This window comes from Microcaecilia unicolor, chromosome 7, assembly GCF_901765095.1.
Source record: "Microcaecilia unicolor chromosome 7, aMicUni1.1, whole genome shotgun sequence".
In the NCBI taxonomy this organism is placed as follows: domain Eukaryota; kingdom Metazoa; phylum Chordata; class Amphibia; order Gymnophiona; family Siphonopidae; genus Microcaecilia; species Microcaecilia unicolor.
In genome coordinates, this window is record NC_044037.1 from 298,026,229 (window position 1) to 298,297,983 (window position 271,755).

Sequence of the window (271,755 nt, forward strand, 5' to 3'; positions counted from 1 at the left end):
CACTATTAAGTTCAACGATTAACTGGATTTCTTGAAAGGTTTATATTAACTTTGGATGCGTGACTAGGTTCACAAACATACACTTATTTGTTCAAGATCAGAATTCTTCATATACAGCCACAAAACAACTTTTTAGGTGGAAGGTGTTCACAATGAGCGCCTTTTATTATCAACCAGACAGAGATAAGAGTTTTCAGTTTTGGCACAGTATAAGTCATCACAAGAACAAAATATAAGAAAACCAATGGCCTGCATTAGGGGCTTATAGCCCATTTAGTTACGTTTAAATAAAAGAGATCTGCATGAGACAACATAATTTTTGTTATTTTGACTTATAAAACCACTTGCTCCTGAAACATGCTCAAAACAGAATAATCCATTTGTGTATTTAAAAGGTAAACTTCTACAAAACAGATGAAGATGTGTTTCCATGTGCCCCAATGAAAGGAGAGTTTCATTCTATTTTCATTTAATGTTAATATATTCCATCATCTTTATAACACCAGGCTTTCCAAGGCAGATTACAACAACAGTTAAGATGAACCCAAAACAAGCAAAGCAAACAAACCTACCAGCTGCTGTATCCATGTTGTCGTTCTTTAATGTTGGTGTAGCATTTGTATTTGATCTCACTTAGGGGTATGTTTACTAAGGTGCATTAGCATTTTTAACACGCCTTTAAAGTTAAGGCGCGTTAAACACTAACACACCTATATATTTCTCTGGGCGTGTTAGCTTTTAATGTATGTAAACCATTAACGTGCATTAAAACCACTAATGCGCCTATAGCGCATCTTAGTAAACATAGGCGTTATATTTTTAAACATGCCGTCTTGTGCAGCATATGGATGTACACAGAGGAAGTATCGGTTTCATCGATTAGAGTAGTAATTAGTTCTAAATTGTAATCATTGTGTCATTTGGAGGAGCTGGTTAAAGGGACTCCCTGTATTCATGCAGAGAGATGTTTTCACCTAGTAAAGGGTCACCAAAACAGACATGTTATGAGAATCAGGTGCTCAACAATCAGAGTTATTATATAGTCCACACACATAAATGAAATTTCAATAATTGTAAACTGTAAGCCACTTTGAACTGAAACTTGCTTTTGGATAATAGTGGGATACAGGAATTAATAAAATAAATACATAAATAAATAAATAAATTACATACATACATAAAGTACAAATAACAAACATAAAGTACAAAGGTTTTTTTTTTTTAACATTAATAGGTTGAAACCTGGGAGCATTTAATGTCTTTTTTTTTCCTGTGCATACATCAAAAGAAAAAGGTGGTATGTGGGAACTTGCTTCTTTTGTTTTGTGGAATGCAGTGGTATATTATAAAAACACACTTGCTTTTTTTATTACTACTATTGCAAAGACAGATATTGAATAATGAGGGAAGAGCTTCCTTCATGCAGAAATTCTGTCCAGAGTCAGTCTAAATGTGCCAACATTGTTCAGTTCTGTTGTATGTATTTATTTCTTCTTCAAATCTATGTGGTTATAAAAGGCACTTTTTTTTTATATTTGCCGCCTGGCTGTGTGTTTGTATATAGAAGAGTGTGATTTTATTATGAAGGCAAACAAAACACCATTAAAATATAGTAGCCAGTAGCACACTATTACATAGTACCATAGTACGTGACGGCAGAAAAAGACCTGTATGGTCCATCCAGTCTGCCCAACAAGATAAACTCATATGTGCTACTTTATATTTATACCTGACCTTGATTTGTATCTGCCATTTTCAGGGTACAGACCATAGAAGTCTGCCCAGCACTAGCCCCACCTCCCAACCACTAACCCCGCTTCCTAACCACCGGTGCTGCCAATCAATCTCTGCTAAGCTTCTGAGGATCCATTTCTTCTGAACAGGATTCCTGTATGTTTATCCTACACTTTTTTTGAATTCCGTTACTGATTTCATCTCCACTACCTCCCTCGGGGGAGGGCATTGCAAGTATCCACTAGTCTCTCTGTGAAAAAATACTTGCTGACATTTTTCTTGAGTCTGCCCCCCTTTAACCTCATTTCATGTCCTCTAGTTCTACCGCCTTCCCCTCTCCAGAAAAGTTTCGTTTGCGGATTACCTTTCAAATATTGGAATGTCTGTATCATATCACCCCTGTTTCTCCTTTCCTCCAGGGTATACATGTTCAGGTCAGCAAGTCTCTCTTCATACGTCTTGTAACGCAAATCCCATACCATTTTTGTAGCTTTTCTTTGTACCGCTTCAATTCTTTTTACATCCTTAGCAAGATATGGCCTCCAAAACTGAACACAATACTCCACGTGGGGCCTCACCAACTACTTGTACAGGGGCATCAACACCTCCTTTCTTCTACTGGTCACACCTCTCTCTATACAGCCTAGCAACCTTCTGGCTATGGCCACCGCCTTGTCACACTGTTTCATCGCCTTCAGATCCTTAGATACTATCACCCCAAGATCCCTCTCCCTGCCTGTACATATCAGATTCTCACCGCCTAACACATACGTCTCCCGTGGATTTCTACTTCCTAGGTAGCATTTCTTCGCATTGAATTTTAATTGCCAAACATTAGACCATTCTTCTAGCTTCTGCAGATCCTTTTTTATGTTTTACACTCCCTCCCGGATGTCCACTCTGTTACAAATCTTGGTATCATCCACAAAAAGCCAAACTTTACCTTCTAACCCTTCGGCAATGTCACTCATAAATATATTGAACAGAATCAGCCCCAGCACCGATCCCTGAGGCACTCCACTACTCACCATTCCCTCATCTGAGTGAATTCTATTAACCACCACCCTCTGGCGTCTGTCCGTCAATCAGTTCCTAATCCAGTTCACCATGTCGAGTCCTATCTTCAGCCTGTCCAGTTTATTCAAGAGCCTCCTGTGGGGAACCGTGTCGAAAGCTTTGCTGAAGTCTACGTAGATTACATCTATAGCACGTCCTTGATTCAATTCTCTGGTCACCCAGTCAAAGAATTCAATGAGATTCGTTTGGCACAATTTACCTTTGGTAAAACCATGTTGTCTCGGATCTTGCAACTTATTGGCTTCCATGAAATTCACTATCCTTTCCTTCAACTTCGCTTCCATTACTTTTCCAATAACCGAAGTGAGGCTTACCAGCCTGTAGTTTCCAGCTTCTTCCCTATCACCACTTTTGTGAAGAGGGACCACATCCGCTCTTCTCCAATCCCATGGAACCTCTCCCGTCTCCAAGGATTTAATAAACAAATTTTTAAGAGGACCCGCCAGAACCTCTCTGAGCTCCCTCAATATCCTGGGGTGGATCCCATCCGGTCCCATGGCTTTGTCCACCTTTAGATTTTCAAGTTTTCATATACACTCTCTTCTATGAACGGTGCTATATCCACTCCATTCTTAAATGTACTTTTGCCAGTCAATCGTGGTCCTTCTCCAGGATTTTCTTCAGTGAAAACTTAACAAAAGTATTCATTTAGCAAATTTGCTTTTTCTTCATCATTGTCCACATAGCGGTTCACAGCATCTTTCAGTCTCACAATTCCATTTTTGTCTTCCTCCTTTCACTAATATACCTGAAAATATTTTTGTCGCCCTCCTTACATTTCTAGCCATTTGTTCTTCCGCTTGCGTTTTTGCCAGACATATCTATCTCTCTCTTGCATTCTTTCAGTTTAATCTGGTATTCCTCTCCGTGTTCCTCTTCTTGAGTTTTTCTGTATTTCATGAACGCCAAATCTTTAGCCTTTATTTTCTTAGCCACTTGCTTGGAGAACCATATCAGTTTCCTTTTTCTCTTGTTTTTATTTACTCTCCTTAAATAAAGGTTTGTGGCCATATTTATAACTTCTTTCAGCCTGGACCACTGTCCTTCCACTTCTTGTATGTCCTCCCAGCCTATCAGCAACTTCCTCAGGTATTCCTCATTTTACTAAAGTCAGCATGCTTGAAATCTACGACTTTGAGTTTTGAATGGCTGCCCTCCACTTCAGCTGTTATATCAAACCAAACTGTTTGATGGTCACTGCTGCCCAGGTGGGCACCCACTTGGACATTTGACACACCATGTGTGAGCACCAGATCCAGCGTCGCTCCCTCCCTCATGGGTTCCGTCACCATTTGAGCAGAGCACTTTGAAAAGCATCCACGATCTCTCTACTTCTTTCCGATTCCGCAGATGGAACTTTCCAATCTGCATCTGGCAGATTTAAATCACCCAGCAACAGCACCTCTCTTTTCTTTCCCAACTTTTCGATATTTGTAATCAGATCTTTATCTAGTTCCTCCGATTGTGTCAGAGGTCTAGATAACACCCATGTGGACAGAGAAATTAGATGCCAATTTCATACAAAGTTCAGAGTCAGTCTGAATGTGCCAACATTGTCCAGTTCAGCACACTATTAAACGCCAAGTCCATACAAAGTTAATTATGTTCAGTGGAAAAGAAATCTGTTGGCTGCCTGTTATGTGAATATTCCATCACTGTTTCATTATTGCTTCCAAGTATTACATATTATGGGCATTTGCTTTAAACTTTGATTGTTTTAATTAATTTATCTAGACCTTACATGCACATGATATTGCTTGTTAAACCCAAAGGTGAAACCTAAGAGTGGTTAAACAATGAAACATATAAACGGCAAGTGACCGACTCACCTGCAAATGCGCAGTAGAGTCGGAACGCTGAGAGTGTAGAAGTCCAAGCCCCGCCTCCACCAGCAGTACAGCCCAATAGGGAGGAGGGCTTGGACATGGGCGTGGAAATCGGAGGAGGAGGGAGCAGGGAGGGAAGGAGGGGGCGGAACTAAAGGAAACAGACACTGGGGGGAGGGCAGGGGAGAGAGCAGGGTTGGTCTGGGGGGGGGGGGGAGGCCATAGGAAAATAAAAAACTAGCCCGTTGTTACAAGCTTAACGGCTAGTTTAGAATAAACTGTGTTGTACTGTAGAAGTTGTTGTATACTTTTGCAATGTATGTATGGATGATTGTCCTGGTGTATGCATGTGATAATGTTTGAATAATTGTGTATCATTAAAGGACAGACGTTTATGTTTCAAAGTTTTTATTGATGATTCCACAGATTAACACAATCATTTGATTAAGTACATAACAGTTTTAACTTTGTCAGTCATATGTCCACTAATCCGCGGTCGTTATCATCAAGTTTTATTGTTACAATTTCTTTCCCAATTCCCCCCTTCCCCCCTTAGTACTGTCTTTAACATATTCCTTGTACCAAAATAGAACAATAAACAACAATGAACATTACACACTAATGGGAGATCCAAGATGGCGATCGGGTAGGACGCATGGATGGAACGCTCTCCTCTTAAACTAATTAAATTACTTATTATCCGCTGAAATGCCTAAGAGAAAAGGTAAACCAAAGGGACTTCCCCTCCTAAGGCAACAACCTGTCTCTGCTGGTCAATCGTCCATCGTAGCGTATATGGTTTCTACACCGACGGGCGAATCCTTAGCCGCGACCGGGAAGAGTCCTGGCTTGGAGGGCGAGACTTCGCTTAGCCCATTAGGCCCAACTACCCCCCCCACCGCCACAACCCGACGGCGTCGGAGTTCCGAGTGCGGAAAGCGATAACTCGAAGGGGCGGCAGACCCCGTCGAGGGAAGTGGCGTCAGCTGCTATCGAAGAGGTGGGGGAAAGATCACCAAACATGGCGGGAGGAGAAACATCGATCGAGGGGAGCCAGAATGCTGACTCTGGTGAGGAAACTTTATTGCAAGCCATGAAAATACAACCTTTGGTGAAACCCCAAGAGGTAACTCTGGAATCTATATGGTCAGCGCTTGAGGCAATGCATAAGGTCTGTACTGTGTTTATTACTGCCTCTTTAAATTCTACAACGCAAGTAAAAGAAATAAAAGATAAACTTGAAAAAATTTCCTCTAAGCACGTAATTTTTGAAGCAGATTTGGCTAACATAAAAGAACAACAATCACAGATAATAGGAGATCGAATGTTGTATAACAGGAAAATTGAAAATTTGGAGAACTCAGTGAGGAATTTAAACATTCGTTTGTTAAATTTTCCTCAGACTAATTATATGTCTGCTAGAGAAATGTTTAATAAATTCCTGAAAGACATATTTAAATACTCAGAACAATCCCTGCCTCCATTACAAAAAATATATTACCTAGAAGTTAAAAAGAAATTGTTGACTTCTTCACAAGCAATATTGGATCAACGGGAGATTTCTTCTGAGGTATTGGATTTGTCAGGCTTCTTAGAGCAAACTACAGAAGAAATTAAAACACGAGCAACTGTAATTGCTACATTTGTATTTTTGCAAGATAAAGAAGCGATGCTCCGTTTATACTTCAAAAAAATTAAACCTGAATTTCTGGGAAGCAAAGTACTGATTTTTCCTGATATTTCCCGCTGGACACAAAATAGAAGGAAGAAATTTTTGGAAATGAGACAAAGAACTTTGTTGATTAGTGCTTCTTTTCAGTTGAGATTTCCCTGTAAATGTTTGGTTACTTTTAAAGAAAATAGATATATATTCTATGAGCCAGAACAGTTGGGTGCCTTTTTGGATATGCAAGATAGCAAGTAGACTGACCGATAGAATTAGTTGGACTATAAGATATAAAGAAAACCACCTACTCATTATTTCCTTGTTATAATTTTGTTGTTAAAAATTCAGCTTCCAGTATTGAAACCTTGGATCTTCCATTTTTGTGGACTATAACCCAATATTTTATTTTCTTTTTGTTTGTATAAGTATATTTTCCTTTGTGTTTTGACACATAGTAGCTAAGTGTAAATATTGGTATATCTATCAAAGATTTATGTCTTTGTAATTATGAAAAATCAATAAAGAAATTAAACATACACACTATCTGCACTTTCCAAGAATAATATCTTGTATTTGTATCGTGGTAAACCCCTTTAAAGGACAGACTTTTAAATGCCCAGCTGGGTATATATGGTACAGACACATCCATCGACTTGCTCCCATGATGTTACTGAATTCTATTATTCTGTCTCACTGTATACCTTACACTCCAATTCGCACGCTTCACTCCTTTCCTCAAAATCAGCTGGTTATACTGTCTCTTTGGCAGATTGTATTTCATTGTGTGCATGCAACAATCTTCAGTGTTGTAGGCCCAATGCTCTGGAATACCCTTCCTGCTTCGTTACAGTTAGAACCTTCACGTTCTAATTTTAAGGCCCGTCTTAAAACATATCTGTTTTATGATGCTTTAAATTTATCACAATCTCAAGCCTGATTTGCCATAATTTTGAGGCACTGCTATTACAGAGCCAGGTTGGGATCTATGTGACCCGGCACGTTACCATTTTTATTTTCTTCTTTGGAATTGTTAACTTTTTTTCAGACTTTTCTGGTAGTGTTTAGATGTTTTGATGTACGCTGTTTAGAAGGTCTTTCCTTCAGGCGGGGTATTAAATGAAAATAAACTTGGAACACTGGAGCTAAAATTATTTTTGGACAAAAGAGCTCAGATCATGGTGCACCCAATGTGATAAAACTTCACTGGTTGCTCATTAAGGGCCACATTATTTTTGTTATTTTCATGTTGGGTTTATAAGATGTTTATAGGCACATGCTCAGAATATCTATTTTATTTGTTTTCCTTCTCATTGTCCCCTTCTTCACGAGCCAGAGACTCTTGTCTTATTTGTTTTAAATTTTTTGTTAGAGTTAAATACAAAAAAAAATTGAATGAATTTCATTTCCTTATTGTCATGAAATGCCTAGCCACCTGCCTGGGGTTACCTTGTGGCCACTTAGAGGCAAAGATGCCAGATGGGCGGTTTTCCCGCCCAATTGGGTGGCTTTCCATGACCCACTGTGGGAAACTTTTGCCTGCTGCAGGTCGCGGTTTTTTGGGCAGCTTTCTTTTCCGTTGGGCGGGGTTTTTTTCCTCGCTGGCTGCGGTTTTTCACCCCATGGGGGGCGTGGTTAATGACATCGGGGGCGGAGCTGGTGATGTCAGAGGTGGAGCTGTTGATGTCGGGAGTGGAGCTGTTGACGTCGGGGGCAGAGCTGGTGACATCGGGGGCGGAGCTGTGAACATCAGGGTGGAGCTGATGATGGCGGGGGCGGGGTTGGTGATGGCGGGGGCAGGGTGTGCGGTTTTTGGGCAGGTTTAGAGGCTGGTTTGGGTCGGAAAAATTATTTAAATCTGGCAACCCTGCTTAGAGGGTGTATCCCCAGCACAGCTCAGATCTGCCTGCACTTGCTGCTTGTGATCTACACTAGCACTCTCCTCCCACCGACTGGGTCACAACCGCCTCTTGGCGAGTCTCCCGCTCTCCAATTAGCCCAGTAATTTCTAGGTTACTGGAACCACACTCCCAGTGGTCCTACAGTTCCCAGAAAGCACTCACAGATCCAACACACAAACCACCAGGATTCTTTATCAGTCGAGACAGAGAGGCAATAAACTAAATAATGTTTATTGTCATGCAAATAGCAAACAATAACAGGTACCTGAAATATGGATCAATTATAACACTAAATAGACATTTGTATACTGTCTAAACAGTACCTGGGGATATCAGGACATATATCTTTTCGCAGAGCTTAGCAAAGCTCTCTCTTCTACCGGGCTAAGACTGAATCAACACCCAGCAACTGCTGCTGGGTAATTTCAAACTCCAGGTCAATTAGAGCCTAGAACAGTCCGGTTACATTACTATACAGGCACTTCCTATTATCTGTGTGCTAACTAAAAGGAAGCGAAGTCAATCCTCTGTAACAGCTTTAAGCATAAATATACACCATCTGCTGGCCAAACAAGAGAAATACTCTTCAGAATCAATTTAGGCAGGAAAATTTATCCAATACAATTTACAGGCTTAAAACACACTGGGGCCCTTTTACTAAGCAGTGTGTCTACGTGCGCCCAATGCACGCCAAAATGGAGTTACCACCTGACTACAGCATAGCTTTTGCGGTAATTTCATTTTTGGTGTGTGTCCGATACGCGCAGCCAAAAAATAATTGTTATTTTCGGACGTGCGTAGGTCATTACCGCCAGGTTACCACGTGAGACTTGGTAGATCAATGGCTGGCGGTAATGTCACAGACCCAAAATGGATATGCGGCAATTTTGATTTTGCCGCATGTCCATTTTTGGCAAACATAAAAGGCCTTTTTTACAGGCACGCTGAAAAATGGATCGGTGCGCGCCCAAAACCCGTGCCTACACTACCGCAAGCCATTTTTCAGCACACCTTAGTAAAAGGACCCCCACTGTTTCTTCACACTTATCAAGCAGTCTCATCTTGGTGTTGTCTGCCTGCTAAACAGAATGATTTCTCCTTACGTACTATTTTGTAAACAATTTGTTTAAAAAATTGTCTTGATTAGGTTTGTATCGCATGTAGAATTTTCTTGAATTTGATGTTATCTGCTTTCAACCTGTATGTGAGTTAGCAGACTATAAGCATCATTAACATCAAGTTTCATTGAAAATTTTCTATCTCACCCAACAGAACTATCTGGGCGGCATACAATCTAAAAAAAGAAAGAGTGGGAAACGACTAACAAACATAAACCATACAAAAGGATTAAGGTGGAACTACAATGCAATAATAGTAAAGTAGATTGTTTATTCTTTCAGGAAGCACTAGGCTCGGTGACACTCATGTGGTAATACTTTAAAAACAAGTAGGAGGAGATATTTTTTTCATGTAGCCAATAGTTAAGCTTTAGAAGTCATTACGCGCTACCACTTGATTTCTCATGCTGGAATTGAACTTTCTATAGTTGATTATTTAACTTACTAGTAAAAATAGGCCCGTTTCTGACACAAATGAAACGGGCGCTAGCAAGGTTTTCCTCGGAGTGTGTATGTGAGAGTGACTGTGAGAGAGAGATAGTGAATGTGCGAGTGTGTGTGTGTGTGACAGAGAGAGAGTGAGTCTGGGTGCGAGTGTCTGTGAGAGAGAGAGTGTGTGTGTGAGAATGAGAGTGTGTGCAAGTGCATATGTGAGACACAGTGAGTGTGAGAGAGAGAGTGTCTGTTTCACACAGATACAGTGTGTGTGAGAGAGAGAGAGTGTGTGTGAGTCAGACTCTCTGTGAGACCAAGTGTATGAGACCAAGAGAGTGTGTGAGTGACTGTGTGACACATAGAGAGTGAATGTGATACAGTGTGAGACTCTGAGGCATATTTTCAAAGCACTTTGGGAGGCTAAGTTCCATAGGTTTCTATGGAACTTTGGGAGGCTAAGTGCTTTGAAAATGAGCTTGATAGTGTGAGAGACAGTGTGTGAGAGTGAGAGAGAGAAAGAAAGACACTGAGTGTGTGAGAGATAGAGTGTGTGTGTATGACAGATACCTCCCCCCCCTCTCTGGTGTCCGGCCCTCCCTCCCTCTCTCTCTCCCTCCCTCTCTCTCTGGTGTCAGGCCCCCCCTCTCTCCCTCTCTCTCTGGTGTCAGGCCCTCCCTCCCTCTCTCTCTCCCTCCCTCTCTGGTGTCAGGCCCCCCCTCCCTCCCTCTCTCTCTCTCTCTCTGGTGCCGTGGAAAGCGAGTTGTGAGGGTGTGAACTTGCGGAGCTACTGTTAGAAATATGCAATCTGTCCCTAAAATCGAGTGTAATACCGGAAGACTGGAGGGTAGCCAATGTTACTCCGATTTTTAAGAAAGGTTCCAGAGGAGATCCGGGAAATTATAGACCGGTGAGTCTGACGTCGGTGCCGGGCAAGATGGTGGAGGCTATTATTAAGAATAAAATTGCAGAGCATATACAAAAACATGGACTGATGAGACAAAGTCAGCACGGATTTAGTGAAGGGAAGTCTTGCCTCACCAATCTAATGCATTTTTTTTGAGGGGGTAAGCAAACATGTGGACAATGGGGAGCCGGTTGATATTGTATATCTGGATTTTCAGAAGGCGTTTGACAAAGTGCCGCACGAAAGACTCCTGAAGAAATTGCAGAGTCATGGAATCGGAGGTAGGGTATTATTATGGATTAAGAACTGGTTGAAAGATAGGAAGCAGAGAGTAGGATTGCGTGGCCAGTATTCTCAGTGGAGGAGGGTAGTTAGTGGGGTCCCGCAGGGGTCTGTGCTGGGTCCGTTGCTTTTTAATGTATTTATAAATGACCTAGAGATGGGAATAACTAGTGAGGTAATTAAATTCGCCGATGACACAAAATTATTCAGGGTCGTCAAGTCGCAGGAGGAATGTGAACGATTACAGGAGGACCTTGCGAGACTGGGAGAATGGGCGTGCAAGTGGCAGATGAAGTTCAATGTTGACAAGTGCAAAGTGATGCATGTGGGTAAGAGGAACCCGAATTATAGCTACGTCTTGCAAGGTTCCGCGTTAGGAGTTACGGATCAAGAAAGGGATCTGGGTGTCGTCGTCGATGATACGCTGAAACCTTCTGCTCAGTGTGCTGCTGCGGCTAGGAAAGCGAATAGAATGTTGGGTGTTATTAAGAAGGGTATGGAGTCCAGGTGTGCGGATGTTATAATGCCGTTGTATCGCTCCATGGTGCGACCGCACCTGGAGTATTGTGTTCAGTACTGGTCTCCGTATCTCAAAAAAGATATAGTAGAATTGGAAAAGGTACAGCGAAGGGCGACGAAAATGATAGTGGGGATGGGACGACTTTCCTATGAAGAGAGGCTGAGAAGGCTAGGGCTTTTCAGCTTGGAGAAGAGACGGCTGAGGGGAGATATGATAGAAGTGTATAAAATAATGAGTGGAATGGATCGGGTGGATGTGAAGCGACTGTTCACGCTATCCAAAAATACTAGGACTAGAGGGCATGAGTTGAAGCTACAGTGTGGTAAATTTAAAACGAATCGGAGAAAATTTTTCTTCACCCAACGTGTAATTAGACTCTGGAATTCATTGCCGGAGAACGTGGTACGGGCGGTTAGCTTGACGGAGTTTAAAAAGGGGTTAGATAGATTCCTAAAGGACAAGTCCATAGACCGCTATTAAATGGACTGGAAAAATTCCTCATTTTTAGGTATAACTTGTCTGGAATGTTTTTACGTTTGGGGAGCGTGCCAGGTGCCCTTGACCTGGATTGGCCACTGTCGGTGACAGGATGCTGGGCTAGATGGACCTTTGGTCTTTCCCAGTATGGCACTACTTATGTACTTATGTACTTATGTACTTATGTGTGCTTGGCTCCGCGCACATGCGTTGTTGTGGTGTCTCGCGTGGCAAGAGAATGAGCGCTGGACCTGTGGAGAGTGGCGCTGGCAGCAGGAAGAGTCTGCCTCAGTGTCACGTCGATCAGCTGATCAGCGCCGTGGAGAACTAGTTGCAGGTGGGCAGCGAAAAAGGAGACCCCACGGAAAGGCAGCTGAGCGTTACTGTGCAGAACACTGAGCTCTGGCTGTGCTTCAAGGAATTGACCAATCCTATTTAATAGAATACACCTCCAACATTCTGAAGCCGAGAAACCTCGTGTGGTTGGTCACTTCTGCTTGTGACGAACCCGGAAGTACAGATGGATACAGAGAGCTCGGATGCTTCAGGCTTCACTTTCTCGGCTTCAGAATGTTGGAGGTGCTTTTTATTATATAGGATGTTACTTATTACTCAGGAACTTCAATGCAATACCACTTTGTATTCTACTTTACCATTTATGCGCCTTAATGCATTACCACTTGTAATTCTCTATCTGGAAATGGCGATCGCCATTACGGCATAATGTAAGCCACATTGAGCCTGCAAATTGGTGGGAAAATGTGGGATACAAATGCAACGAATAAATAAATAAATTACCAGAGGATTGGTAACAGCGATGAGCATATCTGGTTTTAAAAATGGTTTGGACAAGTTTCTAGAGGAAAAGTCCATAGTCCGCTATTGAGATAGAAATGGGGGAAGCCACTATTGTCCCCGGGGCTTGGTAGCATGGAATCTTGCTATTATTTTGGATTCTGCCGGGGATTGGCTACTGCTGGGAAGCAGGATACTGGACTAGATGGACCATTGGTCTGCCCCAGTATGGTTATTCTTATGTTCTTAAGGAATGGGGGCAGGGAGGCCGAATTGTAGAAAGAGGGAAGATGAGGAGGGTCTGAGGTGAAAGAACCAGGAAGGAAGGTTGGAAACCTGGAGTGGGAAGAATGGGGATATTTGGGGCTGAGGTTAGAAACAAAAAAAGGGGAAACTGAGTCGGGTAGGGTGAATGTTAGAAAGAGGAAATGGGAACAGGAAAAGGTGATTGTGAGAATGAGGGAGATGGGGCACCTGTGTTGGGCGAAAAGTAAAAAAGGAGCAGATGGGATCAGAGGAAGGATGAGAGCATAGGATGGCGGGGTCCTGAAAAGGTTGCTCCTCTACGTCACCTCTCAGGGCTACTGTGTGACTAGTGAAGCCCCCCATCCCCCCCAGACTAGGAGCTGGAGCCAGTACCCCTCCTCCCGGCTGGACTGCGGCTTGTGGGCGGGGCCGGGCGTGAATGAGGTCACGAGCTGGGCGGGGCTGGGTGGCCGAGCTCCGGGGAGTCTCCTTTGTACTGGCAGCGGTGCAGGGATCGTCGTGGGTCTGACTGTGGCCAGCCGAGGGGATTCCCCTCCCTCCCGGCAGCCGGGATAGCGCAGGTGAGGCGGAGGTTGCAGCTCTTCATCCAGAATGGGCAGCTTGGGGGCTTTTCAGGCGCGACTGCATGTTTTTAGGCTAAGCTCACCTCTTTAAGCTGTGCATGCCTAGGACTGAGAGAAGGATTTGCAGACCGATGACTTGCTACGTTTGGTAGGGGAGGATGATGGAGAGAAAACCAGCGCGGAGACTGCGGAATGCAGCTGCCTAAATCCAGCTCTCGCTTTTTGCACCTAATCCGTTTCAGCCGGCCAGGGGTGAGATCCCCTCCCCCCCCCCCCTACCTAATCTTATTCCGAGATGTCTTCTTGTGTAAGATGAATGGTGCCCGATCCCCTCCTAGCAGCTGGCAGTAATAGACTGGTTGTGGCTTTTCTCTCCCCCCCTCCCTCTTTGGCGCTCATCATTTCCTGGTAAAATGCTGCATTCCCAATTTCCTGCGACTGACACAAATAAATCCGAGGCTATCTAAACGTTCTTTGATAGCCGTGCAAAGCCTGTGCTTGTTTGTGATTGAGATCGAGGGATTCGTGCTGTGCGTGTATATTGAAATATTACATTAATTGATTGATATGTTCTTTGCGCTCTGACATTTCCAGCCCATGAATAAATTATAGGCATTCCCAGTCTCCTGTTACGGTACTAATTGGCTTAGCTGTGACTGAGGATCTAATTTATTTTAGCTCTGACGTGAACAGCCTTTTTATTTCAGAAAAAGAAGACGGCCCCTCCAGTTGGTTGTGGATATTTTGTTGTTAAATTTGTAGGGGGCTTTATTTCAATCAAAATAAAAAAAAAGTCGAATAATGCAGATAGTGCAAATGCAATCAATATATTGTCTGGCAGTATTTATTAAAAATGCATTTAGTAAACAAGTGCAATGCTTGGAATATCCATAAAGTATATTAGTTTGTAGGGCTGAGAAATGCAAAGCTCTCTTCATGACAGATGTGTTTCTTGAGTATACACAGCTGACTATGGCTTTGTCTTTTTTTTTTTTTCTCTCTTCTGCTTGTGAATTCGGCACTTTGATCAATACATTGTTTCCTGCATGCAGCTGAAGGCTTTGTTCTTGATCTGTGAACTGGCGCTTGTGTGGTTTAGCAGGCCCTATTTTAATGTTTTACCTTCAATAAAATATAATTTTACAGGCAGAATCTGATGCCTTGCTGCAGTGGGGCTAGAACAGTGGAAACTTTAATGCAATTTAAAGCTAAATCTTGTTATACCTGCACTGCCTCATTAAGGGCTCCTTCCAGTAAGCTGCGGCAAAAAAATGGACTTAGCGCATCCTTCCATGGGGTTTCCCCATGTGCTAAGGCCATTTTTACTGCAACCCTAAAGGGACTGCAAAATTTTTTTTTTGTATTAATATTGCCATTAGCACCTGGGTATTTGGAGAATAAAACTGGTGCAGAGAGGCACAGACAAATCAAATTCTGATATACATATAAAGTATTACATACCATGTAAAATTAGTTTATCTTGTTGGGCAGACTGGATGGACCGTACAGGTCATTTATCTGCCGTCATTTACTATGTTACTATGTTGTTATGTAAAATTACCACGTAAGCACTTACTGCCACCCATTTTGTAAGTGGTAAGGGGCTCACACAGTAACCCTGCACTAACCAGTTAGCATGTAATAATGTACCTGCATTAACTGCACCGCCTTGGGTGAATCTCTTCATAAGGGCAGTTAATAAATTCTAATCAATCAATAGCTAGCTAGCTGTTCTGTGCAGGAACACCCACTCAGAAAAAAATAAAAAATCCTTTTTTAGTGTGTGGTTAGTATATGCAGGTTTGGCAGGGTCCACAGGACACCTGAGCACATTCTGCAGCATGCCATTTTAAGCTGCATTACGTGCGCACTAGCGCTAAATGCAGCTTAGTAAATGGCCCCATAGATAGCATTGGTGTGGCTCTAGGGTTGTTAGTTTAAGATTCATATTTTATCAACCTTGACAGTGCATAAGTATTGCCATACTGGGAAAGACCAAAGGTCCATCAAGCCCAGCATCCTGTTTCCAACAGTGGCCAATCCAGGTCACAAATACCCGGCAAGATCCCAAAAATGTACAAAACATTTTATACTGCTTATCCCAGAAATAGTGGATTTTCCCCAAGTCCATTTAATAAAGGTCTACGGACTTTTACTTTAGGAAGCCGTCCAAACCTTTTTTTTTTTAAATTCTGCTAAGCTAACCGCCTTTACCACATTCTCTGGCAATGAATTCCAGAGTTTAATTACACGTTGAGTGAAGAAATATTTTCTCAGATTCCTTTTAAATTTACTACATTGTAGCTTCATCGCATGCCCCCTAGTCCTAGTATTTTTGGAAAGTGTGAACAGGCAGTAGTCGGGTCCACAGTTACCTCTTAGGAGGAGCCATAGCTGCCCTGGAATCAGATTTCCAGCAGCTGAATATCTGTTATGGGTAGTTTGGGATCCTGGATGTGATATGTGTCCCCAGAATAGTCATTTTGGGTCCCATGGGTTTTCTGTTATAGATCCCCAGGATCTGTGCTACAGCTCTGAATCCCAGATCAGGTGTCTAGATTGCTTAAGGATCCAGTTTTCATGCACATCTGTAGAAAGTCTATTATATGCTGTCACTATTGTTTCTGTACTGGCTAACGGAGGGGAACCTCAGAAACCAGCAGCAGCTCTGAGGACAGTGGAATGAAGATCAGACAGCTGTTAAAAGTACCTCAAGAAGCTCAGCTTCTGCAGAATACTGCAGCTAGGATGATTTTCAGGTTAAGTAGATCCCATAGGATTACTCCTTTATTAATTCAACTTCATTTGTTACCTGTTGGGGGAGGTCTTCTATTGCTGAGGGGAGGGGGCAGCAGGGGGATTGGATTTAAGGGGGGAGGTAGGAGACCTGATATCCTTTTATGTGGCAGGGGATAGGCAGAACAGACTTAATTGTAGATGGTCTCTAGCTGTGGATTGGGGAGGGGCCAAGCATTTTATTTGTTTTTTCCTCCTCCTCCCCCCCCAGCTGCTGCCACTGTCATATCATACCTTTGCTGGTGGGGATGCTCAAGCACTACCAGCTGAACAAATTCCATCGCTGGAGCCCCCACCTGTGATGCCCGAGGAGCTAGGAAGCTGGCGGGTGCTCTAGTATCTGATGCCAACACATCGACAATGCTCAAACTTTCAGTTTCCAGACAGTTGAAAACGCTGGGTCTGATATTTAGCCAGCATCAAGCAGAGTTTTGTTGATCGCCGCTGGCACTGATTTTCTGGAGCTGGCTAATGCATAGCCGGTTAAGTGCAATATTTTAAATGCTTACCATCACCAACTAAATCAGTATTGGTATTGGATATTCAATGTCAGGCTGTCTCTGGGCACTGGCATTGAATATTCGGCTCTCACTGAATCCCAGACTCACAGCTGATATTCATCCAAGACCTGTGTAAGGAGATATGATACTGAGTAGTTTTGACAAGTAAATATGATTGGGGCATTTCTGGATATATGTATAGAGTTCATGTTGTTGTTCATTGTTGTATGACGTGTTGAAGAGGTGGGTCTTCAGTAGACTTCGGAAGTTAACTTGTTCATAGGTCGTTTTTAGGTTTCGCAGCAATGCATTCCAGAATTGTGTGCTCGGGTAGGAAATCTCTCCTGCAAGTCCCTTCTTCTTCCACCCTCTTTGACCTTTTACTATCTCTACACATACCACTGAGGGATTCTGATTATGCACATGGCTTACACCGACGGTCGGCAGTGGGTTGAGATCCTTGGGAACCAGGTTCAATTCCCTGTGCAGCTCCGTGTGACCTTGGGCAAGTCACTTAACCCTCCATTTCCCCAGATAAAATAGATTGGCCTCTCAGGGTATGAGGGTTTCTCAAGAGTGCTGCTCACACCCAACCCTGGACAGAGTGATTCTGCAACAACTGATTTCCCTTTGGTTGGTTCTGATTTGATTACTGTTCCTTTTTGTCCCCGTAGGCTAAGAATAGAATGCTGCATTAGATCTCATGGCTAACCAGAAACAGCAGCAGATCCCTGTGAACCAGGGCTTGTCAGCAGCACACACAGAGCACAATAGCTGAGACCTCGGACCTGTGGAGTGAAACTCGTCAGACCGATATGGCGATGGAGGAATCAGCACAGAATGAAATCAAGAGCGCCCCACAGAGCCCCTTCCAAGGCTCTGGGCGCAAAGCTACACCAGCTACTGCAACAGTGTCTTTCGAAGGCGAAGCCACGGTAGAGAGGAGAAAGAGAAAAAAGAAGGAGCCCCGGCCAGAGTCCATCATAGTCTACCGGACTGAGAGTGACAAATTAGAGGAGGAACAAACAGAGCAGGAAGGAGGCGAAAGAAGCATGGAGGAGGGTTCAAAATTCTTGGGCAATGAAGGAGCAGAAGGTAGGTGTCTGTGTTGAAGAGTGAGCCAAAAGAAATATGTTGTGTACAGCAGAAAGTGTAGGCATAGAAATAAAGGTGAGAACCCCCCCCCCCCCCCAAGTTAAAGTGATACCCTTTTTTGGATTAACTTAATACCTTTGTGATGAACTTTTCAAGCTCCACTTTCTTTATCAGGATGTTGCTGTCTGAATGTACAAGCTGTTTAATTTACATCTCTATAACCTGCATTTATATGTATATGAAAAAAGAAACTGGTATTAGGTTTGTGCAATTGAAAGATAGCTTTTATGTTGAGGTGGCCAAGAAGACTAGCACAGAAACAACGCTGCTTTCTCCAGGTTTAAAGAATAACTTCTGATATCGCTCACACTTACTACTACTACTACTACTAGATTGTAAGCTCTTTGAGCAGGGACTGTCTTTCTTCTATGTTTGTGCAGCGCTGCGTATGCCTTGTAGCGCTATAGAAATGCTAAATAGTAGTAGTAGTAGTATTAAACATTTCTATAGCGCTATTAGACTTACGCAGCGCTGTACAAATTAACATGAAAAGACAGTCCCTGCTCAACAGAGCTTACAATCTAAATTGGACAGACGAACAGACAGCTAGGGGTGGGGAAATTGCAGTGGTAGGGGTGATAAGTGAGGGTGTTGAGTAAGAGAGTCATGGTTAGGAGTCGAAAGCAGTAGCAAAGAGGTGGGCTTTAAGCCTAGACTTGAAGACAGCCAGAGACTGAGCCTGACGTACTTCACACTTCAGTCCAGTAGAGGGTTTTCTGCTCTACTGCAGACCGAGTTTTGAGCCTTGGTGCTAAAGTAACCCCCCTCTGTTCTCAGCCCCAGTGTGAAAACTTTGGGAGGGTGCTGAAGCATTGCCTTTTGTGATAGACTGACCCCCTAGTAGAGTGGTCACGTGCCGCCATTTTGGAAGATGACGGCACTGGAGGCAGGAGCAACTAGGCATTACTGCTACCTTCCAATGTTTAGAGGTGGAGAGTCAGGGGTCCAGAGGAGGGTTCACTTGGCCCACCAGGGAATATTTTTGGGTTGGGGTCTGGGAGGTGGGAGTTGGAATGGGGGGTAGGTGGGATTAGGGTGTCTGGCAGGCTTGGGATTTTTTTTTTCCTTTTAATGTCTCCCTTCCAGTAAGTGTGTGAGTCAGTTCCTAGTCATGAACTGACAGGAAGGGAGAAATTTTACTTTTGATGCAGCAAATGACTGCATATTAACACATCGGTGTGTGCATTTCCCCCCCCCCCCCCCCCCGACAGCTCACACTTTGTACCATAGAGAGAGTCTACATGTTTTTAATTTATTTAATTAGAAGCGCAAGATTTGTTGAGTGTGTGTACTGGAACGCTGAAGGTTAAGTAAGCGTTCTAACACATCTTACTGCATCAAGGCCTGAGATGCTTATCTGTTATATATCATTAAGCACAAGTAGGGTGCATCGGTACAATCCAAGAGATCGTGCACTGACTGATGCCAGAATGAAAGTTAAAGATGTCAGGACTGGAAATGTCCTACCAGTGGAGGTGTGGGAGGTCAGCATTTTTAAACAGATCTGGGCTTGCTGCTTGGGATGCATGTGAAGGGCAGAGGTTGGTAAAGGAGTGAGAGGTCTGTAATCCTTTATTAGCTACTGCAGAATAGAGAGGGAGGAGAGTTGGCATTGGGATACATTAGGGAAGAATCTCAGCTGGCAGGGATGTATGTTATGGTTTGCAAGTTTCAGATCAGAAAATTTGTGTGTGTAAAGAACATGCAGGAGTTGACTTTACTCTCAATAAGTTCTCTGAATTAGTGCATGCAAATTGAATTTTAAATTCACAGGCATTTGTATCCCAATCCAAAAACATGCCTGAAAATTGGCCAAAATATCTGAAAAGTGATCTGAAAATAACCAATTTCTTTTTCCTATGCACATTCCTACCTGCTGGGAAGAGTGGATGGGCCAGTGATGTGGTATTTGTTGCCATTTTCCACTATGTCACTCTGCATCGGGCAGTGGTCATGCAAAAATATAAATTATTTTACAAAAAATAAAGGGAAGTATGCATGAAACCCTGTTTTACATACAACACTGAGATGGGAACTCAAACATCCAAGTGTGCATGTGCTCATTTCCCTCAGCCTTCTACAAAAGGTTTTGCCAAATATAGAAGTTTTTGTAAAATGTTAATCCTGGGGGAATTCTGTGCACAGCGTTTTAAAATGCTGTGTACTGTATTGGATACAAGACCACTGTCTCTGAGTAGTAATTACATTTAAACTCAGACTGAAAAGTTCTTACTGAAAAATGCAAACTTTTAAAGCTTTTGGTGCACATTTACCACGGAAGTACAGTCATGGAGCACCATAGCTAAAACTTCTGGCTCTTAGTGGTTTTTATTTCAGCAGTTCATTGTGTCCAAAGGGAGCTCTGAGCTTCAGATGGTGCCAAGTTCTTCATGGTTGTTGGCCAAGTACGTCCAGCATTTGAGAAAAATTGGTGCTACCTGCAAGTCCTCTTGGGTTTTGCAGATTGCTAAATGAAAATACAGGAAATCCAGCTTATCTTCCCTCATCCCCCCCCCCCCTCCCATGCACTGATGCTTATCTCCTCTAGCGTACCAAAGGCGGTCCGCCCCGGATGCTGGCAGCAAGGGGGTGCACTGAGCAGTTGTGCGGCTGTTGGCTCTATCAGTCCCTGTTCTCTCCGACATCAACTTCCTGTTCCAGGGCAGGGGACCGGCAGAGCCAACAGCCTCGTAGCTGCTCAGCAGACCCCTTTGCTTAGAGGAGGGAGGTGCTTCGCTCCAGGTGGCATCCAAGGTAGGTATGCCACTGCTTACCTCTCCCAGTTCTTTATCCTACGTGACATGTCCCCTTACCTAATTTCTCCTTCCATACATGTCACTTTATCCTGTGCTGTCACTTACTACTCCTTCATATACATACACATCCCCTATTTCCTTGTCTCCCCTTCCACACATGTCCCTTTAATCTCTGTTGTTCCCAGCACCCCTCCCTGAACATACATCCCCCTAACCCCTTCTCCTCCATTTCATCTATCCTTCCACACATGGCTGTTATCCACTGACTCATTCTACTGATCATCCATGTGAACCACTATAGTACTAAGGTTCTTCTCTTTTGAGGCCTAGCTGTCAGGATAATCAAAATAATCAAGTTAACCTGGTTCTTAAATTAAATATATCTCGCATATTGATTGGCAGACTTCCTGAGTCCCTTTGGAACTGAGAACCAGAATCTTGCAATTGGGAAGCAAAACCAGTGATGGGCAGACTTCCATGGTCTGTGCCCTGATCGTGACTGAATAGATATGGATGGGCTGGAGTGTAAATTGTAATGGGCTTCAACGTTAACTTTAGAACTTTAAGTACAAGAACAGTGCTGGGCAGACTTCTAGTCTGTGCCCTGAAAATGGAAAAGACAAATAAAACTCAGGTATATAGATAAAGTATCGTATACCATGTATAATGAGTTTTATCTTGTTGAGCAGACTGGATGGACCATACAGGTCTTTCTCTGCCATCATTTACTACATTACTATGAGGCATATTTTCAAAGCACTTAGCCTTCCAAAGTTCCATAGGTTTCTATGGAACTTTGGAAGGCTAAGTGCTTTGAAAATATGCCTCTTTGTATCAGTTAGAGAGGCCCTACCAAACTAGTTATTAGCCAGCAATAACCTGTCATCAGTTTTTGCCTAAACTAGTTAACAGTGATTTAGCAATCAAAGAACATGAAATTCCAACCAATCAATATATGGAAAATCTACAAACTGCCAAAACTCAAAAGGGAGACTCGTAGGAGAACAATTTTGAGTAATCTATATAGTTATAAAGTATGCACAGTACAGACATTGCATGCCCTCTGTAGCTAATTTTCAAAGAAAAGCTACTTGGTACATTTTTATTTTGAAAATTAGTTTGCTAAAAGTGATAGCATCCTTTGTTCCTGCCGTTTGTGTGGAGTGGGAGTGGAGGAGTATCCTAGGTAGTTAGAGCACCGGTCTTGACATCTAGAGGTGGCTGGTTCAGATCCCGCTGCTGCTTTTTGTGATCTTGGGCACGTCATTTAACCCTCCATTGCCTCAGGTACAAAATTAGATTGAGCCCTCCAGGGATAGAGAATTACCCAGTGTACCTGAATATAACTCACCTTGAGCTACTACTGAAAAAAAGGTGTGTGCAAAAATGCTCCCAGGCTCCCTGCATAGGATCCAAGAGTCAGACAGTCTCAATGCATGGTGAGACGATGGTGCAAGGATGAGGGATTTAGATTTGTTAGGAACTGGACAACATTCTGGGGAAGAGGGAGCCTGTTCCGAAAGGATGGACTCCACCTTAACCAGGATAGAACCGGGCTCCTTTGAAAAAAGGAGATAGAGCAGCTTTTAAACTAAAATGGGGGGGGGGGGGGGGGGAAGCCAACAGTCACCCAGGAGCACAGGGTTCGATGTGGAGTATCCTTAAGGATACTATTGAAACAGGACATTTAGGGAATCCCAATAAAGAGGTTTCAATAATGGTGAAAGAAAGCCAGGATTTTCAGAAAGTTTTGACAAAGTTCCTCATGAGATACTCCTGAGAAAATTAGAGAGTCATGGGATAGGAGACAAAGTCCTTCTGTGGATTAGGAATTGGCTATTGTACAGAAACCAGAGGGTAGGGTTAAATGACCATTTTCTCAAAAGAGGAGGGTGAAAAGAGGAGTACTGCAGGGATCTGTACTGGGACCGGTACTATTTAACTTATTTATAAATGATCTGGAAAACGGGATAAGTGAAGTGATTAAATTTGCAGATGACAGAAAACTATTCAAAGTTGTCAAAACATATGCGGATTGTGGAAAATTGCAGAAAGACCCTAGGAAACTGGAAGACTGGGCATCCAAATGGCAGATGAAATTTAATGTGGACAAATGCAAAGTGATGCACATTAGGAATAATCTAGATCATAGTTACCTGATGCTAAGGTCCACCTTAGGAGTCAGTACTCAAGAAAAAGATCTAGGTGCCATTGTGGACAATATGCTGAAATCTTCTGCCTAGTATGTGGTTGAAGGATAGGAAACAGAGAGTGGGGTTAAATGGGAGTATTCACAATGGAGAAGGGTAGTTAGTGGGGTTCCTCAGGGGTCTGTGCTAGGACCGCTGCTTTTTAATATATTTATAAATGATTTAGAGATGGGAGTACTAGCGAGGTAATTAATTTGCTGATGACACAAGTATTCAAAGTCGTTAACTCGCGACATGATTGTGAAAAATTACAAGAGGACCTTACGAGACTGGGAGACTGGGCGGCTAAATGGCAGATGACGTTTAATGTGAGCAAGTGCAAGGTGATGCATGTGGGAAAAAGAATCCGAATTATAGCTACATCATGCAAGGTTCCACGTTAGGAGTTACGGACCAAGAAAGGGATCTGGGTGTCGTCGTCGATAACACACTGAACCTTCTGCTCAGTGTGCTGCTGCGGCTAGGAAAGCGAATAGAATGTTGGGTATTATTAGGAAAGGTATGGAAAACAGGTGTGAGGATGTTATAATGCCGTTGTAATCGCTCCATGGTGCGACCGCACCTTGAGTATTGTGTTCAATTCTGGTCGCCGCATCTCAAGAAAGATATAGTACAATTGGAAAAGGTGCAGCGAAGGGCGACTAAAATGATAGCGGGGATGGGACGACTTCCCTATGAAGAAAGACTAGGGCTATTCAGCTTGGAGAAGAGACGGCTGAGGGGAGACATGATAGAGGTATATAAAATAATGAGTGGAGTGGAACAGGTGGATGTGAAGCGTCTGTTCACGCTTTCCAAAAATACTAGGACTAGGGGGCATGCGATTAAACTACAGTGTAGTAAATTTAGAACAAATCGGAGAAAATGTTTCTTCACCCAACGTGTAAATTAAACTCTGGAATTCATTGCCGGAAAATGTGATGAAGGCGGTTAGCTTAGCAGAGTTTAAAAAGGGGTTGGACAGTTTCCTAAAGGACAAGTCCATAAACCGCTACTAAACGGACTTGGAAAAATCCAAAATCCCAAGAATAACATGTATAGAATGTTTGTACGTTTGGGAAGCTTGCCAGGTGCCCTTGGCCTGGATTTGTCTGCTGTCGTGGACAAGATGCTGGGCTCGATGGACCCTTGGTCTTTTCCCAGTATGGCATTACTTATGTACTTATAAACTTATGTCTATAAAATCCTGAGTGGTGTAGAACGGGCAGAAGTGAATCGATTTTTCACTCTTTCAAAAAGTACAAAGACCAGGGTACATGGAAATACTTTTAAAACAAATAGGAGGAAATATTTTTTTTTCATTCAAAGAATAGTTAAGCTCTGGAACTCGCTGCCAGAGGATGTAGTAACAGTGGTTGGCATATCTGGATTTAAAAAAGGTTTGGACAAGATCCTGAAGGAAAAGTCCATAGTCTGTTATTGAGACAGACATGGGGAAAGCCACTGCTTGCCTCAGGATTGGTAACATGGAATGCTGCTACTACCGTAATTGGGTTTCTGCCAGGTACTTGTGACCTGGATTGGCCACTGCTGGAAGCAGGATACTGGGCTAGATGGACCACTGGTGTGACCCAGTATGGCTATTCTTGTGTTTTACACCCCCATGAAGGCCCTGGCTAAGTGTATGAAATATAGAAACTCACCCTTATTTCAGCCAGGCAGAAGAATGCATTTTTAAAGCCCATTTACCCTGGTTACAACTCTATTTACTCTGGTGAATGGCTTTGAAAGTTTTACTCGAAATAAGCAAAATAACCTTACACAGAAGTATCATAATTCTGGTATACTTAGGAGTCTTAAGTACAGACAAGTTTCAAATGTATCATTGCAAATACAGTATAATTAGACTCAGATTTTCTTTTTGAAAATTTGCAGTGAAAAATAACTAGTCACAGGTTGGAGGAGTTGCATGGTTACACACAAGGGTAAATGATAGGGCTGTAGGGCAAGCATTACAGATGGGTATATTAGGCTTTATGTTTTTTTTTTAATCACGTTCTGCTTCTATTTTGTTTTTTTGTTCATTGGATTTAGAATGGGGTTTTATGGTTTGTATTTGTGTACATTTTTGTAAACTGCTCTGTTTTGTATTAAAAGGGCAGTAAATTAAATTTGATAGACATGCATAAACCTCATAAAATATATTTATAAATATGTTATAAATTGCAAAATCCTACCGTACTTCCTATTTTAAAAATTTCCCAGTATGGTTCACTTTTCATCACACATCTGCTAGGAGGAAGGGTGTGTGTCACATGCCTCTCTTGTTAATCAATAGCGCCTTTGTCTTTAAATATTTTCAGAGTAAAGAGCCTATCAGTCACCAGTGATCTGTGTCTTCCATCTGTGACAGCGTATCATTATGTTGAGACTGGTACACATGCATTTTCTATTGCTGGGAATAAACTCCCAAGAAATGTTAAGACTTACCCCTCTGTTTACTAAGCTGCGCTTAATGTCGACACAGCCCATTCATTTTGAAAAGGTTGTGTCGGCATTGCCATGTGGTTTCGTAAATGGGGGGGGGGGGGTTGTGTAAACATTCAACAACTTAAAAGGTATTTAAAAGCACACTTTTGTGAAGGCTTTTCTGGAAAGATTAAATTTATTGATTGGACCCAAATATGAAAACTCAGATGATGATTGATACGTTTTTTTTTCTTTGAAATTATGTATGTTTTATTGTAACCCACTTTTGTTAAAGAGGGATATAAATGCAGAAAAAAATGTAGAAAAAGTTATTTAAGACACTGTGAGCTGATGGCACATGAACACTAGTTAGACAAGACCATAGTCGTTAAGCAAAGTGACTTCACAGTAATGAGACTTCTTCTGAATCTGCAGGTGGATGGAACATACCATTGGATGGCCGCTATGTAACCTTAACTGGGACCATCACGAGGGGGAAGAAGAAAGGTCAGATGGTTGACATTCACGTAACATTAACCGAGAAGGAACTGCAAGAACTCACGAAATCCAAAGACTCCTGTAAAAGCGAATTGGCTGGGGGAAAAAAGACTTGTGAGGTTGGCTTGGAGAAGGGTCCCCATGTCTTGCTGTGGAGCCTTTTTTGTATCCCTGTTGTTTTTGTACTGTCCTTCATAATGTCATTTTACTATGGAACCATTACTTGGTATAATATCTTCCTGGTTTACAACGAAGAGAGGACTTTCTGGCACAAGATCATTGTGTGCCCCTTTCTGATCATTTTCTACCCAGTTATCATCATGGCGTTGTCGCTGTCCCTAGGTCTGTACACTGCGGTTACCCAGATCTCCTGGTCCTTCATGGAGTGGTGGCCAACTGTGAGGGATATGGAGAAGGGCTTCTGTGGCTGGCTGTGTAGCAAGCTGGGCTTGGAAGACTGTTCCCCGTATAGCATTGTTGAGCTCCTGGATTCGGACAATGTCTCTGGCAGTCTCTCCGGAAAAGGTTCTGCCCAGGGGGTGGAGACATCTGCTGTCTGATTCTTCAGCTCAGCTGCTAATTTTTCCACCCAGATATATCACTAGGACCACAACACAATCGCCTTTTTCAAATGTGGATTTACAAATATAGCCAGAAGCCTCAGTCTACAGACAAATCTTCCACTGCTCATATAGAAATTCCTACATGTAGCTTGTATAAGCATTTGGTATGCATACTCCTTTTATGGAATTTCTATATGAGTCATGGAGGGAGAGGAAGGCCAATGTGATCTTTTTAAAAATGTAATTGCATTTTTTAAATAACATGAGATGCTGCTGATCTCTTACAATGTTGGGTGTTAAGAAAATTGCATCTTGATGCTGTGTTGTGGCAGGTGAAACAGAGAGACTTTTGCACAGGGGACAAAGCTGCCCTATTAAAATATGAGTGTATGCGTGCATACCAAACAAGGAGAGTTTCTGCAGGCTAGGATTGATTGTCTTGTTATAAAGAAGGAATGCAGCTTGCTAAAGAGAGGGAGGTAAGACTTAAAGCAGGTTTGAGGGTGAAAATGTTTCAGTGTAAAGCAATTGCTGATGGTCATTCCTATATATCATCTTCTACATTCACCCTCTTCTCGCGCCCACTCAATCCTGTCTAATGCTGTTGCATACACTCTTTGCCTCCTATCAGGGCTCCAATTTTTGGACCTTGCTAAAACTTCCAAATATGAAAAGATGGAATGTAGTTGCTTTATAAAAATTGTACCTTAATTTTCTTAGCTAGTGTTGTTACGGTGACTTTGAAAAGCATTGGATTGCTTCCAAACTTAGTTGGTGGAAATGTATTTGACAGGTAAACATTTAAACTTAACTGAAGTGCTGCTTGCAAATTCATCCTTGAAAGGCCTGAGTGGGAAGCCAATGGCCTAAAACCATTCCAACTGCTTGAGCAGAACTGGAGGTGAACCTGAATTTAGAGAGCTTTGTAGTAACTACGGTAAGATCCATTAGGGCAATCAAAACTTCATTTTTTTTAGATTGTGAGTGAAATAAAAGTGCAATTGTTAGCAAGGTGTTCTCAAAACATTGTTCAGCTTTGCTTTTTATGTTTCAACATTTTTATTGATGAATTGATACATCATACACAACCATTGCATTAAATATACAACACAACATGTTGCCAGCCTCACGTTTCCAGCAAAGGATAATATTTTTGAAACAGTACTTTCACCAACATTACCCCCCCCCCCCCCCCCCCCCCGTCAGCTTTGCTTTTTAATGGGGAGTTAAAGGCATTGTTACCTCTGCCTAACCCCAGCAAAGTGTTTGCTTTCATATCGCATACATTTTATCAAACTGGAACCTCCCTCCTGCTCCTTTTGCTTTCCAGATCAATTGGATTCTGTCTCTGTTGGGCTATGATGCCATCAGCCTTCATTCATAGACGGGGCCGCCGAGACACACAGCCGGCCCCGGGGCAGGACTAGACTGCCGTGAGCGCCCGCCCCCACACCTTTCTGTCTCGGAGTTACTGCTGCTCTGCTCCCTCTCTCTGTCCTCGCCTGCTCCAGTGTGCCGGGACCTGGATGACTGCATTAACGCGATATTGCATTAATGCAATCATCTGGGTCCTGGCCTGAGCCTGCCCCCCCCCCCCACTCCTTGGTGGCCCTGTTCATAGACTGTAGAGAGTTTCTCCCATTTATTTTCCTTTCCTGTCCAAGTCTAGCACAACCATTGAGGCTCCCTCTGGAACCGAGTATCTCTCTAATTCTATAAACGTGCATGCACAATTTTACTCTTAGCACACAAAGGTGCACACACACAAGTTATAGAATAGTGTCAGTTGCACTTGTAACTTTATATTAGCTGCTAATTGGCATTAGCTCAGTGCCTGTAATTGGTGTCTAACTGGCACTAATTAGCAGTTATGTATGTAATTGCTCTGAGGGGATGCTGCCAATTGTGCACATGAAATCAGTTATGTGCAACTGCAAAGGGGGTGTGGATGTGGGAGGGGCATGGGCGGGTCACGGGCATGCCTATCATTTATGCTGGTTATGGAATACTAGCAGTTAGGTGCAAGCATTTACACGGGCCTTTCGGCTAAAGTTAGGTGCACAACTGTGGATTTGCGCTAGTATTATATAACGGCTGTCACCATAGTAGAACTTGTACTTGGGGGGGAGAGAAATTCTATAAATGGTGCTCAAAAATGCTGGAAAAGATCGGCGCTAAAGGACGCACATCCTTTATAGAATAGCACTTAGTGCTAATTCTCTGGGTGCTAGACTTACGCCTGCTGGAACCTAGTGTAAATCCTGGCGCCCAAGTTGGGTGTGCTAACTCCTTATTTTATAGCACTGCATGCAACTTTTTGGAATGCTCGTGTGATCCACCCATGCCCCTCCTGTGCCACACCCCCTTTTGGGTTGCACGCTGTGGGATTTAGGCATCCTGCGTTGCAGAATAGCATGCAACCAAATGTGTGTGCAGATCTTAATCAGTGCAATGTAGCACCAAGAATTAGTTTTTGGCATCCAAATATTGATAATAACAGCTCGTTACCCCAATTAAGTTGCATGCTCATCTTGGGACCATGCACCTATAAAGAACTACCCCCTCCATGTGTGTTCTCCAAAACGGACCACTAGGTTTCATCATTGTGCAGTGTTTGAGACCCCTATCTGCCCTCTCCCCCTCACTACTGTTACACAGCAACATCACCATTCCCCGCTGACCTGAGGATCTGAAGCTAAGGCTTCAGAATTCATCCCCAATCTCATATTGCTGCTGTGCTTTCAGGCCAGCAGATGTGTCTGTTACCATGAATACCTCCTACTGTCAACTGTGCCACACTTTAGACTGTTGGTACCAGAGCCCAAAGTAGCATTTATAGCTACTACTATTGGTAGTCATATTGTACAACACTCAGATGATCCTATGTTCATAACTGATGCTCTCTAGTAAGGTAATAATGTCAGATGCCCGACTCTTCACATCTCCTAAACTCAGAAACCGTTTCCATCAGTGCTCCAGGAGAAATCAGGTCAACCAGATGGAAAAGAGTATGGTGGTTGTGTTACTCACCTCAGCACTTCCTTGTGGCGCCTCACAGCTCTCTCTTTTTTTTCAGGCCATTGAACTGGCCCAGATCTATTCCTGTCTGTCTTCTCTGCAAAGACCATGTTCATTGTCAAGGAAACTGCACTCAGAAATGAGCTATTGTACTGAGTAGGCAAGTTTTGCGGCTTGCTGATTGAAAGCCGGCTGCTGCATTTGTAGCCAGGTGGACACCATATAGATATGGACTTGTAGCACAATTTTCCACTAAAATTGCACAGATAAGGGTGACAAAGAACGTTATCCTGAAGGATGTAAGGAAATGCATTTGGCATGTGTGTTTGCTTTTGTATGGCAGTAATAAATAACATATAGAGTGCTACCTTGTGTTGGATGACCTCTGTTTTTTGTTTTTTTTTTGCTTATGTCGTCTTGGGTTCTTTTCTTCGGTATTTGCCAGAGGAACGCTACATTGGAACAGCTCCATAAAGTAGGCCATGGAGAGAGGTACCAAACTGCCTCTGGGTGTGATGGGAAGATGCCTAAACAGCGGTCTGCTTTCCTATAGAAATCCTCTGTGCTACTGTACACTTCCCTTGTAAAGTCTTGACTGGTGGGCCAAGAGTTTATCATCTGTTGAAAACTTTTATTAGGGTTAGAAAACATTTATTGATATGAAGGTATTGAAAATCCAAATCAAATACACTGAGTTACAACAGATCCAGTAACAGGGTAATTTAATTATAAGAAAACACACACATATAAATAGTACACGGATACTTTTCACTGTGTTTTTTTTCAAAAGTGTGGACCAGGGAAGTGAAACTTTTTTTTTCTTTGTATTGAGGGGCCCAAGCTCCACCCCAACTCCAGCATTTCCCCTTACCTACCATCCCATAACCCCTATGGGGTGGGGGAAGGGAGAGAAGAAAAATTATGGAGTGAGGTGGCACCTATGGCTCCCCCTGTTCTGGTGCATACGGGGTGGATAGTTTTATATTTTGAACTTCCCTAGAGAATTTATGCACAAAGCCTCCCAGGGGCGTAGCCAGAATTCCATTTTTGGAGGTTCCCAAAGGCGGACTGAGGGGGCCTGGTATTCTTTCCTAATTGTCACTGCCACCACAATAAAATATTACCTTTGCTGGCGGGGATGCCAAGCCCCACCAGCCAAAGACGTCTCTTGCACGAGTCCTGTCTGTACTGAACGAGCAGCACTTAATTCAGCAGGCGTGCTTCGGCTGCTAATGCCAGCTCTCCTGCGCATGCTCAGTTCAGTCTGCATCCCCACCAGCCCTGAAAGCAGAGGGAGCCCAAGCCGAAGGTGAGGGGGCCTATGCCCTTGAGGCCTGCCTGTGGCTACGCTACTGCTCTGTACAGGGGAAACTTTACATGCATCTCAGATAACTCACTTTATAAATGCCTATTTCTGTGCTTTTATAATTGTTCTCTTAAGGCTATAGTGCATCACCCATCACACTCAGCCAGCAACATTGGGTGGACTGGGTCTGCCAGAGGAAGCTAGCACTGGGGGATGTGAGCACTTATTTATTTATATTGTGACTACAGTGTGGAAGTGCAACGGGATGAAGTTCAAATCTTTAGCAGGGTCAATAAATTGCAAAGAGGTATTTTTCATTAAAATCAATTTAAAGACAAGAACTAAATGACTACTACTACTATTTAGCATTTCTATAGCGCTACAAAGCGTACGCAGCAAGGAATTATGAGAAGAGGCTCCTTTAAGGGAGGATAGCAGATGCCTGCAACAGTTTACCGACAACAAGCGCAAAAACCAGGACACAATGCCACCGAATCAATACTGGTGTCCTGGTTTTTGCGCTTGTTATTGGATGTTACCAGAAACAACAATATTGTTTATTCGTTTTCCCTTGGTGCAACAGTTTACCAGCAGAAGTAAAAGTAAGGAAACCATGAGTGATTTTAAGGACACCTAGGTGTGACATCATCTGCCTAGTGACACCCAACTGATTGTCAGGATTCTGGGCTGTAATTGAGATTTTTCTGCCCTATCTTGAGGCAAAGTGCATTTGTAACACATGACCACTCTGCTGCTACAGTTTATTCTGGGAAAGGCATTCTCATGCTAGAAAAGCATCTGGCATTTCATTTGGTTTATTTGTGATTCTAACCCCTAACTCGCTAATAGGTGTGTTGTTACCTTGTCTTGTACTTCTGTCGCTTACACTGTTGCTACTTGGCTCTTCTTGGTTGTTCTTGACTGGGAGTCAAAGGTTTGTTATAAAGAAAATTGGATGCATCGTCAAGTGATTAACTCCCCCCCCCCCCCAAAAAAAAAAAGCCCAGCATACAGATTTGATTAGAGGGCAAGATTTCCGTTCCTTTAAAACCAAAACATGTTGTAAAGGACAACTGTATCTTTCAATCTGTGTTTTTTTTTTCCCAGCTGCCGTCCATCAGGACTTTGTCTCCCCAGAGGAATCTCATGCCACCAGTGTCAGGCCCCAGCTACAAATCTCTTGCCACTGCAAGGTCCTGGCTGTGACTCTTGCTAATGCTGCCCCTGGCCCTGTTATTGCTGTATAAGCATTCAGATAGGATCATCAAACAAGAAATTTTCAGCGCTGAGGCATAGTCTCTGGTACTCTTGGGTCTTCTGAGAGCAGAGTTCGCCACCATGGAATCATGAGGTAGTTGGGCCTTCACCATTACTGGTTCTCCATGGACTCTGTGCTGGGACTCAGTTTTTTGGGGGGACCACTGGATTAGATAGAGGGAACGACCAGTTTCGCATAAGAACTTCCCTGAATGTGTTATGCAAGGGGGCCGTTGCAACCTCTGTGGGCGGAGAAGGATAGTCCAAGACCTCAAGCATTTCGGCCCTGGGCTCATCCACAACCTCCATAGGGAAGGGAATATCCTTAGACATTTCCTAAACAAAGAAGGAAAAAGACTCTCAGGGGGAGACATCCTTCTTTCGATAGGCAGAGTAGGATCAGAGGGAACCCCATAGGACTCTTCTTCAGAAAAGTATCTGGGATCTTCCTCTTCCACGAGCACTGATCAGCGGACAAAAGCTCTCTAAGAGCAGCCTGAACCCGAGCCTGTCTTGACGTCGAGGAACGACGGCCTCGAGGGGGATGTCGAGAAGTCGACTCCTGCCTGGACTGCGGCGAAGCTTCCTCCACTGATGTTGAGGGAGAATTGACCCGGGTGGCGGCCGAAGCCGATGCCGCAAGCAGCTCCGAGGACGGGACCTCACCACAGATGAAGGCCCAGATGCCGCTTCCATAGTTGATGCAGAAGGCGCAAGCACCCCTTGCACCGAAGCAGACTGGCGCAGCAATCCCTCCAGAAGCTGTGGAAGGGCCCTGTTGTGCTCGTCAAGAGCCTCCATCGGAAAAGGCTGCGGGGCCGGTGCAAGAGCCGGTGGCAGAATCTGAGGGGGCTCGAGAGCCGGTACCAAGCTGCCAGAAGACCGACGCATAGGCACCTCCTGTATAGAGGGTGAGCAGTCCTCTCGGCGCCGACACTTCTCGGGTGCCGAATCCCTCAGTACCGTGCATGGAAGGAGAATGACAGTGCTTCTTAGCCTTCACTCGACGCCCGTCATCGAGACTCCTCGGTACCGAAGAGGATGTGGAATCCTCACGCCTCCTCGGGCCGGGTCCAACGAAGGTCCTGGGGGGCCTGCATAGCAGTAGGCCTCGAGACAGGTGGAGACCCACTCGATGCCTCGCTGCTCCCAGCGCGATGTGGTCATTTGGCAGCCATTATCTGCGCTATCGAAGTTGATGCTTCCCTTGACGTCAACGCCACCGACCTCGGTACCGATGTTGATGCTGATGTCGAAGAACTGGACCGATCAGCAAAATGTCTTTCACATTGAGCCTACCGAGACACTTGGGTCCGCTTTTTCATTAAAGAGCACAGCTTACAAGCAGCTGGCAAATGTTCGGGCCCAAGGCACTGGAGACACCACGCGTGGGGGTCGGTACCTGAGATGGTCCGGTTGCAGCGACTGGGATTGAAGCTTGAAGCAGCTGGGATTCCTCGATGACATGGATGGAAAAATGGCGGCTCTGAAATTAAAGGACTCGATCGTGCCAATTAAAAAGGCACAAAAAAGGAAAAGAAAACCCGGCCAAGCAGCCTAAAAGGCGGCCGCGATGAAAAAAAAGAAGGAAACTTAAAGAAGTGAAGAAAAACTAATAAAATAAGGGAAAAACGCTAAACTAAGTCTCCTGAGCCGAAATTGAGCACAGTCGGAAAAAACGTGCCACTCAAGACACGGATCAAAAGAAACTGAGAGGGCACGCTCGCACCGGGGAGCGGGAAGCCATTCGCGCATGCGCGGTTCGCTCTGCCCACGCGCTGGTGCGTTCTAGAAGTTTTTGTTTTTCTTATGGATTTGCCGGTCTCCTGGGCCGTCGCGGACGACGACCCAATCGTGAGAACAAGCAGCCTGCTTGTCCTCGGAGAACCCTCCATTGCCCCAGGTATAAATAAGTACCTGTATATACTATATAAACTGCTTTGAATGTAGTTGCCACAGAAAGGCAGTATATCAAGTCCCATTTTCCTGCCCTCCCTCTAGGATACATGCTGGCTACGAAAGAGAACAGAGTTCTATAAACTGCATATTAAGCTGAGAAGTGCTAATGTGTATGTAGGGAGAGGTTTGAAATGGGCAGAGATGCTAAGTCTCACTCATTAGGAGTGTGTCACATTCATTTGAAAGCATTTGCACTCTCACACTCATTGAGCCCTATTTTTCATTCATGAGAGATTGTGTACCAATGCACTGATCTTGATCACTGCTTTTATGAGAGACAAGCCTTAGAGAAGTAAACCAAGTGGTCCAACCAGTAGGAAGAAATCTGAGCACACTTTATGCCTATTATTTCTCCTTACCCTGTGCCTTTTCCTTTTACTGCAAGTATATGTGCTCTGAATCCAATGTACATACTTTCAGCTACTGAGCAGAAGACAAATTTCTGCTTGGTTCACCCTTTGCATCTCTGGATGGGGGAGGCGGGAAGGATCAGGAATGCGTCTTCGAAACTGGGATGAATCATGCTAAGCTGAAAAACTGGGCCAAAGCATTTGTAAGGAAAACTGGCATAAAGATTTTTTTTTCAGTTCAAGTATTTTATTAAGGTATAACAAATATAACAATATACAAATAGAACATTATAAATAGGAAAGCAACTAGTATCAAATACAGCAAATTCAGGGAGATGCATAATTGTGTATCAGAGAGGAAAGAGATGCACCCATGTGGCATAAAGATTTATGTGCAAGGAGGCATGAAGTACTCCAGGCTAAGGCACAAAATGACCCTTTCACTGCATAAATGAATAGAAACACTGTCCAGTAATTTGTACCACACTCACAGTGGTTGGAAATAATCCAGAAGAATTTGGCTGCAAAGGAGTCTCATCTATATTTGCTGTTGAATTTTATTGCGGTATTTTCCAATTTCTCTTCCATCTTTCTTAAAACAGGACAGATGCACTGACTGCTATTAAGCTGTGGTTCCTAAACTGTGGATCAGGACCCCAAATGGGGTCACATCAGTAGGTGAGATTGAAACAGGTGGGAAATCAGGAGACGAAAGGCAAATTTTGGTTCCAAACAAGGCAACTTTATTGCTAGCAAGTGAACAGCACCGAGTAGCCTCGGGACACTGTGTGTCATAAATCATCTGACGCTTACATTTATACTTCCCTACTGGGCCTGCGCATTTGGCCCCTTACACGTCATACCTGTCATGCGCAGTAAACATTTGTAGTTCTTACAGTACAAAATTGTAGTCCCAGTACGTACACACGTCATAACACTGAAATGATACTGGCAAGAAAAACGAAACTTAGCAGCTTATTCTGTACACACACAATGCTCCTTTCTAGCACAGGAGATAAGGTGCGGCTCAGGAATGCAGGGGGGTGTTAGCACCCTCCAAGGTCGCCTACTCAGATGGCGTTGCTACGTGCAAGCTGGTCTTGTATAGGCCTTGCAAACTACTGTTACAAGCTATATGTCTAATAGCCCCTGCATTCTGTCTGTACGTTAGTAAACAGCAAACTTCTTGTGTTAGTAAACAGTAAAACTGGATAAGGCACAAATGTCCAGTGCAGTAATAAGGTGAGGCCAAATAGCCAAAGGCAGAGGTAGAGTGCATAAGTAAAAGTCCATCAGTAGGCACAAAACATGAGGTTGTCCTGTTGCTCAGTAGTATTCAGGTAGTACCGGCGTTCCACTCCTTCATTCCCCCCTTTTGATACTTGAACATCCATTCTGGTGGAGAGTATCACCTCCATGACCCCTGAAAAGGAAAGAAAGGACAAGGATAGTTAGCGAGGGAGGCAACAAGCGAGCCCTAAGCCCTTGCGCAGCCGTTGGTTGCTTCGCCGGGGTTGAGACGGAGGGCCCCTAGTGGAATCCCCCCCCCTTTGTAGCCGGTCTTTTGCTGGCACAAGGGTGATGGCCCATTGAGTGACTCAGGGGGTTCAAAGTGCACATCAGCCACAAGGTGCTTCATCGTCAGCTTCATCAGACTGGGGAATGGGGGAGTACATCTGGAGAGCCATAAGTTGGGCAGCAGCACGGCGGTCAGCGATGCTTTCCATGGTGGAGCGGAGACACCTGAAAACTAAGGGGAGAGACAAAGGTATTAATAAGCAGGACAGCAAAAACAGGCCACCCATGACGAGGAGGCCCTGCAGGCTCCCGGAAGTTGGGAGCCAGCTGGTGAGGGAGGAAGTCCAATCCCACGCACTGTTCCAGGTCTGGACGGGGACGTGGGCCAGTTTGACCATCCGGTCAGTTATTTCCCTGATGACATGGCTCTGGTCATCAATCTGTAAGCAGCAATTACTGAGGTTAAACTTGCCACACACCCCGCCCTCCTGGGCTAAGAGGTAGTCAAGAGCCAAGCGATTTTGGTAGACGGCGGTAATGAGCTTAGTGTTCTGTCGGGCTAGGATATTGAGGGCCAGGGCCGAATCGTTAGTAAGGATTTCGAGTACGGCCTGTAGGCGAATAATGCGATTCAGCATATAGATAGGGGTACGGTACCCGTATGTACCATCTTCAGCCCACGTGGCCGGTCCATAGTAATGAATGATGCGTTCAGGCGGCCACTCGTTGTCTTTCCAGTCTCCAATTTGGACCTTGGGCTTGACGGGTGGGAAAGACCGTTTGAGTCTGGCCGGGTTATCAGGCCCCTTTTCCACGTATAGGGGAATACCCAGGGTTTCGCCGACTTGTATGGGCAGAAGGAAAAAACTAGGCCGGACCGTGCCCAAGAGACAGGTACCGTACCAGCGGGCCGGGAGCTGTTCGTAGGCCCTGCGGCCGCAGATATAGTAGTAGCCCGCCGGGGCTACCCACTTGAGGGAGGCATTACCTCCGTATGTCCATGTCGTGTTCAAGGTGGGTTCTGTCCAGATAGGTTCCGGGGCGGGCAGGTCGTCCGTTTGCCACCAGGTCGTCCGGCTGCCATTATACTGAAGAACCCCCGTACACGCAGAGTCTCCCACTGGCACAGAGTAACGCTTCGATGGCGCTCGACTAGCGCAGAGGGTACCTATGATATTTGTTCTCAGGGCCCATTCGTACGGCTTCGGCCGTTGGGGAAAGGTAATGTTAGTGGTGTTGAGTGCATCCCATGTGTGTTGTCGGATCTCTCTCGCTTCCCAGGGCCATTGTTCACCCATGTCGGTGCCTCCACAGACGAAACAGTTGGCAATTCCGAGGGAGAGGGCGATGTTTTCAGCCAAATTGAGGAACATATTTCGGGCTTCTGGGGAAATGGGGAATTTAGTCTCGGTCTGCTCAGCACGAGCAATTTCATCAAATACGTCTTGGTAGCCGACAACAGTAGTCTGGTAGTGCGTAGGAGGCTTCGTTTCGAGAGTCTGATATATGGTAATATATGTCAACGGATCCATTCCTCCGCCGTCAATGCCGAGGCCCCACGTTCCTCTCCAGGGCAGGTCGTGTCCTCGGATGGGCCAGTCTAGGGACACATAGTTACCAGAACCTCGACGAAATTCGCCCAGGCCGGCGCACCCGGCATATCCTCCTCCCGTATAAGCACATACTCAGTCCCAGCCCGAGGCTCGAGTGTCGCCGGCGCATGGGAGCCACACCCACGGGGAGCAGCATCTCATGTCTGGACTGAAGGGGCAGACATACTTGTGGTCCTTAACGTACGCCTCTCGCCAACTCTGGCTACCACACTTGCGAGACCAAGGGTGCTTGTCCATGGCGGCACAGACGTCGAAGGTGAGGGTTGCTACAGTTTGGATGCCACCGACAAGGATACGAGTGGAATTAATGTAATACAGAATGCCATCTCCCTCGACTCCCGGGAGTCCGGCCACATACGCAGGGAGTCCTACGCTGAGGGTGACATTGTAGTATCTTGGTTTGGTAGGGCTGTGGCAGATAGTGAGATTTCCTTGGAGGCATCTGTGGAACTGTTGGAGGCCATTCGGAGTGATGAGGGCACAAGTCGGGAGAAGCTGGCAATCGCCTTCCGGGGGCTGCGTCTGGTGAATGAGGGTAGTGACTAGGTGATATCCTCCCTCTATACGGTGGCGCACGAGGCGCAAACATTCAGTGCAATTCAGGCTCAGGGTGGCAGGATAGCTCGGAACTGCACACAGGAGAAGGAAGATGATCAGCATTATATATGTGGTGGGAGGTATCCGAGCTTTTGCAGCAAGAAGATAATGAGGCCCACGATAAAGGCTGCGATAAACAGAGAGCCAAAGACGCAGTGGGTCCAGAAGCTGGATTCCTGTTGTTGGACAGGCATGAATCTGATGATGGTTCACGTATTTCTTAGAGTCAGCCGTAATGGGGCGTCAGGATGTAGGTGCGCACGCCAACGCTTCAGGGTGCTGCTAGTAGGAGCAGCAGGTTTCAGTCGGGTCCAATGTATCCACACTGGGCTTCCTGCAATTTTAACAGCGGTTGAGGTCGTTAGGAGAACAAGGGAGGGCCCCTTCCATTTGGGCTTTAGACAGTCAGATTCATCCCACTCTTTTACCCATACCTCGTCTCCCACCCTGAACCTGTGCGTTGGATTGGTGAGGACCAAGGGAGCTACTCTTTCAGTGTACTGCTGGATGTCTTGCACTACCTGGTGTAAGGCTCTCATCTGTTTCACTAAGGAACTCTCACCCTGTATCTGCAAGGAGTCGGGAAAGGAGGGTAGTGGTGGTGGCCTCGCATACATCATCTCGTAGGGAGTAAGGCCGGTAGCCTTGGGGTACACCTAAGATGCAGCAAGGCCAGTGGAAGCAGGTCGGGCCATTTGGCTTTTGCTTCTTGGCATAGCTTGGCTAACTGGTTCTTCAGGGATCGGTTAGCCCTCTCCACTACTCCACTGCTTTGGGGTCTCCAGGCACAATGCAACTTCCAATCGAGGCCCAGTCTGGTACTGAGCTGTTGTGTTACTTCGCTAGCGAAGGCGGGACCGTTGTCAGAGTTTATTTGCTTGGGGAGGCCGTATCTGGGTAGGATTTGATGAAGCAGTAGGGAGGTAACTTCTTTAGCCATTTCCGTTCTAGTGGGCTGGGCTTCAATCCATCCGGTATAGGTACACACGGCGACGAGGATAGCTTTGTAGCCGCGCGCCGGGGGCATGTGTGTGAAGTCAATCTGGCACACGTGGAAAGGGCTGGTGCCTCGGAGAACATGTCCTGGCATAGGGCCGGGCCCCGTTCGAGGGTTGTTCCGGGCACAAGTCGCGCATCGGCTGGAAGCGTTTTTGGTCCACAGGGATAGTTTGTTGATGTAGTAGGTCTTCTCAAGTAAGCGCCCCAGGGCGTCCCTTCCCAAGTGGGTGCGGTCGTGAGCCTCCTTGGCCACCGTCCAGGCCAAGGCTTCGGGTATCCATATGCGCCCATCCTGTAGTATCCACCAGCCATTGCGTGACTGTAGACCCTCCTGTTGGGCCCATTCCGTTTCTTGGGGGGTGTAAATAGGGGTCTCCGTAGGGAGCTGGACGACGAGTACGGGGTCAGAAGGGTGAGAGGAGTAGGGGAGCTGACTTGCCCTTTTTGCAGCGTCGTCTGCCCGCTGATTTCCCCGGGCGATAGGGTCCGTTCTTCCAGTGTGGGCCCTGCAGTGCATCACAGCCACCTTCTTCGGCTTCCATACCGACTCGAGTAATTGGCAGATCTCAGCGGCATTTGCAAGTCCTTTCCCTTCAGCTGTCAGATATCCCCTCTCCTTGTACAAGGCTCCGTGCACCTGGAGGGTGAGGAAAGCGTATTTGGAGTCGGTGTAAATGTTGACAACTTTTCCTTCAGCCCACAGGAGGGCTCTGGTGAGGGCGATCAGCTCCGCCTTCTGGGCTGATGTTCCGGGTGTCAGAGCCATAGCCTCGATCACATGGTCCTCATACACCACCGCATAGCCAGCTCTTCGAATTCTCTCTACCACCTGGCTGCTTCCATCGGTAAAAAGGGTGATGCCCCCTTGCCAGGGTTGATCCTTCAGGTCAGGTCTGCTCGAGTGCACAGTGGCCATTACCTCTTCACAGTCGTGGAGTGGTGGTTCAGGGGCCGGAAGGAGGGTGGCAGGATTGAGGTTGGTCGTGTCCAGGATTCGCACCTCCGGATTTTCGCACAGGAGGGCTTGGTATTTGACCAATCGGGAGTTGGTCATCCATCTGGGTCCGTGGCTCTCGAGTAGGCCGCGGATGGTGTGGGGTGTGGTCACAAAAAGTGTTTGGCCGAACGTGAGTTTATTGGCCTCGTGTATCAGGAGACAAGCAGCCGCAATGCTTCGTAGGCAGCCCGGCCATCCTCGTGCCACGTTGTCCATGCTCTTGGAGAGGTATGCTACAGGGCGTTGCCAGGTACCGACCAGTTGGGTAAGGACTCCAAGTGCCAATCCCTTCTTTTCGTCGATGAACAAGTAGAACGGCTTAGTCACATCTGGCAGTCCGAGCGCTGGTGGGGCCACAAGGGCCTCCTTGAGGTCCTGAAGGGCTTTCAGTTCGTGTTTCTCCCACTGGAGATTTTGGCCCTCGAGTTCAGGTCCTTTCAGTTTGGCGTACAAACTGTGGGTCAGGATGGCAAAATTGATAATCCAAATGCGGCAATATCCAGCGGCTCCGAGGAGTGCCCGTAGTTCCTTCTTATTTGCAGGAGTGGGTTGGTTGCGGATGGCTTGGGTTCGGGGGATACCGAGCCTTCGGGTTCCTTCTCGGAGGCGAAACCCCAGATACTCGACTTCGATCTCGCATATCTGTGCCTTCTTGCGACTGGCCCGGTACCCCTGGGCTTCCAGGGTCTTCAAGAGGTAAAGGGTAGCTTCTGCACAGTCCGTGTACGTTTCACGGGCCACCAACAGGTCATCCACGTATTGGACAACCGGCCCATACTCGTCCTGATACGTCCTCAAGTCCTGGGCGAGTTGGTCGCCGAAGAGGGTAGGCGAGTTCTTGAACCCCTGAGGAAGACGGGTCCATGTATATTGCTGCTTGGTTCCCGTCTGCAAGTCTTCCCACGTGAAGGCAAACAATTTCTGGCTGTCGGCGGCGAGGGGGATGGAGAAGAAGGCGTCCTTCAAATCAATGACACTGTACCACTTGGTCTGAGATGGCACTTGGGCTAGGATGGAGTATGGGTTTGGTACGAGGGCAACTATGTCGGCTACCTGGTTGTTGACTTTCCTCAGGTCCTGGACGGGTCTGTACTCGGATGTTCCTGGCTTCTTAACGGGCAACAATGGGGTGTTCCATGCGGATCTGATTGGTTTAAGGACTCCCTGTTGGAGGAGTTTCTGTAGATGTGTGTGCATACTATGCCGGGCTGCATAGGGGATGTGGTATTGTCCTTGGTTGACAACTTGAGCATTTGGTTTGAGCTCAATCCAGATGGGGATAGCGTTAACGGCCAGTCCGCCGGGGTTCAATTCCGCCCATACATCAGGCACTTCATCCATTATGGCCCGCCTCTGCTGGGCGAAAGGGGTGTTCTGGTCGTAACGGCAGTCGCCGGGTCCCACAGTTGGGGGAACATGTAGTCTCCATTCTTCTCTTACTGGACAGATAAGTGTTACTGGCCGATCTTCAAAGCGAGCTTCCACTTCACCCGTAGTCTTGAACTTCAAGGTGGCCTGGAGCTTACAGAGTAGGTCTCGACCAATCAAGGGGACCGGGCATCCAGGGATGTGTATGAACTGATGGGACACCATCGTCCCTCCGATCTGGACTTGGCGCTCTTTGAGGAGGGGGGCCGCAAGGGATTTCCCGGAGGCTCCCACAATTGGTATAGTTTCTTTCGTGGCTGGGGCTATGGCAGTGGTGATAACAGATCGCTGGGCCCCTGTGTCTAGTAAGGCCTTCATAGATTCTGTCCCCACCCGAATTTCCACCAGAGGGTCAGTGGGGACTCTGCCCTCCCGGTTTCCTCATGCTGTGCCGTCTCGGGTAGCGTCCACAGCCATCTGCCATTCCTTCCGGTCATCCCGTCCTCTCTCTCTTCGGCCCCTCCCACGGCCTCGCCTAGGGGCCCCCGTACGGTCGCCGGTCTCCTCCTCTCTCTGCCGGTCCCATGATTCCTCTTCTCTCGGGTTGTCCCGTATCTCCTCTGGACAATCAGCCCACCAGTGTCCTTCTTGTCGGCAATTTGCACACTGGTTACGCCCTATGGGGGACCGCGTTCCTCTTGTTCTCCTGCCCCTCCCCTTTGGTCTAGACCTCATTCGTTCTTCCAGCACCGTAGCCAACACATCTGCCTTCTCCCGCATCCGTCTGGTCGATTCCTTCCGGGCCTCCACCTTTTCCTCCTGGTCGCGATATCCGAACACGCGATCAGCTATAGCTTTCAGTTGGCTGAGGCTCATCCCTTCGAACCCCTCTGTTCTCTGTAGCTTTCTTCGTATATCCGGTGCCGACTGGCTAACAAAACTCATAACCACGGTTGGGAGGTTCTTAGGGTCCTCGGGATTTATCGGGCTGTGCCTCCTAAATGCTTCCATAAGTCGTTCAAGGAAGTCCCCTGGACTCTCGTCCTTTTGTTGGACCACACTGTGGATTTTTCCCATGTTGGTAACCTTCTGCTTCCCCTTCTTTAAGGCGGCCAGGTACGCCTGCTGGTATCGGCGGATAAAGGTTTGGCCTTCGGCGGTTCGGTAATCCCACGTGGGGGCAGCGATGGGCGCCTCCGTTTCTAGTAGGTTCTGTAAATTGGCATGGGCCGGATTCGCATCCCGGATGGCTTGCTCCATATTTTGTTGTAAAAGGCGGCGTTCTTCAGAGGTCAGGATGTGGGCGCTCAACTGCCTAAGGTCGGCCCAAGTTGGATTGTAGCTGTATATAATGCCTTCCACCAGCTCTATCAGCTGCTCGGGTTTCTGGTCGTAGGACGGCCCATGGAATTTCCAGTTATACAAATCGGCACTTGAGAAGGGAACGTGGCTATAGACTGTTGATTCGATGGGCTGGCCCCCCCCTTCTGCCGGGTTAGGGGTATAGGTGGTGGACTGTCGGACTGGGAATAAGTGAGAGGTTCCCCCTTTTCGGCTGGACGGAAGGGCCTGTTGCGGACTCGATTGGGGGAACCGAGTAATATTCTTCACAACCCGTTTACTCTTCCGTGTGGTTGCGAGGCCAGGTGACTCAGGTGAGGCTGGGCGGGACGTCTCCCCGGCATCCGACTCTGACCCGGAAGTCCCGGCGTCAGCGGGGCCTTCTGCTAGGCCCGTAAGGTCAGGGTACATAGGAGCATAGGGCGGCGGCGCAATGTCGTCTTCGTATGCTTCCGCCGTAGCAAGTATCGGGGCTTTTGGAGGCTTCTTCTCGGCCGAACCCTGAACTTTCCCTGCGGTTTTCTTTGGGGGTTTTTTCCTAGAAAGTGTGTTGGTAGTACTGGGCGTAGTTCCTGCCTTAACTCTGGTAGCAGGGGGCGTGGCCTCAGTGGCTTCAGTGCTAGGGGCGGTAGGCCGTATGGGAGCGGTCCCTGCGGCCTTCGGGACGGCAGCGGTTGCCGAGCTTTGGAGAGCGAAGGCATGGGTCGGCAGGGTTCTAAGTTTGGTTTTCCGGCCTTTTCTCTGCTTTACCAACATAAGGGCGGCCTTTTCTACCTTCCGTTGGGCCCAAGCCGGCGGATCCCGGACTACATCCAACCACGCTTCTATGTATGGAATGTCCTCGGGGCAGCCTGGGTTTCCCTCAATTATAACAATATTCATGACCGCCGCCACTTTTTCATACTCGAATGACCCTTCCGGGGGCCATCCAGCAATTCCTAGCCCTGGCCACATAAATTGACATCTCTGTATCATCCCGGCCCTGCTACATTTATCTAGGTCGAACACTTCGCTAAAGTGTTCCGTCATTAAATCTAACGGTGAAGACCCACCCCCGCCCATCCTAACCTGAGTGCCAAAGGACAGGTGACGGACAAAGGGGGAAAGGGGAGGTGGAGGAGTAAGGGGTCTCGTTCCACCAGACACAGAAGGGTCAACACTCGGCCTGACCAGGACGCGGTCGCCCGGCCTGGAACTGCAAGCCCACTCACACACTTTCATACGCCACAAGAAACCCCCCCGTTCGTTCGCCGCTCGGTTTCGTCGCCGGAGCCTAGTGAGTTTCGGGACCTAGTCGGATACCAATAGTCCGTATTAGTCACTGGCTAAAAGAGGGTGATCACGCCTCTTCTTCGGTCCTTACTGGGCCGGTCACTACGTAGAGTATACTCGCCTGTCCGCCGGGGTCGCAGGCTGCGCCGTCGTACGCTTCTCTCTGAAATGGAAAAAGGTGCCTTGTCGGAACCACACAGCCCCCTCTACAGTCAGGCGGAGTGGATCGGCCCTCCTCCGGGAGATGGACGCTGAAATCAGCGGTGGCCACTCACCACCTTCTCAGGTGGGGGTCGATGACCCGATCCGACCGCAGTGGGGGAGGGGAAGAATATAATCCGATTCCCCTTTCTACTTCTGTCCCATCTGGGTCGCCAATGAAACAGGTGGGAAATCAGGAGACGAAAGGCAAATTTTGGTTCCAAACAAGGCAACTTTATTGCTAGCAAGTGAACAGCACCGAGTAGCCTCGGGACACTGTGTGTCATAAATCATCTGACGCTTACATTTATACTTCCCTACTGGGCCTGCGCATTTGGCCCCTTACACGTCATACCTGTCATGCGCAGTAAACATTTGTAGTTCTTACAGTACAAAATTGTAGTCCCAGTACGTACACACGTCATAACACTGAAATGATACTGGCAAGAAAAACGAAACTTAGCAGCTTATTCTGTACACACACAATGCTCCTTTCTAGCACAGGAGATAAGGTGCGGCTCAGGAATGCAGGGGGGTGTTAGCACCCTCCAAGGTCGCCTACTCAGATGGCGTTGCTACGTGCAAGCTGGTCTTGTATAGGCCTTGCAAACTACTGTTACAAGCTATATGTCTAATAGCCCCTGCATTCTGTCTGTACGTTAGTAAACAGCAAACTTCTTGTGTTAGTAAACAGTAAAACTGGATAAGGCACAAATGTCCAGTGCAGTAATAAGGTGAGGCCAAATAGCCAAAGGCAGAGGTAGAGTGCATAAGTAAAAGTCCATCAGTAGGCACAAAACATGAGGTTGTCCTGTTGCTCAGTAGTATTCAGGTAGTACCGGCGTTCCACTCCTTCAAGATCAGAAAAAGAGAACAGCTCCCCTTCCCTCTGGACCTCCACTATGGCCTATGCCTGGTAATGGCAGTCAGTATAGGTAGGGCATGATTAATCTTTGGGGAGGGGGGCGGGCCTAGGCAAATGAGTGCATTGGTCCCCTCACCACCCCCGTAATGTGTGAACAGTGGCATGTTATCCTCTGCATCTAATTATGTCACATTACTGTACCCTAATAAACACTCTACCTTCTTACGTCCCTCAGATCCCAGCAAGCACTCTCTCAGCCCTCTCAGATTCCAGCAAGCACTCTCTCTCTTGCTCCTTCTTTGATTAACATTATCAATAAAAGTTATATTCCGCCATATACATTTTGGTTCAATCCAGATCACATTAGCAAAGAAGCTGGGCATTTCCAGGAAGTACAAAAACATATCAATACTCTAAAATAAAAATACAGAATATACCAATAAATGTAACAACTTCGATAATCATTATTTTTTTTTAATCATTTTTGAGTTTTCAAGAAAATTTAAACCAATATAACATACAACAAAACCAAATGCATTACATATAGATAAATGTGACAAGTATAAATATAAAAATCTAATCTCTAGGAGATGCTGATGTTTTGATGTAATGATCAAAAGGAGCCCAATGCTTCTTAAAAGTAGGTAACTGATGAAATTTAAAAGCTGCAGATTCTTCATAGTTTCTAATAGTACAAAGATGACTCCACCATTCACAGAAGTTCAAATGCAAATTATTTTTCCAATGAAATACTATAAGATGCATGGCTAGAGCCATCATTGTATCAAAAAGATTTTGATATTGATCCTCAAGTGTAAGTTTAAGGGTTGAAGAACGAAGTATTATCACATCATATGTCAAACCAACAGGCGAGGAGAAAGAAATTATTGAACACTAGTAAAAAAGGCCCGTTTCCGAAACAAATGAAACGGGCGCTAGCATGTAGTTTTTTTTTTCTCCTGTAGTTTTTCCTTTGAAGAGAAAAGCACTGTATGAAACGGCGCTGTCTTTTCCCGGGGTGATTGAGGTCGGGGAATCCTTGAGGTAGGTTAGGGGTTGCCTTATGCCGGGGTGTTTTTTGTTGGTTGGCGGGAGAGCAGCACTGTCTGGGGCCGTCGGTTTTAACGGTATTTTTGGTCCTTGTGGCAAGCAGCGGCGTCTTGTTTTGGGTGGTGTGGTTTGCGGAAGGGAGAGTACGCCACTCTTTCGGTTTGTTATAGGGCAGCAGCGTAGGAACGATGCAGGAGCAATGCAGGACGAATGCGCAGCAGGAAGCAGCGCGGTGTGTGCATCCTCGAGGTGGATGATGGGTTTTTTGAGGCGGGGGATGGCTTTGCACGTCCTGGGTTGCTTGGTTCGTGAGAAGGTGAAGGTGGGGGAGGTGTTCCAGTTATGTGCACGTGCGTGATAATGTTTTTTTTTTCTTTGTTGCCTCCGGTTTTGTATATTGAAGGAATTAGCGGTTTTGTATATTCAAGCAGTTTGCCAGCCAGTCTGTACCGAATCCTAGGCTGGGGAGGAGTAGGGAAGTTTCCCTACTCCTCCCCCTGCCTGGGTCAGTCTGTGATGCAGGCTAGGTCGGGTTTAATTTTTGCAGGTGGTGGCGCACGTTGCAGATGGTGAGGGGCACGCTGTACTCCTGTTTCCCCGGGTCCAACAACAATAGTTGTGTACATACCCAGTGCTGGGATATTCTCTGTTTCCAGCGGCGTTCGTCTGCTCTCTGTGCTGCTCAGACAATGAGGCGTTCTACAGCTGAATGCTCCTCCCTTCTTCTGTTTTTTTCTTCTGATAGGTGAGTTCTATGTCGCATTCCGTTGCCTGGTAACAGTTCTGCTTTGTTAGTGGGCAAGTCCCTTCTGATAGGTCCGTGTTATGTCGGATGGCTTCACCACCATGAAACCATGAACCCTTTATCGTGTGCTGTGACTTCAGAATCTTTGTCCTCAGAATGTTCACGGTGCATTTTATTATATTAGATATTCTTTGATAATCATTATTGTCTAGAACAAAATAAACAGGTTATTTGCTTATGAAACCGACTGTAATTAGTTACAGAAAGAAACAAATCATGAACATATTTAACCACACGAGCTGCTTGAAATGAAAAAATAATTTCTAATAACCTTGTTCTTTTACAATTCTTTAGGAGTGGAAAAGTAAACAAAGCTGGTGATCTTGTAGCTCTAAATTTTTGTAAGAAAACTAAAAGGTCTAACAGATAGGGTGGAGCCAAACCATGCAGTATCTTAAAGATAAGGCAAAAATATTTAGACGCCTTAGCATGCACAGGGAACTAAATTAAGTTTTCTATAGAACACAGAAACACTATCGAATTTATTCAATGAATAAATCAGACCCAATGTTACATTTTGGATTGTATGCAACTTCTTCAACATTTCTTTAGGGGATCCCAAATAGATTAAATTACAGTAGTCTAATAAATTCAAGATCAAAGGAGAAGGATGAGAATAGTTAGAGCCCTTTGGATCTGGCCAAGAACAGGTCATTGGAGACTTTAGCACGTGCTGTTTCAGTTGAATGAAGAGGGTGAAAGCCAGATTGAAGTGGATCAAGAATAGCTTGAGATGAAATGAAGTCAAGACAATGGCGGTAAACAGCATGTTCAAGTATTTTGGATAGGAAAGGGAGGAGGAGTGATAGTTGGAAGGACAGGTAGGGTCCAATGAAGTTTTTTTGAGGAGTGGTGTGATTACAGCATGTTTGAAGGCATCTGGAAGTCACAGTGGAAAGTGAAAGACTGAAGATATGGCAGATAAAAGGGATGACAGTAGGAGAGATAGTGCTAAGTAGATGGGTGGGAATAGGATCAGAGGAATAGGTAGTTAGTTTCGAGGAGGAAAGAAAATGTGCAGTTTCCTCTTCAGTGATTTCAGAAAAGGAAGAAAGAGGCAGGGGTTGAATGAATGTAAGCCACACTGAGCCCGCAAATAGGTGGGAAAATGTGGGATACAAATGCAAATAAATGAATGGACTAAGGGAAGGAGAGGTATTTATTTATTTATTGCATTTGCATCCCACATTCCCCCACCTGTTTGCAGGCTCAATGTGGCTTACATAGATTTGATAACATTGTCATAACAGGATATCAGATACAATTAGTAGTGTGTAGCGCTTAGGAAGGGGTGAGGGAAGAGGGAAGAGAGTTGTTAGGGTAATTATAGGAGGTGTGCGCTCATAGTTCAGTGGACTTAGTGGGGTTATAAGTTCCCATTGTAGGCCTTGTTGAAGAGGAATGTTTTCAGAGATTTTCAAAAGATAGATGTTTCTTTGATTGCTTTTAGGTCTGTAGGTAATGCATTCCATATCTGCGTGCTCTTGTAAGAGAAGGTAGTGGCGTGCATCATCTTGTATTTAAGTCCTTTGCAGCTGGGGTAGTGCAGGTTGAGGAATTTACGGGATGATCTTGTGGCGTTTCTGGGAGGTAGGTCTACGAGGTTTAGCATGTAGATTGGGGTGTCTGCATGAATAATTTTGTGTACCATCGTGCAGATCTTGAACGCAATGCGTTCCTTCAGTGGAAGCCAGTGAAGTTTCTCTCTTAGTAGTTTTACGCTTTCATATTTGGCTTTTCCAAATATGAGTCTGGCGGCTGTATTCTGGGCAGTTTGAAGTTTTTTGATTGTCTGTTCTTTGCACCCGGCGTATAGTGCATTGCAGTAGTCCAGATGGCTTATTACCATTGACTGTACCAGGGTACGGAAGATGTATCTCGGGAAGAAAGGTTTTACTCTTTTAAGTTTCCACATGGTGTACAACATCTTTTTCGTCGTGTTTTTCACGTGGGTATCAAGAGTTAGGTTTCGGTCAATGGTGACTCCGAGAATTTTCAAGTTTTGTGAGACCGGAAGAGAACAGTATGGAGTGATTATGGCGTTGAAGTTTTTTGTGTTATGTTGTGAGGTGAGTACAAGACATTGTGTTTTGTGTTAAGTTTTAGTTGGAATGCATCTGCCCAGGTGTGCATTATTTGGAGGCTTTGGTTGATCTCGTTGGTGATTTCAATTAGATCTTGTTTGAATGGGATGTAGATTGTGATGTCATCTGCATAAATGTAGGGGTTGAGGTTTTGATTGGCTAGTAGTTTGTCTAGAGGTATCATCATTAGGTTAAACAATGTTGGTGAGAGAGGGGATCCCTGGGGGACACCGCATTTAGGTATCCATGGTGGTGATCTGACTTGGTTGAGAATTCAAGTTTAATCTTGTGAACCTTTTCATGAAAGTACTCAACCAGAGAGCCAGGTGCACTAAACCTAACGAGCCAGCAATGTGGTTTTCAAACTAGTTCTAGCCAGTTTAGCGAGCAAGTAGTAAAACGAGACATGCACAAAAGGGTTCTCTGAGTCATTTTCCTGTCACGGTAGCAGCTAAAGAAAACGGAATGCAAATGATCTAATAGCTATTATAATGAGCTAAATTAGTATTATAATTTGTATGCAAGGCGATGCACAGCAGTTTCCGACCCCTTGCACAAAAGCAGTTCCTACCTTAACCATGGAAATTTTAACGGGAGGTCTGGAGCTGTCGATTCTTCATTGCCGCAAGTAGGAGAAGGGGAGAAACAAAGCAGGGAAGATGGAGCACACACACACAAACACAAAAAGTACACTGGCTTACACGCAGCTTCTTTGCGTATATGAAAGCCGTGCCATGTTTCTCTTTCGAATGACATTTTACTGGCAAGAAAAAGAAATATTGCAGTGCAGAAATGTAATGGTGACTTACTAAAAATGCAAGGAAGACAAGGGTCTGTCAAACAGCATCTACTGTGAAACAGCATCCCCCATGCTAGAAGCACAACAGATTGGGGCTAAACCAATTGGACAGTATCAGCCTGGGATGTCCCGCCCACTCACTACTGGAGAGGGACACCAGGAAGTTCGGATCCAATCAGCTCACAACTCTAGAGTGATGTCATCAGGGAAGCTCTGCAGGGAGGAGGAGTTGGGACAGCAGCCAGCTAATGAGAATCCATCTTCAGGGAGATAGGGCATTCCAGGATGTCAGCCAGCTAATAGAAGGAAGCAGCAGGAACAGCAGGGGGTGGAACCAAGCCCTGATGCTGATTCCTCACAGAAAATGCCAGCCGAGAGCAGTAGAGAGCATATTCTACACTTTTCCCACTTTTTCCCAGCAGCGGAGAGGCAGGGAGCCCCAAATGCATTGGGCAAATACATTTCAACTAAAACTAAACAAAGAAAAAACACACTGAGGGGCATTTTCGAAAAGGGACACCCATCTCTGAGGACGTCCCCACGAAGGGACGGGGCATCCGGTATTATCGAAACAAGAAGGGCGTCCATCTTTCGTTTCAATAATACAGTCGAGACGACCAAATGCAAGCCCTTTGGTCGTGGGAGGAGCCAGCATTCGTAGTGCACTGGTCCCCCTCACATGCCAGGACACCAACTGGGCACCCTAGGGGGCACTGCAGTGGACTTCATAAATTGCTCCCAGCTGCATAGCTCCCTTACCTTTGGTGCTGAGCCCCCCAACCCCCCCCCCCCAAAAACCCACTCCCCACAACTATACACCACTACCATAACCCGAAGGGGAGGGGCACCTACATGTGGGTACGGTGGGTTTTGGAGGGCTCACATTTATCACCACAAGTGTAACAAGTAGGGGGAGATGGGCCTGGGTCTGCCTGCCTGAAGTGCACTGCACCCACTAAAACTGCTCAAGGGACCTGCACTCTGCTGTGATGGAGCTGGGTATGACATTTGAGGCTGGAAAAAAATGTTTTTTAATTTTTTTGGGGGTGGGAGAGGGTTGGTGACCACTGGGGGGAGTAAGGGGAGGTCATCTCCCATTCCCTCCGGTGGTCATCTGGTCAGTTCAGGTACCTTTTCGAGGCTTGGTCGTGAAAAAAATTGGACCAAGTAAAGTCGGCCAAATGCTCGTCAGGGACGCCCTTTTTTTCCATTATCGGCCGAGGACGCCCATCTCTTAACCATGCCCCCATCCCACCTTCGGTACACTGCCGATACGCCCCCGTGAACCTTGGTTGCCCCACGATGGAAAGCAGTCGAGAACGCCCAAAATCGGCTTTCCATTATGCTGATTTGGGCAACCCTGAGAGGATGCCCATCTCCCGATTTGTGTCGGAAGATGGGCGTCCTTCCAGGGCCGTGCCAACACGGTAAGCGGGGTAAGCGCCGCAGGGGGGCGCCTGCCTTCAAGGGCGCCGTCGAGTTGTATTAAAAAAAAACACCTTACCGCGTTGGCGAACTGGCGGGCGGGGTGCCAGTAGTAAAAGCATCAAGCAGGCACGCTCGTCTCAGTCCGCTTCCCTACCCTCTCAGCGTCCCGCCCGCCTGAAAGGAAATGACATCAGAGGAAGACGGGACGCAGAGAGGGCAGGGAAGCGGACGGAGACGAGCATGCTTATTTGCTGCTTTTACAACCCCCGCTCACTTGCCCACCCGCCGCTGGAGTGGAAGTGCTGGCTCGGAGAAGGCAAGGGAGAACTCAATAAAAACCTTACCGCGCGCCTTGGAGCCAGGCAGGTCCGGGGGGGGGGGGGGGGGGTAGTCTGCAGGGGGGCGCCAGAGACCCTAGGCACGGCCCTGCGTCCTTCTCTTTCGATTTTGCCGCTGATAGTATCAGAAATATAAGCATCTAACAGTACTGTAAACCAATCATAATAAAACTATGATAAATGTTAGCAGCGTACAAACACATCATAATAGGTGGCATAGAAAGCATATTCATATTACATGAATATGATATTCATGATGTCAGCACAATACAAATGAAATACCTTAATAGGCCAACATTAAAATGTTCAAATAATATAGATGTGATGTTAATGTTGTTCATGCAATACAATGAAACACCTTAACAGGCACAAATTACAGATATGATCAACACCTTGTTTGCACAGTACAAATGACACACCTGAATAGGCATACATTAGAACAATCAAATAATATAGATATGATGCTCATACTGTCAGTATGATATAATGAAACATCTTAATAGGCAGAAGTTTTGCTCTACTGTATAGAACGAGGGGATAATACAGTAGCCTGCAGGTTAAACTGTAAAACTAGTGATTAAACTATAAAATCCACCCTTTGGCAGTGACATTTAATTGTTTGATATAGTATCACACATGCAATGCCATTGTTAGGGCCCTGGGCAGAGAAATTAAGATACCTCCCCACCTCCTCCTCTGAACATCTGCATTACAGTGACTATTATCAGAGCACAAGAACAAGACAGCAAGCAGCCCACATCACGGGTGGCTCTGGGCACTTTGCCAGGCTCACTGTAGTGTAGCTATGCCCCTGTACACTTGGTTTAATTTTATTTATTATGCTTTCCAAACCACCACCACCACATAAAGGCGGTATGTCAAAAATTGAATAATTAATTCAAACTGCTCCATCCCCTCTCTCCTCCAAGTCAAAGACACACACACACAAGCTGGAAAGAATTCCATAAGCAATACGCCACATGATTTCGTTGCTTGATGTCTTTTTAAACAGTCTTTGTCACTGCCCAAATACTGAAAGCTGCTTACATTAAGAGCAAATTTACGCCACCTAAAAATAGATCAGCTCTTCTCTCTATTTTCTTCTTGATAGGGGTGGAAGGAGGAAAGAGGAAACTACACACCCCTCTCCTCCAAAGCTCAAGGTCCAATGCTGGTCAGGGCCAAGAGACATCACCTTCTTGATCCTACTCAAATGGAGGGAGTGATCCTATCTCCCCCTGTACTGTCACCCCATAGCAATCTCCTCATATCCTTCAATCTATTCTTCCTACACAGGCTTGCATGTCTACCATCTACTAGAGACAGAGAATACTGAAGAGCTGATGCTGCACAAAACCGTATCTAGGATGATGATAGCAAACCCATTGTTATGTCTCCATCTGCTGGCAGAAGGGCAAACATCATGTATCTGGATTAGAGATGGAGAGTTGCATGGGGACAGAAATTTCACCCATTCCTAATGGAATCTAACTCATGCCTACCCGTACGCATTTCATCCCCACCCACCTCCACAATTAATATCCTCTATCCCAGTGGTTTCCAACCTGGTCCTGGAAGCACCCCAACCAGTCAGGTTTTCAGGATACCCACAATGAATATTCATGAGGTAGATTTGCATGCAGTAGAGGAGTGAATGCAAATCTCTCTCATGAATATTCATTGTGGGTATCCTGAAAACCTGACTGACTGGGATGCTTCCAGGACCAGGTTTAGAAACCACTACTCTATCCCCACCTGTACCCGTTGACGCTATTATCTACTTGCTTGCAGCCTGCTGTTTCCTCCCAATCCTAACAGTCTCTCATGGTTTCTTGGACGGTATTCTCTATTCAACCAATGAGTGTTTCAAGCCTCATTCTGGCGCTCCAACTGCCTCTCCCCATACGCTCCAAGCCCTTATTCTGGTGCTCCAATCGCCTCTCTCAGTGCAGTCCAAGCTTCATTCTTTAGTCAACAGAGATTATGACAACACTCCCAGGGAAATCCTACTGCAACTTCTTCCATCACTGCGGCAATTCCATGGTAATGTTTTCCATCCCCACAGGAATCCCACTGCAATTTCTTCCATACCCATCGGAATCCCGCGGGTTCTGCGGGATTTCCAGTCGTGCGGTAATGCTGACACAGCCTATTCACTTTGAATGGGCTATACCGGCATTATCACACTGGGGGGGGGGGGGGGGGGGGGGGGTAAGTTTGTACCTAAGGAAATGTAGGGTTAAGTGACTTTCCCAAGATCACAAGGAGTTTAAAGCAGCCTCAAAAAGTCGGGCTTTTAATCTAGATTTCAATGCGGCCAGAGACAGAGTTTGACAAAGTCTATTCCAGGCATACGGTGCAGCAAGATAAACGAAACAGAGTCTGGAGTTGGCAGTGGAGGAGAAGGCTACAGATAAGAGAGATTTACTCCATGAACGGAGTTCCTGGGGAGGAGCGTAGGGAGAGATAAGAGTAGAAAGGTACTGAGGAGCTAAAGAGTGAATGCACTTTTAAGTCAGTAAGAGGAATTTGAACTGTATGCAGAAATGGATAGGGAGCCAATGAAGTGACTTGAGGGGAGGGCTAATATGCAGTGCCGTAGCGAGGGTGCCTGACACCCGGGGCGGGTTGCCGCTGCGCACCCCCCATGGGTGCAGGGCATGGCGCCCCCCCCTCCGGAGCGCCCCCCCCCCGAAACGCACCCTACCTTTCAGCGGAGGCCAGGCGGGAGGGCCGATCCGCCCCCAGTGCATGTCACTGGGAGCTGCGTCGGCTCTGCTGCTTCCCTGCTTTCTCTGCCCCGGAACAGGAAGTAACCTGTTCCAGGGCAGAAAGAGCAGGGAACCAGCGAGCTGACACCCCCCCCCAGCGCGTGCACCCGGGGCGGACCGCCCCACCTTCCTACGCCACTGCTAATATGAGAACAGCAACACTGGTGGCATATAAGTCATGCAGCACAATTTAGAACAGATTGAAGGAGAGAGAGATGGCTTAATGAGAGATTTGTGAGAACCAAGTTGCAGTTGTCTAGGTGTGAGGTGATAAGAGTATGGATTAGGGTTTTGATAGTGAGCTTAGAAAGGAAGGTATGAACTTTGGTGGCAGTTTTGGTTTTGGCTGATACTGAAAAAAAAAAAAGCAGTTTCTGTCGGCCTCTAATTTTCAGACATGGCTGTTGAAACATAAGAGTTGTATTAAGAGAAAAAATGTTAGATACACTACTTGTATACTGCCTTGAAATAAAACATGATTTTAAACACCTCTTGTTTTGTGTACTCTGTGTTGTTTTATTGTCATGGCAAAGGGTGGGGGGGGGGGGGGGGGGGGGGGAGGAAGGATATATAAAACATTAAAAAAAACCAGATACATTGACAGTTTAAATACAATGACACTGGGGCTCATTTTCAAAGCACTTAGATTTACAAAGTTCCATAGGTTAGTCCCGTTGTTGCCTTTAAGTCCCTTCACAAATTCTTCCTTTTATATTTTTTTCCATTTTTATTTCTATTATTAGTTTTAGTTTTCATCATTCTTCCCTTTAAATTTTGTGGAAATTTTCCCCATGTCAACAACTAAACCGGGGTTTAAGCTCTGTTCTACTTCTACAGGGGTATGGTAGCCGTGTTAGTCCACTTTGTAACATAGTAGATGACGGCAGAAAAAGACCTGCACGGTCCATCCAGTCTGCCCAAGAAGATAAATTCATATGTGCTACTTTTTTTATTTGTACTGTCCTCTTCAGGGCACAGACCGTATAAGTCTGCCCAGCCCTATCCCCGCCTCCCAACCACCAACCCCGCCTCCCACCACCAGCTCTGGCACAGACTGTATAAGTCTGCCCAGCACTATCCTCGCCTCCCAACTACCAGTCCCGCCTCCCACCACCAGCTCTGGCACAGACCGTATAAGTCTGCCCAGCACTATCCTCGCCTCCCAACCACCAGCCCCGTCTCCCAAACACCATCTCTGGCACAGACCATATAAGTCTGCCCCAGCACTATCCCCGCCCTCCCACCACCGGCTCTGGCACAGACCGTATAAGTCTGCCCACCACTATCCCTGCCTCCCAACCTCCAGTCCTGCCTCCCACCACTGGCTCTGGCACAGACCGTATAAGTCTGCCGAGCACTATCCCTGCCTCCCACCACCGACTCTGGCACAGACCGTATAAGTCTGCCCAGCACTAGTCCCGCCTCCCAACCACCAGCCCCGTCACAGACCATATAAGTCTGCCCAGCACTAGCCCCGCCTCCCAACCACCAGCTCTGCCACCCATTCTAGGCTAAGCTCCTGAGGATCCCTTCCTTCTGCACAGGATTCCTTTATGTTTATCCCATGCATGTTTGAATTCCGTTACCGTTTTCATCTCCACCACCTCCCGCGGGAGGGCATTTCAAGCATCCACCACCCTCTCCGTGAAAAAATACTGCCTGACATTCTTCTTGAGTCTGCCCCCCTTCAATCTCATTTCATGCCCTCTCGTTCTACCGCCTTCCCATCTCCGGAAAAGGTTCGTTTGCGGATTAATACCTTTCAGTTTTAAAGGTAATCAATAGAAATAAAAGAAAATAAGATGGTACCTTTTTTATTGGACATAACAATACATTTATTGATTAGCTTTTGAAGGTTGCCCTTCTTCGTCAGATAGGAAATAAGCAAATGTGGTAGATAACAGTATATATAAGTGAAACATCAAAGCATTTCAGTGACAGTCTAACAGGGTGGGGATAGATTGGAGATATACATGGGAATATCAAAGCATTTCAGTGATAGTCTAACAGGATGGGGGTGGATAGGTGAGAGGAGGGTGACAAACAGAGCAATACAACTTTATGGTATATAATGGGCTAGAAAACCCAGATCCTTGTTAAGTCCTGTCTGTTGGGTGTCATGCATATCTCCTATCCACCCCCTACCCTTTTAGACTGTAACTGAAATAGTTTGATGTTTCACTTATATATATAGTACACTCTCTAATTGTTAATACATTCACTTATGGGACCTCAAGAATTATAGCTCCGTATATCGTGACTGGGTCAGTGGCGTTCCTAGCCTGGATGGCACCCGGGGCGAATCGCTGATGCACCCCCCCCCCCGGGTGCACGCTGCTGGGGGGGGGGGGGGGGGGGGGGGGGTCGCGGCGCGCACCTGTCAGCTCCGAGTTTGCTAACTTCGCTCGTTCGCTGCAGCTCCCTCTGCCCCGGAACAGGAAGTAACCTGTCCCGGGGCAGAGGGAGCTCCAGCAAAGTTAGCGAACTCAGCTGACAGGCACGTGCCGCGACACCCCCCCAGCAGCGTGCACCCAGGGCGGACCGCCCCCCCCCCCCCTTGGTACGCCACTGCATGCATGTTGGACATTAACATCAACCCCTGGGTCCAGTCACTGGGTCCCACTAACTAGTTCTTATAAGCACACAATGCATTCATGAAATCCTTTTAATGTGCTTTCAGTGTTCTATGTCTTAGTGACCTCAGTTGTGCACATTGCCCACTAAAAGTGTTGTGGCAATGGATCATGCACACAGATCTTCACCGGTTCACTGTATTTACCGATTTTTTTTTATTATAACTCAATGTTAACTTTTTTATTATTAGATACTCATCTTATTTAGATGTATCGGACCCAGGGGTTGATGTTAATGTCCAACATGCATGTTTCGCCCTTCCCTATGTCTGTCTCAAGGACTGACCCCCCCCCCCCCCCTTTGCCGTCTTAGCGTCAGCTCTGCTTAAATGATTACAGGCAGTGATGCCAGGTGGGCAGTTTTACCGCCCAATTGGGCGGTTTTCTGCGACCCGCCGCGGGAAATTTTTGCCCGTGGCGGGTTGCGGTTTTTTGGGCTGCTTTTTGGTCTTTTGGGCTGTTTTTTGGGCGGTTTTTTCGGCCGCGGGGGGCGGGGTTAGTGACGTTTTGGGCGGGGGTCCATGACGGGGGAGGCGGGGTTGATGACGCGGGGGTGGGGGTGTCAGGGGCGGGGTTTGAGTTTGGGCGGGTTTTGGGCTGGATTTAGGCTGGTTTGGGTGGGAAAAAAATTTTCCACCTGGCAACCCTGATTACAGGGTTGTCATCAGTGTTGTCAGGTGGGCGGTTTTCCGCGACCCGCCGTGGGAAATTTTTGCCCGCTGCGGGTCGTGGTTTTTTGGGCTTTTTTTTCTTTTCCGTGGTTTTCAGGTGGTTTTTTCGGCCGCGGGGGGCGGGATTTGTGACGTTCTGGGCGGGGCCGATGACGGCAGGGGCGGGGGTGATGACGCGGGGGTGTCAGGGGCGGGGTTTGAGTTTGGGTGGGTTTTGGGCTGTTTTTAGGCTGCATTGGGTGGGAAAAAAATTTTCCACCTGGCAACCCTGGTTGTCATCTAGCACATTTGCTTATTTCCGATCTGAGGAAGAAGGGCAACCTTCGAAAGCTAATCAAGAAATGTATTAAGTTATGTCCAATAAAAAAGGTATCATCTTATTTTCTTTTCCATGTTTTATTTTGTTTGATTTCTATTGATTACTTCTACAGGGGAAATGCCTGTGACCGATTTACACGGATAGTGTCTGCGTTGACTTGGGGAGCAGCACCGTGTGGAAAAATGTCCCGAACGTAAGCAAATGTGGCCAAAAACTTTGGCGCTAAGACCTCTCAAATTGAAAGATTATTTACAGTCAGCTCCTCCATCAGAGCAACATTCCACATCTGGCTTATCCAAAAAGAAGCGCTCTGTTCGGCTTCTATCACCTTAAGACATCTACACAACGGAGGGGGGAGATTGGCAATGGCAGCGGCTGGGGGGAGGGGGATCGGCGGCGGGGGAGGGGGCTATAATGTGCCCCCTCACTCTGGCCATGGCCCCCCCTACCGCCGCAGTTCAGATACGCCCCTGGTTTAGACTACTGCAATCTGCTTCTTGCTGGCCTCCCACTTAGTCACCTCTCTCCTCTCCAGTCGGTTCAAAACTCTGCTGCCCGTCTCATCTTCCGCCAGGGTCGCTTTACTCATACTACCCCTCTCCTCAAGACCCTTCACTGGCTCCCTATCCGTTTTCGCATCCTGTTCAAACTTCTTCTACTAACCTATAAATGTACTCACTCTGCTGCTCCCCAGTATCTCTCCACACTCGTCCTTCCCTACACCCCTTCCCGTGCACTCCGCTCCATGGATAAATCCTTCTTATCTGTTCCCTTCTCCACTACTGCCAACTCCAGACTTCGCGCCTTCTGTCTCGCTGCACCCTACGCCTGGAATAAACTTCCTGAGCCCCTACGTCTTGCCCCATCCTTGGCCACCTTTAAATCTAGACTGAAAGCCCACCTCTTTAACATTGCTTTTGACTCGTAACCACTTGTAACCACTCGCCTCCACCTACCCTCCTCTCTTCCTTCCCATTCACATTAATTGATTTGATTTGCTTACTTTATTTATTTTTTGTCTATTAGATTGTAAGCTCTTTGAGCAGGGACTGTCTTTCTTCTATGTTTGTGCAGCGCTGCGTATGCCTTGTAGCGCTATAAAAATGCTAAATAGTAGTAGTAATCTACGTAACCTGTTACCTGCCTCGGCTCGAATCGATGCTTCTTTTGCTCCCCACCAGTCCCCTTCTTCCCGCTCTTTCTCTCTCTCCCAATCAGCGTTCAGATCAAAAAGCGTCACCACCCAAGGTCGCTTCATCCAAGGACGGTTGAACGTTGCCGCTTTCTTCAACCTGGTTGGATGAATCCAATCCCTTTGCCTGACGCACGCTGCACGCCCTCCACCATGGATGCGCGGCAGAGTGCGTCTGACGTCATCAGCAGCTGTCCTCCTGTCCTGTGTGGAGACTGTGCTTCCTTGCCGGGTCCGTCGCCGAAAAAGAGAAAGGCAGCAGCTGATTTATTGTCACGGGGTCGTTCTCGCGGTAATTATGGCGCGGGCAGCCAAGGTAGGTATGTTCTTCTGTGGAACCGTTTACTAGCTCAGTTCCACACACACAAAAAAAACAACCCTAACCCGGGTCGCAGCAGGGAAAATAAAACCCCGCAATGTATTTTCTCTCATACCGCGGTCAAAATCCCAGTCGAGCTGGCAGTGGGTAAATGGTCCTGAGTAGAGGGACTTGGGAGTTTCGGAATCTCGGGCTGTCACGTCACTCTGTCCAGAGCACGCGCTCCTTCTCTCTTGCCAATGATAAGGCTGCACTCCTGGAGTTTTATAGGATGCAATACAGCTTGAACTGTCAAACAAGTGTGGCCAAATCTCCTCCTATTTGCAGGCCATTAGCAATGCTTTCTGTTCTCTTCCCACTCTTAGAAACATGATGGCAGATAAGGGCCGTATAACCAGGGTTGCCAAATTAAAAAAAAAAATTCCCACACAAAACCATTAAAAACCCGCCCAAAAACCACACACACCCCACCCCCGCCGTCATCAACCCCGCCCCTTCCGTCATCACCCCACCCCCGCCATCATCAACCCCGCCCCTTCCGTCATCACCCCACCCCCCGCCGTCATCAACCCCGCCCCTTCCGTCATCACCCACCGTCATCAACCCCGCCCCTTCCGTCATCACCCCACCCCCGCCGTCATCAGCCCCACCCCTTCCATCATCACCCCGCCCAATCGTCAGCAAACCCCGCCCAAAACGTCAGCAAACCACGCCTCTGATGCCATTAGCCCCACCCCCGCTGGCCGAAAAACCGCCCCAAAACCCGCACAGAAAAAACAAAACGAGCCCAAAAAACCTCAACCCACCGCGGGCAAAAGTTTCCCGTGGGGGGTTGCGGGCGGGAAAACCGCCCATCTGGCAACCGTGCCAGGGTTGCCAAAAAAAAAAAAAAAAAAAAAAATTCCCCCCACAAAACCGTCAAAAACCCGCCCAAAAACCACACACACCCCACCCCCGCCGTCATCACCCCCGCCCCTTCCATCATCACCCCCGCCGTCAGCCCCACCCCTTCCGTCATAACCCCCGCCTCCACCGTCATCGCCCCGCCCAATACGTCAGCAAACCCTGCCCAAAACGTCACAAACCCCGCCTCTGATGCCATTAGCCCCACCCCCCCGCTGGCCGAAAAACCGCCCCAAAACCCGCACAGAAAAAACAAAACGAGCCCAAAAAACCTCAACCCACCGCGGGCAAAAGTTTCCCGTGGCGGGTTGCAGAAAACCGCCCATCTGGCAACCGTGCGTATAACCCATCATCATCAGTAACCACTAACTCCTCCTTTGCCTAAGAGATCCCACGTGTCTGTCCCACACCTTCTTAAACTTTGACATAGTCTTTGTCTCCATGACCTCCACTGGGAGGCCATGCCACACATCCACCACCCTCTCTGTGCAATAGTATTTTCGTACATTCCTCCTGTGCCCTCTCCCCTTCTCTCTCTCATCTCTTCCAGCTTATACATAGTAGCATAGTAAATGACGGCAGATAAAGACCTGAACGCTCCATGTTGAGGTTCATGAGCCTGTCCCTATAAGTTTTCTGATGGAGACCGCTGACCAGTTTGGCAGCCACCCTCTGGACTGACTCCATCCTGTTTATATGTTTTTGTAGGTGTGCAGTCTCCAGAATTGCACGGAGTATTCTAAATGACGCCTCACCAGAGTTTTGTACAAGGGCACTATCACCTCTGTTTTCTGCTGTCATCCGTCACAGACCCTTTAAGCTGTGCTTCTTCTAGCAGTGTACCTTGCAGGGCTGTACTCCGGTCTTGAACAGGCTTCCTCTTTCCTGGCCCCCTTGTCCACCTGAAGCTCTCACACCCTCTCCAGCTGCAACTTATAAGGGCAGCTTGTATTTAATTATTATTTATTAGGATTTTATTAACTGCCTTTATGAAGAGACTCACCCAAGGCAATGAACGGGTAGAACTTGATATAAACTTACATTTATTTCTTCACTTCAGGATCCCCCAATGCTCCGAGGGTCCTGGCAGGGGCAACCAAAGACCTCTTGTCCCTCGCCACAGTTCTTTTTATTAAACACAAACTCCATCCCTGCTGTCAAGCTGGGCAAACTTGTATGGTCTATGCCCTGATCGTGACTGAATTGATAGCGATGGGCTGGAGTGTAAATTTTAAGGGGCTTCAACATTAGCTTCAGAACTTAGTACAAGAATAGTGCTGTGCAGACTTCTACGGTCTGTGCCCTGAGAAAGGCAAGTACAAATCAAACTCGGGTATACATATAAAGTATCACACACCATGTAAAATGAGTTTATCTTGTTGGGCAGACTGGATGGACCGAACAGGTCTTTATCTGCCATCATTTACTATTTTTACTACCGGTATGTTATATGTTATTCCTGCTGTCATTCTCTACAGGAATACACTTTCTTTTTCTTTCTGCAACCTATTTCAATATCACTCTCCCTTGGGCTGGGCTTCCTTCCACCCAGGGACCTCTCACCCAGCCCTCTGGCAGGGACCTCCCTCCCCCCAGGGCCTTTGGAAAGGTCTATCACTCATAAACTTAGTAATACCCATCCCATAGGGTATTATACCTGTTAGCAGTTACCAGTAGCATTGGGGAAAAAATATTGGATAGGGGCATTTTCCAGCTTCTTTCCAGCCTGTTGGCCGCTCACAGCTCCCTTTTCTCTTCCCTTCAGGACTGAGTTTTTGCCTCTGCTCCTTATCTGCACCTTAAGTGCCTTCTTTTCCTATTGGTTTTAAATGGGCAACAGCACCCCCTGCTGCTGTAGTATTGAGCCTCAGCCTTTGAGGCGGCTGCTTTAAGTTTGCAGGCCTCAGTTTGCGGCTCCTATGTGGCCAGGGCGTGCCTGACTATGGTGCAGCGGGCTTTCCCCTCGGATCATTTCTTGAGGAATGATTGGCCAGCCCTGGAATCGGGCTTAGCCTATTTGGCAGACTTGCTGTATGATGTCTTGAGAGCCTCAGCTAAAGGCATGGCTCAGACTGTCTCTGCGCGGCGGTGGCTTTGGCTGAAACATTGGTCTGCTGACCACGCCTCAAAATCCCGCCTGGCTAGATTGCCTTTTAAAGGCAAGCTGCTCTTTGGGGTCGAGCTGGACAAAATCGTGACTGATCTCGGCACGTCTAAGGGCAAGAAGTTACCGGAGGTCAGGGCTCGGGCTAGTGCTCGTCCCGGTACCTCCAGAGGACGGTTTCAGGAAGCCCGTCGGTACCGCCCGGGCAGGTCGGGTGCTTCTGCCCCCTCTTCTTTTAAGAGGAATTTCTCCCCCAAGCAGCATTCCTTTCGCAGAGACCGCCGTCCCGGAGGTGCTCCCTCCGGTCCTCCCCCAGGGTCTCGTACCCAATGACGGGGTATTGGTCCACGCCCCAGTGCAGATTGGAGGACGGCTGTCCTCGTTTCTGGGCGAGTGGACCACAATAACTTCAGACGCTTGGGTGCTGGAAGTCATCAGAGACGGCTACAAGCTAGAGTTCTGCCGACCCTTAAGAGACGGGTTTGTACTCTCTCCCTGCAAGTCTCCGGTCAAAGCTGTGGCAGTGCAGCAGACTTTGGACAATCTGATCCGCCTGGGTGCGGTCGTTCCGGTGCCAGAAAGTCAGCTTGGCAAGGGGCGTTACTCCATTTACTTTGTGGTACCAAAGAAAGGAGGTTCTGTCCGGCCTATCCTCGACCTCAAAGGGGTCAATCGGGCCTTGAAAGTGCGGCACTTTCGCATGGAGACTCTCCGCTCTGTTATAGCGGCAGTGAAGGCAGGGGAGTACCTGGCATCCTTGGACATCAAGGAAGCGTACCTGCATATTCCCATCTGGCCTCCTCATCAACGCTTTCTGCGTTTTGCAGTCCTGGGCCGACACTTCCAGTTCAGAGCCCTCCCGTTCGGGTTGGCTACTGCTCCGCGGACCTTTTCCAAGGTAATGGTGGTCATAGCGGCCTTCCTGCGAAAGGAAGGAGTACAAGTCCATCCTTATCTGGACGACTGGTTGATCCGAGCCCCCTCTTATGCAGAGTGCGGCAAAGCTGTGGACCGGGTAGTTGCTCTTTTGAGCTCCCTGGGATGGATCATCAACTGGGAGAAGAGCCAGCTGCGCCCGACTCAGTCCCTGGAGTATCTGGGAGTTCGATTCGACACCCAAGTGGGCAGAGTGTTCCTGCCAGACAATCGGATTGTCAAGCTTCAGGCTCAGGTGGACCAGTTCCTAGTAGCCTCTCCTCTTCAGGCTTGGGACTATGTGCAGCTGTTGGGCTCTATGACGGCCACGATGGAAGTAGTGCCCTGGGCCAGGGCTCATATGAGACCACTACAACACTCTCTGCTGCAGCGCTGGACTCCGATGTCGGAGGATTATGCGGTGCGTCTTCCCTTGGATCCAGCAGTGCGCAAGGCGCTGAGCTGGTGGATGCAGACAGACAAGTTGTCTGCGGGAATGCCTCTGGTGTCCCCAGAGTGGATTGTCGTCACGACGGACGCCTCGTTATCGGGCTGGGGAGCCCACTGCTTGGGAAGGACAGCGCAGGGGCTCTGGTCTCCTGCAGAGGCAAAGTGGTCTATCAACCTCCTGGAACTCAGAGCCATTCGGTTGGCGCTTTTGGAGTTCATCCCGGTACTGGTGTTCAAGCCTGTACGGGTCCTGTCGGACAATGCCACGGCTGTGGCCTATGTCAACCGCCAGGGAGGTACCAAGAGCGCCCCTCTAGCCAAGGAAGCTATGAGTCTATGCCAGTGGGCGGAAGCGAACCTGGAACAGCTGTCAGCGGCCCACATTGCCGGAGTCATGAATGTCAAGGCGGACTTTCTCAGTCGCCATACCTTGGAGCCCGGAGAGTGGCAGCTATCTGCTCAGGCGTTCTTGGACATCACGAAGCGCTGGGGCCAGCCGAGCCTAGATCTGATGGCGTCATCGGCCAATTGCCAAGTGCCGCGCTTCTTCAGCAGAGGACGGGACCCTCGATCCCTGGGAGTAGATGCTCTTCTCCAACAATGGCCGACACAAGAGCTTCTCTATGTGTTCCCGCCCTGGCCCATGTTGGGCAGGGTACTAGACCGGGTGGCAAAGCATCCCGGCAGGATAATCCTGGTGGGTCCGGATTGGCCCAGGCGTCCCTGGTATGCGGACTTGATCAGGCTCTCAGTCGACGATCCTCTGCGGTTGCCAGTGGAGCAGGGCCTGTTACATCAGGGTCCCGTGGTGATGGAGGATCCCTCCCCCTTTGGTCTTACGGCCTGGCTATTGAGCGGCAGCGTCTGAGGAAGAAGGGCTTCTCAGACAAGGTCATCGCCACTATGCTGAGAGCGAGGAAACGCTCTACTTCTACTGCTTACCCCAGGGTTTGGCGTATCTTTGCAGCGTGGTGTGAAGCAGGCTCTCTTTCTCCTTTCACTGCTCCAATTTCTTCAGTGTTGACGTTCCTGCAAGAAGGTCTGGACAAAGGCCTGTCGCTCAGTTCCCTTAAGGTCCAGGTAGCGGCTCTGGCTTGCTTCAGGGGCCGCCTGAAGGGTGCTTCCCTGGCTTCGCAGCCAGATGTGGTGCGCTTTCTCAAAGGGGTTAATCACCTGCGCCCTCCTCTGCACTCAGTGGTGCCTGCGTGGAATCTCAACCTGGTGCTAAGAGCATTGCAGAAGCCGCCGTTTGAACCCTTGTCAAGGGCATCTCTGAAAGACCTGACGTTGAAAGCAGTCTTTTGGTGGCTATCACTTCAGCCAGAAGAGTTTCCGAGCTCCAGGCGCTCTCATGTCGAGAGCCTTTTCTACAGTTCACTGAGGCAGGAGTGACTATTCGCACAGTGCCTTCCTTCCTGCCCAAGATTGTTTCTCGCTTCCATGTGAATCAGCAGCTATGTCTCCCTTCCTTTCGTAGGGAGGACTACCCAGAGGAGTACTCTGCTCTTAAATATCTGGATGTGAGACGAGTCATCATCAGATACTTGGAAGTGACCAATGATTTCCGGAAATCGGATCATCTGTTTGTCCTGTTTGCAGGTCCTCGTAAGGGTCTGCAGGCTGCTAAGCCTACAGTGGCAAGATGGGTCAAGGAAGCCATTGCAGCGGCTTATGTGGCCGCAGGGAAGGTGCCGCCTATCCAGCTGAAGGCTCACTCCACGAGAGCTCAGGCGACCTCGATGGCAGAGGCCGGATCCGTCTCCTTGGAAGAGATATGCAAGGCGGCAACTTGGGCTTCGGCTCATACATTCTCCAAGCATTACCGTTTGACTGTGGCTGCACGGGCGGAGGCCCGGTTTGGAGCTTCAGTGTTGAGGTCAGGGATTTCTATGTCCCGCCCTGGGTGAGTACTGCTTCGGTACATCCCACCAGTCTATGGATTGATCAGCTTGATGATATGGAAGGTAAAATTATGTATAATCATACCTGATAATTTTCTTTCCATTAATCATAGCTGATCAATCCATAGCCCCTCCCAGATATCTGTACTGTTTTTATTCTGGTTGCATTTCAGGTTCAAGTTTAGTCTTCAGTTACTTCAGAAAGACTTCGTGTTCAAGTTTTTTCACTTGGATTCTTCAAGAGTTAAGACGAGTTTGTGTTACAGTGAGCTGCTGCATTCCTCTCCCCTCCGTTTTACGGGGCTGGATTGAGACTTAAAATTCTGCCGGCACTCCCTCCCGCTTCGTGCGGCTGTAGGGCAGCTTTGTACCCCTCCCGCTTCGGCGGTGTTAGGGTCAGTCAGCTCCTCCCGCGGTTGCGGTTGCAGGATAAGCCAGATCCCCCCGCATCGGCGGGTGTGGTGTCCCTCCCCCGCTCCGCGGGGATGAGCTGGACGGATTCCCCTCCCCCACTTGTGTGGGGATGAGCTGGGTTAATTCCCCTCCCCCGTTTCGGCGGTGGTGAGCTGGGCAGAGTGTCCCTTCGTGGGTGTAATTCTCTAAGTGCTGAGTCCTGCGGATGGAGCTTTGATATCGACATACTGAGGAGTTTCCGGCAGCACATGACCACATATAGGGAGGCAAAAGTTTGCTCTCTATCTCCACCTGCTGGTAGATGGACACAACCCATCAGTCTATGGATTGATCAGCTATGATTAATGGAAAGAAAATTATCAGGTATGATTATACATAATTTTACCTTATGCAGAAATTCACTCCAACTGAGTGTCTTTACTTGTCCAGGTCCTCGTCCATTTTGGGTGGCTCCCCCCCCCCCTCCCCGCCGCAATAATAAAAATGTCCTTTTTGGCCGTGCTTCACTCAGCTGAGAGACCTGGAAGTAAGGGAGGGACATCCACGTAAGTAGAGTTGTGGCCGAGTGGTTAGAGCACCGGTCTTGTAATCCAGAGGTGGCGGGTTCAAGTTCCACTAATAGTTTTGTTAAGAAAAAAAAGGATGAGTACTTGGATTTTTGTCCACTTTTTTAAGTTGTATGAAGTCTTTATTGAACATTTATCAATACAGCACTCCAGAACAAGTAAGTAATAGCATAACTGATCAGCTCCAGGTCTCTCTCAGCCAATCCCAGCACATTTAACTATTACCAGTATCAGCTAAACTCGCTGTGATTAGCTGAGAGAGACCTGGAGGTAGGGATGTCCAAAAAGTTTTAATTTGTGTCCTCTCACGTCCCGATCCTGGAGGCGCAATCTGAAAACTGCTTAAGTGTCGCTTGCCTTTGTGCCAGGCTGAAAGAAAATAAAAATCAGCTTTTCTGGGCTGGAAGGCTCCTCCGTATCGTCAGGTTAGTTTTTATTCTCTTGCCTCTGAACTGTACATTAGCTTGTAGCCTGTAAAAAGAACGTCTTTTTAGAGGGAGTTTTTTTTATTGTTAAGGACGTCCATAAAGGACATCCTTGGCATGCGCAGAGCAGCCAGCATAACGCTTGGCTGCTCTGCGCATGCTCCACCGGCCGATTGGCCGACTGTTTAACGATGGAATAGAGAATGCAAGTGAGATACAACGAGCAGCTCATTTGCATTCCCTTTCCTTGATGCATTCCCGTTCCTTACCGATTCGCTAAGGGAATCGGTAAGGGAAGGGCTCTAACGATTGATTAGTGCATCTAGCCATAGGTGGCTTTTTATAAAATTGCCCCTCTATGTGAGTTTCAACACTGCCTGGGGTATGTGCACAAACAAACTAGATGCACAGACACATATCCTCTAATTCTGTGTGTACATTTTCATGCTCAGCATGCATAATTGTGTACATAGTTAATAGAATAATGGCACTTTTGCATGTAAATTAATTGTTAAAGTAGGTGTAATTGGTACTGAGTAATTGAAGTTAATTGGCACTAATTTGCAGTTATGCAAGTAACTGAACTTAGGCACTATTCTGTAACATTAGCGTCAAAATTTCATAGTGCATAACTGTGAATGGGGGTGTAGATGTGGGTGGGGCAGGGGCATGCCAAGCATTTAAACGCTCAGGGGAGAATTATTTTCCAGTGCTGATTGTTGAGCACCATTGATAGATTGAGGCTAAATGTTTTTCTATAAAGGATACACCCCTTTCATAAAATAGCGTTTAGCACTGATTCTCACACTTAACTTTGGGTGCCAGACTTAGATCTGCTGAAACCTGGTGTAAATGCTGGCACTCAAGTTGGGTGCTGAGACCGATTATTCTATAATGCTGTGCACAACTTTTCAGAATGTCCATGACCTGCATATGCCCCTCCCATAGCCACGCCCCCTTTGAATTGCATGCTGTGGGATTTAGGCAACAAATAAAAAAGGTGGGAATATAAGCCTGGCTATCCAAAGAATGGAACCAAATAATGTTTAAAAAAACGAAGTTTAATAATTTCCAAGTAAATAATGATGTAACAATGCATAAAAAATGACTCGACACAACGTTGTGTTTCGGCCAAACAGGCCTACATCAGGAGTCTATAAACATAAACAAACAATAAACAAATTATGCAAAAAAATAATGCCAACACAGCCCATTGATTTTGAATGGGCTGTGTCAGCGCTGGAGCGTGGCTTAGTAAACAAGGAGGTTAATACTCTATAATAGCACTTACACGTAAAGTTGCTGTTTTAGAATTTGCTTTGAGCGCACACACTTTAGTTCCTACTTTTATACACAGGTGTTACTAGGGGTGGAGAATAGGCAAAGCAGGTGATGGTTGGCACCTAGGCATGTACTTTATAAATTTTGTACATATGAACATCTTCTTTCCAACCCATAGATGCACACACCTTACTTGGAGCAGGTGAGAATTTGTGCACCTACTTTTCCTGGGGTAAACACAGCGTATGCACCTGTATGCCTTGTTAGCCTAGGCCCCCTTTAGTAAATTACCTTCTTCTTGTGAAATTTTGAGCCCGCACTGATCCCATCTTCAGGTGTGATTGAATGTGGTTTATTGTTTTTAATATATCGCCCTTCCTGTCAACAGGACAGGGCGGTTTACATTTCAAAGTATATCAGGTAGTAGAAAAGAATGGTATTGATGGAAAAGTTCAGGGTCAAGAAGAGAAGTGTGAATATGAGGTGTCAAATGAATCAAAAACAATCCACAGCCAGAGAGGCTTGGTCCATGTAGAAGGGTTTTGTTGGCATTTAGACATGTGAAAAGCTGTCGTGCGTGTGTTAAGGGCAATTTTAGAAAAGCTGCTACCTATACATGTGTAAATGTCAGGCTCATTTCAAAGGGGCAAGTTCTGGACGTGGTTTGGACTTTAATTTTTCTTGTTGCCCAGCGACATGACATATTTAACCTGTGCCAAACCAACTGCCAATTGAACATGGGCTTTAAAGGTAGATTTAGGAGAAATTGTGCTTGTTTTTAAGGGGTTTAAGCCCACCTTAGAAAGTGAAAAAAATATATTGAGTTGACTTCCCTTGGTTGTGCAGTTTTGCCAAATTCACATACAGGTAGCAAAATCTACCATTTATGTGTACAAAGCCTTGAGTGGTGATGCTTGATTTTTTTTTTTAATTAAAATAGTTTTTTCTGCTGTATGTGCTGCCATAATACACATTGTTATTTCAACCTTTAACCTTTTTAGCAAAGACTTTGTGTCCAGCTATTCATTAAGGCAGTGATTCTCGGCCCAATCCTCAGGACGCACCCAGCCAGTCCGATTTTCTGGATACCCCCAGTGAATATGCATGAGAGAGATTTGCATACACTGCTTCTTGTGTGTAAATCTCAATCATATTAATTGGGGGTCTCTGGAAAACCAGGCTGGCTGGGTGTGTCTGAGAAGCTCTGTTGATTAATGCCTGCACTAAAGTATGGTAACCCTCACAAATATTAATGCAGGTTAATGTGAATATTATTTCTAACAGGGCTGATTTGCTGACCAGAGTATAATTTATCATTCTAGTGATTCGGCCTCTTGAGTGGATTAAAGATTGTGAAAGTAGCCCTTTATGTGTAGGTTCGGTTCAAACCACATTAGTGAGGGGAGATCAAGCTTTAAAAAAAAATGTTTTTGTTATGACTACTTCAGCCCCTAGGGGCCTGGTATGGAGGGGAAGGGGAGATGCTGGCTGGGGTGAAGGTTGATTGGTACAGAGGGGAAAGGGAATGCTGGATTATGGGGTATGTCCTTGAGCCACTCTGGGAGAGGGGATGTAGGGCCTTGAGCTGTTTTAGGGGTAGTGAGAGGGGGTGAGGTTAGAACCCTAAGCTGCCACGGGGAGGAAAGGTTAGGGCCTTGTGCTTTTGGGGGAGAGGGAAAGGTTAGTGCCTTGAGCTGCCACAGCACATGGCTCAAGTTTCGCCTGTGATATTAGATATTCCTGGGCTGGCCCTGCGTTTTTTACAAAAGATTGTGACCATACACACTTTGGGGCTCATTTTCAAAGCACTTAGCCTTACAAAGTTCCATAGATTACAATGTAACTTTGTAAGTCTAAGTGCTTTGAAAATACGCATCCACGTATTCCAAAATATGCTTTTAAAAAATCAGAAATTTAATACATTGAGACAAAAGTGAAAGGAAGCCTCGAGATATAGGGAAAGCATTAGAATCAGAGATCTAGTATATTGCTGTTTTGAACATGTTATATTGCATTTGTGTTAAAGGGATTTCACACAGCTGAATGTGACTGTTTTCCTCTTTAAGATCCCTTTAGGTGAATTGGAAGCAGTGAAAGGAGTCCTGTTGGAATGTCATGATGGTGTTCCTTATTGCCCTGTCTGGTTCTCTTCACAGAGTGCGGTGGTTCTGTGCATGGATGTTGGTTTTTCGATGAGCAATGTTGTTCCCGGAGAAGAGTCTCCGCTTGAGTTGGCCAAGAAGGTGATGACACTGTTTGTTCAGCGACAGGTAATCATGGATAGGATGATCAAGGTTAAGAAACACTACACTGAAATGAACCCTTTACCCCAAACGCTGCTGGAGTAATTCCCTGCACTGACTTCAGTTTACCAACTATAGGACCTTTTCAGGGATTGAGGTAACAGGATATTACACATTTGCAGATGATATGCCATTCCTTTAGAGGAACATTGGCTGCCTGTGGTTTTTAGAATTTTGTTCAAGATAACTTCCTTACCTCTTCAGGAAAACCTACTTTTATGTCCTGCTACATTATTCCCCTTGTTCCTGCAAGGGCTGTTGGATCAAATTTTGTAATGTCTTCTCTCTTCGGTCTTTTCACTTGAACGTTGTTGAAAATGTAGTTTTTGCAGTAACTGCCCCAATGCTTTGTAATGGTTTCCAACTCTGACTCCTACTGATATTAGGCTTTAAATTTTTGTTCTGCATCTAAAGTACTGGTAAATATAACTTTAGATCCAGGACCAAATATATATTTACTAGTACTTTAGGACCCCCCCTCCCAATAATTAAAGTATAAAATGATAAATCTACCATATATTGTAACATTGTTTTTATTTTGAAGCTGAAGTCATTTGGTACGTTTTTACTAATTCTTGACTCTACCCAAAATTGCTTCCAACTCCGACTCCATAACCCTGCTTATACCATTTGCTGGGCGTTGGGATCGTGTGGCTTAATGGTGTGACAGCACAGTACTATTGTAATGAAATGTTAAGGAAAAATATTATTAGTGTGCTAAAAACCTGCCCCCCTGTTTACTAAGCCGCTGTAGCGGCTGCCGGTGCACTAATGCCGACAGGGTCCGTTCACTTTGAACGGGTTGTTGCGGCAGTTGCCACGCAGCAGTCGCTAGTGCAGCTTAGTAAACATGGGATCTGGTTTTTATATTTTATGGCTTTGTGTTTTTTTTTTTTTTTGTATTTTTAGTTTGTGTTTTGCACTGTTTTTATGGTACTGTTGTAAACTGCTCAGGTATTGACAGCGATGGCTGGTATATCAAGTGTTTAAACTTTAATCTGCTGTCATTGAGCATATCCTTCCTTTCAGGAATCCTCATGGTTTAGTACACAGGCCTGATTTAACACGAGCTACACTCTTGGCACTAAATTTACTAAATTGCACTGATGCCGTTAACATGCATTATTAGTAAATAGATCCCATTAATAGGACTGGTAAATATTGTGTGTTAATGCACGTTGAAAAATATATCCCTTAGTAAATAGGCACCATTGAAAATAATGGGTCTTCATTATATCAGTGTGTGTTGATAAACGTTAACGCATGCTGGTAAGTCTAGCCCTAAGCTTTGTAACCGTGTTTTCTAGTGATTCAGGCATTACCTTTTAAGACAATGACTAGGATACAGCAACCATTTGTATTAGAGCAGGAATAACTTCACAGATTTGCTCATATCTGAAGTTAGCCAGTGCTTGTAATTGCATAACCCATTGGTTCCCAAACTGTACGCAGCAGCACTCTGGTGCACCGCAGAGAATAGGGGTACTGCGGAATATTTTCCCCATCTCCCTTCTGCTGCCACCCAAGCTGCTACTGCTGCTTCTCTAGATGAGCATCAGTAGTGGTAAAGCAAGCTGCAGCCAACGTGGGGCTGGACTCTTTTGCACATGGCTGATGATCCTGCCCCCTCGGACATCACTTCCTGTTCGAGGAACAGCTGGCAGCCATGTGAATGAAGAGTCCTGCCTTATGGTGGCTGTAGCTTGCTTTGGCACTGCTGCTGATCCTTGAGAGAAGCAGCAGGGATCAGTGTGTGTGTGTGGGGGAAGGGGGGGACAGAGAGGAGGCAGACGCTGGATTGGAGGGAGAAAGAGAGAGGGGCGCATAGGCTGGATGTAAGTGGGAGGGCAGAGGCTGGATGGAAGGGGGGAGAGAGAGAGGGAGGGCAGAGGCTGGATGGAAGGGGGAGAGAGGGAGGGTAGAGGCTGGATGGAAGGGGGGAGAGAGAGGGAGGGCAGAGGCTGGATGGAAGGGGGGGAGAGAGAGGGAGGGCAGAGGCTGGGTGGAAGGAGGGAGGGAGGGCAGAGGCTGGGTGGAAGGAGGGGGGGAGGGCAGAGGCTGGGTGGAAGGGGGGAGAGAGGGAGGGCAGAGGCTGGATGGAAAGTGGGGATATTGGGAGGGCAGAGGCTGGATGGAAAGTGGGGAGAGTGGGAGGGCAGAGGCTGGATGGAAAGTGGGGAGAGAGGGAGGGCAGAGGCTGGATGGAAGTGGGGGGAGAGAGGGAGGGCATGCTTGGGAATGCAGGTGTCTGACTGAAGCATGCCACCGATTTGCTTGCTGTGCATGCAGCATGGAGCTCGGGCTCGTTCACTGCACCTGTTTTACTGATAAGGCTTTGGCACTTTGTACACATAAAATTTTAATTAATTTGCTGCAGGTTCGAGGTTGTTATTGCAAATATTTAGGGGGCTCACTTTTTTTAAGACACTGTACTGCCTAAAATACAGGGACAGAAGTTAAAGGAAGAAATAATGCATGAGATAGAAAAGTGAACTTGAGCAAGTGCAAGAGATAGAATAGCATGGTACTTAAAAGTACTGCTGGCTCGCTGTAACTCTCAGTCTGTGTGCTGATGTTTGCATTTTCATCTGTGTTCTGTATAAAAGTTTGATGTTGAACTAAACAATTGAATTAAAGAGATTGTAAATTGTAAATGCTTATGTTTATATGGAACCTCTCTTTAAGAAAATCAATAAAAATCTGATTTAAAAAGCCGTGGCAACCAGTCCTGTAATATCTCTTATTGATTGGTCTTCCTTTGCAGTGTTTCAGGATATTAACTTACTTTATATCAGACAGCCTGAGAGTCAGCAATAGGGCTTGTAGTAAGGTGTGTGGGGGAGGGTGGGGGGGAAACAGCTATACGAGGCTTACTGTGAACAATCATGATTGAGTTCAGTGCTTTGTTGAATAATATTTGTTACAACACCAGGAGCAGAAAAATATTTTGAAATCTTGCTTAAAATCTAAAACATTTAGGGGTCCTTTTACTAAGCCTCGTAAGTGTCTAAACACGCCCAACTTGCGCCAAAATTGAGTTATTGCCCAACTCCCACGTGGCTCTTGTGGTAATTTCTTTTTTGGCGTGTGTCCGATATTATTTTCGGACACGTGTAATGGACGTGCGCCAAGTGGCATTTGATGCGCGTAGGTCATTACCGCCCGAATTGTTCACCGCTAGGCCAATGACTGGTGGTAAGGTCTAAGACCCAAAATGGACATGCAGCAATTTTGATTTTGCCTCGCGTCCATTTTCAGCAAAAAAAAAAAAAGGCCCTTTTTTACAGGCGTGCTGAATAATGGATTGACGTGTGCCTAAAACCTGCGCCTACACTACCGCAAGCCATTTTTCAGCGCGCCTTTGTAAAAGGACCCCTTAGGAGCCAAAGCTGATAGGTTGCTTTCTATTGTTGCCATTTGTTTTTTCTTTGCTGTTTTTTATTTATTTATTGGCTTGGCTTTCATCTTCTCCTCCTTTCCAGTTAATTTTCCTTCTTTCATAGCGGTTTATGATATTCAGTTTCTAACCAATCAATAGAAAAAAATAGAAGAAGAGAAAAAGAATTACAATCCATGATTTATAGAAAAGAAGAATAGAAAAAGTTGTTGTCATTCTGTGTCCTCGACTGGTTTTGATGGCTCTAGAAACCTGGGGAACTCCTTGCTCTTAGACTTCAGAACCCATGGTGTGTGTGTTTGAGGAAATAAACACACAACACAGGTTAGAGTTATAAATAAGCCAACTTTAGGAGAGACTTGCATGCAGTTTTAAAAATTAAGCAGCTTTCCCAGATAAGTTTCTAAATCCATCTTTTAGCTGAGCAGCTTTTATTAGCAAATTTCAGAATACAAATTCATTCTTTGGCATGGCAACATAATTGTCAAGCAACACACTTTTCCCTTTCTCTGGCCCTGTCTGTTCCATCATTAGGTACACCATGGTGCTCATTTTTAAAGCACTTAGACTTACAAAGAGAGGCAGAAATGGAGACAGAAAGAGGAAAGCTGGACACAGGTCACCAGATCCTGTAAAATCAACCCCCCAACTCTATCTTCTGTTGAACTGAATAATCCGTTTGCAGCCCTGGAGGCCAAAGAGCTGAAAACATTTTCAGAACAGGAGGAAACAAAGATCAAAAAATTCCAAAGCCGCTGGAGCAATGGCCACCAAGAAACAAAAGTTAGTAGTCTTTGGTAATTCTCTTCTGAGGGCTACTGAGGCTGTCATCTGCTGACCAGACATGATGTCCAGGGAGATGTGCTGTCTGCTGGTGCAAAGATTTGAGCTATGCGGAAAGACTGCCTAGACTCATCAAGACTATCCTATGCTTCTCATCCTTGTTGGCACAAATGATACAGCTAGGTATTCTACTGAACTACAGCCATGTGACTTTATGGCTCTGGGTCAGATGTTAAAGCATGTAGGTAGTCAGGCGGTGCTCTCATCGATACTTCCTATTGAAGGTAAAGACCGAATGAGGGAAGCTTGCATCTTGGAGCTAAATGTGTGGCTGGGTGGATGTTGCCAGTGTGAGCGCTTTGGTTTCTTAGACCATGGGATGATTTTTCAAGATCTACTAAGCATTGATGGTGTCCATCCTTCATGGAAGGGATGAAGCATCTTCAGTAACAGACTGGCTCAAATACTAAAGAAGACTTTAAACTAAATCTGCTGCGGACGGGTGACAAAATCCCCAAAGTTAATTAGTAACCCCTAGGGAAGTAAGACATCAAATACCATTAACATCTGGAAAGCCTTGTATACCAATGCCCTTAGTATGGGAAACAAATTTATAGATCTAGAGGGTGCAATGACAGAAGCCAACTTGGATTTAGTGGCGGTCACGGAGAACCATGACTGGGATATAGTTATACCTGGCTATAATCTATTAAGGAAGAATAGGGTAGGAAAAAAAGTGGAAGGTGTGGCATTATATGTAAGGAATAATATTAAAGCGATTGAACTGCAGGACATATGGGGTAGGGAAGAAGCACTGTGGGTCAAACTGGTAAGAGGGAAAGGAAAATGTATTTACATTGGTGTGATATACAGGTCACCTTCACAGTCAGAAGAAATGGACAAAGACTTTTCAAGACATCCACAAGATAGCTAGGAAAGGGGAGGTACTACTGATAGGTGATTTTAATATGCCGGATGTTGACTGGGGCGCCCCTGCTGTGGGGTCATCTAGAAGCAAAGGGATCTTGGATTGTCAACAGGAAGAATTTTTTTCAGCAGCGAGTAATGGAACTGACGAGGGATGGAGCTGTTCTAGACCTGGTGCTTACAAACAGGGAGAATGTTTCTGATGTTATGGTGGGAGATCATTTGGCATCTAGTGATCACAGAATGATGTGGTTCAATATTAAAACAAAGTGAAATGGGAAATGATATACCGCCTTTCTGTGTTTTTTCAACTACATTCAAAGCAGTTTACCTATCATATACAGGCACAAGTTTTGTACCTGGGGCAATGGAGGGTTAAGTGACTTGCTCAAGAGTCACAAGGAGCTGCAGTGGGAATCGAACCCACTTCCCCAGGATCAAAATCTACTTCACTAACCACTAGGCTGTTCTTCCGGAGGAGAAGGCTTACTCAAGATTGAAGGTCCTAGATTAAAAAAAAAAAACTAACTTTGCTGAGATGGGGGAATTTCTAGAGGGTGCAATGACAGAAGTTGAAGGAAGTAAAACAGTGGTGGGCAAAAATCTCTTTTGGGAAGTATGAATGCCCCCTCAAATCACAAGTCAGGAACCTTGGAATACAGTTAGATTCAACACTTACTCTAGTTCCCCAAATCCAAGCAACCTTCATGAGCTGCTTCTACTGTTTGCAACAACTATGCTGCTTCTCTCCTTACATCGAGAAGGAAAATCTTATCCCAGTTGTGCATGCCATGATAACATCAAGACTGGATTACTGTAATACACTCTACAATGGTCTGACTACAAAGGGCCTGCACCAGCTCCAATTGATTCAGAATGCAGCAGCAAGACTTGTAGAAGGTTGCAAGCAATGTGACCACATCACACCATTTTTGCAAAAACTTCATTGGCTACCAGTACAATACAGGGCTAAATTTGTAAACTCTGTCTGATCTTCAAGGCCCTTAAAGGAAATGATCTCGAGAACTTTGAAGAACAGGATGACCCTTTACACACCTCCAAGGACACTAAGGTCCTCCCAAGGGGTATCCCTAACCACACTCTCTCCAAAAGACATTACACGATCTGATACCTGCAAGTGAGCATTCTCTGGAGTAGCCCCTACACTCTCTGGAATGCACTTCCTGAAAGGCTCTGCTTAGCACAAGACTATCTGTACTTCAGGAAGCAGGTGAAAGCTTGGCTCGTCAACCAGGCCTTTAATGGAAGGAGTAACTAACTTCTTAGTCTCGCTGTCGCTACACACACACGCACGCACGCACATACTGCAGCAGGACATATTTATTCTCTCCTACCCTGTGAGATAACATTTAATCATCTCTCTGACCTCATGTGCAACTTTCTTTAAATTAGTCACTTTATTTTCTAACTCCTCATACTCTGTTACCTATCAGTATGTTCCATCTTTGCTTATACCATACACTGTCTATTAAAATATTGTATACTATGCCATACTTTTTATTATTATTTGAATAATTTTACTGCTATAATTGTCTATTGCTTATGTTTGATTTATTCTTACTGTACACCACCTTGAGTGTATTCTTTGAAAAAGGTGGTAAATAAATCCTAATAAATAAATAAACAGGGCACCTAGGTAGGAAGTCCAGGGAGGCATCTGATTTGGGGGCTGTTTGGAAACAGAGATTCTTTTTGCTTTACTTTATAAGTGCATAACCCCTGGAATAACTTGTTTAAAAGCTCTTTTCTGGGTAAACCCTGATAACGAGATTTATGAAATTATGTCCTCAAGGTCTGTGTACTAAAATAGTCCTTTGTAGCTGCTGTTTGTGCAGATGGCTGGTTTGAGCTAATTTAACATGTGTGCATTTGAAAATCAAAATTTATTTGGTCAATTTTCCTCCTCCAACCAATGTCCCACTGCATCCCCAGCATTGCCTTTCTTTAATTCAGCTAAATAGTGTGTGTGTTGTGGAAGTCTCCATGGACTTTTAGCTTTTGCCTAAATACTGACACACCCTGACCCGCCCATGCCCCTCCTATGTTAACGTCCCCTTTGCTGTATAGAACTTCGGCTCTATTTATTTAAAATATTTATAGACTGCTCTATCCAGAAGTACCCGGCGGTTCACAACAATCCATTCATAATAAATAAATAATTAAAACAAACCAGACAGACTATATCAATACATACTACAAACATATATTATATCCTCATACAATCAGAACTGATCAAAAAGTCTGTCAAACCTTAGGAGGGGAAAACAGAACTTTCTATTCCCCAAATGCCTATAAAAAAAAAAGGGTTTATAGAATGGCACAAGTGCAGTTAAACGCAGAACTGCAAACTGGTGCCAGTTAAAGCCAATTCATGACCACTTAAACATTTAAGTTAGGCGCTATTCTATAACTTGCATATGCAATTCTATGTGCTAGTCACAAAACTGTGTTTCCAAGTTTATAGAATTAGGGGGCAAATGTTTATGTACTTCTCTGTACGTCTCATTTTATCTTTATGATGGTCCTGGGACAGAATATTATCTACAGAATCTGAGCATTCACTGCTTTGAGAGTCTTCAGGCTTTCAGGCAGTATATAAGACATTATACGTGTAAATTACCTTGAATTTTTTTTTTTTTTTGTAAAAGCAGTATAAAACGCTATATTGTGTGAAGTACTTTGTGACCATTTGTGGCCTCTGTGTGTGTCTTCCCGTCACTGTAGCTGTGTGTTTGTATTCCCCTGCAGGTGTTTGCTGAGAGCAAGGATGAGATAGCGGTGGTTCTGTTTGGCACTGATGGTACGGACAATGCCCTGGGCAGTGGAAATCAGTATCAGAACATCACCGTGCACAGACACCTGATGATGCCGGACTTCGATCTTTTGGAAGACATTGAAACTGCGATCACGGCAGGTTCTCAGCAAGCTGACTGTATCCTTTCTGACTCTGGTTTACAAGTTGTCTAAGAGTTTATTGCGCTAGAAGCAAGAATTAATGTTACCGATGTGTTTTTTTATTTTTATCTAGCCTTCTCCAGTCCTTGTGCTTCAAGCTCATTTCAACTTACTTGACCCCCCCCCCCCCCCCCAATTTTCTATCATGTTGATGAAAATCAACAGGCATTCATTTCCAGAAGACGGGTAGCTTTTCATTTTTAATCTCTCTGATGTTTTGCCCTTGGCAGCAAAGATGTTCTGGAGTTAGGCCCTGGGCTGTGGTTCTTCTTTGAACCTGTCTGCATTGCCTGCATGGAGCAGCTCTCCTAGCTGGCCTTTAGGATGGGGCTAAGTCTGGGAATAGTCTACCGTACAGTAGTTTGGTTGAGCTGCAAAGGTTTTAGTAATTGGCTCCGGAGAGGTTCCTGGTCATGTAAATAGCTTGTCTGTGGCTAACTGTGAATATTCAGTGGTGTTGAGTATTCGCGGTTAGCGCCTTGTAGGTGTTCCAGGGGCAGAGTTGGCACTTAGGTTGTTAAGGTTGCCAAAAGTAGTAAAAACCACACTCGACCACATGAATTTCCGGAAAGCACTAAAAACAGAACTGTTCAGAAGGGCATACCCCACCGACCCAACATAAAAAACCTGGACATCTGCGACACAACTTAACCAAAGATCATAACGGACTTATCCTAACTCTTCCTTTCCCTCTCTAAGTTCTCCCCAATTGTCTTTATGTGAGTGAGTATCTCACTCTACCATAATATTCCCTTGGTATTGAATTGCAACTTGTATTTGTTCCTACCGAAATCGGTTAACGTTGATTACGTACCATGTAAGCCACATTGAGCCTGCAAAAAGGTGGGAAAATGTGGTATACAAATGCAACAAATAAATATAAATAAATACTCAGCCCTTAACTGCATAAGATAACTCTATAAATTGGACTGCATAAAAAGGAGTCCTCTCTAAAGTGGTTAAAGGATGAATATTGCGCTTAATCGCATAAGTTTTAGCGACCAGCCTACAAGTGGATATTCAGTGCCAGTGCCCAGATGTGGCCCGGCATTGTATATATGAGAATAAGCTGACAGCGAACATAAAAAAGCTGTCTTCCGCTTGCTGAATATCAGCGCCATTTCTTTCCAGTCTTACTGGTCTGAGTCTTGACTTTGAGATTGTTTGCAGTGTTCATTCAGGTAAATGGCTCCTTAAGTACACACTGTTTCAAGTTGGAGGGAACTCCAGAAGAATTCCTCTGTATTTGTATTTAACCTCTTTATTGAAATTTCCATCATCATAATACAAATACACTGAATTATTTTCCAATTGAGAGCATCAATTAATTATATACCCAAGAACCTTTTGACTTATTTAACTTACATTTTACAGAATCCCCAGAACCCTCTTCTCTCTCTCTCTCTCTCTTCCTCTGTCCTGTCCTGTCCTGTCCCACCCCACCCACCATCCAAATCCTCCCCCAGAAGGCCTCTATTTAATATTTATCTTTGGTTTTTCCATAATATGAGATCAGGATGTTCACTTTTAATCCACTGAATTTAAAGTGCATCTTTTTGCTATTGAGCAGGTTGTCTTTAACAGGATATGCTGATGTGAAATTTTCTCTCTTTGTGTGTGTGTTTGTGTGGAGGGGGTGGATCTGAAGATAGCCCCCCCCCCCACCTCGCTTCTTTGCACCTCCATTTCATCTGGAGCCAGTTCTAATATCTGTCACCATGAGCTTTCATTCTCAGTTGTCAATGAATTTGTCCCCATTTCACCTGTCTCAGTCTTGGTCTCCAGATGACCCAGGAAGCAGAAGGATGTTCACTGGGAACTGAACCAGGGTCCCTTTACATAGCAATGTACAGCCTGGTTCAGTCTTGAGCATTTTTTTTTCAGCTCTTGATCACAGGTTTATTTTGGAGTAAATAGCTTTATAAAAGCTTTATTACCTGAATTGGGCTTCTAGCACTGCTGAACTGTGTGAGTTTACTTGCTCATCTGGAGTCTGTTGTTCAAAAGAAGCCTGGTATCTTAAACGTAGGCTCCTAAGTTAGGGTCATGTTTACTAAAGAGCATTAAGTTGTTGCACTTAACATGGGTTTACACATAATTAATCTGTGTTAAGTGCATCACCTTTCCGGTAACTGTTAGAGTGGTGTCCAGCATTTCTTCTGCAGTTTCCACAAGGACGTGTTCCCTAACATGCCTGATATCAGGCTCTGTGAACACAAATACACCTAACACTAGGTATGGAGGTGGCATTGTGAAGCAGCTTTAATTGCACCTTTGCCAGTTAACAGACCACACCTAATCTTCATCCTCTGCCCAGTATCCTTTTTAGGTATTTTAATGTGTGTGAGCTGTTAGTGTACGCTACTACTAATCATTTCTATAGCACTACTAGACATACACAGCACTGTACACATTATATGCAAGTACTTTCTCTGTCCCTAGAGGGTTCACAATAAGTTTTTGTACCTCGGGCAATGGAGGGTTAAGTGACTTGCCCAAGGTCACCAGGACCTGCAGTTAAGCGCCTAAAAGGCTCATTTTCAAAACATATAGACTTACAAAGTTACATATGTTACTATGGAGCTTTGTAAGTCTATATGCTTTGAAAATGAGCACCTAAATTTCTTTTAAGGTTAGCCTCCTGTTTTTTAAGTTTCAACATGTTTGTTTTTTATTGCTCACTGTTTTAAACCCTTCTGTGCAGTTTTAGTGGTGTATGCATTTTAAAAAATATTATTTATTTAAAAATTTCTATTCTGCCTATAACTAAGTGGAGTACATAAAACATACATGATAAATACATCAGACAGCCAAAACTCTGTTCATATTTAGTCCAGTGCAAACTTGTCAACCCCCAAGCTTTAACAAACAGGTGTGTTTTCAAACCTTTTCCAAACTGGTCCATGCTCTGGCATAGCCTCAAATGTCCAGGCAGTCCATTCCATACCTGTGGTCCAGGAATCAAAAATGCTGCAACCCGTGTTACAGCATAATTCACAACATTAATTTTATCATTTACCACCAACTTAGAAGAATCAGAGCGTAAGGCCCTTGGTGGACAATACACGGAAGTCACCTGTTTAAAATATCATGGGATTAATGATGAATACAGCATGTGATGGATTAACCATGCAATCTTATATTGCACACGAGATGCAATCAGTAACCAATGCAAATATTTAAGCACTGGTGACACATGCTTAAACTGTGGGATTCCAGCCAGTAACCTAGCTGCTACATTCTGGATAGTTTGCAATGCTTGCATCTTTGACTTATTGATTTCCAGGTAAAGTGCATTGCAAAAAATCTATCTGAGAAAGCACCAGACCCTGGACCACTGACCTAAAATCACACCCAGATAACGTTGGTTTCAACCTTATCAATAAATGAAGTTGAAAAAATGAAGATTTCACAACATTCAAAATTTGATCCTGCATAGACAGCCTAGTACCTAAAATCACACCCAACACACGCATTTTATACCTCACAGGTAATTCAATCTCACTCACCTTCACAGTTTGACACTGAAACAAAGCCTCACAGCATATTACATGGTGAGAGATGCCGGCTGTCAGACATTGGGAAGTGAAGTGATTTGTTCCAGGTCAAGGCTGCATTGTGATTCCTAGTTCTGAGCTTTTGTCGCTGCCTCTAATATCTCCTGACACACTTCCATCGTGAAGGAAACAGATTAAAATGACAGCACAATCTCTGGTGAAGTCCTTAACTTCCTTAGTCCTGGACGCTCTTATAGTCTGCATGGATTTACTGCAGAAGGAGACCCTGTAAGTAATTTAGTGATTTCCATTTTCTTGGAGGTTGAAGGATAAGTTATGTTAGAATACTAAAAGCATTTCTTAGATTTTCACTGTATAAGTCTAGGTCGGGGTCATCAGCCTTTTGTGGATGAGAAGCAAAAAAGCAGTAACATCAGTGTGACAGCACAGTCTATTGGCTGTGAGGGGGGTGTCGTTTCCCTTGAAGTAATCCGGTTCCCCAGGGGTATGAGGAGGCATCTCTTACTGAGAAACGGCTAACCCTGTGGCAAAACCTTGACAGTTTGCTGGTACTCCATTCACCTTACCTTTACAGTCCTTGTGATCGTTTTCAAAATGTGTGAGACTCTGGCTGGGTGAATGCCATTGCTGGTGCCCTGCTAAACCATTACATTGATGAGAGCATTGGTCACAGCTGTGCTCTGAGAAGACAGGGGTAGACATAAGTCACACAGAGGCTCATCGCATGATACATAGTTCCAGTACATTTTTTTCTAGTGAAAAAGGTGCCGGTACTCAAATGCTGGGCCACCCTTCAGGGGTGAGGTGATCACTGAGGGACCCACCCCACAATAGCCAGGCCCCCTGCAACCAGTCACAGAATCTATGACAAGGCGGAATTGGTGTGTAGACCCTGAACTCTTTCATTAAAACTTGGGTTTCATTAAAACATGGGTCAATTTTAGCAGACAATGGAAAAGGTGCCGGTACTCCAGTACCCCCTCAAAAAAAGCCCTGCATAGTTCTGTCTGTCCCCTGCCTACCACACTGTTTTCTATTTTTATTCTGTTTATTGACTTCCCTGTTGGGTAATTTTGTCTTCATTATATTTTAAACTACTTTGATATCTGCAAGGAAAGACAATATAGCAAGTAAATAAAATTGAACTAAAACTTTCTGATTGTTCAGGGATTTTGTTCACATCTTGTCCTTGATTTGCAAGTCATATTGAATATTATATCCACATTCAGCCTGCATCCACTATTGCCTTCCTCAAGCATATTTAAAAGGAATACGCTTTTGTCTCCACTCTGTCCCTTCTGCTGCAGCCTACAGCTGGCAGAAAAGACACAAGACAATATGCTTTCAACTTTGTAATCACGTCCGCAGAAGGTTTGTGGTTCTCTGCAGATTGTCACAGACCCACGGGGCTCTTGTTCTGAACGCTTTCCAAGCTGTAAAATATATTTCCACATTTCCTACTATTCCAGGACATTTGGGAATACTCATGTCCATTAACCAGCAGGTGGAGATAGAAACCAGAACTGAGCTGCTCCGTATCTACCCAGTCAGCCAGCCCAGTTCTGCAGTATTTTCTACTTCCAGCAGGTAGGTAGATAGGCTATTTGGCCTCTGGATCTGGAATATGGGCTCCTGGTCCGGTTGGTAAGCTGGTCTCCACTAGAGCCCGTCCGGTTTCTGCAGATACAGATTCATATCTAATGGTGCCAGATCCCTGTCTCTGGTGCCCGTGAGGGATTTTCCCTTTCTGAGCCCTCTCTTCTTTCTCTCTGCCTCACAGCCTGTACAGCAGCTTAAAAAAAAAAAAAAAAAAAGCGAGAACACAAGGGGACATTGCGATGAAAGATCTGCAAGACATGAAGCTCGAACAGGCCTTGAAACAGAGGTTTGACATGGCGGCTCTGGGTCTCCAGGCTGGCGGTTTGCTCCTTCTTTGTGGCATGAGCCTGTTTACAGTGGCATCAGCAGGCCAGGGCGCTGGAAGGTGCCAGGGCTGTGCAGATGGAGGTGGGCCTGGAGTATTTGGTGGACACCATGTATGACATATTGCGGGCATTTGCCAAGGGCTTGTCATTGGTGGTCAGCACTGGGACAAGTTGGAGTTCTCCTGCCCGGTCGCACCTCTCTCTTTACAGTCCCCATGTTGGGGAAAGGCCAAGGCGGCACAGGTTTTAGATACAGTTGACTCTTTGTTGATGTTTCGGACCATCATGCCAGTGCTGCCAGTGGATCAAGGACTGGGGAGGTATTCCATCTACTTTGTGGTACCAAAGAAGGAGGATGTTCTAAGATCTGTGTTTGACCACAAAAGAATGAACTGCTGCCTCCACACCTACTTTTGCATGGAGACGCTTCGGTTGGTGATCGCAGTGGTGCAAGTGGGGGGAGTTCCTCACAGCACTCAACCTCAAGGAAGCATATCTGCATATTCCCATTTAACCTCCGCATCAGCAGTTCTTGCATTTTGCAGGCAGAGTATAATAATTCACCTTTTTCACTCCTGTCGCCCAAGGGAATAAAAAGATTTGGTTGGTGTGGAGCAAGATTGCACTAGAGGCAGACGTGTGCGTCTGAGCTTCTCGCCCTCTGAGACTGTCCTGCAGTTTGGGCACCTCTCCCTGTGTCTTATCATGGGGGAGAGAAAGGTGAAAGCTAGGAGAGTCCCCCCAAGGTGGAGGCCTTACTCAGAAGCAAGCCACCTTGGAGAGGTTTGGAGTTTGGCCACAGGAGGTCTTTGTGCATACCTTAATTGGGTCTTTTGAAACAGCTTCAGACCGCAGCATGGACGGAGCATCATTCAGCCCTCCCTAAAATACTGCACCTCCTAGACCCAGAAGTGTTTTGGCAGCTGCGGGAATGCTGGGGTTGGAGACGCTGAAAGGGCTGCCCAAACTTCTGGTGTTGAAGGGGGGGACCAGTTGCTGACTCTTCCCCAATGGTGTCATCTTCTGAGGCAAGGCAGAGTGGAATACAGCCCCTCTCTTCACTCAAGGAAACTCCCTTCTTGGGCCCTGGAGAATGGAAGAAACCTGTAATTGTGACACTGGAGTCTTTATGGGATGCCATTTCAGGTGTACAGACTTCTCTCCTTCAAGTCTCTGCTTCCTTCTGTAATGAGGTACAATTGAAAGAAAATTGCTTGGTCCGGTCTAAGGACTTTGGGCAACAAGCTACCAGAGTGAGGTGGTTAGGGATTGCTTTTGAACATCCCACATGTCCTGCAATAGTGGGAAGAAACGTAATGGAAGGAGCCCACTCGTGATTCTGTGAATAGAGCCAGAGAATTCTATTTCATCGCTGCTTTAGAATGTTCCTGTGTAAGGGGAGTGCAGAACCATGCCTGGGCTGGGCAATGTTTATTTGTGGTTTAAATTGTTTAAAGTTGTTGTATAGGTTCTGTGTCTTGGCTCCTACTGCTTGCTTATGTAAATACTGAAGAACTGGGCTGGCTGACTGGATATCTATGGAGCAACTCAGTTCTGGGTTTCTATCTTCGCCTGTTGGTTGATGGACATGACTTCCCACACGTCCTGGAATAGTGTGAAGAGCTAACGTAAAGAAAATTATCAGGTAAGACCTAATTTCTCTTGGTTAATAGCATAGGGTAGAATAAGACTTCGGAAAGCAGAACATCTTAAGATGGATCAAAGTTACTTCCCATACAATTACAGTAGAGAAAATACTTTCACTTGGTTCTGGGCTATTTTTGTGAAATACTGAGAACCCCAGAGAAGATGTTCTTTAGTCAAGGTCTGGCTGTACTTGGTTGTAATTGCTCATTGCTGGAGCCTCTTTTGCTTGGCTGCAGGGGGAAGAAGTTTGAAAGACTGCATATTGCAGTGTTCACAGACCTCAGCAGCCCCTTCAGCATGGACCAGCTGGACATTATCATAGCAAACCTGAAGAGAACTGGCATCTCTCTGCAATTCTTGTAAGTAGAGCTGGGCACCTGCTGCTGATCACTTCCACTCATCAGTCCACCAAGGTCAGAGCAAGGCAGGGTCTCAAAGAAAGTGGTACAAAATTTGTTTTAATTCATAGATGATGTTGGTACTGTATGGCCAGGGTTTGGAAAGGAATCAAAAAAATGAGCTAGAAGTATGAGTAGTAACATTGTGAATAATATTAGCCAGAGATCTGAAAGGAGTACTTTGAGCTTGTTAGCACAAGAAAACAGCTAGTCTGCAGTATGCTCTGGACGTGGCACTTGCTGACAGAGTACTGAACACCTTGAAAAGTGAGGAACTTTCTAAGGAAATTGGGTGAGGAGCTGCAGGGGAGTACTGTTTGGGTAAGGAGCTGCAGGTCTGCGGGGAGAGGGGCCACAGGGAGTTGGTGTACTGTTTGGGTAAGGAGCTGCAGGTCTGCGGGGAGACGGGCCACAGGGAGTTGGCGTACTGTTTGGGTAAGGAGCTGCAGGTCTGCGGGGAGACGGGCCACAGGGAGTTGGCGTACTGTTTGGGTAAGGAGCTGCAGGTCTGCGGGGAGAGGGGCCACAGGGAGTTGGAGTACTGTTTGGGTAAGGAGCTGCAGGTCTGCGGGGAGACTGGCCACAGGGAGTTGGCGTACTGTTTGGGTAAGGAGCTGCAGGTCTGCGGGGAGGGGCCACAGGGAGTTGGCGTACTGTTTGGGTAAGGAGCTGCAGGTCTGCGGGGAGACGGGCCACAGGGAGTTGGCGTACTGTTTGGGTAAGGAGCTGCAGGTCTGCGGGGAGAGGGGCCACAGGGAGTTGGAGTACTGTTTGGGTAAGGAGCTGCAGGTCTGCGGGGAGGGGCCACAGGGAGTTGGCGTACTGTTTGGGTAAGGAGCTGCAGGTCTGCGGGGAGGGGCCACAGGGAGTTGGCGTACTGTTTGGGTAAGGAGCTGCAGGTCTGCGGGGAGAGGGGCCACAGGGAGTTGGCGTACTGTTTGGGTAAGGAGCTGCAGGTCTGCGGGGAGAGGGGCCACAGGGAGTTGGAGTACTGTTTGGGTAAGGAGCTGCAGGTCTGCGGGGAGACTGGCCACAGGGAGTTGGCGTACTGTTTGGGTAAGGAGCTGCAGGTCTGCGGGGAGGGGCCACAGGGAGTTGGCGTACTGTTTGGGTAAGGAGCTGCAGGCTTGCAGGGAGGGGCCACAGGGAGTTGGAGTACTGTTTGGGTGCCATTGTACATAGGCCTAAGTTCTGAAGTAGCATTTTTATTTGGCTAAATATAATTTGAACAAAATTCTGGCTATATTGTAATTGTATTTGAGAGGATACTATCACAAGCACCGGGGCTTCTTTCACCTGGTCAACAGAAACTGAAACTGAACCACACCCTGATCTGAAAGTGCCCATCACTCTTGGTCTTTCTGTAAATCAATGACTTAAATAGACACAATCCAACAGAAGACACTTTTCAGAATAACTGAACTTGTTGAGGTTGAAATTGTTCTATAATTTAAACTCTCTTTAAAGTCTGGAGTGTTATAAGTTGATGAGTGATACTTTGCTTATTTTCCTAGCTTGCCCTTTCCACTGGACAGTGATGATGATGGAGGAGGAAGTGGAGAGCAGAATGGTGGCGGTGGTGATTGGTCCTACAAAGATGAATACAAAGGCTGCCTTCCTGGAAAAGGTCTGACGGTGCAGCAGAGAGACGGGATCCAGATGGTGAAAAAGATCATGATGACTTTGGATGAAGAAGGAGAACTGGATGAAGTTTACACGTTCAGGTAATGGACTTCTCCTTAGTCCCTTTGAAGTAACTGCTGCTGTCGTATCTCTCTTCCTTGGGATTTGGGGAATTTATTCTAAGGGGTAGGGTGGGAGTAATTTAAGAGCAGAGAGAGTGATAAAGGCAAAATTCCTTTCTTCTGTCATCGATGAACTCTCTAGGGTCTAAGAAACTGAAAGATTTTCAAAATGTGCTGCTTGGGTTCTGGATGTATCCGTGCTCTCTGATTGCTAAGTTAGAACCACTTATCCTTCCAGTTGGCTTGTTTTGCTGTCTAGGATGATACTTGGGCAAATTTTTCATATCTGTATTTGCCCCACTCAGTGACTCAATTGGGCAGTGATTATGTCATTGTCTCATGGCGTCATGGCTGATCCATTCTCACCAAGCAGTAATTCTCAAAGAGGACAGTTTGAATTAGATACACCTGATGTGTAGGGCGAAGAGCAGGAACACATGGAACATCTCTGTTCTATAAGGCAGTGTTGAGTAGGGTCAGGTTATTATTTTTTTTCTAATTGAAAGTCACAGCAGTTATCCATATGACCTCAGATAGGTATAGAAATGGTTTCTCATTGGAGAAGGCTCAGCAGGAAACACAACCTTTTGCAGAAGACCTTAAAAAAAGTAGCATGGGCTGGTATGTTCTCTTCAGGGTTTGAAAGATGGTGGAGCCAGGCTATGTTCTATTACTATGTGTTTCCATTCCTTGATGCATAACCTGAAATAAGTCCCCTTTTGAATTACCCAGTTCCTAATGCTCTGTCGGCTTCCTGTTTGTTCTGTTAGGGAAAGCCTGACTCGTCTATCCATCTTTAAGAAGATTGAAAGGAGACCCATGCCTTGGCCATGTTTACTAACCATAGGAACAAATCTGTCCATCAAGATTGTGGGCTACAAGGCAGTAAGTTTATGAGCTTTGTCCCTTCAAGAAAGTTAATCAGAAAGTCTGGGGATAGGTTGTACTTGCTATCTATTTTGGTTGACCCTGCAACTAGGTAGATTGTGGCCAGCTCTGGAGTAATAGGCAAGGGTGCAGCTCTGTAACTGAGAAAGGTGGGAATGAGAAAAGTAAAATAAGCTCTGAAGTCAGGAAATGGATTTAAGACCTTCTGTTTAGCAGTTTTGATGGATAAAACAGAGGGAGGCTATTCTCATCAGCAACTAGAGGAGAGGAAGTGTGATGGCCAAGTCCTTAAATAATCCCCTGTCTTTTTTTGGATCTGAGGTCACAGAAGAGAATGTGAAGAAGACCTGGGCCATTGTAGATGCCAAAACCCAGAGGAAGGAAGATGTCCAGAAGGAAACTGTTTATTGCTTGAATGATGACAATGAAACGGAGGTGTCAAAAGATGATACCATTCAAGGTATGACTGCAGGTTCTTGCTTTGTGGCAAGCACAATTAAAGAAGGTGTCTGAGAGGTGAAAATAAGATTTTGCTCAGTAGTAGGTCAAGGTGAGGTACATTCAGGTACACCAGGCATTTCTCTGTCTCTGAAGGGCTCACAATCTTAATTTTATACCTGAGGCAATGGGGGGTTAAGTGGCTTGTCCAAGATCACAAGGAGCAGCGGTGGGGGATTTGAACCGGCCACCTCAGGATGTCAAGACACAACTTAAGCACAACAATTACTACTACTACTACTACTACTACTACTATTTAACATTTCTAAAGCGCTACAAAGTGTACGCAGCGCTGTACAAACACAGAAGAAAGACAGTCCCTGCTCAAACAGCTTACAATCTAATAGACAAAAAGTAAAGCATTTAAATTTAAAGTATTTAAGCAGTCAAGCACAAGAGAACAGTCACAGAAGGACCGAAGATGTATATGCAAACATTTAAAACTGGAAATAAAACAAGCTTATAACTTCTACTACAATTAATTGAGAAGTTAAGTAAGAACCAGCTTGGTTTCCAAAATGTGACAGATCTAGTCCATCCCATGGTATAGAAACTAGCATCTGCAGGCAAACCATCTCTGTGCAGGCACTGCACTTTAGTAGCTGATATTCCATCACACTACTGTTCATCTCAGTTCACTCTGCGTTGCTCCTGTGTAGAAGAATTTGCATGGCACTGCAGTCGGCTCCCTCTCTCCTTAGCCACTCTTCCCATCTGGAAGTCATGTGTGGTAGCTTAAATAGGTTCGTTGGTGCATCTGTATTTCCAGTCCAGCGTTTGTAATGTTTCGATGGCAGCTTCCCTCAGGGTGACTGGAGAATTCTTCCCTTGCGCTCCAAAACTTAAGCCAAGTGGAAAAGTCCAGCAATAGCGCACTCACTCTTCTCTGTTTACCAACTGTATCCTTCCTCTCTCTTTGCCTTTTTAGAGTAGTAGACGAGAGGTCCGCAAAAATTTCAATAGGGTAGATGTCCTATTCCACCGCACCCAACTTTCTCGCAGCCGCAACGATTTTCTCTTTAATATTGAAGTACTGAAAACATATGATTATATCCTTAGGTTCATTAGAACTAGGTCTGCCTAGTGCTGTATGCGCCCTGTCTATTTTAATCTCATCCTCCTTGACTGACACCGCCGCTTGTGCAAAAATATGTTTCAATATTTTAGTAACTGTCTCAGTACAGTCCAAATATTCTGGCTGTTTCGGGATTCCCCGGAATCGCAAGTTGCATCTACAGCTCCTGTTCTCCACATCATCTATCTTGTCCCAAAGCTCACCAATCTGCCCAGAGCATTCCTCCATGTGGTTTTCCACCTCCTCCAGTCGGATGCCCAACTCCTGAATATCTGCTCAGAGTTCTGTGCCCAATGTGGCAATCTCTGTTCGTGTTGCTGCCATATTCGTCTTCAGCTCGAACCATCCACGGAGTTCTTCCTTTGTAAAAGACCTTCTTGTAACTTGTGGAATATCTCCAGCTTCATGCCATTTTGCATAGTTCAAAATCTGGGTTTAGGCCCTCTTACAGTACAGAAAACTGTGCTTACCATCCTCTTAGCTAACTTTAGGAGAGAATTAAGTTTTTTATTTAAATTATTATTATTTAAATTATTTAAAGGAGGGAATTAAATAAATAAAATAAATATTCTTGACTATTACGGAATTTGTAGAGTTGTCCTGAAATGCTTTTCTGGTTTCTTAAAATCTAGATTGTATCAAGTCAATCAATCAGGTGTACTTTCTTCCACGGTCTCCTGGCTGTGGGGTCCCTCAGGGTTCCACTCTTTCCCCCATCTTGTTTAACATCATGATGATACCTCTTGGTCATCTTTTAGAAAAACATGGTCTTTCGACATACATATATGCTGATGATGTCACCATTTATATCCCATTCTCTAAGGAATTGACTTGACATAACTCACAAGGTTAGTCTAGGGATAAAACTTATGGAATCATGGGCTTCTAATTTCAAACTAAAACTTAATACGGATAAAACTTAAGTTTCTAATTATAACTAACCCTTACCATCCTAAGAACAAAACCTATTCCCTTGAGTCATCGATGAAAATCTTGGGAGTCACAATAGATCGTTTCCTCACCCTTGAAAACCAAGTCTCTGAGTTCACCACATAAGTACATATGCATTGCCACACTGGAACAGACCAAAGGTCCATCAAACCGAGCGTCCTGTTTCCAACAGTGGCCAATCCAGGTCACAAATACCTGGCAAGATCTCAAAAAAAGCTCAATACATTTTATGCTGCTTATCCCAGAAATAAGCAATGGATTTTCCCTAAGTCCATTTTAATAATGGTCCATGGATGTTTCCTTTAGGAAGCTGTCTAAACCTTTTTAAAACCCTGCTAAGCTAACTGCCTTTACCACATTCTCTGGCAACGAATTTCAGAGTTTAATTACACGTTGAGTGAAGAAAAGTTTTCTCCGATTCTTTCATTCACTTTGGAAGCTAAAGAGATTGAGGTCATTTTTCTCTAAATCTGTCTTTCGTACTTTGGTTCAATCCCTGGTCCTCACCAAATTCGACTATTGCAATTCCAGCTACGCTGGACTTAAAGGTGGTCTTCTTAAAAAATTACAAGCAGCTCAAAATACTGCTGCTCGTCTTATATGTAGATCTCCTCGCTTCGCCAAAGCCACTCCTCTTTTATATGAGCTACATTGGTTACCAATAAGAGATAAAATATCTTTCAAATTATGCGTTTTCATTCACCAAATTCTGTTTGGTCAAGCCCCATCATATATGAATAATCTTATTGAATTACCTCCTTGTAATGCTGCTTCATCATCTAGAGAATAGCTTGTCTTACATTTCCCTATCTGTAAGAATGTGATATATAAAACAATTCCCTCTGCTAATTTCTCCTATAAAGTCACCAAAATTTGGAATTCTCTTCCTAAATCAATCAAGTTTACAGATGATTGCCTAACTTTTAGAAGTCTTTTAAAAACACATTTCTTCAGTCTGTCCTCTTCACTCTACTGAAACTACACTTACCAAAGTCTCTAATGACCTGCTACTGGCTAAATCCAGAGGTCTCTATTCTATCCTTATCCTTCTTGACCTATCTGCTGCTTTGGACACTGTTGACCATACCATTCTCCTAGATACGCTATCCTCGATTGGATTCCAGGGCCCTGTTCTTTCCTGGTTCTCCTCATACCTCTCACTTCGCACTTTCAGTGTTCACTCTGGCGGTTCCTCTTCAACTTCCATCCCGCTTTCAGTTGGTGTCCCCCAGGGTTCTGTCCTTGGACCCCTCCTTTTCTCCATCTATACCTCTTCTTTTGGTACCCTAATTTCATCCCATGGCTTTCAATACCATCTTTATGCAGATGACTGTCAGATCTACATCTCCACCCCTGAAATCTCAACCGTAATCCAGGACAAAATTTCATCCTGCTTGTCTGACATTGCTGCTTGGGTGTCTCAATGCCATCTGAAGCTAAACATGACTAAAACTGAACTTCTCATTTTCCCCCTAAACCCACCTCCCCTCTTCCCCCATTCTCTAGCTCTGTTAATGGCTCTCACATCCTCCCTGTCTCCTCGGCTCGTAACCTTGGAGTCATCTTTGATTCCTTTCTCTCCTTCTCTGCGCATATTCAACAGATCGCCAAAACCTGTCGTTTCTTTATCTACAACATTAGCAAAATTTGCCCCTTCCTTTCTGAATACGCTACCAAAACCCTTATCCAAACCCTTGTCACCTCTCGCTTGGATTATTGCAGTTTACTTCTCACTGGTTTTCCACTCAGCCATCTTTCTCCTCTCCAGTCTTTCCAAAATTCTGCAGCACGACTTATTTTCCGCCAAAATCGTTATACCCACACTAGCCCACTCCTTAAGTCACTTCACTGGCTCCCTGTCCGCTTCCGCATACAGTTCAAACTTCTCTTACTGACCTTTAAATGCATCCATTCTGCAGCCGCCATTACCTCTCCACTCATCTCTCCCTACATTCCTCCCCGTGAACTCCACTCACTGGACAAATCTCTTTTGTCGTCCCCCTTCTCCTCCACTGCTAACTCCAGGCTTCGTTCCTTTTCCCTCGCGGCACCTTATGCCTGGAATAGACTTCCTGAGCCTGTACGTCTAGCTCCATCTCTACCTGTCTTCAAATCTATGAAAACCCACCTTTTCACCACTGCTTTTGGCTCCTAGCCACTTCTCAATTGCCCTCCCCTTGTTCCTTCTCACCCAGTACTTCCCTCGCCCTTAATTCTCTTGTCTGTATTTTTAGATTGTAAGCTCTTTTTGAGCAGGGACTGTCTCTCTCTGTGTCAGGTGTTCAGCGCTGCGTGCATCTGGTAGCATTTTAACAAATGCTAATAATCCTATATAATAAAAAGCACCTCCAACATTCTGAAGCTGACTGTGTGGCACTGTGGCAGTGTAGGGTTCGTAAGTCTGTAGGGCGTTTATTTGCTTGGCAACTATGCAGCATTCTGTTTCCTCAACATGAGGGCGGGGACGTTGAGGAAACAGAATGCTGCATAGTTGCCAAGCAAATAAACGCGACGTCACAGGAACGAAGAACCAATCAGACAGAACGGAACTTGGAGGAGGGGGAAGTGGAGTGGATTGAATCTCTAACAAAGAATCATATACAGGGAGGTACGAACATCAGTGGAGGCAAGTGCACAGAACGGAAGGGAAGACAAACATTTACTCACTTTGTCACTCACACACACACACATCACACTCAATCACTCCGTGTATCTCTCTCTTACACTGTCTGTAAAACACACTGTCACTCTCAGTCTCTCACATGGGCAACTGTATGTTGCATTCTCACCAGTAAGGAGCTCTTCTGATATGATAAACTGATTGAAGGGCCTGAACAAGGAAAACTTTTACCACATTGTAACACAGTTTACACAAAAAATATTGTATATAAAGAAATCTTACACATGTAAACAACAATTATATTCAGAATACAACCGTGGAAACATTGCTAGCGCCCGTTTCATTGCGTTAAGAAACGGGCCTTTTTTACTAGTAATAATAATAATACAAAGAACTCTAACAGTTATGGACTTTACCTCCAGGAATTTATCCATACGTTTTTTTAAACACAGCTACATTAACTGCTTTTGCATTAATCATCTTCAGGTATTGGAGTGCCTAGTTTTAGTTTATTCAGATGTTTGATATAAAAGCAGCAAGACAGTTTACACAATCACCATAAATAAAAATATAAAAATACCACAAAACAAACAGACCAGCAATAAGAACCATTTTGATCAACCAAAACCCACCTCTGGACTGAGCTCCACCCTCAAGCACACGATCATTCCCCAGTCAACGCTTATGTAAAAAAAGAGTTTTTCACTCCAATCTTGAATTTAATCCTGGATATCTTTGCCTGAAGAAAAGCAGGCAGTGTGTTCCGTAAAACAAAAACCAGGTGTATGAGAGCTAATTCTTGCATAACTTCTCAGCAAATAACATCAGGAGAAGGAATAATCAACAGATGAAAGAAGCAAATATCCTGGTTGATAGGGAACAAGAAAACTGTAAAGTCACAAAGTAGTACTTGATTGTAGGTAATAAGTAGGGTTGTACCGAATATTTGGATTCAGTTCAACCCCGAATAGTGCCCCGAATACATTATTCTTATTCGTCTGAATAGTGATTTAAATTGAATTTGTTCATTTGTGAAATTTATATCCCACGTTATCCCAAACATGTTTGAGTTCATTGTGGCTTACAGTAAACAAAAGGTATATTTCAGGAAATAATGCGTAATAAAATAGTAGTCTAGTTGAAGAACTCAATTATACAATAATTATAGGTGTACATGAAATCTTTAGAGATTCAACATTTGAAAAACATTGAGACGATCAGGATATATAACTATTGTATAGTACATTCTCCGAGGACAAGCAGGCTGCTTGTTCTCACTGATGGGTGACGTCCACGGCAGCCCCTCCAATCGGAAACTTCACTAGCAAAGTCCTTTGCTAGCCCTCGCGCGCCCGCGCGCACCGCGCATGCGCGGCCGTCTTCCCGCCCGAAACCGGCTCGAGCCGGCCAGTCTTCTTTTGTCCGCACTCGGTACGGTCGTTTTTTCGCCGTGTCGAGCCCCGGAAAGTCGACCTCGCGCGTCCAAATTGTTTTTTTGAGCGTGTTTTTTCTTCGGAAAAGCTTACTAAAGTCGGGAAGTGCTCCGGAAACCCTCCACCGGGTTTCGTGTCAATCCTCCCCGTATTTCCAGCTTTTTGCCCCGATAAGTTTTCTTTCGTCGTCGGGGTAGGCCTCTTTTCGGCCTCGGTCGAGATTTTTCTCCCTCTAAAGTTTTGGTGCTCTTTTTCCGTCATTTCGGATTTTGATTTCGCCGGCGTGATTTTTCCGCCCATGACATCGAAGCCTTCCAGCGGCTTCAAGAAGTGCACCCAGTGCGCCCGGGTTATCTCGCTCACTGATCGACACTCGTCGTGTCTTCAGTGTCTGGGGGCCGAGCACCGCCCTCAGAACTGCAGTCTGTGTTCCCTGCTTCAAAGGCGGACTCAGGTAGCGAGACTAGCCCAGTGGAACGTTTTGTTCTCGGGCTCTTCGTCGGCATCGGCACCGGGATCTTCGAGTGCATCGACGTCGTCAGCGTCCAGACCATCTTCCTCGGCCGCCCCTGCATCGAGTGCATCGAGGCATCGGGCCTCTGCATCGGCGCCGAGACATCGGATAGCTGCATCGACGTCGGTGGTACCAGGACCTCGTCTGCTGATGTCGTCGGACGGTGGTGCATCGAGTGGAGTGCAGGTGAGGGCTGTCCATTCCCCTGCTGGTGGCGGTGAGCCCTCGGGTGGGTCTCCTCCTACCCTGAGGGCTCCTGCGGTACAGCCCCCCCGAGATCGACCCTCTTCGGTCTCGGCCCCGAGGAAGCGACGGGTGGATTCGACGTCCTCCTCGTCGGTGCCGGGGAGCTCCGGTGACATGCTTCGGAAGAAGTCGAAGAAGCATCGACACCGGTCCCCTCCCCGCGTCGGCACCGAGAGCTCTGGGTCGCCGAGGGAGTCGGCACCCAGCAGGCATCGGCACCGAGAGGACCGCTCACCCTCTGTTCAGGAGGTGTCGATGCGCTCCACTCTGGACAGCCCGGAACAGCCTCCACGCCCGGAACAGGTTCTGACGTCAACGCCTGCATCGACCTCACTGCCTTTCTCTTCAGCCGCTCTGAACGAGAGCCTCCGGGCCGTTCTCCCAGAGATTCTGGGAGAGCTGTTGCGCCCTACCCCTCCGGTACCGGCGGTGCTTGCGCCTCCGGTACCGTCGAGCGTGGCGCCGGCTGGCCCATCGCCCGGGGTGAGGTCCCCGACGTCGGTACCGCGTGCGGTGCCGACTGCGGCCACCTCCCAGGAAGGCTCCCCGACTACGTCGGCGGAGGGAGCTTCGCCGATGCGGGCGAGGGAGTCTACCTCTCGACGCCCCCATCGTGGACGTGGCTCCACGGAGTCGAGCCGGGCGCGGTTGCAGACGCAGGTTCGTGAACTTGTGTCTGACACCGAGGGTGAGGCCTCGTGGGAAGAGGAAGAAGATCCCAGATTTTTCTCTGACGAGGAGTCTGAGGGTCTTCCTTCTGATCCCACTCCCTCTCCTGAAAGACAGCTTTCTCCTCCCGAGAGTCTGTCTTTCGCTTCCTTTGTCCGGGAGATGTCTACGGCCATCCCCTTCCCGGTGGTTGTGGAGGACGAGCCCAGGGCTGAAATGTTTGAGCTCCTGGACTATCCTTCTCCACCTAAGGAAGCGTCCACTGTTCCCTTGCACCATGTCCTCAAAAAGACATTGCTTGCGAACTGGACAAAACCTCTAACTAATCCCCACATCCCCAAGAAGATCGAGTCCCAGTACCGGATCCATGGGGACCCGGAGCTAATGCGCACCCAGTTGCCTCACGACTCTGGAGTTGTGGATCTGGCCCTAAAGAAGGCTAAGAGTTCTAGGGAACATGCTTCGGCGCCCCCGGGCAAGGACGCTAGAACCTTAGACTCCTTTGGGAGGAAGGCCTACCATTCCTCTATGCTCGTGTCCAAGATCCAGTCTTACCAGCTCTACACGAGCATACACATGCGGAACAATGTGCGGCAGTTGGCGGGCTTGGTTGATGCTCTTCCCCCTGAGCAAGCCAAGCCTTTTCAGGAGGTGGTCAGGCAGCTGAAGACGTGCAGAAAATTCCTGGCCAGAGGAGTTTATGACACTTTTGATGTTGCGTCCAGGGCCGCTGCTCAAGGTGTGGTGATGCGCAGGCTCTCATGGCTGCGTGCCGCCGACCTGGAGAATAGACTCCAGCAGCGGATTGCGGACTCGCCTTGCCGTGCGGACAACATTTTTGGTGAAAAAGTCGAACAGGTGGTAGAGTCTCTCCACCAGCGGGACACCGCATTCGACAAATTCGCCCGCCGGCAGCCTTCAGCTTCTACCTCTACAGGTAGACGATTTTTCGGGGGAAGGAAGACTGGTCCCTACTCTTCTGGCAAGCGTAGGTACAATCCTCCTTCCCGACAGCCTGCGGCCCAGGCTAAGCCCCAGCGCGCTCGCTCTCGTCAGCAGCGTGCGACTCAGCAAGGCCCCGCGGCTCCCCAGCAAAAGCAAGGGGCGAGCTTTTGACTGGCTCCAGCAGAGCATAGCCGACATCCAAGTGTCCGTGCCGGGCGACCTGCCAGTCGGAGGGAGGTTGAAAGCTTTTCACCAAAGGTGGCCTCTCATAACCTCCGATCAGTGGGTTCTGCAAATAGTCCGGCAGGGGTACACCCTCAATTTGACCTCAAAACCTCCAAATTGTCCACCGGGGGCTCAGTCTTACAGCTTCCAGCACAAGAAGGTACTTGCAGAGGAACTCTCCGCCCTTCTCAGCGCCAATGCGGTCGAGCCCGTGCCATCCGGGCAAGAAGGGCTGGGATTCTATTCCAGGTACTTCCTTGTGGAAAAGAAAACAGGGGGGATGCGTCCCATCCTAGACCTAAGGGCCCTGAACAAATATCTCGTAAAAGAAAAGTTCAGGATGCTTTCCCTGGGCACCCTTCTCCCCATGATTCAGCAAAACGATTGGCTATGCTCTCTGGACTTGAAGGATGCCTACACTCACATCCCGATACTGCCAGCTCACAGACAGTATCTGCGATTTCAGCTGGGCACACGCCACTTCCAGTACTGTGTGCTACCCTTTGGGCTCGCCTCTGCGCCCAGGGTGTTCACAAAGTGCCTAGCTGTGGTAGCAGCGGCACTTCGCAGGCTGGGGGTGCACGTGTTCCCATATCTCGACGATTGGCTGGTGAAGAACACATCCGAGGCAGGAGCCCTGCAGTCCATGCAGATGACTATTCGCCTACTGGAGCTACTGGGGTTTGTGATAAATTACCCAAAGTCCCATCTTCTCCCAGTGCAGAGACTCGAATTTATAGGAGCTCTGCTGGATTCTCGGACGGCTCGCGCCTATCTCCCAGAGACGAGAGCCAACAACTTGTTGTCCCTCGTCTCGCGGGTGCGAGCGTCCCAGCAGATCACAGCTCGGCAGATGTTGAGATTGCTGGGCCACATGGCCTCCACAGTTCATGTGACTCCCATGGCCCGCCTTCACATGAGATCTGCTCAATGGACCCTAGCCTCCCAGTGGTATCAGGCCGCTGGGGGTCTAGAGGACGTGATCCACCTGTCCACGAGTTTTCTCGAATCCCTGTATTGGTGGACCATTCGCTCCAATTTGACTCTGGGACGTCCCTTCCAAATTCTTCAGCCACGGAAGGTGCTGACGACGGATGCGTCCCTCCTGGGATGGGGAGCTCATGTCGATGGGCTTCACACCCAAGGAAGCTGGTCCCTCCAGGAACGCGATCTGCAGATCAATCTTCTGGAGTTACGAGCGATCTGGAACGCTCTGAAGGCTTTCAGAGATCGGCTGTCCCACCAAATTATCCAAATTCAGACAGACAACCAGGTTGCCATGTACTATGTCAACAAGCAGGGGGCACCGGATCTCGCCCCCTGTGTCAGGAAGCCGTCAGCATGTGGCTCTGGGCTCGCCGTCACGGCATGGTGCTCCAAGCCACATATCTGGCAGGCGTAAACAACAGTCTGGCCGACAGGTTGAGCAGGATTATGCAACCTCACGAGTGGTCGCTCAATTCCCGTGTGGTACGACAGATCTTCCAGGCGTGGGGCACCCCCCTGGTGGATCTCTTCGCATCTCGAGTGAACCACAAAGTCCCTCAGTTCTGTTCCAGGCTTCAGGCCCACGGCAGACTGGCATCGGATGCCTTCCTCCTGGATTGGGGGGAGGGCCTGCTGTATGCTTATCCTCCCATTCCTCTGGTGGGGAAGACTTTGTTGAAACTCAAGCAGGACCGAGGCACCATGATTCTGATTGCTCCTTTTTGGCCGCGTCAGATCTGGTTCCCTCTTCTTCTGGAGTTATCCTCCGAAGAACCGTGGAGATTGGAGTGTTTTCCGACCCTCATCACGCAGGACGAAGGGGCTCTTCTGCATCCCAACCTCCAGTCTCTGGCTCTCACGGCCTGGATGTTGAGGGCGTAGACTTTGCCTCTTTGGGTCTGTCAGAGGGTGTCTCCCGCATCTTGCTTGCTTCCAGGAAAGACTCCACTAAGAGAAGTTACTTCTTTCATTGGAGGAGGTTTGCCGTCTGGTGTGACAGCAAGGCCCTAGATCCTCGCTCCTGTCCTACACAGACCCTGCTTGAATACCTTCTGCACTTGTCTGAGTCTGGTCTTAAGACCAACTCCGTAAGGGTTCACCTTAGTGCAATCAGTGCATACCATTACCAAGTGGAAGGTAAGCCGATCTCAGGACAGCCTTTAGTTGTTCGCTTCATGAGAGGTTTGCTTTTGTCAAAGCCTCCTACAGTGTCATGGGATCTCAATGTCGTTCTCACCCAGCTGATGAAACCTCCTTTTGAGCCACTGAATTCCTGCCATCCGAAGTACTTGACCTGGAAGGTCATTTTCTTGGTGGCAGTTACTTCGGCTCGTAGAGTCAGTGAGCTTCAGGCCCTGGTAGCCCAGGCCCCTTACACCAAATTTCATCACAACAGAGTAGTCCTCCGCACTCACCCTAAGTTTCTGCCAAAGGTTGTGTCGGAGTTCCATCTGAACCAGTCAATTGTCTTGCCAACATTCTTTCCCCGTCCTCATTCCTGCCCTGCTGAACGTCAGCTGCACACATTGGACTGCAAGAGAGCATTGGCCTTCTATTTGGAGCGGACACAGCCCCACAGACAGTCCGCCCAATTGTTTGTTTCTTTTGATCCCAATAGGAGGGGAGTGGCTGTAGGGAAACGCACCATATCCAATTGGCTAGCAGATTGCATTTCCTTCACTTACGCCCAGGCGGGGCTGGCTCTTGAGGGTCATGTCACGGCTCATAATGTTCGAGCCATGGCTGCGTCGGTAGCCCACTTGAAGTCAGCCTCCATTGAAGAAATTTGCAAAGCTGCGACGTGGTCATCTGTCCACACATTCACATCTCATTACTGCCTGCAGCAGGACACCCGACGCGACAGTCGGTTCGGGCAGTCAGTTCTTCAGAACCTGTTTGGGCTTTAGGATCCAACTCCACCCCCCGAGGGCCCTGTTTGTTCTGTTCCAGGCTACACTCTCAGTTAGTTGGTAAATTTTTTAGGTCAATCTCAGTTATGTCCTCGCCGTTGCGAGGCCCAATTGACCATGGTTGTTGTTTTGAGTGAGCCTGGGGGCTAGGGATACCCCATCAGTGAGAACAAGCAGCCTGCTTGTCCTCGGAGAAAGCGAATGCTACATACCTGTAGAAGGTATTCTCCGAGGACAGCAGGCTGATTGTTCTCACATACCCGCCCGCCTCCCCTTTGGAGTTGTGTCTTCCCTTGAAATGTATTGTCTTGCTACATACTGGACTGGCCGGCTAGAGCCGGTTTCGGGCGGGAAGACGGCCGCGCATGCGCGGTGCGCGCGGGCGCGCGAGGGCTAGCAAAGGACTTTGCTAGTGAAGTTTCCGATTGGAGGGGCTGCCGTGGACGTCACCCATCAGTGAGAACAATCAGCCTGCTGTCCTCGGAGAATACCTTCTACAGGTATGTAGCATTCTCTATTTAATAGCTTGAAAAGGGGTTGTTCTTTGTGAGGAACTGCTTGAAGAGGAAAGATTTTAAGATTTTGCGGAATCTGGTGTACTCCTTTGTTGTTCTTATTTTGGGTGGTAAGGAGTTCCACCATTTGGTCGCTAGGAATAAGAAATATGCAGAGTGAATTGTTTAGTAAATCACCTTTATACATTTAGGGAAATGAAGTCTAAGACAGTATTTCACTTTATATTTGGCATTACTTAGGGGTAGATTTATTAATGGTTGCATATGGTCTGGGGCTGTACCGAATATGAATAATCCAGGGCTGTACTGTGCTAAATCCTACTGAAATAAACACTTGATCTCTGGCCTAATGGCCTAGTGGCCTAATGGTTAGTGCAGTGGGCTTTGATCCTGGCAACCTGGGTTTGATTCCCACTGCTGCTCCTTGTGACCTTGGGCAAGTCACTTAACTCTCCATTACCCCAGGTACCAAAACATAGATTGTGAACCCTCTAGGGACAGAGAAAGTACCTGAATATAATGTGTACAGTGCTGTGTTCTAGTAGCGCTATAGAAATGATTAGTGGTAGTAGTAGTATTTGTTATGTTGAAGATCAATTATTTGTATTCAGCTGAATAGTAAAATATGCTTAAATTGAATCCTGGGAGCTAATATGGAGCTGCTAGCAGGAGAGATACGTGATCGTACCTCTGAGCATTCATCAGAAGTCTTACAGCTGTTTTTTGTAATAACTGCAGGCGTTGAAGTAGAGTAAGTTTCAAATCACTGTAAAGAGAATTACAGTAATCAATACAGTTTAATAAAACAGCAAAAAGGAGAACACGAAGATCCTGAAAGGCAAGGTACAGCTAAGGTACAGCTTGACAGAACAAATTTGATGTATCATATAATGAGGACTTTATCACAGCTGCAGCCTGATCCTCAAAAGTGAAATGAGAGTAGATACAGACACCAAATATCGTCTGTTTTATCTTCTTTGTCTTGTCTCTCCTCTAGGGTGTTCAGATCCCTTTCACAGGGCAACTGAACTGCCAGCGCTCGCTAAAAACGCTAGTGCGCCTTTGTAAAAGGTCCACCTATTTTTTGTGTTCTCTTTTCTGCTGTCCCATCTGTCATTTTTGCATTCCTGATTTTTCCTCCTTTCTCTCTGCTCTTTGTGGGTTGTTCTCTGTACTTCTTCTTCTACTGCTTGCCTTTCCTTGTTTTGTTTTCACTCTGTCTTTTCTCTCCTTCACTTTCCTTGCTTCTTTCCTCTTTTTCTCCCAATCCTTCCACCTCCATAACTCTGTGTTTGTGTCTTCTTTTTTTACAGTGCTTGACCCTCCCTCCATTGCCCCTGGTACAAAATAAGTACCTGAATATATGTAAACCGCTTTGAATGTAGTTGCAAAAATCTCAGAAAGGCAGTATATCAAGTCCCATTTCCCTTTCCTTTCCCTTTCCTCTTTTCCCCCCTTCTCTCTAGCTGGTCTTTCCTTTTCTGCTCTTGCTGTTCCTGTTCTGTATTCTTTTGTGCTTTTTCTCTCTTCCTATTTCCTTTTATGTTTTCTTTTCTTTCCTTCCCCACTGCTACTCCTTTGTTTGTCAACCTCGTCTGCTTTTCCCCTTTTACCCTCCCCAGTCCTTTCCTTTGGATATTTTTTTCCTTCTCTGCTATTCCTTTTGCCTGCCTTACACCATCCCTGTAATGCTTGTCTACTAGAGATGGGTCACTCATGTGTGACGCTAGGTTATACGCTGCTTACCCAGCAAATGAAAACTAATCTCAGGGCTCCAGAGAGAAATCTCTACGCCTGGCTTCTACCATCTTGGATAAGTCTCTTAACCCCTGTGTAATTTATAAGCTTTGGAGAAAGGAGACGGAATTCTTAAATTAGTTCTCTGCACAGTGCTGTCTATTTGGATAGCACTGTGTGAATACTACAGTTGTGTACAAAAGTTAAGTGACCCCTAGTCAGACTGAATGTTTTAATAAACCCCTGAGTGAACGGAAACTGACACAATCTCTGTTTATCTGTTTATTTATTTATAGACTGTATTTATCCAAGGTGGGTGGTATAAAGTTAAACATGACATCTGCAGTGCTTACTGTTTATTTGCTGTGAATATGGGATATGCAAAGGTTTAGAGTACTACCTTTTTTTAAATTAAAGTTGTTAATAAGGCCATTAATACAAGGGATACAAGCACAGCAAATAAATAAAATAAAAATGTTGATTGACTCATTAGGCCTTCAATAATCAGGTGAAGGTGATCCCATAGTAGAGCAAATACTTTGAGCTTTTTAAGCTTTTCGCTTGTGATTGCTGGATTTCTCTTCCTTCATCAACTGTGAGATCCTCTAAGCTCAACACGCAGAAACCTATGTGAGACCTTAGCAAGGGGTATGCAACAGAGCTTCCGCTCCTCCCTTCCATTGCCACCCCCACCCCCACCGCTGCTTCTGCTTCTCTTTCTCCAGATCAGCAGCAGCAAAACAACCCATAGCAGTCTCGGGGCTGCAGTCTCCATACATGTGCTGTTGAATCTGCTGGACCCCCACTCTCTCCGATATCAGCTTCCTGTTCAAGGGCAGGGGACTGGCAGAGACAACCATGGAAGCATGGAGACTGCAGTCCTGCTTCAGGTTGCTCTGCTGGATGGAAGGAGATAGAGAAAGAAAGAAAGAAAGAAAGAGGGGAGATACTAGGTGGAAGGGTGAGGAGAGGATAGAATTAATGAAAGACTAGGGAATAAGAGGAAGGAGAATAGGAGAGCGGGGGTGAGGGAGAGAGATGGAAAGCTGTAGGTAGACATAGTAAAAAGAGGGAACTTGAAGACCGAATAGTAAGAATGAATTAAATCTGTACAAAGAAGTAGAAAAAGGTGGGACTTGATATACCGCCTTTCTGTGGGTTTTTTTTTCTACTTTCAAAGTGGTTTACATAGTATATACAGGTACGTATTTGTACCTGGGACAATGGAGGGTCAGGTGACTTCCCCAGAGTCACAAGGAGCTGCAGTGGGAATTGAACCTGGTTCCCCAGGATCAAAGTCCACTGCACTAACTACTAGGCTACTCCTTCACTCCACTTCAAAAACTAATTGAAGAAAGGAAAAGGTGGAGGAGAGAGAACTGACGAGATAAGAGACGATGGAGAAAAGCAGATACCCGATGTCGAACACAATTAGAAAAATAAAATAACCAGACCAGAAAGGAAGAAAAAATAATTTTATTTTCTATTTCATGATTAGAATGTCAGTTTTTGGAGTATCCATTTTAGATCCGAGCTCAAGGGTACTTGGTTGAAATTTATTCGACTTAGGGCAGGGATGTAGCCGCAGGTGGGCTTGGGCCCACCCAGTTTGGCCTCTGGCTCACCCAGCAGTGGTGAACCCTTGCAAACGCCAGCATTAGGGAGCAAGCTAGGCTCCCACAGCCGTTTTGCATCTCTCTCTGCGTCTGTTCAAAGGGTCGCCGGCAGTGTGTAAGAATTACTTCTGGCTGACCCGGAAGCCTTCCCTCTGCCACATCCCCTCCAATTCTGATGCAATTTTCTGTTTACAGCCTGGGAGGAACGCGGCAGAGGCGGCAGCAGCAGCAATTTTTACATTCTGCTGGCGATCCTTTAAAAGATGCTGCACGGGGGGTGGGTGGGTAGGAGAGAGGATTAATTGTTGGACATGAGGAGGGGAGAGAGGGAGACTTGTTGGATGTAAAGTAGGATGGGGAGGGAAGGAGAGGTGCTGCACAGGAGGGGTGAAGGACAAGAGAGGAAATGCTGGTCTTAGGATGGGTGGGAGAGAGGGAGAGATGCTGCACAGGGGAGAGAAGGATGAGAGAGGAATAATGGACATGGTGGAGGGAAGGGAGAGATGCTGCAGGGGGGTAGAGTTGTTAGACTTGGGATGCAAGGGAGAGAGAAAGAGATGGTGGGCAGTGGGAGAGAGGGAAGAGGAAAAAGAAAGGAAATAAATGTTGGACATGAGGGTGGAGGAGAGGGAAGGAGAGATGCTGCACAGGAAGGGGAAGAAGGAGCGAGATGTTGGATTCAGGGTCAGAAGGGAGTGAGGGAGAAATGCTGGACCACAGGGGAGGGGCAAGAGGAGAGAAGGGACAAGAAGATGCTGGGAGATGGTGGAGGGTGGGAAGAGGAGAAAGAGGGAGCAGACACTGGGCTTGACGGGTGGAGGGAGGGAGACACTGGGAATGGTGGAACCATGTGAGAGAGGCCAAGGGGGGGCTGCTATGAAATGAACGAGAGGAGGATAGTGATTTACAGGGGGTAGAAATATGGTAATAGGGAGTAGATTGAAGGTGGAAGGGAATGGAAGGCTGCGGAAGGAGTGAGATGGGGAATTGAAGAGCTAGTGGGTGAAAGAAGGAAATGGAAATCTGGTAGATATCTGAAAAGAAAAAAGATGGAAAGGGGTTAGAAAGAAGGTGACATTTTGAGTGGACAGAGAGCAGAAAAGAAAAAAAAATAGAGAGGGAAGAGCTAAAATGGAAAGATCAATATGTCATAGGCAAGTGTAGTGAGGGAATGGAACAAGAGAGTAGAAAAGACAATAGGGCAACAGCTGGAACCAACATGATGGAAAAATAAAGTGACCAGACAACAAAGGTAGAAAAGGCATTTTATTTTTGAATTTATTAACTGAAATATGTTAGCTTGAGAAATGTGCATGGCAGATGTCATTTTATTATGTTTGGTAGAAAAGGAAATTCATTTTTGTTTTTATTTCTCCACATGCCGAGGTTTAATTTTTGTCTACATATTTTTATTTCTAATTTGTGATCTCTTGTTCCTTATTTGGTTGAGGGTCTGTCGGTGTGATTGTAAGGAGAGGTGGGGGGGGGGGGGGGGAGGTCGTCTTTATTTTCTGCTCTGGGCCCTAACATATCTACCACCAGCCCCCGACCCTTGCTATAGTTGGTGGAGATCCCCAAGCCCCATCAGCCGTGGACCTCTGAAGGCAGCCAAAACTCCCTTCTACTAAGCTGGGCAGACAGCGGCAACATCCTTGAGCCACCGAAAACTAAGCATGCATGGGGTGCCGGCATCAGTGGCTGAAGGAGCTGCTGCTATTGCTGCCTGCCAAGCTTAGTAAAAGGGAGTTCGGAGGAAGTCTTCAGCTGACAGAGCTTGGGTATCCTCATGAGCTAAAGTATTTATATTTTGAGTTTGGAGGTGCTGCAGGGAGGGGGGAGGAAGGGGGTAGGGGCAGAGAGAAAGTTTTGTGTCCACCCACTTTGGGCTGAGGCCCACCCAAAATTGGCTATCTGGCTGTGCCACTGACTTAGGGAGTATTTGACTTGAAATTGAGAAACACTGCTCTAAGCAGCTGTCTGAGTCATGCTTACAAAGGAAGGCAAAGCTGTATAAAACACTAAACCATATTAGTTAGCAATTTCAACTGTCAGAAACATGTTAAGAAGTAGAAGTGACTCTGGGCAAGTCACTTCCTCCATTGCCCCAGGTACAAATAAGTACCTGTATACAATATGTAAGCCGCATTGAGCCTGCCATGAGTGGGAAAGCGCGGGGTACAAATGTAACAAATAAAAAAAAAAAAAAAAAAGTTATGTAGAACTGTTGAAATCGAGGAAAGATTTGGAAAACCAAGAAAAATGGCTTATAGAAGTGTGTGAAAATTGATCAGATTTGCAAGCCAGAACTCTTAGATCACTGCAGATGTTTAGCTAGCACAACAGTGATCTGCATGGGAAAGTTGTTAGAAGGAAATATTTTTCTACAACTTCATCACAGATGTCATCATCTAAAGAATACAGAAGAAAATCTTGATTATCCTGAGACTTTCTGGTAAAACATACTTTGGCCTGATACATTAGGAGGAAGGGGGATGAAGCTTTGAAATGAAGAACACTTTGGCAACTGTTAAGCATGAGGGTGGATTCACTATACTTTGGGTCGTGTGGCAGTCAGTGGCACATGAATCTTGTGTAGGTTGAGGGAAGATCATATTCGGTGAAGCTGAAATGAAGTTAGATATTTGATCAGGGGTTGGCCCTTAATTCTCTCAAGGTGCAGGTGGTGACTGTTCCAGGTTTTGGAGGTAAAGTAAAAGGACATTGGTGGTGACTCATGCAGATGTCCTTATTCTGAGGTGCCCAGCTCATTCAGCCACCATTGTGCTTGGTGGTGACACAGTGGAGTCTTCATCTGGTCTTAAAGGTGCTGGCTTAATAGCCTCTTTGAGCTGCTGTAGCAGGCATTCATTGAGGATCTCTCCTTAAAGATGGTTTTTCTAGTGGCTGTTTGTTCAGCCAGGCAAGTTTCGAAGTTACAGGCTCTACTGTTTGGGGATCCCCCATCTGTCTCTTTCACCAGACTTGGTTTCTTCTCATATGGTGCTGCCTTTTCCTAAAATGGGCTTAACATTTCAGTTGAATCAGTCTTCTGACATTTTTCGAGAACAGCAAAGGAGGGTTCAGTGTAGGTACTTCACAAACTGGCTATTCATAGGGCTGTTTTTTTTTTTTTTTTCAGCAGACTCGGTTTCCACTGGTATTGTTCCTTCCTTTTTGTCTCAGGTGGTCTCGCTATTTCACTTGAATCAGTCTGTCTTCCAGTATTTTTGCACAAGAGCTAATGAGGGTTCAGCACAAGTGCTTCACACACTGGACACTCATAGGATCCGAATCTGGTACTTGGAGGTTACCAGTACTTTCTGGAAGTCGGATCAGCTATTTGTTATGTTCAGTAGCCCTCATGAGAGGAAAGCAGTGCCACTCTTCTTTGGCAAACTGGGTTAATGCAAGTATTGTGTTGGCATATATCCTGAACTGCAGGGCTGTGCTGGAAGGCCTCTGAGCATACATTCAGCAAGAACACAGGTGACTTCTTTGATGGGTGCCAGGGCAGTGGTCCAGGAAGACATCTGTAGGGCAGCCGTGTGGTCCACATTACATTCCTTTGATAGGCACTATAAAATTGATGTCCGGGCCAGAAATGACAGGGCAGTTATTGGAGGGAGCCTCGTCTTTTTCCCTCCTTGAGGGATAAAGCTTAATTACATTTCACTGATCTGGACTGGTCTAGCAGGCCGAGAAGGAAGGGGAAATTTGCTCTTGCTCTGAAGAAAAGCAGGTCTTCATATTCTCACAGGTGGGTGACGTCATCCAGTGGAGCCCGATGCGGATGCTGACCAGCAGTATTAACAGAGAACTTTCAGTGTTCCACCATGCTTGCACCGGTGCCTTCCTGCCCAGCGAGCGAGCGTGGGTCTCTTAGTCTTTGTTTTTCTGTGGAGATGTCTTCATGTTCTCAAGTGCGTATTTTTTCTCTTGTGCCTTCCCATGCGGGTTTTCAGTACTCTCTGATCTTTTTTTCCTTTAATTTACCCTTTCTTCAATTACCCTTTTAACTTCTTTTAGTTTTCCAGCCCTTAAGGTTTTTTTTAATTTTTACATGCTTCTAGGCCCTTTTAGGCTGGAGCCCTAACCTTGATTTGATACTGCCCCTTTTTCTGGGTCACTAGACCAGTCCAGTGCCCTCTCAAAAAGACTGCAGCTTAGGAGGAACCTTTATTGATGTCAGCTTTGCTTTCCCTTTTGGGGGGGGTTCCTTATATTGGTGCATATGTTCCTTTTCTGTAACCTTTGGCTTTGGCTTACTGACTAGTTCCAGGCATCACACTCCTTATATTAGCGATGTTTCTGGAATGTTCAGCTTCTCTGCCTCCATCGGTTGGTAGGTTGGCATAGCTCGCTGGTCTGGACTGGTGTAGCAGGACTGAAAAAAAAAAAAAAAAAAAAAAGGAAATTAGCAGGTAAGAATAGATTTCACCTTGCTAGTAGACCAGTCCTGAAACTGTTTGCTTGCCCTGTCTCGCTGTTGATCTCTGATTGGGATGTGGAAATAATTTGCCTGCCTTTATCAGTGGCCTTGTAAAAACAAAATGTACTTCTGTCCTCCTCCTCCAGGATACCGCTATGGCAGTGACATTATTCCTTTCTCCAAAGTGGATCAGGAGCAAATGAAGTACAAGCATGATGGCAAGTGCTTTTCCGTCCTGGGATTCACAAATTCTTCTCAGGTAGGGCAATCTTAGCAGATGCTCCCATGGCCAGAGACCTTTCCAAGACATTGATTTCTTTAAGATGAAATAAATGTATACCCTCCTGCTGTTTATAAGCATTCCCTTACAGAGACTGGAAAGAGCTTGGTTTGTATTAGGTTCTGTAGGGGGTAGCAGAAAGTGGTTAGGAAGCAGTGGGGGGAAGGTCTAACTCTTCATTCAGAAACATTAGCGTCCCTTTACACTGACTTGGAACTGCTTGGTTTTGGGTACGTACTTGTCAGCACCTTAGGCAAGTTAAGAATATTACTGACTCAGTAAACTGGTTGTGTGTTAGAGATCCTGGCAGATTTTCTCATGGCTTTATTTTAAAATCCTCCCAGTGAGATCTCTGAAATCCATTTCAAAGTGTTTTCAGATTTTTGCTGTTGTGTTTTAATGTGAGGGGTATTCATAGAGCAGAATGAGCTGGTAACATTAGCCCAACGGGGACCATGTTTGTGAATGGCATCCTAATGGCTCAAGAACCCACTGTGCTGAATAATTACAGTGAGTAATCAAGCAAGGGCGCTGTGGGATGGAAGGGGAGCAGAACAAAGCAGTCTGATTTAAAGACGGATATGCTTGCCTGGAATGTGAATCACTTGCATTTGCTACCCCTTCCTCCCCCCCACCTAGAAAACAACAGGATAGGCCAGCTTGCATTGGAGAGTGTCGGGAGATCTAGAATCAAGGACTGAGCTTGGTGCTCGTCCTGTAGGGGGTCTTCAGTGGTGCAATGCTGGTCCTTCCATGTGTGCAATGGAATAGTGTCTCTTTGAACTCCTCCTTGTTTTCACAGAGCACGAAATAAGAGAGGATATGAGAGGGCAGGTGCAAGTTCATTGTTTTACATGCAGTGAACCAACCTGACGTGGTCTGTTTTTGACAATGAGCTCTTTCCATCAGAAGTGTACATTTTTCTATCAGCTTTTTGATAGATTGTTCATTGTTAATTCCTTTTTATGCTTTATCCATTACTTATCATTTTTCTAGATCCAAAGGAGTCATTTTATGGGAAAGCAGATCCTGAAGATCTTTCCACCGAAGGACGATGAGGTCAGACTGTGGGACAGCATCATTCTTTATTATCTACCTGAAATTGTGGGATTGACTAGATGGTCCAGCATTAGTATGAGCTGGGTTCTTTTCTCAGATCTGCTTTGGGACTGACAGGAGCTGAGGACACTGTAGAGGTAGCTTTTGGAGAGAGGTCATTCTCTCGAACAACAGTGGCTGACTCGAGTATACTTTCTATGTTCTGAAAGGAACTATAGCCAGTGTTGCAGAGGTACAGGACTGTGCCAAGGCTAAAGGAAAGGAGTAAATGATGGAGAAAAAATTAGGTAACTAATAGATAAAGACTCACGTGGGGATGGATTCCGTTTGAGTTGGAAGCCCAAAGTTGGAGTTGGAAGATTCTAGGCCAAAAAAAATGAGACATCCTGATAAAACGCTTTTTACTCATAGATCTTATCAAAAAGTGTCTGTCCAGTCTTGCTCACCTGTGCATGTTTTATTGTTGACTTTTCTTGAATGGCCAAGCTTCTGTACAAGGCCCATCGTGAATGGTAAGGCTAGCAACACACAAACAGTGGAAAGAGCTATGTCTGGCAGCAGGGTGGAGTAAAGCTTTCTCCTAATGATATGCTTATGTTTATTAGATTCTTGATCTACCTCTTTTCTGTGGTACTGCCAAAGTGGTTTACATACTGGATACAAGTACTTTTTCTGTCCCAAGTAGGCTCACAATCTAAGTTTTTGATGACTGATCCCATGCAGGGTCTTGTGCAGCCAAACCCCTGACAGTGGTAGTGGTAAGTGGAACCACTCTGCTGAGGAGAATAGGGTCTTCCAGTGCCCAGTTAGTTGTTCTCCAGCCCTGGGTTGACTGGGATTACAATGGAAGAATCCTCACTGGTTTCATTTCTTAACTAATTGTGTTTATTGTGTCTGGAAAAATGGTTCACTTTCTTAGTTTTGGTCTCCAGGTTGTGGTGTTCCCCAAGGGTCTCCATTGTCTGCTTCTTTTTAATCTTTTTTTTTTTTTTTTTTGCCTACTTTAGTTTCTACTAAACTGAATGAAGAGAAGCATTTATTCTCTTATGCAGATGATATACTGATGTTGACTCATGTTTTTGATAATCTGGGTGATACTTTCAATAAATTATCTTCTTGTATGGATAAGGATAGGATCCAGAGTTGGGCTCTAACTAATATTTTGAAGTTGAATTCTAATAGGACCAAAGTCCTTTGGTTTAAGGATCCTAAGATAAATGTACCCAAAGTTATTTTACTATCCTCTGGTAAATCTTTACCAGTGGAAGACAAATCAAGAGTTCTTGGAATTATCTTAGACTCATCATTGTCTTCTTTGGCAAAAATCATTTTGTAAACTGAGACAGTTGCGTCAGTTAATCAAAATAAGATTGAATTAATCTTTTGCCTTGCTTGTTCAGATGCTGATAGTCACAAAAACAAAGCATAAATATTGAGCCACTAGCTGTTCTTTAAAATCCTTGTAATGAATCAAAAACAACCTTATGATAAGTGGAAATACTAAGTCCAAAATCCTCCTATATAATAATTTGCTCTATGAACGTTCCATGAGGCTGCCTGCGACCGTGCCTTGCTTCTGATTGGCTGTGCAGTGCGGGCCCAGGCAGCTTCATCGAACGTTCATGGAAAAGAAAAAGGACAAAAACCTACCGAGACTGCTGCCCTCCCAAACCGCCCTCCCCAAATCGCCAATCCACCTACCCCCTCCTCCTCTTACCGGGGTCCCGGCGGCACCAGTGAAGGGCAAGCAGGTCACCGAGTCTGCTGCCTTCCCTTCTCTTCGCTGTCAGCTCTGACTGGTCCGGCCCTTGCGGAAACAGGAAATGTGGGCGGGACCAGAGTCAGAGCTGACAGAGAAGGGAAGGGAGCAGACTCGCGGAGCCTGCGCCCTCTTCACTGCTGCCGCTGGGACCCGGGGAAGGGGAGGGTAGCAGAGGGGGGTTGGCGATTTTGGAGGGGGGGCAACGTGCACATAGGAGGATGGGCGAAGCCAGTGTCGGGGATGGGAGGGGCACGGGTGGAGGCATCGCAAGGACGTGTGTGAGACTGAAAGAGGGGGGTCTGGAACTCTGGGAAGGAAGGAGGGAGGGGGGTCTGGAACTTGGAGGGGGAGGGGAGGGAGGGGGGTCTGGAACTCAGAGGGGGAAGGGAGGGAGGGAGAGGAGGGTCTGGAACTCGGAGGGGGAAGGGAGGGAGGGAGTCTGGAACGGAGGGAGGATGAGGGGGACTGGAACTCGGAGGGAGGGGGGATTGGGGGGGAGGATGGACAGAGGAAAGGAGAGTGACAGAGAGAGGGAGGGGGCCTGGAACTCAGAGGGAGAGGGGGAGGGGAGGAGTGGAATGCACCACCTGTTAAAAAAAAAAACCCCCACACACACACAATCAGGCCCATACAGAACACCTGGAAACTTATGGACAAAGTGGTGAGTTGCAGGGGAGTAGGAGAGGAGAGGGAGGATGGCATGGAAATCGGAGGGGAGGAAAGGGAGCCATGGGACTTGGAGAGGACAGAGGTTGGGGGGGGGGGGGGATAACCTTGCTAGCGCCCATTTCATTTCATTTCATACAGAAACGGGCCTTTTTTACTAGTACTTTTATATTAGTTCATCTGCCCAACATGTTTCAGCACCTAGTGCCTGCTTCAGGAGCAGAATTTCAAAATCTAATTTGGACAAACAGTCCACCTAGGCAGCTGCCTGTAGTCCTTATAAGGTTGCATTCATAGGGATCTTCAGCCCTTAATGTAGAGCTTAAAATAGGTCCTAAACACTAAATCATGTAAGAACCCTTTATTTGGGCCTATGTACTGGTTACTAAACAAACTTTAACTCATTCAGAATACTTCAATTTGATGGTCTCACCTTTTCTAGTAAAATTTACATTGGCTTCCTGTACGAGCTCAAATATTTTTTAAATCAGCTTGTCTGGCGTTTCAAATTTTTTATGGTCTTCTGAATTAGGTCTTCTTTTACAAAGCCATGTGACAAATGAAAGGAAGCCCATAGGAACTGAATAGGATTCCTCTCATTTGCTGCACAGGAATTGCTAGCGTGGCTTTGTAAAAAGAAGCTATTAGTGATTGATTTAGTGATGGCACCCTTATTTAGGCATTCTTCTCCACTTGCAAGACAGATTGCTGCTTCGTTCACCTACATCCAAAGAGAATAGATCCAAATTATCATTTCGTAAAAAGTTGAACATTTTTTGATTTTTGTTTTAGGTTATTTTTTGTGTATATTTTGTGTATTTTACTTATTAATTTACTTATTTTGTAATTTGTATTTCATTTATTAATCCTTTTAGTTTGTAACCCGCATTGGGCCCTGAACATAGAAAAATGTAGCTAGATAAAAACCATAAGTGGGATAAAGCGGTAAATAAGCACTGTATGTATTGGTATAACACCACTGGGTCCAAGCTCAACTGGCTGAAGCTCTCTCTTCTTTTGGCAGGCTGCGGCTGTGGCACTCTCTGCCCTTATTCAGGCATTGGATGAGACAGATATGGTGGCGATTGTGCGATACGCTTATGACAGGCGATCCAACCCCCAAATTGGTGCAGCGTTTCCTTGCATCAAGGACAAGTATGAGGTAATGGTGCCATAGGCTGTACTGGAACAGAATTACTGGCGACTGTACTGCTTAGATCAGTTCCATCACACCAGCAGTGGCTGGCATGTTATAGAGACATAGAGGAACAAAGAATTTTTATCATCCTCAGGAGATTTTAAAGAAAAGCAAGCCTGGATGCAAGTGTCAAGTTAGTTCCCCTTTCTTTTTAAAAACTTTTTTTTTAATTCACTTTCAAAATATAAGATAGTACAAAACCATAGCATCAGAAATCACATCATATCCAAAAAGATATTAAAAAAAGGAGAATAACTCTTATACATTAGAAAGAAAAGAACACAATGTTATTAGCCCACAATTATTGGGGGGGGGGAGAATAGGAAGAAATGGGAATAAATAAAAAAAAAGAAAATAATTTACAAGGAAACTAAAGATTGAGATTGAACCAGAGCCACAAATTTATATAGGAGTGTCCATACTCAAATTACTGAGGAGTTCTAGAGTCGTTTTCAGGCCTAAGAGGGACAACGCTGAGAGCTGCGAGGGCTCATAGAAAATGTATTGAACTCTCTGAAGTTAAAACACATTTATAAGGATATCGGAGAACAGAAGTAGTTCCCATGTGCAACACCTGAGATCTCAGCAAAAGGAATTGTTTTCTCTTTCTTTGAGTTACTCGAGAAACATCAGGAAACATACAAATCTTGCAGTTCATAAACAACACATCTCTGTTCCTAAAGAAAAGTTTCATATGCCATTCTCTATCTGAATCCAAGGCCAGCTGTACCGGCAGCGTAGCAGGAGTCACCACCTCTGCATTTGATCTCTCCAGGAAGTTTGTCAAATCCAAACTGTCTATAGATACCCCAGATAGTTGAGGGGAAGAACATACTTTCTTTTTAGCACTTGGAACATAGGGGGATGGAAGACACAGGAACCTTCAAAACATCAAGGAGGTATCTTTTAAGCAGAAATAGAAAAACGTTTGATCAGAAGCAGATTGGCACATCTGACCATGTTTTCCAATGACTCTACTTTGTTTCTTAAATTAATACTATCCTTCATGCATGTCTCACCTTGAGACCCCAAAGTCTGTGTTTTCTCTTCAGAAGTCTCTAATTTTCAGTTCCAGGTCAGAGACTCTTTTCTTCAATTCCAATGACTCAAAATGCACAGATTCTAATGTTAAGGAGAATTTCTGCATCTGGGAACTCAAATTCACCAGAAGAGTAGAAATAGCTTCCCATATAGTTTCTAACTAAAAACCTTAGTACGCTGCAAAGGGGGAACTTCTACTCCCATAGCTTGTACAGTACTTACAGACACTCCAGCATCCAACACCCGCAGATCACCGGCTGGCTCTCCAAAAGCTACCGTCTCAGCTTCTTTGGGCATGTTCCCCTGCAAGGGGAATAGAGCTTCCTGCAAGCTTCCAACAGGAGAATCCTCCACTCCTGCACTGTTCTGAGTTACTTCAACAAGAAATGCCGGCAGAGGCGGCTGAGCAGGGGCACACTTAGTTTTGGGAGACAGAGTGACATCTTTGAGGGGGGGCCAGCTGACTCCTCATCAAGGGGCTGCCCCCCAGCTGAAATGCTCTCCGAAGTAGAACCTCCGGATCCACGGACCACGAAGGAATCCATCCGGCCCTGGAGCTGTTGAAGGTAACCCTGGGTCTTAGCTCCCTTTTTCACTGTGAAGAGTTTAGAATCAACAGGTTCAACATCCCGCGGGTCATCTCAAGCTGCCATCTTGACTTGGGCTCCTCCCCAGGTTAGTGCCCCTTTCAACTTCTTGTATTGTCACTCAAAAGCAGTGTGAATGAATAAATGGTGAGTTCATAACAGGCAATCATTTTGGAAATGTGCTTTCCTGCTAGGTCTCACATTGTATAAACCAGAGAGGGGAAGTCTTTTTATTTACCAGTTCATTATTTTTTTGAAGTGTTTGTAGTTTTCCACAGAACAGCTGTCAAACCTGTTGGAAATGGCATTGTACTGTGCACATGCCAACTGGAGGTCCACACATCTGTCACTGTAACACATCTGCCAACGTGGTTGTCCTTGGTTGTATAAGGCATTGCTGTTCAGTCCTCTCCTGGAGGCACATCTTGTCTGTCAGCTTTTCAGGGTCACCACAATGAATATGCAGATTTGCATATATTGGCTCTTTGCTATATGCAGATGTATCTCATGCATATTCATAGTGGTAGTCCTGAAAACTCAGCTGGCTGGGAGATAGCTGAGAAGCACTGGTATAAGGAAAACCAGTTAGAGGATTTACAAAATGATGAGCTCATGCTAGGTAGTTAATATCCTCAGAGGTTGTGCTGCCTGGTGCAGAGGAGATTCTCCTAAATGGTAATGGCATCTTTTTTTTTTTTAAGCCTGCTTTGCTACAGGGAAACTGGCATTGTATAATTATTTTACCTTTTGAACCATTGATCCATTTTTTTTTCTAAATTCTTGCTGTAGACTAGAGCATCCACTGACCTCTGGCTTATGGTTCAGCGCCTAGAACATTTTTTTTTCTTTCTTGTAGGAAAGCAGGCCAGTACATTTGAAATCTCAGGGAGGTCAGAGCACACTGGGATTCTCAGTCATTTTAAAGCTCTCCTACCATTGGTTGACACCAGGCATTTTGAAAGCTGCCATGCTGTTGGTTAGTGCCTGTGCTCACCAGATGATTCCATTTGTTGCTAAGCTCACTATAAGGAAAACCCGTCAGTAATATTCAGTGACGTGTTTATTATTGTTCAGAAATTCATGCAAAAATGTTGTCGTAACCATGTGCAGCCTGCTATACCAAAAGATGGAAACTATGCACCATGCAATATTCACAGAGCTGCTTTCTTTTTGTCTTATTCCAGTGTCTGGTGTATGTACAGCTTCCCTTCATGGAAGATTTAAGGCAGTACCTGTTTTCATCCTTGAAAAACAATAAAAAAGTCATTCCTTCAGGTGAGCTGGCTGTTTCATACAATAGGCATGAGGGATTGTTTTTTTTTTTTTATTGTAAAATACCTCCCTCATTATGCTGTTCAGAAGTTGGTCCTTTTACACGGGAGATGGAGACTGGTAGCAGAGGCAGCAATGGCATGGGAGAAACCTTTCTTTCCCCTAGGGAAATGTTAGAGCTGGGCTAGACAAACAGAGGAAGCATGAATAACAACAAGAAAAATGTTTCCTCATTGACTAAAACTCTTTTTGTCTAAGAATTATTGTTGTAGGTATAAAATTATAGAAGGATGGTTATAATAGCCATACACAGAAACATATTGGATGCTATTCAGCCCACAGTAATCAGCAGTTTTAAAGCTGCTGACAGCCACGGGCTCAGAACTGGATATTGTCTGGGCACCGACATTGAAGGGTAAATATTCAGCCAGCGGTGGTGAGTGTTTTATTGACCACCACCGGTGGTGTTCTTGGATATTCAGTTCTGGGCTAGTCTGGGCTTTGGCATTGAATATCTGGTTTATTCGGCACCAGTTTATACATGGCCGATTAGGTTGATATTCAGAACTTAACTGGCCATGGATTGACGCATAAAGATAGGACTGTGTTTTATGCGGTTAGCCTGGACAGTTAAGTGCTGAATATTGACAGAAAGAGAGACATTAAAAGAAACAAGCAAAACAAACAAACAAAAAAAGGCTTGCTGGACTCGCCATCTCTTACACCCCTGGCCTGCAAATTCTCCCTGAGTTTACCTTGGATCCCCTGACCCTACAAAAATAGTCCCTTGGTAGTTCAAGTGGAATTTCAACTGCCTTCCCTTGGCCTAAACCCCTCCCACTTGTAAAAATTTGGAGGAAGGAGTGATGCCTCTGATGCCACCAATAAACACTCCCTTATTTGGAAAACAGTCCCCTAGTGCTGCATGCTGGCATACCACTAAGGATTAGGTGGTGCCATTTTAGAAGATAGCAGGAGTGAATGAGCATCACTGCTGCCTCTCAACTTTTAGAGGTGAGGGGGTTGGGGTGGCCAATTCAGGTCACAAGTACCCGGCAGAAACCCAATTAGTAGCAACATTCCATGATACCAATCCCGGGGCAAGCAGTGGCTTCCCCCATGTCCATCTCAATAAAAGACTATGGACTTTTCCTCCAGGTACTTGTCCAAACCTTTTTTAAACCCAGATACGCTAACTGCCGTTACCACATCCTCTAGCAGCGAGTTCCAGAGCTTAACTATTCTTGAGTGAATATTTGTTTTAAAAGTATTTCCATGTAATTTCATTGAGTGTCCCACTGGTCTTTTTACTTTTTGAAAGAGTGAAAAATCGATTCACTTCTACCTGTTCTACACCACTCAGGATGTTATAGACCTCAATCATATCCCCCCTCAGCTGTCTCTTTTCGAAGCTGAAGAGCCCTAACCTCTTTAGCCTTTCCTCATATGAGAGGAGTTCCATCCCCTTTATCGTTTTGGTTGCTCTTCTTTGAACCTTTTCTAATTTCACCCCATGTAACATTTGTAGTTCTGCCTGTTCTTTGATGGGGTTCATGGTTTAATCATAGGAATTAGTGCTATGATTAGTGCTAATTTGTTTTGCTACATTTATGTTGAGTTAGGAGTTTTTCAGGTTTTGTATTATTTCGCAATGTGCCTGATAATGGAGAGATTTATGTTGCTATTACTGGTGGCTATTAGTCAAATGACATGAGAATCAGAGTTTTATTTTATTTTATTTTTTTGGTATGGTACCTTTCAAGGAGAAAATGTGTGCATTTTGATCTGCATCTATATTTTTTTTTGAGGGGGGGAGGGAGCTAAGCATTTTGCAGATGCAGAGAATGTTTACATTTGATTCGTAAGAACTGCCACACTGTATCAGACCAAAGGTTCGTGATGGTCATATATGCAATGTATATATGCAAGCGTCATCTGCCAGGTGTGTCCTTACTGAAAAAAGGTTAGCCTAGAGTGTTCTTTTCACTAAAAAAAAAAAAGTGTTTGCTGCTTCTGAAAACATCTTTGAGATATTTGAATGTTATTATTATATCCATCCTCTTTTCCTCCTTTCCAATACATATTTTGATGTTGAAGTCACTTACTATTATTATTATTGATATTATTTTAGATTTAGCTCACACATTTCATGGCTTTTGGTGTAGACTCTCCATCCTTTTAGAGGGTCCCAGAAAACTGGCAGGTGGTCTGCAAATTCCAAAAGGAAAGAAGTCATTGGAGCAAACACGGTGGTAGAAGGAACAAAATGCATTATTAAATATAAAATTAAAAAGTGTGCCTGACACAACTGCAAAGGCTGCTTCAGGGGCAAAACATTACTGTAAAAACAGTTAGAACCATAAATAAGTATCACAAAGTCACATAAAATCATACCAAAGCCAATACATAGATGTGTAAACAACAAGACCAGTATCATAGTAACATAGTAGATGACGGCAGAAAAAAGACCTGCACGGTCCATCCAGTCTGCCCAACAAGATAAACTCATATGTGCTACTTATACCTTACCTTGATTTGTATCTGCCATTTTCAGGGCACAGACTGTAGAAGTCTGCTCAGCACTAGCCCCGCCACCCACCATCGGCTCCGCCACCCAATCTCGGCTAAGCTTCTGAGGATACATTCCTCCTGAACAGGATTCCTTTACGTTTATCCCACGCATGTTTGAATTCCGTTACCGTTTTCATCTCCACCACCTCCCGCGGGAGGGCATTCCAAGTATCCACCACTCTCTCCGTGAAAAAGTACTTCCTGATATATTCTTGAGTCTGCCCCCCTTCAATCTCATTTCCTGTCCTACTGCCTGCCCATCTCCGGAAAAGGTTCATTTGCAGATTAATACCTTTCAAATATTTGAATGTCTATCATATCACCCCTGTTTCTCCTTTCCTCCAGGGTATGCATGTTCAGGTCAGCAAGTCTCTCATACGTCTTGTAACGCAAATCCCATACCATTCTTGCAGCTTTTCTTTGCACCGCTTCAATTCTTTTTACATCCTTAGCAAGATACGGCCTCCAAAACTGAACACAATACTCCAGGTGGGGCCTCACCAATGACTTATACAGGGGTATTAAAACCTCTTTTCTTCTGCTGGTCACACCTCTCTCTATACAGCCTAGCAACCTTCTAGCTACGGCCACCGCCTTTTCACACTGTTTCGTCGCCTTCAGATCCTCAGATACTATCACCCCAAGATCCCTTTCCCCGTCCGTACATATCAGACTCTCACCGCCTAACACGTATGTCTCCCGTGGATTTCTACTCCCTAAGTGCATCACTTTGCATTTCTTCGCATTGAATTTTAATTGCCAAACCTTAGACCATTCTTCTAGTTTCCGCAGATCCTTTTTCATGTTTTCCACTCCCTCCGGGGTGTCCACTCTGTTACAAATCTTAGTATTATCCGCAAAAATGCAAACTTTACCTTCTAACCCTTCAGCAATGTCACTCACAATTATGTTGAACAGAATCGGCCCCAGCACCGATTCCTGAGGCTTTGATATGATATTATCAGATCATAATATATAACTATATCAAACTGCAAATATAAATAAAAGAATAAATAGTTATATTAAAAAGTACATCTCCAAAAACATACAAAGTGATATACTATTTACGAATAAATGACCAGCTTCCGCAAACTACTGAAGACCCATCTCTTTAATAAAGCATACCACAAAGATTAACAAATATGAACATACACCAATCCTCCACTTATACTCAGAACTGATCTACAATATCTACTTGCTATATTACTATCACGTTTTATCACTACCATGATACCCAAGATCCTTCTGTAACATTAAAAGTCCAATTTCTAATGTATTTCCACCATTCTGGACATATTGTAAGTCATTACCATGTTACCCAAGAACCTTCCGTAACACTAAATGTCTATTTACCAATGTACTTCCACCATTCATGAAGTATTGTAAGCCACTTTGAGCCTGCAAAGAGGTGGGAAAATGTGGGATACAAATGCAATAAATAATAATAATAATATATTGACATATGTCAAAATGTGAGTGGGAACCAGAATAAGACTTATAACATATCCTTAAGGCGTGAACCTTCACCATAGGCAATACTGCAGACGTGTGCTTGTCCATAGATTACATGTAAAGCAGTTTAAAATCATCAAAAGCTCCACAAAAAAAGTAGCCAAAACCACTTACCAGGACTTACAGACTCCAGATGGGGGGAGGGATGTCTGTCTGACAGTATCTAATGCAGTCACAAAAGAGAGGGTATTACAGCATACAACGCAGACAAAAAAAGCAACACTGGGCCTTCAAGAAAGAGATAACAGCCGTCCTTTATTGTGAAAAAGACCCGACACAGGCCGTGTTTTGGCACACAAGCGCATGCCTCAGGGGTCAGAGTACGTTTTCACAATATATGAGCAGAAGTTTTCAGACAATCTAATGAATTGCCAGCAATCGCTGGGCGTTCATTCAATCAAGCCAGTCGCTGTCTTGTTTTGAAAACCGCCAAAAAAAAAAAAAAGCATCTAATATCAGTGAGTGTATTTTCTCTTTTAAAGCATTACTGGGTCACATGACAAATGCACACTGAATTCTGCATTTTTTGGGGGGCTTACTTCTTCTACACCATCCTTTAAAAGAACCAAAACATAATCATCCATAATCAAACCATCCTAAATGCCAGTTAACAAAATTTACACCGGATCTACTTAAAATGTAACTTTTTATTTCCTGATAGTCCATACTAATTTTTCATGATTTGAAATATTCCTGATTGTTCAAACTAATTTATCATGAATGAAGTTTAATCCAATACCTTTTATTTATTAATATGAAAATGAACTTTCTTTACCTGAATATCTAATCTACTCTGTCTCCTCCACCTTAACTATGTATTTCTCCTTTTCCAGAATTGGTGATCACCATTACGGAGCAATGTAAGCCACATTGAGCCTGCAGATAGGTGGGAAAATGTGGGATACAAATGCTACAAATAAATAAATAATCACCAAAACAGCTTTGGAGTTGATAAAAACATGGATTAAATAACAAAACACTAAAAAAAAGTCATGTGTCTACCCTTGGAATTATCCTCTCCCTTTAGTGATTATATCTTTCCTTATGTATCCTAACATTGCACTGGCTCTGGCCATCACGTTATCACAATAGCTACCATGAGATCTCTGGACATGAGCATAGTAAAGCACGGTGTCCCAAGCTGTGGGTACTCGCTGGTTTGATCATATCTCTCTGTTACTTAGACAATATCACTGGCTCCCAATTACTTTTTGCATTCAATACAAAATCTTAACGTTGATTCATGAGGTGCTTTTCTCTAAAATTCCAGCTTATTTTCTGTGATCATACCCTATAGACCAGTACATTGTTTACGATCCTCGTCACACCATCGGTTGTCTATTCCTTCGTTAGCACGTAGCAGACTTCGAGCTACTCATCACTCTGCCGCCTTCTTCTTCTTGAGTCTCTCCCTGTGGAATTCCATGCCTTTTTTTTTTTCTCTGTACCGAACAATCATATCAACATTTTAAAGTTGCTTTGAAGACCCGCCTGTTCACTAAGGCTTTCTCTCCAATTCCCTGAGTTCTGGTGGAATGCTATATGCTCCTTCACTCTTCCTTATTCTCCTTTCCTTTTAGCTTTGCTAGTTTCTCTTTAATCTCATTTGTTGGAGTTCCTTTCTATTGTTTTTATAACTACTTTGATTGTATGAAAGGTGGTATATCAAGCCAATTAAACTAAACTTGCAACTTTGAATGGGGTTGTGAGATCTGTGTTTGGGGTCACTACCTGGGCAGATCCTCTCTAAACACATCATTGGCCCAAGCCCCAGGGTGGGGGGGGGGGGGGGCGGGGGAGGCAGGGAGGTGTTTTGCTTTCTGAGGCCACATGAATTATTGATAAATGCTTCCGTAAGGTCTCTCTCACTGTTGATGTACCTCAGTATCTCACCCTTCATTATGTACCTCCAAAGCCAAGTATTATTACTGTTTACCTGGATTTGTGCAACCCAGATGCATGATGTTGCACTTTTTGTACTGAATTTGAATTGCCAAGCATTAGACCGCACCTCAAGTTTTCTTTCCTTATCGTCTTCTCCAGACCATTTCCGGCGAGTGGGTAATGTGCTCTCCTACCAGCAGAGGGAGACTGAGAACTACTGATCAGTGACACCAATATAAGGGACTGTGCAACCCTGACCTGCTCAGTATTTCTCAGTCTCCCAGCAGAGGTAGCTGAGTCTGTGCAACCCAGTCATCCTTTGTTTCTTTTGGGTAAGACGGTTCTTGGCCTTATTTAGCTTAGTTCTAAATATTTTCTTTTTTCATTGGTAAGGCTCATAGCTCCTGGTTTTGTTTCTGCGGTCATTTCTTTAAAAAAAATAAATATACACACAATTTGCGGAGACCCCAATTCCACCTAGATTATAAAAAGTTGGTGGCCCGTGTTCCGACCATATCAGTCAATGCAGCTCTCAGAGAATGCCGTTATAGAATTCTGTATAGAGCATATATGTCCAAGGCCCAAGTATTCAGGGAGGGGGGGGGGGGGGGTGCCAGACCCCCTATGCTCTTAAGTGACAACAGACAGAGGGGACATTCTTTCATTACCTTTGGGGTTGTCCCCTAGTGCAGACCTACTGGAGGCAGATCTTTAAATATCTGGAGGGACTATTGCAAGCTAGGATTCCCATGTCCCCTTCAGGAATATTATTAGACAAATTTGAATTATTTGGCTATCAACGAAGGGGTGCCCAGCTTTTTATACGTAAAGCCTGTATCCTAGGTAAAAAGTTGATCTTGAATAGGTGGCTTAGCGTTGATCCTCCAGATTTTTGGTATTGGAGAAATCAACTCCATGACCTTTTGCTGCATGAGCGTCAGGCGATGGGACCCTCCCCAAAGGCGAGAGAGCGATTTATGAGAATCTGGCGGTTGTATATACAATCGTTGTCGGTTAGGGCACATAGTTTAGTATTAAATGGTATGTAAGGAAGGAGAGAAGGAGAAGAGTAGGTAGTAGGTTTTTTTTTCTTTTTGGTTCTTTCTTTTGGGGGGGAGGGGGCAGGAAGGTGGGATAGGCAAGGGAGTAGGAGGGAGGGAGAGAAGTCTGGTATGTTCGGGCAGGGTGTGGTGGAGGGTGGCAGGAGCTGTTTCATGTACATGTGGGGCGGGCATGTTTTGATGGGACAGTTATGTGGAATGTTCGCACTATAAAGATACTGATTCTGTGCAATTCGAAGCAATTCATGCAGTAGGGTATTATCTGCTTTACGGAGGTGGCCAAAGTCCAGGTTTTGGTGATAATGACCTACAGAAAGGAGAGGGGGAAAGTCTCCTCAAACTTCTAGGTCTTAGAACACTGGTTTATTTCTGCAAAAACGCATGGCCGGACTGTCAGATACTAGTAACATGTATTGCTTATGCTTAATGACGTGAAGAGTTAATGAAAGTTTCTCTGCATTCCCGGTAGTTATTGGGGATATGGGGGGGAGAGCGGGGATTATGATAAGGCAAGCACAAAGAATGTATGAGCAGTGTATTCGGGAGATATCAATGTTATGTTGGATATTCATGTGGCAAAATATCCGTCTAAGTGTTGGTTATGGAGATCTGGTTGTAAGGTGGTGGGGAGGAATGATAAAATCATTGATGATAAAAGATATGGATGAGTATGCCCAAATGCGTTGTATTTTTCCAAGGTCACGTTATTGGTTCTGTTGAGAATGTTGAATCATCAATAAAAATTGTTTAAACCTAAAAAAATAAATATAAATAAAGAGCAAAAAAAAAAAAGGAATAGAAGAGCAATTTTAGGGGTCTTGGGCTTTGGCCCCTGTGGCTTGTTGGGGGTGCACACTCCGGATTCTGGGTCCCTTTCCCCTGCCCTCCTTGCTTGGGTGAGTGCTGTGCTGTAAGCAGGGAGTCCGGTAGAAAAAAAAAAAAGAGTCGTGAGAAGTGGTGGCACGATTTGGCACCGGTTAGTGCAGCTGCCGGATTCTCTTGAGCAGGGGAGTGTATAGGCAGTGGGGTGCGTTTCGCTAGGCACTGCTGGGCCGCATGTTGCCACAGGCTGAGAAGGTCCGTCGGTGCACAGTCTGTTCGGCACGCCATGTGGTCTCTGCACAAAGTGGCCTTTGCCGTGTCTGCGAAGAGCCCACTCCAGTTCTCGGGGTTGAGCACGAATTGGGTGTCCTAGAAGTAGAGGGTTTGAAATCGAAGGCCCCGCAATTGGTGAAGGAGACCACAGCGGGGGATGCTGCTTTGGCAGCATGTTTGGGCTCAGACGTAGTGGTGGCGGGAAAGTCCGCCATTTTGTCTCCGGCGGACCATGTGCTAGAATCGGGAGGAGCACCTCCTGTCCTTGCTAGGCAGGATACCTCTACAGTTTCTTTGGTGTTTTCGCTGGAATTTGGCCTCCTGCTGCATCAGGCATATTTATTACCTGAAGCAGGGTCTGCCTCTGGAGTCCTTGGAGGGGGGGGGTGCAAATGGTCAGTAGGTACCCAGGTGGGCCTTCTGGAGCGTCGGTGCTGCCGCTTGGACCTAAGAAGGCACATTTGAGGAAGATTTGGATGAGGTACTGTCCCCGAGTTCAGAGCCTATGCTGGAGGAGGAGCATGTCCAGTGTGAATCCTGGGATAAGGAGACCCTAGAGGTCCCTTCTGCGGTTCCTTTAGGGGAGGACCTGTCAGTGGTATGGATTTTTAGGCGTCAGGAGTTGCCTGGCCTATTAGCAGATATTTAACCAGATGTTAAAGATTTCAGAAGATTCTCCTTAGGTGACCAGGAAGGGGAACCCCATTTTGAAGGGGGTTCGTTGCCTTCCCCAGGCTTTTTTCCTTACCATGAAGACCTGAAGGAACTGGTAGAGGGCGAGTAGCAGGCTCCAGACTCTCCTTTACATATAGGTCGGGCAATGGCTCGACTTTACCAGCTCCCCTTGTCATCTGGAATCTTTTAAGGATCCTAAGATAGACTCTCTGGTAGCTGCTGTTTTCAAGAAGACGGCTATTCTCGTGGGACGCTGGGTTTAAAAAGGTTTGGACAGACTTCTGGAGGAAAAGTCCTTTGTTATTGAGATGATTATTACTATTATTATACAAGACTTATAAACCAGAAATTCCATATATACTTCAATGTGAATAACAATAGTTAAAAAAAAAAACATGAACCAGTCGTTCAGATGATACACAAACTAATTAACAATATAAGTAAATTATCAATAACTAATTACAAATAGCCACATATGTCACTTAAAATTCAACACCATATATTTCCTAAATAAGAAGGTCTTGAGCAACTTCCTAGTTAATTACCCATTGACCTAAGATCAACAGGCAAAGAATTCCATGAGATTGGAATTTGATAAGAGAGAGAAGCAGATGGACATGGGGGAAGCCACTGGTTGGCCTGGGATTGGTAGCATGGAGTGCTTCTACTAATTAGGTTTCTGCCAGGTACTTGTGACCTGGATTGGCCACTGTTGGAAGGAGGATACTGGGCTAAATGGACCATTGGTCTGACCCAGTATGGCAATTCTTATGTTCTTACATTTCTGTTTCTCTGGTGTTTGGCACTGTATGCAGTTCTTGGGATTTCCAGTTCAGTATTTGTATGTTTCTTTTAGATAGACCCTTGCCAAATTGCAAATTACTATCGCTCAGCCATTTTTAATCCAGGCTTTCTCTTTGGGCCTATCTCCAACCTGCTCAGTTTATTTGTAAGTCTGTTACGTGGGACAAGTATCAAAAGCTTTGCCTACAGCCTGGGGAAATGTTCATGGAAAATAATGAAAAATGAATTGCTTTTATTTGTAGACATTATTCTCCGAGGACAAGCAGGCTGCTTGTTCTCACTGATGGGTTGACGTCCTCGGCAGCCCCCTCCATCGGAAAAGTTTACTAGCAAAGGCCTTTGCTAGTCCTCGCACGCCCATGCGCACCGCGCATGCGCGGCCGTCTTCCCGCCCGAAACCGGCTCGAGCCGGCCAGTCTTCTTTCGTCCGCGCTCGGTACGTTCGTGTTACGCCGTTCGTGCCCCAGAGAGTCGACCTCGCGCGTCCTTTTCGACGTGTTTTTTTCCTGTCTTTTTCTCAAAAAAGTTCGGGAAGCGCTCCGGAAGTGTTCCGGAAGACCCTTTCGGGTTTTCTGCCCTTCCCGTATTTCTCAGTTTTGCCCCGTAAGTTTTCTTTCGTTGTCGGGGTAGGCCTCTTTTGGCCTCGGTCGAGATTTTTCTCCCTCTAAATTTTGGTGCTTCAATTTCGCCATTTCGGCTTTTGATTTCGCCGGCGTGATTTTTCCGCCCATGACATCGAAGCCTTCCAGCGGCTTCAAGAAGTGCACCCAGTGCGCCCGGGTAATCTCGCTCACTGATAGGCACTCTGCGTGTCTTCAGTGTCTAGGGGCCCAGCACCGCCCTCAGAACTGCAGTCTGTGTTCCCTGTTACAAAGGCGGACTCAGGTAGCGAGATTAGCCCAGTGGAACGTTTTGTTCTCGGGCTCTTCGTCGACATCGGCACCGGAGGCATCGAGTGCATCGACGTCGTCAGCGTCCGGACCATCTTCCTTGGCTGCCGCTCCATCGACTGCATCGAGGCATCGGACCTCTGCATCGGCGCCGAGGCATCGGGCGACTGTATCGACGTCGGTGGTACCGAGACTTCGTCTGCTGATGTCGTCGGACGGAGGTGCATCGTCAGGAGTGCAGGTGAGGGCTGTCCATTCCCTTCTGGTGGCGGTGAGCCTTCGGGTGGGTCTCCTCCTACCCTGAGGGCTCCTGCGGTACAGCCCCCCCGGGATCGACCCTCTTCGGTCTCGGCCCCGAGGAAGCGACGGATGGATTCTACGTCCTCCTCGTCGGTGCCGGGGAGCTCCGGTGACATGCTTCGGAAGAAGTCGAAGAAGCATCGACACCGGTCTTCTCCCCATGTCGGCACCGAGAGCTCTGGGTCGCCGAGGGACTCGGCACCCAGCAGGCATCGGCACCGAGAGGACCGCTCGCCCTCTGTTCAGGAGGTGTCGATGCGCTCCACTCTGGACAGCCCGGAACAGCCTCCTCGCCCGGAACAGGTTCTGACGTCGACGCCTGCATCGGCCTCTCAGCCTTTCTCTGCAGCCGCTCTAAACAAGAGCCTCCGGGCCGTTCTCCCAGAGATTCTGGGAGAGCTGTTGCGCCCTACCCCTCCGGTACCGGCGGTGCTTGCGCCTCCGGTACCGTCGAGCGTGGCGCCGGCTGGCCCATCGCCCAGGTTGAGGTCCCCGATGTCGGTACCGCGTGCGGTGCCGACCGCGGCCACCTCCCAGGAAGGCTCCCCGACTACGTCGGCGGAGGGAGCTTCGCCGATGCGGGCGAGGGAGTCTACCTCTCGACGCCCCCACCGTGGACGGGGTTCCACCGAGTCGAGCAGGGCGAGGTTGCAGACACAGGTTCGTGAACTTGTGTCTGACACCGAGGGTGAGGCCTCGTGGGAGGAAGAGGAGGACCCCAGATATTTCTCTGACGAGGAGTCTGAGGGTCTTCCTTCTGATCCCACTCCCTCTCCTGAGAGGCAGCTTTCTCCTCCCGAGAGTCTGTCTTTTGCTTCCTTTGTCCGGGAGATGTCTACGGCCATCCCCTTCCCGGTGGTTGTGGAGGACGAGCCCAGGGCTGAAATGTTTGAGCTCCTGGACTATCCTTCTCCACCTAAGGAAGCGTCCACTGTTCCCTTGCACCATGCCCTTAAAAAGACATTGCTTGCGAACTGGACCAAGCCACTAAGTAATCCCCACATTCCCAAGAAGATCAAGTCCCAGTACCGGATCCATGGGGACCCAGAGCTGATGCGCACTCAGTTGCCTCATGACTCTGGAGTTGTGGATTTGGCCCTAAAGAAGGCTAAGAGTTCTAGGGAGCATGCTTCGGCGCCCCCGGGCAAAGACCCTAGAACCTTAGACTCCTTTGGGAGGAAGGCCTACCATTCTTCTATGCTCGTGGCCAAGATCCAGTCTTACCAGCTCTACACGAGCATACACATGCGGAATAATGTGCGGCAGTTGGCGGGCTTGGTTGATGCTCTTCCCCCTGAGCAAGCCAAGCCTTTTCAGGAGGTGGTCAGGCAGCTGAAGGCGTGCAGAAAATTCCTGGCCAGAGGAGTTTATGACACTTTTGATGTTGCGTCCAGGGCCGCTGCTCAAGGTGTGGTGATGCGCAGGCTCTCATGGCTGCGTGCCACCGACCTGGAGAATAGACTCCAGCAGCGGATTGCGGACTCGCCTTGCCGTGCGGACAACATTTTTGGAGAAAAAGTCGAGCAGGTGGTAGAGTCTCTCCACCAGCGGGACACCGCATTCGACAAGTTCTCCCGCCGGCAGCCTTCAGCCTCTACCTCTACAGGTAGAAGATTTTTCAGGGGAAGGAAGACTGGTCCCTATGCTTCTGGTAAGCGTAGGTACAATCCTCCTTCCCGACAGGCCCAGGCTAAGCCCCAGCGTGCTCGCTCTTGTCAGCAGCGTGCGCCTCAGCAAGGCCCCGCGGCTCCCCAGCAAAAGCAAGGGGCGAGCTTTTGACTGGCTCCAGCAGAGCATAGCCGACATCCAAGTGTCAGTGCCGGGCGACCTGCCGGTCGGGGGGAGGTTGAAAGCTTTTCACCAAAGGTGGCCTCTCATAACCTCCGATCAGTGGGTTCTGCAAATAGTCCGGCAAGGATACACCCTCAATTTGGCCTCAAAACCTCCAAATTGTCCACCGGGAGCTCAGTCTTACAGCTTCCAGCACAAGCAGGTACTTGCAGAGGAACTCTCCGCCCTTCTCAGCGCCAATGCGGTCGAGCCCGTGCCATCCGGGCAAGAAGGGCTGGGATTCTATTCCAGGTACTTCCTTGTGGAAAAGAAAACAGGGGGGATGCGTCCCATCCTAGACCTAAGGGCCCTGAACAAATATCTCGTAAAAGAAAAGTTCAGGATGCTTTCCCTGGGCACCCTTCTCCCCATGATTCAGCAAAACGATTGGCTATGCTCTCTGGACTTGAAGGATGCCTACACACACATCCCGATACTGCCAGCTCACAGACAGTATCTGCGATTTCAGTTGGGCACACGCCACTTCCAGTACTGTGTGTTACCCTTTGGGCTCGCCTCTGCGCCCAGGGTGTTCACAAAGTGCCTAGCTGTGGTAGCAGCGGCACTTCGCAGGCTGGGGGTGCACGTGTTCCCATATCTCGACGATTGGCTGGTGAAGAACACATCCGAGGCAGGAGCCCTGCAGTCCATGCAGATGACTATTCGCCTACTGGAGCTACTGGGGTTTGTGATAAATTATCCAAAGTCCCATCTTCTCCCAGTGCAGAGACTCGAATTCATAGGAGCCCTGCTGGATTCTCGGACGGCTCGCGCCTATCTCCCAGAGGCGAGAGCCAACAACTTGTTGTCCCTCGTCTCGCGGGTGCGAGCGTCCCAGCAGATCACAGCTCGGCAGATGTTGAGATTGCTGGGCCACATGGCCTCCACAGTTCATGTGACTCCCATGGCCCACCTTCACATGAGATCTGCTCAATGGACCCTAGCCTCCCAGTGGTATCAGGCCGCTGGGGGTCTAGAGGACGTGATCCACCTGTCCACGAGTTTTCTCACATCCCTGTATTGGTGGACGATTTGCTCCAATTTGACTCTGGGACGTCCCTTCCAAATTCCTCAGCCACAAAAAGTGCTGACCACGGATGCGTCTCTCCTGGGATGGGGAGCTCATGTCGATGGGCTTCACACCCAAGGAAGCTGGTCCCTCCAGGAACGCGATCTGCAGATCAATCTTCTCGAGTTACGAGCGATCTGGAACGCTCTGAAGGCTTTCAGAGATCGGCTGTCCCACCAAATTATCCAAATTCAGACAGACAACCAGGTTGCCATGTATTATGTCAACAAGCAGGGGGGCACCGGATCTCGCCCCCTGTGTCAGGAAGCCGTCAGCATGTGGCTCTGGGCTCGCCGTCACGGCATGGTGCTCCAAGCCACATATCTGGCAGGCGTAAACAACAGTCTGGCCGACAGGTTGAGCAGGATTATGCAACCTCACGAGTGGTCGCTCAATTCCCGTGTGGTACGACAGATCTTCCAGGCGTGGGGCACCCCCTTGGTAGATCTCTTCGCATCTCGAGTGAACCACAAAGTCCCTCAGTTCTGTTCCAGGCTTCAGGCCCACGGCAGACTGGCATCGGATGCCTTCCTCCTGGACTGGGGGGAGGGTCTGCTGTATGCTTATCCTCCCATACCTCTGGTGGGGAAGACTTTGTTGAAACTCAAGCAAGACCGAGGCACCATGATTCTGATTGCTCCTTTTTGGCCGCGTCAGATCTGGTTCCCTCTTCTTCTGGAGTTGTCCTCCGAAGAACCGTGGAGATTGGAGTGTTTTCCGACCCTCATCACACAGGACGAAGGGGCGCTTCTGCATCCCAACCTCCAGTCTCTGGCTCTCACGGCCTGGATGTTGAGGGCGTAGACTTTGCCTCTTTGGGTCTGTCAGAGGGTGTCTCCCGCATCTTGCTTGCTTCCAGGAAAGATTCCACTAAGAGAAGTTACTTCTTCCTTTGGAGGAGGTTTGCCGTCTGGTGTGACAGCAAGGCCCTAGATCCTCGCTCTTGTCCTACACAGACCCTGCTTGAATACCTTCTGCACTTGTCTGAGTCTGGTCTCAAGACCAACTCTGTAAGGGTTCACCTTAGTGCAATCAGTGCATACCATTACCGTGTGGAAGGTAAGCCGATCTCAGGACAGCCTTTAGTTGTTCGCTTCATGAGAGGTTTGCTTTTGTCAAAGCCCCCTGTCAAGCCTCCTACAGTGTCATGGGATCTCAATGTCGTTCTCACCCAGCTGATGAAACCTCCTTTTGAGCCACTGAATTCCTGCCATCTGAAGTACTTGACCTGGAAGGTCATTTTCTTGGTGGCAGTTACTTCAGCTCGTAGAGTCAGTGAGCTTCAGGCCCTGGTAGCCCAGGCCCCTTACACCAAATTTCATCATAACAGAGTAGTCCTCCGCACTCACCCTAAGTTCTTGCCAAAGGTTGTGTCGGAGTTCCATCTGAACCAGTCAATTGTCTTGCCAACATTTTTTCCCCGTCCTCATTCCTGCCCTGCTGAACGTCAGCTGCACACATTGGACTGCAAGAGAGCATTGGCCTTCTACCTGGAGCGGACACAGCCCACCAGACAGTCCGCCCAATTGTTTGTTTCTTTTGATCCCAATAGGAGGGGAGTGGCTGTAGGGAAACGCACCATATCCAATTGGCTAGCAGATTGCATTTCCTTCACTTACGCCCAGGCGGGGCTGGCTCTTGAGGGTCATGTCACGGCTCATAATGTTAGAGCCATGGCTGCGTCGGTAGCCCACTTGAAGTCAGCCTCCATTGAAGAAATTTGCAAAGCTGCGACGTGGTCATCTGTCCACACATTCACATCTCATTACTGCCTGCAGCAGGACACCCGACGCGACAGTCGGTTCGGGCAGTCAGTTCTTCAGAACCTGTTTGGGCTTTAGGATCCAACTCCACCCCCCGAGGGCCCTGTTTGTTCTGTTCCAGGCTGCACTCTCAGTTAGTTGGTAAATTTTTTAGGTCAATCTCAGTTCTGTCCTCGCCGTTGCGAGGCCCAATTGACCGTGGTTGTTGTTTTGAGTGAGCCTGGGGGCTAGGGATACCCCATCAGTGAGAACAAGCAGCCTGCTTGTCCTCGGAGAAAGCGAATGCTACATACCTGTAGAAGGTATTCTCCGAGGACAGCAGGCTGATTGTTCTCACAAACCCGCCCGCCTCCCCTTTGGAGTTGAGTCTTCCCTTGAAGTGTATTGTCTTGCTACATACTGGACTGGCCGGCTCGAGCCGGTTTCGGGCGGGAAGACGGCCGCGCATACGCGCGCGAGGACTAGCAAAGGCCTTTGCTAGTAAACTTTTCCGATGGAGGGGGCTGCCGAGGACGTCAACCCATCAGTGAGAACAATCAGCCTGCTGTCCTCGGAGAATACCTTCTACAGGTATGTAGCATTCGCTTTAAATTCTCTTATCCAGTTTCCTTGTCTGATATTTTTCATCTATCTCTCTCACAACCACCACCCTGCTACCCACTCTATCTCACTTTCCTCTGCTCCAGTTGAAATGGCTCTCTCTGTCCTGCCGCCTTTGAAAAGGGTTAAGGGACATGGACTTGATGTATTGACTTTCTGTGCAGGTACTTTTTCTGTCCCTACTGGGCTCACAAGTTTTGTACCTGGAGCAACGGAGGGTTAAGTGACTTGCCCAGAGTCACAAGGAGCTGTAGTGGGAATTGAACCCAGTTCCCCAGGATCTCATGCCACTGCACTAATCACTAGGCTACTCCTCCACTTCACTTTGTCAGCCTCTCATCCCCTTCTCCATTACCCCCTTGACAGTCTCTTATCTCTGTTGGTTTCTCCCCGTTAATTTCGTAGGCTCCTATCCCTCTATTACTGACAACCCTATTTGTCTGTTTCTTCCCTTTCTGTCTCCTAAATGCAGGTGTTTATTTATTTACTAGTAAAAATGGCCTGTTTCTGGCACCGATGAAACGGGCGCTAGCGGGCACGGGACTCCCTTCCCCTCCCCTTACGGTACCTGTTCGGTCGGGGCAGGAAAGAAAGAGCCCCCTCTTTCCTGCCCGTAGCGGTGGTGGTAGCTTGCAACGTGTGGGAGTCCGGCTCTCGGCGTTTCAAAATGGCCGCCGAGAGTTGAAGTCTCGCGAGGCAGCTTGAACTTTTGGCGGCCATTTTCAAACGCCGAGAGCCGGACTCCCACACGATGCAGCAAGGAAGCCATCGCTACGGGAGGAAAGAGGGGGCTCTTTCTTTCCTGGGCCGACGGAACAGGTACCTCTAGACCACTAGGGAGACACGCATAAGGGGAGGGGAGGTGACGGGGGGGGGGGAGGGAGGTTGGTGAGGTTAAGCGTGTGCTACCGTGGGCGGGCCGGTAAGTTGTAAGGGGCTGGGCTATGTGGTGAAAGGGGCCGGGTTCATGTGCACGTCGGCAGCGGCTGGGATTTGTTGGAAGGGGAGGAGTAGGGAAACACGTTCCGCATGTTTCCCTACTGCTCCCCGTGCGTTAATTTGTTTTCGTGTTCCGCCCTCGACGTCATCACGTGTGACGCGAGGGCGGGGCATGAAGATGTTGTGGCTTCACCACCATGAAACCACGAACCGGTGTGTGAGTGACTTCAGTGACATCAGTGTCCTCAGAACATTGAGGCTGCGTTTTATTATAGTAGATTACATTTGTACCCCGCGCTTTCCCACACATGGCAGATTCAATGCGGCGTTCACTAGTGTGTGTGTGTGGTGGAGGGGAGGGTGCTGAAAATACTCTTTTTAATCATTTCAGGGTTTTTTATTCATTTTATCTTGTTTCAAACAAAGAAAAGAAAAAAAATTAAAATTTATTTATTTTATTATTATTATTTATAGCATTTACAGCCCTCTCTTTTCCGCTCGATAGCAGCTTCAGTGCGGCTTACAAGGTATGATACAAAGTATCACAGAGATAACACAAAGTATGGTACAAAGTATCACAGAGATAACCCAGTTGTATAGAATAGGACAATAGGAACAGACGTGGGGGAGAGGATTAGGGTATGAGTAGTGTTAGTGGTGTGTATTAGGTTCGAGAATTAAGTTGGGTTTTTCTGGCTCCCTACATTCCCTGGCTGACTGACACATTCAAAACGTAAGCCTCTGCACGGGCAGGACCAGTCCCCATTCCTTCTTGCCCCACTGATGGGGTAATTCAGAATTATGCCAGCTAACCCAATGGCTCTGAGAGATTGGGCGGGGGAGGGAGGAGTTTTTTAGTTTTTAAATCTTGTGCATATAAATTGATTTGGAAACAAAATGTCTTTTTTTTTTCTAAATTAAGAATGAAATGCCCTTGGTATTTTCTGTTTTATTTTAAACATAAGCACATCCCTAATGCTCACCACATCCTTATGTATTTGAATTTGAGTTGAACATTTGGGAATTTTTCTAAACTTGAAAAATATGGACCTACAAGAATTTTGTTATGAAGTAGGAGTGATGTTTACTCAACTTCATATTATTACATTGATATAAAATTAATCTCATTGGGGATAGCACCGATGAAAATAATAGCTCTTCATGTGAAAGTTGTTTTTCCCAGAAATGTGAGAATCGACTCGTGCCAAGTGAGCATTTGTTCAGTGCTTGGCTCTGTTCCAGTTCCTGTGGAGCTCATCTGGGATCCATGTATTCCTGAAGTGCCTTCTCTGCACACCAGCAGGGAGCTAAAGGGTGGCTATGATTACAGCAGATGAAAAGAAGCGATTCTGCAGAGAAAAAAAAAAACTGTAATAGAACTTCTGATAAGTGCAGAATGTCACATTTTATTTTCTGCATGTGTGGGCAGCACTTCATCTTAAAATAAAGGTAGCTGCAAACTTCTTTAAAATAGTATATACAGTGCTGTCCATGAAAGTCAGTGAGGTGTGCATGGAACATTTCCCTCTTGTCTGTCTCTTCCAGTGTTTATCTCAGCCATTCCATAAAGGGGAAAATCTCACTCAGCTTGCAGGTCAGTGGGAAATTCCCATCACCCCACCTCAGGAGATCTTAGTTTTAAAACGTTGGTAGACCTGTACTAAGAGCACAGACTCCAGGTTCTCTTTGACTACTGTTCTTCACTGCTAAAAGATCACATCAACTTTTCTATGCCCTTGGCCCCATCGTCATCAGAAGTACAAATTTCCATTTGGTCTCATTTTTCCTTTGTTTCATTTTCCAAGTATTTATTTATTTATTAGGATTTGTTTATCACCTTTTTGAAGGATCTCACCCAAGGCAGTGTACAGCAAGAATAAGTTAAACATAATAGACAATTACAGCAGTAAAAATATTCAAGTAACAGTATATAATATGGCATCGTATGCTACGTAAATTGTCAATATAATACACTTAAAACATCCTAATAGCATAAGGTGTAGGCAAAGGTGGAACACGTAGAAATGATAGAGTAACAGGAGTTAGAAAATAAGGGGACTAATTTAAGGCAAGTTACATGTGAAGTCAGCAGGGTGCATGAATATAATCTCAGCTAGAGTAGGAGTTGGGTATGCAAGTTATTTCATGTCTTTCATTTCATTAAAATTAATGGGAAAAGTAATTCTTCCTATTTTTTTGACTCTAACTGTAGTGTCTTCCAACTAAGTTTTGTGCAGCAGAGGCAAGAAATAGTTCAAGCCACCAAGTGGGGGAAAGTGGCACGAAGAGTACCATTAATATCCTTTGACATGATGAGAGGGACAAAGTGACCAAATAGTGGCAAGAGTACTCAAGACACCATGAGAGGGGCAATGTAGCAACAGCAGGGGCCCAGGTACTATGACAAGAGCCAGGACTAAAAGTGGCATCAATATCCCTGGCATTGTGAGAGGACCAAAGCAGCCTTAGCATGGCACGAAGACTACAGAGTACCATGAGAGGGGCAAATAACACAAATAGGAGTGGCCTAGTGGTTAGGGTGGTGGACTTTGGTCCTGGGGAACTGAGGAACTGAGTTCAGTTCCCACTTCAGGCATAGGCAGCTCCTTCTGACTCTGGGCAAGTCACTTAACCCTCCATTGCCCCATGTAAGCCGCATTGAGCCTGCCATGAGTGGGAAAGCGCGGGGTACAAATGTAACAAAAAAATAAAATAGTGACATGAACAGCTAAAGGCATTAAAAGAGGAGTGAACAATGGTAGGAACAGCCCAAGGCACTGGGAGAGAGGCAGGGTAGTCGCTGGACACAGGGGAGGGTTGGCGTCAGGAGGGGAGAGAGAAACCTCCAGTCCCAGATCAGAAGACTCCCACATCTTCCAATACAGCGGGGCCTCTTGACTTAATCTCAGGGGTACTAACAGCGTACTGCTCCATATGCTGCTGTACCAGCGAGGAGGTCCGGTCTGAAGAGGAAACTTCCCAGACCTGTCCTTTCCTCTTCGTATGGGACATCAGAAAACTACAGCAGGGAATGAGATAAGAGCTACGGAACCGCTGCTCAATCAGAGCATGAACTCAAGATGCCAGAAACCTTGTGCCTACATTTTTCTACATGTTTTTGTTTTAGTTTCACTTTGAGAAAAGCTAGGATCAACAAGTTAGAAATCTTCCTGCAAGAGTTTGGTCCTGTTCTTTCCCCATCCCCCACTAGCTCCAAACTTCCAAATTCCAGAATACACATGCAGCCTTTGTATTTCCCCACAGAGTTTAAGGCCCATTGACTTCAATATGGCAAACAAAATCAATATTTTGTTGACATCTTTATTTCATTTGATTTGAAACAAATGAATATTTCTAATAATCAGTATGGTGGTAGATAATCCACTCTTTCTAGGAGTAAAGCACAGAGCACATCTAGAATTGTATTTCCTTGTTTTGATATTGAGAAACAGATTAGTGTTTTGCAGCATGCCATATCTGTGATTGCAGACAGCAGGGCCTTTATTTTGTCTGTCCTCACATGCAGACACTTGTATGCTCCCAGGCTGCAGTACATAAATGAATGTACACAAACAACAAGAAGCCATCGGTGTGGTCTTTAAAGGAGACAAAAAAGATTGTGCACAATGGATAATTGCCTTAGTGATGGTGTTTTAGTTCCATAAATCCTAAACGCTGCTGTTGGTGATGGCTTATTTTTTCACTGTAGAGCCTGCAGACTTTTACTTCAAGGTCCTTATGGGAGTCTGGAGTAATTTCTTAAATCTCTAGAATTGTTTACTTGGAAAATGAATGTCTCAAATAACAGGAGAACAGAGAACACTGGCCTCGCAGCATTTTTTGGTTTTACTACGAAGGTAAAGGTTTTAGGTTCTGGGGATTACTTAGATGGCTTGGCAACATTTTCACATAACAGTTGAAAACATTTTATACCCACATCCTGCAGATAGATCTGGCACTTTATAACCAACGAAGTTGGAGCTCAGAAATTAATTGCATAAATAGCTGTGATGGACTATTCCTGCTCTCACAGATATTGGGTAAAAATTGCTTTGGAGGGGACTTCCAGTTCTACCGTGCACCAAGATGACTGCCTGAAGTAAGTCTCCCACAACCAGCTCTATCTTTATACCCTCCTGCTTACTACCTGGGCAGCATTTTAGCTGATACCTGGATTGCACTCTCAGGGATGTCTAGAACCAAACAAAATAAGATTGAAGTGGCATTTTCAGCTGTCGTTAGTGTAAACATTCCAAACAGGATTTAATGATGCCAATGAAAATGGCATCACTTCACAAACTACAGGAGCTTGTTGATCCAGTTATGGTGGAGATAGGCCAGCTCAAAATAATGTTGCAAGACAATGCTACAAATATGACTGACCTTTGGTCTGAAGTAGCGAGCATCAGGGCTCAACTGCAGATATGCAGGAATGACTTGGCCCACATAGAGGGGAGAGTGTTTCAAGTTGAAGGAGGCCTCCAGAAAGTACAGAATGACTGACTGCAAATTGATTGCCCAGATTCAATGGGAATTAGAAGATGCCAATAATCGCAGCAGAAAAAATAACGTGTGTCTTCTGGGCCTGCCTGCAGGTTCAGAGGGCATGAAGCCCATTGAATTTATTGAATCCATGCTACTGAAATTGCTAGATATGCATCTTACCCAAGCGTACAGAGTCAAAAGAGCGCACAGGATTAACGTGAACGTGACAGGCTGCTCGTGGCCTGCGGCCATTTATTTTTAAAGTGCTCTGATACACATAGGCCTTGGAAATCTTAACTAAAGCACAGAACCAAGATACTCGTTCTCCTGGACTTATTTATTTATTTAGATTTTGCTCACACCTTTTCCAGTAGTAGCTCAAGGTGAGTTGCATTCAGGTACACTGGATATTTCTCAGTCCCAGGAGGGCTCACAGTCTAAGTTTGTACCTGAGGCAATGGAGGGTTAAGTGACTTGTCCAAGATCACAAGGAGCAGCAGTGGGATTTGAACCAGCCAGCTCTGGATTGCAAGACCAGTGTTCCAACCACTAGGCCACTCAGGTGGAGCAGGTGGGGGAGGAGAGGTTGGTGGTTGGGAGGCGAGAATAGTGGAGGACAGACTTATACGGTCTGTGCCAGAGCCGGTGATGGGAGGCGGGACTGGTGGTTGGGAGGCGGGAAATACTGCTGGGCAGACTTGTACGGTCTGTGCCCTGAAAAAGGCAGGTACAAATCAAGGTATGGTATATACATATGAGTTTATCTTGTTGGGCAGACTGGATGGACCATGCAGGTCTTTTTCTGCCGTCATCTACTATGTTACTATGTTACTCCTCCACTAGCAACATTCCATCTAGAGTCTCAAATAGTAGCAACATTCCAGAATCTCAAAAAGTGGCAACATTCCATGTAGAATCTTCAATAGTAGCAACAGAATCTCAAATAGTACCAGCATTCCATGTAGAATCTCAAATATTTATTTAGATTTTGCTCACACCTTTTTCAGAAGTAGCGCAAGGTGAGTTACATTCAGGTACTCTGGATATTTCTCTGGCCCAGGAGGGCTCACAATCTAAGTTTGTACCTGAGGCAATGGAGGGTTAAGTGACTTACCAAGATCACAAGGAGCAGCAGTGGGATTTGAATCAGCCACCTCTGGATTGCAAGACCGGTGCTCTAACCACTAGGCCACTCCACTCCACTTATGATCTGTGATAGCACAAAATTGCAAACAGCTACTTGCACTTAGGTCTCAGCTAAAGAATATGGGTGCTCAGTATGGCATGTTCTATTCTGCAAGGCTTTTAAGGCTACGTTCCAAAATCGCACCCAAAATTTTGAAGATCTAGCAGATCTGCACAAGTTCATTGCTGAATAGGAAGGACAAACTTGCAGTACTTGATGCTGGGCCGTGCCAGGTTTCTTCGTCCTCTTTTTGTATAGACAGACTTGACTTGGTCTGATTTCAGCTTGCATAGCAAGGGTGTGTGCATGTGGTCTGTGGATGCGTCAGGGTGGGTGGTTGTTGAGTGCGGACAGCATGTTTGGGGCCCCCTGGTCGGTGACGCTGGGGAACAAATTTTGTCACTTTAATAATGGCCTTCTGGATGATCCTGCTGTGGTTGAGTGGTTGCATCAGCTGATAGTTGAGTATGTGTCGTTTAATGTGGAAGGGGAGTCTTCTCCTGAAATGGTATAGGAGGGGGCTCAAGGCTACTTTGAGGGGCCATATCATTTCTCTGGCTGCTTACTGCAAAAAGCGAGCACAGGCAGAGATGGAGTGGCTCCTCAGACTGCTTCAGCGGCTTGAGGCATAGCATAAGCACCATCCATGGGAAGGGCAGTTTGAAATGAGTTGCTTGCAAGATTATGAGATTGAGAATCTGCTGTTCAACTTGCGGGTATTGAAGCAACAGTATTTTGAGTATGGTAATAAGGCAAGCCAACTTGTTGCCCACCGTGTAAAACTTTGGATGTTTTGGCAGTCTCAGCCTGTCGTTTGCTGTGGTTGCACCACTGGAGGGCAGCTGCAGCTGCAAATGGCAGCTGGTTCACCTCCTCTTTCGGTCCAAGCTGTGTTTGGTGAGGCCTTAGCGAAGTTGGTGGGGGGTCTGGGTGACTGAGGTCTAGACTCCATGTTCTTTCCAGTGAAGTTTGGCTCGCCCTTCTTGAAGCTACCAGGTGCTTTCATCTGGGGTAGCCTTGTGTTACTCAGAGACCTGGGTATCAGCCCAGGCTGTGGCCTGGTGGATTTCTCTGGATTTGTCCTAAGGGGTGACTGTGCGCACCTTTATTCCTAGGGTGTTTCCTGCTTTTATTCCTTTGTTTCTTTTCACTTGCTTCTCATTCGCTGGATTACTATACAATACAATTCAATTTTGTATACCGCATATACTGCGAGGTTCAGTGCGGTTCACATTACAATCTAACTGAACATAAATCGAGAATTACAAAGTAGTAAAGCATTATATCAAGATTGCAGTTAACCCAAATATTTAATAAAAAGTTGAGTCTTTAAATATTTCCTGAATTTTAAGTAAGAGCTGATTTTTCTTAATGAAATTGGAAGAGAATTCCAAGTGTGTACCATTAATTCTCCGAGGACAAGCAGGCTGCTTGTTCTCACTGATGGGTGACGTCCACGGCAGCCCCTCCAATCGGAAACTTCACTAGCAAAGTCCTTTGCTAGTCCTCGCGCGCCCGCGCGCACCGCGCATGCGCGGCCGTCTTCCCGCCCGAAACCGGCTCGAGCCGGCCAGTCTTCTTTTGTCCGCACTCGGTACGGTCGTTTTTTCGCCGTGTCGAGCCCCGGAAAGTCGACCTCGCGCGTCCAAAGTTTTTTTTTGAGCGTGTTTTTTCTTCGGAAAAGCTTTGTTCTAGTGCGGGAAGTGCTCCGGAAACCCTCCCCGGGTTTCGTGTCAATCCTCCCCGTACTTCCAGCTTTTTGCCCCGCTAAGTTTTCTTTCGTCGTCGGGGTAGGCCTCTTTCGGCCTCGGTCGAGATTTTTCTCCCTCTAAATTTTGGTGCTTCAATTTTCGCCATTTCGGCTTTTGATTTCGCCGGCGTGATTTTTCCGCCCATGACAGCGAAGCCTTCCAGCGGCTTCAAGAAGTGCACCCAGTGCGCCCGGGTTATCTCGCTCACTGATCGACACTCGTCGTGTCTTCAGTGTCTGGGGGCTGAGCACCGCCCTCAGAACTGCAGTCTGTGTTCCCTGCTTCAAAGGCGGACTCAGGTAGCGAGACTAGCCCAGTGGAACGTGTTGTTCTCGGGCTCTTCGTCGGCATCGGCACCGGGATCTTCGAGTGCATCGACGTCGTCAGCGTCCAGACCATCTTCCTCGGCCGCCCTTGCATCGAGTGCATCGAGGCATCGGGCCTCTGCATCGGCGCCGAGACATCGGATAGCTGCATCGACGTCGGTGGTACCGGGACCTCGTCTCCTGATGTCGTCGGACGGTGGTGCATCGAGTGGAGTGCAGGTGAGGGCTGTCCATTCCCCTGCTGGTGGCGGTGAGCCCTCGGGTGGGTCTCCTCCTACCCTGAGGGCTCCTGCGGTACAGCCCCCCCGAGATCGACCCCCTTCGGTCTCGGCCCCGAGGAAGCGACGGATGGATTCTACGTCCTCCTCGTCGGTGCCGGGGAGCTCCGGTGACATGCTTCGGAAGAAATCGAAGAAGCATCGACACCGGTCTCCTCCCCGTGTCGGCACCGAGAGCTCTGGGTCGCCGAGGGATTCGGCACCCAGCAGGCATCGGCACCGAGAGGACCACTCACCCTCTGTTCAAGAGGTGTCGATGCGCTCCACTCTGGACAGCCCGGAACAGCCTCCTCGCCCGGAACAGGTTCTGACGTCGACGCCTGCATCGACCTCTCAGCCTTTTTCTGCAGCTACTCTGAACGAGAGCCTCCGGGCCGTTCTCCCAGAGATTCTGGGAGAGCTGTTGCGCCCTACCCCTCCGGTACCGGCGGTGCTTGCGCCTCCGGTACCGTCGAGCGTGGCGCCGGCTGGCCCATCGCCCAGGTTGAGGTCCCCGACGTCGGTACCGCGTGCGGTGCCGACCGCGGCCACCTCCCAGGAGGGCTCCCCGACTACGTCGGCGGAGGGAGCTTCGCCGATGCGGGCGAGGGAGTCTACCTCTCGACGCCCCCATCGTGGACGTGGTTCCACTGAGTCGAGCAGGGCGAGGTTGCAGACACAGGTTCGTGAACTTGTGTCTGACACCGAGGGTGAGGCCTCGTGGGAGGAAGAGGAAGACCCCAGATATTTCTCTGACGAGGAGTCTGAGGGTCTGCCGTCTGATCCCACTCCCTCTCCTGAAAGGCAGCTTTCTCCTCCTGAGAGCCTGTCTTTCGCTTCCTTTGTCCGGGAGATGTCTACGGCCATCCCCTTCCCGGTGGTTGTGGAGGACGAGCCCAGGGCTGAAATGTTTGAGCTCCTGGACTATCCTTCTCCACCTAAGGAAGCGTCCACTGTTCCCTTGCACCATGTCCTAAAAAAGACATTGCTTGCGAACTGGACAAAACCCTTAACTAATCCCCACATTCCCAAGAAGATCGAGTCCCAGTACCGGATCCATGGGGACCCAGAGCTGATGCGCACTCAGTTGCCTCATGACTCTGGAGTTGTGGATTTGGCCCTAAAGAAGGCTAAGAGTTCTAGGGAACATGCTTCGGCGCCCCCGGGCAAGGACGCTAGAACCTTAGACTCCTTTGGGAGGAAGGCCTACCATTCCTCTATGCTCGTGTCCAAGATCCAGTCTTACCAGCTCTACACGAGCATACACATGCGGAACAATGTGCGGCAGTTGGCGGGCTTGGTTGATGCTCTTCCCCCCGAGCAAGCCAAGCCTTTTCAGGAGGTGGTCAGGCAGCTGAAGGCGTGCAGAAAATTCCTGGCCAGAGGAGTTTATGACACTTTTGATGTTGCGTCCAGGGCCGCTGCTCAGGGTGTGGTGATGCGCAGGCTCTCATGGCTGCGTGCCGCCGACCTGGAGAATAGACTCCAGCAGCGGATTGCGGACTCGCCTTGCCGTGCGGACAACATTTTTGGCGAAAAAGTTGAACAGGTGGTAGAGTCTCTCCACCAGCGGGACACCGCATTCGACAAATTCGCCCGCCGGCAGCCTTCAGCCTCTACCTCTACAGGTAGACGATTTTTCGGGGGAAGGAAGACTGTTCCCTACTCTTCTGGCAAGCGTAGGTACAATCCTCCTTCCCGACAGCCTGCGGCCCAGGCTAAGCCCCAGCGCGCTCGCTCTCGTCAGCAGCGTGCGACTCAGCAAGGCCCCGCGGCTCCCCAGCAAAAGCAAGGGGCGAGCTTTTGACTGGCTCCAGCAGAGCATAGCCGACATCCAAGTGTCCGTGCCGGGCGACCTGCCAGTCGGAGGGAGGTTGAAAGCTTTTCACCAAAGGTGGCCTCTCATAACCTCCGATCAGTGGGTTCTGCAAATAGTCCGGCAGGGATACACCCTCAATTTGACATCAAAACCTCCAAATTGTCCACCGGGAGCTCAGTCTTACAGCTTCCAACACAAGAAGGTACTTGCAGAGGAACTCTCCGCCCTTCTCAGCGCCAATGCGGTTGAGCCCGTGCCATCCGGGCAAGAAGGGCTGGGATTCTATTCCAGGTACTTCCTTGTGGAAAAGAAAACAGGGGGGATGCGTCCCATCCTAGACCTAAGGGCCCTGAACAAATATCTCGAAAAAGAAAAGTTCAGGATGCTTTCCCTGGGCACCCTTCTCCCCATGATTCAGCAAAACGATTGGCTATGCTCTCTGGACTTGAAGGATGCCTACACACACATCCCGATACTGCCAGCTCACAGACAGTATCTGCGATTTCAGTTGGGCACACGCCACTTCCAGTACTGTGTGCTACCCTTTGGGCTCGCCTCTGCGCCCAGGGTGTTCACAAAGTGCCTAGCTGTGGTAGCAGCGGCACTCCGCAGGCTGGGGGTGCACGTGTTCCCATATCTCGACGATTGGCTGGTAAAGAACACATCAGAGGCAGGAGCCCTGCAGTCCATGCAGATGACTATTCGCCTACTGGAGCTACTGGGGTTTGTGATAAATTATCCAAAGTCCCACCTTCTCCCAGCGCAGAGACTCGAATTCATAGGAGCTCTGCTGGATTCTCGGACGGCTCGCGCCTATCTCCCAGAGACGAGAGCCAACAACTTGTTGTCCCTCGTCTCGCGGGTGCGAGCGTCCCAGCAGATCACTGCCGGCAGATGTTGAGATTGCTGGGCCACATGGCCTCCACAGTTCATGTGACTCCCATGGCCCGCCTTCACATGAGATCTGCTCAATGGACCCTGGCCTCTCAGTGGTATCAGGCCGCCGGAGGTCTAGAGGACGTGATCCACCTGTCCACGAGTTTTCTCAACTCCCTGTATTGGTGGACGATTTGCTCCAATTTGACTCTGGGACGTCCCTTCCAAATTCCTCAGCCACAAAAAGTGCTGACCACGGATGCGTCCCTCCTGGGATGGGGAGCTCATGTCGATGGGCTCCACACCCAAGGAAGCTGGTCCCTCCAGGAACGCGATCTGCAGATCAATCTTCTGGAGTTACGAGCGATCTGGAACGCTCTGAAGGCTTTCAGAGATCGGCTGTCCCACCAAATTATCCAAATTCAGACAGACAACCAGGTTGCCATGTACTATGTCAACAAGCAGGGGGGCACCGGATCTCGCCCCCTGTGTCAGGAAGCCGTCAGCATGTGGCTCTGGGCTCGCCGTCAAGGCATGGTGCTCCAAGCCACATATCTGGCAGGCGTAAACAACAGTCTGGCCGACAGGTTGAGCAGGATTATGCAACCTCACGAGTGGTCGCTCAACTCCCGAGTGGTGCGCCAGATCTTCCAAGCGTGGGGCACCCCCTTGGTAGATCTCTTCGCATCTCGAGTGAACCACAAAGTCCCTCAGTTCTGTTCCAGGCTTCAGGCCCACGGCAGACTGGCATCGGATGCCTTCCTCCTGGATTGGGGGGAGGGTCTGCTGTATGCTTATCCTCCCATACCTCTGGTGGGGAAGACTTTGTTGAAACTCAAGCAAGACCGAGGCACCATGATTCTGATTGCTCCCTTTTGGCTGCGTCAGATCTGGTTCCCTCTTCTTCTGGAGTTGTCCTCCGAAGAACCGTGGAGATTGGAGTGTTTTCCGACCCTCATCACACAGGACGAAGGGGCGCTTCTGCATCCCAACCTCCAGTCGCTGGCTCTTACGGCCTGGATGTTGAGGGCGTAGACTTTGCCTCTTTGGGTCTGTCAGAGGGTGTCTCCCGCATCTTGCTTGCTTCCAGGAAAGATTCCACTAAGAGGAGTTACTTCTTCCATTGGAGGAGGTTTGCCGTCTGGTGTGACAGCAAGGCCTTAGATCCTCGCTCTTGTCCTACACAGACCCTGCTTGATTACCTTCTGCACTTGTCTGAGTCTGGTCTCAAGACCAACTCCGTAAGGGTTCACCTTAGTGCGATTAGTGCATACCATTACCGTGTGGAAGGTAAGCCGATCTCAGGACAGCCTTTAGTTGTTCGCTTCATGAGAGGTTTGCTTTTGTCAAAGCCCCCTGTCAAGCCTCCTACAGTGTCATGGGATCTCAATGTCGTTCTCACCCAGCTGATGAAACCTCCTTTCGAGCCACTGAATTCCTGCCATCCGAAGTACTTGACCTGGAAGGTCATTTTCTTGGTGGCAGTTACTTCGGCTCGTAGAGTCAGTGAGCTTCAGGCCCTGGTAGCCCAGGCCCCTTACACCAAATTTCATCACAACAGGGTAGTCCTCCGCACTCACCCTAAGTTTCTGCCAAAGGTCGTGTCGGAGTTCCATCTGAACCAGTCAATTGTCTTGCCAACATTCTTTCCCCGTCCTCATTCCTGCCCTGCTGAGCGTCAGCTGCACACATTGGACTGCAAGAGAGCATTGGCCTTCTATCTGGAGCGGACACAGCCCCACAGACAGTCCGCCCAATTGTTTGTTTCTTTTGATCCCAATAGGAGGGGAGTGGCTGTAGGGAAACGCACCATATCCAATTGGCTAGCAGATTGCATTTCCTTCACTTACGCCCAGGCAGGGCTGGCTCTTGAGGGTCATGTCACGGCTCATAATGTTAGAGCCATGGCTGCGTCGGTAGCCCACTTGAAGTCAGCCTCCATTGAAGAAATTTGCAAAGCTGCGACGTGGTCATCTGTCCACACATTCACATCTCATTACTGCCTGCAGCAGGATACCCGACGTGACAGTCGGTTCGGGCAGTCAGTTCTTCAGAACCTGTTTGGGCTTTAGGATCCAACTCCACCCCCCGAGGGCCCTGTTTGTTCTGTTCCAGGCTACACTCTCAGTTAGTTGGTAAATTTTTTAGGTCAATCTCAGTTATGTCCTCGCCGTTGCGAGACCCAATTGACCAATGTTGTTGTTTTGAGTGAGCCTGGGGGCTAGGGATACCCCATCAGTGAGAACAAGCAGCCTGCTTGTCCTCGGAGAAAGCGAATGCTACATACCTGTAGAAGGTATTCTCCGAGGACAGCAGGCTGATTGTTCTCACCAACCCGCCCGCCTCCCCTTTGGAGTTGTGTCTTCCCTTGAAGTGTATTGTCTTGCTACATACTGGACTGGCCGGCTCGAGCCGGTTTCGGGCGGGAAGACGGCCGCGCATGCGCGGTGCGCGCGGGCGCGCGAGGACTAGCAAAGGACTTTGCTAGTGAAGTTTCCGATTGGAGGGGCTGCCGTGGACGTCACCCATCAGTGAGAACAATCAGCCTGCTGTCCTCGGAGAATACCTTCTACAGGTATGTAGCATTCGCTATATCTCTCCTGCATTCTTTGGCAGTTCCAATGAGTTCCATTGGTCATTTCATTTGTTAGGCCACAGGAAAAGATTAATTTGTGACTCAAGTAGGATCTCCCATTAAGATATGCAAAAAGATTACCATGTTTGTTTTCCTCTTTGCCTGAATTTAGCGTACGCGTGTCAGTTTTGAACTACCGCCCGGCTTCCGCTTGGCTCAGAAGGTAATTTAATTTTTTACGCATATCTGCTACGCGTGCCGGAAACGTTTTCAGTGTGCAGCGCTAACAGAGCAGTAATTGGCATAGTACGTGTGTTGATGATTACGCGCGAGACCTTACTGCTAAGTCAGTGGGTGGCGGTAAGGTCTCAGGCCCAAAATGGACACATGCCAATTTTCATCTTGCTGCATGTCGATTTTCAGCCCCCAAAAAGGCCTTTTTTGCAGGTATGCTGAAAAATGGACCTGCGCGCATCCAATACACGCGCCTACTCCAGCGCAGGGCATTTTTCGGCGCACCTTAGTAAAAGGACCCCTTAGACTTACAAAGTTACATAGGGGCTCATTTTCAAAGCACTTAGACTTACAAAGTTCCATAGGCTACTGTGTAACTTTGTAAGTCTAAGTGCTTTGAAAATGAGCCCCAAAGCATCTCAGTGATAAGGTGCTATGAAAGCATAGGCGGTCGGTGGCCCAGCTGTTTGGGGAGGCTAAAGGGGGCGGGGTTAGGGGTGGAGCCAGGGGTGGAGCTTAAATCCATAATTGTCTGATAACACACAGAAAAAATAAATAAAAATAAAAGTCACAATTAATACCTCTTATTAAATTTAGATATTAGATATGTATCATATGTCAAAGAATAAAGTGGTTGCTCAAAGCATATACTAACCACAATCGCTCAACTCCAAAACACTATGCACAACTTTGTGCAAAAACACACTCAGAACCTTACTGTACCATAAATATTACACTGGGCAGAACCTAATACACCAATATACCACACATACGGAAAATGCAGACCGTCAACAATATGAAACAAGGGGTCATAATATCACAATTCTCATGTAGAGCCACAAAACATCCTAATTCATATTTAATGTGGGATAAAATGCCATAAATAAGTAAATAAATAAATATAATCATTTAATGTTGAGCACCTGATTCTCAAAGTGGACATATTCCAGACACTAAAATGAAAATAAAATGATCTTTTCTACCTTTGTTGTCTGGTGACTTTGTTTTTCTGATCATGCTGGCCCAGTGTCCAATTCTGCTGCTATCTGTCCTCTTAACTCCGTTTCCAGGGCTTCCTTTCCATTTATTTGTTTACTTTCCGTCTTTCTTCTTCAATTCTTGTCCTACATCCGTAAGTAAAAGCTGGGTCCTCCGCAGACTTGACTGTCCAGTGGATCCAACTTCTGCCTATTTTCTTCATCCATGTGCAGTTTTTCTACTCTCTTCCTTTTCCCTCATCTCATCTCCTTTCTCACTCATCCCTCCCCCTCCATCCATGTCCAGCATTTCTTCTTCTCTCTTCCTTCCCTCTCCTCCATCCATGTAATGCAACCCTCCTCTCCATCCGCCCACCCATGTCCAGCAACCCTTCTCTCCCCTGCCCTCCCCTCCCCTCTATCCACCCATCCACCCACCCACTTACGCAGCAACCCTCCCCTCCCCTCCATCCACCCATGTCCAGCAACCCTCCTCTCCCCTTGCCCTCCCCTCCATCCACCCACCCATGTCCAGCAACCCTCCTCTCCCCTGCCCTCCCCTCCCCTCCCTTCACCCACCCATGTCCAGCAACCCTCCTCTCCCCCTGCCCTCCCCGCCATCCACCCATGTCCAGCAACCCTGCTCTCCCCTCCATCCTCCCATGTTCAGCAGCCCTCCTCTCCCCCCTGCCCTGAGCTCTTCCTGCCCACCAGCGATTCTTCTCTCCCCTGCCCCCCCAGCCATCTGTAGCTTTCGCTCCCCACCCCCGGGGTCCTGTCTTTTCAGTCCGCTCTCACCCATCCGCGTTCTCCCTCGCTCCGACACCGGCGATTCACGTAGAAGCCAGCCTTAATCTGCCTGCGTCGGAGCCTCTCCCTCAGACGCGTCCCACCTCTGCGTAAGACAGGAAGTTGTATTACAGGAGACGGAACGCGTCTGAGGGAGAGGCTCCGACGCAGGCAGATTAAGGCTGGCTTCTATGTGAATCGCGGCGTCGGAGCGAAGGAGAACGCGGATGGGTGAAAGCGGCGGGGGCGGGGGGAGGCAGAGACTGGTCATCTGTTTGGGGGAGCGACCGCTCCCCTTGTGCCCCACCTTGGCCAGCAGCCAAGGAAGTCCACGATTTGGCTGGGGAGGCTTAGCCTCCCCAAGCCTCTTATACGGGGCGCCTATGTATGAAAGTCATCCTTAAGTAAAATAAATAAGATTTTTTTTTCTAGAAAAACATAGTTTGCATTGGAACTTTGTCTCTCCTTACAATGAGTGAAGCTGTGAAAGAATCTTACAAAAAATTAATTTGTTTTCTCTTCTCCAGAGTTCTGTTGAATGGCTACAATTGACCTTAGAGACCTATTTTCCATGGCATGTATTTGCGACCTTATATAACTACTTTTCTCATATGTTTGGTGGTTTAGAGGAACAGCTGTCTGCAGTTGACTCTCTAATTGATTCCATGAGTCTGGTGCATGATGATGGGGAGACAGTTGAAGATTACTTTAAACCTACCAAAATCCCTAACCCTCGATTCCAGAGGTTGTTTCAGGTAAGACTGAAATATCTTACATTTCTCATAGCTGAATCTTTTATTATCGGTTTCTTTAATTGAATCTGATCAAGGTACTTTTAGACTGCTAGATACCTAAAAAAAAAAAAAAAAAAATAGCCCCAAAACAGTTTATGTTGACAGATTTATCAAACTATGATAACATTGACAATTTATGGTAAACTAGCCGTTAAGCCCGTTAAAATGGGCGAGATTTCCAGCTACCCTCCTCGCCGCCGCTCCCTCCCCCCTCCGTGCCGGGCCCCTGCACTGACCTGACAGCGCCTCTCACCTCCGGGTTTCCATGGTGTTCATGCTGTTCTTGATTTCAGATGTAATTTCTGATGGGTCCTTTTTGAAAGGAATAAAGAGTGTAACGTCGTTGGCATAGATGAATGAGTTAAAGCCATGTGTGGATAAGGACCTGGCTAGTGGGATCAACATTAGGTTAAATATAATAGGTGATAGTGGTGAGCCCTCTGGGACTCCACATAGTGCTTTCTGTGGTGGGGAGATTGTAGAGTTTGACTTTACTCAGTAAGTTCTTGTGGTTAGGAAGTCCTTGATCCATATAAGCTCCTTCCCTCCGATTCCTAATTTATTGAGTATTCTTTGTAGAATTTGGTGGTCCACCATGTTGAATGCACTTGACATGTTAAACTGGAATAGGAGGATGTGTTTGCCTATTGAGTTTTCATGTTTGAATTTGGCCAAGAGTGTGATCAGTACTGTTTCTGTGCTGTGGTGGGATCTAAAGCCTGATTGTGATTCATGTAGTATAGAGAATTTGTTGATATATTCTGTTAGTTGTTTGGGCTTCTGTACCTTCCATTGTCTTGGCCATTAGTGGTATAGATGCAGCTGGCCTGTAGTTTGTGATATCGCTGGAATTTTTTTTATTGTCGTTTAGGATTGGTGTGAGCAGAATGTTTCCCTTATCCAGTAGGAATTGGCCTTCTTGAAACATAAAGTTTAGATGGGATGCGAGTTGTTCAGTAAACTGGTCAGGTGGTACTTTCATGATGTAGTTGGGGCATGTGTCTAGTGTACAGTGTGCAGATGAGAACTTCCATATCACTTGGGATACTATCTCGTGTGAGAGCTGGGTGAAAGTTGTCCACATTGGCGATTCCTCTGGGGGATTGTCTAGTTTGTCTGTGAAGGTTTCAAGGTTGGTGTCTGTCTGAGGTAGATTTTTCCATAAATTGATGATCTTCTCTTCAAAATATTTGACTAGTTCATTTGCTGGTGGTAGATCTTCGTTCATTGTTGTCATTGTTTTGTTGTCAAGTAGGTTGTTTACAAGCCTGTATAATTTCCTCATGTCTTTATAGTCGGAGCCTATATTTCCCTGTAGAATTTTCTTTGTGCTTGTCTTAATTTGTGTTTGTACCTCTTTTGTGCTTCTTTCTGTGTGGTTATTATAGATTCGGTTTTGATTTTTCTCCAAGATTGCTCTTGTTGTCTGCATTGGACTTTTAGTTCCATCAATTCTTCATCGTACCATGGGATTGTGTTGCTTTTTTTTTTTTTTTGAAGCTTTGGTTCATATGAGTGCTATTTTGTCTAGGGTTGTTCCACTCTGTGATGAAGTCAATGGAGTCATATCCCTCGGATTTTGTCCAGAGCACCCAAAATTGGGTGCATATCCCAGATCGGCGCTCAAAATTATTAGTTAATGGGCTTCAGTGGTTGAATTATTGGAGTTAACAAGCACTTAATGATTTGGATGTTGATCTGGCTGTTCGCTATTCTGTAACAATGGGCGCCTAAATTTGATCGGGTGCAACTCAGAAGGAGGTGTGGCCATTGAAGGGTCAGGGGTGGGTCAGGGGCATTCACAAAAGATGCATGCAGTATTACAGAATAGCAGGGATTTACACCCAGTGTTGCTTTTTTGTCTGTGTGCCAGGATTTACATCAGGTTTTAGCTGGCATCGGTTCTGGTGCTCATTGTTATTCTATAAAGAGCACTCATCTCAGAACACCCTTTTATAGAATAATGTTGAGCACTGATTTTTATCAGCGCCTTTTTTGGCTCCATTTATAGAATTACTCCCATGGGCCATCAACTACATGTCTTTTAAAGAAACAGCCACTTGTACTCTACCGAGCCACTACTGGTATCATAACTGAAAACACTCTTGATCTAAATCTCTTCCCTTTGACCTCACGTATAGTTGGAATCTCCAGTAAGAACTGTGTGCTCAATCTTTGCCCAAATCTGCCTCAGAACGTGCATCTGAAGGTTTAAATTTAATTCTTATCCTTGTTTTCACATTTCATTCCTGTCTGACAGTGTCTACAACACAGGGCCTTTCACCCTGGTGATCCACTGCCTGCTATCGAGCAGCAGATCCTGGACATGCTGGACAAGCCACAGGAAGTGACTGCAAGGTGCCAGGCATCTTTGGAAAAAATAAAAAATCATTTTCCTCTGCAGGAGGTCAGCAAGAAAAAGGACCAGAAGACAGCAGAGGACATTTTCCAAAACAAGTAAGGGACCTGTTCTGAAAACTGCATGTCTCCTACCCGTTTCAGAATTCAGGTTTGCTGGGAGCATGCCAAATCCTCCTATAGAAAGGCAACTAAGCCACTGAGTCCATGTTTTACTACAATGGCTTCATTTTCAGCATTAGCAGTGAACCTGAGAGACTAAGATCTCCTCCTGCATACTCTGGCAAGGGGTGAAGTTCATTCCTGTTTTGGTGTATGCAAATTGAAAAAACATGCATTGTTACTTGTTATATAGGGTTTGGCCAAAAAAACTACCTGCCAATAAACAACAAAGATGTTGTTAAATTGCTAGAGTGTGATCAAAATAGCGTGAACCTCTTAGTCACTTTCTTGCCCCCTTTATAAAATATATTCCGGCCATGTTCATCCGGCAGCACTAAAACTGGAAAGTCAATGCTGGGCCCTGTGCAGGCTTCGATATTGAATTTCTGTTTTTCTTAAAAACCGGCTAGCGCATATCTGGTTAAGTTAATATTCAAACAACCAGCCATAGACTAGTGCATAAAGAAAGGACAGCTATTTATGCGCTAAACATGGCCGGTTAGCTCTGAGTATTGAGAGCTAACCAGACTCCGCTTCTGAAATGCCTCTGGAATGCCCTGACGTAGCCGACTTCCACTTTGGTGCTAACCAGTCATTTTCAGCACCATTTTTTGAATATCGACTGGCTCCTTCCAAAGGCCACATGTCAGATGTTGGTGTTTACCAAATACAGATATTGTGATGGCTGCATGTGATTCTCATGAAGGTTAGTACAATAATGGTTTGTGAATTTGGATTGAATAAACCAAGGAGTTTTTCTGAACCTGTGATTTATTTATTTATGCATTCTTGTATCCCACTATTATCCAAAAAGAAGTTTCGGTTCAAAGTGGCTTACAATTTATATTTTGGTGGAGTTACAATAGTGTTGTGCAATGTTGAGAGGACATCTATAGTTCGTATGGTTATTTATAGAGTTTTTGAAGAGATAGACTTGAAATGGAAAAGGTAGTGGTAGCTTTTGTGTTCAATTGTAGAGTTTTGGTGATATTTATTCATATAGTTTTTGAAGAGGTAGATTTGAAAGGAAAGCGATGACATCTTTGTGATTAGCTGTAGAATTTTTTTGAAGTGGTAGGTTTTCTTTTCTTTTCTGAATTGGAGGAGATTTGTGATGCTTCTTATGGTTTTTGGTATCGAGTTCCACCATTTGGAACCTAAATCCTGCTGTGTAGATAGTTTTGTAGATGGTGTTTTTGCAGTTGGGTAGATGTAGGAGTAGGTAGTTTGTTTTCTGGGCTGGCATTTCTTGAGGATAGTTCAGTCATGTTAAGCATATATTCGGGTGCCATTCCAAAGAGTATCTTGAAAATTAGGGTGCTCGCTTTGAAAAATATTCTTGCCTTGACTGATAGCCAGTGCAGTGTATCAAGCAGTGGAGTTGCTCTTTCATATTTCAATTTCTTGAAAATCAGTCTTGCTGCTGTGCTTTGGACCGTGTTTTCCTTGCACCACAATAGTATTGTTGATTGGACCAATATTCAGAAAGATTGTCTAAGGAAAATGTCTCTTATTCTCAGTTTCCATAGTGTTCTGAAGCGTTTTGATGTTATTGCTGATATTTGATTGTCCAGTGTTAGGTGTTTGTCGAGAATGATTACTAGTATTTTAAGTTGTGTTTCGATGTGGTATGTTTGTTGGTTGATTGTGAATTTTTGGTAGGATGTGAGGTTGTGTAGGCTGGATAGTACTAGGAATTTGGTTTTGTCTCTCTCCCCCTGCTGTGTTCTCCAGCATGTCTCTCTCTCTCTCTCCCCCCCCCCCCCCCCCCCCCCCCACACACACAAGTGAAGGGGCATTTTCGAAAGGGATGTCCAAGTTTTGATGAGGACGTCCCTCGCAAAACGTCCCCATCCAGAGGTGGGGAAGCCCTATTTTTGAAACAAGATGGACGTCCATCTTTCATTTCGATAATACGGTCAGGGACGCCCAAATCCTGAAATTTGTCGTCCTTAGAGATGGTCGTCTCTAGACTTGGTCGTTTCTGATTTTCAGTGATAATTAAACCAAGGACGTCCATCTCAGAAATGACCAAATGCAAGCCATTTGGTCGTAGGAGGAGCCAACATTTGTAGTGCACTGGTCCCCCTGACATGCCAGGACACCAACCGGTCACCCTAGGGGGCACTGCAGTGGACTTCATAAATTGCTCCCAGGAACATAGCTTCCAGGAACATAGCTCCCTTACCTTGTGTGCTGAGCCCCCCAACCCCCCCCCCCCAAACCCACTACCCCCAACTGTACACCATTACAGTAGCCGTTACGGGTGAAGGGGGGGCACCTAGATGTGGGGTACATTGGGTCTGTGGTGGGTTTTGGAGGGCTCGTTGTTTCCTCCACAAACGTAACAGGTAGGGGGGGTATGGGCCTGGGTCCGCCTGCCAGAAGTGCACTGCAGTACCCACTAAAACTGCTCCAGGGACCTGCATAATGCTGTCATGGATCTGAGTATGACATCTGAGGCTGGCAATCAATATTTTTAAAGATGTTTTTTGAGGGTGGGAGGGGGTTAGTGACCACTGGGGGGAGTAAGGGGAGGTCGTCCCCCATTCTCTCTGTTGGTCATCTGGTCATTTTGGGCACCTTTTTTGTGCCTTGGTCGTAAGAAAAACACGACCAGTAAAGTCGTCCAAGTGTTCGTCAGGGACGTCCTTGTTTCTTTCGATTATGGGTTGAGGACGTCCTAGTGTTAGGCACGCCCAAGTCCCGCCTTCGCTATGCCTCCGATATGCCCCCTTGAGCTTTAGCTGTCCCTGCGACGGAAAGCAGTTGGGGACGTCCAAAATCGGCTTTCAATTATACCGATTTGGATGACCCTGTGAGGAGGACACCCATCTTCCGATTTATGTCGAAAGATGGGCATCCTTCTCTTTCGAAAATGAGCCCAATGCTGTCCAACATCTCTTTCCTTCTCTCCACTGTAAGATGCTCACCATTTTACCTCCGCATGGCCATTAATTTGAAAAATGGAATATTGTCCATTTTCTGGCTATGCTAAAAATGGCCTTAGCGCATAAGGCCATGTTTTAGTGCAACTTTGTAACTGGTCTCATCCCTTCAAAGGAGATGTGTTCACTCATAGTGATGGGGCTTGGGACAGCTCCCTACAGAACAATGCAGACTTTCCACTGGAGCGATGTCTTGCTAAAATTATTGGAGGAGTTTGCTTCAGAACTTTGTAATTGCACTCTCACAGCACCAGGGACTCCTTGGGTATATCTGGGTTCACATTTAGTCCCTGCCCCAACCCCTGTGCCTATAAGGATGACTGTCATTGCTTTATTTCATCTAACTGTTTTATTTGTTTCATTTAAAGAGTTCAGTCTGAATACTGGATTAATTTGTTCTATGTTGGAATTGGTTTTCTCTGAAGGCGCTTTGAATTTCAGGCAAATTTTACCTACATCTGTGACAGGAGGGGTGGAGGATATTTGGCTATATTTCTGTAGCTGGCTTGACGTTGATTAGGAACAGAGCCGTTATAAAAGCATTAAGAATTCAAGACCATTTTTGACAGAGAAATACCAGTCATATTAGAATTGGGAAAGTGAGTCAGGAGAGGAAGTGGACTGCTGCAGGTCACAGTCAGTAGTGGAACCCACATTAAAACTGGGAGCTCACTATTCAAATTGCATCCATACTTTTTATGATATTACTAGCCGTTGAGCCCGTTAAAACGGGCTAGTATTGGAATGGGGGTTTTCCAAGGCCCCTCCCCCCCCGAGGTCACCGTTACCGGTACCCCCCCCCCCCCCCCCGGAGTCGCCGCCGCCACCCCTCCACCCGGCCCTCTCTTCTCTATTCAGCTTACATCGCCACAGCATGCAGATCAGTTGAGCTCCCGGCGCGTCGGCCTTCCTTCTCTGCCTGTGTCCTGCCCTCATGTGACGTAACGTCAGCGAGGGCAGGACACAGGCAGGGAAGGAAGGTCGACGGGAGCTCAGCTGATCTGCGTGCTGCGGCGATGTAAGTTGAATAGCGAAGAGAGGGCCCGGGCCGGGTGGAGGGGTGGCGGCGGCGACTCCGGGGGGGGGGGGAGCGGTAGCGACCTCGGCAGTTCCCTACCTCCCTCCCTCCCTTCACGCAGTTTCCCTCTCTGTCCCGCCCCCGTCATCACATATTGGTGCAGGGGCGGGACAGAGACTGCGCATTTGCGGGTGAGTACGGTCACTCGCAATTTAAACGTTTGATGGTATGGAAGACAGGATGTAATGTTTGAATGATTTACTTGACTGCCTTTTGATAAAACAACAGGGCAGCTAACAAAGACAAAAAATGTCTGTAAGAGGAGAAACTTAAGAACATAAGAATAGCCATACTGGGTCAGACCAATGGTCCATCTAGCCCAGTATCCTGCTTCCAACAGTGGCCAATCCAGGTCACAAGTACATGGCAGCAACATTCCACACTACCAGTCCCAGGGCAAGCAATGGCTTCCCCCATGTCCATCTCGATGACATATGGACTTTTCCTCCAGGAACTTGTCCAAATCTGTTTTTTAACCCAGATATGCTAACCACTGTTACCACATCCTCCAGCAACAAGGTCCAGAGGACAATTATTTATCGAGTGAAAAAATATTTCCTCCTCTTTGTTTTAAAAGTATTTCCATGTAATTTCATTGAGTGCCGCCTGGTCTTTGCACTGTTTGAAAGAGTGAAAAATCAATTCACTTTTACCCGTTTTACATCACTCAGGATTTTGCAGACCTCAGTCATATCCCCCCTCAGCCGTCTCTTTTCCAAGCTGAAGAGCCCTAGCCTCTTCAACCTTTCTTCATACAGGAGGAGTTCCGTCCCGTTTCTCATTTTGGTCGCTGTTCTTGGAACCTTTTCTAATTCCACTATATCTTTTTTGAGATACGGCGACCAGAATTGAATGCAGTATTCAAGGTGACATTGTATTATAATATTCTTGGTCTTATTTTGCATCCCTTTCCTAATAATTCCTAGCATCCTGTTTGCTTTTTTGGCCACCACCATACTCTGGGCAGAAGATTTCAGGATATTGTCTACAGTGACACCTAGATCTTTTTCTTGAGTGCTGATTCCTAAGGTGGACTCCTAGGATCAGGTAACTATGATTCGGATTATTCTTCCCAATGTACATCACAGACAGACAGTCATCCACTGGAGCAGTCAACGACAAAAATATACACAGGGGATATGTTACTGAGGCCCAAGAAATAATATTTTATTTCAGTTTATTAATAATATACTTTACCAAGCTAAAATTCATAAAACATTTGAAGTGATTTTTGAAGCTGCTTCATATTTTTTGGCTTTCCCTTCCAAAATATTTGGTGAACTATTTATTTATTTATTGGGATTTATTTATTAAGAGTCTGATAGGTACGGGTGGAGAGAGGGATCTTGGGGTGATAGTATCTGAGGATTTGAAGGCGACGAAACAGTGTGACAAGGCGGTGGCAGTAGCTAGAAGGTTGTTAGGCTGTATAAAGAGAGGTGTGACCAGCAGAAGAAAGGGGGTGTTGATGCCCCTGTATAAGTCGTTGGTGAGGCCCCACCTGGAGTATTGTGTTCAGTTTTGGAGGCCGTATCTTGTTAAGGATGTAAAAAGAATTGAAGCGGTGCAAAGAAAAGCTACGAGAATGGTATGGGATTTGCGTTACAAGACGTATGAGGAGAGACTTGCTGAACTAAACATGTATACTCTGGAGGAAAGGAGAAACAGGGGTGATATGATACAGACGTTCAAATATTTGAAAGGTATTAATCCGCAAACAAATCTTTTCCGGAGATGGGAAGGTGGTAGAACGAGAGGACATGAAATGAGATTGAAGGGGGGCAGACTCAAGAAAAATGTCAGGAAGTATTTTTTCACGGAGAGAGTAGTGGATGCTTGGAATGCCCTCCCGCGGGAGGTGGTGGAAATGAAAACGGTAACGGAATTCAAACATGAGTGGGATAAGCATAAAGGAATCCTGTGCCGAAGGAATGGATCCTCAGGAGCTTAGTCAAGATCAGGAGGCGAGGCTGGTGGTTGGGAGGCGGGGAGAGGGCTGGGACAGACTTATACGGTCTGTGCCAGAGCCGGTGGTGGGAAGCGGGACTGGTGGTTGGGAGGCGGGGATAGTGCTGGACAGACTTGTACGGTCTGTGCCAGAGCCGGGGTTGGGAGGCAGGGCTGGGGAGGTGATAGTGCTGGGCAGACTTATACGGTCTGTGCCTGTGCCAGAGCCGGTGGTTGGGAGGTGGGGCTGGTGGTTGGGAGGCGGGGATAGTGCGGGGCAGACTTATACGGTCTGTGCCCTGAAGAGCACAGGTGCAAATCAAAGTAGGGTATACACAAAAAGCAGCAAATATGAGTTATCTTGTTGGGCAGACTGGATGGACCGTGCAGGTCTTTTTCTGCCGTCATCTACTATATGTTACTATGAAGAGATTCACCCAAGGCAGTGTATAGCAAGTACCGTTAAACATAAAACTTACAATTTAGTTAACAGCATAACAATAGTAAAATAACCACAAATAAACATAAATACAATAAATGAAGTAAAGTTGCCGAAACATCAAACTTTTTTCCATGTTCGTCAGATTGTTCAGTGAATCTATTTAATTGGCTTGTCAAGTGTTTTGGTATCCTATTAGAAAAAGTAACTATAACCGTCCAAGTCATGTATACTGTTGCTGTGGTATATTTTTCTGGGAGAGGAGCATACAAGAGCTTGCATATTTCTTTTTAAGAGTATAATCGGACCATTTTTATTCTGTTCTCACTCACTTGTTGCTTGATTCATGCCTTGAAATTAATGTTGGAAGAGTGTATTGTATTCCATATTGCTTTTTATTTCTTTAATAGAGATCTTTATTGTTACTGTCTTGTAATTACTGCCCTGAGTGGGCTGTAATGTGCGTATGAGGTAGACTGCTAGTTTTGTTCCGTTTCTCATTCAGTGTCTGACATGTGCCCACCTGTGTCTTTGTGAAGAGTGTGTTCCCAACCTAAATTATTCACATTGAAATTTTGATTCTGTCCACCATCCCTTCCCTGAAAGAAAATGATATGAATCTGATGAGATGAGTAGCCTTGTAATTGTTATGAGTTTGATTTTATTTTTGAATCCGAAACAGATGAATGTGTGGAGTTAAGTGCCACTGCTTGATTAATGGTGACTGAAAGCAGAGTGGTAAGCTTGGACAGGTGAATAAATGTAGTAGAGAGACTTGAGAGAACAGGCAAGGATAGTGGAGGTAGGATTTAGAAGGTAGAGCTGAATGCAGGAGAGACTTAGGGGACCAATGCAGAAAAGTGCACAAGGCTTTGCGTCCCACTTCGCTTGGCTTTGCACAATTTTGTGAGCACCTTATGGAAAAATGGATTTTGCACATGAGCAAACTGTGTCCAATGCGTAATGCACACACCAGCGCTTTTGGCCATTCAGCAGAGATGCAGAGAAGTGCACAGAAGACCAAAAGGCTAAGTACAACACCGTGGCTTCAACGCTAGGTCTGAGGAGGCATAAAAGGTTTGCTTGGAACTTTGGTGGTAGCGTTAGTGCGTATTTCTTACCTGTTTCTTCCCTTTACTGTGAGCATAATGAGCAACGGTTTTTTTTGAGCATTGGGGGGAGGTGTGTTGGTATAAGGCACACAAGTGCTAGGCTTGGGGGAAACACAGGTCTGCACACAAAAATGGTAGCAGCACCTGAGTTGCATGCACGTACAGCTGCACATGTGCTGGAATGCTATTCACATAAATATTGGTATTGCAAAACTTTTATGCACAGAACAGCATTCCAGCACATGTGCAGATATGTGTGCATGCATCTCTGGGTGCTGGTTTCTGCAGAGACATAGCTTCTGCTAGTGCATACTCATGTGCACATGTGTCCGGGGCGTATTCACATGTTAGTGCATGTTTTTTTGCAGGGCTTATTTGCATACTAGTAAAAAAGGCTTGTTTCTGATGCAAATGAAACGGGGGCTAGCAAGGTTTTCTTCTGTGTGCATGTGGGAGTGTGTGTGTCCCTGCCCTCTGCCCTCTCTCCCCTCCCCCTTCTGAGTCCTTCACTGTTACAGAGAGAGCGATTTGATTTCATGCTTTGCTGTGTTTTCCTTCACTGTTTGTGTTACAGAGAGAGCGAGGGCGGGGCAGACACTCATGGGGAAACCGGATATCTCTCCCCCTTCACACTTCCGGCTGGAGGCTTCATTTAGAACGTTGGTGGTGCCTTTTATATATAGAGATTGGTTACTGCATTGAGGAGCAAAGCTCTGGTGTTACTCTTGAGCTAAGAAGCGAAGTGTTAGCTCTAATTCAAGGTTTTAGCATCAACCCCTTAGGCAGTAGATGGAGAAACACAGAGGCTGCGCAAAATCTGGTTGAGAGCTTGCAACCTCTTAAAGATTAGCAAAAACAAGCAAGGAGTTAGAATGGAAGCAGACATTTCAAGGTACATGCATGGATATTGGAGAGAGGGTATGGAAAGCTTCCACCAGGGCTCTGTTTCTTTTGATTGATTATGACTAAGAAGCATAAAGAGAGGCCAGGTATTTACTCATCAACAGGGAATGGGACTTGATATACCACCTTTCAAAGCTGTTTACGTATTATATACAGGTATTTATTTGTACCTGGGGCAATGGAGGTTTAAGTGACTTGCCCAGAGTCACAAGGAGACGCAGAGGGAGTCGAACCCAATTCCCCAGGATCAAAGTCCACTGCACTAACCACTAGGCTACTCCTCCACTCCAGTCCCAGCTCCCTCTTTCTTTTCCCTTTCAACTATGAATGCCTTTGTGGTACATGGACCATCGGCTGGGGAAGGTTCTCTTGGAGAAGCTGGGGGAGAAGCAGTGCCTTCAGTGCTCCTGGAATGCAGTGTTTCGTTGACCCATAAAGAACAGGTTCCCCCTGTAAAATCTAGCCAGCATGCAGGTGGGCTGTGCTGAGCTGGAACTAGCACGGACTGATGACATCACTCCCCCATCCCCACAGCAAGAGGCAAGGGAAGCGTAGCAGAAATGGCTTCCTTGGAAGGAGGTGAGCTTCAAGAGCGAGAACAGTGTGGAGTTGTTGGTAACATCACAATGGAAAGCCAGATAGGACTGGATGGGACCCGTGTTGCTGTCCCGGAGAGCCAAAGTACCCACAGCATCTGTATAGTTGGCACAAAGTAGTGGAAGAGTTTCTGCTTTAGAATTAAAGCCAGAAAGCCAAGAGGCCAACTGGTGGTGTTATGGACTCGAGGGGAGAAGCTGGAAACTGAGGGAGATAAAATGGCAAAACTTGGAGATTCTCTTGTTAAGGTTAACCTTGACTTAGTTACTTAAAGTGAGAACTTAGTCCATTGTAGGAATCCACGGTGGATAAACGTTCCATATATTCCAGGGATATTTGCTCATTATGGGGTAAATTCAATAAATGACGCCTAAAGATTGGCGCCAGAAAAATAGCACTTAATGCTGTTCTGTAAATGGTGCTTAAAGTTAGGCGCTGTTTATAGAATAGTGCTAAATACCGGGAGCTGCAACTACATTTAGGCACGATCATTTACACCAGTGAAACCTTGGTGTAAAGAAGTCCTGTGCCTAAATTAGATGCAGATCTCTCTTATTCTGTAACACAGCGCAGAAATTGTGGGAATGCCTCTGATTCCATCCATGTCCCTCCCATAGCTGCACCCCCTTTTTGGAGCTACTCGTAGTATTTACATGTGGATCCAGGCGCATAAATATTGCCAGTTAGCACCGATAATTGATTGTGGTGATTATTGGCTCGTTATTCAGTTATATTGCACGTGCAAATTGGGCGTGGGCCCAACTTTGCACAAGCAGTTTAAAACGCCATTTATAGAATTAGGGGGTATATGTTTAAGTGGTATGTGACTGAGATTCTACATGTTTCATCTGAATCTGTTCCACCTGTAGTAAGAGCCTTTTATTTACCACCATTTAAAAACAAAGTTGGTGAGGAAGGTCAAGACAAGATTTCTTTAATTTCTGAGAATAGCTTGGATCTCGTTGCTTTTCTGGAATCTTCTAAGAATGAGGTGGTTATTCTTTCCACTCTTGAGCAGGAAATTATCAACATGCGCTACTGTTAATATGTGTTATTTTACTGTTATCCCCAGCTATTAGTAACTAAGAGGCATATTTTCAAAGCACTTAGACTTATAAAATTATATAGTAACCTGTGGAATTTTGTAAGTCTAAGTGCTTTGAAAATGAGTCCCTAAGTCTCGTTGCAAAAACAGCACAAATTAGTAGTAAAATAGCACCTCTTAATGGTGGCCTGCATTGCTAACTGTACCCTTTAAAAACAATGCCTTTAGATCCTAAATATTTTCTTTAAGCACAGGTATTCTTTTTCCTGATACAGGTCAAAGTCAGTCAGAAGCAACCTAAGCAGTTTTTGTTGATGCACCCTAGGGTCTTGGCCCTTGGGTCATTCCTTGTAAATGTGTTATAAAATATCAAAATGCTACATACATATTTGACCTTTCTCAATTGGTGCTGTTTTTGAGTAACAAGGCGTTGGCCTAGGGTTAAATAGATTCAACTTGGGAGGGGGAGGGTTCTTATGTCTAGTCTGAATCTTTGCTTTCTGTAACCTGTGTGAATATTTTTATATTGTTTTTCTTGTAGTTAATTTTCCCCTTTTGTGAAGACTTGTTTCTTCTTATATTGTTTGATCTCTTGAATTCACCTCTATTGAGGACTTGACTAGTTCAGATTTCTTATATTGTTTGATCTCTTGATTTCACCTCTATTGAGGACTTGACTAGTTCAGATTTCTTATTTTGTTCTCTTGCATTGTTAGTAATTATTTTGATTACTTATTCAAGTGAATGCCTTGATTTATATTGGAAAATTCAATATATATATTTTTTTTTTAAAGAGAGAAATTCTACACAAGGAGACTTGGAAAATGCCCATCAAGGTGTTTGTTAGATAGGGAAATGAGATGAGGGTTGAATGAAGCTACGGGATTGTTTAGGAATTTTGGAGCAGGTACACAGAAGTGGTAGAGAAGAGGGTAAGGGGGTTTGGGGGTTGTTCATAGATGTGTTAAAGAGAGCATAGGAAATAGGATTGGGCAGTATGTGAGAGTACTGTGTTGAAAGTCTTTTCTCCGTACACATATGTTAAAAATATCACATTCTTTGACTAAAAGTTGAGAAGACTGTAGCATGACTAAAGTAATAACCCAGCACGTCTCATCTGTTCTTCTAAAGTGTTAGACTTAATTTATATATTTGTTTTTGGATGAAATGTTGCTGTTTGTAGCCACTCTGATAGAATCCATTCAGAAGTCTGATGTGTCCATAGCTCAGTTCTGGATGGAGGATTGGGCCCAAGAGCCTTGTCCTACCGACATGCAGATTGCATCAAGACCATTTTCCGTTTGGAAAGTACACAATAGCCCCCCGATATTCAAAGCTGTTTAACTGGCCAGACATGGCCGCTGACTGGTGAAATAGCATATCGGTGCCTAAGTGTGGATATTCAGCGGGAGATAAACGGTTATCACCCACAGTTAGGCGTGGATATTTAGTGCATAACCGGCTATGTTCAGAGGTTAAAATAGACCTATCTTTAACTGCTAAAAAGTTAACTGGTTAGCGCTGAATATTGGCTTAACTGGTTAACTTTTTAGCGGTTAAAAAAAAACAAACCCTGATATTCAGTGCTGGTCTCCGGAAATGACCTGGCATTAAATATCCAGGTTTAACGCCGGTGGTGGACAGCAAAAGCGCTGCCCGCTGCCGACTGAATATATCAGACCTTAGATGTTTAAGAACTCTACCCTGATTGCCCACATCCCATAGTTAATGTGTCAAAGTGCTGCCATCATTTCTTCTTTTCATGGATTTATTTCGATGAGCCTCTTGATTTGATTACAGCCTGGGTTTCTGACAGATAGCATGCTGATTGCTAGTGCCAAAGCTTCCATTCTGATTATAGTGATTATGTGACAGTTCAATAACAATCATTCTAAAAAAGAAAGGTAAGAAAATTGTTCTCCCCCCCCCCCCCCCCCAAGGTTTCGGTTGCACTAAAAAAAGCCCCATTCAGACCATTTCTGCTTTCTTTATAATGTCTGTTTGATTAGCAGAGCTGCTGTATTAAGGTGGTACACAGTTCACTGTACAGAACCGGAGAACAAGTACCACAGGCAGCTCGGTGCTTTGGGACCTGGTCCGTTCACTTTTCTTCTGTAAAACTGGATAATTTAGTGGGCTAGTACAGAACCTTTCACCTTTGGGACTGGATTTAGAGGATCATGTAAAGGATAAAAGCCTTCACCTCAGACTGGATGGTGCAGTGGGATAGTAGAAGAATATTGAACTTTTTTCACCTTATGAAACTGGTTGAATAAAGTGAAACTTGAGTCACCATAGCAATTAAATTCATGATATTTTAAATAAAATGTGTTCAGGTTAAGTTCTTATGAACAAAAAAGCTCTTCTGTTTGAAGCTATGTTCAGAAGTATTTTTGCCAGCTGCAGTGGGAAGTGTATAGCCAGTTCTGTTGTACTGTGAATACTTTTTAAAAATTATTCTCTTACCTTGGGTTTTTTTGTAGTTCCCAAAGTGCTGTTCACATCTACATGTACAGGCTTGGCTGATTGTGCTTTGCTCATTGTACACTACTGGAAGAATAGACTGCTGTGGTTTCAACAGCTCATGTTTAGCATCAACTACTGTTGGTTCAATAAAAGTATTGCAGTCTGGGCAGAAAAGAAGCATTTCATAACTAAAGCTGCATTCCTATTGATCTTGATCCGAGAATAGAGTCGTTTTAGAGTGTATGTGGCAATATATGTATGTGCCTGAAATGGCTTTCATAGAATTAGTCTCAAAAACACAAAAATCACTCCTTTTATACAATCTGTAGATGAGTGCAAGACCCTGAACTATAACAACAAATATGTATAAATAAAATAGCCTCAATAGCCCAGGGAACCTATAATTAGGACTCCACTGAATTGGCTAACATCATGGGCTCCTCCTGCCTTCCGAAAAAACTCACAGATAGCAAAAAAAACTCCCTGACTCAGGGAGAAAAAGGTTTTGTGAATAAAAAACGGAAAGCGGGGTATTTTCAGCTATTAAAGAACAGTCAAAATCTATGCACCCCACTACAGAGAGTACTTAATGGATATAAAGAACTTGTAGATTCCCTTCATTGACCTCTTAATAATATGAACTGGAAAAATTCCAAAAATAAAGCACAATTACATTGTTTACTATTCAACACGGATCAGCCACAACATTCAAAAAATCAGTCACTTAGCTTGAAGCGCTGGTTTTTGCCTCTTCTGAAGTCAGAGCGACCTGATTCTCAAATGTCGACAGTGAAAGAATTTCTACTAGCTGATACGTTGCTTCCAGTCAAATGTTTGCTCCGGTCATGAAGTTAAATCGAATCAAAAATTTTTTTCAAAGTGGGTGGCGATAAATAATCTTCCTCACTCGCAATGAGGCATATTTTCAAAGCACTTTGGGAGGCTAAGTTCCATAGGTTTCTATGGAACTTTGGGAGGCTAAGTGCTTTGAAAATGAGCCCGAATGTCTCACAAACTTTCCCGACAGCAAGGGACCCCACTGTTTCGCAACCTTCATCAGGAGAAATGTCAAAAAACAACAAAATGCTTTTTTCTTTTTCAATCCATCATAGAATTAGGGAAGGCATAAAAGACATGAATGCACATACTTTAGGCATTGCTGGAAAGCGATATGGGTGGAGTCACCAAGTAAAAAAAAAAAACAGCGAAAGTGACACCAAAAGAAAAACTGACGAGATGAAGCCAATAAATAAATACAGCTTTAATAAAAAAACAACCAAAGATTCGACACAAATTGTGTTTCGGCCACACGGCCTGCCTCACTTGTCACTTTCGAGTTGACAGTGAGCCAACTACCGGTGCGTTGTTTTAATGATTTTGAGGTACATTAGATTACAGGGAGGAGTGGCCTAGTGGTTAGGGTGGTGGACTTTGGTCCTGGGGAACTGAGGAACTGAGTTTGATTCCCGGCACAGGCAGCTCCTTGTGACTCTGGGCAAGTCACTTAACCCTCCATTCCCTGCCGCATTGAGCCTGCCATGAGTGGGAAAAGTGCGGGGTACAAATGTAACAAAAATAAATAAAAAAAATAAATAAATTACTTCATGAGACTTGTGAAGTAGAGCATTTGAATTCATCCTTGTCTAAGACTCCTGAGGCAGGCCGTGTGGTCGAAAGGCGATGCGTGTCGAGTCTTTGGATGTTTTCATTAAAGCTGTTTTTATTTATCTGCTTCATGTAGTCAGTTTTTCTTTTGGTGTCACCTTCACTTTGTTTTTTTGCTTTTGTGCTCTGCAAGGGACTTTGTTTTTCTGTTTCTTGTTGGAGTCACCAAGTACACACACATTGATTATGAAATACGCTAAGGTGGGTGCGTACTTGCCTACTCTACACGTTTAGGTGATATTGCTGCTGGATATGTGCTGGTATTTTATAAGGAGGCATAAGTGCCTCATGGTGCTGGCTGGAGTTTAGTGCTGGAACTTGGACAAAATCAAGGCTCATCATTCCATCAAGCTTAAACTGATCTGGTTATTTAGTGAATTTTTTGCTTTTTTGTAACGTGTATTCTATTTGCTGCTCTGTGGTCTTTTTGTACCTTTTAAGCTATTCATCTTAACAACCAACCAACCAACCATAAGTCAGGCAGATCTGGGTGGGCTGGTTACCAGTTTTGGGGGCCTGCAGCAACTACATGACTTTAGTAGAGGAAACAGTTACCTGGTAGGGTAATGTGCTAAATAGAAATTAAAGGTATAGTCGTCTGTTATGTTTGTATCTGACTGCTCTCTTCCACTTCATGCTTTTCTGGAGAGGGAGGGAGCACATGCTGTAGTTCAGATTCTGTCTTAATCTAATTGATGTTATGTTTCTTACCTCTGCAGGAATGAAGGTGAACCAAATGCTAAAAATGCCAAAATCGAGGAAGAGGACAGTGAATTCAGTATTGCACACCTTGCTGAAGGGAACATTACATCTGTAAGCATGACCTTTAAAAGTCTTCTATATTTATTTGCATATTATGCCCAGTAATGGCCTGCAGGCATCCTGCCCTTGCCTCTTCTCTTCAGACACCAAGTCTTTGAAATCAACAGCTCTGGAACAAATGTCTCGTTTGCTCTTCCTTTTTACTGATATAGCAGTACTGCTGGTTTGTAGCCTGTGGCTGAGTACTGCCCATGAATTATTTCCTCAGGTTACTTCTGAGTCTATCCCCTTTCACCTTCATCCTATGCCCCCTTGTTCCAGAGCTTCCTTTCAATTGAAAGACACTCACCTCCTGTGCTTTTATGCTGCATAGATATTTAAATGTCTCTTTCATATCTCCACTCTCCCACCTTTCTTCCAAAGTATACATATTGGGATCTTTGTCTTTGACCATTTTAGTAGCCACCCTCTGGACTGACTCCATCCTATTTATAACTTTTTGTAGGTGTGGTATCCAGAATTCTACACAATGTTCTAAATGAGGTGTCTCCAGAGTCTTATACAGGGCCATCATCACCTCCTTTTTCCTACTGGCCATTCCTCTCCCTGTGCACCCTAGCATCCTTCTAGCTTTCGCTGTCACCTTTTCTATCTGTTTCGCCACCTTAAGATCATCATATATGATCACACCTATGTCCCGCTCCTCTTTCGTGCACAAAATTTTTTCACCCCCTAAACTCTACCATTCCCTTAGGTTTTTGCAATCCAATGATTCTGAATTTTAATGGCATTAAATCTAAGTTGCCGGGGTCATGGAGGAGTGAGGTAGCGTGGGATCACTGCTCCTGAGTAACTGCTTTAATCTGCTATAGAAAACACACAAATATTCACTTGGAATGTTGGAGGAATCCACTCTCCGATTAAAAGACAAAAGATTTTAAAGGCTCTTAATGACCGGAGGGCCTCTGTTGTTTTCTTACAGTAGACCCATCTTTCTGCTTTGGAGCAGGCCAAGCTAAAAAGGTGGTGGGTTGGAGAGATTTATGGTGCCCCGGCAGTAGGTAGAAATGGAGAGGTGGTGATCCTGATCAGAAAGGGGTTGCATTTGGAAACAAAGCAGGTGCTTGCATACCCAGCGGGCTGTTTTGTATTGGCATCCGTGGTGCTGGAAAGGCAACCCTGGTTGCTTTGTAAAATATCTATGTCCCGAACACCTTTGAGAAGGCATTTTATGTTCAATTAATTCGTAAAATACATGATTTGGGAGATGCACCGTTTCTTTTGGGGGGTGATCTCAATGAAGTCGCTGATCCTTTGCTAGATCGCTCACAGCCAAGAGGGAGAGACCCTTCCAGATCTCAGGGGGGAATTTCTATGTTATGTTCGACACTGGATTTGATAGATGTGTGGAGGACACTTCATCCCCTAGAAAAAGGTTATACACACATATCGAGAGCACATGCCACAATGTCTAGAATAGATTATGTGCTATTTTCCAGGGAACATCTGTCGTCTGTGGGGGCCATAAAGCTGGGACCCATAATGATCTCTGATCATGCATGGGTGGAATTACAACTGCAGGCTAGGGACGGTACTCCTTAGAGGGGTTCTTGGAGGTTTCCCATCTTCTTTTACAAGGATAGTCACTTTAAGGCCTTTTTAGAATCTAAGTGGCAAGACTATAAGACTAGCAATGCGGAACACAGAGAGGACCCGATTCTCTACTGGGAGGCTGCGAAGGCTGTCCTCGGGGGGGGGGGGGGGGGGAGGTGATTTCCTATGTTAGTTTTGTCTCAGCATTTTTCCCTCTTATTTAGTCTGTCCATCTAGGACAGCCTGTGCATGTTCTAACCTTCCACGACCCAATTCTGCTTTGCACATGCACCTGCAGAAAAAAGCAAGCAATAGGCAGAGGGTGAGCATTACATCTGCTTGCTTGTCACATTGGTGTGGTGCACTTCTTTTACTGAATTCATTCTAGTACTACTACTTATCATTTCTATAGTGCTACTAGATGTACGCAGCGCATTGTTCCCCTACAGCCTGCCCTGCAACTTCTGCCTGCACAGTGTATTGCATTTCCCACTGTGGCCTCCTGCCAGTCTCCTTCTCACAACTGGACCTCTTTTACAGTGCTGTATTGCAACCCCTCTTCCCCCCCCCCCCCCAACAAGCCTGCTTCTACCAAGAATTGTGCTTAAGAAATTGAACAGCCTCAGCCAATGCTGATATGGCCTTAGCTTTACCCAACTGTACCTGCCGTTCCTGCAGCTAATTGCTGCAACTGCCTCTGATGGCTCGACCTCCAATCTTACTGTGTCTGCCTTGGCAGCCCTTCCTGCAGGTGGTGCTCCTTGGGCTTGTTCTTGAGGTGAGCATGGCATCAGATTGGCTATTAGGGCGTGTGATAAGTACTGCTTTTTGGATATTTTGAATGTCTTCTTTTGCATTAATGAAGGGTTTGTCTGGGTTGGCTGGGGAGCTGTTGGGGGAGAGTAGTAGGATTCCATTATGATGGGGTGCAGGCCTGGGCGTCTCATCCCACTTGTGGATCATGTACCAACACGGTGCTTGCTGAGTTGTTCCACGTTGTGGCTATGGATTGGGGCAGGTTCAGTATGACTCAGGGGTTGTTGAATTGTAGATTGCTGAGGAGCAAGACTTCCTTATTGTATAGTTTGTTTATGGATATGGGAGCTTTGGGTTGTTGCCTTACAGAGACCTGGCTGCAAGATGGGGAGGAGGTTATTTAGCACACAGCTTGGATCCAGGCTACACTGCCTTCTCATTGCCTAGACCTGTGGGCCTGCGTTTGATTTGCTGGACCGTAGTGTATTGTTGTCTAGACTGTCATCAATTGGAGTTGGAGGCCAAGTTTTACAGTGGTTTGTCTCTTTTCAAACAGCCTGGACATTTGCTGTGTTTGGGATTCTACTTGTTCTTCGGAACATCAGTTGATGTGTGGTATGCCACAGGGATCAGCTTTTTCACCACTGCTTTTTAACGTTTTTTGGCACGTCTGGTTACATTGGTTTGAGGTTTTGGGGTGACATCTTGTTAGTGGACTATTCTTCCAGGTCCAGTTTTGATCTTACTTCTTTGCAGAGTTGTCTTGTGGCAGTTTCAAAGTGGCTAGCTGAGCACTGTTTAGTACTTAGGGTAGATAAAACTAAGATGTGCTAGCTTACAGGCCATTGACCATATCCTACAGGGACTCTTAGCGTTTTGGGCCATTCTATCCCTGATTCAGAATCCTTTAAGTATTTAGGAGTCATTATTGATTCCTAATTAACATTTGTGCAGCAAGTCTCAGAGGTTTTGCGGAGAAGGTATTTTGTTCTTTGTCTCATTCGTGTGGTCAGAACCTATTCTGATGAGGCGCTTCTTTCACTATTGGTTTTTGCTTGGACTATGGCAATATTGTGCTTGCCGGGGTTAGTCAATATTTGGTAAAGCATCTGCAGATGCTTCAAAACCCAGAATTCTGTTTGCTAGAGGGTGTGCGGAAATGAGTCCACTATATCTTAGGTATCATTGGCTATCAGTTGCTTGTAGAGTTGAGTTCAACACTCTTACTCTCATACGTATGGGATATATGACCCAGGACTTCCTTGTTTGGCCACATTAGCTCAACCATATGTGCCTAGTAGAACACTTAGGTCTTCAGCAGCTCATATGCTGGTATTGCTGTCTTCCAATATGACTAACTTGGTGTCCAGGACAGAATGGGCCTTCTTTTGGATGACCCTCGTATTGTGGAATAAACTGTCAATGTCAATTCAAGTGGAAGGATCACACAAGAAAGCTAGTTTGGTTGAAAACATATCTATTCTCAAAGTTTTTGAAGAGGCAGCTTTGGCTACTAGATTAATTTGAGGCATCTATGTATGTGTGCGTGTGTGGATTCACCTTTTTATTGTTATGGAGCTCTTTTCACTATTTATGGATTACTTTGTTTTGTAAACCTTCTAGACCTTGTTGTAAATCAGGCAGTATACCAAATATTAATAAACTGTTAACTGACTACTGCCACTGCTGGCCTGAGGACATTTCTGAGGAACTCTTTTACATCGCTGCTGCAGTGCTCTGTAGGACTGAACACCGTGTGGATAGCAACAGATCAGGTCAGCAACTAGAGTCCAAGAGTGAAGTAGAATCGGAAGAAGCTCTAGGGCAGAAGAGGAATTAGAGCATGAGAGGCAGACTGAGCTCAAACCAGGAGGAAGGACATAACTAAGAAGTTGAGTTGGACCGATGGATTCTTTCATGAGCTGTGGGGATCTGAAGCCTCCAGGAACTGGGGTGCTGCTGGCTGCCCAAAAACTCCATTTCCAGGTGGATCGGCATTAACCCCGATATGAGATCACCTCCACCGCAACCCCTCCTGGTAGCCCAGGAAGCTTACCATTTGGCACTGGAGTCTCCAGAAGACTGGGGGAACGTTCCTGGAGTGAATGCAGAGACATTTGTTACACCTCTAGGATGATCAGTGGAGGGTGTGGAGTCAGTTGGAATAGCAGCTAGGGTGGTATGAGGCCCAGATCAAGTAGGACTCGGAGAACAAATCCCTGCTATGCCACAGTTTCATTTTCATGAACTCCAGAGTGAAACAACCCCTAAGAGAAAAACTACACTGGCTCCCTCTAAAAGAACGAATTGCGTTCAAAGTATGTACCATGGTCCACAAAATTATACATGGGGATGCTCCGGCCTATATGACAGACCTTATAGACCTGCCTGCTAGGAACGCAAAAAGATCAGCACGTACGTTCCTCAACCTCCATTACCCCAAATGCAAAGGATTAAAATCCAAGTCCACCTACGCAACCAGCTTCTCCTACATTTGCACGCAGCTATGGAACGCGCTTCCGAAGACCATAAAGATAACGCAAGAGGTAACCATCTTTCGAAAGCTACTGAACACTGACTTATTCAAGAAGGCATGCAACAAACAACCATCCTAATTACCAAACAACAAGAATGAAGATTAAGATTGGTCCGACCCCAATCACGCGACCGAGCAAACTCAATGACCTTAATGAACAAATAATACCACTTCTAATCTAATATCGACTACTAAGCAACCACAAAATGCCGACTAACCTTACCGCCATACACTAATACTCTCACCCTAATGTCCTCACCTGAGCAACTACACAATGCCGACACATACACAAGATCACAATGTATTCTTCTACCATGTATGTATGCACTTGATTGTAAAACCATGTACTAATATGTACGCAAGATCACAATGTATTCTTTCACCATGTTTGTATGCACTTGATTGTAAAACCATGTGCATATTTGTAGCCATGGCAAATGTAAGCCACATTGAGCCTGCAAATAGGTGGGAAAATGTGGGATACAAATGCTACAAATAAATAAAAGCAGGAGGCCTATCTGGACAGCAGTATCCGTCTTGAGTAAGGCACTTTCAGTGCAGTTTGCCACTATGAATGCTAAAGTTCAAATTAATATCAATTTTATTGAGGAGATTAAGACTCAATTAATTAATACTAATCAAACCATGGATGGACATATTGATCAATTAAAAAATACTCAATTGTTATCTTCAACTTTGGTTAAAGAGAATGTTTTTTTAATGTGTAAAATAGAGAATTTGGAAAATATGATTAGATTTTCTAATCGGTGCTGGATTAATTTTCTTAAGTTACCTTTCGTTTCATCAAGAGAAATGTTTGTAAGATATCTCAAGGAAGTGTTACAGGTTTCACAAGAGACTATGCCTCCAATTAAGAGTTCTTATTATTTGCCTTCCTGTTTTAGATAAATGAGTAAAGGAGAAAGTGGATGAAGAAGGGAAAAGGGACTTGGAGGTCTTTTTATTTATTTTTTTTATCATCTTGGCTCATATGAGTTAAACGGGGTAATATTGGATAAAAGTTTGGGAAAGACTGCCGTATGATACATGTGAAGAAGATATAGAAGAAAGAGTTAACATTAAGTGTAAAGTGAAAAATCAGCAGTGGGAGCTGGGGGAATGTAACGGGGTGATGGATCTTGGTCTAATTCACTTGACTTTGTTTACTTTTGGATCTAAATATTTTGTGGTGAGAAACTTAAAGAATGTACTTTTAATATATAAAGGAATTAAATATTTGTAGTAGATTATAATTTTTATGATGGAAAGTCACATAAGAGAAGGCCTCTGCCCCTGCCTTCATTATGTCCAAGTACCATAGATTTGACAATCAAATCTGAAAATCTTAGTATTGTTCATAGAATATTTCTGCAGCAGCACCACCTCCAGGAAAGATTCAGACTAGCCCAGGGAGTAGAGAAAAGCAACCCTCACTGTCTGGCTGTCCCTCTTCCCCCACCCAAAGAAAAGTTACATAGTACAAAGGAAGTTGCTAGTAGAGCTAGGGTTTTTCTCATCTCCTCCTTCATGACGACATCTTCTCTTTCTGTGGTCTTTGAAGCTCATGACCTCTATGATGAATTAATTTTATTTTCCATTTTTATTTATTTATTGGTACTTATAATCTCACTTTTTCCAAAGAAACTTCAGTTCAATGTGGCTTACATACAATTTATGAAATAGATTAATCTGTTAAAGTAATAAAGATTAAGAATTCAGGAACTTAGAGGTTTAATAGGACTATCAATGATAATGGAGTAAAAAGCTGCAGTAACAGTGTATCAGTATTACAGTTGAAAGAATGTTAAGCATTCTGAGGAAGCAATTTTATCAATGTCATTTTTTTTTTAATTTAAAGTTAGAGATAAAACATTTCATTGGTTATACAAAATAGCAAAGTACATTCTGTTTTGCACTATTTTTGTGGACAGCTAAAGTGTGTCACATTGTAGACAGTCAAAAAGAGAGAACGCCACGAAATTCATATGATGGGCCACAATTCTTCCTTGGAGGTTTTGCTTGTGGCCTAATAGTAAGACAGCAGGCCTTTCAGGTAGTCTGGTCTGTGTAATTCTTTATATCTGTCATGATTGTGGTCGTGCCCCTCTCAGTCTCACCTTATGTCTGGCGGTCAGCTTTTGAGCTGGCTTCTGTCTGTTCTTCCTAAGTTAGTTCTGTCTCTGTGGGCTGGCTGCTTCCAGCATGGCTCTGATTACTCCACTATACTGCACCTGTGTGTGTTAAGCTTCTCTGTGCTTCAGTATGCTTTCTGCCTGTGTCTTGGTTTGTGCTCCTCTTGCCCTGTGGTGGCCAGAACCGGTGGCTGCCATAGACTTTCCGGACTTTCTTTCTGGTCCAGTCCGGTCCAGATATTCCAGCCCTCCAGACTTGGGTTGAAGTTTGGCAGCTAGCCTCACTCGTAGCTGCCTCATGATTCCTGCAGCTGTGAGTTCAGCTGCTGATGGGTTTATTACCACCTGGAACCTTCTGAGTTTGCCTTTGCATCGTCTAAGGTCCCTGGTTTGTTGGTGCTTTGCTGCACTTCTGCCTAGTCTGGTTTCTTGTTTAGTTCCTTGTCTGTTTCTAGTTATCTGTGTGTAGTTTAGCTTAGGTTTATTTGCTTACGTCTCTAGTCTTGTTTCTGGTCTGTATTCCTTGTCTAGTTTCTGTTTGTCTGTGTCTCTTGCTTAGTGGCTGCTCTGCAGCTTTCAGTCCTGTCTCTTGTCTGTCAGCATTTGTACCCTGTTTCAGTGGCTGTGTGGCAGCTTTCAGTTCCTGTCCTTTAGCTGGTCCATTTCCTGCTTTGTGTAGTATTGTCTGTCTGTGAGTCCTAGCCCCATTTCCTGCCTTGCTGCCCATGTATATTCCTTTCCCCTCTGACCCTCAGTCCCTGTTCAGCCTAGTTGGTATCCAGTGCCTGCCCTGTCTGGTAAGTCCTGCCGGCCGCCTTCACCCAGGGGCTCAACTCCTGGGGAAGGGCGGTCAAGCGCAGGTGAAGTCTAGCTGTTTCTGTCAGAGTTCTGCCTTGTCTCTGGTGTGGGGTGGTTTTGCCTGCCACTGCTGCTCCACAGCAGTGGCCCAAGGGCTCACAAACCTAGTTTCTGCCTTGAAAGCCTGACAATATCCATGATATGTTTTTTGCTCAATATATTTGAATTGTTGGACAGGCCCAGCAACCATAAAAAAAAGGATCTGCTTTCCCCACAGTTCAGCTAGTAGGATGAGCTCTGAGATACTAATGATTAAAACATTTTTATACCTATTTTCTTGGATTTATTTATTAAAAAAAAAAAAAAAACAACTTACACCCTGCAGAATGTACCATTCTTGGTGGCTTACAAATTAACATACACAGATAAATAAATAAAACGATAGGATTAAAACTTTGATACCCATTTTCCTGGATATTGGTATTTAGTGAGTTATACGTCATAGGTTTATCAGATTAGTCCAGTTCTTCTTAGTAAAATGAGATCCCAAAGGCTTTCAGCTGTGGAGAATTATTATGTTGGCACAAGGAAAGGCCAGTATGATGATTCAGCTGTCATCCATTTGAGGGAAAAAAGATATTATTCAGTATGGCAGGGCATTCTACAAGCCGTACAGTCCGCAGGTGTTTGTGTATATGTTCCAAGGTGCTAACTTTTAAGCATGTTGGGATCTAGCCTGGCCGAAAGGAAGACTATTATTTTAAAAAGAAAATTGCAGTTTCCCCTTCTTCATCTTGAGAGTCAACTTACATTTGGCATGGGAAATTTTATTGATTCATTGATTCTGAGGAATCTGAACTTATTCTTTTTAATTGAAAGAAGTCTTTATTCAGAATTGGGAGAGTTAACAAAATGCTTGCAAACAAGTAATTGTCTATATAATACAGACATTAATTAGCATTAAGTATCAATCTTATAACGCCTGAAATTAAACTATACCAAGCTGGGAGTTCTAATATTTACTTCTTATTGCAAATTTCAATGATACAAGCTGCTTCACTCAGAAAATGTTCAGGCTGTTTTATTTTTAGTTTACAACAATGACAATAATAATGCTTATCGTTGTAGAGTGTTGCTGAACATACACATTGCTGTACAGTTTGCCCCAGCGAGGTTATAGTCGAATTGAGTACCTGAGACAATGGGAGATGTGGAGGGGCATTTTCTATATATAGTAACATAGTAGACGACTGCAGAGAAAGACCTGTATGGTCCGTCCAGTCTGCCCAACAAGATAGACTCATATGTGCTACTTTATGTGTATACCTGACTTTGATTTGTATGTCATTTCAGGGCACAGACCACAGAAGTCTGCCCAGCACTAGCCCCGCCTCCCAACCACTAGCCCCACCTCCATATGATGTCTAAATTTTATTTTGGCAGTTTTGCGAAAAAGTCCAAAAATCCAGTAGTGAACACAACCATTTTCAAACCAGAAATTGTCCAACTTTTTGTTTCAGAAATGGCCATTTGCTAGACATTTTTGTGCTCAGTGCATCTGTCTGTCTTTGAGGACCATTTTTGGAAAAAAAATGTCCAAGGGAAAAAAAACAAAAACAAGACATTGAGATTTAGTGAAGGGAAGTCTTGCCTCACAAATCTACTGCATTTTTTCGAGGGGGTGAACAGACGTGGACAAAGGGGAGCCGGTGGATATTGCATATCTAGATTTTCAGAAGGCGTTTGACAAAGTGCCTCATGAAAGACTACAAAGGAAACTTGGAGAGTCATGGGATCAGAGGCAGTATATTATTATGTATTAAGAGCTGGTTAAAAGCTAGGAAGCAGAGAGTAGGGTTGAATGGTCATTATTCTCGATGGAGAAGGGTAGGTAGTGGGGTCCTTCAGGGGTCTGTGCTGGGACCGCTGCTTTTTAACATATTTATAAATGACCTTGAGATGGGAGTAACTTGTGAGGTAATTAAATTCGCGGATGACACAAAACTATCCAGGGTTGTCTCGTCATGGGAGGAGTGTGAAAGATTACAAGAGGACTTCGTGAGACTGGGGGATTGGGCGTCCAAATGGCAGATGAAGTTCAACGTGATGCATGTGGGAAGGAGGAATCCGAATTACAGCTATGTCAAGCAAGGTTCCGCTTTAGGAGTTACGGACCGAGAAAGGGATCTGGGTGTCATCGTGGATAGGATGTTGAAATCTTCAGCTTCAATGTGCTGCGGCAGCTAAGAAGGCGAACAGAATTTATTTATTTATTTATTTATTGCACTTGTATCCCACATTTTCCCACCTCTTTGCAGGCGCAATGTGGCTTACAAAACATCATGGATAATGGGAATGAAAAGAGAAAAGGCATTTGGTGTTACAGAAGGATGTTGGATTGCATGGTAATGGAATACATGATAGTAATATAATAGAAGGCATTATTAACATTTCTAGAAATGTATAAGAGTATCACATGATTTGATCTTTGTGGTATATCTTGTCAAAGAGATGTGTCTTTAGTAGTTTACGGAAGTTGGTCACGTCATAGGTCGCTTTTAGGTTGCGTGGCAATGCGTTCCAGAATTGCGTGCTCATATAGGAAACGGTTGATGCGTGCATTAATTTGTATTTTAGACCTTTACAGTTAGGGAAATGAAGATTAAGGAATGTGTGAGATGATTTTTTAGCATTCCTGGGTGGTAGGTCTATCAAGTCTGACATGTAGGCTGGGGAATGTTGAGTATTATTAGAAAAGGGATGGAAAACAAGCATGAGGATGTTATAATGCCGTTATATCGCTCCATGGTACGACCGCACCTGGAGTATTGTATTCAGTTCTGGTCGCCTCATCTCAAAAAAGATATAAAGGAATTGGAGAAGGTGCAGAGAAGGGCGACGAAAATGATAAAAGGGATGGGACGACTACCTTATGAGGAGAGGTTAAGAAGGCTTGCACTCTTTAGCCTGGAGAAAAGGCGGCAGAGGGGTGATATGATAGAGGTCTACAAAATAATGAGTGGGGTAGAGCGGACAGATGTGAAGCGTTTGTTTACGCTTTCTAACAATAATAGAACCAGGGGACACAAGATGAAATTAGAATGTGGTAGGTTTAAAACAAATCGGAGAAAGTTTTTCTTTACTCAGCGCGTGGTTAGACTCTGGAACTCATTGCCAGAGAAGGTAGTGACGGCAGCTGGCCTTGCTGAGTTTAAAGGGGGTCTGGACAGATTCCTGAAGGAAAAGTCCATTGATTGTTATTAAATTTTGGGTTTTTGCCAGGTTCTTGGGGCCTGGATTGGCCGCTGTCGGAGACAGAGTGCTGGGCTTGATGGACCTTTGGTCTTTTCCCAGCGTGGCAGTGCTTATGTACTTATGTAATTCATAGTAGACTGGCTACACAGATACCCCAGCACAGCAGTGGGGCACCCTAGGGGGCGCTGCAGTGGACTTCACATAAAAGGTCTCAGATATACATCTCACCGTTACCACCTTATATTGTATGGTGAGCCCACCAAAACCTACTGTACCCAACTGTACACCACTACAATAGCCCTTATGGCTGCAGGTGTCACCTATATGTGGGTACAGTAGGTTTTTGGTAGGTTTTGAATGGTTCACATTTTCCACCACAAGTGTAAGGTAGAGTGGGATATGAGCCTGGGTCACCTTTTCTACTGTCCACTGCTCCGACCACTAGACTATTCCAGGGACCTACTTGCTGCTCTAATAGGACTGGCCATATATGAAGCTGTCATAGAGGCTGGTATGTATGGTTTCTTTCACATCTTTGGGGGGGAGAGAGGGTGTTAGTGACCACTGGGGGATTAAGGGAAGATCATGCCTTAATCTCTTCAGTGATCATCTCTTCATGTAGGGCACCTTTTTGTGAGACGTGATTGAAACAGGATTAGACCAAAATGACTAAATTTTAGCCCTGGATGATTTTGCTTTGTTCCATTATGGCAGAAAAATGTCCAAGTTTTGGGAATGTGCAGTCCCGCCCCCAACATGCACCCTTGTGATTTGGACCCACTGCAGAGAAAAAAAATCTCAAAACTGAGTTTTGAAAATCAGCCACTTTATGCCGTTTTGGAGACGTTTTTCTTTTTTGAAAATGAGCCCCAAAGTGACTTCCCCAAGATCATGAGGATTGGCAGAACAGGATTTAGAGCAGGGGAGGGCAACCTTTATACACAGAGGGCCGCATGAATTTCGGTACTATCCTTGGTGAGCCGTAAAATTACATAATGTTAGAACTGGAAATACACAAAGCTCCATAGATTGTCTGTGATGAATAAATAAGTAAAAATTTAACTAAAAATGATTGAAACAAACTGCTAGAGAGGCTATACTGAAAATATTTGCGAAATACAGTATTTGAAATTGCCAAAACTCTGAGCAATGACATTTTCTTTGTATACTTCCCATAGTCTTGTGGGCTACAGGTAGCCCACCCTTAATTTAGACCCTGGCTGCCCATTGCTCTAATCATTATCTAGGCCATTTCCTGTCTTCAGGCTACTGAGCTTTCCTTTTCCTGCCTAAATCAGGCTTCAGATGTTTATCGTGAAGACCTGCTGCCTTAGAAAACTGTTAAACATTGAGTTTAGTTCAGGCAAACTGATTGCTTCAGTGGGTGTCCTAATTTTAGTTCTTCCTGATTTGGCTTGAAGGAAAGAATTCTCATCTCAGTTTCTGTTAAAAATTATCACTGTAGTCATGTGTAGTGAAGATCTTCTGCTTGAGTTTATAGAGGTTCACTGTCCCTTTCCTGCACAAACCTGTCCTTCTAGTTAATTGGATGTGTTGCTTCCTGTTTCCTTCAAATGTGCTTGAACCCGACCGAGCCTGAGCAAAAAGAATCTGATGAACCAGAATAGAAATTTAGCACTGAGAAAGTGTATTGATGTGTGGGGTTTAGGTAGCCTCAGTCAAGGTTCTTGGTGGTCCTGTGGTCATGTCATTGGTATAAGAGTTAAGAAGCAGAAGAATCAGGATTGAACCCTACTAGGACAAATACTAAAACTTTGGCCTTAGAAGGCTCTGTCCTGGTCCAAGCTGAGGACCTTGCATTGCAGAGAGGAAAAAACCAAATAAATGCAACAGAAGGAGAGAGGCAAGTACTGCCATATAACACTGAGTCACTGCTTAAAATTTCTAGTGCTAATGCTAGCAGCACTCTCAGCCCAAGCAGTGGTACTATTTTATATTTAAACAGAACCTCTCAGCCCACATAATTTCTCTGCACTTTGCAATTTAATACTTCAAAAGAATGCATGCAGCTACTTCTGGAGTGGGTGGCTTGTCAGTACATTTGTGGCATTTGGACTACAAAAAGAATCCTCCTAAAGGACGAAGTGTGTGGGTTTTTTTTTCTTTTAAATGAAATGAAGCGCAGAGAGAGAGAATGTCTTGTTTAAGGTTATATTGAGTCATATGCCAGGAATGTTTCTGACTCCAGTAATCTCAGCCCTAGCTCATGCCTTCTCCCCATAATGGTGCATTAAATTTCCCCATTGGTCCGACACCCTCCCACATGATGTTATATTGCAGCTGAGAGCTGAGTCCCATTACAATCAGGCTGCAGACATTTAGTAAAAGTAGAGTGTTGAAATGCATAGTACCATAGGCTGAGCTGAGTGCTTGGAACTGATCTACTGGGGGATGTTTTGTAGGTCGGCAGTGTTAGTCCTGCAGAAGACTACCGTATCTTGGTGAGGCAGAAGAATGCAAACATCAAAGAAGGTGAGTTCTGACTTTTCTGCTCTGAGATTAGGACGTTGCACCGAAGCAGGACTCGGTGTTTTATGGTTTTCTTGCCAGTGCTCACATTCATGAGAGGGGAAGTTCAGTTTCTCCCTGTTCCTTCAGTCTGGCTGTTTTTGTTCAGACGGTGAATTAGGAGTGCCATGGTAATAGTGATTTTGGCGATGTGGACACCTGGCTCTAAGATAGGATTGGGGTAACCTCCATGAAGTAGCGGCTATAGGTCGAGAAAGCATCAGGTTTTCAAGAAGGTTGGAGTGGCTTGTATGGATGGACCATTGATAAATCCAGACTTCAGTGAGCATGGAGAGAGTTGAATTTTACTGTTTATACTTTTTGCAACAGTCTCGCTGACCTGGCTGAATGTGGGGATTGTTTTTATAAGAATGAAAGTTGAATATGGCAAGGCCTATGGTAGTCTAGCAAAAGAGGTTGTGGAGGTGGCCACTAGAAAGCAGAGATTTAGGGGGAAAAAAAAGTGAAGTGAGGATAATAAAATGCTGAGCATAGTTGGGACTGGTGTGGAAAGCAGTGGTGGGAAAGGAGTCATGAAGTCAGCTAGAACTTACTAGGGGAAGAGCTGGTGTTGGGTTGTGTAAGGGAATTACTATACACATCAATTCAGAGCAGATAAAGCTTGTTTTGACTTATATCTGCCATTGTTTACTATTTAAAAATAAAACCAGCAAATGGAACATAAGGCGATACTTTTTAAAATTGGGCTAACCTAATACCTTTTCTGATTAACTTTCAGAAGCCAAAACCACCACCTTCAGGTCATACTGTCCTGACCTGAAGAAGGATGCTTTGGCTTTTGAAAGCTAGCCAAAAGATTAGTCCAAATACAAAGGCATCACCTTGCCTTCAATTTGTGGATTTTATTTTTCTTTATTAACCTTTAAAGTGGACTAACATGGCTATCACACAACTTTATTGTTTACAGTATAATGATGGACTTATTCCTTTCTAATTGAAATATTGCACTTCAGGGCGTTGTATGCTTTCACAATCTCTCTCTTTTTTTTAATGTACAAAAATCATTGAGGAGCTGTTTTACAAAGCAGTGGCAAAATATGGCAGAGTGCGCCCTTGCAAAGGTCTTTCCTGTGCGCTAAGGCCATTTTTAGTGCAGCAGTAAAATGGCCGATTTTTGATGTTGCCATTAGTGCATGGCCATTAAACATTAGCGTTTGAGCCCTAACCGCTGCTCATGTGCTAATCACACGCTAATTAGCACGCAGCAATGTAACTGTTCTGGTTACCACAGGCCCATCTACTCTCAGCCCCCCAGACGCACCCCCTCCACGATAAAAAAAACCAAAACAAAACATTTTTGTGTCTCGTGCACCCGCTAATACAGGACACCTGAGCACACCTGACAGCCTTTTCAAGCCACAGTAAACACACGCTAGTGCTTTTACTGCAGCTTGATAAAAGGATCTCTGAGTTAGAAATCAGCTCTTGACTTAGTGGTTATTATTCAGCACTGTTCCTTTGAAAGGAGCTAGTTTAGTTTTCAGCATTATTTTCAGTTCTTTGAGAGTACCGCTGAGGGGTGGTATTGACTCTAGCTGGGGGTGGGGGGGCGAGCACCCAGTTACACAGTTAAAGTGAGGGGCTGCAATCTACTTGTGGAAGTATTTGGCATCTATATATGAGGGTTCATGGGAGGAAACTTGAGAAATGCCATATAGAATGCATGATGGATCGTACTGAGATTTTTATGTGAAGGACCAAGGAAAGAGGCTTTCTCAAGTGCAAGAAAAGGTGTAGGAATGTGATGGGGAGCAAATCTTTTTGATTGGCTCAGTATTCCCTTGGTGCAAAAGAAAATACATGGAACAGTTTTATACAGACATTAATAATATTTAACCTTTTTAAAAATAATGTTGCAGTTCATTATTTATTGTTTACTAATGAAAAATAAAACAGCTGTGACCACCAGAGGTGGTAGTTGTAAAGATTTCCAAATGAATGACAGTGGTCTAGTTTTTCTACAAGCAAACTCAGAGGATAAAAAAATATTAGAAAGAAAATGAAGAAGTGATTATGAGAAAATGCTGAGCATCGACTTCCTGGCTGAATGAATTAAAATATATTCAGGTTTTAATAATTCATTGTCTTTTCAGTATTAGAAATTAATATCACAGAATTGGGCTGACTTACCATGCTGTGAAGACAAAGAGCTTTTAATCAGTAACATAAACGTCTGCTTGTGACATCCATTATTAGAGTTAGTTTTTGAGAAGTCCCTTGTGGTTACAAATTGTATTCTGATGCCTGATTTTCATGGAGCATTGCTGGTAAGTACACTCAGAAAGGTGATGTGGGGCATCTTGTGGACCTGAGTGGCAAAGAAGATTTAGTACTATATTTCAGAGGAAAGTGATGCTGACGTTCAGTGGGGAAATGCAGCAGTGCGCCTAGCTTAGAAGTAAGCCTCCACAAAGCAAAATTTATTAAGTTAATTTAAATTTACTTTAAATTTATTCATTTTTAATTGCCTTTCCAGAAACTCTGCACAAGGCAATTTATAGTCAGATAAAGCAGATAGTAGGATAACAATACATAAAATCAGTTACAGCCCAAGAGCATATAAAATTAAACTAGCAATAGTGTGTTCTGTAGTAAAACAAATATACATAACGGTGGTATTTGTATACTTCTATAAACACAAAGTTCTAAGCATTTTACAATATCTGCTAAGGAACCAGGACAGTCTCCCAGGAATTACAACACTCGAATCATAAAAAAACCAAATTACTCTTAATTATTAGACAAAACAAACTTCTTGAAAAGATATGTTTTAAGATTCCTCCTAAATAAAGCATAGGCGTCAGATTGAATAAAACAATACAATGGCCAAAAAGCATTTCATTTCAGATGACAATGAGAGAATTGAATACGGCAGGGGGATATGTATTTAAGAATTGCCATACTGGGTCAGACCAAAGGTTCATCTAGGCCAGTGTACTTCAGTGCAAGGCCCAGGGGCCAGTGATGACCCCTGGAGACCTCTCATTCTGGGTTTTTCCCCCCACTACTCTCTGCCTTTCTACCAAAGGTCAATAGATGAAGAGAATGCATTTAGAAATGCCTACCTCCTTGAGGATACCCCCAATGAAAAGTTTAAAGGCAGGCTGGTGGGGTAGATATCATTGACACACACTGGTCAGCTGTGCCATAGCCCCAAATGGGAAAATATTTGGCAGCTCTCCTTCAGCTTATTTGGATCCAAAGTGTCTGCAGTTTAGAAATTAGTGAAGACCACTGATCTAGCCCATCATCCTGTTTCCAACAGTGGCAATCCAGGTCACGAGTCGTGTTTCGGCCTTTTTTCCCATTTAGTAGCAAGTGTGTTACAGAGAGATCGCTATTTGTTTTTGTGAGGTTTGAGTGTGAAACCATATGAGATTTGGCTGTTATCCAACTTCTCTAGGAATATATACTGTCTAACAAATTCCTAGACCCCTGACACAGGCTGATAGGGTCGAAACACGACTTGTATTGGGTCGCTGATTTTATCGATTTGAATAAAGACTTTGTTGTGGATACCATCTGAGAGAGGTCTTTTGAATCCATTTATTCGCTTGGCATTTTGATCTTCAGTGGAGCGGTTACCTTCTGCTGGCATTGACCCTGTTCTGCTGACCGCCAGTATTTAAAAAGGAGATAGACCAGCTTTTGGACCAGTACCTGAGCCATCCAGAGGAAGCCGATGGTCGCTCAGGAGCACATGGTTAGGAATAAAGTATATTGAAGGATGCTATCAAAACAGGGAAGTTATGGCATCCCAATAGAAAGGTTTAAATAAAGGCAAAAGTAAGTTGGAAGCCTATAAGCAGAGAACAGAGTAATGATAGCAAATTATCCCTGTCAACTGCTAAGCAGCTTTTAGATACAAACAAAAAACTCCCCACACTTTTCTAAAAATAAGATGGGAGAGTTAGAGTATATAGCACTAAGTGAAGACGTTGATGTAATCTCATCTCAGAGACCTAGTGGAAGGAGGACAACCAATGGGACACTGTGTTACCAGGGTACAAATTATATCATAGTGATAGAATGGATCAAATTGGATAAGGGTTTTGGCCTTATATGTTAAAGAGGGAATTGAGTCTAACAATAAAAATTTCATAGTGTAGATGCCCTCCTCCCCAACCTGGCAAGGAGATTTCTTGCAGCTAATGGAGTACTACTATTATCCTATATAATAATTCTCACCTCCAACGTTCTAATGTGCCTGGTACCGTGGCTCCCTCGGAGGTGGTCTGCTAGGCAGTTTAGAATGCACTGACGTCAGTGATGTCACTGACAGCTGATTCCAAGGCAAGGGGAGGAGTAGGGAAACATGCGGAGCCTGGGAAACAGCTCTTAGTGCCCCCCCCCCTCGGCGCAACACCCAAGCCCCTGCCCTGCAAAACCGCGAGCCAGGCAGGGGGAGGAGTACTACTCCTCCCCCTGCCTACCAATCAGCTCTCAGTGCCCCCCCTCGGCGCAACACCCAAGCCCCTCTGCCCCGGCGCAGCACCGAAGCCCCTACCCCCCCCTCGACGCATCACCCGACCCTCCCCCTGGCGCATCACCAAAGCCCCTACCCCCCCCCCTCTCGGGCACATCAACTCCCTCGCCACCCGCAGCCACCAATACTAACGCTGTCCGGCCGCTGCTGCTTCTCCTGTGGAGCAGCAGCGGCCGGTACAAAAAAAAGCCAAAAAAAGATTTTTAACCTGAAATGCGGCTCCGTAGACAACCATCTGGCATTGGCTGTCGTCACTGCAGCCGCTCCTCCTCTCCCCTCCATATCACTGCCCCTGCAGGAAGACCCCGGAGGAGCGCAGCGACGTCAGAGGGGAGAGGAGGAGTGGCTGCAGAGATGACAGCCAATGCCAGATGGCTGTCTACAGAGCCGTGTTTCAGGTTTAAAATCTTTTTTTGGCTTTTTTCTTTTTGTACCGGCCGCTGCTGCTCAACAGGAGATGCAGCAGCGGCCAGACAGCGTTAGTATTGGTGAGGGGGGGTAGGGGCTTGGGTGATGCGCTGAGGGGGTAGGGGTTGGGGTGATGCGCCGAGGGGGGGAGGGGCGGGTCGCTGGACATGGGTGGCTGGAGGGGGGCAGGGGGAGTGGAGGGTCACTGGACATGGGTGGCTGCAGGGGGAGAGGAGGGTCGCTGGACATGGATGGCTGCAGGGGGGGCAGAGAAGAGGGAGGTGGGGGAGGGGGTCCTGAGACCAGATGGGTGGCTGCAGGGGAGGGCAGGGGAGACAGAAGGGATGCTGCAGGGGGGACAGGGGGAGAGGAGGGTCACTGGACATGGGTGGCTGCAGGGGGGGCAGGGGAGAGAGGTGGGTCGCTGGACATGGGTGGCTACAGGGGGAGAGGAGGGTTGCTGGACATGAGTGGCTGCAGGGGGGGCAGGGGGAGAGGAGAGTCGCTGGACATGGGTGGCTGCAGGGGCAGAGGAGGGTTGGTGGGGAGGGGGTCCTGAGACTAGATGGGTGGCTGCGGGGGGGCAGGGGAGACAGGAAGGATCCTGCGGGGGGGATTACCTTGCTAGCGCCCGTTTCATTGCCTACCGAAACGGGCCTTTTATACTAGTTATTATTATTATTGGTGATGAAGCCATATTAGAATCAGTATAGCTTTCAGTACATAACTGGCCGGATAGTTTAAAGATATGAATAATCAAGTGACTATTTTGACTGATACAATTTCTGAATGTACTACCTTATCAAAAGCATAAGCTGTATAGTTTGAAAAACTAGAAGACAGAATTTTTAAACCTAAATTGTTGCAAAGTGCCCTGATTAAAGACAATGTGGTATTACATTTAAAAAAAACTGTAATCCTTAAAAAATGTTTTGAGGAGTAAGAACTTGTTTATTCATTTTCCAAAAAAAGAAGGTGTATATGCATTGGAAATATTTAATAATTATTTGATAGAGAATTTGGGTTTTGTTAAATAGAGGAGTGTGGTAGCCGTGTTAGTCCACTCTTAAGGTTATCAATAGAAATCAAACAAAATAAAACATGGAAAAGAAAATAAGATGATACCTTTTTATTGGACATAACGTAATAACTTAATAACTTAGTTATTGGACATAACTAAGGTGTATTATATTCCATAATTCTGCTTCAGCGAGAAATCCTCATGACTCGTTAGTCTCACCAGATAGTTTGGATAGCTCACAAACCCAGGAGACTCAAAGGTCTCATTTACAGGGAAACACTTTAATTAGGACTTTCTTTTCAGTGGTGGATCATTATCTAGTATTGAAGAAATGTTTTAGTACTAGGTTTAAATTGTACAGTGGATTGAGACTGGGGGTGTTTCCTGATGTTTCAAGAACTACTCTTAAAAAGAAGAAAGCAGTTTTTGCTAATGTGCCTATGGGTATATCAGTTTGGGGCCCAATTTATTTTGATGTGCCCATGCAAGTGTATTATTTTTTTTATAATACTATGAAATGTGTTTTTTGAGCCTTCACAATTATCTTTATTCTTAAACGATGAGACCCCAACTGTAGCTGTACCCCAACATGTTCATTGGCTGACTCTTCGAGGGCGAGTAGTCTTCTCATGATAGTACGCTCATCCCTTGTAAATTCTTAACTGCACAAGGAGGCTGATTATAGTTGAGCTGCTCTGGGCTGAAGGGCTCAAGGACTGACCCAGCGCCAGAGCAGCATGTGGGAGTTGCATCCACATTAACAACTTGTACTACAGTGATCCTGCCTGAGGATTTAATTTAACACTTCAGTGAAGAGGCAGCATTTAAAGGTTGGAGGGGGTAGGAGGAAAAATAGAACAGGAGTTGCCTTTATGAGTTTAATTTGTGAGAAATTACAACATTTAATGAGAAAATCATTCAGCATGAAAGAATCAGACTATGACATGACCTGTAGAATTTAATCATGAGGGTTTAACTGAGCTTGTTAGCTATGTTTGCATAAAAACAAAGATGTAAGAATGCCATGTGGGTAGTTAGGCTAGAGGCAACAGTACATCTTATAATTTTGCTGAAGTTATCTTTTTTTTTTCCCCATGTTTTGGTTCCAAAGCATTATTTCTTTGTGTGTGTTCTTTTTCTTTTGTGCTTCCTTTTTAATTAAGTGCAGTGCTACATATCTGACTGCTGTGTTTGGTATTTGCCTAGCCATACCTATTAAATTTTGTCACTGCTGTGTATTTCTATGGATGATACAGTCAGCACTCAGCAGTCTCATTCATTTCCTCCAGACAGGTTGTGATCCCTTTAATTGGCCCAGCTTCAGAAGTCTCTAGAGATTTTTGCATGAGCTCTGTGAAGACCACACAAATTCCTCCCTCATATACAGAGCCTATGAACTGGGTATGTGTGTGCGCAAACACTTTGCCACCCAAGTTTGCTGTGTAGACATGGGTGGATTAATAAAAAACCCACACCTTTCAGAATCCTCATGTACCCCCGACATGTCATGAAAGTTGGTGTGGATAGGAAATGCGGAGCCCAGTCTTCAAAGCATTTAGATGCCTAATTTGAGAGCTAGGTGCTTAGTTTTTTGTTTTCTTGTAGTTAAGTCTTTATTTGACCACCAAGTGTATTATTATAATCTGGTAACCTAGTCTGGTATAAAACCTCAAGCCCCAAACAGTATTAACAACCACCTATCAGAAGCACCATGAGTGGTCTGCTTACTCCCTCTTCACCCCACCAGCTAAACCCCCTCCCCAATGACCCATTACAAATTGAAGCTGATATGGACCCACTGTTGTCCCTTCATTGGGTCAGCGAAAACATGTACCACATAACCATAATACAACAGTATAATGATTATTTAAACTGCCTTGAGCTCAGCAGCTAAATTTGGGCCCCTATAAAGAGGGAAGGGCAAAGCACATAAGCTAGATACTTAACATTGATATCTAGCGCTAAGCTTCTCACGTAAGCACTACAAATGTAGCTGAATTAATAACAGGCCTAAAATTTGGTGCCTAAGGGCCCTGTTTACTAAGGAGCGTTATAGGCGCGTTAAAGTTTTTAACGCGCGTTAACCATCTAAGTGCCTACAATATCCCTAAAGGGGCCTACATGGTTAATGCGCACACTAAGTGTAGGCACGCTAAAAACACTAACACGCCTTAGTAAACAGGGCCCTAAGTTACAGAAATTTTCAGCCTAAAAATCACATGCCTAATTTCAGCTGATCTGCCTTTGGAAAATAGGGTAAAAACGTGAAATGCAACAGGGATGCCTTAATTATTTTTCTTCTGAATATAGGACCACATCCGTGTGTTCTGAAAAGCTCATGTACAATGACAGCTCTGGATAATTCTGCTGTTCACATAAAAGCTATCACAACTTGAAAAATAATTTCAGTTTTTCCCAGGACCAGAAGAGCTTTGAGAAAACTAAACTATTTAATTGCATGGAAGGTGATATATGGCTCAGCATCCATACAGCTCCACATTATAAATGTAGTAATTGACTAGGTCAAAGAAAACAAGTCCTACCCTTATGTGAAATAGCAAACACTTAACATGGGAATTAAAAAAAAAAACAGTTGTAAAGTGCACACAGTTTAATAAAATGGTGCATTTCCTCTTCTTCTATTTGCAAATTCAAACATGTCGGTTTGGGATCTGAGCACACACAGACTTGGGGATCGTTTTACAAAGCTGTGGTAGCGTGTGCCCTTATGTGGATTTTTCCCGCGCGCTAAGGCCGGTTTTACCACAGCTGGAAAATGACCAATTTTCTATTTTTTCTATTAATAGCCATTCACAAATGTTGCCGTTAACGTGCAGCCATTAAAAAGAATTACCGCAAGAGCACTTACCAACACCTGTTTTGTAGGTGGTAAGTGCTCATGCATTAATCCTGTGCTAACACGGTAATGTGAACATGTTAACTGATTAGCTCAGGAATGCCCACTCTCCGCCCCCTAACATGCCCCCTCCAACACACAAAAAAAAATTATTAGCAGTCTGATTAGTGCGTGCAGATTTAGAACTTACTGCAGGATGCCTGAATGTGTTACCTAAAGGAAACTAGCACCAAGGAATGACACCTGAGGCTTCAAACACAGGAGATACTTCCTCCCAGCCTGTGTCACCCTTGAGACATCGGGAAATACATACACATTTTGACCGAAAGCATCCTCATCCTTCCTGCAAAAATATGATTTGAAAAAAACAAACAAACCCGCATATTCTTCCAAGGAAAAGGGGTGAGTGTAATATTGATCTCATCATTAGATGATAAAAGAAAAGTGGATATACTCTCAGGAGATACAACCACATCAAGGCCACCCTTTTTCAAGTTACTTAAAAACGCATAATAACAGTTTAGAGAAACCAGTGGAAGCAAAATGAGAAATATTCAAAACTCTTAGAAACACTTTATTTTGTAACTTCCTAAAAGGTGTCTCGTTTTAGGAAAATTTAAAAAGTGTAAGTTGCAGATTCTGTTGGTGAATATTTGAATTGTTCTTTATATTGGCCATGGGTGTTGCTTATAAAGCTCCCATTGGGTTTCAGTTTTAACAGCTCCCATTTCTACCTGTCTTGATCGCTTCTAATCTTTCTACTTGGCTCAAGGAAAAAAACCCCAAAACAAAACAATTGAGACCCCAATTAATATACATGGATTTAGTTCAAGGTACAATGTGCAAAATATCGACCAAGGATACGTCTCCAGACAGAGGAGTTACCTCAGTCCCCTGCCCATAACTGATATCAAGAGAGCTTGATTGGTTGGGGGGGGGGGGGATGCTTTGCAGGATGCTGTCCTGCCTCAGCATCTGATTCCCCATAGTCCCAGCAAGCTTAGATTGAAGAGACTACCTATCTCTTAAATCGCCCTGATCTGAGGCCTTAAGTCTCTATGTCCTGTAGACTGGGAGGTAGTGTTGGAGATCTAATGTTGGGACTTAGACACTGCAAACATTTGAAGGATATCAGATACCGGCCATCCATAGCACTCTATTGCAGTGCTGAGCAAACATTTGGTCCATAGGACCCTGAACAAGGCCGGAGGTTCCAGATCTTGTAGATCTCTGCTTTGGTTTTCTCTTCCCCATACTGGCAAAGAGTTCAGGCCCCAAAGGGCACTCCCCTTTAGACATAGCGTTGGTTGCATGCCCTTGACCATGCGCTGCAGCAGGCTGAGCTTTGAGACGCCCTTGGCCAGCTCTGCTCCATGATTTCACATGGTTTATTTATATCTGATGTACCGCCTGTCATACAGAGTAGTGAGGCAGTTTACAGTTCAAAAACATTAGAGATCACAACAGAACTACAATAAAAATAGGACACAGAAAAGTAGTGCCAGAAAGGAAATTAGTCAAGAGATAGTCAAAGGTAGAATAGCCAAAAGCAAATGAACTCTAGACTGTTTCGTCCACTCAGAACTGTGCCTGGTCTTCAAATGCTAAACTGGGTTTTAAGTAATGTTTTAAATTTGGGCGAGGAAAATTTAGTGCGAATGGGGGAAACGAGTTCCAGAGGAGGGGACTAATACAATATCCAGGCGCTGGGCAAATGAGACCTTGGGGGGGGGGGGGGGGGGGGGGGGTAGTGTTGACCGTCATAAAGCGAACATTCATTTCAATATACCGAGCGAGTTAAATTCAGTGCTGATCCCCTTCCTGCTTTCTGTGTCGGCCCCACAGCTCCTAATTTGGGTTTGCCGTGCAAGGAATGATTAACTAAGAAGAACTGCCAGTAGTGTCACTCTCTCTTGTGTTTTCTCAAGAATAAAATTGGGTAATTGGGGGGGGGGGGGGGGGGGGAGGGAAGAAATATCTTAATGTTTCATCTAAAAGCCAGGCAAATAATTTTAAAATGGGTTGTTTTAAAAGGAACATAATAGCCCCTTAACAACTCTATTTTAAATAAATGTCATTTTACTTAATAATATGCTAATTGGTGACAGATGCCGTTTTTTCCCCAGTTTTCCCAGCTATCTTTCTCTCTGGGTATATAAACATAAATGTTTCCACACAAATCCACTTCGCACCAATTTCTGCTGCTTAGCCTCTCAACCTCATTCCTCCTGTTGGCTACTCTATCGGTCTTAAGTTTGTTTAAACTCTGTTGCAGTGGTGGCCTTCACCACATGAACCAATAGGCTATTGGAAATTGATTATGTTTGTTTTTTGTAAACTGCTGAGGTGTTGGGATCAGCAGGATATAAATGTTTCAAATCAGATAAATATTGTCATCTTCCTTTATGGTCCTGAAGAGTCCCACCCTTAATCTGGTACCCAGGCTCCCTCTCTTTGTCAAACCACCTCTCTTTGCAATAGTCCATACAGTCATTAGTAATGTGTTATCTGAACATAAGGGTTAATAACCACGTCCACTCTATACACGTTACTCAGGCTTTGCACGATTTAAACATTTTTCATTAAATTAGAGGACTTGTTTTGCTTAGACAGAAATTGTTAGGACCCTTATTTCTATAACAAATGTAGTTGGAGACAGATTAACTGTGAATTGGAAATTTGACTGTAGGTCCTTGGTTTTCCTCCTCCTGGTTGATTGGATACTGCTTCAGTAACTGGGTATTCAGAGGCATAGCAGTGAGAAAGCAAAGGAAGAGTAAAACACATTTTGATTATAGTGACTATGGTTAAAATCAAACCTCTTCCACTTTTTCCCCTTATTTATATCACTCTTTATGCCTAGATGGAAAGAGAATTTTTGCGACCCAAAGTTGCTCAGCGTCACATGTTATGGTCGTCAGAGTGCGCTACAGCTATTCTTCCCTCTCAGGGATTGAGAACAGGGTGCCTGTGGTGTGCCCTATCTTTGCCAGCTCCTCTAACTAGCAGACTCCGATTAGAGGCCACGGCAATGTAGCTTTTCTCTCTGTAGCCTGAGCCAGAGAGCAATACCAAAATAAGTTATTTTTCAGTTTGCTGAAATAAAATCACATGAGCAAAAAATAGTGACATTAGTTCTGCATTTTAAGGTTTGCCTTTGAGGTAGATTTTTTTTAAGTAAATATTTTTATTAAAATTTAAAAACACAGCATACAGACTGAAAGGAACACGTGTACCAAAGTACAACAAAACAAAATACACACTAAAATACACAAAGCTGAGTCCATAACAAAAAGTCAACTCGTAGGCGAGAGGAAAAGATCTGAAGTGCTCCATTTCTGAAGACCAGATTGATGGCCATGCATAGAAGGCAGTACCGTCTGCTCATATGTTTTGTAGAGTAAAATCCAATTCCACCAGTGTGGTAGATTCTAATATTGCTATAGTTGCAAGGCTCAGCCAGTCTACTGTAGATTTGTAAGTCCTAATTAATTTTTTTTTTTTTTTTGGGGGGGGGGGGGGGGGGGGTTACTATCATCTTTCAAACATTGTCTAATAAAGACAGGTTTGATTTGATTTCAGTTTATAATCCGTTTTCCATACATAGTAAAACACATTAAAAAAAACCCCACCAACCACTGACAATATACAGCACTACAGGCAAAGTCAGGCAATCAATCAATAATTCAAAAGGCTATGCAGTCATGATCCAAGATTAGCCTGTAACAAGGTTTCAGTAGTCTTTTAAAGCCACCAAGTTCTGCCTTCGGTCTATCCCAGTATGGCAATGCTTATGTTGTTATGGATTATAAATATTTTATGTGGAAACAGTTTTATTGAACAAATAAGATACAGTAAAACCAAATATGCATGTGAGGAGTTCAGTGTTTTTTACAAAATCTGTCCCCCATGCAAATGTCCCTCCATCACCCATCCTCTCATGTTAAACAATTTTTATTGACCAAATAAACTACCGTATTTTTCGGACTATAAGACGCACCGGACCATAAGACGCACCTAGGTTTTAGAGGAGGGAAATAGGAAAATTTTTTTTTCCTTTTTCCCTCCTCTAAAACCTAGGTGCTCCGGTGCGTCTTGTCCGAAGTTTTAGACCTCGTCCCGTACTTACACGATTCCATGTGCCCTGGTGGTCTAGTGACGTCGGGGCAGGAAAGAGCCCCCCTCTTTCCTGCCCATCGCGCTGCTCTCCGTGCTCCTCAATGCTTTCTGACGGTCTCGGCGAGATTCAAAATGGCCACCGAGAAGCGCTATGGGCAGGAAAGAGGGAGCTCTTTCCTGCCCCGACGTCACTAGACCACCAGGGCACATGGAATCGTGTAAGTACGGGACGGAGGTCCAAAAACGCTACCTTCGGACTATAAGACGCACCCCCCATTTTCCTCCCAAATTTTGGGGGAAAAAAGTGCGTCTTATAGTCCGAAAAATACGGTATATTTTTTCTACAACCATTGACTTATTAGATCAATTGTACAACATTTTCCAAACTAATCCACCCCCCTGTCCCTCAACTATCACAAAATCAAACTACAATCAGAGTCTGGATTATAAATATTTTAAACAAAATGTTTTATAAAATTATCCTCTTAAAGTACTGTGAAGACTGGTTAGATTGACAGAGGAGATACTATGTACTCATCTACTTGAACTATCCTTTAATTACTCATGTGTCCTTCTGTTACATGCAAAAAAAAAAAACCTCTACCACTAAAAGCAAATGGATTTTCTAGGTTCAAAGAAATTCCACATAATAAAATTCACGGTGTAATGGTTCACTGGGAGTTCTGCTTCTCTGCCAAAGATGCTGGGGGTGGGGGGGACACACAGCATTCACATCTCCTGCAACTCCTACTGCCCACCTAGGAGCACACGTACACTGGGTTTCTTAAGGAGCAGCAGTGTGTGTCTCTGTTCAGCTAGACAGGAGGGTGTTAAAAATGAGGACTGTGGAGGGAAGGGGGGGCAATAGACATGACACCTGCATCAATTGTGGAGAAGGGGAATGATTCAGAGACATTTATAAAGACTTGCAAGATTATATCCTGTCACTGCCTCTCAAAGTGAGAAGTACTTCAGTACTGATGTGCAATTATATTACAGCCAGTTTCAAAAACTTACTAATGTTTATTCTGTAGACTGTCAAAGAGGGGGAGGGTTAGGTGTGGGGGAAGGAGGAAAGAAAAGAGCTTCTAAGGCAATAGTTTTTATCAAGAGTTAATAATATTCGGTGCTCATGCCATTCTATTTTTGTTTTTGTGATGTGCTAAAATGAATAAAAAGTTTAGATTAACAATTCTGGGAGGCGGGGAATCCTACACAACTGCAAAAGAGACTCATAGTGCGCTAACCCTAGTAGGGGCCAGTTCCACTTGAGCTGGAAGCGTGACGGAGCAGAGAGACCAGCAGAACAAATGAGGACATGCTGCTTTCCTGTCCCTGTGGTCTCCTTTCATAGTGAGAACTGTGCTTCCAGGTATCCACATGGTGCTGCCGCTGTCTGTCTCCGTGTGCAACAGCTGCACTTCAGTTCTTATTCTTAGAAAGAAACTGTAATACATTACCTGTCCAGATCCACACTGCTACTGATTAAAACGTTTTGATTTTAATTTGTAAGTTGATTCGGTAATTAGTGCAAGGCACTGGATTTGTTTGAGTAGTGGGTGTTTTTTTTTTGGCTTAATGAGCAGTGAAGATTTTAATTAGAAATCTGTGCCAGCTGTGTTATGTTTTTGCATGTTAAAGCAAAGCATTAGGTTACTGTTGGTGCCTTTATTACCTGTTCTAACGCAAAGCATGTCCAGATCTTAAAGATTCCCCTCCTTACTTCTAATTTGCATTAATAACATTCTTACACTGCCTTAGCAATTATGTTCTCAACTGGTGGTGGGAGCCAGGGATAGTGCTGGGCAGACTTATACGGTTTGTGCCAGAGCCGGTGGTTGGGAGGCGGGGCTGGTGGTTGGGAGGCGGGGATAGTGCTGGGCAGACTTATACGGTCTGTGCCAGAGCTGGTGGTGGGAGACGGGGATAGTGCTGGGCAGACTTATACGGTCTGTGCCAGAGCCAGTGGTGGGAGGCAGGGATAGTGCTGGGCAGACTTATACGGTCTGTGCCAGAGCCAGTGGTTGGAGGAGGAGGGGCTGGTGGTTGGGAGGCGGGGATAGTGCTGGGCAGACTTATACGGTCTGCGCCAGAGCCAGTGGTTGGGAGGCGGGGACAGTGCTGGGCAGACTTATACGGTCTGTGCCAGAGCCGGTGGTGGGAGGCGGGGCTGGTGGTTGGGAGGCGGGGATAGTGCTGGGCAGACTTATACGGTCTGTGCCCTGAAGAGCACAGGTACAAATCAAAGTAGGGTATACACAAAAAGTAGCACATATGAGTTGTCTTGTTGGGCAGACTGGATGGACCCTGCGGTGTTTTTTCTGCCGTCATCTACTATGCTACTATGTTACCTGTTTTGCCGATCATCCAGAATGCAGATCAAAGCTACATAAAAAGGTTTATTCCAGCGTTCTGGGGAAACCTAAGAGAAATTTGGGTTCTCAAAATAAGTGTCCTGCTAGCTGAGGTCTTGGGGTCTTGCATACCATGTGTGACAATTTGGAAATGATGTGCCAGGCCTGCAGCTCAGTAGCATGTCTCAGGTCTTCTTTTCTCCAGGTCAGCCAGGGAAAGGGAGTCTGTGTATTTGGCGTTTACAGCTCCTGGTGGGAGTGGGAGGGTTGGAGTAGTACTTATAGTGGCAACACCGAATGGCCCATGATTTCAGGGTTATGGTACATTGTCCCTGGCCAAGGACTGTTGCTGTAAAGAATAAATTAAATTGACTGGAAAAAAAGTCCCAGGTAGTTACAAATAAAGCTCATGGTGTTAGATTTCAGCCCTAGTTTCAGATGAAGTGGAAACCACCAGGTCAATAAAAGATAGTGCCCCCATTTAGTTTTGATAGTCAATGACACACAGGAATGAGCAAGGCAAGTTGGATAGCATGTGAGATCTGCATATCCTGGACCTCCAGTGTATCCAGACCTATCTCGGGCTTATTTCTTAGGGCTGTCCTGAAAACCAGACCGGTTAGATACGCCTCCAGGACAAGATTCAGAACCTCTGCTTTAGAATAATGGTGAATAGAGCCCGTTGTCTCTCCTTTTCACTATTTATCAAGCAGTGTTAACTGTTCAACATGGGAATTACTGTGCTCTATTCCTGTAATAAACAAGTAACTTGGAAGGTGGCTTGGAACAGGTAGGACAGCATCTCACGGTTCACATGGAGGTAGTTACTACGTGTTAACTTGGTAGTACTGAGCAGCTAACACCACCTCAAGAGCTGCAGGTAATTGCATTGCATTATCTACTATGCAGCAATGACATTTTCTCTGCACTAACTGCACACAGGCCTTGTAATTACTGCGTGGTATATCATTACTAATTGAGGCCCAAGTGTAATTCATGCTAGTGATGTAGAAGAGATTGAGCCTCAGTAGGATTTTTTATTTTTTTTTGGTAGCTGCTATTCAGAACCCAACCCCTGGCCTCATCCCACTCATACATGAGATTCTACCTCTGTGGGGTTCAGATGCCTCCAGCATAAGTCCTTGTGCACCTGAGTCCATCTTCAGCCCTCCTGACTGTGGCATCTTCTTTTCGTAGCCCACAACAGAGAAAGATATCAAAAGTTGGGCCACAGTGTCATATGAGTTGTCATTCCTTTGTTTTATATCTCCTCGGAGCTCTCTGGGCTCTAGTCCTGGGTCGTAAATCTGGTAGCTAGGTGATGCTGTTACCTGATGATGAACTCTTTCCCCCATCTCCCGCTCTGGCTGAACTGCAAATTGAATGCAGGTTCTCTACATGACCGTGACTGACCCAGAAATCACAATTTCATAAGTGTGACATTTCACCCATTTCTGTCAGTCATATGTTTCCATAGCACTGCACATTTTTGTATTCTCATAATTAAAATACGCCTGCTTCCTTTTCAGGCTGTCATATGCTTTTAAAAAGATCACACCTGTGTTCATCTGAGCTCGAAACTGCTTATTTTTGTGGTTTGTATATTAAGACTGTGAAGGAGTCCATTTTCTTTGAGGATTTTTAGTGTTATTAACATACTCCTGTGAGGTTTTGAATGCATTTTTTAATGGTACCAGAACCCCTTACATTTGCTCAGTATCTTATGATTGTTAGAATGTGAATATCTTAAAAACAGAAGTGGATATGTGATGGTAAATAAAGGCGACAAGGACTCCTCTGGTTTGCCCATTTTTCCTTCCTAGTACGGGTCCTCCACAATCTCCATCTTTTCCTCACTCCCCCACAGCTAAGGATTCTTGTGTTCATCCATGCAACTTATTTCGGAGTCCATACCCTATAAGCCTCATGTCAAGGCTTCTTGTTCTAGGGCACGGGTTCTTAACCAATGGTGCCCACGCCCCCTGTGGGGTGTGGAGAAGGGTCTTGACATCTGAAGCAATTTATTGAAACTTTCCAGAGAACTTGAAGGCAAGTATTAGGAGAGTTATTAGTAGTATAACTGTGTGCTACTGTAATTTTAGTGACATGTTAGCAGTTAATACTGTTAGCAGCTAACAGCAACATATGTAGCTGTCATTCACGAGTGGACAGGTGGTTTAGGAAGGGGGTGCAAGGGTTTCATTGATCAGTTAAAGGTGCAGGAACCAAAAAAGGTTAAGAACCTGTCACATGCATTATTATAATGTCCTTTGTCTTCTAATAAATGGTCACCTCAAGACTCAGATATGTAAAAGATATTTGGATCTTATCAAGTACTGCCTTGTTGATTTGTTTTTCCTACCTATTTCTGTCTCAAAGTGAGTCAGCAGTTGATTGACCGAATCTATGAATGTCTGGAAACCAAAGGATTGCCGTATTACATGAAGAGTCTCAAATGTATTTCAGCTTTCCGGCAGGAAGCCATTAAGGTAAGGGGAATGGGCTTCAATTAATACCTGCAAGAAAGTCACAGGTTTGCTTTGATCTGAGCATGCTATTGTACAGGCTTTGTGAACACCCCGAAGGGACATGACATATATGTGGTAAATTATATAAATGAAGAAATTACATAAATGAAAAGTGTTATTTTCATGTCATTCCTTTTCTGTTTATCCTGTACCCCTGCTTAATGTGCTTGGTAGCAGCTGTGATAGATGTAAAATCACTTCAGCTGTATTGAATCAGATTGGTTAATAGTGCTGGTGATGTCATCAGTGACTTCACACCCAGCGTGTAGACCAGTCAAATGCTACTTTGTGACCTGCCCAAACATGGCTGCCTAGGAGATGTAAGGGAACTTCCTAGAAACCACCTTAAGCAAAAAAGAAAATTGGTAGCCGGAGGGAGTACTGCACATTAGACATAGGAGTAATTCTTTACAGGTTGCTTAAAGTCAGCCGCTGGGATGCTGTGCACTCAGTGCAAATTCTATATGGGAAATTATGTGCATAATTATTGTTAAGGGATACTAGTTTAGGTTGGCGTTTACATGCCAGCATTTAGGCTCGGCCGTTTACACCATGTGAATGGCTGGCGTAAATGTCCACGATTAAATATTACATTTGTGCACTTAAGTGTCAGTATTCTCTTACCTTAGTAAATAATTTCTGGGCACACCCATGACCCTCCCAGGTCCCTCCGAGGACTACATCCGCCATTCAGTTGAGTACACTCGATCTGCAGCCCCTCCTTACCTCTCTACCCTCATCTCCCCTTACGCTCCTACCCGTAACCTCCGCTCTCAAGACAAATCCCTCCTTTCAGTACCCTTCTCCACCACCGCCAACCAGGCTCTGCCCTTTCTGCCTCGCCTCACCCCATGCTTGGAATAAACTCCCTGAGCCCATACGCCAGGCCCCACCCTGCCCATCTTCAAATCCTTACTCAAAGCCCACCTCTTCAATGTCGCCTTCGGCACCTAACCACTACACCTCTATTCAGGAAATCTTGACTGCCCCAACTTGACATTTCATCCTTTAGATTGTAAGCTCCTTTGAGCAGGGACTGTCCTTCTTTGTCAAACTGTACAGCGCTGCGTAACCCTAGTAGCGCTCTAGAAATGTTAAGTAGTAGTAGTAGTAGTAGAATACAGAATAAGTGCAGTTACACACAAAACTGCAAATTAATGGCTCGTTAAGTTTAGTGCATCTGGCCCTCAGTTCCTTAGGTGTGGGACTGTGTAGGTGATCTGTAGTTTAGTAACAAATTGATTGTAGAACCTGGTGTCATTTAATCTCTTCTCTCCTTCCTTTTTTTTTTGGTTCTCTGGTTTTTTTGAAGTTGTCCAATGTGCAGCAGTTCAATAGTTTTCTGAAGACCCTGAAAGAGAAAGTAGAAGACCGAAGTTTAACAGAGTTCTGGGACATCATTGTGCAAGGTAGAACATGGTGTATTTCTCACAATGTTCCTTCTAGCATATCCTCAAGCAGGACGTCTGCTGCTCTGCTGACCACAGGGGCAGAAGTTTCTTTTCAGGGAATGTGCTGCTACCGATGGGAGAAGGCAATCATTCTCTATGAATGATACTGTGTAGAAATTTAAGCCTATTCTATAAAATTTAGGTGTACTTAGAGAATACGCCTAGGCATATTTTTTTTTCTGTGTGGAATTTTCAGACACCATATATAGAATCTAGCCCTTTGTGCATTATGTGCTTTTCTATAAGATCCATACTCCAAAAGAAACAATCCAATTACAAAATATATAAATAGGAGAAACTGAATTTTAAATTGTGAAGGAGGGAATATCATGTCAATCAACCAGACAAAGTTATGTAATATGAGCCAGCCCATAAAAAATGGCCCCTCATACCATCTGTTTTACCATTTGTCCCCTCCTGTATTTGTGGATATGAATTGTGAAAATTACAGTGTTCACCATAAATGTGAGTCTGTCCTCTGCTTAGTACTGTCCACCACTATAAAGAATGAGCAGGACCTAATAAGTAACGCATGACTTTACCAGCCAAAGTCAATTGATAAACTCTACAAAAAGTCAGTTATCTATATAGTCATTGTCGTAGATATTGCCCAACACAGGAAGTTGAAGTTGGAGGGGGCAGGGGACCGACAGAGCTGACAGCCACACGACTGCTCAGTGCTCCCCCTTACTGCCTGCACCCATTGCCCCGCCCTTGTTACACCACTGATGTAATGTGCTTTCCATGGTGCACTTAGGCACACCCATTTAGTCCTGCCATTCATGTGACGTAAATGGTTGCACCTAAATTTAGGCATGCAGATTTGGGTTTATGCTAATCTATATAATAATTTGTACCTCAACATTCTATGGCTGGCAGGCTGTCTGGGTTCATAACATCCTGACGTTAGCAAGCCTCCAGCGTTCCCTTCCCTCTCACTGTCCTGCCCTCGGTAAAGACGAAATGACGTCAGAGGAGAGCAGAACAGTGAGCGGGAAGGGAATGCTGGAGGTGAGCTGACTTAAGGATGTTGCGAAGTCAAGCAAGTGAAGGCAATGGAATGCTGGAGGGGAGGGGACACGAGCCCAACCTGCCTGCAGGGAAAGCTAGATGGGAGGGCAGGGCAGAGGAGAATCGCTGGGGAGGGCAGAATTGCGAGACAGATGGGAGGGCAGGGCACAGGACAATCGCAGGACATGGAGGGGAGGACAGAATCGCAGGACATCGAGGGGAGGGCAGGGCAGAGGAGAATCGTTGGACATGGATGGGAGGAGAGGAGAGAATCGGGGGACACGGATGGGAGGGCAGGGCACAGGACAATTGCTGGACATGGAGGGGAGGACAGAATCGTGCGACATCAAGGGGAAGGGAGGGCAGGGCAGAGGAGAATCGGTGGACATGGATAGGATGGGAGGAGAGAATCAATGGACATGGATGGGATGGGAGGAGAGAATCGCAGGACACAGATGGGAGGGCAGGGCAGAGGAGACTCACTGGACATGGAAGGGATGGGAGGCGAGAGGAGAATCACGGGACATGGAAGGGAGGGCAGGGTAGAGGAGAATCACTGGACATGGAGGGGAGGCCAGGCAGAGGACAATCGCTGGACATGGAGGGAAGGCCAGAATCCTGGGATACGGAGGGGAGGGCAGGGCAGAGGAGAATCGCTGGACATGGAGGGGATGGGAGGCGAGGGGAGAATCGCGGCACATGGAGGGGACGGCAGGGCAGAGGAGAATCGCTGGACATGGAGGGGATGGGAGGCGAGGGGAGAATCACGGCACACAGAGGGGACGGCAGGGCAGAGGAGAATCGCTGCACATGGAGAGGAGGTCAGTATTGTGGGACACGGAGGGAATGGGAGGGGAGGGAAGAATCGTGGGACATGGAGAGGAGAAATTGCTTAGACGAGAGCTTTCCTAGGGCCCTTTCATTTTTGACGAAACGGGCTTGGTTGCACTAGTATTATATAATTTGTTCTTAGCGCCCAGATGCAGTTGTAAAATTAGCATTCTGTTCATAGAGATGTGGAGTTACAGAATTGCCCCTTAGGTTTATTGGCATTAATACGTAAACTGCCTTAATATGTTTAGATGGTGTGCAGTATATAAATGAATGATTGATTACTTAGTAGATGACGGCAGATAATGACCTGTATAGTCCATCCAGTCTGCCCAACAAGATAAACTCATTAGATTAAGTTCATATTTTTTATGTCTCTTTAGCCCCTCTTTTCCTTCTTATTTCTCCAATTAAGCCAAAAGGGTTGGAGGATAGTCTTCTCCACACTTCTCTTGCTATTGCTTTAGTTGGCAGGGGTTCATTGCAGTAAAGGCTTCATCTTTCCCTCCCTCCTTCCCTTTCAAGGGTCAAGCATATAACCTCCAAGATGCCTCCGAGCCTTTCTGGCCCCATCAGCTAAGAATCCTTGGATCTCTGCATCACAGCATTGCAGCCTGATCATTGGGCCATCCATAATTAGCGTTTTGCTCTCAAAATATTGATGGACTATATTTAGAATCAGCAGCATAGCTTTTTTATACAATGTTCTTGGACAAATTGTATGGTTTTCTTTTTAAATCTGCAGATGGTCTTTCGCTCATTACCAGTGATGAAGCAGCTGGGAGCTCTGTCACTAGTGAAGAAGCCAAAAGGGTATTTAATCTTTGTTTTTGTCTTCTTTTCCCCCCTCCCCCCAGTGCTGTAAGGGTATTTGTCTGCATGTTTAATAAACTGAATACATTACCAGGGAGTTAAAAGCTAAAAATAATCATTGCTGTCCAGTCCTTCCCCTAAGATGCTCCCCTTTTAGCTGCATGTTTCTGGTGAGCCTCTAAACAAGGTTTGGCAGATAAAAGAAATAAGGGATTATATCCAGAAGGGAGTGCTGAGTTCCACAAAATTAAGAGGCCAAATTACTGTCCAATACATTTAAAAATTGGCCAGAACATTACCGCCAGAATGCTGTCAGCCTCAACTCTGCCATGCCAAAGTGTCATCCCTCAAGCTGCTGGAATGGCCTGTAAGCTATTCCTTAACATTTAAATAATGCATGTAAATATTGGAGACTAGTCATTTTTGTGTGTGTAATGACAGCCAAGTCTATTTTCTGTTTTTAACTTAACGTAGCTGCATACATTTTAAGATGGTTTCAAGGATCATCTGTGTTTCTGTATTCTCAGAGGGCAAGCAGGGGTGACCCTAGAGGATCATGTTGTCATTGTCATGGCTCATAATATCAGTGCTGTGGTACTGTTGGTAGCCCACTTGAGGCCAGCTTCCATAGAAAAGATTTGCAGGGCTGCAACTTGGATTTCTGTCCATACATTCATCTATTATTACTGGATAGAACAAGTCTTCATGAGACAGTAGGTGTGGCCATACAGTCCTCTAGAATCTGTAGGGTTTAGAATCCAACTCTACCCCCATAGGCCCATTACTTTCAGCACTAGGCTACCTTCGAAAAAAAAGAATAGATATCTAAACAGGATTCCTGTGTGTTTGAATTCCATTACTGTTTTCATCTCCAGCACCTCCCACGGGAGGGCATTCCACGTATCCACCACCCTCTCCGTGAAAAAATACTTCCTGACATTACTCCCGAGTCTGCCCCCCTTCAGCCTCAATTCATGTTCTCTAGTTCTACTACCTTCCTGTCTCTGGAAAAGGTTCGTTTGCGGATTAATATCTTTCAAATATTTGAACGTCTGTATCATGTCACCCCTGTTTCTCCTTTCCTCCAAGGTATACATGTTCAGGTCGGCAAGTCTCTCCTCGTACAGTTTGCAACGCAAATCCCATATCATTTTTGTAGCTTTTCTTTGCGGTGCAAAGAAAAGCTACAAAAATGGTATGGGATTGCCAATTAACGCTAATAATTGATAGAACCCAATTGGTGCTAATTGGCATATTAGCCAGTTTAGTTGTGCACGCATCTCAGAGTAGCATGCAATGTTGCGCACGTGAATTTGCATATCATTTATAGAATCTGGGAGATAGCACGTAAATGCAATGGAAGTGCACAGGGGAGGCACATGGACAGGTCAAGTGTGTGTCAAACACTTACACGCATAGGTTGTAGCTTACTGGCATCTATGTGCTAAAGTGCTACATCTAAATTTGTGAATTGCATGTGCAGTTGGCGTGGCATAAGTGGGTGCACCTAAATGTTAGTGTATGAATGACGATTTGCGCTAGTTTTTAAGGTTTGTTTACTCACATTTAAGGCACTTTCGATAGATATTCCATCTTACCTGAACTCCCTGATATTTATTTATTTACCAAAACAGCCCGCCCATCCAACCATCTGAGCGGGTTACAATAAAACAAACAAATCAAGCACTCAGTAACAAACATACAGCAATGACATAAACACCCATAATAAAACTAAAAACCCAACACTCCCACCTATGATCCAGCAAATGCCCTGCAAAATAACAAAGCCTTCAACTGCTTTCTAAACATTAAAAAAAGAAGAAATTTGGCGCAAAGTGGAAGGAAGTGGAATACCATATACATTATCCTCTGTTCATTAAATGACCAGAGATCGGTCCTACCTAGACCATCACTTGCCCATTTACAATCTACAAGCCATTCAGCATTTTATTTTGTTGCCCCTTTCACTTGGCATAACTTACCATTAGAGGAGGATTATCTATAAAGAAATTTAAGAAGACAATGAAATCTTGGCTGTTCAAGTGAGCATTTAGGGATGCCAGCGGATGACATGTTTATGGGCCTATGACACATCTGTAAACTGTGTGTCCTTTTAAATCTCTTTTATTCTTGTGTGTGTGTGTGATATAGTTTTAGGGGTTTTATTTTTCCATTTTACACTGGAGTTTCTTTTTCTGTTCTTTTTATTTAAATTGTAAACTGCTTTGACCTGCCAGTCAGTAAAGGCAGTACAGAAAATGCAAACAAACTATAAACTATTCTGTAATGGAATCTGGGCACCCAGATAGAGAATTTGTGCTCAAAATGCTGCATTTTGACACCTAACATTTTGTGCTGTTTAATAGAATTGTTCACCATATGTTTAATTCTCTTTGCTAATTTTTGCAAATATATTATGTTTAAATCATTTTTATTAACAAATATATAATACAAACTTCTCTGAAAACATTTCTCTTATCATATTAATACAATAACATTTGTTAACTGTGCAGTCTTGAACATTCTCTTTTTCCGCCCTTCCCCCCCCCCCCCCCCCCCCCCCCCCCCCCCAGCTACCAGGTTCATACTGATGTCCAAAACAGGCTATTTTGTCCAAGATCCATAGTTTTCCAACTGCCCAAGTCTGGTTCGCAGTCGTTGGTGGATCCGCCGCTGGGCGCTTGGATGTAAAGTATATAAAAATCTTCTCCAGACTTTCCTAAAGGATCTGATGCCTTGTGCTGTGGCCTCCATCATCCCACAAAGTTCAGTGTGCAAGAGTTCTATCATCTTGGATCGCCACAAATCTTTGGATGGGGGATTTTCTTCTCTCCACAAAAGAAACCCTATTAATCCCGCTGGGACAGGTCTTTTGATATTGAATATGTCAAACTAGATCAGAGGATCAGCCAACGTCTGTCTGCTCCAGCACTGTGTAATTTCCACAAAGATTAAAGTCCAAAATTGACGAATGTGGGGACAAGCCCAGAACATATGTCCCAGCGAGGCTTGGGCAGCGCCACATTTCAAACACTTTGCAAATATATTATAATCTGTTCTTAACAGTGAGGTGGGCCTATAAGAGCCACATTCGACCAGATCGTTCCCAAGCTTGGCAGCATGGTCACCCACGCCGCTTTTAGTGAGGGTAGCAATCTTTCTTCCACTCCTACTGAATTAAACATTGCAGTGAGCACTTCACACTATGCAAGATTTTATAAACTTTTTGTTTGTTGTTTTTCACTGAAAAGGTTGAGAGAGATTTTTACAAAACAGTATACAACAACAACAACAACCATTTCTAAAGCGCTACTAGGGTTACGCAGCGCTGTACAATTCAAACATAGAAGGACAGTCCCTGCTCAAAGAGCTTACAATCTAAAAGACTGTTGGATATGCGCAGAGAAGGAGAGGGAGGAGTCGAAGATGACTCCGAGGTTGCGGGCAGATGGGACGGGGAGGATGAGGGTGTTATCAACAGAGATAGAGAGTGGAGGAAGAGGAGAAGTGGGTTTAGGAGGAAAGACGAGGAGCTCGGTCTTGGACATGTTCAGCTTCAGGTGGCGGTTGAACATCCATGCCGCAATGTCGGATAAACAGGCCGATACCTTGGCTTGAGTCTCCGCAGTGATGTCAGGTGTGGAGAGGTATAGCTGGGTGTCATCAGCATAAAGATGATACTGAAAACCATGAGACGAGATCAGCGAGCCCAGGGAAGAGGTGTAGATTGAGAAGAGAAGGGGTCCAAGGACAGATCCCTGGGGAACTCCAACAGATAGTGGGATGGGAGTGGAGGAAGATCCATGGGAGTGTACCCTGAAGGTGCGGTGGGAGAGATAAGAGGAGAACCAGGAGAGGACAGGGCCTTGGAACCCAAAGGAGGACAGCGTGGCAAGAAGTAAATCATGATTGACAGTGTCAAACGCGGCGGAAAGATCGAGGAGGATGAGGATGGAGTAGTGACCTCTGGATTTGGCCAGGAGCAGGTCATTGCAGACTTTAGAGAGTGCCGTTTCAGTCGAGTGCAGAGGGCGAAAACCGGATTGAAGTGGATCGAGGATGGCATGAGAGGAGAGAAAATCAAGGCAGCGGCTATGAACGGCGCGCTCAAGTATTTTGGAAAGGAAGGGTAAAAGAGAAATGGGGCGGTAGTTGGAGGGGCAGGTAGGGTCAAGTGAAGGTTTTTTGAGGAGAGGTGTGACAACGGCGTGCTTGAAGGTGTCAGGGACAGTTGCAGTGGAGAGAGAGAGGTTGAGGATGCGACAGATTGCGGGGGTGACAGTATGGGAGATGGTGTTGAGTAGGTTGGTGGGGATGGGATCAGAGGAACAGGTGGTGCATTTCAAGGAGGAAAGAAGGTGGGAAGTTTCATCCTCGGTGATCTCAGGGAAGGAGGAGAAAGAGACCTGGGTAGGTTGGATGAGGGAGAGGGTTAAAGGGTGAAGAGGAGGTGGTGGCTTGGTCGTGAACTCAAGGTTGATCTTTTGCACTTTGTCGCGGAAGTAGTCGGCCAGTGATTGAGGAGAGAGAGAAGGGGGAGTAGTACATAGTAACATACAAAATAATGGGCTTAACCTGTTAAGCATTTCTTCATAATGGAACCAGTCTATTCATTTTTTTGCCTTCTGTATATCTTTTTTAGGTTTTTTGTTGTTGTTGAAATGGGGATTGATCATGATTATTTGGTTTTTTGTAAGTTTTTAAAGGTAATAAATAGAAATATATAAAAACAGGAAAGAAAATAAGATGATACCTTTTTTTATTTATTTTTATTTAAAAAGTATTTGTTGTTGTTATTTATTTATTTTTATCAAAATGGGTATCATCTTATTTTCTTTTCTCAGTTTTGATTTATTTCTGTTACCTTTAAAATTGGACTAACATGGCTACCACACCACTTTACTCGTAAGTTTCTGAGATCTTTCCTTTTCAAAAAAGTTCTGTCAATTGATCCTGGTGCCTAATCTCCCCCTTCCATTCTCCTCATTATGCTTTATTATTACATTCTTTATATATTTGCCATTCTTTCCTTATTGATATGTGTGGGTTTATGTGTTTTGTTTCATATTTTGTAATGACTTCTTTTTAGCTTGTTAGCCACATTGAACTCAAAATTGTACGGGAAAATGTGGGGTATAAATGTCAGAAATAAATAAAGGGAAAGCAAAAAAACCAGAATATTTTCTTTTTCTTTTATTTTTTTAATTGCAGCTGCATGGTAGCTGAGGATTTTGAATGTATTGTGCACAGTGACAGAAACAAAAAAAGGCAAAGATCTGCCACAGAAATAGCAAACCAAAAGAAAAAAAGCAGATAAAAAAAGACAAAAAAAATGGAACAGGAGGGTAACAGAAGTGGTTTATTACAAGATTACCCGATGTGGCCACGTTTCGCCCTCAGGCTGCGTCAGGGGTACAAAAAACTAATAGGGGTAAAAAGCAAAGTGAACCCCTAAAAGTAGTCATACAATCACCTTACATAAGTGCTTCCCAAGCTTACTCAGCAGACTTCAATAATGCTATGTTGACGGAGGGCGAAACGCAGCCATGTCGGGTAACCTTGTAATAAACCACTTGTTCTGTTACCCTCCTGTTCCATTTTTTTGTCTTATTTGATCTGCTTTTTTTCTTTGGGTTTGTGCACAGTGACTCCAAGGCCCCTTTCCTAGATGTTGACTCCTAACACAGAACCCGGTATTTTGTACTTAGCACATTTTTCCCCTGTGTGCATCACTTTGCATTTGTCCACCTTAAGTCAACTGTCATCCATAGATTCCTAGTCTTCCTGTGTCACATGGTCCTCTTGCATCAACCCCTCACAATCCATTCATCATGAAACTACTTTGAGCTAAGTGTGTGTCATCTGCAAACCTGATCACTCACGGCTTCTTTTTGCACATGGTGTTAAACAGCTTTGGTCCTGGTGTAGATCCCTGAAACATTTCATTTTTAATCTCTCTTCGTTGCAAACACTGACCATTTAGTTCTACTGTTTCCTCTTTTAACAAGTCATCAATCCGCAGTAGGACATTGATTCCTATGCTGTGATTTTTTTTATCGGGCATGCAGGGGAATAAGTGCTGGTTAATCAAATATACCAGGTATTTAAGAGCCCTCTGCTTCCTGCTCCGATGTGCAGTGCACTGGAGGGGAGAGGATGATGCTTGAGTGAACAGATCATAGCATAAAGCAGAGAAGAATTACTTTGCTTCTTGATCCAGGATGAGAGAAGGTGATACTTGAGTGGAAAAAGCAGAACAGACAAGTTATTCTGCTCCCTAATCTAATCCACCCCCCCTCCTTGGTCAGTTGTTCCACTGAAGGTTCTGCTGGGGAGAGATTCCAGATAGCTGAGTTCCATGTTCTTGGGCTTTTAATGTAATTAATAAGGCACAGTTTCTCTATGATAAATCTGTACTAGAGGAGTAGCCTAGTGGTTAGTGCAGTGGACTTTGATCCTGGGGCACTGTGTTTCATTCCCACTGCAGCTCCTTGTGACTCTGGGCAAGTCACTTAAACCTCCATTGCCCCTGGTACAAAATAAGTACCTGAATATATGTAAACCACTTTGAATGTAGTTGCAAAAACCTCAGAAAGGCGGTATATCAAGTCCCATTTCCCTTTCTCTTTCCCTCTTGAAGCAATATTTATCTATATGCCCAGTAATTTATTTTAACAATAACTTCCGCCATTTTACCCAGCACTGACATCGGGATCATTGGTCTGTGGTTTCCTAGATAACCTCTAGAATCCTTTTTGTGTTTGTTTTTTTTTTTTTTTGTTACATTTGTACCCCGCGCTTTCCCACTCATGGCAGGCTCAATGCAGCTTACATGGGGCAATGGAGGGTTAAGTGACTTGCCCAGAGTCGCAAGGAGCTGCCTGTGCCTGAAGTGGGAATCCAACTCAGTCCCTCAGTTCCCCAGGACCAAAGTCCACCACCCTAACCACTAGGCCACTCCTCCACTCCTATGTCACATGGTCCTCTTGCAAAAATGTGTTCCTTTTCATCCACCAGATTAGTCCATAACATGGATGAAGACAAAGAATAAAAGCTTATAAGATCCACCTATATAGGGCAACATGCCACCTCATACTTCTCAATATTTCTCTGTTTCCAGTGGATGGTAGATGGGCATAGCATGCTCTGGTGGGCAATAGGTGCTGAAGCTAGCTGCCATTCCCTAGGAAGTAGCTGGAGGAATCCAGGTCCCTTCCCCTTCTTGTTGGATGTCCTTCAGTTTGGAGAAAAGATATGATAGAGGTCTATAAAATAATGAGTGGAGTGGAACGGGTATTTATTTATTTATTTATTGCATTTGTATCCCACATTTTCCCACCTATTTGCAGGCTCAATGTGGCTTACAGAGTTTTGTTATGACATAGTCATTCCAGGATATCAGATACAATTAGTAATAGACATGAATCGCTTGTTTACTCTTTCCAAAAATACTAGGACTAGGGGGCATGCAATGAAGCTACAAAGTAGTAAATTTGAAACAAATCAGAGGAAATATTTCTTCACGTGACATGTAATTAAACTCTGGAATTCATTGCCAGAGAATATGGTAAAAGCAGTTAGCGGGTTTCAGAAATGTTTGGATAACTTCTTAAAAGAAAAGTCCATAAGCCATTATAAAGATGGACTTGGGGAAAATCCACTGCTTATTTAGCAGCATAAAATGTATTGTACTGTTTTGGGATATTGCCAGGTTCTTGTAACCTGGATTGGCCACTGTTGGAAACAGAGGAGATCCGGGAAATTATAGACCGGTGAGTCTGACGTCGGTGCCGGGCAAGATGGTGGAGGCTATTATTAAGAATAAAATTGCAGAGCATATACAAAAACATGGACTGATGAGACAAAGTCAGCACGGATTTAGTGAAGGGAAGTCTTGCCTCACCAATCTAATGCATTTTTTTGAGGGGGTAAGCAAACATGTGGACAATGGGGAGCCGGTTGATATTGTATATCTGGATTTTCAGAAGGCGTTTGACAAAGTGCCGTACGAAAGACTCCTGAAGAAATTGCAGAGTCATGGAATCGGAGGTAGGGTACTATTATGGATTAAGAACTGGTTGAAAGATAGGAAGCAGAGAGTAGGATTGCGTGGCCAGTATTCTCAGTGGAGGAGGGTAGTTAGTGGGGTCCCGCAGGGGTCTGTGCTGGGTCCGTTGCTTTTTAATGTATTTATAAATGACCTAGAGATGGGAATAACTAGTGAGGTAATTAAATTCGCCGATGACACAAAATTATTCAGGGTCGTCAAGTCGCAGGAGGAATGTGAACGATTACAGGAGGACCTTGCGAGACTGGGAGAATGGGCGTGCAAGTGGCAGATGAAGTTCAATGTTGACAAGTGCAAAGTGATGCATGTGGGTAAGAGGAACCCGAATTATAGCTACGTCTTGCAAGGTTCCACGTTAGGAGTTACGGATCAAGAAAGGGATCTGGGTGTCGTCGTCGATGATACGCTGAAACCTTCTGCTCAGTGTGCTGCTGCGGCTAGGAAAGCGAATAGAATGTTGGGTGTTATTAGGAAGGGTATGGAGTCCAGGTGTGCGGATGTTATAATGCCGTTGTATCGCTCCATGGTGCGACCGCACCTGGAGTATTGTGTTCAGTACTGGTCTCCGTATCTCAAAAAAGATATAGTAGAATTGGAAAAGGTACAGCGAAGGGCGACGAAAATGATAGTGGGGATGGGACGACTTTCCTATGAAGAGAGGCTGAGAAGGCTAGGGCTTTTCAGCTTGGAGAAGAGACGGCTGAGGGGAGATATGATAGAAGTGTATAAAATAATGAGTGGAATGGATCGGGTGGATGTGAAGCGACTGTTCACGCTATCCAAAAATACTAGGACTAGAGGGCATGAGTTGAAGCTACAGTGTGGTAAATTTAAAACGAATCGGAGAAAATTTTTCTTCACCCAACGTGTAATTAGACTCTGGAATTCGTTGCCGGAGAACGTGGTACGGGCAGTTAGCTTGACGGAGTTTAAAAAGGGGTTAGATAGATTCCTAAAGGACAAGTCCATAGACCGCTATTAAATGGACTTGGAAAAATTCCGCATTTTTAGGTATAACTTGTCTGGAATGTTTTTACGTTTAGGGAGCGTGCCAGGTGCCCTTGACCTGGATTGGCCACTGTCGGTGACAGGATGCTGGGCTAGATGGACCTTTGGTCTTTCCCAGTATGGCACTACTTATGTACTTATGTACTTATGATGCTGGGTCTGATGGGCCTTCGATTTGTCCCAGAATGGCAACGCTTAATGTTCTCTCTAGTCTCCTCTTTACCCCTCCCTGGATTCTTCTTTTACCCCTCTCCAGCTCTGGTGAAAAAATTAAAAGAAGCACGAGTTTTCAAATAGTCTGTCATCAAAGCCCATTAGGTCATATAGATGGACTTCATGAGGACAAAGCGGAATACAAAAGTTCCTTGCTTCTTCACTTGTCAAAAGGAGTTGGGGGAGTGAGGTACTGCAGAAGTTGCCAATGACACGGGTTCTGTATATATTGCCCCCTCCCCAGTGGCCACTGATTGGTTGTTTCTTGCAAAGGATTACAGAACGTCTCAGTCTTGTGGTCCTAGTGGCATCGGATTGGTCCAGGTATCCACAGTATGTGGACCTTATCAGACTCAAGTTGGGAGAAGAGCTCAGATATCCGTTTCCGCATACGGTTCAAACTTCTGCTTTTGACCTGCAAGTGCATCCACTCTGCAGCTCCTCAGTACCTTTCTGCTCTCATCTCTCCCAACACTCCTCCCCGTGAACTCCGTTCGCTGGGTAAATGTCTCCTGCCGTCCCCCTCCCCCACTGCTAACTCCCAGCTCCGTTCCTTCTATCTCGCTGCTCCCTATGCCTGGAATAGACTCCCTGAGCCAGTACATCAGGCTCAGTCTCTGGCTATCTTCAAGTCTAGGCTTAAAGCCCACCTCTTTGCTACTGCTTTCGACTCCTAACCATGACTCTCTTACTCAACACCCTCACTTATCACCCCTACCACTGCAATTTCCCCACCCCTAGCTGTCTGTTCGTCTGTCCAATTTAGATTGTAAGCTCTGTTGAGCAGGGACTGTCTTTTTCATGTTGATTTGTACAGCGCTGCGTAAGTCTAGTAGCGCTATAGAAATGTTTAATAGTAGTAGTAGTAATTCCTGCAGGGGAGAGTGGCTTTCTATGTCAGGGTCTCATCCTGATAGAAGACCTGTCTCACGGTTTGGCCCTTGACAGGTCACGTTTGAGATTTAAAGATTATTCTTTCAATATAAGTGCCACTCATCTGCAGGCAAGAAAGAGATCTATATCCATTGCGTAAGCATGAGTCTGAAGAGTTTTTGAAACCTGGAGCATGGAGTGTGGATTTTCTTTGGTTTAAAACTTAGTTACACACATTTTAACCTTTCTGCAAGACGGTCACAAGAAGGACCTGATGATCGGTTCTCTACAAGTTCAATTGAGTAATCGCTTGTGGCCGACCTCTATTATCACCATTCTGGTGTTTTTCTCTTTTACTACTATATCTAGTTTTCTGGCATTCAGCTTTTTATCAGTCGGGATGGGGATATACCACCTTTTTGTGGTTACAATCAAATCAGTTAATATATTATATACAGGTACTTATTTTGTATCTGGGGCAAGGAAGGGTTAGGTGAGTTGCCCAGAGTCACAAGGAGCTGCAGTGGGAATTGAACCTGGTGGTTCACCAGGTTCTCAGGCCGCTGCACTAACCTGGGTTGCAACTGTCAGTTGCCTCAGGTTTCAGTTCACCTCTCTTTAAACATTCATGTGTCTGTTGATCCACAAATGATTCCTGGCAGGGGCGGCCCAAGGCAATCTGCCACCTGAGGCAGGGATGAGATGCCCCCCTGGGAGACCAACATCCCTTGCTTCACACAGTCTCTCTCTGTCTCCCTCCCAACTCCCTCCCCCACCCACAGTCTGGCATATTCCCCTTCCTTCTTCAAACTCCTCCCCTGAGTTTATCTTTTCCCATATGCTGCCCTGCCGCCTGCACCAGCTTCTTCTCTGTACTGCAGCCTGCCCCTGAGGAAACAGGAAGTTACATCAGAGAGGTGGCCGCAGTACAGAGAAGAAGCTGACACTGCCAATTTTGAAAATCAAAAAAGAAAGGTAAACTTGGGGAAGGGGGTTGAGGAAGGAGAAACCAGACTGTGGCCGGTGTGGGGGTGGAAAGGAGCAATGCTGCTCCATAGAGAGTGCTGTCTGAGGCCCCTGCCTCAATTGGCCTAATGGTAGGGCTACCTGGAGTAACAATTTGTATCTGCTGCTGTATTTATGCATTTGCCACTTGTTGTTTCTCCCTTGCTGATCCAATTCCTTGAATAATTTATTTTCTCTACCTTTCTAAATTCCTTTCCTTTTGGTACTGATGGATTTTCATCCATTCCTTCTACTCGTCAGAATGCTGGTCCAAGTTTAATGATGGAACTGGATTTTGGAAGTTTCATATTTCAACACATTTTGTGCATTTGGATATGATGGTGCTGTTAGATAAGCCTGGAGGCCTGTGATAGTAGCTTGATAGGTATAGACTATTTCTATGAGACCCATTCCTCCTTCAGATCTAGGAATGTACAGTCTAGGCATACATTGATTCTTATAGATGACCTCGTGGGCATGGAGGAGCTTTCTAGTTATCTAGTTTTTCAAGGTCTTTAAGAGGCCAGTCTACAATATCAAAGCTATATGTGCAGGAAGTGCCAGTTGATTGATAGCCTGTATCTTATTCTGTAATGTTAATGCACTCTTCATTATCAGTTTTAGTCGCCTATAATATTCCTTACTGTTTTTTTTTTTCACTTAGCGATTTCTGCTTTATAGTTGTTCCTTCCTCCACTACTAGATATTTATACAACCTTTCTTTTCAAGTTCCTTTATCTCACAGTCATAAGTCAGAGAGATGCTTTCAGTTTTGCTCAACTTTCCACAAAGGAAAGTCATGTTAGCACATTTGTCTGGCCCAAAAGTCATCCTGATGTCACCTGAAAAGCTTTTCACCACTCGGTTGTTCTGCTAATTGCTGGTCACTGGAACTGTTGAGTTTTAGGTCAGCTACAAACAGTAGATGCAATGTAATCTCTGGATTGTTTGCATCTTTTGGAGTAAGACTAAACTCATAGCCCAAGGAGTTAATAAGTGTACGCAGTGGATTAAGTGCCAAACAAACCAGAAATAGGGGTCCGTGTGAGTCCTGCAATGTATCATCAGTAAATGTGACAGTGCTGCTACATATTTCTTCCTCTAATACTTAAACCCTGTTATGGAGGAGTGGCCTAGTGGTTAGAATAGCAGGCTGAGAAACAAGGAAGCCAGGGTTAAATTCCACTGATGCTCCTTGTGAAGTTGGGCAAGTTGGTTATTCCTCCATTACTTAGGTACAAAATTAAACTATAAGCCCTCTAGTGATGGTGAAATACCTGCTGTACCTGAATGTGACACGCCTTCAGTTACCAATGAAAAGGAACGAGATAAATTTAAATTTAAAAAAAATGCTTAATATCCCTCATATGTCAAGGAGACCTCTTTTTAGGATATAAATTAGAAGTCAGTCAAGCAAAAGGACATATTGATTGCAAAAAGATTTAGTTTTTCTAGGGCTGCATGTTAATCGCGATTAATGCAGTAGTTATTGATCGCGATTAATAACTGATCGCCTGCCTTCCCCCTCCCTTTCGCTCCTCTGTGCATGGTCCAACATCTCTCTCCCCCCTCCTGGACCTGCCTATGGCTCTATCTCAAGTCCCGTCCCCTCTCCTCCCCCTAGCCTGGTGTACCTTTTGAAAAGCAGACACGTCTTTGGCCCTGCAGCACCAGTGTGAGCTGTACTCAAAGGCTGCCTGTGGCCTGCACTTGGTTTTTCCCTCTGACCTTTCCTGCCCCTTCTGATGCAACGTCCTGTTTTTGGAAGGGCAGAACAGATCAGAGGGAAAGGCCAAGTGGGGGGAGGGGGGATTTCAGAGAGAGCAGTGGGACAGGTCTGGGAGGAGATAGAGAAATGTCAAACCATGCTGGGGGGGAGGGAATTGAAAGAGAACAACGGGCAGGGACCATGAGGGGAGGGAGAGAAGGATGGAGGGAAGAAAGTGGAGGGAGAAGGAGAGAGGGAGCGATGATGGACGCAGAGAGAAGAGAGAGATAATGGACATGTGGGTGGAGAGGGTGGAGGGAAGGAAGAAAAAGAGAGAGGTGTGGACGGGGTGGGGGGCAGTGGGAGAGAGGGAAGAGAGAGAGAGAATAATGGGCCTGAGAGTAGAGGGGAGGGAGGGAGCCAGAGTTGGAATGGGGGGGCATGAGAATGAATGCCCAATATTGTCCTATCAGTGGCACAGCCACAGGGGAGGGGGGTTCCCCCCCCCCCCCCCCCACACACACACACCTGTGGGCTCTGCTCCCTCCGAAGCTCAGTACCTGTTCAGTGGCCGGTGGGAGTAGCTGAAGTCCCGCCAGTTGAAGATATCCACTGCCTAAGTCACTCCCTTCCTCCTCGTGCTGCCTCAGGAGCAAGGAAGTCAGTGGCTTGCCTCCAGCCACTGACTCTTGCATTCCCCAAGGATGCTCAGCTCATGCATGACCTGAGCATTCTCAGGAGTGTGAGCATCAGCAGCTGGAGACATTCCACTGACTTTGTCACACCTGAAGCAATATAAAGAGGAAGTGGCGGATTTGGCAGTGGATTTCTTTGACTGGTGGGGCTTTGGCTTCCCCTTCAGCAAAGGTATGATACCTAAGGCGGGGGTGGGGGAGGAAGTGTTGCCCCCCCCCCCAGTCCACCCCTGTGGTTCCCCAAATGGACTGCTGGGTATGCCTCCGCCTTTAATCACAAAATTAATCGTGATTAAAAATTTTAATCTACTCGCAGCCCTAGGAACGTAGTAACATAGTAAATGACAGCAGGTAAAGACCTGTACGATCCATCCAGTCTGTCCAACAAGATAAACTCATTTTATATGGTATGTGATACTTTATACCCGAGTTTGATTTGTCCTTGCCATTCTCAGGGCACAGACCGTAGAAGTCTGCTCAGCACTGTTCTTGTACTAAGTTCTGAAGCTAACGTCAAAACCCCTTAAACTTTACACTCCAGTCCATCCATATCTATTTAGTCACGATCAGGGTGTAGACCATAGAAGTCTGCCCAGCACCGGTTTCGCTTCCCAATTACCTTCTAAACAGGATTCTTTTGTGTTTATACCACGCATTGAATAGCCACCCTCCTGCATCTAAAGGGAGCTAAACAACTTCAGAAGAGACTGAAAGAAAGCCCTTCTGTCAAAGGAAACACTCCAGAGTTTAGTTTTTCTCTTTTATAATAATCCTAAAATTTTTAAATAAATTGTTACAATAAAATATTCTTTTATCCCAATGTTACAGAAAATTAAATTCTTATTTATATCAGTCTAAATTACAGTATAAGGAAAATAAAATCTCTCCCTGTCTGGTGTTTCTGTGTATTTCCCTGGAAGCTTATCAAAAATCTGACTGCCACAAAATGTGCTTGTCAGATTACTGAAGCTTAATTTTGTCCAATCACTTAATGCCTTATATTTTCTCTCTTACTTATCTAGTATTCTTCAACTCTGACCTCTAAGGTCACCTTCACATAATTCTGCTTCTTTGGTATTTTTCCATCATTTGCCCTTTGTAACCTCCCTCTCAAATACTTATCACTCATACTTGTCCTTCACTGAGAATGCCTCTGTATTAATTCAGAGTCTGTTTGAAAGAAGCAGAGGTTTTAAAGTTTACGGCCCATTATTTTAGGCCAAGCAAACCTGTCTGTTAACTTGGCCCTGAGAAAGCCTAGAAGACACAGGCTATAGCTATAGATCATAGATAAGGGAATAAGTTTTATATGTACAAAGCTGGCTGATCTGCAGAACCAAACATCTCTATACTAAACAGTATGTTTTAAAAAAGGAGATGTTGATGCCCCTCTACAAGTCGTTGGTGAGGCCCCACTTAGAGTATTGTGTTCAGTTTTGGAGGCCGTATCTTTCTAAAGATATAAAAAGACTGGAAGCGGTGCAAAGAAAAGCTACAAAAATGGTATGGGATTTGCGTTGCAAACCGTACAAGGAGAGACTTGCTGACCTGAACATGTATACCATGGAGGAAAGGAGAAACGGGTGACTTGATACAGCCGTTCAAATATTTGAAAGGTGTTAATCCGTAAACAAACCTTTTTCGGAGACAGGACAACGGTAGAACTAGAGGACATGAATTGAGGTTGAAGGGGGGCAGACTCAGGAGTAATGACAGGAAGTATTTTTTCACAGAAAGGGTGGTGGACACATGGAATGCCCTCCTGCGGGAGGTGGTGGAGATGAAAATGGTAATGGAATTCAAACGTGCGTGGGATAAACACGACGGCCATGGCCAGAAGGATGCTAGGTTGCATAGAGAAGGGTATAACCAGCAGAAGGAAGAAGGGGTATAAAGAGGAAAATGCACCTAGAAAGAGCGACGTTTCTTTTTAGAGGTCCTGCAATTTCAAAAGAGAGATGACGTGGAAACCAAAGATGGCCCCATTGTATTTGTGAGGCTGTTTTCTAGCGGCATGAAGCTTCTAGTGATCTGCAGACATACAGCTAATTATGACTTAAAATGGCAGAAATTGTTGTTAATAGTAGAAATAATGATATTGGGATTTATAACCTGCCTTTCCAAGTGAAGCTCTAGGCAGTTCACAGCATTATTAAAATTCAGGTATGTCTGTCAGTCCCTTTTCAAGAGAGCTTACAATCTAAATGGGTGCTTGAGGGAACAGAAAATAAAGTGACTTGCTTAAGATTTTATTTATTTATTTATTTATTGCATTTGTATCCCACATTTTCCCACCTATTTGCAGGCTCAATATGGCTAACAATGTTCCATCATAGCATTCGCCATTCCAGAGTAAAAGATATAAATTGGTGTTACATAGAGAGCATGGATGACATAATTGAATTAAGCAAGTAGATATATTAAGAGAACATACAAAATATAAGGTGGAGTGGTGATGTGTTACAGTTTCAGTTATTGATCATTGTGGTATGCCTTGTTGAAGAGATAGGTCTTCAGGGATTTACGAGAGTTAATTCGTTCGTAAATTGTTTTTAAGTTAAGTGGCAGTGCATTCCACAACTGCGCGCTCATGTAGGAAAAGCTGGACGCATGTGTTAGTTTGTATTTTGTCATTAGGGGTGGTGGGATTTCAACCTTCAACCTTCCTGCTTCTGGCATATTTCCTGGCTGCCATTTCTCTCTCTCTCTCATTTTAAAAGCAGAAGGCAAACCTTTTGAACTGAGAAACACTTTCATTCTCTTTTATTGATCTGTGTATATTTACCATGTTTCAATATGGACATCAGGCTGTCCCTGACCAAAGTAGCGTTTCAAAATTTTGATGGATGGACTTTTAAGAGGCTAGAGCTATGTAATTGCTTGAGAGTGTGTGTGTTTGGAAATGCAGAATGAACCTTGATTGGGAAATAAATGGCAAATGCTTAGTATTTAATGGAAATTAAAGTGTCCATTTATGAGTAGCTGGATTTTGATGCTTATGTTTGTCCAAGTTCAGTTGGTCTGTTATGTACACCTAATTTAACTGGGTAATGCTGAGACTACGGTTTTTAGTGTTCATAGCACATTTCCCCTTCATGCTACCGTTTAAAAGAAATACCCATAAAAATCACATTTTCTTCTGTTGGTAAGGATTTTCGGTGGTTTTTAAAACAATTCCCAAATTATCATCTTACCATTGGAACAACGTTCTCTTGACATTAGAAGCTGGATCCACTCACTACCAAGGTTCTGAGGTCCATTCCTCATGGCCTCAAACAGGTCTGATTTACAGAAGAGTTAAAGTAATTAAATTAACCTTTATTTATTCAGGCTTAAAAACACAGAAGCTTAAATAATCAGCAAATGAAAAGCAAAGAGAGCTTCGAATGCCTGCTGTATACGTTAGCTCACTATCTGTTGAGTCCTGGTTACCCTTCAGCTGCTGATCTTACCATACCTGACCCATTTAGGTTAACGCTAGCAGACATGCTTTCAAGGGATGTGATTTCCACTATGTGCCTTCACCAGAATTCTGTCCGTAGTTTTGTTGCAGGAAGTGATGCATGAATTACCCCTATTGTTATCAGAATCTGTGGTACTTCAGGAGTCAAACAGCACACACCAGAATGAGAGATAAATCTTCTTTATTTTCCAGCAAACAAAGCAGGACATCAGTTCTAGCTCTCTTCTCTTTCTCTCAGCTCTCTGGATGTTATGGCTTCTGTCTCAGCTGCTTCTCTTCTTCTGCTGTCTGTCTTTCTTCAGCTCTCCTTCTCCTGTCTGTTCCTTCTTCTCTTCTGAGCTCCTTCTGACGTAAACTGCTTCTGCTCTTACTTATATACAGTCCTAAGTCCCTCCTAGCCCCCCTTACTTTCCAGATGGTAAAGAATAGATTAATTACCTTGCCTCAACCAATTATTACCATACATATATTCAAAATATCAGTTACATAGGTTCCAGACATATCCTAAACTGACCTATGACCTGGGGCCTCTTACACCAGACAATTTGGCACCAGAACTCTTGTATTTTCATTATGATTGATTTCTCAGCTATAGCTTAAACTGGGTTCAATTAGGGGCTAATGGATATTCTTACATTTATTATTCTCATATTCCTAGTACTAACTACTAACTGAACTCTGGCATTCATTAAGGGGTCAAGGGCCAGTCTTACTTAATAGCATACAGCTATAGTTTGTTATTACTTTTAGGACCATTCCTATACTTAGCTATAATTAATCAAGACTTTTCCTGACCTTTTTCACCCACCAGCTCCATACATTAAACCAGCCAGAACTGTACATAAGTCAAACCAGATGCTTGACCTTTTCACTACAATCTTACTTAAAACGCAAAGCAGAGAGTTGAACAGACATTCTACACAGAAACAAAACTTATTAATTACACAGAAAAACATATTCTAAAATAAGCAGAATCAGTATTCCTTATAAGCAAGAACTTCTAAAATCTAACTCATTTATATCTAGAATTATTTAGAATCTAACTATTTTCTTCTAAGCAGTATTTCAGCCTAATCCCTTTTAAAACTACAATATGTCTGGCTCATGCCTTGTTCATAATAGTATCCCCTCAAGATTTAATGGTATACAGATGTGTGGTAAGGTAATATCTTTGAACTAGCATTAGCAATCCATCACTCACAAGGGGTGAAAGAAGTTTCTCTCTCTGACCTTTTTGACCTGTATCCCGGCAAAGCTAGACTTTCAAAATAATCTGAACCATCTGGCATTCCTTCATTACTTGCAGGACTTAAAAGTTAGAATTAACAAATATGATTTTTCTCTGCCCATGGCTGCCTCAGTTTAATTTTCATAAGTCTAGCAGCATTGATGAAATATCTAAGAAGCTTAACTTGGTCCCAGGGAATTTTTGTTAGTTCTTAAATCCCCGGCAGAGATAGTTAGAGGACAATGCAACATCTATAATAGCAGTAGATAGAAATTCAGTGAAGCACCAGAAATCTTGACTGACTGGCAATAAGAGCCCAAGAGCACAAAGGAAGCAACAGACTTGTAGCCTCTCCAGTACAGTGGGCTGGATGAGCTGAGGTGATTTAGCAGTTGTCAGTTCTTCTCCTAATTGAAAGTGGCTAATACGCTTTTATGTCCCAGATGCAGGATTTTTCTCTTTTTGCACAAAAGCATGGTTCCTGAACGCGTGACCATTTTCCCAGTTTTATTTTTCCCCTCTTCCTGATGTGTCTCCTTGTTTTCAGGCTCCTGTGTCATTTGCAAGCAAGTAAATGCGTCTTCCATGTTCTCTGCAGTGTTGTTGCTAGACCTGTTTTTATGAATTAGGTGGCTACTAGCATTGAGGCGTGAGGTACTTTACTGGTCACCTGAGAGGAATCTTATAGAGCTGTTTTATTTATTTATTTATTGCATTTGTATCCCACGTTTTCCCACCTCTTTGCAGGCTCAATGTGGCTTAGAATACATCATGGATACTGGAAATAAGAAGAGGATATACATTTGGTTTTACAGAAGGATTTTGGGTTACATGGTCATGAATATAAGATAGTGGTATAGCAGAAGACATTATAAGACATTAGACGCGTTACAACGTTTCTGGGTATATTTGGAGGTTGTTACATGTTTTTGTACGTATATACCTCCTTGTAACAATTGCCCCCAGCAAGCTAAGCATATATATTAGACTTTTTCCTGTTCACCTAAGTAGCTTGTAAGGCAGAGTCACTTCCCCTAGATGCTGTCAGTAGGAGGTACCTGATGAAGCACAAGAGAAATGACCTTTTGGAAGTAAGAGAAAAGAGGAAAAACCCTGAAAAGATGATGGTTTTACTGTTTGCTGCAACCCCCCCCCCCCCCCCCCCCCCCCAAAGAGTGGATGGATATACTATAGCACAATACACCTGCAGCTCTATCTAACAGCAACACTGACCTTTTGAACCAAAGCTAAAAATCAGAAGAGTATTTTCCTGCAGCTTCTGGCTGTTGTTGTTCTGAATTGAACATAGCACTTGACCTTTGCAAAGCAACAAGGCTAGTGAACTGAAAGTCATATATTCCTTTCACTCGTGTGCGGAATATAGCAAACATAGCTTTCCGTGAAAACAAATCTATATAGCAGGGGCACAGCTACCATTGAATGAGCCTGGCACAAAGTCAGGAGCCGTCTGATGGTAGGGACTGGATGATGATCGACCAGTCCTACTTGTGGGGGGGGGGGGGGGGGGAGGAGGCGGGGAAAGGAGGAGCAATGGCAGGGCTGGAAGGAGGCAAGCACGGCAGACACTGTATTTGCCAGTAGCTGTACTGCCTCCCGATCAGTCCTTAAACTGTTCCCCCATGTGGCCTGGCAATGCGTCATCTCCTGCTTCTATAGGGCCAAGCCTTGTGATAAGAGTGTGAGATCTCGTGGTTTATACCTTGTAAATACTAGACATGTAATCAGTTATGCTTAGAACATTTTATTAATCAATTCTTGTATTCAAAAATTACAGTTTATTAATTTTTACTCTATATCTTAATTCTCACATACATACTCTCTCACCATACACGCCATCAACCATCCTAACACATACCCTGCATAAGAACTCACTAGTACAATTCAATCCTAACTACTCGCTAAATACCCAGATCAGCTACTATTTTCACCGTCCATGATCACCATCCAATGTTTATGCCTCTAAAATTAGTTCTGTGTAGGCTCAACTCTGTAGTACTCCGTCAAGTATCACTTGATTGTATACTGTGCTCTTGCCAAAATCAGGCAATCAATATCATAGTGCTTGAAGGTGATTCACTCCAAATCTTTCCTTAGGGATCACTGAGTATTTGACCGAATAGCATATTCAAATCTTTGAGTTCTCCGCTACTTGTTTCAATCCACATCCACTCGAACAGAACACCCTGGACTCAACACAGTCTGCGAATCACCTTCAAGCACAATGATATTGATTGCCTGATTTTGGCAAGAGCACAGTATACAATCAAGTGATACTTGACGGAGTACTACAGAGTTGAGCCTACATAGAACTAATTTTAGAGGCATAAACATTGGATGGTGATCATGGACGGTGAAAATAGTAGCTGATCTGGGTATTTAGCGAGTAATTAGGATTGAATTGTACTAGTGAGTTCTTATGCAGGGTATGTGTTAGGATGGTTGATGGCGTGTATGGTGAGTAAGTATGTATGTGGGAATTAAGATATAGAGTAAAAATTAATAAATTGTAATTTTTGAATACAAGAATTGATTAATAAAATGTTCTAAGCATAACTGATTACATGTCTAATATTTACAATATATAGGGGTGCAGTTGTTGTACCATTTGATTTAGCCCAGCCACATTGGTTTGTGGGCGGTTTATACCTTGAGATTTCAACGCATGTCAGCCTGAAGTAACATAGATGGCACATAAAGACCTGAATGGTCCATCCAGGCTGCCCAACATTCACATTCATTGTCAATTCATGATTAAACAATGAATATGGTATAGTATATATACACTTGCCATTTTCGGGACACTGATCATAGAAGTTCCTCCAGGCACTGTCCATACACCCCAGCTAATAGAGTTCCTGTTGAAGCCCTCTCCAGCACATCCTGCTCTGTCTTGCCATATATGGGACACAGACTGTAGAAATGTGCCCAGCATTAACCTTAGCTCCTCACAACTGTGGTCTAAGCACCTCTCCCACCCATCATAACACAACAACATATACGAGATCAATAAGTGAAGCACTATAAGCATTTATCAGCTACCCGATTGCATGGGGGAGAATTCGCAGACTGATTTGGAGGCAGCATCGCAGCATAGTTAGAGGTAACTGGAGTATATGCTACATTTGCCTCCTTCCAGGCTTTAAAAATATATTATATGCCCCGTGGGAAGCGAGGAGTTTTCTCTGAAACCTCCATGGCACCTCTCAGTACCTCTATGCAGAGCCACCTCAGACACCTCCTCCTCACACCCTCCTTGCAGATCATAGACACAAACCTACCCTCAGACATTTCATACCCTCCCTGCAGACCCTTACTCCCCCCACCCCACACACACACCCTCCTTGCAGACCTTGGACACAACTCTCTATTGCGTCCCTATTCCTGCAGACTTCAGACCTCTCCCCCCACCCCAGCAGAACCTTCTCAGACCAGGTCTCTCTGCAGGCCTTCACTGTGCACATGACACTCCTCTCCTTGGTCCCGTACTTATATATATACTCCTCCACCACTTCACCACAGCCCCAGATTCCCACATGGCACATAAACGCACTCCCATACATCATACCCCCACTGCACACCCAATATACACAAGTCTCCACTCCCACACCTTTAACACGATGCCCACAGCAGACCCCTCCCCACTCTACTGTTTTAGGTGCCTGCCTGTACACCCCACATATCTGTCCTGCCCTACATACAAAAGTCCAAGATCTATTACACTCCCTATCGTTGATATCCCTTCACACTCTATCCCAGATACCCCTCAGTTTCCAAAGTTGCCTCCCCCCCGCTCTCTCACAGGAGCTCTGAATGGGACCTCTCCTCCCCCCAGTCCCTGCTACCTTGGGGATATATAATGTTATAGGTAGTCATCTTATGTTTTCTGCACAGGGCCCTTAAGACCTAGCTATATAGGGAGGGAGGGGGTTCTAAAGGTGGATTCTATGTATAGGTGCTGGGAGGGGGCTGGAAAAAAATATACATGGTATCTGTGTATGGAGTGGGGCTGTGATATTGGTTAAATTATGACAAACTTGCAGAATCTGCAAATGTTTTGCACAAAATTTTGATTTTTTTTTTTGGGGTGCAGAATTCTGACAGGAGTAATCCATTTTATAAACTGAAACATCCGAATTATTATAGGCAGATCTCTTTCATTCATACTCCGTTTTGGATATACTGAAATCCTGACTGGCAAGGGATACCAGCGACATAAAGTAACCAAAGACCGTAACTGGACATATCTTAATCCTTCCTCTCCCTCTCTAAATTCCCCCCCAATGGGCTTTACCATACATGTACCTCAATATCACCTTGTTCATACTGGAATTGGCTAACGCCATTTACGGTACTATGTAAGCCACATTGAGCCTGCAAAATGGTGGAAAAATGTGGGATACAAATGTAACAAATAAATAATAAATGAATGTATGTGTATGAACACACCCACACGTGTATATGTAAAAGAACTGAGATGCAGGAGTGAAAAGGAAATGGTTTTGCCATGTAGTGAATTTACTCTGCATGCTGTAGCAAGGAGGATGAGTCATGGACAGGTACGCAGGCCTTTGTCTTGTGTGTAATTTTTTCCTGGATCTACGTTTGATGCTTTTACAGCACATTTCCACTGTGCAAAGGCTGAGACTGTGGCCTTCAATTATCTTACTGGCGTGCCAACACATATAATGCCTGGGCACCAGGAATACAGCGCAGGGAAGCATTTTTTTTGCCTTGTGCTTTTCCTCAGATGAAAAAAAGGCTTGTTTATTGCATTGCTGCTGAAAATCCAGCACGATTGTGCAGTTAAACCAGCATTTTATCACTGCGAACTGAAGAATTGACTACTCTAAAAAGTGCCAATTCATAGAATTAGACACCCTTAAGAAGTAGAAAAAAAGAAAACATTTAAGTTACTGATGTCTATATTTAGGGGCTAACATACGTTAGAGCTTGGAAATTTTTTTTTTCTTCCTGACGTGAAGTCCCTGTTGGGCCATCAGTGGAGAGAGAACTCTGCTTCTCCGAGGACAAGCAGGCTTATAATTCTCACAAGTGGGTGACGCCGACCAGCGTTGCACGGTCCTGAATTTACCAAAGTCTTAACGAGAGCTTTGTGGAGCGCATGAAAAACAGGCTACTGCAAAACATGTTAGTACGCGCATTAGCTATTTCGGAGGGGTTGTGTCATGGGTGGAGAGTGGGAGTGGAAGTGTTAACAGCTAGTTAACTGGCTAATGTTGAGTTAATGCGGTAGCATTTAGTACCTCCTAAACAAGTGACTCGTAACCACTTGTAACCACTCGCCTCCACCTACCCTCCTCTCTTCCTTCCCGTTCACATTAATTGATTTGATTTGCTTACTTTATTTATTTTTTTGTCTATTAGATTGTAAGCTCTTTGAGCAGGGACTGTCTTTCTTCTATGTTTGTGCAGCGCTGCGTACGCCTTGTAGTGCTATAGAAATGCTAAATAGTAGTAGTAGTAGTAAGTGCTCCCGTGTTAACTTTTTGCAGGTAATGCATACTAATGCGAACATTAGCGCACAGCCTAAAAAAATAATTTTTCAAAAATGCCCTAAATTGTGGCACATTAAATCTGGGCTTAGTGTGCGGGGAAAGTCCCGTGCTCAGACGTACTAAGACCAGATTCTAATGCCCTTTAGTAAAAGGGCCCCTAAAATAGGAATTGCTGGAAAAAATTCTTTCAAAGATTCCATCTTAATTGTATGACATTATGGGGCTCATTTTCAAAGCACATAGACTTACAAAGTTCCATAGTAACCTATGGAACTTTATAACTCTAAGTGCTTTGAAAATACGCCTCTATACGTAGGTGAGAAAAAGGCAATATTGTATAAAGTATAATAACCTATGAGGAAAGGGTAACCTGCTGAAGAACATTTTTAGAAAGATAACCTTCCCGAGTAAGAGAGGTTATTGAAAGCAAGCTGCAAATATTTCTGATAGGTAAAAATATTTTGTAGCAAGGCAATTGATGTCGTGAACTCTGAATAATTCTTCAGTGTATTTCTAATGTGCTTTTAACATTCCTTCCTAAAATATAACCTTTTCCTTGTTATGGTTTATACTTTTTGCTTGAGGAAGAAATAAAGGTTAAACAAACAAGTTGTAGGTGAGACCTTTCTATTGGGATAACTTTTTGAGAGCTACTTTCCCTCATCACTAACACACAGCTATATTGCTTTATTACTAAAAGTTGTAATAGAGGTGTAAATTTTATTCTTCTTCAGTGAACTGTCTCAAGGATGAGGCAGAACATAGAGGTTTAATTGAAGCTATTCACAACATTGCTATGAAAGGGGGTATGCGATTGCTAGGGAATTTGTGTTTGCCAGATGTTGATTGGAACATCCCGGCTGCAGTGATGTCTAGAAGTAGGGAGATCCTGGATTCTTTGCTGGAAGAACTATTCAGCAACCAGTGAAAGAATCCACATAGACCTGGTGCTTACAAATGGGAAGAGTATTTTTGATGTCAGAGTGGGGTGGTCGCTGGATGATGTGATTCTGTATTAGGATGTGGACGGTGATGGCTCATTTACAGTTGAGGTTCCTAGTCATCAGAAAAACTCACTTTGTTAAAATGGGGGAGTACCTCAAGGAGTGAAAATGTAAAGGTATTATAAAAGAAGTAGGCAAAACTAAAAGAGTAAAACCTTTCTTCCCAAGGGAAATATTCCGCAGCCTGGTACAATCAATGGTGCTAAGTCATCTAGATTACTGCAATGCAATCTATGCTGGATGTAAAGAACAAATATTTGTTTTGTTACATTTGTACCCCGCGCCTTCCCACTCATGGCAAGCTCAATGCGGCTTAATCATCAAGAAACTCCAAACTGCCCAAAACACAGCAGCCAGACTCATATTTGGAAAAACAAAATACGAAAGCGCCAAACCGCTAAGAGAAAAACTACACTGGCTCCACACTGAAAGAATGTATTACGTTCAAAATCTGCACTCTGGTTCATAAAATCATTCATGGGGAGGCCCCGGTCTACATGTCAGACCTCATAGACTTACCAACCAGGAACACTACAAGATCAGTACGTACATTCCTGAATCTCCACTACCCCAGCTGCAAAGGACTAAAATATAAATCAACATATGCATCCAGCTTCTCCTACATAAGCACGCAAGTATGGAACGCACTACCAAACGCCATAAAAACAATGCACGACATAACTAATTTCCGAAAACTACTAAAAACCAACCTGTTCAAAAAGGCATACCACAATGATCCATCCTAAGTACCAGACAACAAGACCCATACCAAAATTGGACAAAACCAAACTCTCTATACTTGACTGCCTAAATTACTTTGTCACGTATGAACTTTAACGCAATACCACTTTATTTTTCATTACGAAAATGAATTCTCTATACTTGATTGCTTAATCTATTCTGTCACTCATGAACTTTAATGCAATACCACTTTGTATTTCTCATTCCGGAAATGGTGATCGCCATTACTGAACAATGTAAGCCACATTGAGCCTGCAAATAGGTGGGAAAATGTGGGATACAAATGCAACAAATAATAATAATAATAAAAGGAGATATTTTAGAGTAAATAAAAGTAAGATGAAAAGAGGCTCCTATGGTTTTGAAGACAAAAAAAAGCTCAAAATGTAAGGCAAATGAGGTTACAGATCATAAATGAGAAGAGAAAAAGAGTAAGATTTGCAACGGTATCAGAAAAAACAAAGAGTAGCTGGGAACGTAGGATAACTAAGATGCACATTGAAGCTAAAATAGCTGGGGACAAAGTTTTTGTTAGGTATGTTAGCGACAGGAGGAAATATAAAAATAACATTGCGAGATTTAAAGGTTAAGGGGAGTCATATATAGAGACTGATGAAGAAAAAACAGAATGACAGATTTAACGGACCTGCCAGAGCTGGAAGTTATCTTGAGCCCAGAGGCTTGTGAGTCGCTGTCAAGACCACACTGAGGAGACACTGAAACGTTGATGCTGGCTCTGGACGGTGTGCTGACCTTGTTCCATTAGTAGCATCTTCCCCCACGGGGGACGGAACTGGTGCTAGAGCCCTTGGAGATAGAGAGTATTTTGTCTACATCTATAGAAGCAGATGAACAGAGGATTTTTCAACAACAATCTACTTTATTTACATTTGGAGATCATTTGGGATGCACTCATTTATTTATTTATTTGTAACATTTGTACCCTGCACTATCCCACTCAATAGCAGGCTCAATGCGGCTTACATAGTAAAACGGAAAGGCCCCTTTCTATTCAGTTTCAAATTATCAATAATAAACATGGTGAGACTTTACAAACTCTTACTGTTCAAGCACGAGATATTGGATCACTAAAACAACATGTCACTACTGTGGAGGCAGAAAACAAAAAGGTAGTAGTTGGTCTGCCAAATCCAATATGAAAATGAAACAATGAGGCAGACCTTGTTAAATGCACTGGAATGCACTGCCGCGAAACCTAAAAACGACCTATGAACAAGCCAACTTCCGAAGTCTACTGAAGACCCATCTCTTCAACAAGGCATACAACAATGATCAACAAATATGAATTCCCGTATACATACCCAGAATTACGCCCACAATTTCTGCTTGCCAAACTACTATCATATTCTTTCATTATCATGTTACTCAAGATCTTCTGCTATTACTAAATATACATTCTCTCTATAACTTTTTATATTTCTTATGTATCTCTTACTATGTTTGATTGTTAAAATAATACCATGTTTTATCATTATCATGTTACCCAAAATTCCTTCTGCTATTACTAAATGTATACTTTCTCATGTATTCTCATTATTCATGATGTATTGCAAGCCACATTGAGCCTGCAAAGAGGTGGGAAAATATGGGATACAAATGCAACAAATAAATAAATAAAAAGGTGTTTTTTTGAGAGGCTGTTCCCAGAATCTACCTTTCTATGTTCTTACAGCCACACCAGCCTGACTTATTTTGAAGTTGTGTATCAGCTGGTGACATATTGCCCCTGACGCAGCCATTTTTATACTGGCGAAACATGGCCATGTCGGTCATTCTATGTTGACTACCTGGGAGCTTTTAATCTACTAATAAAGACATTGCTTTTTTTTTTTTTACAAGGTCTGACTATTTTGGAGGCTACATTAAAAGAGGTTCAGCACTCAGGAGAGATGTTTGTAAAGGACTCTATTGATATTCATAAGAAAATTGGGAAAATGTGGGTCGTAAGAAAAACTCGAGGGTATTGAATGTTTCTGATTTGCTGATTAAATTTCATCTGGACTTGTTTAACAATTTTCTGATTGCTGTTTTGAAGACTCCCCCAGAGAATATTCTTCCTATTTCTAGGGCATTCTTCCAAGTGCTAAAAAGAAGGTTTCTAAGGAACATTTGCAATCTTCACAATTATCTCTTGACAGTTTGGATTTTACTGAATTTTTAGAAAGATGTGATTCTGCAGTGAGCCCTGTTAAAACTGGTCTTTTGATTACCATAGCACAGGAATCTGGTCGAGATTAGCTCCTTCGTATATATTTCAGAGTTAAGAAATGTGAATATATGAACTCTCATGTTTGTATTTTTCCCGGTGTCTCAAAAAAGCTGCTCAGAAAAGATGGAAACAATTTTTGTTGCTCCATTCAGATATTTCACAGTTAGGGAATCTTTTCTTTCTCTGCTTTCTTTATAAATGTTTCATAAAGTTGGAGGGGGGAGGGGAGCGGGGCAGAACTAGATTTTCTTTGAGCCTCAACAATTGCCAGTGTTTGTGGCAAATAAACCTTCCCGCTTTCCTCTCAAGGACCCCCACTGAACCCTTAGAGATGGTCAGTGAGATTCGAGCAGGATGGTATTAATATGTGTCTTGGTAGTAGTTCCAATATTTCTTTTTCCTTTTTATTTTACTCAATTCTGAGGACTAGTGGAAAAGTTATATCTATAAGTATTTTTTTACTTCAAATATTTTACTTTATATTTCTGTTTCATGTAACCTTCCTTTTCTGTAACAAGTAGATGCTTGTGTTCTAAAGTGAAAATTTTAAATAAAACACAAGCAAGCAACAGAATTACTTAAAAAAAAAATACTTGTGTTTGGTGTTTGTTGAGGAAAATTGGAAGTCGGTCTGCAGAAAAGGACATAAACAGGAATAGAAGTGAGGTAGATCTCAAGCCAGTAGTAGAAGATTGTGTGAGGAGCTAGCTAAACATAAAAATAGACAAAATGATGAGGACAAATGTGATGTTCCAAGAGTATTAGAAGAACTAGGGGAATTTTGGTGGCCCTGCTGTCTGACATTTTCAGAGAGTAGTTCTGGAGGACGAGGGATGACTAAATGTGATTCCTTTCTAAGAAAGTGGAGGTTAAAAAAAACGGTAGTTGAGAATAATCAAAGGAAATATTGCTGTAAGAAGATGGTGGAGACAAGAATGGGACAAGCACTGAGGATATTCGAGGGAGAAGAAAGGGGTTGGGCTTTCAGTTTGGATGAGAAGACTGCATAAGCAGTATCGTTGCCTGAAAACAAATGTGTCATATGTGCAATTTTTGCATGAAATGAGATAGACATATATTTCAGTCCACTGCTGTAAGATCTTCTTGAATACCAAATTGTGTTTAGTGCATAACAGAGCTAAGAAGGTTGAAATGTGACATTTCAGAATCCCAAGCACAACATTACAAGCCACATCTTCAGCCTTGTTACATGTATAGATTAATGCACTATTTTAATTTGCTAGCAAGCTGGTTGGATGACTCCTTCAATTTGAAATGCAAAATAAGACCAAGAATATTATAATGCTTCTGTGTCACTCCATGGTGCAACCTCACCTTGGGTATTGCGTTCAGTTCTGGTCATTGTATCCCCCACCCAAAAATATAGTGGAATTAGGAAAGGTTCAAAGAACAGCAACCAAAATGATAGAGGGGAAGGAACTCTTCCCGCTTGAGGAAAGGATAAAGAGGTTAGGGCTTCAGCGTGGAAAGAGACGGCTGAGGGGGGGGGGGGGGGGGATATGATTGAGGTCTATAAAATCCTGAGTGATGCAGAATGGGTAAAAGTGAATTGATTTTTCTCTCTTTCAAAAAGTACAAAGACCAAGGGACACTCAATGAAATTACATGGAAATATTTTTAAAACAAATAGGAGGAAATATTTTTTCACTCAATAGTTAAGCTCTGGAACTCTTTGCCGGAGGATGTGGTAACAGCAGTTAGTGTATCTGGGTTTAAAGAAGGTTTGGATATGTTTCTGGAGGAAAAGTCCATAGTCTGTTATTGAGATAGACATTGGGGAAGCCACTGCTTGCCCTAGGATTGGTAGCATGAATGGTGCTATTAATTGGGTTTCTGCCGGGTACTTGTGACCTGGATTGGTCATTGTTGCAAACAGGATACTGGGCTAGATGGACCATTGGTCTGACCCAGTATGGCTATTATGTTCTTATGATACTGTACTACATTACTGTTAAAAAAATAATAATTTGATATATTACTGGTCATTTATAATCACATTAAACTTCACTTCTCATTTTCTCTGTTTTGCATCAAGTGCACATAAAACACTTTTGCTTTCAGGCAATGATATGGTCTTTTACTGCCATCATTGCGGCACATGTGGTGGTGAATGGAATTCTCTACCTCACTCAGAAAACATTTTCTTTTTTTTTTTTGTCAGTTCCTTGCTCCCGAACAGAAACCTGCTGAAACCACATCAGTAGCAGATGAACATGGTGATGTGGATGACTTGGTAAGTGAATCAAGGGTGTCTCTTGTTCTTGGTGAACAGGAGAGATATCTTGTTGAACGATGAAAGAAAAAGAGGAGGGCCTGACAGAAAATGCTTGTTGGTCAGTCTTAAACCTGGAAATCCACAGGTTATTTCTGTATAGATTACCAGGCATGATCATCTTTGAAACTGGTCTTGCTAGAAACAGTTATGTGCTCTGCCAGCATATTTTATCTACCCTGGAACCCCTTGGGCCCCCATGTTTGGTGATATAGGACCTTTTTTATCAAGCTGCAGCAAAAAGGGGCCTGCGCTGGCGTCGGTGCGTGTTTTTGATGCGCACCGAGGCCCCCTTTTACCGCAGCGGGTAAAAAATATATCTTTCTTTTTTTTTTTAAGAAATGGCTGTGCAGCAAGTGAAGCACTTGCCGCGTGGCCATTTTGGGGAGGAGCCCAATTACCACCGGGTACACACTGGTGCTACAAAAATAAATATATTTTTGTAGCGCCGAATATGACGGTTCGCTGGCGGTGGGAACTACTGCTGGGCTGCTGCAGTAGCCTGGTGGTACTTCCTTTTTTAGCAAGTAGTACCGCCGCTTTGTAAAAGGGGACCATCCTATATAATAATTCTCACCTCCAACGTTCTGGCTTGCCTGGGACTGTGGCTCCCTCGGAGTTGGTCTGCTAGGCTCTGTAGATCAGACTGACGTCAGTGGCCACATTATGACGTGATCCCGGGTGAGAAAAAAAACCCCACACAGCTGATTGGAGCAGAGGGAGTACATAAAAGAAAAGAGACATCAGATTGGCCAGTAGACGAGAGAGGGGAGACTCATAGCCAATGGGAGAGAGAAGGAACAGAAATCATCAGTGGCCAATATGAAAGGAGCAGGGGAAGGACACAAAAGAGAAGAGACATCAGATTGGCCAGTAGAAGGGAGAGGGGAGGAGCTGCGATGCAGGGAGCAGCGAATCAGCACAAAACGGGGCGGACCCAGCCAGAATTGACGACGGCGGTGGGGCAGGGTTGGCGGCAGGAAGGGGGGCTTGAGAGGGTTGCGGCAGGGGGGTCCAGGGATCAGGAAATCGGAGGGGGGGGGGATCTGCAAATCAGAGGAAGGGAGGCAGGGAGGTGGGGTCTGGAACTCGAAGAGAGAGAGAGGGGGGTCTGCAAATCGGAGGGAGGGAGGCAGGGAGAGAGGGGTCTGGAACTCGGAAGGAGGGGGTCTGGAATTCGGAGGGAGGGGGGCTGGAACTGGGCGGGGGGGACAGGGATCTGGAATTCGGAGGAGGGGACGAGAGGGGAGGTGGGGGAATGCACCACCTGTACAAAAACTTAAAAAACAAAACAGGGAGACGACCCTGGAACAGGGAGGGAGGGGGGGCGATGACCCTGGAACACGGAGGGAGTGGGGATGATGACCCTGGAACACGGAGGAAGGGGGGACACGAACTGGGTGGGAGGGGCCCCAAGCACACACATTCTCTCTTACAGAAACACACTCGCACACAGTCTCACTCACTGTTACACACACACACACTCGCAAATTCACTCTCTCTCTCTCTCTCACACAGTCACTCTCACACACACTCTCTCAAACATACACACTCCGAGGAATACCTTGCTAGCGCCCTTTTTATTTGTCTTTTCTACTAGTAATAAAATAAAAACGTGGATAAACACGTTTACCTGCATAAAAACACTTTCTTGAAATTTCATTTTTAAATCTTCATATATGCTTTGCATCTGCTTCCATGCAGGTGCAGTTTGTGCAAGTACAGTTGTAACTGTGCTGTGTTCTTCTGCTGCATTTTCAGAAGTAAACTCTATGAACAGAGTTTGCCTTTGAAAGTGAGTATGCCAACCCTTCCCCAGACAGTGTCAAATTTTCCCTTTAATAATAGCAGTAATGTCTACCATCAGATATAATAGCAGACCTTCAGGTTTGTTAAGTGTCTCTGCAGCCTGTCAGCCACATAATGCTTCATACACGATCCACTTACAACCATTGTATATATAACCCGTGCTCGTGGCTTTTCTGGAGTATACGACATGCTATTGAATGCCCTCATTGTATATTCCTGTGCTGCTTTTGAAAACAAACTCACTTCTTGGAGAGTTTCCAAACTCTAGTGAAAATTATATCAAGGGGAAGAGAGATGGGGTTATTGGATGTTTCTGCATGCGTATAAACAGATAATCAGTGTCAGTTTGCGTTAAAAACCAGATTATCAGTACACTGTAAGAAATCTGTTTACAAACGGTCTTAGAAAACAGAAGTTGTCAGCAAGAAACAAAACATAAAGGGGGTCTTTTACTAGCATGTTATCCAGCACAGGGTCCATAGGAATAAAATGGGCCCAGTGGCAGACAACATGCATTAATTGTTAGTAAAAGACCCCAAGGTAGGAGAAGCAGTGAAAATATAAAGAAAAATCAGTGAGTAATCATTGTATTATGCTTTGTGAAGGTGCACTGACTGTATCTGACATCGTGTTTACTGCCTAACAGATCTAAGATGGAAGAAATGTGACATTTCAGAATTCCAAGCATAGCCTTACAGGTCGCATCTTCAGCCTTGTTGCTTGTATAGATTAATGCACTGTTTTAATTTGCTAACAAGCTGGTTGGATGGCTCCTTCAATTTGAAATGCTTTAGTTTGCTTAGATAGCTTTGACTAAAGTCAGATACATAAAATAAAAGACAAAGAGCATTCCACATGTGCTGCAAATACCCAATAAACAAACAAAAAAAAAACCCCCAGTTAATGTCCTCAATTATCTTTGCAGAGATGGCCTACCTAAATCCTAAGAACGCAGCAGCTCCATTCTGTGAGATTAGTAATGACTAAGCAGTAAAGTAGAAATTTACTGAAATGTTTATGCATCTGTGAGGCTTATTATTAATAGTGTGTCCAATCTCAGCATGATGGTCATGGTTGGGAGCCTGATTCATTGGAGCTTTTTCATGGCAGCTACCCAAATCCTATGGAGCTGCACCTGTGATTTCAGTTTACAGAGCCTGCTTCCCTCTCACCATGTAGTAATGAAGATATTAAACGGATATTTTACAGGCGCGGGGGGGGGGGGGGGGGGGGGGGTCAGCCTCATAAATTGTGTGCAGTTGGCACAGAGTCGCCCTGCTATAACTGTGTCTCACACACCTGCAGGAGATTGGTGCATGTTAAAGTCCCCAGATTGAATTCTGTTTCTTTTTTTATTACAGCTGGACATGATGTAATTGGTAGTACCGGGCTTGACTGGGAGAATGCAGGAGACAAGATGCTGGCAAATCATACTGGTCTTTCAGATAGTGGGGCAAGGGGAGAAACCACCTGGAACATATTAGTTGTTATGCAACCATGAAAGCATGGCAGGTACTCAAGAAGACTCCAGTTCAAGCTGGCTGATTATTGATTGGCTGTTTGCTGTTATAATGTTTTACCCTTTGCACTGATGCTTCCATTTTCATCTGATGTAGTGATTATTTACCTTTTCTTCGCCAGGCTTCATCTGCCAGTAGCATTGTATTCAAGCAACGGTTTTTGTAGTGGCAGATATGAAACTGATGTGTAACAGGATGCTTTTTATACTGCAAAATAAAAACAATGTTTTCAGAATGTCCCAGATGCAAGTTTTGATTTTACTGTTGCTGCCTTGACCTGTTTTTAAAAATCCTACAGGTGGGAGACAGGAGCTTTCTAAATTATACATCAGTTATGGAAGCTTGGAAATGAGGAGACATAGGAAGAAGGTGAAAGGGGATAGACTCAGAAGTAATCTAAGGAAATACTTCTTTATGGAAGGGGTGGGTGGATGTATGGAACAGCATCCCAGTGGAGGTGGTAGTGACCAGGACTGTATTTGAATTTAAGAAAGCATGGGACATACACATAAGATCTCTAAGGGAGAAAAAGAGATAGTGGATGTTAAAGGACCTTTAAAGGAGAGGTAGCTGTGGAGGATGATTTACATGGACAGACTGGAAAGACCTTATGGTCTTTATCTGCTGTTTTTTTTTTTTTTTTTTGTTACATTTGTACCCTGCACTTTCCCACTCATGGCAGGCTCAATGGGGCAATGGAGGGTTAAGTGACTTGCCCAGAGTCACAAGGAGCTGCCTGTGCCTGAAGTGGGAATCCAACTCAGTTCCCCAGGACCAAAGTCCACCACCCTAACCACTAGGCCACTCCTCCACTGTTGTTACTATTTCAGATCGGCCCTTGCAGATCACCAATGTGGCCGCGCAGGCTTCTGCTTCTGTGCAGGACGTCAGACTCACAGAAACAGAAGCCTGCGCAGCCTTCTGCATGGAATGTTGCTAGTGGAATAGCAACATTCCATGTAGAATCTCCAATAGTAGCAACATTCCATGTAGAATCTCCAATAGTAGCAACATTCCATTCCATTCCATGTTACATTTGTACCCTGCGCTTTCCCACTCATGGCAGGCTCAATGCGGTTACATGGGGCAATGGGAGGGTTAAGTGACTTGCCCAGAGTCACAAGGAGCTGCCTGTGCCTGAAGTGGGAATCAAACTCAGTCCCCAGGACCAAAGTCCATCACCCTAACCACTAGGCCACTCCTCCACTCATTATTTCTATTCCAATATTTGTGAAAGTGTAGGAGGCCTTGGTACCTAACCAGTTGACAGATTATTTAGATCACTCTGCATCCCCTCACTACCTCTCCACCCTCATCTCTCCCTACACTCCCTCACAGCAACTCCGTTCACTAGGCAAATCTCTCCTAATTGCACCCTTTTTATTTATTTATTTATTACATTTGTACCTCGCGCTTTCCCACTCAATGCGGCTTACATAGTAATTTGAAATACAAAGTTAAGAAAAGAATTTTCAATAAAACAGACTCCATTCCTTTTGTCTCGCCGCACCTTATGCCTGGAATGGGCTTCCTGAGCAGTTATGACTAGCTCCATCCCTGGCCGCCTTCAAATCCGAGCTAAAGGCCTACATGTTTGATGCTGCTTTTGACTCCTAACTTGTCACTTGCTTGTAACCTTTATCTTGTCTTCCTCTCTTCAATAGTCCCTTCCCTATATGTCCTTCTGTCTGTCCTACCCTTATCCTTATTGGTCCTGTCTGTCTGTCCTGATTTAGATTGTAAGCTCTTTTGAGCAGGGACTGTCTTTTCTTCATGTTCAATTGTGAAGCGCTACGTACGACTGGTAGTGCTTTAGAAATGATTTATAGTAGTAGTAATCTCTATAATGTTCTTCATCCGTCGCTGTCTGGTTGTCAGAAGGAAACCCTTTTATGTACAGTGATCAATAAAGTCAGAAATTTTCCATATAGAGGCCACCAGCCAATAATTGTACAGTTTGATCTATTAGCTGCATTTGACCTAGTAGACCATTCACTTTTAGTACATAAGTACATAAGTAGTGCCATACTGGGAAAGACCAAAGGTCCATCTAGCCCAGCATCCTGTCACCGACAGTGGCCAATCCAGGTCAAGGGCACCTGGCACGCTCCCTAAACGTAAAAACATTCCAGACAAGTTATACCTAAAAATGCGGAATTTTTCCAAGTCCATTTAATAGCGGTCTATGGACTTGTCCTTTAGGAATCTATCTAACCCCTTTTTAAACTCCGTCAAGCTAACCGCCCGTACCACGTTCTCCGGCAACGAATTCCAGAGTCTAATTACACGTTGGGTGAAGAAAAATTTTCTCCGATTCGTTTTAAATTTACCACACTGTAGCTTCAACTCATGCCCTCTAGTCCTAGTATTTTTGGATAGCGTGAACAGTCGCTTCACATCCACCCGATCCATTCCACTCATTATTTTATACACTTCTATCATATCTCCCCTCAGCCGTCTCTTCTCCAAGCTGAAAAGCCCTAGCCTTCTCAGCCTCTCTTCATAGGAAAGTCGTCCCATCCCCACTATCATTTTCGTCGCCCTTCGCTGTACCTTTTCCAATTCTACTATATCTTTTTTGAGATACGGAGACCAGTGCTGAACACAATACTCCAGGTGCGGTCGCACCATGGAGCGATACAACGGCATTATAACATCCGCACACCTGGACTCCATACCCTTCCTAATAACACCCAACATTCTATTCGCTTTCCTAGCCGCAGCAGCACACTGAGCAGAAGGTTTCAGCGTATCATCGACGACGACACCCAGATCCCTTTCTTGATCCGTAACTCCTAACATGGAACCTTGCAAGACGTAGCTATAATTCGGGTTCCTCTTACCCACATGCATCACTTTGCACTTGTCAACATTGAACTTCATCTGCCACTTGCACGCCCATTCTCCCAGTCTCGCAAGGTCCTCCTGTAATCGTTCACATTCCTCCTGCGACTTGACGACCCTGAATAATTTTGTGTCATCGGCAAATTTAATTACCTCACTAGTTATTCCCATCTCTAGGTCATTTATAAATACATTAAAAAGCAACGGACCCAGCACAGACCCCTGCGGGACCCCACTAACTACCCTCCTCCACTGAGAATACTGGCCACGCAATCCTACTCTCTGCTTCCTATCTTTCAACCAGTTCTTAATCCATAATAGTACCCTACCTCCGATTCCATGACTCTGCAATTTCTTCAGGAGTCTTTCATGCGGCACTTTGTCAAACGCCTTCTGAAAATCCAGATATACAATATCAACCGGCTCCCCATTGTCCACATGTTTGCTTACCCCCTCAAAAAAATGCATTAGATTGGTGAGGCAAGACTTCCCTTCACTAAATCCGTGCTGACTTTGTCTCATCAGTCCATGTTTTTGTATATGCTCTGCAATTTTATTCTTAATAATAGCCTCCACCATCTTGCCCGGCACCGACGTCAGACTCACCGGTCTATAATTTCCCGGATCTCCTCTGGAACCCTTCTTAAAAATCGGAGTAACATTGGCTACCCTCCAGTCTTCCGGTATTACACTCGATTTTAGGGACAGATTGCATATTTCTAACAGTAGCTCCGCAAGTTCATTTTTTAGTTCTATTAATACTCTGGGATGAATACCATCAGGTCCCGGTGATTTACTACTCTTCAGCTTGCTGAACTGACCCATTACATCCTCCAAGGTTACAGAGAATTTGTTTAGTTTCTCCGACTCCCCCGCTTCAAATATTCTTTCCGGCACCGGTGTCCCCCCCCAAATCCTCCTCGGTGAAGACCGAAGCAAAGAATTCATTTAATTTCTCCGCTACGGCTTTGTCCTCCTTGATCGCCCCTTTAACACCATTTTCGTCCAGCGGCCCAACCGACTCTTTGGCCGGTTTCCTGCTTTTAATGTATCTAAAAAAATGTTTACTATGTATTTTTGCTTCCAACGCTAATTTCTTCTCAAAGTCCTTTTTTGCAGATGTTGAGTGGAATTGGTCTTTCAGGAAGAGTACTTGACTGGTTTAAAGGCTTCCTAAAAGGAAGAACTTATAGAGTGAAACAGACACTTTCAGAACCTCAGTCATCACATTATGGAGTTCCCCAAGGTTCTCTTTGTCCTTTCCCCCCACCTGCCGATTCTTTTCAACGTCTTGATGAATTTTTTGGTTAAAATTTTGATCCAACTAGAGGTAAGTTTTTACACTTTCAGAGATTACATCACCCTGCTTATTCCAGTGCTATAAAACAATAAAAATATTATATATATATATATATATATATATATATATATATAAAATATGTGTACTAGATTGTATTGACATGGTTGAAAAATGGATAAGGAAGTGATGTCACCAAGAGAGAGATGGCTCTGTTGCTGGCCTGAGCAATTTATCCCCTGCTGAGCTCATCAGAGTGTATAGTGTGAAGATTGTATGGAACTTGAAGGTGTGAACAGGTACTGGAGTGGCATGTGTCAGCACTCGTTGTCTAGGGATGGTCCTGGGTCCAGTTCACTGAGGCAGTGGGTTCGTAGAGGCAGTCAGGTTCAGTTCACAGAGGCAATGGGTTCCCAAAGAATACATAATCCGCACGGGTTTGGATATATATAGAAAGTTTATTGTTTTTGCAAATATATACAGTGGTGGAAATAAGTATTTGATCCCTTGCTGATTTTGTAAGTTTGCCCACTGACAAAGACATGAGCAGCCCATAATTGAAGGGTAGGTTATTGGTAACAGTGAGAGATAGCACATCACAAATTAAATCCTGAAAATCACATTGTGGAAAGTATATGAATTTATTTGCATTCTGCAGAGGGAAATAAGTATTTGATCCCCCACCAACCAGTAAGAGATCTGGCCCCTACAGACCAGGTAGATGCTCCAAATCAACTCGTTACCTGCATGACAGACAGCTGTCGGCAATGGTCACCTGTATGAAAGCCACCTGTCCACAGACTCAGTGAATCAGTCAGACTCTAACCTCTACAAAATGGCCAAGAGCAAGGAGCTGTCTAAGGATGTCAGGGACAAGATCATACACCTGCACAAGGCTGGAATGGGCTACAAAACCATCAGTAAGACGCTGGGCGAGAAGGAGACAACTGTTGGTGCCATAGTAAGAAAATGGAAGAAGTACAAAATGACTGTCAATCGACAAAGATCTGGGGCTCCACGCAAAATCTCACCTCGTGGGGTATCCTTGATCATGAGGAAGGTTAGAAATCAGCCTACAACTACAAGGGGGGAACTTGTCAATGATCTCAAGGCAGCTGGGACCACTGTCACCACGAAAACCATTGGTAACACATTACGACATAACGGATTGCAATCCTGCAGTGCCCGCAAGGTCCCCCTGCTCCGGAAGGCACATGTGACGGCCCGTCTGAAGTTTGCCAGTGAACACCTGGATGATGCCGAGAGTGATTGGGAGAAGGTGCTGTGGTCAGATGAGACAAAAATTGAGCTCTTTGGCATGAACTCAACTCGCCGTGTTTGGAGGAAGAGAAATGCTGCCTATGACCCAAAGAACACCGTCCCCACTGTCAAGCATGGAGGTGGAAATGTTATGTTTTGGGGGTGTTTCTCTGCTAAGGGCACAGGACTACTTCACCGCATCAATGGGAGAATGGATGGGGCCATGTACCGTACAATTCTGAGTGACAACCTCCTTCCCTCCGCCAGGGCCTTAAAAATGGGTCGTGGCTGGGTCTTCCAGCACGACAATGACCCAAAACATACAGCCAAGGCAACAAAGGAGTGGCTCAGGAAGAAGCACATTAGGGTCATGGAGTGGCCTAGCCTTAATCCCATTGAAAACTTATGGAGGGAGCTGAAGCTGCGAGTTGCCAAGCGACAGCCCAGAACTCTTAATGATTTAGAGATGATCTGCAAAGAGGAGTGGACCAAAATTCCTCCTGACATGTGTGCAAACCTCATCATCAACTACAGAAGACGTCTGACCGCTGTGCTTGCCAACAAGGGTTTTGCCACCAAGTATTAGGTCTTGTTTGCCAGAGGGATTAAATACTTATTTCCCTCTGCAGAATGCAAATAAATTCATATACTTTCCACAATGTGATTTTCCGGATTTAATTTGTGATGTGCTATCTCTCACTGTTACCAATAACCTACCCTTCAATTATGGGCTGCTCATGTCTTTGTCAGTGGGCACACTTACAAAATCAGCAAGGGATCAAATACTTATTTCCACCACTGTATAGGCACACAGCACTTAGTACAGGGAAATAGTACAATGCTGTATCTGTGTGTGTGTGTTTAGATGGGAATCAATGAGAGAAAGAAAGGATAGTGGTGTTCAGAGGAACAGAGGCGCTTTGGGGTAGAGCTGGAGAAGAAGCGGGGAGCAGAGAAAGAAAGAAAGAAAGAAAGAAAGAGAAGCCTAAGAAAGCAGAGCCATGTGCTCTTGAGAGAGAAAAGAGAGAAAAAGGAGCTGAGCAGAGCCATGTGCTTCTGCTTTAAACCGCAGGAACAGAAAGAGATCAAATAACTTATTTTCTTCCCAGACTTTGATTTCAGCTCTTTCCTTTACAAACTCCAGTTTACTTCCCTGAAGTCAGGAAGGTGACCATTTTCTGTCTGGCTTTGGTTGTTCTCAAGCCCTGCTCCCAGATAGGACAAAAGGTATGTTAATTGAGACAGGCAACTGGGCAACATTTGGTCCATTTGCCATCCTCAGTGATTCCTGAGGGAGGGGGAAGTTACCAGGAGCTGGTTTCATAGCAATCCTGACCTCCAGCAATCCTAGTTGGTTTCATAGCAATCCTGACAGCATGATGCTTATTTCTCTATTGGGGGTAGATACAAAAGGCTTTAGTAGGATTTTGGTTGATCGCTTGATGAGTTGTGTATAATTTCTGGTTCACCCGGACTAGACTGGATTCATACAGGGTAGGCATGCGGAGGACACTTAATTGAGAGAGCTAAGAGGGTTAAAGAGGGGATGGTTCTGCTTTCAATTGATGCCGAAAAAGGCATTTGATCAGATTTCTTGGCCATTCATGTTTCAGGTGCTGGGTAAAGTGGGAGTGGGGCCCCATATACTAAGGTGGATCAAAGCAATTTATAATGCTCCCTTGGCGTCACTTAAGGTCAGTGGGCAGGTATTCAGAGGCTTTTGAGCTTTTTAAGGATACTAGGCAGGGTGCCCGCTTCTGTCTTGTGTGGTGATCGAGCCTCTGGCTCAACATATTAGAGAGCATAAAGTCAGTCTGACTTATTTGCTATTACTAGACCAAATGAGTCTCTGGGTATGGTGGTGCAAGAATTAGAAACCTACAGTATGGTATTGAGCTTTAAAGTTAACATGCATAAATCCGAATTATTCAATACCTCCCTTTCCCCTGAGGAGGTGATGTCTGTTTGGATCCAATATCCCTTCTGGTGGGTTAAGACCTCTCTTCGGTATTTGGGTGTATATATAGGGGGTTTTGGAATGAATCTTTTAGACCTTAATTATGTGCCTTTGATGCGGAAGATTAATCAGGATCTAGAAATGTGGGAGAGACGGACTACTCACGGTGTGTCCCAGGATGTACCACATGGAGATCAGGCAATGCCATTTTTTCAAGATGGTGGCACCAGACACAGGAGCAAGTCGGCATCATTTCTGCCTCTTTCAGGTACGCCCTAATGTGGAGAGGATCAGGGTCATCTGGGAGAGGGATTGAGGGTGGGAAGGGTGCACAAGCCCCAGGGAAATTTTTGTAAAGTAAGTTGTGGAGAAGGGGGTGGAGGGTGCATTTGTCAACAGGGAATTTTTTTTTTTTTAAGTTAGTTGAGGATGGTGGGGAGGGTTGAGGGAGTGGCTATGCCAGCTTACCTTTTAAAATCTTACTCTGCTTGTCAGTGCATGAGATAATCACCACTCACACACTGATTGGAAGGGGATATTGTTCAATGAGCTGCAAATGCCTGTTAATTGACTACTACATTCCACAGGCAGTTTTTCACAGAAACCTCACGGTGGAAGCCCAATGAAGTCAGCAGCTCTAACTTGCAGATTTCTGGATTGCCCCCCTCTACCCCCCCTCCCCATAGTGGTGCAAAAGTTCCCTTTTGCCCTCTTAATTGGGATAACTGACTATAAATTAAGGGATGTGCCAGGGATAGGCAGGAATCGGGGAGGAAGACTAGGGAAAAAAAGACTACAAAGTGATTTCAGATACTTCAATAAGCTATCACCTAACTTTTGGTTTTGAATGAAATAAAAATGTAGAATTTAATTGATAAACCCACAATCTCTCTTCTATCCCAAGCTTTAAGTCACCAAGGGTGCCTTTTAGTAAGCTGTGTTTTGCGCTAACGTGCGCCTAATGCAACTTAAAATGGCATACCGTTGGATGCACGCAGGTGTTCTGTGGTAAGTGGCAATTTAGTGCATGGTAATCCATGCACTAAGACATTTTTCTATTTTTGGGGGGGGGGGGGGGGGCAGGGAGGGGTGTGCCTGCTCTAATCAGTGCCTACAAAATGGATGGTGGTAAGTGCTTATGCAGTGTGTGTTGGTATATATATATATTTTTTTTCTTTTTTTTATGGTCGCATGCTATTGACAATGTTAGCGCATTTCCATTAATATAAAAAAATGGAAAATTAGTCATTTTATGGCTAAGGCCAAATGGCCTTAGTGCATGGGAAAAACCCACACAAGAGTTAATAAAAGGGTCCCCAAATTTCCCAGCACTTAACCACAGAGACTTCCACTACTCTCTGTAGTCCTTCAGGAAGTAGTAAGTGTGAACTCTACTGAGATGTAACCAACTGTATTAGGTTGTGTCTCGGTAGAGTTAACACTTAGTAGCAGCATGTGGAAGAAAGCCTAATCTCCATGCAGCCTTTAGCAGTTACATATGGGCAGCTTACTTCAACGGAATCCTCCCATCAGGCTATTTTTAGTATTTATATCATTCAGTTCTTTCCCAGCTGATGAAAGCCTCTTTTAGATTTTGAATCCTTTGGCTTTACGAACCTGCCCAGGAAGGTCACATTCTGGTGGCAGTTACAGCAACCTGTAGACTCGGTAAGTTCCAGGCCCTCAGGACAACCGCATTGTACCAAATTCCATCATAGCAGTATTGTACCACACACTCACCCCGAGGTTTGCTCTTTACCCAGTCATCCTAACAATGGGGGCCGTTTTACAAAGCAGTGGTAAGCCCATCGTGGGCTTAACGCATGGCAATCTGGAACTGCCGCCTTCTCAACTTGGGCACCAACAGTAGTTCCACCCCCAGCACCCAGCATTTCTGGCACGAGCAGAAATATTTGAAAAATATTTCCACAAGGAACCCCAGCGGTAATTGGGCAGCGTCGTGTTTTGAATTGAAGCGGTGCAAAGAAAAGCTACGAGAATGGTATGGGATTTGCGTTACAAGACGTATGAGGAGAGACTTGCTGAACTAAACGTATACTCTGGAGGAAAGGAGAAACAGGGGTGATATGATACAGATGTTCAAATATTTGAAAGGTATTAATCCGCAAACGAACCTTTTCCGGAGATGGGAAGATGGTAGAACGAGAGGACATGAAATGAGATTGAAGGGGGGCAGACTCAAGAAAAATGTTAGGAAGTATTTTTTCACGGAGAGAGTAGTGGATGCTTGGAATGCCCTCCCGCGGGAGGTGGTGGAAATGAAAAGGGTAACGGAATTCAAACATGCGTGGGATAAGCATAAAGGAATCCTGTGCCGAAGGAATGGATCCTCAGGAGCTTAGTCAAGATCGGGAGGCGGGGCTGGTGGTTGGGAGGTGGGGATAGTGCTGGGCAGACTTATACGGTCTGTGCCAGAGCCGGTGGTGGGAAGCGGGACTGGTGGTTGGGAGGCGGGGATAGTGCTGGGCAGACTTATACAGTCTGTGGTTGGGAGGCGGGGCTGGTGGTTGGGAGGCGGGGATAGTGCGGGGCAGACTTATACGGTCTGTGCCCTGAAGAGCACAGGTACAAATCAAAGTAGGGTATACACAAAAAGTAGCACATATGAGTTATCTTGTTGGGCAGACTGGATGGACCGTGCAGGTCTTTTTCTGCCGTCATCTACTATGTTACTATGTATTACATTACAGTATACTTCTACACTGATGATATCTTCAGGTTCTTAGTGGTTTACGATGATTAAAAAACCAAGACAGTCTTGGTTGCCACCAGGTTAGCACAGAAGCCCTTACTGCTACCTCAGTAGGTGGCGGTAAATGCTCCCCTTCCCTTTCATGGCCACGCGGTAAGTGCGGTCTTACCATATGGCCATTAATTTTTTCGGCCTTTTCTCTCACTGCAGTAGAAAGGGCCTCGGCACGAGGTAAAAATGGCCGCCACAGCTAGCGCAGGGCCCCTTTTACCACAGCTTAGCAAAAGGGCCCCAATGTTTATTTCCAGGCCACTTATAGCCCTTCAGCTTGATAAAAGGACCCCTTAACCACTTACATGACACTGCATAAAAATAGGACTGACTTCATGCATTCCGATTTGGCCACTTAGGCGGTTAAATCTAAATTCACAGTTTTGATTGTGTTTCTGAGCATCCTTTTAGATCGTCCTTGATGGATCGCCTTTGTCTTGCTTCTCTATCTGATGTCTGCTTGGCGTCCGTTTGGTTGAGAGCAGTATCTTGGTTTTTAAACATGGAATTGGATTCCCCAGGGTTTAAGAAGTATTAAAATTATTTATAACTAGTAAACAAAGGCCCATTTCTGAGAGTAATGAAACGGGCGCTAGCAAGGGTTTCATGGCTGCATGGGTCGTCGCGGTTTTACCTGGTTCGTGGCGTGCACCGCTGTTGTTTCCGTTGTAGCTCTGTGTGGGTGGCGGTTTTCGTGCCCCGCCCTCGACGTCATTGTGTTTTGACGCGAGGGCGGAGCAGAGCTACAGTGTGGAAATCCGGAGTTTGTGGCCTGAGTAGAACGTTGGAGGTGAGAATCTGCTCCGCCCTCAACGTCATAACGTTTGACACGAGGGCGGGGCCCAGAGACTGTGATTTTCGATGCTTCAGAGCTTCGAACATACGAACCTTGGCTTCAGTGACGTCAGCAGCCAATAGAACGTTGAGGGTGAGTTTTATATATATAGATTGAGGCAGCGCTTTAGCAATGTTAAATAGTAGTAGTAGTAGTAACAGCAGATGTTAGCCTGCTTTTATCAGTGAGTTTGGTTTTATTTCTGTAAATATACTTTGTATAATTGTATTACATTGATTATTGTATTTACGTTCATTTTGATTTTCTTTATGCTACTTAATTACTTTCTAACAAGCGGTATATCATGTAAATGAATGGAATGGAATCGGTCTTGCCAGGATGTGACCCGGATTTTATTGCACCAATTTGTCTCACACTGAAACTCCAGATGTAAAATGAACCGCGGAGAAATGCGCTTTGAAAGCTATTTTCTCTTGGGCAGAAGCATTTCCAAATGGATTATTTATCGCATATACTAAGATCAAGTATATAATCTCACATTCATTGTTGATTTTCATCTTGAATTGATAATGAATGTGACTGTTGGGCAGACTGGATGGATCGTTCAGGACTTCAGGTCTTTATCTGCCATCACTTACGTAAAACAGGAATGAGCTTCAATTTTACGCCCCAGGATGTGTTGATTTTCAGTTTCTCAAATTTACTGCTACTGCTCCTGTTTTAGTGTGCATTTTGCTGTATTCTTCTGCTGTAAATCCTCAGTGAACACAGATTGTGTACTACTAGTAATTAAAGAGGCATTTCAGACTAACACATGTAATATTCAAAAGTAGAAAGTTTTGACCAGAACATACACCAGCTAATGTGCACTAAATTTTATCAAGTATGTCTCCCTTTAGGCTGACAGAGAAGGCTTGGCACTTCCAGTCTTCCCCTGCCGGAGATACATCTGCAGTATAAGATCTGAATTCATCAGGCACTCTACAGACGCTGACAGAATTTAGCCCATTTATCTCTGCTGATGTTTACAGAACACTCACTGCGTTTGATGCACGCACAACTGTGTCGCATGGATTAGAAATGACTATCAATAAAAGGGACGCAGGGTAGCAATTTTCATCTCCTAAAAATAGTGGCTAAGAAAGAATTCACATTTGGGGAAGATATTCTATGGAGGCAAAAACAGTAACAGAATTCAGAGAAGACTGGGATAAGTACAGAGGATCCTTAATAGCAAAGATGTGACAGGAAAGCCAGAGGTGAACTGGGGTCTAGACTTGCATGGATCCTGCAGTCCTTATGTGCTGTCATATATATGAGGTCAGTATTCAGCCATGCAGCAAACATATAGGGGTCCTCTTACTAATGGATTTAATGCGTGCTAACGAATTAGTGTGTGTTAAGTGGCATGCACTTAGCGTGCGCTACATCCATTAGTGTACCTTAGTTAAAAGGACCCCATAATTTGAAAGGTCTACCTTAGTTTCAAATCATGTAAGTTTAGTGATGCAGTCCATTCACACATGTACGTCAAGTTGTACATGTAACATAGTAACATAGTAGATGGCGGCAGAAAAAGACCTGCACGGTCCTTCCAGTCTGCCCAACAAGATAAACTCATATGTGCTACTTTTTGTGTATATCTTACCTTGATTTGCAACTGTCATTTTCAGGGCACAGACCGTAGAAGTCTGCCAAGCACTAGCCCCGCCTCCCACCACCAGTGCTGCCATCCAATCTCCGCTAAGCTTCTGAGGATCCATTCCTTCTGAGCAGGATTCCTTTATGTTTATCCCACGCATGTTTGAATTCCTTTACAGTTTTCATCTCCACCACCTCCTGCAGGAGGGCATTCCAAGTATCCACCACTCTCTCCGTGAAAAAATGCTTTCTGACATTTTTCTTGAGTCTGCCCCCCTTCAATCTCATTTCATGCCCTCTAGTTTTACCACCGTCCCATCTCCGGGAAAGGTTCGCTTCCGGATTAATACCTTTCAAATATTTGAACGTCTGTATCATATCACCCCTGTTTCTCCTTTCCTCCAGAGTATACATGTTCAGGTCAGCAAGTCTCTCCTCATACATCTTGTAACGCAAATCCCATACCAGTCTCGTAGCTTTTCTTTGCACCGCTTCAATTCTTTTTACATCCTTCGCAAGATACGGCCTCCAAAACTGAACACAATACTCCAGGTGGGGCCTCACCAATGACTTATACAGGGGCATCAACACCTCCTTTCTTCTGCTGGTCACACCTCTCTCTATGCAGCCTAGCAACCTTCTAGCTACAGCCACCGCCTTGTCACACTGTTTCGTCGCCTTCAGATCCTCAGATACTAGCAGGTCACTTAGCTGTACTGTGTCGGTTCTCAAACGCTATGGTTGCCATTTTTGAAAACGCTGCTCATAGTGTGTAAATATAACCTGGATCAGCACCATTCGCCAGATAGTGGGCAGTTCTGATGATACTCTATCCCACTATCTGGCTTAGAATGTCCTTTTTTGCTTCAGCAGCAGTGCTGGCGTGGCAAAATATGGAACCTCACCTTCAGAGGTGATTGTGTTTAGGTGCCACCTTCCATTGTCACTGAGTTGCATTAGTGATGGTGCAGTTCCTTCAAATGGCTCTCCTCCCTCTGTGCTATGCGCTGAAAGGAAATGTTGTACTTTAGGACTCAATTTCTGACGTATATACTCCCCTGCCACCAAAGAGCCTTCTCCTGAAGAAGTTCCACAATTGACAAAGCAATTAATAGGGCCAGCTAGAGACACGAGTGGATTCTGACAGATATGTCTGCATCTTGCCTTTGTGTTTGACCGTGCTTGTAACTCTGGGGTTCTCAATTCAGTCCTTGGGACATGCCCAGCCAGTCAGGTTTTCAGGAAATTCATAATGAATATGCATGAGAGATATTTGCGTGCTTTGCCTTCATGTATGCAAATCTTTCTCATCCATATTCACTGGATGGAGGAGTGGCCTAATGGTTAGTGCAGTGGGTTGCTGACCTGGGGAACTGGTTTGTTTCCCCACTGCTGTCTAATGGGTTCTAAGTCCTACATGACTTACGGTTCAGAGTTCTCAAGGTGTCTATCCATCCTCTGTGGTCACCATTTTATTTCCTTCAACTACATTTTCTAGCAACAAATTCTCCACTTTGTATGTCAATGGAAAAAATATTTTCTCATCTGCTACTAGTTAGGATACCATAATTCCAGTAGTATTTGATAGTTTATTAGATGCGGAGGGGCATTTTCGAAAGAGTATCCAAGTCAGAATTTGGACATCCTGCTAATAACGTCCAAAAAAAATCCCGTCCATCTCACATCAATTTTCAAACAGGAAAGACGCCAGATTTCCTGTTCAAAATTATGTGAGAAGGATGTCCTTATGCTGGAGCCGTCCGTCCTGAACAGCCATTTTACAAACTGAAATGTTTAAATTATGAACGGGGGAAAACAAGGCACAGGGATGTCTGGCGGTCTAGCATTCTTTTGAAAATGGTCACACAGACGTCCTTGCAGAACAGAGGAGTAGCCCAGTGGTTAGGGCAGTGGACTGTAAACCAAGGGACCCAGGATCATGTCCCAGTGTAACTCTGTAAATATGATCCCTCCAGGAACAGAAAAATACCTATACCTGAACGTACACCACTTCATGAGCCTTCAGGCTTGCAGGTGTCTTACATCTTTAGAGACAGCAAGTATTTTTTTTGTTCCTGGAGGGAACCCCAGGAAACAAAAATTAATAAAGCATGATATTTCAGAAGAAAAATGCCGGAACCCTGCAACACAATGAAGCCAAAGCCATACTGGAAATAACTAAACCCTTCCTCCTCTTTACGATCCCCAAATGTTTTTGTCACACGTGAACATTTCCCTACTACAACTTCACTCAGTATTTTGTTCATACCAGAATTGGCGATCGCTTAATGGTATTATGTAAGCCACATTGAGCCTGCAAAAAGGTGGGAAAATGTGGGATACAAATGTAACAAATAAATAGTTACAATGGGATTTGAACCTGGACTCTTGATTTACAGTCCACTGCACTAACCACTAGGATACACCTCTGACCTGCTTGCTACTTTGTTCAGAATGGCCATAATACCTGCAGCTGACATAAAGTCTGGTTTTTTTTTTCTGATTTCACTTTCAGTGATGGCAGATAAAGACCTGAACGATCCATCCAGTCTGCCCAACAGTCACATTCATTATCAATTCAAGATGAAAATCAGCAATGAATGTGAGATTATATACTTGATCTTAGTATATGCGATAAATAATCCATTTATGGCCTTAATCCACCCAATGGTCAGCTGCTCAATCAGAACACTTCCTTGTAACCTGGACGTGACTGAAACAGATCTAGATAAAAAAACTTCCCCCTTTTTTAGACATGGAGTTTCTTCCTGTTTGAAAATCGGTGTTGGACAGCCTACATTTGGGTACTCCCTAGTCACATCCAAGACATGGAAGTAAAACCCGGCTGGCTCAATCCGTCCTCCTTTTTCTGGAGCCATATGGTAACCCTAAACACGACCCCTTGCTATATGGACAAACTGCAGAGTAAAATGTCCAAATTCTGACGTTCCAAAATTGAATCTTTTTAGCAGATGTTTGTTAGGCATTTTGAGGTGTTCATCTGCTTTGAAAATGAGCACCTCTATATACCACCCTTTGTTTACCATATAGCAACGCAGTGGTTTACAAATGTAAAAAAACAAGAAGGATAAAAGTCAGAAAACAAATTAACAAAATGTACAGACTCCAACACCTCAATCCCCATAAGGGATTTCTATTACCTCTTCTCCAAATGGAAGATCCCTAAATGTGTTTCATAAGTACATAAGTACATAAGTAGTGCCATACTGGGAAAGACCAAAGGTCCATCTAGCCCAGCATCCTGTCACCGACAGTGGCCAATCCAGGTCAAGGGCACCTGGCACGCTCCCCAAACGTAAAAACATTCCAGACAAGTTATACCTAAAAATGCGGAATTTTTCCAAGTCCATTTAATAGCGGTCTATGGACTTGTCCTTTAGGAATCTATCTAACCCCTTTTTAAACTCCGTCAAGCTAACCGCCCGTACCACGTTCTCCGGCAACGAATTCCAGAGTCTAATTACACGTTGGGTGAAGAAAAATTTTCTCCAATTCGTTTTAAATTTACCACACTGTAGCTTCAACTCATGCCCTCTAGTCCTAGTATTTTTGGATAGCGTGAACAGTCGCTTCACATCCACCCAATCCATTCCACTCATTATTTTATACACTTCTATCATATCTCCCCTCAGCCGTCTCTTCTCCAAGCTGAAAAGCCCTAGCCTTCTCAGCCTCTCTTCATAGGAAAGTCGTCCCATCCCCACTATCATTTTCGTCGCCCTTCGCTGTACCTTTTCCAATTCTACTATATCTTTTTTGAGATACGGAGACCAGTACTGAACACAATACTCCAGGTGCGGTCGCACCATGGAGCGATACAACGGCATTATAACATCCGCACACCTGGACTCCATACCCTTCTTAAGAAAGCTGATCCATCCCTATTATTTTGTTGCTGCCATTTTTCTCAGTGGTTCCAGAGGAGATCCGGGAAATTATAGACTGGTGAATCTGACGTCGGTACCGGGCAAAATGGTAGAGGCTATTATCAAGAATAAAATTACAGAGCACGTACAAAAACATGGGCTGATGAGACAAAGTCAGCATGGATTTAGTGAAGGGAAGTCTTGCCTCACCAATCGACTGCATTTTTTTTGAAGGTGTGAACAAACATGTGGACTATGGGGAGCCGGTGGATATTGTGTATCTGGATTTTCAAAAGGCGTTTGACGAAGTGCCTCATGAAAGACTCCTGAGGAAACTGGAGAGTCATGGGATAAGAGGTAGGGTATTACTATGGATTAAGAGCTGGTTGAAAGATAGGAAGCAAAGAGTAGGGTTGAATGGTCAGTATTCTCGGTGGAGAAGGGTAGTTAGTGGGGTCCCGCAGGGGTCTGTGTTGGGACCGTTGCTTTTTAACATATTTATAAATTACCTAGAGATGGGAGAAACTAGTGAGGTAATTAAATTTGCAGATGACACAAAATTATTCAGGGTCATGAAGTCGCAGGAGGAGTGTGAAAGATTACAGGAGGACCTCGCGAGACTGGGGGGATTGGGCGTGCAAGTGGCAGATGAAGTTCAATGTTGACAAGTGCAAAGTGATGCATGTGGCTAACAGGAACCCGAATTACAGCTATGTCATGCAAGGTTCCGTGTTAGGAGTTATGGACCTAGAAAGGGATTTGGGAGTAATCGTTGATGAGACGTTAAAAACGTCTGCCCAGTGTGCTGCGGTGGCTAAGGAAGTGCACAGAATGTTGAGTATTATTAGGAAAGGGATGGAAAACAAACACGAGGATGTTATAATGCCGTTGTATCGCTCCATGGTGCGACCATACCTCAAGTATTGTGTCCAATTCTGGTCGCCGCATCTCAAAAAAGATATAAAGGAATTAGAAAAGGTGCAGAGAAGGGTGACAAAAATGATAAGGGAATGGAACTACTTCCCTATGAGGAAAGGCTAAGAAGGTTAGGGTTCTTCAGCTTGGAGAAAAGGTGGCTGAGGGGTGATATGATAGAAGTCTACAAGATAATGAGCGGAGTAGAGCGGACAGATGTGAAGCGTTTGTTTACACTTTCAAACAACAACAAAACCAGGGGACACAAGATGAAGCTAGAATACGGTAGATTTAAAACAAATAGGAGAAAGTTTTTCTTTACTCAGCGTGTAGTTAGACTCTGGAACTCGTTGCCAGAGAATGTAGAGACAGCAGCTGGCCTTACAGAATTTAAAGGGGGTTTGGACAGATTCCTGAGGGAAAAGTTCATTGAATATTATAAATTTTTTTTTTGTTTGTTTGTTTGGGGGGGGGGGGGGTGCCGGGTTTTTGAAGCCTGGATTGGCCACTGTCGGAGACAGGATGCTGGGCTTGATGGACCCTTGGTCTTATGAGGAGGGTGAACAGTGGAGTGCCACAGGGATCTGTACTGGGACCGGTGCTATTTAACATATTTATAAATGATCTGGAAATTGGAATGACAAATGAGATGATTAAATTTGCAGATGACACAAAACTGTTCAAAGTTGTCAAAACGCATGTGGATTGTGAAAAATTGCAGGAAGACCTTAGGAAACTGGAAGACTGGGCATCCATATGGCAGATGGAATTTAATGTGGACAAATGCAAAGTGATGCACATTGGGAAGAATAATCTGTATCATAGTTACCTGATGCTAGGGTCCACTTTAGGAGTCAGCACTCAAGAAAAAGATCTAGGTGTCATTGTAGACAATATTCTGAAATCTTCTGCCCAGTGTGCGTCGGTGGCCAAAAAAGCAAACAGGATGCTAGGAATTATTAGGAAAGGAATGCAAAATAAGACCAAAAATATTATAATGCTTCTGTATTGCTCCATGGTGTGACCTCGCCTTGTGTATTTGCGTTCATTTCTGGTGGCCGTGTGTCAAAAAATATATAGTGGAATTAGAAAAGGTTCAAGGAAGAGTGACCAAAATGATAAAGGGGATGGAACTCCTCTCATATGAGAAAAGGCAAAAGAGGTTAGGGTTCTTCAGCTTGGGAAAGAGACGGCTGAGGGAGGATATGATTGGGGTTTATAAAATCCTGAGTGATGTACCACTGGTAACATAGTAGGTGACAGCAGAAAAAGACCAGTCTACCCAACAAGATAAACTCATATACGCTACTTTATATGTATACCTGACCTTGATTTGTACCTACCATTTTCAGGGCACAGACCGTAGAAGTCTGCCCAGTACTAGCCCCGCCTCCCAACCACCGGCGCTGCCACCCAATCTCCGCTAAGCTTCTGAGGATCCATTCCTTCTGAACAGGATTCCTTTATGTTTATCCCACGCATTTTTGAATTCTGTTACCGTTTTTATCTCCACCACCTCCCGCGGGAGGGCATTCCAAGCATCCACCACTCTATCCGTGAAACAATACTTCCTGACATTTTTCCTGAGTCATGTCCTCTAGTTCTACCGCCTTCCCATCTCCGGAAAAGGTTCATTTGCGGATTAATACCTTTCAAATATTTGAATGTCTGTATCATATCACCCGTTTCTCCTTTCCTCTAGGGTGTACATGTTCAGGTCAGCAAGTCCCCCCCCCCATACCATTTTTGTAGCTTTTCTTTGCACTGCTTCAATTCTTTTTACATCCTTAACAAGATATGGCCTCCAAAATTGAATACACAATACTCCAGGTGGTTAAAGTGAATTGATTTTTCACTCTTTCAATAAGTTCAAAGACCAGTGGACACCCTATGAAATTACATGGAAACACTTTTAAAAGAAATAGGAGTAAATAATTTTTCACTCAAAGAATAGTTAAGCTCTGGAAATCATTGCTGGAGGAGGTGGTAACAGTGGTTAGCGTATCTGGGTTTTAAAAAAGTTTGTACAAATACTCTGTTATTGATATGGATATGGGAAAGCCACTGCTGGCCCCGAGATTGGTAGCGTGAAACGTCACTAATTGGGTTTCTGGATTGGCCACTGTTGGAGACAGAATACTGGATTAGATTGACCATTGGTCTGACCCAGTATGGCTATTCTTCTGTTGTTATATAGACTGAAGACCCAAGTATGTATACCCTGGAGGAAAGGAGGAGCAGGGGAGATATGATAGTATAGATGTTTAAATACTCAAAAGGCATTAATGAACAAATTGTATTCAAAGAAAGAGAAGCTGTAGACCTAGAGAATATGAAATGAATCTGCAAGGAGGTACAATTAAATGCAACATCAGGAAATATTTTTTAATGGAAAGAGTGGTGGATGCCTATAACAACTTCCTAGTGGAGGTGGTAGGAACAAAGAGAGTGACTGAATTCAAACGGGCACGGGCTAAACACAGAGAATACCTATATAGCAAGAGGATGGTATCAAATCAAAACCATAAATTACTCTCACACTTCAAAAAACTCATAGAGGGATATGACCTGCAAAATTTAATAAATCATATCAATAGATCGACAGGTACAACTCTGGTTAGACTAAATGAACCAATGCTGATCTTTAACTGCCATCATTTACTGTGTTACTAAAGTCAACCTCAAACATAGTGTTTTAAGCATTAGCACATCAAATCAGTGGTCTGTGCTGAGTACTGTGTGATACAGGATGAAGATACAGGAGTGGGGAATGGAGAGTGACTGCCTTTATAGAAATGACTCCTGATGGCATCTGAACACTAAAGGGATGCTATTTAGAGAATGCCACCCTTGCAACCCTTGGAGGACCTGAATGTTGAAGAAAAGCAGATCAGTAAATGTAACAAAAAATATAGGAATTTATAGGCGTATTCATAAAAGAACCATTCAATGATCAAACCAGGAGAAAGTGTATTAAGATCCTTTTGCTGTTGCTGCATTAATGTGCTATGACTTCAACCTCCCAGTTTGACAATCATTTTTTCCATTAGGAGAAGCAGCTGGCACGATGCATCGTGTAATGAAAAGTCTGTTCTACAAAATAAGTTATTATTAGGGAGTGTAATTAATAGACCGGTCTGCTTCCATCAATGGAGAAAGCCTTCCAGTTGCCATAGCAATGTATTTTGGCAAACAGCAGTGGAATTGGTGGGTGAGGCAGAGAAGTGTATCTAAAACTGCGTTCGGTGAGGCAGTCTCATTTTCCAATTTTTTTTCTGTGTCTGCTTTTGATGAAAACCAGCAGCAGCCAATTGCTATCATTTTGCAGGGTTTTTATTTTTTTTTCCTTCTTCAGAAGGAGAGCAGATTTTGATGCTTTCTAGACTTTTAGAACCACAGAGAATTCAGAGAAATTTCAGAAGTTGCTAGTTAAGAATGTTATAAATAGATGTGAGATTCTCAGAAAACTGGAAATGTGGTTGATGCATTCAGTTCAGCTAATCTTTATTCTTGGGAATTGCACAGTGAATCTCCGAACTCAGTAAACATGTCCTTACTTTGACATTCTGTTCAGGTAGAGGCACACTAATGGGTTAATTTTCGAAAGAGAAGGGCGCCCATCTTTCGACACAAATTGGGAGATGGGCGTCATCCTCCCAGGGTCGCCCAAATCGGCATAATCGAAAGCCGATTTTGGGCGCCCTCAACTGCTTTCCATCGCGGGGGCGACCAAAGTTCCCGGGGACGTGTCGGAAGCATAGCGAAGGCGGGACTGGGGCGTGCTTAACATGGGCATCCTCAGCCGATAATGGAAAAAAGGGTGTCCCTGACGAACACTTGGCTGACTTTACTTGGTCCTTTTTTTTTTTACGACCAAGCCACAAAAATGTGCCCTAAATGACCAGATGACCACCAGAGGGAATCGGGGATGACCTCCCCCTACTCCCCCAGTGGTCACTAACCCCCCCCCCCCCCACCCTAAAAAAATGTTAAAATATTTCTTCCAGCCTCTATGCCAGCCTCAAATATCATACCCAGGTCCATGACAACTGTATGCAGGTCCCTGGATCAGTTTTAGTGGGTACTGCAGTGCACTTCAGGCAAGAGGACCCAGGCCCATCCCCCCCCACCTGTTAAACTTATGGTGGTAAATGTGAGCCCTCCAAAACCCACCAGAAACCTACTGTACCCACATCTAGGTGCTCCCCTTCACCCGTAAGGGCTAGGGTAGTGGTGTACAGTTGTGGGGAGTGGGTTTTGGGGGGGCTCTGCACACAAAGTAAGGGAGCTATGCACCTGGGGGCTTTTTCTGAAGTCCACTGCAGTGCCCCCTAGGGTGCCCGGTTGGTGTCCTGGTATGTTAGGGGGCCAGTGCACTATGAATGCTGGCTCCTCCCACGACCAAATGGCTTGGATTTGGTCGTTTCTGAGATGGATGTCCTTGGGTTCCATTATCGCTTAAAATCGGGGACGACCATCTCTAAGGTCGACCTAAATATGGAGATTTGGGTGTCTCTGACCATATTATCGAAACGAAAGATGGCCACCCATCTTGTTTCGATAATATGGGTTTCCCTGCCCCTTTGCAGGGATGTCCTGCACGGACGCCCTCAGGAAAACCTGGGTGCCCTGTTCGATTATGCCCCTCCACAAGTTCACAATTTTGATACTGGGACAAAAGAGTGAAATTCTGAGGCAGAAAAGACTTTGCATTAAAAAAAAAAAAAAACAGTGTTACAAGGGAGTACAGCAGAAGCATTTGAAAAGTTTTACCTTGATCTATGGAGTTCTGGCAGTGAACAGGTAAATAAAACAGCAACGGTGCACCTTTGGAATGTAAAATTTTAGTAGAAAGCAGGTTATAAATAGAAATCAAACAAAATAAAACATGGAAAAGAAAATAAGATGATACCTTTTTTATTGGACATAACTTAATATATTTCTTGATTAGCTTTCGAAGGTTGCCCTTCTTCATCAGTAGAAAGCAGGAAAGCCAAGCAGCCAAAGATATGCATTGCCCAACTGGAATATTTTTGACACTTTATATGGGCATTTGTTTTCCTAAATTTCAAATGTGGTGACGTTTCCTTCCGGTGGGCATAGCCAGAACACCTGTGCAAGGACATGCCACAGCATGAAAGGTTCATGCCAAAAAGGTATGATGTCAGCAACACGTGTTCCTGTTCACCCAACCAGCAAGCACCAGAGCACATGCAGAGGCCTTCACACCCTGGAGTACCAGCACCATTGAGAGGAGGATCCTGAGCACAGAGTGAGGGAGATTCCAAGTGCCTGTATGTCCAAAGTAGGCCCAAATTTTCCACAGGGCCTTCTGACCTGTGAACTTTGCCAGAGATAAAGCACAGAAAGTGAGGGGAGTCAGATAATCACTGCAGTGAGGAACATGATGGCACACTGGACTAAAACCTTGAAGGTGGAGAGGGGCCAACATGTTGGAAGAATTTAGTAAAAACAAAGGAGTGGGAAATAGACCAGGCTAATGTAGTGCCACTTCAATCAGGATCTGATCCAGATCACCCTTCATTCATGTCAATATGATGAAGACTTCTTTAAATCTGAGGAGTCTTCTGACTCAAGAGGCATAGAGAGATTGCTGGAAGTGCAGAGGAAAGGAGAGATAGGAACCCAAAATCCATCTGATCCAGGAACAGATCCAGCCAAAGCAGCAACTGCACCTAGAACACTAAGCTTGATAGGGTAATTTAGTGGAGAAGGGTCTTTCCTTCCCCCTGAAAGCTCCACTGGGGTCCCAACATCTAGCATTCCCCAGAGCAATCTGAGCAGGGAGGGAGCCAAGCCTAAAGTGGGAAGTGCAGCCAGGGACAGAGGGGTGAGGGGTGTCCAGAATGAAGCAGGGCCCCCCAGTACAGCGAGCTCCTAGCAGGACTTATGTAGGGTTACCATATCTGGTCCTCCAAAAAAGAGGACGCATGCCCTGCCCCCACCACACCCCGCCCCTTTCACACCCTGCCCCACCCCCTTTCACACCCTCACACTGCCCCCTTTCACACCCTCACATATTCTCCTCCCCCCTGTCACACACCCCGTCACCCCCTCTCCGTCACTCCCCTTCCCTTCCCTTATTCTACTGCCCTGGTGGTCTAGTGACCTCTTCGGGGCAGGAAAGAGCCCCCTCTTTGCTGCCAGGAGCGCTGCCCTGCATCTTGTTGCTGATTCAAAATGGCCGCTGAGAGTTGACGTCTCGTGAGGTCGCTTCAACTCTCGGTGGCCATTTTGAATCAGCGCCGAGATCAGCAACAGGATGCAGGGCAGGAAAGAGGGAGCTCTTTCCTGCCCCGAAGGCAGAAGAGGTCACTAGACCACCAGGGCAGTAGAGTAGTAAGTAAGGGGAGGGGAGGGGAAGGCTTGGGAGGCTAGCATAGGACGGCCCGCCCGCCTGCCCGTTTGTCCATAAATGGGCAGATTGGCAAAACCAACCCGTTTGCCCGGATATGTCCGCAAAAAGAGGACATGTCCGGGTAAATCTGGACCTATGGTAACCCTAGGCTTATGGCCTATCAGCCACAGAGAGAACCTCTTTCTGACTGTGCCTAGAATGCCTGGCCTAGGGCAAGCCAGAGTAGAGAGAATATAAGGAAGTTCCAGAGCGACTCAACCGCTGTCGCCTACCCCCAGCTACCTCCAGCCTGTAGCACCGCAGTGGGAGGAAAAAGGTGGAGAGCTGGGATGTATGGAGTGTGACCTCGATTGCCAGTGCATCAGTGACCACTGTTTGTCTATCAGTAGTGAAAAAAAGATCCAAACACTGACTTACCATTGCCTGCTAACTTGTTTGAAAATGTATGTCTGGCCTTCGGCAGTTGAAAGGACAGTTCAACATCTGGAGTCTCTCTGGTTGGAGTGCCTCAAGCCTAGACATATAGACTGTATATTATTAGACGGCTGTGGATACATTGAAGTGGGAAGTAAAGGGCTGTGGCACAGCAAACAGGAAGAACCTCTATGTATACAGTACAAGGATAAAGGAGTAGAAGCTGGCTGAAGAACATTCCAACACAGAAGTTGGTGCTTTAAAAGATGCTTTATTCGCTGCTTGGACACAAAGGACCCAACATGGTCCCGTGTTTCGGCGGTAAGAAACGCCTGCCTCAGGGGTCACAATAGTGTTCAGAAAAAGACACTAAGAAACCAACAAAGCCACAAGGCAATCAGTTTGGAAAAAAATGCTGAACAACTAGCACAGCTCGGGCCATAGTAACATAGTAGATGACGGCAGAAAAAGACCTGCACAGTCCATCCAGTCTGCCCAACAAGACAACTCATGTGTGCTACTTTTTGTGTATACCCTACTTTGATTTGTACCTATGCTCTTCAGGGCACAGACCGTATAAGTCTGCCCAGCACTATCCCCGCCTCCCAACCACCAGCCCCGCCTCCCAACCACTGGCTCTGGCACAGACCGTATAAGTCTGCCCAGCACTATCCCCGCCTCCCACCACCGGCTCTGGCACAGACCGTATAAGTCTGCCCAGCACTATCCCCGCCTCCCACCATCGACTCTGGCACAGACCGTATAAGTCTGCCCCGCACTATCCCCGCCTCCCAACCTCCAGCCCCGCCTCCCACTACCGGCTCTGCTATCCAATCTTGGTTAAGCTACAGTCCGTATATTATGTTTCAACAGTTTTTATTGATGATAATAAACATTGTGAACATAATCAAAAAAAAAATTCAAACTCTTCGTAAACATAAGAACATAAGAACAAGTCACATTTGCATACTTACATCGTAACAGCATCATCAATGTTTTTTAACATCGTTTTCTCCCCCTCCCCCCCCCCCCGGGCTTATATTTCAACGTTTGTTTATTATTGATGACACTTCAAACAAAAATCCCCTTCCCTTTCTGCATATACAAAGATATATTACAGTTCCAGTACACAGGTACAGTCCGTATATTATAAAGGGCTGTGCCTGTATCCCCTGAATTATTGAGAAAACCCATGGATTGAACCCAGACGGGGAGGAAAAGAGAAGTTATCTTAAGTCTGATGTGCATAGTAGATGCCAAAATATATGTAACCAGCTGAAGCCTGATCCACCTACATTGCTTTCAGCCTAGAACATGCAGTAATTAAAGGTACCATTGACCAACAGTTTAACAGCTGGTGAAGTGGGGGGTCTCTCTGAGAGCGCTCAGTAATGATAGAGGGCCGAGAGCCAAGAACTTATTCACTGACCAGAATCCTCCATGGAGGATTTGCACCAGCTCTTCTCAACTGTCACAGGCCCTTATGAATGCTGTACTACATCCCTCCCCCCCCCCCCCCCCATTTCAGACAGCACCTGAAACAATATCACATTCATAAGCCTCATTAGTCCTATTCTCAGTGGAACAGAAATAATAAAGCTTGTTAATCTTCTATCTCAATGGTTTATCAAGCGCCTGGACTGCGGGAAGTGATCTGGGTGACAGGGTCTGAACTAATTATTACATTTGTATGTGGGGAGATGGTGTCTGACAGAAAGAATCATTAATTTACAATAGCGTTATTTAACAAATAATTATCGTGGGCATTGAACCAGATTTGAATACTGTTTGTGTATGGAGCAGAATTTTAATCAGCTTCTCTGAAGAAATATTTCCTCACGCCTTTCTGGTTGCCAAGAAGCCTTATGAACACAGCACAGCATCTCTGTATCTTCATCTCTGAAGCCATGTATAATCTGAATACATCTAATTAATATAATGAGGTTGCTGAAAAAAAAAAATCTTGATAGTTGCTTATTTCAGCCTTATTTTGCAGCCTACTATGAGAAAGCTGGTAAATTGAGTGTATGTGTGTGTTTATGTGTTATCTGTTTATTTGACAATCAAAAGTAAAGGATAAATAATATTGTAAATCAATAAAAACAAAACTTTATTAAAAAAAAAAAATACCAAACTTTCTTATCAAGGCTACAACGGGCTCCTACTGAGCTGAATACAAAATAGAATTACATAAATATGAATAAAGCAAGATAAACTCACAAATAACAGTATTCAGAAAGAGTCCCGGAAGTATTAAATTACAGTCCAGAAACAACCCAGGAACCATCCAGGAGCAATCAAAAAAACAAGCACTGGAAGGCTGTTTATTTAAGAAATGTATAACACATTTATTCAATGTATAAACGATATTCAATTCAATACAATAAAAACACATACAATTCAATAAACAAATCAATAAAATTAGCTGCAAAGACATGTAAAAGCATGCATAAACGGGTCCTGTTACTAAGCTGTGTTATGCAACTAGCACAGATTTTACCATGCTGTAGACATTAGCATGGACCCATGCTAATAGCTACCATGTGTTAAAAATAGTGCAGTTTAAAAACCAAACCAAACCCCTGTTAGATGCTTAATGTATGTAGGGGTAGTTTGCAGGCATGACAGGAGTGGAGTGACCTGCAGTGACAACTAGCAATGCAGGTCAGTATCTCGTGCTAGCTGTCACAACTGTTGATAGTGTGGCTGCATTTAAGACCACCTCCCTCAATCCCACACAGGTGCTAGTGGATATCCATATGACTCCCATTGTGATACATGTAACAAGGCTGAGGAGTTGTACAACAGGATGCAGAGCCAAACCTGAACATTTGTTCTGCTCAAGAGCCACTCCCAATGCATAGATAGATCTGGAGGGAATGTCCTCTAGAAACTTGAATTGAAAGTCTGCAGATATTCAGAACCTTACTGTCCTGCAGAGTGAGTCTGCTGGAGGAACCAGGGCCACAGGATGTAGAGGAGGAGGAGGTACCACCACCCACATGAAAGCACATGCATCCATAACAGCAGGGCATTACAGCTAATACACAGGTTATTTCAGTGAAGATATTTTTTTTTTTACATTTGTACCCTGTGCTTTCCCACTCATGGCAGGCTCAATGCGGTTTACATGGGGCAATGGAGGGTTAAGTGACTTGCCCAGAGTCCCACTAGCAACATTCCATGTAGAAGTCGGCCCTTGCAGATCACCAATGTGGCCGCGCAGGCTTCTGCTTCTGTGAGTCTGACGTCCTGCACGTACGTGCAGGACGTCAGACTCACAGAAACAGAAGCCTGCGCAGCCTTCTACATGGAATGTTACTAGTGGAATAGCAACATTCCATGTAGAATCTCCAATAGTAGCAACATTCCATGTAGAATCTCCAATAGTATCTAATTTATTTTTGTTACATTTGTACCCTGCGCTTTCCCTCTCATGGCAGGCTCAATGCGGCTTACATGGGGCAATGGAGGGTTAAGTGACTTGCCCAGAGTCACAAGGAGCTGCCTGTGCCTGAAGTGGGAATCAAACTCAGTTCCTCAGTTCCCCAGGACCAAAGTCCACCACCCTAACCACTAGGCCACTCCTCCTGTGATTATAATGTCAAACATGAGCAACCAGATAATAAAAACTGATGATAACCACCATCACCCCCATATTGGCTATTGTTCTTCCCAACACCCCTAGCCTCCCAGCTGTGCTACTTCTACCCTCTAGCCCTTCCCTCTACTTCCCCTCAAAGAGCCCCATCCTCCCAGCTGTGCTGCTCCTACCCTCCAGCCATTCCCTCCCTTTCCCCCTCAAAGAGCCCCACCCTCCAAGCGGTGCTGTTTCTACTCTCTAGCCCTCTTCCATCTCTGAGTCCCCACCTTCCCATTTGTGAGTCATATAACTTTTTGCCCACCCCACCAACCTCTGAGAGCTCCCACCCTCCCCCACTGGCACACCCTGGCTGACAAGGCATGCCACTGCTCTCAGAAAAGCTCCCTGATGCCTCATCCAACGGTCCTGAACACTGTGCGGCCCCAGAATAATATGGTAAAACCTTGTGGTGGACCCCACTATGTTTGCTGTGGCAGGGTTGTAGGCAGTATCACCATGTTTCTAGCAGGACTACTGGGACTGGATGAGAGGAGGTGGCACCTGAGGTTCTGGAAGCACACTTGCTTGTAGCTGGTCTTGGCCTGTTAGGTGCAGGTGGACTGGTTGTGGAAGCGTGGACCACTCTTTCTCTAGCACCTTGCGCAGACTGTCCATCTTCTTGCACATGACTTGATTCCCAGAGCTGATGGAGCGCATCACACACACCATGGTCTGACTCTTGCTCTTCCTGTAGGCACACCTAGCACTCCATCAAAATAAAAAGGAAGGGAAAAAAGCCTCGGGGTTAGTGTAACAATGACATTAGGGCAGTACACCATGGGGCTGATTTTCAAAGCGCTGAGGGGTCCTTTGACCAAGCTGCGGGAAAAAGGGCCCTGCGTTAGCAGCGGAGGCTGTTTATCCCACGCACCAGGGCCCCTTTTTAGTGCAGCTGGTAAAAAAAAGCCCCCAGACACACATGGTCATGCGGTAAGAGAACTATTACCTGACAGTCATGCGGTAGGGAGCCCTTACCGCCATCCTCCTGCACTAACCTGGCAGTAAGCGGGCAGCGTGCGGCTATGCCTGATTACTGCTGGGCTATTGCCACACAAACCATTTCCATGGGTTTTCTTTTTTTTCCCCAGAAATGGCACACGCTCGGGGAGAGACTACCACCGGCCGCCACGTTGGGCCGGCGGTAGTCCCAGAAGAGCGAGCAGTAAGCCCACGTTGGGCTGACCGCCACTCTGTAAAAGGGCCCCTTAGACTTTCAGAGTTACATAGGTTACGTTGAGGTGTATTTTCAAAGCACTTAAGTTTGATTTCTTTTATGACATCATTAAGGGACCAAATGCCAGCTCTTTTCCAAGCAGTCCAATTAATACAAGAGTTGTTAATTTTGAACTTTCCTAATTATGTATAAAATTTGGCCTCACAAATTCTCAACACTATAAATGGATCCAACTCAAACATTGTGTAACTAATACATTAGATATAAGTAAATTAACTACTGAGTTCCCCACTTGCTGGAAACTCTGCAAATCATTTATGTCTTCCAAAAAAGTTGCATCTACATGGTACAAAATACTTCAATTAGCTAAATTCAGCTCACCAACTAGTACCATGCAATCATGGGAACATGATCTAAACACCCAACTAAATGAAAAAGAATGGGAAAAATTCTGGTTCAAAACTACTCATACCACCAAATCAGCGTCCATTTCACGATCCATATTCTACCTAGCACACAGGGCCCTATGGACTCCAGCTAAACTCGCCAAAATGAATACGACAAAAACCAAAAATAATATGAATAAATGCTGGACATGTGAAAGGGATGTTGGAAATCTCAAACATATTATTTATTCTTGTTCATTTGTTCAAGATTATTGGAACTCTGTATGGAACACAAGTATCATCTACCTTGAATATTCAAGATGTTTTAACATATAACATAGTCATATTTGGATCCCTAATGATACAATCACCACTAGACAAATATCAAGCACAATTATTAGACATAATGTTACATCAAGCCTTAAGAACCCTTTTCTTTTGTTGGAAAGACCTTACCAAAGTAACGTATTTAACTTGGTGGAATTCTGTGTGTATATTAGCTAAATATGAATATGCTGCGGCTGAAAAACATAACTCACTTGTTAAATACAATAAAATATGGACTTCTTTACTAGATCAACTACATAATAACCTCTCTTAGAGTTGAATTTATGTATGATCATGACTTGTTATAGCAATAATTCTTGTATAACCTTAGTCTGAACATATATGCTGATGCTTTGTTATTGTTAATCTGTTATACTGGTTATTTACTTTTATTTTAGCCATTTGTTATTGACTACAAAACACAATAAAAATATTGGAACAAAAAAAAAAAAGTTTGATTTCTTTTATTGATTTTCAATACAGAGATAAACAAGAGCTTACAACATAGCAACAAGCAACATTCTACAAAATATGGCAATACCGGAGCTCACATTTAAGAAGCTATCCATTTTTAGGTTAAGACTTATACGGTCTGTGCCAGAGCCGGTGGTGGGTGGCAGGTATAGTGCTGGGCAGACTTATACGGTCTGTGCCAGAGCTGGTGGTGGGAGGCGGGGCTGGTGGTTGGGAGGCGGGGATAGTGCTGGGCAGACTTATACGGTCTGTGCCAGAGCCGGTGGTGGGAGGCGGGGCTGGTGGTTGGGAGGAGGGGATAGTGCTGGGCAGACTTATACGGTCTGTGCCCTGAAAAAGACAGGTACAAATCAAGGTAAGGTATACACATATGAGTTTATCTTGTTGGGCAGACTGGATGGACCGTGCAGGTCTTTTTCTGCCGTCATCTACTATGTTACTATGTTTTACTATGTTACTATGATTAAATTAAGAAAAGAGAGAGGAAGAAGAGAGAAAAAGGTGGGGGGGGGGGTGGCTGGAGGATACAAATCAAAGCATGAAGCATGCATAGGCCATGAGATACACCAAGTTTAGTGCTTATCACTGTACAGTGTTGAAATAAGATACAAGTGAAGGAGTAAAATTTCCTGATCTCCTGCTTTATCATAAAGCCTTCATTATGCGGCAGGGCATGGAATGGATCGCTCCTGTGAATGTTACTTCCCCGCCCAGATGGTTAACCTTTGAACAAGCCCTTATCGACCCGATAGAGCATTCCCATCTAATTGGCATGCGCCTTCCTAAGAGCATTGTTTCCAATTGGATCATCGACACCACTTACTAATTAATGGTATCCTTGGATAAATCTATGGGTATTCCTTGGTCTGATACGCCACTCACCCCTATATGGAATAATCCTAACTTTAAAATTGGTAATTTAATTTCTGGTTTTTAAACTAATTTATCATGAATGAAGTTTAATCCAATACCTTTTATTTATTAATATGAAAATGAACTTTCTTTACCTGAATACCTAATCTACTCTGTCTCCTCCACCTTAACTATGTATTTCTCCTTTTCCAGAATTGGTGATCACCATTACGGAGCAATGTAAGCCACATTGAGCCTGCAAATAGGTGGGAAAATGTGGGATACAAATGCTACAAATAAATAAATAAATAAAAGAGAGAGAATGTAATCAGATGTATTATTTCTAACTAAAATCTGGACAATAAATATGTTCTCAATGAAATGAATTGATTATACACCATATTTGGTCTTGAAGAACCCAACCAGATGATCAATGTGGAATAGTGAATTAGATGAGTAATATCTGGGGATAATCAGGTTAATACCATGTTTTCTTTTTTTCTGTTTACTGTTTAATTGATCTCCTTGTCTTATCTCACTCTCCCTATTTATCTTCACTTTGTGGTCTAAGAAAGAGAAAGATTGTATATAATCCATATATCTAGTTGGGATTGTTTTCTTCTTATCTTGTATTAATGTGCAGTCATCTCTGTATTGCTGTTTGCAAGTGACCCTTGTAAAATGAAAAAATTATAAATAAATGATTAAAAAAAAAATAAAATTGGTAATAAGCAAGTCTCATGGTCTCAGTGGCAGCATATAGGAATTTGGTCCTTAAAAGATATGATCCATATGAGTAGTCAGACATGGAAAACCTTCTCAGATTTGAAAACAGAATTTTCGTTATCAGATGCCTAATTTTACCAATGGCTTCAGATTAGCTCCATGTTAAAAAAGAAAAAGAAAGGTAGATTCAAAGCACTTAGATTTACAAAGTTACACGGAAGGGCATTTTCGATAGTTCACCTAAGTCGGACTGACGTTTTGCGCTAAATGTTTTAAATCCGAATAGGAAATGTACCCATTGTTCAAAAAAGAAGAACGTCTATCTTTTTTTTGTTTTAAATACTGTTTCGAACAAGATTTTGTGCTTTGTGCATTTATCTTTTTAGGCCATTTTCCAAAAAAAAAAAAAAAAAAAATACCCACAGAAGTGACCCGTATATGGCAATCCTATTTAGGATGGACTGGAGAGGGTTTTGAAGGAAGCTCCAGTAATCGGAAACGTGAGGATAGTGCCAGGCTGACTTTCTGGTCTGTGTCCCGCGTATGACAACATGGTTCGGACAGGCTGGAATGGGCTTCGACGGCAACTCCAGTAGTTGGAACAGTGCTGGGTGGACTTCTATGGTCTATGTCAAGACCATGATCAAGTAGTTTATATCACATTCTTTATTGGTTTAATCATGAATTGGTAACGACTGTGACAGTTGGGCAGACCGTTCAGGTCTTTATCTGCCGTCATTTACTATGTAAGTTAAAAACACACAAAATGAAGCCAATGGGATATAGGAGGGACCAGCATTGTTAGCAGACTGGTCCCCCAAACATCACAGGAGAGCAATGGGGTACCCTTGGGGGCACTGCTGTGGACTTCATATAAATGCTCCCAGATACACATCTCATCATTGCTCCCTTATCTTGTCTGCTGAGCCCTCCAAAACCCACCAAAAACCCACTACCCCCAACTGTACCCCACAAGGGCCCTTATGGGTGAAGGGGGCACCTATATGTGGGTACAGTGGGTTTCTGGTGAGTTTTGGAGCGCTCACATTTTCCGCCACAAGTGTAACAACTAGAAGGAGGTTTGGGCCTGGGTCCACCTGTCTACAGTGCACTGTACCCACACTACTTTGGGGACCTGTAAGCTGCTCTAATGGACCTGGCTATAACATCTGAGGCTATCATAGAGGCTGGCGAGTACTATTTTTATTCACATTTTTGGGGGGTGGGAAGGGGGTCAGTGACCACTGGAGGATTAAGAGGGGGTCCATCCCTGAATCCCTCCAGTGGTCATCTAGTCATTTAAGGCACCTTGTTGTGTCTTATTCGTTAGAAAAAGAGGTCTGGACCAAAACGTTGAAGTTTTCGCCCGCCCTAGACGTTTTGGTTTTGTTTCATTCTGGCTGTAAAAGTCCAAGTTTTAGGCATGCCTAATCCAACCTTTGAAACACCCCCAACATGCCCCGTTATGACTTGGACATACTGCAGGTCAAATGCATAGATAGACGTCTGCAAAACAGGTTTCGAAAAATGTTGATTTGGATGTTTTGAGAAGAAATTCATCCAAATGGTGCCTTGTGACACTTTTTGGATGTTTCTCTCTCTCTCTCTCTCTCTCTCTCTCTCTGTCTCTGTCTCTCTCTGTCTCTCTCTCTCTCTCGAAAATGAGCCCCATAATAACCTATGGAACTCTGTAATTCTAAATGCTTTGAAAATACATCTCCATATGCCAAAGGGAAAAAATTCCTAAAAAGTATACAGAAAATACAAAATGAAAAGAAATGGTCAAAAATAGCTTGACCATAAACATTACCACCGGATTCGGTCTTAGAATCACATGTGCCAATCACTGCACATAAAAACAACACAATACAATAGACTGCTTATATCCTGGAGTATACCAGAAAACTAGCTCAATGTAGACTATAAGAAAAGACCAATTATTTCTGGGAACTACTTGCTTTCCAATTTTAACAGTCCTGCGGTGCTGGTGGTCAGAGCCCACAGAGGACAGGCAAAGCGGCAGAAAGAAAACAGCAAACTCCCCGCTGCTCTGAAGTTGATTTAAAGAACCATCGGCTTAGGTCTAGCCGCAGGTGGCCATGGGCTTTTTGCCAGATTCACTGAATGGTAACTAGGTCCCTAGCAGTGAGATTTCACTGTTCACAGTGCTGGCAGACAAGTGTTGCACAGGGGTTTGGACTGGGGACTGTGCATGGGCAGAACGGGTTGATGCATTCGGTTGGGAGGTGGATTTAAAATATCCCACTTCAAATGTCCCCCTTGGCATCTCTGATGAGGGCTTTCTCTCATTCAGGGTCTGTGAACGCTATCTCTGCCGCACCTCCAGCTGACATGGCAATGGAAGGCCCAAGCTGGACATCAAATCAAGGATATTTGGCGTGATACTACGCAGCACTGCCACTGAGCCGTTAGACTGGTCTACATCTCTTTCTAGTGAAATATCAGTAATGTGGTATCGGGAAATGACTTGTGTAGTGCCGTATACGCTGTCAGTTGGAGTTCTTTGTCCACAGCACAGGCAGGCTTATAATAGCCCCTTGAGCCGGACGCGTGGAAACTTTTGATTAGTAAAAGAAAAGCACAATGCCTGGTTTGTTGAATAAAAGGTGAGAGGAATGGAGGGAGAAGATAGCTTTTAGTTTGCAGCAGCTAATGAGGGTTGGAGACTTTTAGTCTCGCTGCAGGTAATGACTTTTAAGTGTCTTAACACTCAAGATGCTTCTTGGTGGCTCTGGAAAAAGGTTTGGTCTGCTCTGCTCTCCAAGGAAGACAAGCAGGGGGCCATACTAAAAGATTATTGATGAGACACAAAAAGGACACTTAGCTTTTCTCTCACCTGTGTTGCGTGTGTGCCAATCCTCAAAACTACCATTTAGAATTTATCAAAACCCCTTGGAGCGTTCAGTATATATATATATATACCGATAAATAACTATATATATATATATTTAGTTATTTATCGGTCTCCTCAGTGGCTTCTGCCTATCTTTCTGCATTATTTGCCTGTCTATCCATTCAGAAAAGGTCGTAAGTACCAGTGGCGTAGCCACAGGTGGGCTTGGGTGGGCCAGGGCCCACCCATTTATGGCTGAGGCCCACCCAACAGTAGCACAAATTTAGTGGTAACTGGTGGGAATCCCAAGCTCCGCCAGCTGAAGATTTCCCCCTGATGGTAACGAAAACACTACTCTCCACAAAACCGGCACCTGCGCATGCTCAGTTTTCAGTGTGTTCCTGTTGCCAAGGTGGAAAGAAGCGTTTTCCCACCAGCTGAGATTTTTTTTTTTGGGGGGGGGGGGGGGAGAGGAGAACACTTGGTGCCCACCCAATTCTTGCCTAG

The 271,755-nt window shown here is 44.9% G+C and overlaps 2 protein-coding genes across 3 annotated transcripts; both read left to right on the forward strand.

Moving 5' to 3' along the window:
* Positions 1–13,474: 13,474 nt before the first annotated feature.
* On the forward strand, positions 13,475–26,614 carry TMEM169 (transmembrane protein 169). Of its 2 annotated transcripts, none has more exons than XM_030210612.1 (3): positions 13,475–13,559; positions 17,533–17,953; positions 25,824–26,614. In XM_030210612.1, exons 2-3 carry the CDS (start codon positions 17,674–17,676, stop codon positions 26,444–26,446), a joined length of 903 nt encoding a protein of 300 aa, XP_030066472.1. In that variant the 5' UTR covers positions 13,475–13,559; positions 17,533–17,673; the 3' UTR covers positions 26,447–26,614. The 2 variants fall into 2 exon arrangements, with proteins under 2 accessions (XP_030066472.1, XP_030066474.1); XM_030210614.1 differs by lacking the exon at positions 13,475–13,559 and adding an exon at positions 13,764–13,814.
* A 32,775-nt stretch (positions 26,615–59,389) lies between these two features.
* Positions 59,390–236,883, forward strand: XRCC5 (X-ray repair cross complementing 5). Its single transcript, XM_030209911.1, has 21 exons — positions 59,390–59,516; positions 70,635–70,748; positions 78,658–78,841; positions 82,601–82,649; positions 86,191–86,313; positions 87,867–88,076; positions 88,868–88,982; positions 89,307–89,445; positions 109,502–109,614; positions 110,632–110,694; positions 114,147–114,284; positions 117,133–117,223; positions 150,116–150,243; positions 152,543–152,739; positions 167,722–167,815; positions 181,258–181,327; positions 199,009–199,118; positions 200,470–200,566; positions 203,196–203,263; positions 233,219–233,290; positions 236,500–236,883. Exons 1-21 carry the CDS (start codon positions 59,499–59,501, stop codon positions 236,512–236,514), a joined length of 2,208 nt encoding a protein of 735 aa, XP_030065771.1. The 5' UTR covers positions 59,390–59,498; the 3' UTR covers positions 236,515–236,883.
* The last annotated feature ends 34,872 nt before the right edge of the window (positions 236,884–271,755 follow it).

Bases quoted from the DNA above. Each gene is read 5' to 3' on its own strand.
- TMEM169 (XM_030210612.1), top strand. From the start codon at position 17,674: ATGGCGATGGAGGAATCAGCACAGAATGAAATCAAGAGCGCCCCACAG. The intron at 17,954-25,823 runs GTAGGTGTCTGT...CTGAATCTGCAG, and splicing joins GGGCAATGAAGGAGCAGAAG to GTGGATGGAACATACCATTG.
- XRCC5 (XM_030209911.1), top strand. The intron at 152,740-167,721 runs GTAAGGGACCTG...TTACCTCTGCAG, and splicing joins GAGGACATTTTCCAAAACAA to GAATGAAGGTGAACCAAATG. The intron at 199,119-200,469 runs GTAAGGGGAATG...GTTTTTTTGAAG, and splicing joins TCCGGCAGGAAGCCATTAAG to TTGTCCAATGTGCAGCAGTT.